General features: G+C 38.9%; 10 protein-coding genes across 14 annotated transcripts; 3 read left to right on the top strand and 7 right to left on the bottom strand.

The window, feature by feature from the left end:
- The first annotated feature begins 12,786 nt into the window (after nt 1–12,786).
- On the top strand, nt 12,787–52,985 carry pde8b (phosphodiesterase 8B). Of its 2 annotated transcripts, none has more exons than XM_030150049.1 (22): nt 12,787–13,083; nt 23,378–23,434; nt 29,439–29,629; nt 31,388–31,447; nt 31,577–31,634; nt 31,937–32,025; nt 32,154–32,232; nt 32,319–32,459; nt 32,540–32,628; nt 32,719–32,773; nt 36,758–36,809; nt 37,029–37,106; nt 37,991–38,067; nt 39,965–40,129; nt 41,214–41,259; nt 42,364–42,493; nt 43,838–44,036; nt 44,148–44,365; nt 45,007–45,145; nt 45,725–45,892; nt 46,130–46,259; nt 49,880–52,985. In XM_030150049.1, the coding sequence occupies exons 1-22, from the start codon at nt 12,802–12,804 to the stop codon at nt 49,987–49,989; spliced, it is 2,613 nt and encodes an 870-aa protein (XP_030005909.1). In that variant the 5' UTR covers nt 12,787–12,801; the 3' UTR covers nt 49,990–52,985. The 2 variants fall into 2 exon arrangements, with proteins under 2 accessions (XP_030005909.1, XP_030005910.1); XM_030150050.1 differs by lacking the exon at nt 12,787–13,083 and adding an exon at nt 22,919–23,287.
- A 1,720-nt stretch (nt 52,986–54,705) lies between these two features.
- Nucleotides 54,706–61,230, bottom strand: wdr41 (WD repeat domain 41). Of its 2 annotated transcripts, none has more exons than XM_030150873.1 (14): nt 60,994–61,230; nt 60,782–60,839; nt 60,503–60,618; nt 59,618–59,666; nt 59,364–59,492; nt 59,154–59,216; nt 58,870–58,981; nt 58,283–58,345; nt 58,071–58,175; nt 57,790–57,974; nt 57,582–57,703; nt 56,780–56,865; nt 55,995–56,128; nt 54,706–55,020 (listed from the first exon to the last, which is right to left on the bottom strand). In XM_030150873.1, the coding sequence occupies exons 2-14, from the start codon at nt 60,827–60,829 to the stop codon at nt 54,880–54,882; spliced, it is 1,353 nt and encodes a 450-aa protein (XP_030006733.1). In that variant the 5' UTR covers nt 60,830–60,839; nt 60,994–61,230; the 3' UTR covers nt 54,706–54,879. The 2 variants fall into 2 exon arrangements, with proteins under 2 accessions (XP_030006733.1, XP_030006732.1); XM_030150872.1 differs by having other exon boundaries at nt 60,782–60,843; nt 60,994–61,226.
- A 9,161-nt stretch (nt 61,231–70,391) lies between these two features.
- otpa (orthopedia homeobox a) lies at nt 70,392–75,296 on the bottom strand. Its single transcript, XM_030150106.1, has 3 exons — nt 75,032–75,296; nt 74,073–74,485; nt 70,392–71,827 (listed from the first exon to the last, which is right to left on the bottom strand). The coding sequence occupies exons 1-3, from the start codon at nt 75,066–75,068 to the stop codon at nt 71,306–71,308; spliced, it is 972 nt and encodes a 323-aa protein (XP_030005966.1). The 5' UTR covers nt 75,069–75,296; the 3' UTR covers nt 70,392–71,305.
- A 4,635-nt stretch (nt 75,297–79,931) lies between these two features.
- tbca (tubulin cofactor a) lies at nt 79,932–89,585 on the bottom strand. The gene is made up of 4 exons (XM_030150107.1): nt 89,434–89,585; nt 84,130–84,235; nt 82,190–82,276; nt 79,932–80,628 (listed from the first exon to the last, which is right to left on the bottom strand). Exons 1-4 carry the CDS (start codon nt 89,484–89,486, stop codon nt 80,548–80,550), a joined length of 327 nt encoding a protein of 108 aa, XP_030005967.1. The 5' UTR covers nt 89,487–89,585; the 3' UTR covers nt 79,932–80,547.
- Nucleotides 89,586–133,568: 43,983 nt separating this feature from the next.
- On the bottom strand, nt 133,569–185,119 carry ap3b1a (adaptor related protein complex 3 subunit beta 1a). 2 transcript variants are annotated; one of them, XM_030149318.1, is made up of 27 exons: nt 184,736–185,119; nt 177,366–177,441; nt 177,149–177,223; nt 174,535–174,630; nt 174,252–174,412; nt 173,359–173,425; nt 167,913–168,095; nt 167,054–167,209; nt 166,068–166,165; nt 165,900–165,954; nt 165,752–165,823; nt 165,443–165,505; nt 165,223–165,355; nt 164,553–164,662; nt 164,242–164,418; nt 163,334–163,520; nt 162,311–162,441; nt 161,403–161,565; nt 161,124–161,295; nt 158,681–158,834; nt 157,217–157,265; nt 155,977–156,080; nt 149,105–149,333; nt 145,955–146,039; nt 145,286–145,383; nt 143,587–143,725; nt 133,569–134,611 (listed from the first exon to the last, which is right to left on the bottom strand). In XM_030149318.1, the coding sequence occupies exons 1-27, from the start codon at nt 184,870–184,872 to the stop codon at nt 134,458–134,460; spliced, it is 3,324 nt and encodes a 1,107-aa protein (XP_030005178.1). In that variant the 5' UTR covers nt 184,873–185,119; the 3' UTR covers nt 133,569–134,457. The 2 variants fall into 2 exon arrangements, with proteins under 2 accessions (XP_030005178.1, XP_030005177.1); XM_030149317.1 differs by lacking the exon at nt 184,736–185,119 and adding an exon at nt 178,161–178,687.
- A 333-nt stretch (nt 185,120–185,452) lies between these two features.
- Nucleotides 185,453–196,421, top strand: LOC115429675 (secretory carrier-associated membrane protein 1). Its single transcript, XM_030149319.1, has 9 exons — nt 185,453–185,842; nt 188,979–189,056; nt 189,533–189,640; nt 190,148–190,259; nt 191,221–191,349; nt 192,821–192,980; nt 193,065–193,166; nt 193,501–193,618; nt 193,703–196,421. The coding sequence occupies exons 1-9, from the start codon at nt 185,786–185,788 to the stop codon at nt 193,850–193,852; spliced, it is 1,014 nt and encodes a 337-aa protein (XP_030005179.1). The 5' UTR covers nt 185,453–185,785; the 3' UTR covers nt 193,853–196,421.
- Nucleotides 196,422–201,460: 5,039 nt separating this feature from the next.
- lhfpl2a (LHFPL tetraspan subfamily member 2a) lies at nt 201,461–238,196 on the bottom strand. Of its 2 annotated transcripts, XM_030150928.1 has the most exons (4): nt 237,977–238,196; nt 223,195–223,281; nt 208,509–209,310; nt 201,461–202,238 (listed from the first exon to the last, which is right to left on the bottom strand). In XM_030150928.1, the coding sequence occupies exons 3-4, from the start codon at nt 208,927–208,929 to the stop codon at nt 201,982–201,984; spliced, it is 678 nt and encodes a 225-aa protein (XP_030006788.1). In that variant the 5' UTR covers nt 208,930–209,310; nt 223,195–223,281; nt 237,977–238,196; the 3' UTR covers nt 201,461–201,981. The 2 variants fall into 2 exon arrangements, with proteins under 2 accessions (XP_030006788.1, XP_030006789.1); XM_030150929.1 differs by lacking the exons at nt 223,195–223,281; nt 237,977–238,196 and adding an exon at nt 213,622–213,697 and having other exon boundaries at nt 201,982–202,238.
- Nucleotides 238,197–242,741: 4,545 nt separating this feature from the next.
- Nucleotides 242,742–262,569, bottom strand: arsb (arylsulfatase B). The gene is made up of 8 exons (XM_030150968.1): nt 262,103–262,569; nt 261,053–261,239; nt 260,428–260,618; nt 258,686–258,893; nt 252,371–252,614; nt 251,096–251,166; nt 244,873–245,004; nt 242,742–244,748 (listed from the first exon to the last, which is right to left on the bottom strand). The coding sequence occupies exons 1-8, from the start codon at nt 262,346–262,348 to the stop codon at nt 244,480–244,482; spliced, it is 1,548 nt and encodes a 515-aa protein (XP_030006828.1). The 5' UTR covers nt 262,349–262,569; the 3' UTR covers nt 242,742–244,479.
- Nucleotides 262,570–263,294: 725 nt separating this feature from the next.
- dmgdh (dimethylglycine dehydrogenase) lies at nt 263,295–279,463 on the bottom strand. Its single transcript, XM_030151104.1, has 16 exons — nt 279,255–279,463; nt 278,817–278,985; nt 278,140–278,238; nt 277,892–278,056; nt 276,045–276,249; nt 271,102–271,350; nt 270,796–270,994; nt 269,229–269,398; nt 268,978–269,131; nt 267,887–268,052; nt 266,311–266,441; nt 265,333–265,550; nt 264,631–264,788; nt 264,486–264,545; nt 264,205–264,339; nt 263,295–264,118 (listed from the first exon to the last, which is right to left on the bottom strand). Exons 1-16 carry the CDS (start codon nt 279,374–279,376, stop codon nt 263,906–263,908), a joined length of 2,613 nt encoding a protein of 870 aa, XP_030006964.1. The 5' UTR covers nt 279,377–279,463; the 3' UTR covers nt 263,295–263,905.
- Nucleotides 279,464–282,895: 3,432 nt separating this feature from the next.
- Nucleotides 282,896–286,550, top strand: bhmt (betaine-homocysteine methyltransferase). Its single transcript, XM_030150816.1, has 8 exons — nt 282,896–283,011; nt 283,177–283,309; nt 283,407–283,519; nt 283,700–283,891; nt 284,489–284,636; nt 285,307–285,489; nt 285,800–286,028; nt 286,117–286,550. Exons 1-8 carry the CDS (start codon nt 282,988–282,990, stop codon nt 286,292–286,294), a joined length of 1,200 nt encoding a protein of 399 aa, XP_030006676.1. The 5' UTR covers nt 282,896–282,987; the 3' UTR covers nt 286,295–286,550.
- The last annotated feature ends 1,808 nt before the right edge of the window (nt 286,551–288,358 follow it).

Genomic DNA, 288,358 nt, shown 5'->3' with positions numbered 1-288,358 from the left:
AAGCGCTTGTAATGAGGCTTCATTAGGCTCCATTAAATCAGATGCTCCCCATTGTGTCTTTTCTAAAAGTTATGTACATTACCTTGTGGTGGGATAGACAGCATTAACCCTTTCATGCACGAATTATGAGGACCTAAATCAACATTTTTTCCTGAGTGTTTTTATTCCTCTTTAGGCATGAAAAAAAACAATGCAATTGAAAATTTTCTTCTGAAAAATAAAACAAAAAATAAAAATAAAATAATTTTTAAAAAATTAAAAATACATAAAAAAATAATAATGAAAAAAAAAATTTCTCATGAACCTATTTTTCATGAAGTTGCAAAAATGTCCACTCAGCTGGACACCACACGTTTAATTTTTGACACACAGAAACATGTATTTAGTGATAAATTGTGTAAAAAAAACTACAGGGAGGGCTTGTGATTCTGGGGGTTTATGCTCAGGAGAGATCTACATAATGTTACCAATTCATGTCAGAAAAGATATATATATAGTGTCTTAAAACTTTAATAAAGATATGTGTAAAAAAAAAAAAAAAACAACAACGAAAAGAACAACAAAATCCATGAATATACAAGAGAACAGCTGTAGAATAGCTGTCCACTGTAGTGACCAGTGTGCATGAAAGGGTTAATGTCCACGTCAGTAAATGTGACCACTGCTCAGATATACTTTTGCAGTCGTAGGAAGAAGGATTCACATGTATAGAAGCTGCAGCACAATGGGAAAAAATATCTGCATATGGACTGAGTGCCACTTAACTTGAGCTGATAATTAATACCTTAAAGACCTGTACAGCCAAAAGTAACCTAAAGCATCTACTGATCCAAAATGTTTAGCACTTGTGAACCAATAATCTTATCTGTATGTGTGAATTACTCAGATAATACAGTTTTTCAGCTTTTCAGCATCATCAGATATGATCCATGTGGACGTTCAGAGGCTCTGTCTTCTACAACATTGATTCACCAGTAAAATTCATAGAGTTGGATCAATCACAGTGGATGGAGAGACTTGGTTTATGTTCAGTTAAGGATAGATTTGACAGAAAAAGTCACTTTTTCCAAGTTTTCTCTGTTTTCGGTATGGTCACCTTTAAATGTAATCTCAGCATGATGATTAAAGTACATGATCAGTAAAATAAATATAGGAAAATACCTGATTATTACCGAAAAAATGCAAAATAGAGAGGATATTATTACGATAAATGGTGATAAATCAATTAAGAAAGGTTAAAAATAGAGAGAAAAAATAATTTGGAAACAAACACAAAAGTAACACTGGGTCTTTATGGCTTAAAAAAAAGCATCAATCACACCTGTGGCAGGGCATTTGATATGATTTAGATTAGATTTAGTGATTTATTCTGAACATGCAGTGAGATTTAACATATATGTGAACAAGTAAAACAGAAATATTAATACAAAAATCATCAATCTAGACAATCTTAGAAAGAAAAATAGCACAATAGTTTCATTTACATGAAAAGGGGTGGGAAGAACTGCAACTTTGTTATTTGTTCTTTTCTTCCTGATGGAGAATACATTAATTGCTTTTAAAATCAATCCACTTGTTCAAAAATCACAGCAGTTGTTACACAAATTCATTCTGTATCGATTCTTGTACATTTAGTTTTTAACAATACTGTCATTGTAAACAATACAGTATATATCTGTAAATGTGAATAATTCAGGTAATCCAGGTATTACAGTTTTTCAGCATCATCAGACATGATCCACATGGACGTTCAGAGGCTCCGGAGTGGAAATGGAAACAGTGTCATCTTCTGCAACACTGATACATCAGTAAAATGAAAAAGCACAGTGGTTGTAGATGCCTCGTTCTATGTTCACTTAATGATATATTTTTCTGGGGGGAAAAAAAAAAAAAAATCACAATTCTTCAGTTTTCTCTGTTTTGATATAATAACCTTTGAATTTACTCTGAGCTTTTATAAACAGCCACATGATAAGAGCATTAAACATAGGAAAATACCTGATTTTCACTAAAAAATGCAAAATGCAGCGGCAAATATTCTAATAAATTATGATGAATCATTTAGGAAAGGTCTGATATAGGAAAAAAAATCCTTTTGAAGTCACCACAAAAGCAGTTCAAGGTTTTTAAGGGTTAACAATTCTCTTAGGATTGACATTTTTAGACACATCATTTAAAAAGTGAAGTAATTATTATTGGAGAATCTCACCTACAATTTACTTGTCATAACATCATGTCAGGCTCGTGCTTGCTGCAATTAAACAATCAAGCAGGAGGCATGCAGCTTTGTGGCATTTCACAGGTGATTTCGATTTGACTCGTCCTCCAACAGACAACTGAAGTCTCATTATGGTACCTCAAAAATCATTAAATCACACCTTAGCATGAAACATTAAAACAAAGCGCTGTAAGTGGTTTCTGCATGAGTGCACATCTCTAAAATATTAGATTTTTTTTTTTTTTTTTCAAAAGTTTATTAAAGATTGTAACAAATAAACAAAGACAGCAGATAAGAACACCACGCTGATGCCCGGCAGGGTCGTGAGCTGAACACTGTGACTGAGATGCTGTGAGATTGTATTTTATCATCTCCCACTGACACTGACGAACAGCCCTCACATTCAGTGGAAATTACATGTTTATGAAATCTTAAAGCTTTAGTAAAATTTCCTGGTCTTTTCATGTTTTCAGTAAGAAATTTGAATGTCTTATCACACAGTGAACTGCTGTCTTTATCGATGGCCTGTTGTCAATACATTTTGAGGCTCAGACTAATATAACCGACACAGCAGATACAAAGAAGCCAAGCCGGTTCAGGTTACAGTTTATTGCTCTTGACACGGATATGGAAGCCGTGCAGAGACCTGTGAGAGCAATCTTTGTCGTGATATTCAGTGGTGGCTCTGGATGAGAAAAGACATTTAGTTTCATTTCACGTCATGTCAAAATAAAATAAGCATTATGCCAGATCAGCTTTGAATTAACAGAGAAACATAATCCATCATAGAAGCATATTAATTTACACATGTTTTTCTTAAAAAGAGCATCCACCTCTTTGTTCACTTTCGCTTAATGACATAGCGTCATAATAGAATCTCTCCCAACATCATTGACCTTGAAAAAAGTGCAAGAGAAAAACCTATAGGCTGAAATATTTGATATTTAATACATCAGAGAAAGTAATAACATTAGAAATAATCACATAATTAAAAGAAAGCCCTTTTCCATAGTGTGTCACAATGCGCATGTTATATCAAACAATTCTCATTTTAAGATTCACTTCATTTTTATGTTTAATATTTTATGAAGACAGTGTACAGATGAAATCCTAGTTGTCTTTTGAAAAGTGTAAACATTAAATATTCATAGTTAAATCTAAAGCAGTATAGACAGAAATAATATTAATTGAAATGCCTTTAACAATGGCAAGCAATTCTCTTAGTAAAAACATGAGCAGTACATCCCATATGTCTTGTAAATAATCAAATCGAGCTGATAATTACACTTAAGTCTTCAAATGTGTTCTCATTGCATTGTTGTTATTGCAGGTAGTACGTTGAGAACACATGAAAACATTCACAGATCACACCAGTCCTCATACCTGACAGAGAGTATTAGAGTATTTAGCAGCATTATGAAACTTCAGGACAAAACGCAACAATTCTCCTGATGTCTCGAATGTCTGAGTGTCCTCACAGTGATGACTCCAGACTTTGTGTATGTATTCACTCACACATACTGTATGTGGATAAATGAATGCACCCATAAACAAGTGTGAAAGACTGCTTCATGCACCAAAGTGTAACATAAGCAGTCTTTGCATGAGTGTGTTTGTGTGTGTGTGTGTGTGTGTGTGTGTGTGTGTGTGTGTGTGTGTGTGTGTGTGTGTGTGTGTGTGTGTGTGTGTGTGTGTGTGTAAGGAGGATTCAGTTCAGCCGTGCATAATTCAGATTTAGGGAAACAAAGGCCTGCTTATGTCATAACAGGGTAAGCTACACATTCTTGCAAATTGTGCAGAAGAGACCGAAATCCAGCTTGGTGGTAAATAGGATGAGAGTCCGTTCAGCATCTGTGGCTTTTTATACTTGTTCCAAGACGGCGTCTATAATTCATTAAAACATTATTACATTTCCGGTTTACATTTTTGTTTCCTCTTTAATAGTTCGTTTTACCACCATGCAGTGTTTACAGAAATGTCTCTAATTAAAATAAAATATGTTGTCTTATCCACAGTGATGACGGACTTCCCTTCAATATGACTCACCAGAGGAAACCGCATTACTAATGAATGGTTTTGCATCTCATCACCACAAGATGCTTCTCTTTGTTCTGATTCTTCTCTTGTCATGGAAATAAATCTTATTATTTGTATTCTTATACATTTATACACAGATTCTTATTGTCTTCCTTGTCAAATTCAGCATCTAGTTCCAACATAAAGCAGCAAATTAAGAGGCTAAAGACAGGCAACCCCTTAAAGGCCTGAGGCTCAGGTTTAATGGAGTGGGATAAAGTGGCTGCTGTCCTTCTCACGCCCTCTGCTGGACAACTGAGGACACTGCAAGGGAGCCACACTTGTGCAATATGCAAGCTGGTATATAAATGATGTGGAATAAAAACACAGAAAACCCTTTGATAACTAATATCAGTGAAACTATCAGCACAATAACCGTCCTCAATATGTACTCGGTTTTATTATAAAATGTCACTGCATTATAAAATGTCATGTCATCTTCTCAAATGACCTTAACCCTTTTTACCTCTAATGCAGGGGTCTCAAACTCATTTTCTTTCAGGGGCCACATTCAGCCCAATTTGATCTCCAGTGGGCTGCATCGGTAAAATAATAACATAATAACCTATAAATTATTACAACTCCAAATTTTTGTCTTTGTTTTTGCGTAAAGAGAAAAAAAAAAATTTAATTATGAAAATACTTACTTTTATAAACTATCCAAACAAAAAGATGCAAATAACCTGAAAAAACTGAAATTTCTTAAGTAAAATAAGTGCAATTTTAGTAATATTCTGCCTCAACTTATCATTTCTACATGTGCATTATGGATCGGAACTACAGACACTAAACACTTTGGAACAGGCAGAAAATAGTTAAAATTGTGCTTAATTTTTTGCTTAATTTGCTTTTAATTTTTTTTGCTTTTAATGCTTAATTCAATATTTTTTGCAAAATGTTTTATTTTTTTTGGCTTTATCCAAGATGTTTTTACTTAATTGAATTTTTTTTTTTTCTTAATTCAACATTTTTAATTTTTTCCTCAATTCAAGCAAATTTTTTTTTTCTTTTCTTTTTTTTTTCCCTTAATTCAGTTCAAGACTGTGGAATTTTTGACTTCACAGAAAAATCCCACGGGCCAAATTGGAACCTTTGACAGGCCACATTTGGCCCCCGGGCCGCATGTTTGAGACCCCTGCTGTAATGTGTTTGTGGTGAGCGTTCTGAATGTATAATTCATTCATTCATTCATTCATTATCTGAACCCGCTTTATCCTAATAGGGTCACGGGGGTCACTTGGAGCCTATCCCAGCTACATAGGGGCGAAGGCAGGGTACACCCTGGACATTTCACCAGTTCATCGCAGGGCTGAGATATTGAATGTATAATTTATTTTAAATAAATGGTAGAATTTTTATGAATATTTATTTAGAATGTATAATTTATTTTAAATATTCATGAAAATTCTACCATTTGCTCAATAGGAAAATTTCTAAATGTGCTGATAGAATGGACCTTGTTCTTTCCACAGACATCTGAGCAAGCTTGGTACCCCCCCGCCTGTGGAATGGGAGTAAAACACTGAGTACTGAGTAACAATAGACAGTTTGGGCTTTTTTTTCTTTTTTTTTTTTTTTTTTTCACCGTTTTCCTGTTGTTGTTGTTGTTGTTGTTGTTTTTTGTTTTGTTTTGTTTTGTTTTTTACCGTTGTTTGCAGTGTTGTGGTGATTTTCCTTAATTTTTATCCTGTGTTTTACTGAGTTTTGACCCTGTAACTGTTTTTTGGAGTTCCACCAGGTGCCAAGAAGCAGCTGGACTGATTTAGAAAAGAAGAGACAAAAACAACTGGGCCAAAACTCAAATACTTGTTGTTGTTCAGTGTATTCCAGTTCACAGTTCATGTTCAACATCCAAAATCTCTTATTAATGTACATTCTGAGTGCCTTATTTAGTAAAAACCTGTCAAACTTCAATTCCTCTCTGTGTCTTTATCTGTTATTTCACCCTGTTTTGACCCTAAAACACACAGTAAAACAAAACCACTGAAGAAAAGGAACACAAGTACGTACTCACAGCAGCTTTTATGACACTGAAACAGACAACAATTCGCAGCAGCACCTTTACCTGGAATCATGTCTCAGGGTTTTAAAGGTTAAACAGCTGAAACCTCCAGATCAGGTTTGTCCAGTTACTTCCTCCAACACCATGTTTGTCTGAATACATGTTTTGGTCCCCTCAGAAACAATCACTGTCTTTTCTAAATATTCAATTGGCTCAGATGCCTGTTAACAGTGATAACAAAACACTGAGTAAGTTGTTCTTGAGATGGTTAATAAATGATCTTTGAAATAAATTCTTTAGTGTTCATTTAAGACCTACAATAGAAGAGGAAGAGGTGAATTTGAGGCAACTGGAGTTAAACTGTGAATTTTAGATGATTTGAGGAACAGCTACATTTGGTTATGGTATGAAACACTGTATGGTATCAGTAATGTTATGTAGCATATTACAGTCTGACCATCAGGCTGGTTAATGTGGTGCACGTTTATATCCAAGATGTGTGACTCCATGCAGAACAGTGTGCAGTCTCACTCAGTCTCCACAAGGGGGAGTTAATTGATCCACTTACAAACATGTAAAGACACACGCATCAGTACAATATTTACCTTTTTAATTTGCTGCAAACAGATCATCTAGAATGGAACAGATGTTATTCTTAAATTTCTTTTAATTGTTTTATTGTTTTTACGATGTGCAGCACTTTGGAAATGTTCTTGTTTAAATTAAAAAGTGGATTGGATTGGAATGGATTCTTTAAAAACACTTAAAAACAAAGAATGATGTGTGTATTTTAAATAATTATGGATCAGTTCTGCTGCTTAGTTGACAGTGTTAATAAAATATGACAGTCTTTGGATATGTGTCCCCTTTTCATTTGTGTATGGCTGATTCAGTCCATTTAGCAAACAGGACAGTCCAGATCCTCATTGTAAAAATAGCATCCTCTAACCTGCGTCTTTCTTAACTTAAGAATTATCATTTAACTGTGAAAAATCACTGCAGACATCTCTGTCGTGGTCCAGATTCAACTGCCATACAAGTTGCAGTGAAAAGATGATAGTAAATGATTAGTGAGATTAGAGATATGTCGGCATGTCTTCTCAGCTTCTGTACATTATCATAAAATCTAATAATCCATCCTTTCTGCCCATTATCTGTCCTCTCATCATCAGTCTTATAAATATATACATGTTCTGTGAATTTGTTTCACCACTGTTCCACACACTAATTGAAGCACTCAGTGCCCACATCAGGCAAAAGTGCAGCTTGGTCTGGGTTTGTGCAGACTGAGGGAAGTGCTCTGAGCATTTATAATGACTGGTCAAACAATGGATGGTGAATCATTTGTCTTTGAAATTATATCAGTACAGGTACTTTGTTTCTTCCTGATGTAAAACTCAAAAGGATTTTCTCCTCATGTTTTCATTTACTGATGCTGGAGGTTATTTTTGACAACCACCACCACCACCAAAAAAAAAAAAAAAAAAAAAACAACTGATTTTCTATATGTGTAGATTAATGTGTGCAGCCTCCTCATGTGAATTACTGGAGTACTTTTTGTCTATGTTGATCCATTCCAAGAACATTTAGACATGTTACAGCCACACTGATCAAGTTATTGCAATTTTTTTATGGAAAAAAAAGAATATAGAAGATATTGATACATTTGCTGAAGGAAATGTAATTCCCTGTGCTTGCCTTTTGCCAGATTTGTGGACTTGCAGTTCGGTGCAATGTAAATGCAATAAATAGTACCAAAGAAGGACAGTTTATAAATAAAGTACTGCATACATTTGAATGAAAGTGATGTTGTTTCATATTGCATTTCTATGTACAAGTTATTTAGAACAAAAATGTTTGCTATAACTGTGCAACAGCACAACAGGAAAGTGAAAAAATATGGATCAGCTGAATTACTGACACTGTTTTTCAAAACCTAAATTCACAAATCACATCAGATTAACAGCAGAAACGTACATACAAACATTTGAACTACCAGTGCAGAGGAGTGGGCCATGCATTGTCACAGTATTGTATGTTCTGATCCCAGACATGGCCAGAACACAGTGAACTGAGCATCAGTAGTGAATGTACAATGTGACAAAAGGCTGAGCATCATTGGCTCAGGGATCAATTCTGAAAACAAAGGAAAAACAAAGAGCAATGAATGAGAAGATTCACAGCAAAAACACACAGCCAATGAAAACCTATTTAGAAACATACTATCAAACAAATCACTGCAAATCCATAACAGTGGCTGAAACAGTGGTGTTCAGTGAACATGGAGAGCAACATGAAGAATGAATGAGAACTGAGGGAGCAGTCGAGGGAAAATGGACTTTTACAGCCTCCTGATGGAGGAGACAGGGGTGTCTATGGTAAAGTCCTCAAGGAACCACCTCTCAAACTGCTGTCAATTCATAACCATACATCCTATCACAAAAGTTCTTGCAGGTGAAGTTTCTGGTGAGTTTTCTGAACATGTCAATGTATAATATGTTGGAAGAAAGTCAGAGCTGAATAAATAGTGATTGAAAGTGGAGTTTGTCAAACATGTTAGTGACAGAAATTAATATGGGAGTGAATGGGAAGAAAATGAGTTATCTGTGCAGTTAGAGGCCTATAGATGGAAAACAAAAAGTTTTAAGATAAACATGTGAATTAGTCTTTGAAAGAAAAGAGCTTTCCAACAGTTTGATGTATGAGTTTTGCGATAATAATAATAATAATAATAATAATCATAATAATAAATATGATGGATGATAATAATACCATGCCTTGCACTGCATGCAAACACAAAGGTAAAAACAATATTAATATCAGGCAACATGCTCTTGGGGTATGCTCAGTGGGCATCAGCAATGTTTTGCTGATTTATTTTAATTAGAGGATTTCATAAATAATTTCACATGTTGTAATTAACTTTATTAATATTTCATTTCTCTTGAAAACATTTGACACAAGAGGGTTTTTATTCAACAAGCATGTATTTTTGAAGACATTGATTATTGTCAGCAATTGATACACTACATTTTATGTAGTTAGCATGTAAATGTGTTTCTGTGTCACATTGTTTAATAAGAATCTAATTTAGATAAATGTGATTTAAGAGTTTAAAAAATATAAATTTTTCATAAAAGACTGAAGAAAGGGGCATATTTGGTGATATAACCTCCTAAGACCCAGGAAATGTCAGCAAAGTACAAGCTTTTTTTGTTTGTTATTAAATAAGTGCCTATATTGGAAACATCATGATGCAACGGTTTTTTCAGATGCAGTTTTTAATATTTTTATGGAATGTCCTTTGTGGTGGACAGTTTCCTTTCCTTTTCTTTTCTTTTCTTTTCTTTTTTATAAAGATGTGAAACTCCGGTCCACAAATGTGTACAGAAAACCTCTTAGGAGGATATTATACATAATATTTTAACAATACTTTTGTACATTCAGATTTTAAGGCATGTGCAAAATGGTTATAGGACAAAAATAACCCAGGGATGATCATTAAGTAAACATTAAAACTGACAGAAACATCATTAAATTGTTTCCTACATGTTTAATAATCATCTGCACAGTGACTTATTTACCTGAAACTTTTTACTGAATAAACTCACATGAAGTTTGTTGATTATACTCAGATTTTGCATGCAGGTTGCAGTGAGGACTGGTCATGTGATTTTCAGATTGTGTTGCAGAGTGCAGTGTTTTGTTGTGGGAACTGTACTGTGAGGACACTAGGGCCTCTCGGACACCGTCCCACGGCCGCAGACTGAAGTTTAGTGAAGTTCCGTGAAGTTTTCCTGAAGGCCAACTATCCACCACCGGCTACCTGTGGTTCACCACGTACCTCTGCAGCCGTCAAACAATAACCTCTGTATCAGATCCAGTTTTTTATACTGTAGGTTCTACTGCACAAAGAGCACCAGTGGAGGACTAGTTACACCGTGGACTGAACATCGGGAGTGAAGACATGAGTGGACTGACACCAGAGGACAATACTTCCCCCAATGGACCACAAAAGGTAGGCACACAACCCAAAACGGGAACTTCGCAGTAAATAGTTTCCATTTCTTCAACCTAAACGTATATATAAAAAAGCATATCTTATCCCTCAAAATGTGACAAATAAACAGGTCTGATTAAGTGATGGAGATTTAAAAAAAAAAAAAAAAAAAAAAAAAACTGTAAGAAAACTAAAGCATACCCCCAAAAATTACTTTTAATTAAGTCATTCAACTGCTATATCGATATATAAAACTACTGACCTGTAGTTTGAAAAAAAATCCTGGAGTTTATTGAGAAGCTGAATTATTCCCAGTGGCCTTTATAATAACCTTTTCGTCCCCAAACAATGTTAACAAAAAAGCTATCATAGTTTGTTGTAATCTGCAATTATATCCACTGAAATTTATATAATGAGGATTGCAAAGCAGTGATCAGATCATTTCAACCTTCGGGGATGTTTCAGGTACATGAGACGCACTTTAATGCAGATGTGTGCAGTATATGACCACCAGGGGGCGGTGTGAAGTCTCAACGGGAGGGGGTTGAATCTGTTACAGTTTTATCAAATACCATTCAGTAACTAAATGACAATTTTTATTTATTTTTTTTTCTTATTTAATAATACCCAGCAGTTCCTGTATTTTTCATTGTGTTTGACTTAGTCTTAAATTCTCACAATAAGTCAAAGTGTCATGTTCATGTTTTGTTTTTGTTCTGTTTTTTTCAGCATCATTCAGATACAGTGATGCTTTTATACAATCCTTACCTGGTTACTGGCCAGGGCAATTACACACTAAAGGGTTTTATTCACGTCTTGATTGGAAATTCAGAACATTGTATGACTAAATGCTCAAACCAATCTCTGATTTGTTCCATGTTGAACCAGATACAGTACTGTTTTATGTTGGACACAGTTCTTCATGTCCTCGCTGCCCCTTAATGGTTCACAAATCAGTCATTATTGTTTAGTCAATGTGGTCAGTGTTTGGGTTTTAGTTGGTATTGGTGAGTGAATCACACCCTTGTGTTAACATTAATAAACAACACTGAAGGAATCTCAGGTTTTTGTAGTTTTTAATGCATTACATTTGTCAACAGCTTTACTTTTTACTTTTAAAATATGCTTATATAACTTGACTGGACCCAAAATAACAAATATGGTGATTAAAAATTAGAATAATTTACTGTTCTACTAATTCTATATAATGAGTATTAACACTTTTTGCACATAATCTTTCTGCATGTATTTTGAACTCTTACTATTTATTTACACATTGATACTTTTACTTTTACTTTAAATAAGTACCTGAATACCTAGATCCACACCACTTCATGCTGTTTATTAGAGGATAAATTAAAGCAGTACCCTATCATATAAAAGCTGATGATACAATAGTAGTTGTCTGGTTGTAACGGATCAATATCTCATTCTTCGGCAAAAATCAGGAATACATTTTCAGCAAATCAGCCAAAATATAGCAGCTCTAACAGTGTTAGTTTTGACTGAAAGCAATATGTCAGATGTCATAGTTCAGTCAGAGATACTCTATTTCCCACCCCCACCCAAAAAAAAAACCCCGCAAACATGCAGGATTATTCTGTGAGTATTCTAAATAAAATAGAAGATGAAACAGAATAGTGTGGACACTGCAGTAAGTGGTTTTTCATCAAGCCCCCATTACACTGATAGCATTAGGCTGAGTGTAATTCTGCACAGCGAGGCTTTAAATGACCCCTGGAGTCAGTCCACTGGCCCTGGGGAGATTAGAGGGTCATGATGGAGAGATGGAAGTGATATAATGTGAGGGAGATGAAGATGGAGAGAGAGAGAGAGAGAGAGAGAGAGAGAGAGAGAGAGAGAGAGAAGGAGGAGAGGAGGGAGGGAGACGTGTGGAGAGAGAGATGGACTGCGGCCAATGATCGGCAGCGGAATAACTAAAGTGGAGACTCACAAGTGATTTCACAAGCCAGTTACTCCCAATAAACGCTTAGAGGATGAACGGGGACACAAAGCCGGATATGAAGCAAGAGGTGATGACAGCGGCCAGTTGGTTTAGCCCGAGTATTAATTTTATTCATTAGTTCGGGTCATTGGAGAGATTCGCGAGTGGGTGGTGCAGGCCATCAGCAAGGTTGAGATTAGAGCCTAAAAAACACTGATTGCTCTAAATATGATATCGAAGCCGACGATCCCATCCCACGGCAGCGGCGGAGACTGAGGAGGACCGGACCAGAGCAGACTAGAACGGAACGGACCAGACCGCGGACTCACGTGCATTAACGCTCATCATCACACCTCCTGTTTCCCTCCCTTAATGTGCTCAAACGGAGGTGTGCGGAGGAGAGAGCCATTCGAGCCCGCAGCTGATGCCCGGAGCAGACAGCAGCCTGTGTGGAGGCAGCTGTGGAAGGAAGACACGAAGGTGGAGGAGGTGGTGGTGGTGGTACCCAAGCGTCCGTGTTTATTCTCTGGGATCAGGCTCCGGAGGCGCGTGTCTGAGGTATGGGCTGCGCTCCCAGTATCCACGTCTCTCAGAGCGGGGTGATCTACTGCCGAGACTCAGACGAATCCAACTCCCCCCACCAGACCACCACCATCTCTCAGGGCACCGCAGCCACGCTCCACGGGCTGTTCATCAAGACCGATGCGGCCGAGACCATCCCCTCCGTCATCACCTACCAGAACCGGCACTCGCGCAACAACTCGTACCGGGATCGGAAGGAGAACAGCGGGGGACACATCCGCATCGAGGCCGAGACGCAGACCAGCCACACCAGCGTCAAGGTACGGAGCAGACACGATGTACTGGCACATTCACAGATGGAGCCTATCATCACCGGGTCGTGAATGAAAACACGTGAGGAGGCCTTGGCTGTTGGTTTGCGTCCAGAGGAGGCCCGAGCCTGCTGATGTGTTGTCTCATTACAGTAATGTTATGATTAGAGTTCATTCAGTCTCTTGTCATTGTTGCATCAATCCGTCACTGCAGACATTAGTGCAGCACTCATAATAATTTAACAGTGCCTGTGATCATAGCCCACACATTATCTATATACTTCTACCCAAAGATGCTTGTTAGTCAGTAGTTTATGTAAAATATCAAGGCTTTGACATTAATCTGACTTGTCAGTGGGTCCAAGAGTTCCCTAAGGGCTTGGATTTCTTTCATCTGTCTCATAAACTGGTATCTAAATGTGCACCATTCCCATTACAAATGTCCAGAGGTTTACTCTCAAAGAGCACAACGTTCACAAGGACATAAATGCATCACCGACCCTAACCAGTCTTAAATCTTCTAATACAGAGTGTGCTTCAGAGTGCCAAAAGTTGGGTCATTTCTGCTGTTATCAAACAGTTAAAGATAAGGCAGTTACTCTACATTTATGTGGTGTCCAAAAGGTCACCTAAAAACAACACATGGTTAGATTCAGAATGAATGGGAACAGACTGGTGTAAATCACTACATAAAGTGGACAAAAAAAACATGTATTTTTATTCAGAGCTTTCAACTTCAGTTTGCTTTAGGACTAAAAAGCCCATCACAGTGACCCAGGGGGAAGCTTGATTAAATGTCCTTTTAATTCTAAGTTTGCTTTAAAGCAAATATGTGAAAACAAAGCTGTCATAAAGACATGGCTTCATTGCATCATGGCTTTTACTTCAATGTAAAGTTCTCAGACTTGCTGAGTTGTGTACATGTTGTGTCATCTTATTTGTGTGATTTGTCTTGTTTTTGGATCTCTCTCATGAGGGAGCATGTGAACAGATACTCTTCGTATTTATGATCGAACCCTAGAGGATATAGCTGTGTTTTGTCAGGAAGTAGTGCACCAGATGATCATGTCATCAGACCCCATAATGCATCCATCCATTCAGCCATGAATGATAGTAGTGCTCTAAGTCTGTATTTATAGTTTTACTCACTTATGTACCATTATGAAGTTTTTTTGTGTTAGTTTTTTAGATGATAGGTTTTGGAATCAAGTATCAGCCTTCATGGAGGCCTTGTCAGCCCTGACTTTTATATGGGTCTCTTTTTTTTTTTTAGCAGCCAGTTGGCATGGTCCTAATATTGTGGCAATTGTGCACAAAAAGGTTCAATAAATTGAATAAAAGCTTTTACTTATCCTAACAGGATGCTCCTAACCAGAAGCTAAAAGCACACAACACATTGCAGCCCATTGACTCACACCGTGAAACCTTATACAGCGTGTCATGAGTTTAGTCTGGCGTACACAGTGTATGTATTGCGTGTTGGTTTGTCAGCTGTTCCTTTGCGCTCTCTCTGTTCCACTCTATCTCTGAAGTCTGAAAAAGGATCAATGATACCATTTATTATTAAAACCATCAGTCTTTCCCTGCAGGATCTTGATAATCTGCCGTGGTGTTGAGCATGCTCCTGTTTTTGTACAGAGTTGTGTTTGTGTGTGCATATGTGTGTGCATGTTCATTTGTTTACCCCCCTGGTCAGTTCAGCAGCAGTGTAAACAGTCACATGTGAAGGAGCTGATGCTGGTGTTCCATACAGATAACCCCCCAGGGTCCATCACACAGTTAGCCACTTGTAAGAACATACAGATGAAAGCATGAATTTGCAGTTTCCCCACATTATAGAAAACTTCTTCACATTTCAAAGTTCAGTTTTTTTATCATGTGCTTTTTGTTTGAACATGAGCAGGTTGTTAATATTAAAGGAGCATTATTTCTGTCCTTTAAAATATCAATAAAACCAGTTAGGCTACCCAGGGGTCACCAACCCTGGTCTTTGAGATCTACTATCCTGCATGTTTTAGATGTGTCCCTCTTCCAGCACACCTGACGGTCATTATCAGGCTTCTGCAGCACTTGATGATAAACTTACCATTTGAATCAGGTGTGTTGGAAGAGGGACACATCTAAAACATGCAGGATAGTAGATCTCCAGGACCAGGGTTGGTAACCTATGGGCTACACAGTGTTATTCAGAGTCTGACAGACCAGTTCATGCACAGCAATTTCACATTTACTGTACATATACATAGATAAATCCCCGTATTTTATAATGCATTGATAATCACACTTGAGAAAACAGGTAAGAAGAGGACATGAAGGTGGTTTGTTGCTGTGAAGCCCCTTTTGACCTCTTTTCTTGTTAAAACAAACCTTTGCGTGCATGACTATCTTTACAAAAGTGAGCTGAAACACTCCAGATTTACATACATAGATTATTGCAGACCCTAAAGTTGAAAGTAAGGAGGAGTGTGTGAGACCAGGAATGTCATCTAGACTGTGAAGTGGAAAATAGTTTGAATGCTGGACCAGGACATCTGTTTACATGCAAAGAACTTCCTGTAGGTGTGTGTTTATGTGCATATTATCATCACATTGCAGTGCAGTTTGGGCTTTTTGTGTTGCGTTTTCTTGCTCTGTTTCTGTGAACAGCAAACGTAACATAGATCTGCGATAAGGACAGCTTTGTGAGAGTGGAGTCTGATATATAACAAACATTAAGATTCTGGTCAAAGGTTTTTGGGTTTTTAGGGTAAGATTTGACCTCCATGTCACGCATGGTTGTTAAATCTGAGGTTTGCGGTCAATAAGCCTGATAATGTTATCCTACGTCAAAGTGTCATCGAGTAAGACATCTTAAAGATATGGCAGATAATACTTGTTACAGGGCACAGACTGAGGTTGAGTGTTATAGAAGGCCACCTGCACGACAGATAAGATGTTCTGAGGCCTTGCTGCAAGGACTGTGATTCACGCATATACCAAGGTCTGCTTTTAACGGCAATGAGGAGGATAGCACAATGAAAACCGACAGTTTGGTGTTTATCTGGACGTAGATAAAAATAAATAAATAACATCTCACTGTTGGTTCAGATACAGATGAAAATGACATAATGCCCAGAATCAGATGAGATTTAGGTCTGCTTTGGAGGCCACAATGACGTCGTACAGTATCAATTTTTTATTCTAAACAGTGCTTACTTTCAAAGAAAGAGCCACACACAAGGTCACGTCTAGACAAGAAATACACCCCACTTTGTCACTTACTCACAATGATTAGACACTGGCCTATGGTTAAGTGTAAACAAGGTTTTCTGTTCTCTGGCCATAATGTAAACCAACTTGTCATCTTTTAATCTAACATCATAGTAAACTGTGAAAACAACGTCAAAAGAATACATTAAACACTGTAACTTTGTTAAGTTTATTGCATTCTGGAGAATAAACTGGCCTATAACACATACTAAAACACAAATGGTGTAACGAGCCCCACAATGAAAGCAGTGTTTACCTTATCATCACAGTGTGTATGCAGTATACAGTATGCAATGATTTGATGTACCTGGGCCCCACTGAGTAAGTAAGGTTTTATTTATACAACACCTTTCAAAGCCAGCGATGCAAAGCGCTTCATAAAAACAAAGACAAAAGAATGAGCTGAATTGACGCCAAGAGCAGCAGAACCAGATCACCCCTGAAGTCTGTGAAACAACCACGAGTTCATTAGTTGAAAACAAGAGGCGTGTGTGGAATAACAGCTCAGAAATACATAAAACAGCCACAAATGTCTAGCTATCTGAATAAATTCCCTCTAGTACAGTATTAAAACTGCCACATATTCCCTGAGGGAGGGAGTTTTTAGTCCTCTTTTCTCTGTTATTTGTCATGAATTACAGTATAATCTGCTTGGATTTTCAGTATAAAACTATAGTAGTACATAACTACTGATTTTCTACATTTGTTAAAGTTTAGTCATGTGAAAGTTCAGGTTAAGGGTTTGGACTGCATGGTTAAAATGATAGAAATGTCACTTTCTTATTACCAGCTATAATTATACAACATAACGTTTAATGCAATAATATTTTTGTTTTAAAAGGAAGCAATTTTGAAGCTATTGGCACATTTTTAAAAATATATCAGTATAACATATAACTACACACGTTCTGCAGATTCTTTCATTTGCACAGATCATTTAATGTAGTGTATCATGCAAAGGCTTAGCAAAGCCTATTTTAATGACATCCTTGATTATAAATGAGGGACTTTAAATATGTTTATATTCTATGGACTCATGACAGTAGAAACTACTTATATATACAAACCCAGTCATGCAAACCAAAGACAGAAGTAGAGTGATATCTGTAAACATACCGTGATGCTAATGTTTGGTCGTTCCAGCGCTAGTTTGTAGATGGTGGACTTAAAGTTTAGTTTTAATGGTCAGTGACGGGTTGCACCGTGGGAGGCCTGAAAGATAAAATGTCAGGAGGTGAATGATCACTGGCAAACATGGCTGAATCAGGACTGTGTTAATGTAGACGTTTCATAGTGTGGAAGCCAGAATCACAGGGAAGTGGAACGAAGAAAGAATGAGACAGAGGAGAACGTTTAACAAAAACTCGGCAAAAGCTTCAAAAATGTCTTAAATTATCAGCACAAAACAAAAACTACTGAGGATTTTTACGTAGAAAATAACTTGAAACTGTATTTGATTATTTTCTATCTCGTTCTCATTTTTTTAAGGATTGATTTACATGAGTCCTGAATTTTTAAGCTGATTTTAGATCCAAGAAACAACAGAAAAAACAGATGGTTATATGTGGCTTTAAACAATAACTATAATTACTATTAGAATAGAATAGAATAGAATAGAATAGAATAGAATAGAATAGAATAGAATAGAATAGAATAGATCTTTATTGTCACTGTCACAGGAACAATGAAAATTCATTTAGCAGCTCTGTTTTGTTTAGCAGCAAAAACAATTAGTGCAAAAAAGGACTGTGTAAAATATCACACAAAATATGACACAAAATCCATAAAAATGTAGCTATGTATGAAAATTACAAGATAAAATATTAAATATACTACTAAAGTACTACAAAAACTGCTGTATATATACAACAAATAGGATATATATACAACAAATATATACAACATATACAAAAAATAGGATATAGAGAAGGTAAGATTAAGAAAAACAAGGTGCATGTGTTTTGACTATTGCACTGAGGTAGGATGAGTATAGAAACTACTATTATTCACTACTAGTACTATTATTATGGTCAGAATACACATATGTACAGGGTATATTTACCTGTTTCATAAATCTCGAGGTAGAAAATGCAAAACAATAATAAGATGTGTATGGTAATGTCTGAATGTTTCTTATCACACTCCTAAATTCACCTTTTCATTCTTGTCCCTCACCTGCTTCTTGGTTTTCTGATTCACATCATCTCACTTCCAGAATTTCTCACTCTTACCTATTCATCTCGCCTCTAACACGCTTCATAATCTCTTGTTTGTGCGTTATATCTGAAATTTCTGTCACCCACTTCCCCCTCCTGTGTTTCCATGAGTGTTTTGTCAGGTGATCTAATGGAGCTTTGATGGTGTCCATGGTTCCTTCTCTCAGTATTCCTCACCACCTCCTCCATCATCTTCTAACTCCACTGACTGATCTCCCTCCAAATTATTCTCTAAAGCTGAGCTGTCCCTGTTTCTACCGCCTTCCTTCCTGGTCTGTTTCACATCTGGCTGCGTTGTCCGCAACTAAAACAAAATGACTAACTTTCTCATGAATCCAACCCTCGACTCTGGAGCATCTTTGGGGAGTCTGAGCTTCTCGCTGTCACTGATGCTCTCAACAAAGATTCAGTCGATTTATCTTGTCAGCTTTTTGGAGACTGAACCACCAGATGCTCCTTGTCTTTCTTCCTTAATGCTTGTTCTCAGCGCTCCCATGGGCCGTCTCTTACTTCCTCGACCTCATTTTAAAACATTTCTGCTATTAGACCTCACTGTGATCAACATGAAAGCGATTTCCCCTCGGATTTCCATGAATCTCTTTGTACTCAGACAAACAATTGCAATGTGAGGTCCACATGATTTGACAACACATTCTCCAAGTGTGCTATCGTCAACACAGTATATTAGACACATACTGTTTCCTTTGGCGTTTTCAGCCTTTTTCACCCTGTCCAACCTCTCATGCTCAGAGATAAACTGAGCAAACAGAGGCTTACATGCAGGTTGGATGTTCCTACAAACCATAACTAGCTTCATAACTGTTTGCATAAAGCAGCAAAAACAAACACTCCTCACTATACACTGGTCACAGATATTTGGTTTTGAAGTAGCCAAATTAAGGATTTATTTCCAAACTAAAGGCACAAACAAAGCATGAAACGGTGTGTATGTGATCGGAGCAACAACATTTATAATGATAAGAGAAAGGATATGGTAACAGGAAGCTCTGCAAGGCTGGTTACACACACTCTGTTGGTCATCATTTTAAAAAATTCACACATGTCTACGCTGGACTGCATTTTCCAGATGTGACTAGCATAAACAAGTGAAACACAGTATGTCCAGAAGGCAGAAATGTCAAGAAAAGGTGCATTTTTATATGTTCAACTGGCTCCTGGTGGATATACTGTGACTTCCCAGAAAGGATTTACATTATTACATTTATATTATTTGGATTTTGATAAACATAGCTTTGTGTTTCCTGTTTCTCAAAGTAATCCTAACAATATTAAGACTGTATGTGTGCACTAAACATGCTTTATACACTCAACAAAAATAGAAACGCACCACTTTTGTTTTTGCTCCCATTTTTCATGAGCTGAACTCAAAGATCTAAAACTTTTTCTCTGTACACAAAAGGCCTATTTCCCTCAAATATTGTTCATAAATGTGTCTAAATCTGTGTTAGTGAGCACTTCTGCTTTGTCCTTTGCTGAGATAATCCATCCACCTCACAGGTGTGGCATATCAAGATGCTGATTAGACAGCAGGATTATTGCACAGGTGTGACTTAGGTTGGCCACAATAAAAGGCCACTCTAAAATGTGCAGTTTTACTGTATTGGGTGGTCCAGGGGGGTCAGAAAACCAGTCAGTATTTGGTGTGACCACCATTTTCCTCGCACAGTCTTCTTCATGAATTCTCTGAAACAGCTTTGGAGATGGCTTATGGCAGAGAAATGAACATTCAATTCACAGGCAAAAGCTCTGGTGGAGATTCCTGAAGTCAGTATGCCAATTGCATATTCCCTCAAAACTTGTGACATCTGTGGTATTGTGCTGTGTGATAAAACTGCACATTTTGGAGTGGCCTTTTATTGTGGCCAGCCTAAGGCACACCTGTGCAAAAATCCTGCTGTCTAATCAGCATCTTGATATGCCACACCTGTGAGGTGGATGGATTATCTCAGCAAAGAAGAAGTGTTCACTAACACAAATTTAGACAGATTTGTGAACAATATTTGAGAGAAATAAACCTTGTGCGTACACAGAAAAAGTTTTAGATCTTTGAGTTCAGCTCATGACAAATGGGAGCAAAAACAAAAGTGGTGCGTTTATATTTTTGTTGAGTGTACTTTAACAGTCACTGCTAATTTAAAAAAAAAAGGTTTTATGTTTTAATTATGCTCTCATTATTTTAAAATGGAATTTTGTTGTTCTGTGAAGATGAACACTAACTGTGAATTGATTCATAATCACATCTGAGTAATTTTAGGCTACACATAATTTGTGAGCTGCACAAATGTGTGCAATAATAAATGGGTGCTTCCATGAAACTAGGTTTATTTTGGTATCTGGCACTTTGCCAGCTTTTTAGACCCAATAATAAAAGAGAAATTTAGACATATTTTCCCCCAGGATGTACCTAATGATGACCTCAGATAAATGCAAAAAAAAAATTATACTCTTGCTATGAGCCATCCCAAAATTAATGAATTTTTAAGAAAATATTGGGGCCAAAAATAGGACCAAAATTGGGACAGGAAAAACTACCTAGGTGTCAGTGCATTTGATCCTGAAAACATGGCTGTAAATGTTCTTGTATAGCACTATAATTAAAGACACTGTGTTAAATTTGATGATCCTAGTAGTTTTTCTAATCCAGATATGTGGGTTTTTCATGAATCAGCAGTCTCATTCCAGGTTTTGTGTGTAGCCCATTGTGTCCATTGGTGTTACATGCAGAACCTGCCCAGTTCAACACAAATAAATCGCGAGTGATTTTGCAACAGTGGTCATTTTTGTGAAACACTCTGCATTACATAATTAGTATGATTCCCTAAATGTACCTGTGAGAGAATAAAAAGATATTTGAAAAAATAGTAGTGCATAATTTTCGTGTCTTTTCTACTGTGTTACATGCAGATTTTTGTATTAAAATAATGTAAAAGTGGGTTTTATCAGAAAAATAGGTTCTCTTTTATCTCAGTAAATATTTATTTTTAAAACAGACCCAAAGTGCTTCCAAACTTGCTTCATAACATTAGTCTACATCTGGTTTGAATTTTTAGCCCCTATATCCTGTTTTTAGGGACCAGTTTCAGAGAAGCACCCATATACATTCTGTCAGTGATTGGCCCTATTTATCATATAAGTCTTAAATGTCTACATGTGTGTTACACCTACATGTGATGACACTTAGATTTTGTTTGGTTTACCAGGAGCTCAATGAGACCCGATGTGGGTTTAAGTGTGTCCCAGTTTAAGCCTAATTACCACTGACAAATAACGGTGAAATGACGGATGGTTGAGTCACTCGCTGTGTTTCTACTTTAGTCATATAGTTCTTATATGTGCATGAGATGAATTTCCGCGTGTTTCATGAATGCCATGAGAGTGTCTCTTATGGCATGAACAGAAATCCTACTCCTTGTCTTATTTAATACCACATAGATGTTTCTCATCAGCTGATTAGAGACTTTCATCTTAACCCATAAAGACCCAGCGCTACTATTGTGTCAGTTCCCAAATGATTTTTCGTCTCTTTTTAATGTTAAGGTACTTATCACCATTTATTGTAATATTATTCTGTGTATTTAGCATTTTTTCAATGAAAGTCAGGTATTTTCCCATATTTAATTTACTGATCATGTAGATGTTCATTAAAGCTCAGGTTAAATTTGAGCGTCATAATATCAGAAACATAGAAAAAAGAAGAAAAGGTGACTTTTTCAACAAAATATCTCATTAAATGAGCATAAATTAAATGTTTCCATCCACTGTCATTGATCAGACTTCATGGGTTTTACTGGTGAATCAATGTTGTAGAAGATGACGGGGTTTCCATGGTAACTACAGAACATCTGAATGTCCAAATGGGTCATAGCTGATGACCATGAAAAAATGACAAACTGTATTTTACACCAATTATTTACATGTATTGATAGGATTATTTTAGATCAGTAGATGGTTTTAGCTGCCGGTGAGTGTTTAGGTCTTTCAGGGTTAAACATGTTTATGAACATGTTTGTGGTTTAAAAAAAAAAAAAAAAAATCATGTATTTCAAGCCAGACCTTGTGGTGTAGATGATCTCAGCATTTGCTCAACAATAGCTCAATACCTGCTGCTTAGTCCCTGAACATGACACAGACGTCTAACGTGTCACGCCATTATTCTCATGATGAGATATAATGCTGATTCACTCTAATGTTGAAATGCACACAAAACATGTGAGTGCTCATATGCTTAGAGTTGCACATGTAGCCGAGTTGCTTATTCACACTAGAGTGACGCATGCGGATTAGAAGCCTGTTGAAGCTGCCCAGACGTGCTGCAAAAACACTCATATATACAGTACAGTGTGTGATGCTCCTGCAGGGGGATTATGCAAGTAAACCTGTGAGTTCAATCTGTGGCTGGCTGCTAATACCTTTTAAAGAGGTTTGCAGTGGACAGCTCCATTCTGGGCCGCTAATACTGCATGTAAATATCCATCTCTGCAGCGTAGGAGAGGCATTCACAACACCTTTCTCTTGTCAAAAGGCCAGATATTTGTTGAGCTATTATTTTGTTTTACTCCGTCCGCCTTCATAGAGGAAATACTTTTTTTTTTTTTTTTTTTTAACTTTGCTGACTTTCGTTCAACTGAAAGTAGGAGGTTAGACAGATTACAGGTGCAGAGACAGGCAGGTCATGAAAGGAAAATTAATAATATACCAATATGCTTCTGGACGTCAACGGTAAAATGGTAAGAAGTGCTCACAGCTTGTCTGCTCATTGCATGTGTTTTATCAGTTGTTGCATTTTCTTATCTGTTGCTACTGTTTTTCTTTGACAGGTTTTAGCTACAGAAGAATGTGTGGGACCGATGAGACTGACTCAGGAGCCAATTCAGGTAAACAAACATTCAGCTTTGTAACATGTGGAATCAGGCGGCTTTGTCATTTTTGAGAAACGAGAGATTCCTGAAGTTCGCTTTGATTTCTGGATATTTTAGTTTGTGTCATTTTATATTTTCAAAGTACAATGTGTACATAAATATGGTATATTCAAAGAGATGGAGATAAGCAGCTTATCTTTCTGCTGACAACACACTGAATTTTATTGTTTTCGGTTAGTTTGCGGTGTCAGGTCTTGACCCTCTATATTAATTTTAATTCTAACAACCTGAGTCCCTCTTTCCTAATTTTATATTCTTCATTTTTTTTCTAGTTTTTTCTCATCGACTAACTACTATCTTACTAAAGTGACATTTTGGGAAATTTTCATTTTAATATTAAAATAATTGAATCATATGTGTTAGTTTGCGGTGTCAGGTCTTGACCCTCTATATTAATTTTGATTCTAACGACTTGAGTCTTTCTTTCCTAATTTTATACTCTTCATTTTTTTTAAATAATTTTTTCTCAATGGCTATCTTCTAACTCACTAAAGTGACATTTTGGGAAATTTTCATTTTAACATTAAAATAATTGAATCATATGAGTTTGTTGTCCTTTGACAAATTAGGATTTTATCTGCATTTGATCTTCCGGGAAAACATTCACAGCATCTTGCGCAACATGAAGTGGTGTTATTTTTCAGAACAACTTATCTTCAGCCTCATGTCTTATATTTCAGAAAAACATAACATGAGCTATTATTAACATTCTCCATAGCCTACACTGGTGTGGATTTAATTACACATGGTGGATATCCGTCCTGTGCATCACTAATAATTTGACAAATTCTAGGGTCCAGTCATGAACTACAACACAGTGTATATCTAAAGAAAATCCTGCTAAACTGAATATATTAATCGTAACTTCATGACTGTACAAATACGTGCTGCTCACACTGCCTGCAGACACGCTGTCCCTGCTGGGATTTCATCATTCCCCTCAAGAAGTTAGGAATATTGCAAGGTTATGCAGGGTTGAGTCAGGGATTGTCTGTGCTCATCCTCTGGTTAGGGATTAGGCCGTGCACTAGTCAGATTTTCTTATGTAACAAAGAATGTTCCTGAGGTTACCAGCTGGTTGAGATGCAGGTACTACAAAGCATTCATCTGCTTTGGCAGCTTCGGCCTCTGGAATCAGCTACTTTATTAGGTGCCTGTTTATTTCTTTTGATTTAATTTGCCTCGGTTTGACTTGTTCTGGTTTTGACTGATCTCAGGGGTTTCTGAGTTCAGCTCTGTTCCCACTCCACTGCAGTGATGTGAGAGGCCTGGCATGCCACTCATGTTCATGCTGAACTACAGTATCCTGCTCTATCCCTTCGCCCTCCTCCTCCTTCACGTTCACCAAGCCAAATAACATCACACCAGGAATCTCTGGCAACACGCAGGCAGGTGGAGGGACTGCAGCTTTATTAAAAAGCCTTTTAAAACCTCGCCTCATGCTCCATAAAGCCCATAAACTGCTCTCCTAAGGCAGCACAGTAAAGTCGTACCTCTAGTTTTTCTTCTGGATCCGTGACCTAACTCGCCCCTCTTTTGCTTCTCTCCTTCCCCAGAAATGGAGAGATGAAAAGGGAGAGATAAAAATGCACCGTAGGAGAGGGTTATATATTGTGGCTTTTCCTTGACGTTTACTGTTGCCTCACTGCTCTGGAGAGTTTCAACTTCTCCAGATCGCTCCTCCTTCATCTTATCTCATGACTTATGTGTTTCTCTGGTTACACGGAGAGGTTAAGGTAAAGCAACAGACACTCACTGGATGTCATTATATTGTGCAGACTGGTATCTGGAATTTGTACTTCTTGTGAAAAAATAGAGAAAGAATGAAGGAGAAGCAGGAAAATAAGAGAAAAAGAAACCTACCACAGCTTTACATCATCCAAAATTTTATATACACCAACAATCAATCAGAAAGCACTGCTTAATACAAAACAGAGGACTATATGAGTATTAATGTTTTAGTCTTTGTAAAATGTTGAAAAAGAAACATTACTGACCTCAGAAGCAGTAATTTTAACCCTTTATAGGGCACACATAGAAATATTCTGAAATTCAACATTTCAACGTTAGTGTGTTACTGGAGGACATGACAAGACCTTATTACTTTTGAGGAAGTTTACAAAATTTTTATGACGTAAAAAATCAGGGTCAATGAAGTTACCATATTTGGTTCCTTATCCATAAGTGGCAAAGAAAACAATCCAAGAAGTAAAGATATAAAAGAAAAACACATGTCAGGTGAAAGGAACATGTATTTTAGAACATCACTTTTAGAACATTACAACAGCATAAGTGCTGATACAGACACCTGTCGACCTATAAACAACTGTTATAAGGTTATAAATTGAATTGAATTGAAATGAATATACTTTATTGATCCCCCAAGGGGGAAATTCAAGTGTACAGCAGTGCAAGACAGTATGCGTCAATACAATAGAGAAATGAAGAGATCAAAATATAAACAATATAAACAAGTTGTTAAAGTGGCTAAAGTGACAAGAACTGGCAATAATAATAATAATACTAATAATGATAAATTGACAAAAAATCACTAATATTCACTATTTACAGCTTCAAAATGTCTATGAAGTCTCTCTGAAGTATTGTATAGTGTTATGAAAACCAACATGCTTGACCTCACTGAGGCACGGGATTGGCCCCATATTTAATGTTTGTGGAAATGACCAAAAATAGTCACTTGCCCGATGAAGGGTTAAAGAAAATCTTATTGCAGTGTCATACAACAATAAACAAAGTTGAATCCTGGAAAAAGCCAGCAGAAGAAGTAAATGCTCTTCTTGGGCCTTCGTCACCTTTGCGTCCTCACTTTGATTGGCTCAGACTCTGGTTTGCTCCCACACAGATAAAGTGCTCGACACTTGTTAGCCCGATGACACCTCTCTGTCTCCTATGGTCAGATGGCATCTAGCCTGGGTGTGTAAACATGGCGGATTAACCTCTGATCCCTGAAAATGTGAGTCAGCTCACAGCAACAGTCAACTCTAAGTGTGTGTGCCAAAGGAACATCAACTATACAGTGTTTTCATACACACTTTGAAGCCAGTGAGTGAATGTACGGCTAATTGTGTTAACATGTGAAATATGTGTTTAATTTCAGGGAGCTGTAAATTTGTAATCGCGCTAACAGAAGAAACATTAACAGTGAGTTATACTGCAGACGGTTCGCGCTTCAGACAGATATAATAGTGATATGATGCAGTGCAGCCATGTGTTCAAGTGTGTTTGACTGTGTGTGTACATCAGATGGAGTATTGAGACAAACGGTGCCCCCCCACCATGTTTGGTGACATATTTGGGTGGCAGGTCAAAGATCTGTGCGGTCGGCATGTCCCAGGGTCGACGGGGTACTCTGCGTGTGGAATTTCACATGCTAGCACCATGGTTACACAAGCTAGAACGGGATCAAAGACTGTGGACCTTTCACAGGCACTCACCAATACTACCTCATTTTCTCCCTCTGTCCTCTTCTTTTTCGTCTTTTTTTCTGCCTCTTTTCTTTCTCTGCTGCCCTTTTCCATGCTTTATCACCTGTCTCTCCAGGTGTGAATGACTGTGCAGATACACATCACACTATAACTCTCTTCCTCGACCTAATTTTCAGACTATACTCGCTCTTTCTCCTGCCTCTCTGCTGCACCTCCTTGCTCGCCCTCTGTCACTTTATCCTTTGTTGTCCTTAGAGGGAGTCAGGAGGTGATGCTGCTGTGAGGCAGAGCTGAGTGCTGTTGGTTCTGGCTCAAGCCCAGCTGCCTGTGTGTGGGTGTGCGTACATGATAGCATGTGTGTCTTTATATGTCTCTGACCGACTTGTGGTGTATTTCCTCACCACTGTACCAAAGGTGGCTGGTGTGTTTGCGGTCAAAACACAGTGTGAGATCAAAAACATGTGTCCGAGCTCTGCGGGCTTCGCGTCTGCTGGTGTGAAATGCACATTTTATTTGTGATTATGTGCTGCACAGTTTCTAGTGAGGAAATATAATCGTGGTAATGAAGAAATTGCCATTACGTTTACATGCATTGCCAATTAGACGGGTTGTGTTACATTTTCGATACCACTGCTCAAGGTCATGGAAGTGGCGTCTCGCAGCATGCATTTAGCAAAAGGCAACAAAGTACAGTACAGTTCATCTACCAGCATATCACAGTGAGAACATATAAACATTCAGACAAAAGTACTCAGCAATTGTGCCTTTAAGATGCACTACCATCATTTTTGCTGTGAAAGTTTCTTTCTTTAAAGGGGTCATATTGTGCTAAACCTACTTTTATTAGTCTTTGGTTCATTTATTTGTGTATTTGGACCCTAATAGTTCAAAAGTTTGAATTTGAACCCTCCAGGTGCTGCAAAGCTATCTTTATATTAATTTTGGCAAAAATTGAGTGGATTTCTACAACCCGTTTTAATTCCTGCTTAATTTGTCACATCTATAACTAATTTCGTCATGACATTTGCACATATAAGGTCAAGACTTCTAACGAACATTTCTCCGACTACGACATAATTGTTTATCAGCAGCAGCATTTGTAGTCCATGCTGAAAATATGTCCAAACTTCAAGCTGATTACCTAAAATGTTCAGTTGTTGGTTGAATGGGACAGAGCAGCACAGCCAACAACCTGGAGGGGGCGGGGCCAGTAGTGGCTCATTTGCATTTAAAGGGCCAGCACTTAAAGCGACCTTTCTGGTGTCATTATTTAGAAATAAGGTTGAAGATGGACCTGTGGAGTTGCATTAATGAAGAATTCAGACCCAAGCAGAGTATTTACAGTTTATGTAGACCACAGGGATATGTTTTAAAATGCATAATTCCATAAAAAAAGCAAAATATCACTCCTTTAAATTTTGCATTGAAGTTATTGTAAAATCGGATGCCGGGAGTTTCACTTTAACTGAAAATGTGTATTGGTGTAATCTGTTATTGGTGGGCTTGATTACTAAAATCAGTCAATCCCTAATAACACCACGATATGATGATTTTTAATGTGGAATTGTTCACGTTGTCAGCTTTTAGGCTCTGCAGCTCTTTTATAGCTTTATGGTTTTAGCATCTGATGGTTAACTGTTATTGTTTTGTAGAATTGTTCTGTATGGCCCATCTCTCCCCGCTCTCTCATCAGCTCCTGTAGAACAAAGCACCAAACCTAGTAGCCAGTGAAGCCAGTCTAATGTGCAGCAGCTAAAAAGCCAGATATTTCCCACTGGAATTGGTGGAGATGAACATCAGAGTGAAAACCAGAGTGAATGTTTAAAAGTTCCACATGAACGCTATTGTCGTTCATTTTCTGTATATAAACTTACATAGGCGGTTAACTGTTAGTCACAGGCTATTAAGGGTAAAAGGTTATGTGATTTTTTAAATTGTCTGTCATATATTTGGTGCCAAAGCAACGATGGAAATTCATGCACCTATTTCCATAAACTATGCAGCATTTATAAGGACTTTTCCTCCGCTTCTTCCTCTTTTTCTTGCAGTATTCCATCTACATCAGTATAAGTAATCCAGCTATTTCTATGCCTTTTAGTTTTGTAAATTAATATGCGTATGTTTATGTTTATGCATTTGGCAGACGCTTTTTTCCAAAGCGACTTACAGAGGAAAACCAATCAAATCACACAATCAAATTTTATTTATATAGCGCCAGATCACAACAAAAAGTTATCTCATGACACTTTATATATAGAGTTGGTCAAAACCAGACTCTAAGCCAATTTACAGAAACCCAACAGAATCAGTATAATAACCTATAATAACCTAATATTTTTAGGTGTATTGCGCTACATATTATTGAGACCTATAAGTGATACATCTTTGTTTGAGTACTGTATGTTCCTTAAAGTAGAAGTCATTCTTTTTGGTCTGAATACTATGTACTGTGCATTACTACAGTAATAGTGACACTATCACCTCCATGCACTCACACCTCTCTGTCCTCTCAGGTCCTACTGGTGTTTGCTAAGGAGGACAGCCAAAGTGATGCTTTCTGGTGGGCCTGTGACCGTGCTGGGTTCCGTTGTAACATCGCAAGGACTCCTGAGTCTGCCGTTGAGTGTTTCCTGGACAAACATCATGAGATTATAGTCATTGATGGACGCCACTCTCGCTACTTTGAGCCTGAAGCTGTTTGTCGGTGGGTGTTATCTGCTTTGTTTCTTATTTTCCCCCACAGTGATTTATTTTGTCTCTTGCAAGTAGACTGTTATAGTACGTCTGGTTGTCTTGTGTTCATATCAGGTACATATAATAGATCCGGTGAAAATTAAGATGTAAGAGGATTAACCTAATTTCAGTTGAAGTCTGTGTTGTAAGCTTTAGCCACTAGAAGAGGGCTGTAGTGCTTGTACTTGTGGGTGCCATCTGGTGTTCAGCGGATGCATTACAGGCATCTGCAACCTGAGGCTGCACTCGGATCACTCTGTGCTGTTAGCTGCAGTTCAAAAGGCTGTTTAATTCAGTGTTTCAGCACTAAAGGGAAGATGTGGATACTGGAGTTCAGAATTGATAAGAGGCTTTTAAAACAAAGTGCCACTTGAGCCTGAGCCACAGAGTTTGAGTCTGTTTGTTGACATGAAAGCTGGATAATGGCCCAGGGCAGCCAGCAGGAGTTTTTAAGGCGAAGCTTGAAACATTTTTTTTAATCCATTTCTTTTTCCATAGCAAATGTTGCTGGCCACTTTTTAGAAACCTCTCTGATTGTAGAATGAACCCATTCACTACATGATGTTACTGTTTGTTAGTTATATTCATCATGTGCCAATAATCTGCGCTAGGTTTGTCCATAAACCATTCCAGTTTTAAAGAAGGAATCCCATATGTGAGGCTATAAATATAACTGGCACAAATACATTTATCTTCAAACTGTTCCTCCTAGTTTTTCATGTCTGAAACACAGCAGCACAAAGAGCCATATAGTTGTTAATTTTGACAATATGTTGGAATTACATTTAAATAATAACCTCCAATCTCTGGCTTTTGCAAATTCTCTATATTCGTTTGTTTTTGCCATATGTTAGGACTTTTCTTAGGACCTTTTATGGCATTTGAACAGAGATTCCAGTGGATCAGAGTCTTTAGTATGTCGACTATGCTTGTCTTAATGCTCCTGTGAATAATGTCCAGATATCACAACAAGGATGTCTGAACTGACATGTTATTTATGGTTAAACTTTCTTGTTTTTCACAGTCACGTTATCTAAGCTGGTCAAATAGTGCCTATTCTCTCTTATTTGTAGCCAACATTAGTGAATGCTAGCTCTGCGTTTAATTCAAGTGTGATTTCTGCAGACTCTGGGTCTGTAGTTATTGTTAGATACTGTACTAACCCTTCCAGAGCATGTGGACGCGCTAAAAGCCACCACCATATATTTTGTCGAGTGATTTATTATAAGTGTTTTATTATTTCCCCAGTAAAGTGAGGGAACAGATCCATTTGTCTCTCCTGTCTTGTGATTACCACAATTTGGCAGCTGCTTCTCATCTGTCCTTTTTGCCCCTTTACTCCTATTCCTTTGTCACTATTTTCTTTCACCCCTCTCCCTCCCTTCCCCCCTGAGGATCCCTGCCATCATCTGTTCACACTGTTCCAACTTTCTCCCTCCATCGCTGTCTTGTTCCTCCCCCCGCTGCACCTCTAGGACACTTTCCCGTATATCCTGCCAGCAGTGTGGCTTTGTGGCTGAACCTCTGAAGCAGATGCTGTGCATGGTGTTTTTGTGTAAAGCCTAGAAAAGTTCTGCTCTCTTTTGTGGCAATGACATCACCTCCAGTGTCCCCACATGTTTATCCTATACCTGAGTCCAAGCCACATCTCATGAGCTCAAAGTGTGCATGAAATGAACTTCTGTTGACACTCCTGTTGATTTTAATCCACACTTGTCTTATTTTCCAGGTTACTCCGTGCCACAAAACCCTCTGAAAACACAGTTATTCTTGCTGTTGTGCCACAAAAGTAAGTTTTGTAAATTTTTTATATCCTCTGAATTTTAAGTCTGCACTTTGCAATATGTAGGCACCAAAAAAAGTTTGTGAAAAATGACTGCGGTTGCACATGGTAATGATTTTTTCTGTCATTGTATAGACCGCCAGACCAGGACGAGCCATCTGTTCTTCCTCTTCTCTGTGCCGGGTTTAGCAGAGTACGTCCAACAACTTGCCCTAACGTGTGACTGTGTGTTTATATGAGCAAATGTGTTTTGTGTTATCTTACTTCCCTGATAGATGCCTTTTATTGGACTTTTAAGAGACTTCAAACATTAAAATAACGGCTAGTAGCTGGTTTTGAAAGAGGCACTTATTGTCAACGGTGTTTGATGGTGTGAAAATGATGTAGGAGGTTGCAAAAAAACAAGTTGCCACTGAGTAAATCCTGACTCATTCAGTTTTCCACTGCTCTCTCTCCCTCTCCTTCATACACCACTTAACCTTGTTTGGGCTCCAGAGGTTTGTGGAGAACAGCAGTGTGTCCGCGTGCTATAATGAGCTCATACAGATAGAACATGGAGAGGTTCGATGCCAGTTCAAACTCAGGTACATCAAGAACAAGACCTTTAACGCATGCATGCAGAAACCTTATATATGCACACAATGGATGAACAGGGGAGTTATAGATGCTGAAATGACTAATTATGAATCACTGTGACTTCATTTATTCCTAGGGCTTGTAATTCAGTCTTCACTGCTTTGGATCATTGTCAAGAAGCTGTGGAGATCACTAGTGAGGACCATATAATACAGGTGTGGATAACAGACACTCACCAAAACTAGTATATAAAGGTTTTCAAAAGTGAGGATTTCTTTATTACTTGTGTTGTTTCTCACAGTATGTGAACCCAGCATTTGAGCGAATGATGGGCTACCACAAGGGAGAGTTGATCGGGAAGGAACTGACTGAACTGCCCAAGAGTGACAAGAACAGAGCAGACCTGTTGGACACCATCAACACCTGTATCAAAAAAGGAAAGGTCAGTATCACACATCCAGTTTAGCACTGAAAGGACTACGAAGTGCATTCCTTTGCCTCAACATGTTGTTTTCGGCACAGGAATGGCAGGGTATTTACTATGCCAGGAAGAAGTCAGGTGACAGTATCCAGCAGCAGGTGAAGATAACGCCCGTCATTGGTCAAGGAGGGTAAGCCAACGTGGACTGGCCAAAGCACTCACATTCATGTAAAAGTCTCCAAGAAATCCCTGACAGGACCTTTTCTCTCGATCCTAACAGGAAAATTCGACACTTCGTATCCATTAAGAGACCTCACATTGACAACAACAACCAGGTGAGTCTAGTGGTATGCATCAGGTACTGTGGTTGGGCCCAAACCCTGATCTGGACTACACTTTCCCTTCACTGATCCAGCCCAAGATAAACATTCTCTGAACATTAGCATTTCTTTGAGCTCTTAAATCCCACTTATGCTCAAATCTTCTCTAAAAGCTGATTTAAAGGCTCAAATAATTCCCCAGCTTACTGGATTCAAGTGAAATAAACTTACAAGGGTATTGTAAATGTAAATTATCTCAACAAATGAACTGGACTTATATAAGCCCAGTTTTGATTTTCCTGTTGAATAAATGTCAGCCCATCAGACAGCCTATTGCTGCGGTACAGCTTGGCTCAATCAAACCTAGGAGAGACATGAATGATTATATAGTAGAGATTGAAAACTGCTGGAGTTTATTCTACATAAATATTTCAAATGAACTCTGGGCTAAAGTGTCAGACTTAAATACGATAACAGAGCATGTAGCCTCAGTGGCTTCCAGCTCTGCTCAGCAGTGTGCTCACTTACTCTAAAGCAGGTGTGTCGCTGCTCTCAGCTGGGTTCCAGGCCAATAACGTCATACTACGCTAAGCTACGGCTAAGAAGCAGGATCCCCTGCTAAGGCCTGTGAGGGCTAGCAGCCAGGCGCCAGGGCTATTTATACCTCAGGCAAAGCTGCATAGGGCCTAGCTTTAGCTCGCTGCTCTTTCATCGTGTGTACATAAGGTGAGTCAGCTGTTGGCATCTGCCTTCCAAAGCCAAATGGCATTCATTCCTGCTTGTTGGGATTGGGAATCCTTAGACATGGCAGCAACTGATCCCTTTCCCGAAACCGTGGAAGACATCCCCCACAGCCCGATTTGTGCAGTGTCAAACTGAATGGTGTTATTGCAGTGTCCCTTTTAATTCATTTTCATCGCACACAGCTAAAACTGATGCACAGTCGGAACAAAATTGTGTGAGGACATTCAAAAGTAAATCATACAGTAGATCACACACAGCATCTTCACTGAGATGCCATTGTCCATTTGACAACTCCGGGCCACAAAGACCCTTTTAGGCCAGCTCTTATCTGATCTCCTTATTTAGGACATTTTCCTCTGAGCACTTAAAACCACACATTACTCCTCATCTTCTCCCACCCAGATGTTTGGCTATAGACCATGGTTTCCATTTCATTGTGTTGTTTAGTTAACTGTATTTGTCAAAGCTCTTCAGAATTACAGCAGGTTTAGGGTCACTTTTGTTTGTCTTTTCCTTTCAACTAAGGCCCATCATAATCACAACTATTTCCCAGCTTTAGTCTATTTAATTCAAAATATGTTTTTATAGATGTCTGTTTGTGCTTTGCAGTGCGAGATGTCCATTAAGAAGTAGCCAGCTAAATCTGGCATCCTAGTATGTCATTAGAAGTGTTTACACTGTCTTAATCCTATTTACTGAGTGTGGGACACACAGGAGACCTTAGAGACTGACTGAGAAATGTAAAAAATGAGTAATTGTGTGAGAACATGGTAGTGATTTAAATCTAATTTTCATTGACAAACATTGTATACATTGTCCTTCACCTAAAGTTACATTTTTAAATATTTTTTTTATGAATATGTTTAAACTCAGTGCCTTCCATGTTCACTTTTATTATGTTATCACTGCATAAAAGAACGTGATGTACTGTCTGCAAGATATGAAAGTACACTGAGTCACGAGGGAAAATCTTCTGTAACTGGATTAGAGGTGTTACTTATCTGACTGTGTGTTATGCACAATCTCTAGGTGTATGAGGCTGCACTGTACCTGCCATAAATGATTAAACATGTGCTATGTGGTTACATCATCATTAATTATGATGGGCTTAAATTTTTAATATGGATTTAATATTAAACCTTGTAGTATAAAGCTCTACTAGCTGTTGTTTTCATTTTGACCATGGGTTAAAATCTCTATTTGTAAATGTAATTTGTGTAAAATACAGAAAAATTTGGTTATACAACATTACAGTTCCCTTCAGTTCAGTCAAGGGTTTTAATGTTTCATCTTTTTAGGCTTCAGGCTTGTTGTTTTAGTTCTCTATCAGACAGACAAATCGACTCAGTGTGGCAGACTATTTAGCTGCTTAAAAGCAAGAAAGAAAAGAATGCTAATGTAGCACTGGATCTGCTCACTGTGTAAATTGATTTTTTGTCAGCTTTATAAATTTGTTTATGACTTGTTTAGCTGCCCCAAGTGCTTGTAAAAACCAGCTGATGTTTGATGGAGTTAAATGGAGAGACCTAGACAATATTATTTAATGTAATTTTTATTCAGGAAGAAAAGATGCATTAATTAAAAAAATCAAAAAGCAAAAGAGTTTATTAAAATTTGTATATTTCATCCCTATTTTTTTAGGGCTTGATATGGTAGAATGAAAAACTTGAAGCATTAAAATGTCATATTTTTAATATAACAAGTTTCTGCAAAAAATTTACTATAACAAACATTCTGTACCCTTTGTGATTTTGAAGCTCAGAGTCTGCACCAAGAAAGTCAAGGCAAGTTTATTTATGTATTGCATTTCATACAAAGAGGCAAAAAAGATCAGAGTATTAAAAATATAATTGAAATAGAGCACAAGATACATGAAATCATAATAGAAAAGGAAAAAATTGTTCTATAAAATCTATATTTAAATGTTCAAGCTTACATAACGTGACTTACATAACAATAAGAGTAAATTAAGACCTGCAGTGCAATAAGAATAGAGTGTAAGTTATAGAGCTCATTCATAAGTACAAGAAAAGGGGAATGTTTTCAATCTGGATGTAAAAATACCTACATTTGGGGCAAATCTAAGCTCTACTGGCTAATGATTACAGTAAATACAGCTCCTCTGTGCTTAGTCTGGATTCTGGGCTCAACTAGACCTGAGTCCATAGATCTAAGAATCCTGCTTGGTTTATGTTCCTTAAACATATCAGATTCAGAAAACTTTATTTATCCTATACGGGCAATTCATTTGCAGCTCACACACAGACATCAGTCAACATTCAACATTCACATGAATCAGTATACAAATACAAGATAGGTCATTGGAAGACAACGACAAATAGATGCATCAAATAATCAAAAATAAATAAGCAATAAATACCAATGCAGGCTAAAAGACCCTGTTAGTTCTGCTAACATTAAAAAATCTCATAGAAAAATACTTCTGTCAGAGTTTAAAAGTGTGACAGCTGAAGGAATAAAAGATTTTTAATATCTGTTGAGTTTGCTCTGAGGTGCATGGTAGGCATCAAAATAAACTCCTTGGACAACACATGATGAGGATCCCTGATGATAGTCTCTGCTTTCCTCACTACCTGAAGGTCCCAGAGGGAAGACAAGAGTTCTTTGTCTGACTCTGATCACTCATGTGTTCTCTGCCAAAAGCTTTCAGTTGAAAAATGGTGGATTTGTCGACTAGTAGTAGCACTTTACAATCTATCCTGTAACTAAGTGGAGCCCAGTGCAAAGATTTTAGACCTGGTGTAACGTGTTCTGTTCTCTTAGTCCTGGTTAGAACTCTGGCCATTGTTTTAATGCTATTTATAGGGAGTCCAGTCAAAAGACCAGTACAGTAATGGACTCTTGTGGAGATGAAGGTGTGGATAAACTTCTCCTGGTGTTTTTGGGACACATAACTTGTTACTCTGTTTATATTTTAACACTGGTTTTGGTGACAGCTTTGATATGGCTGGTGAAGATCAGATCAGGGTCTGTTAAAAAACGAAGGTCCTTGGCATCAGCGTATATAGTTAAAGTGAGACAAATAGACATCTCCAAAGTAAAAAAAAAAAACAAAACATCCAGTTACTGGCTCACATTGAGTCTATAATCAATGGAAGTAATCCTACAAGTGTGTTGCTTTCAGTGAAGAGGAAATTACACTGATTTTATTCCCCACAGTAGAGACTCTGAGGCAGCGGTGATGTTTGGCCGTAGTCCAGACCTCAGCTTTAACTCCTGTTCTCTGTCCGTCAGGTTCACAAGTTCAACAAGGAGGAGAAATACAGCGGAGAACATTCCCAGTCAGGTAATCTGAACCACCACTTTGAGTTTGCCTCATATTTTGCGAAATGGTTACGAAATTTCCAGACCATTATGGAATATCATGAATGAGACGCTTGTGATGTGTCATAAGACATCTCTGGCATTAAATGGATTATTCTGACTTGTGCATATCAACTTTAATATAAGTCTGGCCATGCATTATGCAGGTTTAATGTCCTCTATCCCCTCTGCTGCCGTACAGAGTGCCATTCTTTACGTCACCGCGACAGGAGGAAAGATTCAATTGATGCCAGGTCACTCAGCTCCCGCAGCAGTGACGGTAAGACCATTCAGACTGCATTATCTACTGTGTTACATCAGCTGCTGTTCAACTCAATAGCAACACGAGCTAGAAATGATACAAACAGAGGATGAGAGGAGTGAAATAACTGCTCACTGGGAATAAAGTAAGATGACAAATGCAGAAACAAACTGATGATTGGAGGTCACAAATTAGCGAACAAGTCAGACTGTGTTGTGTAGATACTTGAGCGAAACAGATCCTAAAGGGACATGTTGTGGGCTGATTGTGTTGTGTTACTACTCCCCACACTCTCTCAAATTCAGCTTCAACAATTTTCAGATATCTGAACCCAAGCCTACTTATGATCAGTCTTCCTCTACTTGTCTGTCATGACCCTTAAATTAACCTGAGCACATACTTCATGACCTCCTGTTACACATTTTTAATGCCTGTATCCGGAGAGTATTGATAAAATAAAGGTGTTATTTTGTTTTGTTTCCGGAACTTTCCTTCTTCTAAATAGGGTAGGCAAGAATAAGCTGTTGCTTCAGCCTACGCCCTCCACCACCCCCATATCATATCATGTATATTTGCAATCACTATGTACACATGTAAATATCTTTGAATTTTACACTTAAATTTTTATACTTTAAGAACGTGTATTTCTACCTGCCTTTCTTTTGCACTGGTGTGTTGCATATTGCTGCTGTATACAATCAGTAAAGTCTTATCTTATATTATCTTATCTTTCGAACATGTTTAATATAGAAATCCAAATTGTATGTATATATTATGTTCTGTTAAATGGACAAATAAATTACTAACTAACTAAATAACGGTGTATATACAGTGGCATTTCTGGACTGACAGTCAATGATTAATTCTATTGTTCTCATAATGCATATTTTACTATATTACAGCTCCCAGTTTACAGAACAGAAGATATTCCTCTGTCGCCAGGATTCACTCCATGACAATTGAGGCTCCCATCACCAAGGTACACTCTATTTAGGGTACACATTTGTTCCTTCTACAGTAACAGCACCTGTTGGCTCAATACCACACTGTTAATAAGATATTATATATCATATAAGATACAAGATATGAGATGTACGATATAAGATAGGTATAAGATCTGTAATCTAGACATTTGGAAAATATTTTTAAAGAAGTGCTAAAAAAAACACCAAATGGCCAGTTATTTTCCATTAAAGCTGTTTATTCATCTGTTTTGTTTGACTTTGCTAGTAATGGAAGCTTTATGTGTTACAACTCTAAATAGGTAGATGGGTTCTTATTTGAGCCTTTATAAAAATTGATACTTTTTTAGATTAGATATACTCAATGGATCAAATAAAAGGGAAATAAACTGTGGTGCAAGAGCCAATAGAATATAGTACATATTTTACATGGGCAAATAATTTAACAGTTTATGAAAATGAAATAGAGTAAATGAAATTGATGTGATATGTGTAATCTTAATCATTACACTGAATAGGGGCCTGATAAAGATACATATCACTAGGATTTCTAAGGAAATGACAAAGTTAACATTATCTAGAAGAACCTACAGAGAGAGAGAGAGAGAGAGAGAGACTTTATTCATCCCATAGGGAAATTTACAAGTCTAAGTAATTCAAAAATATATATAATCTAGTTAGAATATTGTGAAAAGGGTGTAAGAGTGTATGTTAAGTCTAAGTTAACCAATAAAATGTTGTAAATATTGTTTAAAATACTGAGTGTTTCTGACCACAGTGGAAGAGGATCCCATTATTTAGATACTGAGACAAATATGAATCACACATACAGAACAAATGACTGTCCGTTATGTGTGAACTGTTTGGCTCTCAAAGACGTAGCTGGGGACAGTTCAACCACTCATCAGTCAAACAGGCATCAGTCCTAAAGGTCACTGACATATTGATGCTTTGTATGTGCAGTATTTCTGACATTAAAATAAAGGTATGCTGTACACCCACCTTTAACTTTACTTATACTCACTTTATTGAGTCGTGTGTTCATACTTTACTTTGTTGAATATCACACAAGTTCTTCAAGAGAAAACTCTAAATTACCGAATGTCAATATATGTGACATGCTGCCGGCATTTTATTCATGCTGGTGTCATTTCTGTGTCACCTTGAGCCCGCATCTCATCCATTCTCTCCTCACAAGACTTTCCTGTGAAGCTCCTGTTTCATATGAGGTGGTGAGGGAGTTGTGTCTGCTGAAACACTAGATGGCTTTTACGTCACAGGAAGTGTAATTTATATTAACAGCATAATGAACATCTAACTCTGGACTCATCAGGAGGCAGGATATGAATACAAAGGCCAATAAAACAGTACATTTGTCAGCTAGATACAGGAAAATCTACAGTCAAGTTTCATGAAGGTTGATGCATGTGTCGGTGAGCTGTACCCTGTTCTGGGTGAAGTCAACAACAGTTCCTTTGCATTCCACGAAATTTCAGTTCTTGGGATTGTTTACAGTGTGACTTATTGTGTTGAAGGAGTATTGTGTATATTTGCACTGTACCAGAACAGTGTTTTCTAAACCCACTGTCATCTTTCAGAGTCTTCCATTCACAGGTCAAGCTGTCAACTGGATCACAGTGTGACCATATCAAGTACACACTATGTCACATTGTCTCATTCTCGCTCCAACTGCCGGTCCTGTGATGCTCTTGTGTGTTTAAGAAGTAGCTTTATTTAGCTGTTTTGCCCCAGACGAGTCTCTCAGGCATCACATGCACATCTCCATGACACATGCTTAAAGAAAGGAGCACTCTGTTGTTGCATATTCAGCAGAGGGCTCTTTGTCAGTGCGCTTGTGTGCCGTGTCTGTTTTACTGCAGATTAGGGACTTTTCTCTTTTCTCTTTATCCACAGGTGATAAATATCATCAATGCAGCCCAGGAGAGCAGTCCGGTTACGGTGGCAGAGGCTCTGGACCGTGTGCTGGAGATCCTCAGGACCACTGAGCTCTACTCCCCTCAACTCGCCTCGAAAGAAGATGACCCCCATACCAATGATCTGGTCGGGGGGCTCATGAGTGTAAGAGGCAGACCCGACGCCCATTCATAAGTTAACATACTGTACAAGAAACCCTTTATAAGGAGTTTTAAGAAAGAGTCTTTTTTCATATTGTAACAATGTTCTGACGTCATGTAGGAACAAACATTCCTGTTGAACCAAGAATGCTTTGGCCCCTCATATCGAATGAAAAGTGTATTTTTGGACTGCAGACAGGGCCTTTGTTTATTCTTTTTCTAATTTGTTGAATAAGCCTCAGTATGAGGTGAGTCAAAGTAAGCAGATGTTTATGTCGATTCTGAAGGCACAGTTGAAAATCACTGCTTTTGTAGGAATTTACAGGCTATGCTATTTTGATTAAAAACCAACAATGGGTTAGATCCAACTAATACATGTTTATTTAATGTATCCAGAGTGTGTTGCATCTCATTCCTCTGAACAACAGAGCTCAGACATATGAATCAGACAGCACATTTCACCAAATGACAAAGCTCATTAATCCACTGTCCTACTGCTGGAAAGACTTACAATATGAACACACCACGTGTTAAACCTGCAGCTGTTAATTAATGTAACTTTTTTATTATACACTGTTGCCCATAAAGACACATTCCTCTTTTTATTCCTATTTCTGCACATCAGTAATCACCTTGGATCTGGTGCTTCAGTTACATACTTAGTCCCAGTTACACTTTAGCAAGAATAAATCCCTTTTTCACAATCATTTCATGAGAAGAGTAAAAATATTTTGTTCCAACGTCATGGACAACAGTATATTTTGGGCATATGCTTCATATGATGCTTTAGTGATATTTATGGAGGTTTTTGGCTAGAATTTTTTTGAGAGATTTATGTCAAAAAGCATCAAACAGAGTGGAAATCGAAGTATTCTAAAAGGCAAACTTATTCTTTTATGTGTTCAGTCTTTATTTATTGATATTAACCACCTTCATCATTTCTATTCCCACAAAAGAAGTGTGTTTTGAAGATATGTGTGCTAAATCATGAATTTTGGAGTCTTTTGCTTTAAGAACTGGTACTAAATGTGCTGTTTTTTTAACATTTGCTGAATAAATAAATCATAAATATTTTTTTTTCCCTCCAGGATGGGCTGCGGAGACTCTCTGGGAATGAATATGTCTTCTCAAAAAGTAAGTTTTAAAGAGCCGTGGAATCATGACATCTATCATTTCTCAAAGTAATGTAACATGATACACAATGGAATGATAATAAAATGTAATTACATGTTGAAGGCCTTGCACGCTCCCTTAGTTTTTGTCCCTTTGGATGATTAGACCTCAGCTTGAAAACTGGAAGAGCTATTTCTGGGAAAGAAGTGACGTCGACTCTGTGATTATTTATCCTGTTTTAACATTAACAGGAGAGTGAAGGGGCTGTCAGTCAGGCTCACACAGCTCTGAGAAGAGGACTAATCAGAAGCTGTGTGTGGGTTAACTTTGCAGGGGATTCAAAACAATCAACCTCCTTTGGCTCACTGTACAACTGTCTCAGTGATAAATTAAATTAAACTGAGAAATAAATAGATGTGGTTGATGCAGTTACAGTTAATGCCAAAAGGAAAAAGGACTCACTGATCAAGTTCTATCAAGAAAATTACCTCTCTGCACAGCTTCACATTTAAGACAAATAGCAATTTGTGCAATATAAATGTTAAAGTGTGTTTGATTTGAGAACATACACAGACATTTTACCTCATGGCCTTCTTTATAGACCTTAAAGTGTTTGTCTGCAGTGGCTCTTGTGAATAAATAAAAAACAGAAAGTAGTTATTGTCCTGATGAAAGCCTCACAATAGGCTTTGAGCTTTCTACAGTGTGAAGTCCTGCATCTGAGCCTATTATGTAACTCCATTATAATGATTAAAGTCACTCAAACACTTCACTGAGAGACAATCAGAGTCAGGATCCTATCTACTGAGAATCCGTCTTCTTTGTCATCAAGTTGAACACAGTACCCTCTCCTCTGAGCTGCAGCCCCATCTGCTCTCTTCGTTCTTTAAACAGTCTTATCTTACACCATCTTTCTACAACAGTCTCAAGGGACCAGATTTACAAAGTAAGACACTTATCTAGCATGTTTGCACGTGTATATAAAAAATTGAGAGCCGAGGTCGGTACAATCATCCATCATTTGTTTATCAAATTCAACACAGCTCTCTCTCTCTTAATTTGATCCTTTTATGGTCAGATCACCTTGATCCTCTTTGTTTAAATCCACTTCTGTCTGTTTGTTAGATATGAGCCAGAGCCAGCTGGCCATCCCTGTTACTCTGAATGATGTGCCTCCATCCATTGCTGAGATGCTGAATGATGAAGAGTGCTGGGAGTTCAATATCTTAGAGCTGGAGGCAGCTACACATAAGAGGTATGAAGATAATTACCGCCACTGATGCAATGACATTTCCATATATGTCTGATTATGTGAGAGTAGTGTCATTTAACGCTTCATTGGTAATATTTGAATAATCTTTCAGCATATTGTAATTCAAGTGGGTAGGGAAGAGACTTTTGCTTCTACTCTTAACTCACTTTTTAGTCTTTGAATGGAGACTTTGGTTAAACATGGGGCTGTTTATAGAGGAAGGAGATAAAATGTGGTTTACATTTCTGGTGAAAAGTCACTCTCAGACATAGGGATGGGAATCAAGAACTGGTTCTTTTTGAGAACCGGTTCCCAGTAGCTCAGTTCCTTGGAATCGTTTGCCTGCCTGCTTAACGATTCTACTTATCGATTCCTCCTTCTTTGCAAATGCATGATGACGTCACATGTATGCTGCATTGTTTTGGTTTAGAACGTGGCCAACATGGTGTTGAGGCAGAAATGCTCTAAAACATGGCTATATTTCATACGAAAAGATGACACCAGGGCCACTTGTAACACTTGCAAAGCTTCTGTTTTTTCAAAGGGGGAAATCCCTCTAATATGCGTAAACATTTGTCACCACAGCATGAAATTCTTTTGCAGGAATGTTACGTATTTGATACGTTACTTAGTGACGCTTGTGAATCTAGCGGCAAAGCAAACACCAGGGCATCATCCGGGCCCAGTTATGGGGGTGGGGGGGTGGGGCAACAACAATCGTCCTGCCCCCTCAAATAAAAGTTTCCATAGGTAGGGAAAAGTAAAATGAGGTGTACAACAGCAGGAGACATGGAGGAATTAGTAAAGCTTCTTAAGTTTCACTTTGTACGGTCGTATGGTGTGACACCCCCCCTTTTATTTCCTCACCCAATGAGAATCAATAAGAGAATCGATAAGGAATCAGATTGATAAGCAAAATCAGTAATGGAACTCGCAGTTTATGCTCAGAAGAGGGGAGAGCTTCTTTCACAGTCAGGCATTTTATTTCCTGATTTCTTCCTCATGAAGCTTTCATTAGCACAGCAGCAGTTAGAAAACATATACATCTTCAGAGGTGGTGGATGACATGAACAGTTTTTTTTTCATTCATAGCTCATGAATTATATTTTCCACCAACATAAGTTTAAGTAACTATCGTAAAGTTCAGGAAATAAAGCAGCTCATCCTAAACGCCACAGTCGATATTAAAATAGGTAGCAAACTATATCCCAGACATCAACATTCACTCATAGAATGGAGTGGATACAAGATAAAGCACATGGGATAAAGAGCAGAATATAAACAAAACAGAGATTAACATAAAGTCCTTTTTAGTGTTTAACTAGTTCTTTTGTGTTATCCCTACAGACCACTGACTTACCTTGGCCTGAAGATCTTCACAAGCTTTGGAGTGTGTGAATTCCTCAACTGCTCTGAATCCACCCTGCGCTCTTGGCTACAGCTGATGGAGGCCAGCTACCACTCCTCCAACTCCTACCACAACTCTACACATGCTGCCGATGTGCTACACGCTACTGCCTACTTCCTTCGAAAAGAGAGAGTGAAGGTTAGAATAAGAGGCTTCTTGTTTACGATGCAAGCGTCTCATCAAACTTCAGACAAATTTGTATCATGAAAAGCCAGAGACTTCACCCTGCATGTGTGATGCTCTCTTCAGAGTAGTCTGGACCAGCTGGATGAGGTTGCAGCGCTGATAGCAGCTACGGTGCACGACGTGGATCACCCAGGCAGGACCAACTCGTTTTTGTGTAACGCTGGTAGTGAACTGGCAATTCTCTACAACGACACCGCAGTGCTGGAGAGCCACCACGCAGCGCTCGCCTTCCAGCTCACTGTCCGAGACAGCAAGAGCAACATCTTCAAGAACATCGAAAGGTAGTAACAGTTCTTATTATAACTGCATTTAAATGTACGTGCAGTGAATTTTTATCTGTAGCTATTTTAAAAGATCGCATATAATACTAGCAGTTTCGTCCGGTTACTTACATTATAGCCTGTTGCCAAGTATGTGTGAGTACTAAGTCATGTTGCCTCCTTTACGGACTGTTCTAGCACTGGCAGTGATGCATTGATTTGTCTGATTACATGGGTTGCAATGGACTGGACCCCATGCACCAGACACCAGTCTAAGATGACACATTTTTGACCAGTGCTGGGTCACGTCTTTAGGACAGGGGTGGAGTACAAAGCTTACGGCTGCACAAATAATAAGTGCGAATACATTCTTTCCACTCAGTCTTGCTCACTGACTGCTGCTTGTTTACTTGCACTCACCACGTGGAAACAGCAATGGTATGTCACTTCCGGCCGGCAATGGCTGCTCCCCATAGGTTCTGCCCCTGCCTGTAATTAACATAATAAAAAGGTTCAGTGTGGTGATTTTTTTGTACTGAATTTCTTGCTTATAAGTAATACACAAAGTACAATTAATGTCGTAAGCATGACCAGTAAAGGTACACTTTAAGTTAAATCTGTTAAAATTAGATGGAACTAAATCTTCTTGAATCGTTTTCCAGGAATCAGTTCCGGACACTTCGGCAGGCCATCATCGACATGGTTCTGGCCACAGAGATGACCAGACACTTTGAGCACGTCAGCAAGTTTGTCAACAGCATCAACAAGCCGATGGCCGCTATAGAAGAGACCAGCACAAGTGTAAGTCACTACATTAAAGGGTTAAACTTTTCCCAGAAAGGACAGAGAAGTGTCAATATTGTAGTACATGTGGTATTTTACAATGTATTGTCAGTTAGGACTTTTATATTGCATCTTACCTCAATTACAATGAGTAATTTAAGTACATTATACAGAATAGGGTGATGGGTATTGTTATTTTTCTTAAGAAGCCATTTTGTTTTAATTGCTGTTCTTTTCTATTTCATTGTGGATTTTCTTGTTCGTGTTACAGCATTTTAGCTAGCTTGATTTGATATCCACTCCTCCCAAAAAAACCCAAAAAACAAGGTAGACTTCCAACATGTCACAAAGACTACACGTCATTTATGTCAAAGTGGGCACATGCTAAAGGAAACTAAAACAAACCAGAATAGCTGGAATGAGATTGTCATGAAATATTCACGACTGTATTCAGAGCCAAACCTTGATCGCTTCATAAACTTAGAAACTAGAAGGTACAATATGTCAGTGAAAGTCCATGAAAGCTACAGTTATTTTCAGAGTTCCATAATGAACATCAGATCAGGTTTGATTTGTGAAATCTCTTCCTTCTTGCAGAGTGTGAACAGTGACTGTGAAGGTCAGGCTAACATCAGAAACTCTCCAGAGAATCGACTGTTGATCAAGAGAATGCTGATAAAGTGTGCAGATGTATCAAACCCCTGCAGGCCGCTGGAGCTCTGCATCGAGTGGGCCGGACGGATCTCTGAGGAGTACTTTGCGCAGGTTTGTAGAAGGCATTCTTATGTCAGGACTGGCTGAGCAGTCTAAGGCGCTGCGTTGAGGTCGCAGTCTCCCCTGGAGATGTGGGTCCGAATCCCATTTCTGACAAGAAACCTTTTACTACGCATGTCTATATACTGACAAATAAAGAATCTTAATTACACTGTTTGGTTTGAACAATGTGAAAGAGTGAAGCAGCTTTGTCATTAGATTTTCTCTTTTTCTGTTTTTGCTCTGCAGACGGATGAGGAGAAGAGACAGGGGCTGCCGGTGGTGATGCCAGTGTTTGACAGGAACACCTGCAGTGTCCCTAAATCTCAGATCTCCTTCATAGACTACTTCATCACCGATATGTTTGACGCCTGGGATGGTAAGAGCTCTACCTTCATCTTCTGATGTGTAATTGTTTGCAGTGTGTAATCATCCCTTCTTCACGGTGTGTTTAGTCATTTCTATTTCCAATTCAATTCCAAGAAAGCTAGTATGTTCCCTGAAAAGCCGAGAACATATTTACTGCTGCCTTAGAAAGGTCAGTGTCACAATGTGTGAGTCATGGAAGCAGCAAGCTCACAGGCAGTAATTTATATTATATAATATGTTATCTATGGCAAGCTCCAATCACACTGTCTCACATGCTTAGATCCTCACTGTGGCTTCAGAGAAATCTACCAGCATGGCAGAGCTTTCTCACCTGCGTTTAACCTTCATACGAGCATTTAAACATATTCCACTGTAATTTGCTCAGGGAGGCCACCTAAAACTCCTCGAAAGCTGTAACTCATATAAAGACCTTCAGAGAATGTGTGATTAACTCTAAATCATCCTGTTACACGTATGTACCTGTGGGCATTTCCATTTAACGGGCAGCATTAAAGTGTATTTTATCAGACATGAATACTAACAACTGCAAAGTTTAAGTCCAAAAAGCATAAAATACAGGACAAAAGAAGCATGTTAGTATAAAAGCAAACTCTTCTGTCTATTACGTATATGAAAACTAAGCAATAAAAATCTTAAACACAGTTAGTGCCTGTAGGTGACAACTTCATCGCTTGTCTATCACCACATTTAGTCAGGATGTAAGAATAAACAGAAAGATGTAGGACATGGTGCTCTCCAACTACTTTCATGTCATTCCCTCCTTTTCCTACATTTCTCTTGTAGGATAGGGAATTACAGGAAATGGAATGAGAGGAGGGGTCAAAAGAAGTGGAAAGGGGTAGTTTGGTCCTTAAATGTCCCTCCCCCATTCCCACTGAATTTCCCTTTAGTTTAGTCTCCCCAGGAGGAAACTTGTTTACTGTCAACATGGCTCTGATGTCACGGAAAGATTTCCAAATGCCAGTGGGATGGAGAGAAACTGCGAGGGCGTCAGGGGAGGGGAAGTTGGGAAAAAGTGGAGCAGGATGGGGGTTTACGATCACTCAGTTGAGGGAGGGACTATCAGCAGAGCAGAACTTCACTTGCACATAAACACAAAAACACACATGCAGCCGCTTTTAATTCAGCAGGGTCATGGTCAGGTCACAGCAGGGTCATTTTCAGTTCCAGGCCTGAGTAGAGGTGCAGCGTGGGTCTTCGACAAGCCGGAAACTGATGTGTAAACAACATGGGTTGAATGGGTCAGGCGCTAAGAACACACACACACACTGCAGACCCAAAGCTGTATGTGACCGTAAGGGAAAGAGACCTTTCAACCCCAGCTGCACTTTAATATGGGAGAAACATGACAGAGTATACATAACATCAGCAACTGCACATGAACCAACCACAGACATCTCTTCATACAGTCACAAGTTCCTCTAACAGGAAGTGACAGCAGGTGTGTATAGAAAGATTTACGTCTTTATGTTGATGCCTAGATTTTTCAATTTTGCGTGTGCACCACAATGTGCATATCCAGTTAAAAATCTTAAAAATCAAGTAAAAGTCAAGTGACTCAGACATGGAGTGGAACTCAAATAAGCATTAACACAAGTGCAGGGATGTCCTGACAGCATCATTTTTCAAATTTTCTAAATGAATATTAACTCATACATAAACTGTACTGTATTTAAAAGAGGTTGTGACCCATGTCAAGTACTAGAATACCTAACTCAGTTTCCCTTTATGTGGGATTTTTCATTAGATATAATTCTATTTTGTAAGATATTACATATTTATATCCATAAAAACAGAAACAATTTAAATGGGTCTGAATCACTACAGGAGCACACTATTCCTGCATATTAAGTGCATAGAGGTTTCAACTAATTTTATCCTGTGACCTTGACCTTTGGGTCCCAAAGTTTACAGGTGACAAGGAGGGTCACACTTGACATAACTGCAGGGTTTGATCATTTTAGCTCTATTTGTAAAGGTGTGAACAGCCCACAGCCTGACTCAGCATGGGTAGGAAACTGGCAAACAGAAGCTGTGTTTAGTAAATAAAATAAAAAAATATATATAATAATTAATGCAACTAGTCATATTTAGATTTGTACTGAAATTTGAGTCTCAGCCGCTAGTCCCAATTCAGCAGCACCAGATTAGAGTTCAGAAAGTAGAGTTGTTCAGCAGCTAAAGAGTAGTGACTACAGATGTGTAAATATGATATATTCTGATGTTAAATGTTCAGTGCAGCTTCTAGTGATCCTCCTGTAGAGAGTGCATATGGGTCAAAACACAGTAATGTCCCGTCAGAGAACGAACTTTAACTGATTGCCATTCCAACATTTATTTCAATATAAAGTAACTCCTTGTTTTGTGATAACGTTAGTACAAACACAGAATCCAAATGCAGAACTCAGACAACAAAAATTAGTTCCAAAAGATTTATTGTTCACACACAGGTGAAAAAATATTATGAGTGACAGAATCTTGAGGATAATGTTTGGAGATTTCCCCCTCTGATTCGTCCTCCGGATCGAGGGCAGCAGCCCGTCTCCCCGAGCGGTGTTAGGAGTATTTTCCCCGACTGGGGAAAAGCAAAGGGAGGTCAGGGACAGAAACAGGTCATACACAGGCAGGCTAACGATCGAGCAACAGGACATAAGGACAAGGCAAACTCACGTACCGGTAGTCAGAGCGAGAAGGTCAAAACCAGATCAGATGAGGCAGACAAAACCGACAGGGGTCAGGCAGAAGACGAGAAACCGAGGAATCCAAAACAGGTCAAAAAACAGGCAGGCAAACGAACAAACGAGGTCAAGAACGCTGGTCTGAACTACTGGAGTTACAAACTGGCGACTGACAAAAGGAAGAGACAGGGTTTAAATACACAAAAGGGAGGGAAGACAACTAGACACAGGTGGAACAAATCAGGGCGGAGACAGGTAATCAGGTCAGAGGTGAGGATGATCAGGGAACAGGAAGTAAAGACGACAGACAAGACACATGAAGGAAAACTTAACAAAATAAAACAGGAAGAGACAAACAAAACATAAAAGACAGACAAAACCAGACTATCGTCTGGCTGCAGGTGTGACATGTTTTGGATAATCCCTTACTAAAGCAAAAATTAATTTAAAAGGAAAAATGTTGGTCATTTAGCAACACTAATCTGTCAAATTGTCTCTAAAATGTCCCGTCAGAGAGATTTCAAATACTGTGTTTTGACCCATATCACAAAAATCTACAGTAAGTACACCTGAGATCACCTTCCCCTACAGTAGTCACTAAAAATACAAGAAAGCGAAGGCTCTCATTAGCATCATTGTTTGTTTTGTCTGTTCTGGTATTTTTGGTGAGTGGACATTTTCTGTAACATATGGAGGTGACTTTACTGCACCTAAATACTGTATGCATTATCCATTATGTGCTAATAGTGCATTCTGCAGGGCCAGTCACTTTATATATAGATAAGTCTAACACAACAAACCCTCAAAGGTTCTTATTTTCAGGTGATTTTACACTAATGAAAACATAACTATGAATGTTAGATGAATCAGATTTAAAAATGACAGTGGCATTTATTCCCTTACAATCTAACTCATCGTGTGTGTCCTCCAGCCTTCGCCAGTCTACCTGGTCTCATGGAGCACCTGTCAGAGAATTACAAGTACTGGAAAGGCTTGGACGAGATGAAGTGTAAGAGCCTGCGTCCTCCTCCTCCTTCTTGACCGATTCTTAGTCACCTCTTCTCATCCATCACTCTGAGCGGGAGGGGACGGTGCACACGACCCTGCGGGGGAACAATTAGTCTCTTCAGCTGTGATTTGATGGAGCTCTGCGCCCTCCTAAGCACCCTGGACACATTAAGAGCCTGAGGTAGGGCATCGGGGACTCTGAGAGCAGACTGATGAACGCTGAGACGCTGTTTCCATCTCAAATCACAGCCTCTTTTCTTGCGTGGTCGTATCTGGAGGCGGAGAGTAGGTTGTCATTTGAGGCCCCTGTTAACTCTGTCGCCACTTTACGGCCCTTTTCAAGTATTCTGAACGGCACATCTGTGAAACTGTGTGGACCTCACGGCTCACCTGACAATCTGTACCGTACAGTGTAACACACCAGAAACCTGCACTTTAGCCAATCAAGATGTTTTAACTTTGAGCTCCCACTTGCTTGTTTTGCTTTAAATTTTTTGTCTCTGTTTTTAATTTTACTCATAAAACAACTTGTCATTCACTTATCTGTCTTTTTGAGGTACTAAAAAAGAAAGATGGTGACCAAAGCTAGGAACATTGATTGATAAATAAGCATTTTGTTGACCTTTCTTTTTCCTTTTCCTATTGCCAACTTGTGAAGGGGCTCAGCTATAATTAATATCTGATGAGCGATGATTTTATTTGTGTTTGGGAAGAAACTCCTGGCAATCAGAGATGTACTGGCCTCTACAGATGTCTAACCTGTTCGACAAATACAACATACTAAAGGAGAGAAGGGGCAGTTGGCCTGATTTGGGACCAGTCAGCACTTGATACACAGAAATACAGCTGAAAAAGGGCTGCGCTTGTAAAGACTGCTAGACAGGAACATTATGTAGCTACATAGAGGGTGCTGTCTCACCCCGGCAATTATATTTCAGAACAAATGAACAGATTGCACTGTATCAGAGCTTTTTTTAGTCCTAGGTGATATTTTCACCAAGCGATAATACAAAGACAGAACACAAACTGTAGACTTATGCCGCCAAAAATCAAATATGATGAGATTCTGAACTATATAGCATCCTCCTGGAGCTATGCTGGCTTTTTCAGTCTTAAGTCGTGTTGTTAAAGTAGCATGTAGGTGGGTTTGAATGAGGAATGGACCTCATCGCAGCCCGACAGATGTACGGCTGCAGATCCACTGTCCGTCTGCTGTAAATCAACTCCAACTCACTCATAGTTCATTAAACTGTATTTTTACCTCCATTCCTAAAGCTCTAATTCATTCATCCATCTTGCAGCCAGACTTGTAGACTGATAGGTTTGTAGAATATGCTTGCCCTCTGGTGGCTAAATACGGGTGTTGCAGAAATGAGACAGTTACGAAAAGGATGAGGATGAGTCATATTTTCAGAAAATGAATTACCTCCCTTTGAATGGGATGAGAAAAGACAATGATTTATTAAAGTCAGCTTTTATTTAACTAGTAATTACATACTTTGGTGTTGAAGCAGTGTTATTTCCCTTTTAAAGTCAGCTGTTAAATGCATTCCTATTCTTTCAGAGCACTTTTTAACACACAGGCAGTATTGGAAAGCACTATTAAAGGAGCACACATCAAGACAGTTTGATCCAAAATTAATGGCAATGATTGGTAAGAGGTACAGATATATGTGTACTACTTGGCCATGACTGAAGTAGGAGGATATGTTGCTTTGTGTGTGTACATGTGTGTTAATCCAGGAAACACACATTGCAGTATTTACCAAAGGCACAGAGAGCTCTTTACAGGTGCCTTATTCTTCAGTCGTATTTACAGAAACAAAAGTATTTTCAGTTTATCGTTTAATGAAAAAAACATAATCAACCCACAAGAGAAGCCATAGATTTAAGGAAACCTTTTTAGAGTAAGCTAGTTTGACTTTGGGAATGTTGCTTCATGGTGTGTGCTACAGTTATGATGAGTCAGTGTGTCGATTGTTCTGTCACGATGTGGTCCTGACATTTGATCACTTTTTTTTTTTTTTTAGAAGTCACTGAATCAGGTACAGTAGGAGCTGATCATGTGTCAAGTCATGGTGTCATTTCACTTCCTGTTTTAAAGAGACAGAACTGATCCCACCTATGTTCAGTGTATTTATGATGATGATGATGTAGTCTTTTATTTTTTCTTCAATGATCCAGGTATTAATCAACGCCTTAATCCTGCCATGTTTCACTGTCTAGGTCTGCTATTGTTACGACACACTGTAAACTACCTAATGTACCTGCTGATCTTGTAAATACTCAGCTAATATATTACTTTGCTTTGCGTTACACATAATTTGCTTTTTTGACTGTTATATGTTGCAGCGATGATTTCCAAAAACTCTATAATAAGATTTGCATTTTTTACATTGATTTGAAATGTGGCTCCAACTCTGAATGTTTCATGACAGCTCTTAATGATCATGAGAAGATATTTTTGCTAGTGAACGACAAAGATTTCTATTCACAAAGACGATTTAGATATTTCAAATTTACACGTCAGACAAATATGCCTTTTCCTGTGAGCGGTATGACTGGATTGTGATGACTTCGATTAGAGCAGTGTCGGCTCGCTCTGAGTCCACTGAGGCAGAACCACATTATGTAACTGCTTGTTATATCATGATAAGCCTTCATCACTTACAGTGATTTCCTCTCCTTCATCTCTGACACACACGGCAGCAGACAACGTGCCAATTATGTGGTGTTTTGTATCATTTATAAAAAAAAAAAGAATAATAATTACAATGATGTTATATACAGTGCAAACTATTTTTCAAATGAAAAAGCTATAATTATTGGCCATGAGAAACTGTAACTTGTGTTGGAAAAGATTTTTTTGTCTCATGCATTGTAGTGACAACGCTTTGCATCAGAGCCACTGAAAAATCTTTGACAAATTTAATGTATTTTGCTCTCTCTGGATCATGATGTCTTATTTTGATGTTCTCTGTTAATCACAGAAATGTATTGTGAGAGACAATTAAAGTTTTCTTTAAATACAAACTTGTTACAAGAATGATATTGCACATGTATTACACTACAAAACTCCTGTAAAGGTTCAAAAAGCACAAATGTATGAAATATACACTAGACAGATAGATAGATAGATAGATAGATAGATAGATAGATAGATAGATAGATAGATAGATAGATAGATAGATAGATAGATAGATAGATAGATAGATAGATAGATAGATAGATAGATAGATAGATAGATAGATGTAAATATGTAAGTAAAACTCATCATTTTGCAAGTTTGCTCCTTTGAAAATCACTTAATCATGTAGCATATAATTTTGTTTATTTTTACTGATGTAGTTATTATGATCATAGCAATATATAAAAACATCATGCAGTATCATGAAGTAAAACTCACAAATAGTCAATGATTTGCTTTAAAAAAAAAAAAAAAAAGTTTTTGAAAGTATGAAGTCTTCAAAATAACTTCAACATAAGTCCAAAAATCTTAAGGAGCCACAAATCATCAAAAATTACAGAATAGACCAAGTAAAGTTTACAATTTAACTGAGAAATTATAAACAAGGTCAGTTAATTCATTGTAGCTCTAATGAAATGCTTCTAAAGTTGTTGTTTTATGACTGATGAACAGTTAACTCTAGATCCTTTAAACTGTTTATTGTGAATGTGAAACTGTGTCAGCAGCAGCTGTGAAATAGATGTGGAATAAGCATTGAAATTCCAGTTATTCAGCATAAAAGTACAGATTTGTACAAATAAACACAAAGTATGGCAGATGTTTTCAGGGCAGCACTGAAGTAAAGTCAGATATGTACCACCTGCATAAAGTCTAAAGAATTAATAATACAATATTAAAGCTAATAGTTGTTTTTAATGTCATAAAATAAATGACATTTTCATAATATACTTTCCATTGAGGAGTGGGTTTTTCACAGTGGTTCAACAATGTAGGTAAATTAAATCGATACATTATAAGTTTCAAAGGAATATGAAATTTTTAAGAAATTACGTTTTTAAAAATACATTGAATGAAAAGATAAAATTTCAATATTTTATGTATGATGTGATTGGGTTTGCACGTATGTGGAAATTGAAAACATAAAACTTGAGTATTTCTAAATTACTGCAGTGATTCTATATTGCACTATTTTTTTATTTTGTAAATCAGTCTCTACATTTTATTTTCATCCCACATCAAGGAAAACATTCAATAAAATTAACCAAGAGGATAAATTTAACTAGTAAATGCATATCATTTCTGTTTTATGTGATATATTTTGTCTTTGTATGTTATTATATATATACATATATACATACATATACATATACATATATATATATATATATATATATATATATATATATATATATACACACATGATTGGGGTGATTCTGGTGTGTGAACTACCGCGAATATATTTATAAATATACATTTGGAGAAAAAAAAGCTTTTTTAAATTTTAATCTACTATAGATAGATAGATAGATAGATAGATAGATAGATAGATAGATAGATAGATTCAAGAAGAGGTAAAATGGGAAAAAGATAAAGAAGTTAATGACTGAAGATAGTTGCAAAAATAGCTGCACTTTTGCTGGATGACACTGTACCAGAGTCTGACCCACAATAGTGTCTTGTGTGCGATGACGACCCCTGGTGACTGAAATTACAGTTTAAAGAGAGAAATAAAACATCATAGCATTTTTTTGTTTCAGAGATGAGGTATTTATTTACTTTAAAAAAAAAAAAAACATTAAATACTCTGGGTTAAAAAGGCAACAAGCCAGTCTTCATATCATCATTATCACATGCAAACAACCATCATCACAGTGAATTCAAGTGGTTTGATACAAACATTAAGCAATATCCAGACACGACTATTTTTAAAGGCTGTTGAACTCAGGGGTCAGAGGTCAGAGTCCTCCGTTCTCCTCCAGTTTTTGAAAAAGTGCAAGGCTGCGGAGGTGGGACTGTCTTTCTCCGTTCTTCCACAGGATCAGCAGGTGGTCAGTGGAGCAGGTCACAAGGCCGTTCTCCTTGAAGCTCACAAACATCTGACAGAGGACCACCACCACAAAAAAACAAAAAAGGTATTATTTGGACATCCCTCCAAACTACATCCTCTAATGCTACATTCAGACGGCAGGTCTTAATGCACAATTGAGATTTTTTGTGAAATCCGATTGTTTTGTGTGCTCGTTCATATTACACATTAAATGCGACTACTATCAGTTTTGAGTATGAACTGAATGCAATCCTGAAGTGACCCACATGCACAAGAGGTCCTGATGTAATATGTGACCATGCAGGTACACACTATGTTCACGGAAGCAAATATGGAGGCATCTCGTCTTGCTGTGTTGTTGTCATTTTTCCCGCCACTCCTCTTCCATGGACACAGAATTGTGACATTTGTCTCATTTCAATGATGTAAAGGTCAGATAAACCTGGCTGTTCAGACTGAAATCACATTGCAAAATATCAGATATGTATCAGATTTAGGACCACATATGAAAGTGGCCTGGGTCAGATTTGAAAAAAAACAAAAAAAAAAACAAATGCGTGCTGTTCAGACTGTCTTTAACAGATTGGATACAAGTCACATATGGGCAAAAAAAATCGGATTTGGGTCATATTTGCCTGCAGCCTGGAATGTAGCCTAAGACAGTGGTTTTCAAAGGGGGCACTTGGGGGGCCTCAGAAAATTGGAGGACAGATGAGGAAAAAATGCAAAACAAAACATAAAAAAATTAGGTGCTAATTATCAAGGATAATTATGAATATACAGTGTGGAAACATGTTAGTTAATAATAATCTTGTGCTAAACAAATTTGATAATTATTGTATGGTGAATAAAAGTGGAAAAACACATTCTAAAAGTCCATGTTTCTTGACATATTTTGCAGTATTGTCAGTGGGTTTCCAAAGGGGGGCCCCAGCCAGAAGCTAATGCTGATTGAGGGGCCTTGGCATGGAAAGGTTTGGGAACCCCTGCCCTAAGATACACAACATGACTATTTATCATTACCTGAACTGCACCTGAGTGACCAATCAGATCGCCTGTCAACTCCAGCATCCTGATGTTAGGGACGTCCATAACCTTCTTTGAGGGAGGGCCGGTCTGTTTCCCTGACCGTCCAAATGTCCACATCCCAAAGAACCCTGACGAAATGGTTAAAAATGACAGTTTGATCATCACAGGAGGATTTTGGCTCAGTTTAAAGCCTCTGGACCTACTTCAGACACATGGGAATCTACAGACCACATGAGAAGCTGCTGATAAATATCTGATGCATCCATATAGAAACAGAAAAAAAAAAAAACAGCTGGCCTCTCAGTGATGAGTGGCATATGTGTACTGAGTCTAACTGTACTCTTCAGCCAGGATGTGTTCATAATCACACCACAGCTCCACACTGACTGCAGAGGGCCATCAAAGACAGACGGCATAGCCACACAGACACACACTCAACCACCCCACTTAAGGAGAAATCACAGCCTGTCTCTGAGAACTGGGACACTTCACTTTGCTTTGATTTATACAACACCACATCTGGACTGCATTACTGCAACTCCAAGCCACCCACACATCAAGGCACTCAAGCTGAGAGAAGGCAATTTTATCAGTCTTTGAACTTTGTGGATCATACTTATGTATGTGATCTAACAGTTTCCCTTAGATGGCAAATCCAAGGAGAGAAACTGGGTAACGGCCACATTTTGAATCTGTATATGATAAAACCCTTTCAGCAGTGTGGACTTTGGGATCACACCTGAAACTGTGTGTGTGTGTGTTTATATTCTATGCTTCACCTGCAGAGGCGGGTTCAGCAGGTAGAGGCAGGTCTTGGATCTCCCATATCCTCACACTGCCGTCCTCAGAGCAGGACATCAGCTCACTGAAAGAGACAAATGTTTATCTATCAGGTTCCACATAGACTCCAGTGTAATAAAGGTGCACAAACAAAGGATCAATTTAGATCAGGACACAATTTTCTGCATCTGAAACTCAATACTATGCACTACACACTCATTATCTGCATTATTCAGCATACTTTGTGTGAATAAATAGTATTAAGTGTTTTTTCAGATGAACTGTTCAAGGGGTAAATGCATGTCCCTTCCTGAGCGCTGCTTTGGCAACTAGAGGAATTTAACTGCCAACCTCAACTCTGCCATTATCTACAATATTTGACAGAAAAATTAAACTGTTGTTAGAAAATGTTGACTATAAGTGAAATGGTTGTGTATCTCACAGGCATCTTCATTGCCAGATAATCCTTAAGTTGCTGGTAAAACTAAAAAACTACTGACAACAGAAGAAGAAGAAGGAGAAGACGAAGAAGGAGAAGAAGTAGTTCACATGCTACTGGTTTCATATATAGTAAATGTCACTTAGTAAATATGAGACTATTTTCATGCTTTTCCCTTCCTAAATAGTATACTGATACCGAAGTTCAGAGCCACTTCCTAATTACTGACTTTCAAAGCAATGTTAAAAGATTGGAGGATCCCTTTTGATAATGTTTTAATGAAAATAAAAATCACATTGAAAGCTTAACTTTGCCATATTTTATAAAACTTAAAGCTCAGCTTTGTATAAATGTCTGATCACCTGTCAGACAGCAACATGGTGTGTAAAACATCTGAGTCATGGGCGACTTTTCTGTAGGCCACCACTGTCTTGGTCTCAACACTGTACACATACAGACCACTGCCCACAGCTGCCAGGATGAGCTAGAAAACACAGAACATCACTTCATGTACAATAGTAAAGCATACATAAACAAACAACTAGTGTTTATTCATCCTGTTTCCCTCACCTTTCCATTGGTGGTTAAATGCTGAATAGACATCTCACTGGGTTTAGGGGCTCCCATTCGTATTTCTGCATGAGGGGAGCTCTGTGACTCCTCCCACAGGATGTGTTCATAGGCCAGGATGTTCAAATCCACTGCATCCCACAGAATGAGCTCGCCCACATGCGACCCACTGGCGAACAGATTGTCTAAGTGAGATAAGAAAACAACACACATGGAAATGTAATGAAATCGATGCAGTCACTTTGATTTAGATCTTTCACTGTTTTCAGACAGAGGCTCACCATTGATGTTTATCAGAGCCCGAATCTGGTCCCGGTGGTCGGACAGACAGCGGATCTCAGCCACAGAAACAGAGGAGTCAGCAGAAAGTATCAGCCTGTAGATCACTGTAACAAAAAAGCAAAGAAATGGTTTATCTTTTTTTTCCTCTGTTTAGAGGATTTGACTACATTTGTATGGAGTCTGTCTGACAACATCAAAATATTTATATTACCGATCTCTTTATCCATGGCAGCTGCGACACAGTTCTTGGGCAGCTCAATCAAAGCGGTAATTCCTACAAAATGTCAAAACACAAAGACAGTATTCATCACTTTATATAGAAATAGGCTTGCCAAGTGAATGTAGTTAGCAAAGTAATCCACAGACTTAAGGAGTAATTAATTACTTGTAACAACATTATATAAAGGGAATATAATTACAATCAATCTTTTGTTTTTAACATGGCATTCATTCTGTTAAATCTTCTTGTTGTACAGTAGTTACTTCTTTAGGTATTTATAAAGAAATTACCAGTCTCCAAAGCTGTTGAGACAAATTTAGTGGCAAGTCAAGCTTTAATTAAAGCTAAAAACTTTTCAGTTTACATTGCATGGGTTAAATGTATAATTTTAGAATTTTTTGCACCAGTCTAAACCATTTGTTCAGTAAAGAAATGTGTTATGTAATATATATTTTATGTGGTGATTAACATAATAAGATCTTTTCCAACATCTTATTAAAACAGAATATTTAAACAGTAATCTTAGCACTGACAATGAGCATATGTTGTTGTGGGATAGTTTTCCACTCCGTCTTTACCTGTGTCGCTGTGGTTCTGTCGGTGACACTGCAGCTGAAATTCTTTGTTCCATACACACAGCTCCTCTCCACCAGAGAGCCACAAACACAACCGCTCAAGCACCAGCAAACACTAAAAGAGACACAGATGGTAATATTGTGTGTGTTATGTGAATATTATCATAGAACAACTCAGAAAAAAAATACAAAAATAAGGCCTGAGTTGCTTTAACATTACTATACTGTACTTTACCAGCCTGTCTTGGTATTTCTGTGTAGATGAGTCATAATCAAACATAAATTACCTTTACAGATGACTGAAGATCAGAGATGGTCTGAACCCTGTTCCCTGTATCAGGATCCCACAACTGGCACATAAGATTAAGGTAAAAATCACAACAAATCATATAGACCCCGTTGAGACCCCTCCAAATGTGTGGAAATGTGTGTCCAAATGACAGGATCATAAACTGATGTGTATTTAAATGTGAAATGTGTTTTTGTTAAAAGGATACACTGAGACTTCGGTCTGAAGATGCGGTGATGAGTGATGTATGCGTCGTCAGTCCATTACTGCACTTGAAGGTGGTTATGGCAGTGATTTGCTGTGAATGCCCCCTCAGCTCCAGCAGTTTCTCTCCAGTCTAACAGATGAACAAAAAATGTATCATCTAGAGTCATTATTTTATGTACAATGCAACCTTTTATTCAAGGGAAATTGTAATTTTTCACAGATATTTTGCTGGTGGAAAACATATTTAGTATCTACCTCAACATTCCACACCAAAACAAGGCCATCATCCCCTGCAGAGGCACATCTGAAAGACATAACATGTAAGATATGAGTGGTTTCTCATAAGTCGACTTGGTCATGACACAGATACCACAGTGAAGGTGTGACAGTCCTCATATTAAAGTGTACTCAGACACACCAAGACAATCTCTATGTGTGCAAAGAGTCATTTCCCATAGGTCCCTCTACAGCAGAGAAATCTTACAAAACATATGTCCTGAGGCTTAGCACCTTAACTTGCCCTCTGACCCTCTACCATCCACTCTACCCATTCCCAAAATCAACAGACAGGATGAGAGGATAAAAAAGAGAGATAAAATGAGACGAGGGGAACTGTCCAGGATACATTTTCGGACTTCAAAAGCAATCTGGAGAGAATTTTATGGCCTTTGCCCCCGGCTGCGGACCTGTGTGCGGAGGGGACAAGACCCAGAGGAGGGGGTTATTATTGGAGGAGACCAGGCGTGAAGCTAGCCCCACCTCCTCACACACACACATACACACACACACACACACACACTTAGTTCAGTTATAACTCCCAATCTGGGCACTTATGCAGACCCACTCTACCATGCTAGCGCGCAGCGTTCTTCCACGAAGTAGAGCAGAGAGGATCAGGTGCAAAACCTTTATATATATGTGTGTGTGTGTGGGCAGCATTAAAAGGCTTTGGCTATACTGTACAGTGCACATACAGACACATACTGGTGATGATTGGGCTCTTGTCATGCTCTGCAAGTTTGCTGTAGGTGAGGATCTCCTGTCAATCACAGAGGGATAGAGGCCAGCCAAGGGTAGAGGAGAGAGGTTAAAAAGAAAAAGAGAAAAAAAGGGGAGGGGGGAGACTGGCGTTCTGCTTACCTGAAGTCATCAATCTGCACCAGAAATCGAACAATGTCAAAATGTCCTTTCAGCACCTGCAGCTCAGTGAACCAGTTTTTGGGCTGTTCCTCTCCAATGCACAACACAGGGGTTTTCTGCAGACATAAGTGGGAAAGTAGTGAGACAAACAGAATGCAGTTTTCTCTCCTCAGACCGGAGAAGTCAAAGAAGAGGAAAAAGGAAACAGTACAGCTATGGTAATCAACTATTAGCTTTAGCATTAAGCTAGCTGCGTTACAGAGTTACATTACATCTCACCTCCACGGAGCTCTGAGCCTCCCGACCACCGAGAATCCACCGAAGCATGTTTTAATACCTGTCTGAGGAAACCAAACCGACAGATGAAACTCTACAACTATATATATATATATATATATAAACCAAAATAACATGGTCACGAAAACGCAAACAGGAAGCAAAACAAACAAGCTAGTTAGCCTCGATTAAAACATAAGACGTGATAATCTTACCGGTCATTGGCGTAAACAGCAACAGCTTTATTTTGAAGAAATGTCGTCCTTTTTTTTTTTTAAATCACGCTTTTGTTTCCGTTATAGCATATAACCTATAACTGTTACCCGAGTGTATGCAAAAACCACAACACTGTAATATGTATGCTATGTTGTGAAATGGGTGATATTTCCTTCAATCACAACCACAACAAACCATTCATGTGACTCGAACTACGGAAGCTTTTGTAGGGCAATATTCATACACGCGCTAAAGTTAAACACTGCTGCACCTGGTGTTTTTTCGTAGCGGTCGTGTCTAATGCCAAAACAATATAATAAGCATGTATTTTAGTGCATGTATGTTGCCATATTTCTGGTTTGTTTCATGCCATAGGTTCAGCGGCAGCGCTCTCCCTGCTGCGCTTTATGTCTCTTTTCTGGGTGTTATTTTATATTTTACAGCTAGATGGCAGTGTGTAACAATCCCATGAGATCAGAGGACCCAAGCCCAATGTGCCAGGGAAAATCAAGTTTTCCTACTTCCTTATAATAATTGACATTATATGCAGAATAACTCAAGAGAAAATTAAACACTTTGTATGATGCTGTTGTATGAATGCTACACTTCCACATTACAAGTTTTCCTTACTTTCTTGTTGCTCCTTATTACATGACTTTTCTACTATTGTACTGCTGCTTTACATTCATAATGTCATACTTCACTTTACATTCTCTCCCCTTGTATGTCTTCCTTGTTAAAACACTGATACACACACATCTAAGCCACACATCACCCTGACTGTGTCTACTCCTACTCCCCCGATTGAGACGACACGCAGTGTAGGGCCTGTGACCTTCATGGTGGCTCAGATCTGCGGCTGGCACTGATTTCTGATTTAGTGTCGATCCGCCGCGCTTGTCAGGGGCTGCGAGGTGCTTTCCATGCGGTAATAGAAAAGCTCAAGGGCAGCTAGAGAGAGGAGGAGGGTTAGGGAGAGGGATTGGTTCAGGTGGAGTGAATGGGTTTTAGATGCGTGGATGGGTGAGTCTCTGATGTTTCTAAAAATCTAAATGAATAGGTCAGATATGTGGATCATGAGCTGTTTTAGCCAGTGAATAATTAGTTATTAGATAGAGGTTTGGGGTGTAAGGAAAGCAAAAAGGAAGTTGCAATAAGGTTAAGATGCCAAGTAAAGAGTGTAAATTGATGGTAGAAACTCTAAAGACAGTTTATAAAAAGCTGGTAGAACAAAAGGTCGGGTGGGATAGAGATTCAGAGGTACAATGAGAAGAAATGAGAAAAAACTAAGTGGCTCCTGAGTGCAGCGGCCTTGGTCTGGAGGAGACGAGGTGTCAGATATGACCAATGGCAGGAATCAGCTAAGAGGTGAAGTCATGATGCGATGGTCACCAAAACACTCACAGCACTAAAGACCAACAGAGATTGAAGGAAAAAAAGTCTGCCTGCTCCCTCTTCCTCTCCTGGTTCCTGATCTCATCCCCCATCTTCACCCTGTAAGGAAAACAAATGGTTATGATGATGGAAAAGGAATTAAGCTGTAATTTAACAATGGGCCAACAACAGTATTCAATAACTGGCTCCCACCCTCACTGTTCACTGAAGTCTTGTAGAAGAGAGAGACTCATTCCTGACCAACACACTTCACTGTCCCTCTTCATCAGGTTTCCACTGTATTCTGCTTTACCTACTGTGGCCTCTGCCTCCATTTGATATCTGCACTCAGGCCACACACTGAGCAGCAGCTTTACACCACCAGCAGTACACAACATTAGGTCAGGAGGCCTGTATGTGCAAATACCTGAATTTATATATTTTTATATATATATATATATAATTTGTGTTAAAAGGTCTTTTTTTAACCATTAATTCAATACTGGACTTCAAATAAAGTTTTGGGTTTTTTTTTTGTTTGTTTTTTTAAAGTCATCAAGTTTTCAATTTGTCCCTGGAGCCAGTTTCATGAAGGTGTTTTAAACTGGTCTTTAGTGTCAGTTTTACTCTTAGATTAGTCTGATGCAATAATAAACCTGGGCTAAACAGTGAGCAGCCCATACACCAGACTACCAGATGACTGCTGTTAACATGGTAACAGTTAGTTGAACAACTACTACTGCACTAGTTTTTGTGAAACTTGGAAATGCAGTAGGGCTATGGACAACCCTTTAAATAATGGAACCTGGAATTCAGGTGGAGAGGTGGAGGTGGATTCTGGAATTGTTCTTCACTTTCTGAGCCCCCCAGGCTAACTTAATACAGCTACGTAAATAATTATTGATCGCCATTTGATGAAGTAGAACCATGTCCTTTGTTTCCATGGTAACAGTTACACTAACCAAAAGGCAAAAGAAGGAAAACATAGCTCATTGCTTTTTTTGGTATGTTAATATTGACAAATGAAAAAAATGAAAAGAGAAAATTTGTTTAAAAAAGCATACATATAAAGTGATGAAAAACTTATTTTAGGAATAAATTTTTATCACAGGTAACTGTTCTTAGCTTGACCTTAGAGTTATCAGAGATTCCAAGCCCTGAGGGCCATTATTTTCTTCCATATAATGTTTTAATGCTGCATCTGAATGCCCTTGTGCGGGTAAAATATGTTGTAACTGTTAAAATTCTTCCTGAAATTAAAGGTTTACTCCTAGAGTAATTTTAGCCGAGTCACATATCAGCTCATAGTACAGGTTGTTACTACCGTTCAAATACAAAATAGCATTTATACCTGTTTGGTCACATATATAGATGGGATGACCAATTCAGCTGTGATGATGTGTATAAATGGGGATGATGGTAGACATGACATTACACTCTTCATCAGACATTAAGTGTCTATACAGTGTCTTGGGGGGGTTATCTCATACCCATGCCATGAAAATATTCTTTCTTTCAGCATATGAAAAAATCTATCTGGCAGAAGCACCCACAATTGCATCCTGACTTGGATGTCCTTTGAACAATGAAAAAAAGAGTCCTACATAAAGTAATTTCATTTTTCCCATATCTTGCAAAAAGTCTGTCTATTACTTTTGGATTTTAGGGCAGAAGCAGATGAGTGTGGGTCCCTACTGAGATTTTATATATGCTAGGGATGCATTTTACATCTTTTTTTATGACAAATTTGCAAATGTTGTAGAATTTTATATTGCAACAATCCAGCACAAAATACTGACATGTTCTTTTGAAGTCCCAGATTACATCCTATTTTTCCTCATAGATGTTTACACCAAGTTGACTTTGTCTCTTCTGTGTAGCATCACATCTGTGCATTTTTGAGGCTTCAACAACAAATTGAAAAATTTTTTAAGGCTTAGTTTACTCAAACATCATTTAGATTTATAGGTATAGTTATTCACCGGGGCGGACTGGCCATCGGAAGTACAGGGAGTTTTCCTGGTGGGCCGCTGGGTCAGTGAGCAGTGCGGCCGGAGAGAGGAAGAAAAACCCTGTCTTTGCCGATGCCCAGACCAGCGACCTTTAATGTGCTTTGGAGTGTTTTATAGGCTAGTGTAGCCCAGGTGATAACTCCTGTCTGCCTGTCATTTTTCCCTCTGCTTACATGTACCTGCGGTCAAAATCTCGCGGTATCTACACCTGGACCTGTCCGGCCAATCGGTACTCAGCCTTTAGTGACATCACATGGTCACATGACACGGCACACCCAATCGCGTTTCCCACATTATCACCCATGGTTCAGTCTGTCAGATGTAGTGGCGCATGACAAGTCGGATTATCAGTAACTTTTTTGCTCTTCTACACCTTTCTGTGAGTTGATACTCACTGTATACTTTGTTATGCTTAGGAGCCGTCTACCGCGACCCGAGCCGTGTCAAAGACCACCTGTGTGAACTGTGTTGTCACTGGAGTTGGTGAGTCAAAAGGTTGTTAGCGCTAGTGTAGCCGCGGCCCTTTGGTTTTTATGGCGGGGGTTAGTCGATTATTTTGACAACATTGATGCTGATTCTACAAAAATGTGACTTCTAAATGAAATATTTTCCAAAGCTTAATGTCCATACTCGTTAGCTTTGTTCTGGAATTTCTCCCTTGTGGGACTAATGAAGGAATATCTTTTATCTTACCTTATCTTATGTTAGCTTTGAATCATGGCCCTGACATATTTTTATTTTGTCTATAGTATTCAGTAGTAATGATACAGTTAATTGAATTTGAGAAGTAATATTGCACATTATTTATAACAAACGTGATACAATGATTTCATGTTAATTTGGGGGCATCTGTGGCTCTGGAGATAGAGCAGGTCATTGGTGGTTCGAATCCCGCTCTGTCCTAGTCATGTGCCGTTGTGTCCTTGGCCAAGACACGTCACCCACCTTTCCTCTAGTGCTGCTGCTCACACTGGTGTATGAATGCATGTGAATGTTTGGTGGTGGTCGGAGGGGCTGTTGGCACGTATTGGCAGCCACGCTTCTGTCAGCCTACCCCGGGGCAGCTGTGGCTACAAACATAGTTTACCACCACCAGAGTGTGAATGTGAGAGCGAATGAATACTGGATCCATTTTATGTTTAGAGTTAAGCACTAGATAAATCTAATCCATTATTATTATTATTATTATTATTATATGGTATATTGATCACTTTTGTATATTGATGTATTATTGATTGAATGAATGTATTATTGATTGAATCTTGGCTAAGTATTTAATGCACCGAGTATTATTTATGTAATTATGTGCACACTAGATTTAGATTATTGACTTATTTAGTATTTTGGTCCTGTCCTCTACACAGGCCAGGTTTTCTGATATTTATATCTAAAGACTCCTGTACTTACCAAGGGTGAAGAGCTACTCTACTGCCTCCTGCTGCTGGGCCGATAGGAGGGTTTCTTGCAGCTCACAAACCCTCTTTAGTCTACCCCACACATACTCGTTTTCCACCATACAAACTCTGTTGCACTTTACGGACACATGGACTCACTTCCATAAAATAACCAGCATGGATCACGAACTATTGGTAGACAGACCTTACATTTAGCGGATTCTCTTGATCTTCTGTTTTGTCAAAGCAGTTATTGAATACAAATTGGAATATTGAGAATCCAGACATTCAGATAGTCATTGATATTTTTGTGCAGAAAGTAGTTCCAATGCTTCCAGGGTACAAATACACTTTTTAATTTAGCATACAACCCATATCATATGTTAAATTAAAACAAAAAAAATAAAACAGTTGGGTCTGGTTAGAATATATATGGCACAAAATCCAGAGAATGGAACTCTACAGCTGAACAGGGAGGACACTGACTATTCCAGCTTCTGTCACTTTGATTTGTCACATGAGTATGACTGTAATTGCTATGTTTCAGTCATCACAGGTTAATTATAAGCCTTGACATACTACATACATACTGACACATATATACACCCAGACAGATCAGTTCAGGATTGAAGGATTGTTTTACTATAGATCCAAAAGTTGGGAGACATCACAGCACACTGATGTAAAGCTGCCCATTCTCTTTTCCTCTGTCACTGTCTGTCTCCAACCCCTCCTCCCACCACCTCTCCCTCCCTCATTTGGTGACCCACTAATGTTCTGTTCATTTTCTCTTATGAATAGATAATGGGCAAAAATCAAATCTCTTCATTTGCATGTAATACAATTAAGACCTTTTCAAACAATGACAAATGGAGGGAGCAGCAAGATGTCAGTCAGACAGAGGCAAAGACAGCGTCGGTGAACCTCTCTGTTTTAACGAAAATTAATAAAACCTTCAAATGGAATTTTCTTGGTGCCATCTGGAATAACAATCGCCGAGACTCTCCGAGACTCTGCCTGTCAAAAAAAATTAAAGTTCTCATGAATTTGGAATCATGATGTGGATGTGAAACCACCAACATACCACTGCTGACCTCACAAATCCAAAGAGTTAGATTTTTTTTTTTATCCTAATAAAGGGATGTGACCCAAATTGACTTCAGAGATCAATTTCAGCTTGATTTATTTAAGGGTAGAGACTGACAGACACTTTTATAAAATATGTCTTACCAAGGTTGAGGCATAGAGGTGGTATAATTTTAATTTTATTCCAACACAGAGCTGTGGTTCAGATTAGGTTACCACCATAACTGATGACTGTTATTTGTTATTAAATTGCAATTTTGTTTGTTATAATATTGAAGTTAATATACCTTTGCAACAATCTATTTGATACCTAATTAAAAAATATTGCATATTTATGAATATATATTTGCACATTATAGTCGTGCTATCTCTTTGTCTTATATACAAAGCATGTGCACAGGAACACAACAGCCACATATATGCACACATGCATGCACACCCAAACATGCATTTAATCACACACAAATTCTCCTTACACACAAACACACACACATGCACAGACTCACACACAGGAAAATTAATGAGCTCTCATTCATAATCCGGGATAGAGAGAGCCATATTCACCCTTGGATGGTTTATTGACTGATTTCATTTATTTGTGTGGAATAAATAGGAGGTAAACATTGGCTCGCTCTCACATTTTCTGCGACACACTCGCTGCGCAGCATTCTGGGAGAAATGATCCCACCAACAGCGGGGTCACTGATTGGCTACCTCGTCAGCGTGTGACAAATTACCCAATGAGAAACAGGTTACCCATTTCCACAAACTAATTAACCTGGGTGATAGTGAAACAAATTATTACATTTATGTAATATTATTTCACATCTGTCGCTAGACTGCAAAAATCTTTATCCCCGTACTTCCCCGCCCCCTGATGTTACCTGCTTTGTGATTGTAAACACAGACATGACTGTAAATCGACATATATTGTATACACCTTTTCATATTGCGTCTTTTTAGGTTAATCAGGTCCATTTAGAGATTATATCAGAAACAAAATGTCAAACCCATTCAAGTCCATTCATCTTAACTGAGAGTTTTAGAAAATTTTATCCCTGAAGTTGAAGGAGTAAAATTGAATTAGACGTCATCGCAGCCATGAGCTCATTAGTGACGTAGATATATTTTTTTGTTTTTCATGTTAAGAATTTTGCAGATTTAAGACTATTAACATGGCCCAGAGTAAAAAAAAAAAACACCTGAGAAGATAGCGTGCTATTTTACACAGCGTAAATATACACGCTGAAAGCTGTTAAAGGGCACAGATAACACGCCAATTAAAAATGGCATGTTATCTGTACGCAATTCATGATACCACGTTGCAATATGGGTGGATGTATATGTTAAACATTAACAGTAACAAGTCACTGTAATGAGTAATACTGAGCTGCAATGATTGTTTCATGTTACAAAAACATCCATCTGATATTTATATCAAGTGATAATGTACAGCTGTAAGAATCACACATTGTTAGGCCCATCAGTCTTCATGGGTTTAATGTCATTTTACACACACTACTGTACATACGTGCTCTTAGTGTGTTGGTTGGATCATTGTGTGAGACTTTACTTATGTTAGGACCATGATAGTGTCACTGAGGAGCACATGGCTGGTGCATAACTCCTACTCCCTCATTTCAGTGTTTCATATTGCTGTTACAAATACACTGCTTTATTTCTGTCTGTTAGCTTATCAGTCCGCTCTTGACTTTTTTTTTTTTTTACTGATACAGCACTTTGAAGCACAGAAGAAGATGATCTTTTCTTGAACTTCTGTTGGATTCTATGATGCAGGAGAGCCCCCAGTGGATACTGGAAACCCACCACTCAGCCTACACATTTAGCACCAACAAAGACAAGGCCAGAGGTCCTGAAATCTATTACATATCAGCTTCTCTCTATTAACGGTAAGGATCATACATATAATATTTTCTGCAGACATCAGAACAGTTTGAGTTGAATTCAATTATTTCAGATGAATGATTTATGCATTTGTGTTTTTGAGCCTCGTGTCCCCCCTGTGGATTTGCAAAGCGTACAGATACTCCTAATAACAAAGTGCATATTCTAGGAAATTACTAAGAAATACTGTAAACTAAAGAAACATTTGGTAGATGCATTTGACTCATGACTGTTTTCACAAACTACATATGTTCAGATCTGTGTGATCAAACTGACAGTGCAGACAGTTCAATTTAATTATCTAAAATATGTTTGTCATTTTTCAACACATACAGAAGGTTAGCGGCTCCTAAACAATTTACCACAACTTCAAATATTATTGTATAACAAGTATTCATTTAATTGTCTTTTTTTTTCTTCCTTTTTCAGTATGTTAGTGTCTCTTTACATACATGTGTGAGAGTAGATATTCTATAATGGGATTATGATTTGCTGTGATTTGATTCTACACCGTAATTTGCAAACATACAAACCATAACCAGTGTGTAGTGACAGTGTTGCTGCTGTTCAGCTGTAAATAATGTGTAGATGCTGTTGTGTGTCTCTGAGAGCTACAGATTTGTCTCTGTATCCAAGGCACCACAGCAGGAGGAACTGGATTATTTAGAGAAGATGCAATTGAGTCACTGAATAATTACACATTAGCTGTACTTATTTGGAGGTAACACATGGAAAGAAACTTCCACCCCTCTGCACCTCATGACTAACAGACGAAAATACAAGAAACACAAATTACCGGAAACATGAAAATAAAGCAAAATGATTATAAAAATAATTCAGTGAGCTTTAACAATGACACGGAAACTGGATTTAGAACAAAAATTAAACACTTTGTGGCTGACAGGATCTGCACAATCTAAAATGTGCAAAAGTGTGTATTTAGAGCAGTGTTGTGTGATTATATATGTAAATATTGTGAGAGTCGCATAAAGTACTATATAGCTCCTTATTAAATGTGTCAAAAAAGAAGGACTGAGCGACAATGTGTGAACATTCATGTGGAGTGCACCATGGAGTAGAGCAGGTCTGTGATTTTGTTTCTTTTTATTTTTTGAGGTTTTTTGTTTTGTTTTGGGTTTTTTTGTTTGTTTTTTTTTTTTGCTTTGGCAAAGCCCAAAGCTATATCATGTCTTCAACCATTCACTCTTCTAATTTCCTGAGTTTTTGTCAGAAAACACTGAAGAAATGATTTTGTTGCTCAAGATTTTTTTAATTTTATCTATTGTCACTGCATTTGTAAAACACTGCAAGACAATTACTTCTGTTTTATAAACAAGCTTCAAATTTTAAGTATTTTTAAATAATCTTTTAATGAAAATCACCGTGTCTTAATATTAAATAATGCAAAGTCTTCATCTGACCTATGCTGAATTTTTTTTTTTTTTTTTTTTTTAAATCATTACAGGTCAAATTTTACAGGTACATTTTTAAGCCTGGTGCCTTGTATAATTTAATGTTGACTTTTGGATACATTTCACAAATATTCATTTATCAAACCTTTGTGCTGTTGATTCTGTTGTTGTTTTTTTTTTTTTAAAAAATGAAGGTTGATTCATGATGTGACATAATTGAAAATGATTTTTATTTGATCATTTACATTTAATTGATATAAACATGTCCATGAAAACAAAATGATTAAAACATTTAAGAAAGTCATATCTGATCATAAGCACAGACATAATTTGGAACATAAGTTATCACAAACTGACCAAATGGGAACAAGAGTGCTTCCGCTACACAAAACATCCTATATAACAGATTATAGTTAAAGTCAGTTTTCCATGTCGTAATTTATAGTATCCCCTATTTTTTTATTTTTCATTTATTTATTTTTTTTGCCTTGGACAGCACATGCAGTCAAGTCATTTTCTGTGTTGTCCTGATTCCTGTCCAATTCCTCTGTTTCCTTTTCAGTCTGTCCTTTCTCTTCTTTTAAGAGCAGGTGCCTCCTCTCTGCACCTCCACATGTGCATGTGCATGCCTGTGGCCCCTTAGAGATGCATGCTGTGCAGCAGGTAGAAAAGAGATGTTACCTATAATTTTGCATTTTTAAAGTATCCACAGAATTGTTCTTCAAAAAACCATCGGTCACCAAGCAAATGTCACGGAAAGCCCTGTAACAATAACGACGAGGGCTGGATGTGCCAAATAAATAAAATACTGAACAAACGAATAAGTTAATTTAAATAGACAAATAAATAATTTTCATAGGCTACATGCGAAACAATAAATTATAGCATAAAACAGAACCAGCCCTATTCATCATAGAGGCCCACGCCTGATAAATAGCTTCAGTTGTCCTTCTTGTTTGTGATTGGTTGTGTTGGGGAGAAAACGCCAGGTGCACACTTCTGCGCCTTGAGAGTTGACGTATCCGGGTAAATATTCTTCCTGGCGCACGGTTTAGACGGACAGGGTGCATTAAAACTGAATGCAGAATCTCTGTGAGTGAAAGAAAAGCTCTGAGTGTCACCTTGTCACTAGGTGAAGCTCATGGATACTGTGTGCTCCAGCGCTTTACGGCGCAGAGAGGCGATGCTTGTCCCTCTCCAGACGTCACTGTCCGGGGAACTACACAGCTGAGGCGAGCCGGTCACATTGGTCGGGCCCGAAAGGGATGCGGGTACCATCCCGGGGAAAGTGGGCTGGTAGAGGTGTGACTGGAGCCCGGAGCCGTTCGACGACATGTTGGATAGACCCATAGAGTTGGGGGGCGGCCCGGCTCCCAGGCTGCACTGAGACAGAGACTGCGCCATGGCCTGTTGGCGGCCCAGAGCCGGCGGTAGCTGCAGCTGCGACACACCGGGCATCCCGGCCGTGGCCCAGCGGGTGTCGTTGGCGTGGAAGGAGCACAGGCTGTCCCCCATGGCCGCAGCCGCTGCCGCTGCGGACGGGAACTGCGGCAACCCGTGGTGGGTCGGCAAGAGAGTCCCCGGAGCCCGGAACACATTGGTGGTCTTCTTGCGCTTCTTCCACTTGGCGCGTCGGTTCTGAAACCAAACCTGTGGACAGACACGTGACGTGTTAGAAAGAGGTCGTGTTCAGGTTGCTGGTGCGTGGACAGAGCAGTTATTAGAGCTGTAAAGCGCAAGAGGAGGTTATGACATCGGTTATCATGATGATAATAAGAACAATCAGCTATAAATCACCGATTCATAGGAGGACCCGATCATATCACATCATATTAGATATCTGCATAAATAATACAGCACAAACTTACATGTCACTTTAGATTTATTAATATATGATAAACGCAGCTATTTTTAAAATAAAGAGACCTCAGACATTACATATATTAGTAATTTCCTATTATTATTATTATTATTATTATTATTATTATTATTATTATTATTTATTGTTATTGGAAACTTTAATTATTTTTCAGCATTATACTATATTTTTGAACGTGGTAATAATAAAACTATTGATGACTTTTTTTTTCTTTTTTTTTTCGTTGGAAAGAGCCGGAGAAAACGCACCCAGATAATAAAGATAATGTTACTGCTTTGACAAATAGGCTCGCAGGCAAACAGACTTTATTCCGGAGTCCTTGAGGATTGTGGGTTTGGTTGTAAGCAGCAGCCGTCTATGATTAATGTGAAGATTTGCTTGAGAAAGTGGGGCGCAGTAATAAGAACGGGACAATCTCACTCTCTTCCTCCGTGTAGCCAGCCGTGAAATCCGGCCTGAAATGCATTACACTTCCAAGGAAAGAAAACGCAATTCCTCATTCCGTTTAAAAAGACAGAGTGCACCCTCAGCGGGTCCGGCATTAAGACGCAGACGGCGCTGACAGGCCCATCGGTAAAAGCTGCTATAAAAGATCCGGACCTGCTCCTTCCCTCAACCCTATCATAATAGCCGCTGAGCATCATTTCACTAATTCTTATTTTATGTAAATACTCTATAGAAACTGGATTGACCCGTGGAATAATAATGATTATAAGGGTATTATTTCACATGTGAGTGAGCCAAGTGCTTTTTGCCATTGCCAGTTAATAAGGCAGTTGATTCTCAATGTGGTTGATGTCTTCTAGGAGTGACATCCTCTGTATTTTCGCTGACATCCTCAACTGAATGGAAGAGGAAAACAGTGAGGAAGGTAGCCCTGTTATATAGGGGCTGCAAAGAAAAACATGGAGACACACTGACCGTCAAAAAGGCTGATAATTCATCAGCGGAGCCAGGTCTATCACAGACCATCATTATGTGCTTCCCCTGGAGGGGCATTATTAAAATGTGTGCCAATTCTGGACCAGGCAGCATTGGTGTAAGATCTGCTCAGCAAATACCACAACTGTGTTATTATCAGTATTTTATCTACAGCTATTAATAAAGAGTAATAATAAAAATAACTAAAAAAAAATATCAAAATTAGAAAATATGTTTAAACTGTTATGGATGAGTTTTAGTGGATTTGGTTTTACGCACGGTTTACGCCTGTTAAAATTTAGTCATTTTACTAAAACCTTGTTAAATATCTCTCAACTGACAACATGTTTTTATGATACATGTGCACTATTATTCCAATATATTACAGTTTTTTCCACATAACTCAACTCGGACATATAATATATTTTTAATGGTTGGATTTTTCTATTTAAATGACCAGTGTCGGTGTAACAACAGCTGATCGAGCTTTGGTTGAACACAAATGTGTGTGTGTGTTATAATAACTTTACAGTTTACCTCTGCTGAGCGAATTAAAAATACAACATCAATAGTCTCTACATCTATTTGTCTGCTATTAAAAAAGCCAAATGGGAAAAAAAATCGTATTATTTTTAAGATTTTAAGGGTGATTTCTATTTTAGGATAAGAAAAGTTTTTAAGTATGCAAAATAATTGACAAACTGATCAGTTAAAATAATAGATGCAAAGATACTGGAATATTTCGCTTCATTTCACTAACAGTAATTTTTAATTTATTATCAGTGTATTTGTGCATTTTCTACACTGTCTTTAATTATAGTTTTATTTCCAAAGGGATTTTAGCTATTTATCTATTTACTATAAATGTAGTAATATAATAATATGATTTTATATTTTGTTATATTCATAGCCAAAAATTATTCTCGTGAATAAAAAGTGTTTTTTCTGTTTTTTTTTTCCCTGCAAACACGCACGAATATGACACACCGAATAAAGCATGACGGTGATATTTTCCTGCAGAGTGTAAGGAGTTGAATGTCTGCTCTTGGTTTTTGACACAGATATCATCATCCATGTGAGTCCCAGACGTCCTACCTGCACTCTGGACTCTGTCAGTCCGATCCTCAGAGCCAGCTCCTCCCGCATGAAGATGTCTGGGTAGTGCGTTTTGGCGAAGCTCCTCTCCAGTTCGTTGAGCTGCGCCGGCGTGAAGCGGGTCCGGTGCCTCTTCTGTTTCTGGGTCTGCTGCCCCCCAGACTGGTTGGGGTTGCTGTTGTTGTTCTGCTGCTGTTGCTGCTGCTGCTTGTCCTGCTCTTTGCTGTTGACCTGCACCGGGTTGGATCCTCCGCCGCTGCTGATATCATCACCCGGGAGCATCGTGGCTCCTTCCACACCGTCCGGACCCGGGCCGAGCTCCCCGGAGTGTCCCGGGTCAGGTCCCCCTCCACCTAGCCGACACTTTAAAGCCTCCCTGTGGCCCAGGAGCTCCGCCGCAGCATCCTTCATCCCTGCACAGAAAAGCACGCCTGATGAGAGCTGGACTGTAAATACTGTCTGCTCGGGGAGGAAAAAGGAAGCAGGTTAGACACATGGTGCAAGATTTAGGCTGCACCCAAGCAATATACTTTACAAGCAAAAGAAGGAAACTGTTAGTGATCGAAGCATTATGTTACTGCAGCAGAAAGGATGAGAGAAAAGCATTTAATCCAGTGCATTTAGTCCATGCATTAAACGATCCAAATACAAATATTTAAGAAAGCACAAACAGCATCTCTTTGACAGAGAAAACTACAGCATGCACATTACAATCTGCTCCTTAAATACTCTTAATTCAATTCGATCACTCTGATATCTTAGAAAATTGTTAAATCAAATTATGCAGTAATATAATAATAATAATTACTTTTCCAATGAATTAAGCGAGTTTAGTTCACTTCAGTCAAATTAAGATAATATAAGAAGCAAATTGACAATTTTCTGAACTTGAATTAAGATTAGAAGTGCCTCCAGCTTACAGTAGAGTTGAAGACCGGAGTTTGGTGATGATAACTCACCGAGGCGAGCATCCAGGAGGTCGGCGTGAGATAGCATTGCGCACCGCTCCAGGGCGAAATGCTATTCCAAAAAAATCTCTATGACTTTAACCTATTTAAGAAATATATATAGCCTAAATGAAAGCAAATTCGGTTTGTGGTTAAAAGGGAGGTTCGTTGCATTATAATGTAGTTTAGAGAAATGGGGAGGCGCTTAACAACGGAATGAACCCATGAGCTTCTCCAAACGAGGACCAATCAGAGTTGAAGCCTGAGGTATGTCAGCTTTAGCCCGAGACCTCAGTCACCCCCCCACCACCACCACCCCCCCCTCCCCTCCACTTCACCCCTCCATCCTATCCTCCCACATCCACAAGTTCATTCCTCCTCATTCCTGTAATTGGCTTTGATTTCTCTTCCAAATTACACCCAATAAAATAACCTGATTTAATATCTGTGTGAAAGCTTCGACCCGTTCAAGAAATGTTGGATCACCACAATATTTGTTTAATTGCGCATGCTGTTCTGCACTCGTTTTTATAGTGAGGTCCATCAGCCTTGAACAAGGACTGGGGTTATTCCTATGAACACTCACTCACAAGCAGCAAAACACTGAATACAGCAGAATATGAGGCTGCATTCATTATTGTTGGCTTTTGTTGTTTTTATTGAACTTTGAGTCTCGTGGACCCCTTTAGGACTATAAATGTGTCTTTATATACCAAGAGAACCTCCTCTAATATCCTTGATTTCCCAGTCACCCAAACAACAAACTTTATATAATTCTAACCAGGCTAATGTTCAAGGCCATTAGGCTTTTATGTAATTAGTGGCAGATCTATACGCCTTTATTGCAAATATCAGAGTAAAATCAGTATAAATTAGTGGTAATTTACGAGTATTTAGGCCCAACTGTCAAGAAGGGAGGGGCCTGTTGTAAATGATGTGTGAGCAAATTAAATGCATAATTCGGCGGAAAGTGGAGGGAGAGTTTAACATGAACTGCTTTGATAAAGGGACACCGTTAATATTCCTGAAAGGCTGTTGATAATGTGACACATGATCAGAAAACAAACACGAGGCCAGTTTCTTCATCTGTCCAAGATTTATTTTGGGTCAGACAAGAAGGAAAAAAAAGTTGTTCAAAATCAACTGCAAAGGAGGCTCAATAAATAAACCACCATTACGCTCAATTATCACCACAGCTTTTATTTATTTATTTATTTATTTATTTATTTATTTATTTATTTGGCTACACACTCCAGTCTGCTAAATATATAAAGACGAAAAGGAGGAGGAAAAAAAATCAGACATGCTTTAGACAGATGTCGGGACGTTTAGAGAAAGCAGGTTTATTTATTATGTGCTGAAAAGTGGCACAAAGGAGGCGTCCGAGCGTGAAACCCGGGCTCGTTTGGGTTCTTTTCTTCATCCATCCAAGGCTTCAATTGCCTCCGCTCATCTTTTATTTGTCTGCAATCTGGTGGTATGACAGACCGGGAGGGATGGATGGAGCACCAGTCTCTGTGTTGCGGAGTGTCTTTTTTTTCTCCCCCGGACGCACCGGGATCTGGTGGAGGTTTGACTGTGCGCTAAAGCTTCGCCTTCAAAAGAATGAGGAGAAAAGGATACGCACTTGGAGATCATTTCTTTTCCTCTCTGTGTCGAGGCTTTGCGGGTCTTTTTTTTTTTTTTTTTTTTTTACAAAGCCGGACTCGAGGTTTAAGTGGTTGGAGACTGGGATGGAGATTTATTAATCCAAACCTGTGTTTTTATGAGGATAAAGTAGGTGGTAATCTGAGGGTTTGTTTATACTGGCAACACAATGTATAAACACCGACTTTGTGCGTTTGTACTATAGTCTATTACAATCGGAAATACTTAGGATGTTAATAATAAAAAAACTATGTGTAGCCTATATATTGCCATAGTATTTTCGCATCGTCAGCTTTTTGTGCTTTTCCTGTCGCGCTGAAAGCATAAGGATAATTTAAAATCATCACATTGTTTGGGTCCCCATTGCGGGATGATGGATTGCGCGCTTCATTTTACGACTTTTCAATAGCTCACTGCTTTTATAGCTGTACAAACAAAAGTGAATGACTCCCCTCGTAGCAGCAGGTCATATTTAACCCAAACAACGAGAGAGGAGATCATGAGATGTCAGGACGCATGAGCTGTGGCGCAAAGGCCTTAAAATATCAACCACTAATATTAACTACTGGAACATTTTTGGACATTTAAAGGCAGAGGGGGATCAATAGCTGTGTGTGTATTATATATATATATATATATATATATATATATATATATATATATATATATATATATATATATATGTATATGTATAAGGATGCATTTTTTAAATAATAAATTGTATAAGCCTATTTGTGATTGCTTTCAGTGAGAAAGTCAACTATATATATATATATATATATATATATATATATATATATATAATTTTTCGATATTATTATTACTCTTTTTTTTTTTGGTAACGAATGTTGTGACAATATTTCCACTTTTAGTCTCATAACATTAGTGCGCATGAGTGTACTGTACAGGCCTAATGAATGTGGTTTTGGTTTTGCTGAGTTGCTGAGGATATGTAGCCTGTGTAATTAGGGTAAATAAGGACGGAAGTACAGTTGTGTCTCCTCCCGAGAAGATCCCACTAACACGCTCACATCAATCTTACCCACGATATAAATAAAAATAAACAAACAAATTCGCAGCCTGCAAGTTAATGCGGTGCATCTGAGTGGAAAGTAGACATTTTCACGCGTTGTGGAGATGAGGAGTCACTTTTAATAAAACTGCTGAAAAAAACCCACACACACACACACACACAAATGTAACAGTGTATGTTGAAGCTTCATTGAAGGTCCAGAAGAGAGTTCAGATTAAAGTGAGAGCACATCCATGTGTGTTATTATTGATGGTGCACGTGCCGGTGCCTTCGGGGCTCGAGCCTGTGACCTCGTGCTTACAGTAGGCAGGTGGCACATGATACCTTTAGTAGTACTGAGCTCTGATGTACAGCCGAACATGGTGGGTTTTGGGTTTTTTTTTATTATTTTCCTTCGTCGCCTTCCTCTCTCTGTGATCTGCCTTTTCGGTTTGTATTCACTCAATTAGAGATTTCTGAAGAGAAAAACAATCGATCTTCCATCTACACAAGCCCCCGGTTTAACAAATGAGATTCTTGTTTCATGCAGCTCATTTGGTGACAGTCTGGGGGATTAGAAGGAATACATTTATGTGTTGAAGACGAGAGGAGCTGCCGCTGATTCCGCAGTCACAGTCCATTCTGGATCCAGCGGCGCAAGTTGGACTGGAGGGCAAAGTTTTGCGGCAGAAGATCATGCGCTATTGGCAACCTGACTGAACTGAGTGGAAGAGTGACCTCTGCGGTTTGGCACATGTTTAATGTGTTTGTGGCTCTACAACCACACTAATTTAACAGTTTGTGACATTTTCCGTTTTCTTAAATAATTGCAGTTATTATAAACACATGTCATAAATGGGCCAGATTCATTAAAGTGTGGAGTATTCGATCAGATTTTTGCTCTTAGATTAATGCAGGTTAAAGGCTGGTTTGGTTAAAAAAAAAAAAAAAAAAAAGCAACCTTACCTCACTCCCATATTACAGGCCAACTAGTCTGTATCATTTCAGAAAATATCTTCCTCGAAGTTTAAATGTGCGAAATCTTACACACTTTAATAGATGAATTGGGAAAACAAATGACAAAGGTGCTGGTTATTTGTTTTCAATGTATAAAGTAAAATCTTATTACACAAATATATTGGTTTGTGTACATTAATACAATAGATATACAAATCTACCCCTTGAAAGAACCTGTAAAGTGAATATATTTTAATGAGACAAAAACTCCTTTTCATTAAAACTCATCTCATTAATTTTCAGAATTTCACATTTTCACAAAGCTGTATCTTGGAAACTGCAATCAACCTGCATTTTTTTTTTACTTCAATTTTTGCTATTAGTGACTCAAACTTAGCAACAATTTCACTACTTTTATTCTGGAGCCATGTTACTTCAACCATGACGCTTTAAATGCCATTATTTTTTTTACCAATATCTTTCCAGATTGCTTTTTTTTAAAAAATATGTTGTACCTTATTTTTGTGGGTAAAACTCAGTTCTTTTTTTTTTCTACTGTAGTAACCTGAATTGATTGAAAATGTGACAGAATCCATTTTTGACATTTAACGAGAATTAAACTGAAAATGGCCAAGAACTGAACAGACATCTTAGTATTAGATCATGGTTTAGCCTTGAAAACAAGCCCTGATTAATTCTCAGCAAATAAGGAATCTCTGCAGAAAAGCATAGGTGTATCAAGTACCGTGCAGAGCTCAGTGTGTTCGCAGTGCTTGTAGTGGCTCCATGCGTGGGTAGTGTTGTGTCAGTGCGCAGCCTGCGTGGCTCCTCTGGACACATAAACCACAGGTGTAGCGCCCCGCCGATGCATCTCATGCCTCAATTAGCGCCGCTGCCCTCTGTATGGACTCGATTAGGCCGTGATTTATCCGAAAGAAATATAATTATACCTCCAAATAAAATAATCAGCATTGAAGAGCGATTTCCTTAACGAGATGGAGCGGGGTAGATGTCACGGAGTAGCAGCGCCTCATTAGGGCGGTAATGAGACTTTGGGGTGATCCCGATAATTATCGAAATGTGTAAAATAAGGATCAAGTCAAATGTAACCTTAATTTGTCTGGCAATTGAGTTCATTTATTAGTATGACTATTTAGGAAGGACTCCCTCAGCCTTAATACAAGGTGTCGTTATTTTAGCCCATTTGGATAATAGATGGAAGCGCTGCAGGGACGTCAGACAGCTCTATTTTGTCATTCATGGCCATAACCAACATTTGTCATTTGACTGATAGGGTTGCCCAAAGTGCTCTTGTCTTTATTGTAGGTATCAAGACACAATCCATTTCACTGCTGTTGGGACAGGAAAACCAGCAGGTGAATACACTGCAGTTAAATCCATCAGATGGGACACGTGTTCTAATGTTAGAGCCAATAACAGTCTTACAGGAGTGTACAACTCAGGTAAAGGGAATGATGCACTTGGATTAGGACAATATCATCTGCAGATTTTCCTTCAACGCCCAAAAGCAAATCAATCCAACAGTGGCCCGATGGCACAATTAAAACTGATGCTTATTAAGACAACAGAAAAAGAAAACACCAGTGTGAATTTAATCAAGTCCAGAGTATAACAAATGAAAATGTAAGAAAAACCCTCTACTCGTCATGCTGTAATCAACAGAATGTTTTATCCTAGTCTTGTGGGATTGTGCGCACACACACACACACACAGAAGACAAGCGTGCTACAATGTGGTGGCGCATTAAGTGTAAACAGTAGAAAGAATTACATCAAGAACAGAGACTTAGAATGATTCAGTTTGCCTCCGTGGGTTCCAAAACGAGAGCTGACGAAAGGAATGGACATTTAAGCAGTGGATCTCACAGTGAGGACAGAAAACAGATCAGAAATCATCCGTCAAGCTTCACTGAATCCAATATGTTTCTAGCCTCTTTGTACTCCTCTGTTTCTGCCAATTCCTCTTCTGTTTCCTGAAAAAGACAAACACACGCAGTTTGATTTTGTTTCTAGCTTGAGTCATATGAAGTCACTTAGCAGCAAAGAGTTAAAATGCAGGAGAACATGAATGTGTGACGTCCATGTCCTTTGCTAATCGTGTGTGCTTGAGTTCTTGTGGTGGTCACCGCAGTGACAGCGCTGCTAATGAACTGCGATGAGTGTGGCTGTCTAAAGAAAGACAGAAGCAGGGTGAGTTATAGGGAAGGGGACATGGAGCTAATTCCAGGATACCTCCCTCTGCCGACCATTCAGCTCTCATGTGACTCACACCAGCAGCTGCCTCTCTGCTGCTCGCCTTTAATTGAGATGACCCTGAGACATGCATGCTTATGTTTGCTTCTCACTTTAGCTGCTTATGTCCTGAAGGGACAAAAACACTCCAGGGCTGAACACAGGGGGTTAAAATAAATAAATAAAATCATGTGACAGATCACAACGTTCAATTCATAGAAAGCACAAAACAGCATATATAGTGTATGTATGTGTCTGTACATGTGTTTGAAGGGGGGTTATATATTTTTGTATGCAAGTATATTATGTTTGGCTGTATATAAATTTAACGAAGGTCCTGTACTTTAAGTGGGTGGGAGGCCAATTGGATAGGAACTGGATACAACAGTTTCATATTCAAGTTTTATGTTTCTTGTTGTACATTTGAAAATTGGAAATAAAAAAAGACCTTGATCAAAAAAAAAACCCAAAACAACATACATAATTTTTGCTAAGACTGCCCCAGTTACTTGAATTAACCGAAAATTGTTTAGATACCGTTGTCCTGCCTAGGAATTAATCATCTCACAGTAGACAGTGTTTATAATCCATCCACCACTAAAACTGATCATGAATAGTTTTTGCAGAAATGTAAAAGTATGACTGCACAGATGTATCCATATCAGCCTTGTTTACCGACATCAACAATCAGCAAATGACAACATTTAAGCAGTTTAACAGGCGTATGTTTGTTATGTCTAATTAAAGGTTATTTCATAAGTTTGATTAAAGTAGTGCTCATTCAAAGATGGTGTTATCGAGACTTTAAAGGACTTTATATTTAACAGTGGTATTATCACAGAACTTCATAACAGTGCATTTCTACAGATAAAAGCTGAAATAAACGCCTGTAGACCATCTGTCAAAAGCCCAAATGATAGAGCGAGTTAAATGCCATGTGAAGGCTCAGATCTGCGCAAGAGTAAGAACAACATACACACAGTTTGAAATGGTATGATGCAGCCTGTTTTCATACAGAGATTTCCCCCAATTTTATGTGTTCACAGTGTCTAATATTTGAATAATACACATTCTTTTGACAGATGCTGTAATGATATGGCTCATAATTCTAGTGGGAATGGTCACTTTTGGATTCCATTTGGAGAATATGACAGCTCGGTCACCTATAACAACACTGTTACATAGTGTTAAAACGTAAATGTTTGTGATTTTGCTAATATCCAACAAACTTTAGGAGGGCTAACAAATCAGTTAGCACCAAAAAAGAATGATTTGATTCTGTGACAACTACACGTTACTTACTAATAACTGAAGCAGATCTGCATGTGCAGTGGCCAGCCGGCGGCGGCAGTCTGGGATCATCATTTTGGACTCCTGCAACACTTCCAGCTGCAACCACACAGAGAACAAATCAGCCCCATCAACATGTTTTTAAAAACTGGATGCCCCCTGCCAGTGCTCCACAACATTTTCCATTACCTATTGATTGCCAAAAATCAACACAAGTTTGAACATTTATTTTACAAGTTTGGCAAATTAAGTTAAACAGCTGGATGCAGGCACATTCACTCAGTGCATTTCGATGTCGTCTTGTTCCTTAGTGTCCCACATACACTCTGCTGTGGTTAACATCTCCCAACAAGCCGAGGTATGAAAAATGTTATTGAGTTATCGATCGGGCAGGGAGCTGGGCAGCAGGGGACCACCTCGATCTGACTGCACACCTGGATGAATGAAGAAACCCTGAGCCGAGGGCACAGTGATCAGGCGTAAAGAGGTATTACTACGCCTGGAACTGGAACTGAAACTGTGTTACAGCCTGGGTAACTTTCACAGCCACGGCTAATGTGGAATTCCCCCAGCTGGCACCCTAAAGAGCAGAGAGGAGTTGGCTAACACTGTCAGACACACTCACTCATGACAGATGCTTCCTCACCTAGCCCTCTGTCGAGCTGGAAAGTCTAAACATGGACGCGGTCACACACATGTACATTACACGGCCGTACACACTGACAGGCACAGAGATGAACTCATACTCATAGAGGCAGGCGGACTAACTGACATGCTGAAAGGCAGCAAACAACTAGTCATGCTGGTTGCCATCGAGATGTGACAAGGTGAGGCAGACTAAGCAGAGGAGTGCTGAAACAAAGAAAAGTCACAGTGCCCTCCCTTTGCGGTGGAATGATCCCATCAACACTGGATAAGGATGACACTTACAGCGTATTGATTCCATTAAAATAAAAACCTCTAATCCATCCTGCCTCAGACCTCTCATCTCCAACCATAATCCATCTGGCCTAGCGATCTCCCCATTTAACACCAGCCAAGCCTCCTGCTCAGCCGGAGCTGCTGCTCTATGAATGAACAAACACAACAAAAACACACACTGAATTTTAATGTTACCAGAAAACATAATCACCTCTTGTGCCTAATTTTGAAGCCCCTCCCTGTCTGATACAGCCAACATTAAAATGGAGGCCGATTCATTAGTTTGGCCAATTAATCAGCGGCAATAGAATGTTTTGCAAAATATCTGATAGCAGCCAATTCTTAACATTAACTTCCTCGACTGGAATTATTGATTTTGGGGGGAAAATAATGGCTCAAAAAGTAAAAGGTGCACCTCCAATTTCCTAGATGTTGAGTTCCAAATTTACTGATATATTACTTTGACTTTGACATTCAACATTCGACTTCAACTTCTCACAATAGAAGAGTATTGGACAATTAATCTTGCTAGTGGCTTTTTCATGCTCACACCGGCCTGTAAAAATCCACAATCTGTCAACATCTGTCAAATATCGACTATGCTGTAAGTTATTATTTCCAATACGTTGTTGTTTTCATTGCACATAGATGTAAAGACATGATAGAGGTTATGGGCAGAGTGAGGCATCAGAGTGGAGGATATGGACCAGTGATCTATTCATACCAGCATGTGTCAGTAAATAACAAACTCCTCTGAAGTAATATATGATTATATGTGCATCTAGCATATTATAAAACTGCTCTCAAAACATAATTCTTCATTATCACTGTTGAATGATCTCATTATATGAATGAAGGTTTACTCAAACTATCAACCAAGACAGAATTTTCTTCATTACTCTAATAAAGCAAAGCAGTCATCAGTTATAAGACTCAGAGTGACAACAGTCCATATGGATATAAATGGTGCTTACAGTATAACACAAATGTCTTCAAAACTAAACGTAAAACTGTAATTACCAGTAACCTACCTGTTTCTTGATAACGTATTCATCTCCTGCCTCTGCTTTCATTCGCTCAATCTTCTGCTCCTGCTGCTTTGCCTCGTTTACGTATGCGATCTCCTCTTTTGCCAGCCTGTGGACAGTAAGAACAGGGACAGAGGAAGTAGTCAGTTGTTAGTTGAAAGCACTGACACTGTGTTGTTCCATCAAACATGAAACATAAATGCACAGCCTCCTGGACAGATAATATAGGCTGAACCATGAAAAGGCGGTCTCTGATGGTCACCTTTTTCAGACAAGGCCATCTATCTTCATTCTATCCAACGTTCCTCTGACTGAGGGGACACAGTGAGATCATCTCCCACAGGATGGTAAGATACACACCTCAATAACAACCAGCCAACACATCATTCCTTCTCACTGCTGAAGGGCAACACACAGTACTGGTGTAGAAAGAAGAAAACTACACTCAAGCATGCTTTGATATGAAACCGTATGATCTTACATTCATTTATTATAAAATGTTTAAAAATAAGTCTGAATACCCAACAGTGATGGATTCCAGCATCAGAACAATAATAATGTGGCACGAAAGGGTAGTTTATTTTTAAACTAACTTTGAGTAATGTGAAAATACTGAAATACAGCAGCTGTTTGATGCTTGATGTGCCACTCTGCACAATGATTTAGAAATACAAGTCTGTGCAAAAACCTGTTCCATCAACACAAACTGGGTCATTCTTTAACTGTAGTTAAGGATGGCTGCTTTGCAAACAAATGCAGAACAACTATTTAGCCTGGCAGAATACGACAGAAATCTACTTTTATACTATTTATGTGTAACCACTACCAGACAATATGACTCAACATATGTAAAGATGCATCAATGAAGTGACTGTTATTTTGTGGATACACTGTGCTGATAACAAGTGTATAGTATAGGGGAAATATATGTATTGTCAGCATGAAAAATGGACTAGAGTCACATAACAATGGATTATGCTTATGTCAAAATTGTTTTTAAAAGAGGTTTAGTTGCTTGAAAAGACACAGAGAAAAGATGTTTACAAAAATGTCAGAGGAAATCTAAATTATTTACTTAAGAGTTCTGGAAACTGAGCAGACAAATGGAAACAGCACAGTATTTCCACATACAGCCAAATACTGTATGTAAAACTGGCAAACACTAACTATAAAATATCAAGATTTTTAATACTGATGAAAAGTCGTCAAAATTACAAAAAGATTTAGATACAAAATAATCAGTTTCACTAAGTTCATATGTTCATTTACTAAGGAAAATGACCAGATTAATTTGGATCCTTCAAAAAACAAAAAAAGAGGAAAATCGAGCAACTTCCACATCTCATGTAACATGTTTTACAAAACAGTAGTATATGCTCAGTGTCACACACTGAACACACATTGGACCTTTAAATGACATTGTCTTGAAATGATGCCATTGCACAGGATAACATTATAAATACAATCTGCTTAACTGTGCAACTCTAATAAAAATATAGACATAGATAAGCATCATGCTACTCATCATATTAAAAACAAACTGCAACACGCCTTCCAACCCACATCTTACCACGCATACGTATCCGACTCCTTTATCCACTCTCACTAGCTTTAAATCACAACACACATACACACCCACACACTACCAGTCCTTTTTAGAGATTAATTGATCATCAATTTAGTCCCTAATTTGGACCAAGTCAGGTGGTAAATGGGCCTCTTTTCCTTGATTGTTAGTGAAAATGGGCTTGAGTACATTGATAAATTTTGATTATTTATCAATTACGGGCCAAATGGAACTAAATCTATTAAACAGATTCTGACCCTGATTGGCATAATGGAGTTTGAAAATATCGCTACTGATAATGATACCCAACTAATAGTCTTTTTCCGGCTGTGCCCGCTTGTCGGAATGACAACACAAATTTCATTTTTCATAAAATCAGCTGCGTGTGCATAAGTGAGTGATCCTTCATTAATCAGTCACATTACTGTAGACCCTTCCCTTCATGTTGCACCGCTCCTTGCTTAGCCATGGAAGCCAACAGCACTCTGTCATATTTTACATCAATTACCACTCGTTCTAATTCAGTTCCATCAAGAAGCTATTTAAACAGGGACCATATGCAAAAGCAGCTCCTGCTTTTCACTCTTGTGCTTGATGCAGAATGAGTGATGTCACCTGTTTAGAGTAAAAAAAAAAAACAAAAACAAAACAGTGGCAAAGAGGGAGAAAGATGGAGAAAGGAAGGCTGGAATAATTTGAATAAAACTGAAGGACAGTCTAATAACAAAATGTCCATTCCTCCCCTTCCAGTCCTGATGTTAATTTCTTATTTCTCTCAGACTTGGAGCGCTGTGTGAATAAGGGGTGGGGTCGCGGCTGGTTTTAAATAGACCTGCCACCTCAGGCTTAATGGAAAAGGCAGCTCTCTGGAAAATAGAAAAAAAGGGAATTAGAACCAGCCGACACACACATTCGGCCGCCTCCTCTAGCACTGTATTTTTGAGCCACGATGTAGTCTGTGCTGGGACCGGAATGACAAAGGCAAATTACTGTTGTCATTTTATTAAGGGCATCCGCCTCGCTAGGGCAGAAAGGCACTGACTGGAATGTGCGAAAGCCACTGGAAATAGACCCGGCTAAAAGAGCAGGCAGGTTTCCTCTAAACCCCAATATAGTGAGGGAGGAGGGAGTGAGCAAGGCGAGAAGGAGACAAGGAGGGGGACGCAGGAGTATGAAGAGGCGGCAAGCAATGACAGTCTGTACATTTAACTTCAACTGCATGATTAAGGGTCCAAGTTGTGGTAATATTTTTGACCTGGAGGGGCTATGATGTAATATCTCACGTCTTATGTCCAAATACCAACTTTGCAAATATCAAGTCCAGTGGTAAGGTTAAATCCTGGATGATAAAGTACACTACTGCACTTAAACGCTGCTGTTTTTCCTACACTCGACACACTGTGACATTATCCTCTATGGGAAATCCAGCCACCATCATTACCACCTCAGGGAGCCTGTTAGTAATCTGACCCTCATCAAAACACAATCGATACTGCATTACACTAACACCATTGACAGAGGGAATTAAGGGAGTGCCTGATCGACGAGAGATACACTCAGACTGTCACACTGAGTACTATGCTGAGCCCATTATCTCACCACAGCTCATAATACCTACTGTATTTTCTATTTTGGTATCACAAATGTGGCCACTGTACAAATTTAGAGGGAACTTCTATTTATTCTATTTATAAATCAAAAGGTCTATATTTGGTCTAATACTGGTCTCTCAGATTTGTCAAAATGTAATGTGTGAGCTGTGTTTCCCATATGCTGGATTTTCTTGGATATTGATTTGGGTTATCTATTTATTAGTCTTGCAGCATAAAAGACCATCTTCCCTCTTTGGCAATGACAAACATTTCTAGATAATCCATAGTCTTGGCAATGTTTTCACATTATAGACTATGTTTATGGAGCACAAAAATCATATGTTTATTCTTCTTAATACAGGAAATGTCTCTTTTAGCTGTACGGTTTGTTACAGGCTATATGAACGTTCTGAAAATTGTAAACTGTGGGTACAGATGTTTCATTTCTATATGTAACAGCCAGTAAAATCAACGTGCCTGGCTGATTTTACTAGACAGTCACTGGTAATAACTAAATAAAGTATGTTACTTTCCGTCTTGGTTTGGACTTCTTGACATGAGCAGGTAATGTCAATGACATAGTCTGTTATGAGTAAAAAACACGATAACAATTAGAGAATAATTATTTGTCAGTTTTATCAATTTTCAGTTTAGTAGTGATTGTATTTATTTTAACCATCAGTATGATGGTTCAGTGTTGATGTTAATTTTTGAACAAACTTTTTCATTTCATTGTTATTAAGTTTAATCATTTATTCTCCTGATCGCCACTCATATACAAGTACAAAGTGTCATCTACAAAAAAACATGCAGCATGATTATTGATTATATATCTAATCACTGTCCAGTACTCCAAAAGTAAACTCAACATCTTATAATTTGTGATTTAATCTTGTGATAATTCATTATTCCCTGCTACATGGTATCCTGTAATGCACATTGGCCTACATGTTATATATATATATATTGCACTAAGACAGGGGTGAGGTTCAAAGAACAGACAAGTGTTAGATAACACCAGGGTGTGATCTATGACCAGTCCAAACTACAGATGAGCAACTGTTCAACAGAATGACCCATATTTACATTTGGTGGTGTCTCGTCTTTGCAGCTTTCCAATAGGTCATAATTTACTGACAGTTGAACCCTGGAGTGTTACATAACTGTACCATGTATAAAAGCAGAGTTTCTGTGATGCACCTTTGAGACAGCTGAAAATTTTCTGTTTGTCTCCATATTTTATACAATATGCTTTAAAAATCATCACTGGAACTGAGGACTACTGCAGGAGGACACAGAGATGAGCATACTACCAGCATTTGAGCAGTTAACACACTGTTCAGTAAATCTAGGTATTGTCAGATTATCAGGTTCCATTTATGCATGTATGAAGCTTCTTTGACTGTTTTTTTTTTTTGTTTGTTTTTTTTTAATTAAAACCTTAAGCCAAAAACAATGTGACTTTAAAGTGATGCTGGGTATTCTTCTGTGTTTCTTGACAAGCTCAAAAGCAAAACAAAGCTGCTACTATTATGGAAATGTTGAGACGCTAACAATGCAAACTGTATCTGTACAGTTATGTAGCTCCTTTTTAAATATATGTAGTGTCTACACCTGAAGCTACAACACAATACAAATAATCTATCGCCTCAACTATATTATGTGGTTTTAATAGCATTAGTAACAGTTCAACAGCAGTGAGATGAGCATATTGTTCAACAGTGACTTGATGTTTGACACTGTTTGTTCTAGCCAGTGAATTAGCTGTGGAGCTAACAGGCTAACATGAGACATCATGGTTAGTTACCACAAAAACGTCAGCTACCAAACAGCAACTCTGCTACTTATATTTTCTGTTAGTTTACATTATCACATCAGAGGCGCTTCGTACTACTTCGTAGATATTAAAAATGCAACGTAAAGCTACACCGCTGAGCTGTTTTCGGCAGTTACTAGGCCTGACTGAAGCACTGGACTAAAGTAAAACCTCCGCGTGAAACACTCTCTGATACCGCGTTAGCGCGATGCTGATCAGCCGGGTCTGAGCGGCTAAGCTAGTTAGCTTGTCACCTTAGCTTCATGTTCGTCAGCGATATTATCTTATTTAACGGGCTAATTATTGCTCAGATGAATGAAACACAGTCTTACCTCTTTACAATACCCGTTTTAATTTTGATTTGCCGTATTCTTGGATCTGCCATGGCTGTGGATGATAGATATTAGTAGTAACGTCCAGTGGTTCTGTGTGCGCGGTGTGCTAGTGGAAGGCAGTGATGGCGAGTCGATCACAGAGAAATCGATGCGTGAGAGTGGATTATTGTCCGGTGTTTGGGTGAGAGACTGACAGGCAAGTCCAGCAGAAAAATCACCACTGTGTCCTGGTACTTCTAGGATTTATTTAACCCGTGTGCTCTCTACTCACATTTATATTGGATGGATGCAAGTTTATTATGTCTAAAACAGAAAAATACTGACATAGGCCTATTTAAAACAACATTACTCAGCCTCATTCACATAAGAAATAAAAGAAGAAATAAATATAAAAGAAGCATTAACATGAAAAAGCCCTGATGACTTCTCCACATTCCACAAATCACTCTTATATTTTAATATTACACTTAATTTGAAAATGATGATTCACATGCCTTTACAGGTCACTGGGGAATGGAAATGATAGGTCAGTTGTTGCTTAATCTGAAGTAAAAGTGCAGATAGTCATCACCTATAGGCTACATGAAAACTTCATCAATGTGGAACTCTTAAATAAAGCAGAAACAGATTTGACACTAAAGGACAGAACTGGATCCTTTCTCTCTTTCTAAGGCATAACATATTAACATACCTCACTGAGTATTTAAAGGTGTCCATGATCATACCTCCAGTTGTTTTGTTTTGTTTTAATTTTTATTTAAATGGAAAACATAATGATATACACAGCAAACACAATAAAAATAAAAAGAATGAAAGAGAATCTTAGACAGCTTTTTGTCAGCCAGCAGCCAGTTGGATGTCGCTAGACCTACATGCTGTCTTTAAAGTTAATATAGATCTATCTTCTGCCATGCATTTATCTATTTTTTCTTTAAATAGACTTTTCACATTTGGTTTTAATAAATGTCAAACTACCAGTATATACAAAGAAATATTTGATACTCTGTGTATGTTCAAGTTTTATGAACCTCACAATGCGTTCAACCCATTTCTTTATTTACACAGTATATCAATTGACATGGCTTCTAAAGCTGTGTAAGTAAGACAACAGCACATTCAATATCATTTGAATCTTTGTGCATCTGATATTGATTTGTGTTATCTATGAAAAAGAATCAATTTCATACTATTCTTCAAGGCTGCTTGTATCAAGATATATATTTCATCACTATCTGCTTTTGCGCCTGACAGTACCATTAAAAGTTAATGTTACTCAAATACACTTCTGCAAATTATGGCATCAAATTTAGTGTAAAAGACTGAGATCTGCACTTCTCTTTCTCTGCAAAAATATAATACTAATTCTAAACAGTTTGCTACGTAAAAGGTATTAATTGCTCGCCACATCTGATCATAACAATTTAACTGCAGCAGCTGTCAAGTCAAGGTTGAATGAAAGGAAATTTACACCTCTGCTCATTCAATTAAAGTTTTTCTTGAAGCAAGCAAAGTAGAACCTGTTCTGTGTTAAATAAAGGATTACAAATCAACATATTACATGTCAAACAAATATTTCATTTTTTCACATAATTTCCAATATTATTAAGCTACTGCTAACATGACTGTCTTTATATTTTTCATCACTTTCTGAAAAGTGTCACTTATTTATAAGGTGGAAATAGGCTATGACATCTAACATGCAAACTGATTTCACTTCATATTTATTTAAAATGATGATGCATTTGTGGTTTTCACACAGGTCTGTGTTTGAAACGTATTTTTTGTGAGAGCTGAAATGATTTAGAGATGAGCTTATATTCTATTGAAAAAAAAAACCCAGCTGATTCATACAGCATCACAAAGGATCTGAAATGTAAATAAAGCATATTGATGAATCTCAGAAAAGCATATCTTTCCACCTTACGAGGAGATGTTGTTCTGCTGTACATAAAATGAATCGGCCTTCTTGACTCCTTTTAATGAACGGACATGAAAACGGCGTTATGCGTCAAAATACGCCTGTATGTGTGAAGATTTACAAATTTAATATTTCACTATAGATTCTGGGGCTCGGAAAGAACTTAGATTTATAGATCCGCACATGCCTTCCGATGCCAAATAATTATAATAAGTTGTGATTAATTTACATTACCAAGACTAAACAGGTTAATGTAAGAGGGCAGAGATTTGTTAATTTTCTCTGTCACCAGAACTATCTAATGATGTTAGATTTGAGATTTGCCATGCATTAATTCACGTAATAACTTCCACATATTACTCCATCGCCAAAGATATTATCTGGTCTAATATATATTTCTCTCCCGCACCATTCGTGGGTAATGAATGGCGCAGGTTCCTGTGTATATGGATGTGTGTGCGCACTGGCTGCATGCCTACAGCCGGGCCTGCGCAGGAGCTGCAGCAGAGAAATTCTATATCAGGCAAAGCTCATGTGATTGCATCTGAGTGCTGGGAAAACCCTGAGCTCTCTCCCTGCAGCTTCATGGCCGTTGATTATTGGTATTTTCCGAGTTTTCCAAACTAATAAGTGGCACTATCAAGCATTTGGAAGCGCTGTGAGACTACAGACGGGCTGCTAGACTTAATTGATATTGAGCGAGGCAGTGGTAGGCGCGGACGGGGCCGCTGCTGGGTAATTTGCAGTTTAATCAGCGTTTGTAATGAGAGCCGCTGATTAGCGCGGGGTGGAAATAAAAGAGAGTTACAAGGAACGTCTGTCAGAGTCCGGTGATAATTCACGACTAATTGTAATGATTAGAGCAAACTGGATGACTTTGGAGTTTTCTAATGCGTTGCCTCGCCTGTGTGCGTCTCCGTGCGTTTGTGCGCGCGCATGGACTGTGTGGGTGTGACATAATGAGAGAGCAATATGTGCGTGCGTGTACGCGCTTGTGTGTGTCTGAGATGTAGTTGTAGTCCTTAAAAATTGGATATCAATTCACTTTTGCAATTTTCTCCCTCAGAAAAAGTCAAAGCTTCTGTGCGTACGTGTGTGTGCGTGCGTGCGTGTGCGTACATCCAATGGGCCCGTTTTGCGCACGGAAGAACAAGGCAGAATCGCACAGAGTTGATTATCAAACAAAACAGCTAATTTATAACTGTTTCGGGGGGGTTGGAGTCGTTGATGGACTCTGCGACAGTGAGGGCGAGATGTATTCCTCGAGACGTGCCTCGGCCACTGCTGGAATAGCAAATGTGAAATTAGTGGGAAATGTGTGTATGAACGCCTTCGGTCAATTAGCGAGAGCGGAGAGGAAGAGGAGGGAGGAGGAGGAGGCGAGGAAATCAGCTGGTACTCTCACGGTGCAGATCTGCGTGGGGAGAACGCGCGCGCGCACACACACACACACACACACACACACACACACTCATAGACGTGTCCCTATTTTAGAGGCTTTATGTGATTTCCACTGAATTGTAATAAAGTTGGGGAAATAATATCTCTGACTTGGATGGAGATAAAGACAAGTGTTGGGTAATTGGCTATTTTGGGGCTCTATTTGCAAACCTGCTTCAGTGTTTTCTTTTATCATAATGGCTTATTTCATAAAAACACGCATTCTGTGCTGGACTCAGTAGTCAAGTGATATGTACAGTTTTATATAGAGCACCGGGCATTTGGAAGCACTGTGAGGGTACAGACTGGATGTTAGACTTAACTGGTATAGCTTCAGTTCATTCAGAGCGCTTACTAATGTAGTATTTAAAAAAAAAATAATAATAATAATACTGCCAATATTTTTCAGTCTGAAAAAAGGGGAAAAAACATTGCTGGGGATATTTAATTTGTTTAATTTTTACCACACATGATGAATTTAGCTTGTATTATGGAAACATAAAATTTCAAACTGCATTTTTAACCAAACATATAAACTGAAAAGACAAAACCAATAAATGTAAGATAGATAGATAGATAGATAGATAGATAGATAGATAGATAGATAGATAGATAGATAGATAGATAGATAGATAAGTTTATTACAGACTCATGGTCCAATGGTAAAATGAAACAATAAGAGAAGGATTGCTCTGGAAACTAGCCAATTGACTTGTGACTTACATCTTAAGACAATAACACACTTACAGGTCTTTTCATACTACACCGTTGCCCATAAAGTTGGAATAAAATATTTTTGCATCTTCTTATGAAATGATTGTGAGAACGTGATTTATTCTTAATAGACAAAGTGTAACTGGTACTCAGTATGTAATCTTTGTACCTGGTCAAAGGTGATTACTGACGTATATAATTAGCAATAAAAACAGGAATGTGTCTGAAAACAAAATTATTCAAATTTTATTGTGAACAGTGCATACAAGGATATTTACAAAAGTCTTTTTATTACTTTTTTTCCCCATACTGTTAACATTTACATGACAACTGGACTTGTTCGTATAAAAGAAAAGTCTTCCTTAATATTTAGAGAAATAAATCTGTTTTTCACTGCCATGCCAGGAGGTTCCTTGGTGCCCCCTCTGGTGGGAGACCCCATTTGCCCCACCACCCTCTAACAAAACCCTATTAAAATGCATATAGGCTTGTTTAGGCACCGCAGCAGCACCAGGAGCAGCATGGATGACCTGTTTGGTATCAGGTGTGATGTGCCACTGAAGTGACCTTCTCCATCTGATTTCTCTGGTCTGCTACACGGAGTAGACAGAGGCTGGACAGGAGCAGCAGGACGCCCCATCCCATCGATTCTCCAGCAAGAGGTTATCTATACGTGGTATTTTAATGTCACAGCGTCAGGCCAAATTGATAGTGATAAATATTTGCCGGAAGATTAGGTGAGGGGAGTGTGTCGAGGGGTGCTCTATCTCAGACCTGTAACCCCGGCAGAGCTGTTCCTCTCTGTGTCGGATTAGCCCCATCCATCCAGTGTCAATGGCTGTCTTGTTGAGAAAATCAGTGAGTAAACACGGCTGACAGAGAGAAGGAGAGAGAGAAGCAGAGTGGAGTGTGTATGTGTGTGTTGGGAAGCTGATTACTCATAGGCCTACAAATAGACTCCAAACTCCGCCTGGTCCCTCCCGAAATGTCTTTTCCCTCTGTTCCTCTCCCATATTTACCCCCCTTTCTGTCTCCAAGCCCCCCCTTCCCCCCTCCCCCCTCCTGCTGTTCTCACTTTGTCCCCCATCAATCACTGCGGCATTGTGTCCTGGATGTTATATAGAGTGACTTAATATCCCCTCCTTCATCTCTATTCGCTCCCAAAATCATTCTCCATGAGGGTCCGAAGCTTCAGCCATGTGTGTTTATGTGATTTTTTGTCAAGAGGATGTTTGTATGTTTGCAGTCCGAGCCCATAAACAACCACAGAAATCATATAGGTTCACTACTTTGTATATAGCTAATGTAGGTGGTCATGCTGCTGACATGTATGCACATATAAAGGGTTAAATATTCCAGGATTCCACTTCTTTTAAAGGTCATAAATGACATCTGAGGCAGAGCTGTGTAAACATGTCAACTTGAGCATCTTGAATATGTCAAAGACACATAATATATGTACCATTTTTAGGCCAAATGTAAAAAGAAGGCAAAAAGACTAAAGTTAGCCTGGAAAATCAACTCTTTTTGGTCACTAATTAGAATAAACAAATAAAAAAAAAACTTCAATTTTCTCAGTGATTGTTAAGTAATTAACTTAAGTGGATGTAATCTAAAAATATTCTAACTAGGCAATCAAGGAGGAAACCCTTATAGGTAACACACAGACCGAGCACAAGTTATTTTTCTGCAGCAGTTTACAATTCCTGCAAATTCCCCTCATGGTTAAATCCACTGGAGTCGTCTTTGAGCCTTTTTGCCCTCTGTGTAAAATGAAGACATCACATCTCCCAACGCCGTCCCTCGTATTTTATGAAGGGTCCCTGACAAATAGGGCCTCCCCGCTACGCTTGGGTGGCTAGCTTCATTCCGCACTTGGCTTGTTTACATAGCACCAGGACCATTTCCACGGATTAAACAAATCACTGCCCGAGGGGGACATCCATAATCTGCTAACGGGTCACCAGCAAGACAGTTATTAATGCCTGTGTCTAGTAATAGGGGTAGAATAGATGTCCGTGTCCAAAGATGACCTTCCCTGGATGCAGTACCAACCACTCCCTTCCATTTATTATGGGAGAGAGAAGAAAAAAGAAAGAAAAGAAAGGCTTTGTCACACATATCTTTTATTTTATTATTAATAAATGGCTCCTTCTAACAGAAAAATGGGGTGTTTCTCAAATCAGTTTCAGCTTCTGTGGGGAATATAGACTTGGTGATGAGAGTCCATCACCTTTTATCAGCTTCTATCACTCTCACACAGACTTTGTGACACCTACAGTAATAGCAGGAGACATTTTTCCTACGAATAGAAAGGCCAGCGAAGACGATCAGTAAAATATTGTGTGGATCTCGGACCAATTTACTTCATCATTCCACATTACAGCCTTATGAATTGTTCAAATTTGATAACAAGCACTCAATTCACTTTATTATGTAAGTTAAATTAGACTTTTCACAAAAAATAGTTGCAGTGGCTTTCAGTGGCTCCTTGAATAAAATGTAATTTGTGTGAGAATTTGTTGTATCTGTCACAAATATTCACAATTAGCGGCGGTAATTATTTGATAGTTTCTGCAATTACTGACTAAACGGTTAAATTTGGGACTGTGTGGAACCCTAATTGGCCTAAATGTGATATTTTGCATATTTGCATAATGAGGAAAATGGTAGAAAATTGTGTTCATTCATTTGTGAAAAATCCTATGAATTTTATGAATTTGAAAGGTCTGTTCCTGCAGTCTGTGACTTTCCTGGCTGCTCCCTGAGGAGATCAGCGGAAAGTGGGGCACAGGCACCGAGCCAAATGGAGGAAATATGGAAGGAAGAAGGGAGAAGGAGGAGGAAGGTGTGGAGCTTTTACACAACTTTATGTGGCAATCAGGGGCCGGTGAGACATATACAGCAACAAAAAAATTGTTTGATTTACTGGAAAAAAAGACTCATTTGAGTTAGTTTATGCACCTGCATCCATTTTTGTCTTTTTCATTTTTTCTGATGACAGAGGAAATTCAGTCTAATAAAAATATTTGCTTTTACCAAAACCAAAATGACTGATTTAATATGTGCCAGTAGACGGTATACAGAAGGTAAAATATCAGACAAACTTATAATTTGCAGAAATAAATAGGACATTTCATCATATTGTCTCTGCGACACTTGTCATATTTTACAGATTAGACAAAATAAGGAATGGAGGAAATTCTGTCAAGAGTCAGGTGAGTTTGTAACCAATCTGAACCTGCAGAATTTATGCCTCCATGCTCTGCAAGATATGTCAGAGGCCAGGTGCTATTGGTAGTCACTATATCTTTTTTATTCCAAACACCTACACAAAAAGCAGATGGAAGCTCAAGTTTATTAATGTGAATGTTAAGGTGTTGATCAGAAAGTTTAACAACTTCAAGGCTCAGGAAACTGTAGCTATTTAGGTTTTAAAGGGAGAATATATTTTAAAACCCTGTCTTCACCTTGTTCACAGAAGAACATGTGGGAAGATAACACCTAACAACCAAATCAGGTTTTGTTTTTCCAATAGAGTCTTGTTAGTAATATACACAGTCTTAATTTATTCTTTGTGAGTATGTTCCATATTAACACTTTAAATGTGGTTAAAAACTTGCTTTAAATACTCGACAGCTCAGATACATATGATGTAAATAGAACATTCACTGTGCTCGTGCAAAAACGTTCAAGTCTGGTCGGACATTAACACTTCTATAACACAGAGGAAGAATCAGTTGCATGAAACTACTTTTATCTCATTTTATAAAACAAAACTATTCAATGTGAAATCCATCAGCATCTTAAAGTAGTCCATCACGCACTGGCTCAAAACACCTGTTTGGTCATCATCTGTTACGGTGCAGATTCAGATCTGTTCGTCATTTGTTCAGTGTGTGACATGAAATAATCTGGATCATTCAAGGTTTAAGGTTTCAGAAATATATGAAATATAATGCATCACTGTTCCCCAGTGTCTGTTTTCTCTATTCATATAAAAAAATGAATAAATAAATAAAACTCAGATTGCATTACTTTCACCCTAATGAGAATCTGGTTGTTTATGTTTTCTGTTTTGAGGATCATCCACATTAATTAGAATTTGGCAGATCCAATTAAAATTGTAGGCCCATAATGATGTGATGGGGTTACCACCAGGGGAGCAGTCACAAAACAAACAGCACTAGTTTAATGTAAAGGTTGAGGGGCTGGATCACAAAGCCTAGAGGAGTTGTGAGTGCATGTGAACACACGTGCACACGGGACTATTTTCTCTTACAGTCGCTCTTCTCTGCCATTCCCCAGAACCTCATAAAGCTCATAGACAATAATGATCCTGCCATAGACTGTAATGATCCCACCATTTCATGGGGTATTACACTATAATGATGATAGTCCTCGACATTTGCATCCCATCCAGCCTTTAGCTGCTGAGCTGCACCTCCATCTTACCTGGCATGGGTAATTTATAGAGCAAAGGCATGAATATGCCATGCTGGAATAACACAACCCACACTAAGAGTCAAACACGGAGATTTATTACAGCAGTGTAAACCCAAAAGGCAAACAGAATCGGGCTGCATGTGTGTTCAAAGCTGAGCTGCAGGATGAAGACATCCATGAAAATCCACCAATGACAGCACATAAAGGATGATGGGAGTGTGAGACCTGGGTGGGGAGGGGGGATGAGGTGGGTGGGGATGTGGGTGTGGTTGATACTTGGAGCATTATAAAAATGTTTGCCTGCAAAAAAAAAAAAAAAAGTCGAGAAGGGAGAAAAAAAAAACAGCTGCCCTGCCATAAATATGTTCTTTGCCCAAGAAATTTTTCACCACTATTCTTTACAAACAGAGAGACACATGCAACACAAAGATGACGCACACTCAAACACACACAATCACTGGAAGGAGGGGAAAAAAACAACAACCCTGTGCGTATTTTACTCTGAGAGTTAATGGGAATAAAATACCTTGGTGGATGAGTGCAGATGTGTTTGATACAAATAGTCATTTTCCTATTTGCTGCCTCATTGAGCATGATGAATGATGGGAGTCAGGGAGGCGGCGTGATGAATGGCAGCACCTTGGCTCCATTGCATGCCCTATTGATTCTCCTTCTTTATTACTCCTACAACCCAGCTGGCTGCTCCTGCCCTCCCTACACTCTCTCCTCTCCACTGAATGGGGGGGAAGTAGGAAGAGAGTGGAGGGCTGGGTCTTCTTCCTACTGTAAAAGGCCTCTTACAGAAAAACTGTGGTGTGTGTGTGTGTGTGTGTGTGTGTGTGTGTGTGTGTGTGTGTGTGTGTGTGTGTGTGTGTGTAAACATGGAAGTGAACAAGCATAATGTGTATGTGTGCTCATGGGCTTCTGGGAGTTCATGGGCAGGGAAAAATGAGTTTTCTGATTAGTGGATTAGAGGCCAACAGTCTCTAACAGGGACTTGTTTGGGAGCTGCTTCATTATGAGGAGCTCTCAGATGACGACGAGGGCAACACAAGAAAGAAATCTACTTTAAACCTCAGGAATCCTGGGACTGAGCATTAAGGAGAAAAGTCCACTTCATGTACAGCAAACATGGAAGCATAGGCCAATGTTGTTCATAAATAAATGTGTTTTTACATTGTGTTTATTTAAAGTGAAACAAATGAATGTGTTTTATTGAGTTTATATACAAATTATAGTAATTTTACATTTAGTTTAATTACAATCTGAAAATAACAACAAAAAAAACAAGAATAATTCATGTGGTTTTATTATAAGTATCAAAGTTTTTTTAACATAAAACTCACATTTATTCATTATAATTAGGACTGAGCCTTAAGTGTTTAGAAATGTAGGGTTTTTGGGTTTTTTTTTGGAGGAAAGGCTATTTAGAGTTGGTTTAACAAAATCTTCTAAAATCCTCAGCTTTAGAAGATGAATGTTCTCTGTACAAGTTTCCTCTCTGTTTGACTGGTTGCATCATATCCACATAAATAAGATATGAAGAGGACTACTTAATATTTATTATTTATGAAATAAAATAAAAAATCATGGAAGTGAACATTTTCAGGTGGGTTACATGATGCAAATGCAGAATATCATTCACTGTTTATGTAGCAAATTTTTCTAGAAAGTATTAAAACCCATCATCATCATTAGTCATCATGATTAGTTAAAGTTCTTTTACCATAAATTGACATTACCAATGTATGTCCAGCTGCAGTTAAAAATGCACTATTAAAATGCCCTTTACAAACACATGATTTACACATGCTTCTACAACAAATATGATGACATCGTTTCCACGTGAAACCAGTGCATGTGGTGTAGGTTTGACCACCATGACAGATGATAAACTGTTTTCATGGGATTTGTTACAACCAACAAATGGACCAGTTCAAGCATTTGGAGAAAATGGAAATGTTAGAGAAAAACTGAACAAGCTGATGGATTAGTGAGTTTAGGATCCAGGCCTAAGTGATAAAACATTAATGACATTTATTTATCATTCATTTATCAAACATATCAAGATAATTATTATTGTGATTTACATCTTTGTCTTTTGGGTTTAATTTATTTACATCATCATTTACAACACAAAATGTTTCAGCCTTTTGCTGTTTTACTCAATGTTAAGTATATTATGTATGTTTTGATTTTTTTTTTTTTAAATCTTCCTAATTGTTTCCAAATGTTCTTCCTCTAGAGCTGAGGTCTGCTAAGTTTGTGTTTCTGTTCTGACAATAAAGAAGAGTTTAAACCTATAAATAACTTTTTTTTCCTTTAACTTTGTTTCCATGTTGTTGAACAAGAACTTAATCATTTTCTTTATACAGGTTTAATTCATGTCAAATTTGATGGTAAAAAAAATAAGCACTAAGTCATGAAATCAGAGACTACCAGAATGTTTTTGTTTTTGTCATATTACACATTTTATATATCTGATGTGGTTTTCTTGTTGTTATGTAGTGCATATTTTTATATCTTTCACATAATTTTTAACCTTTGTCTTTTTGTTGTTTTAATCTCAAGTCTTTTCTAATAAATAATTTCAAATATTAATAACACTTTGGATTCTTTAACTTTTTCTCAGGGCCATAAATCAGTGTTCATCCTAAAAAAAAGTGATTTGATATTTATTGTGATAATTATCAACATTCTCAACCTTACTACTGTTATGTTTAAGCATTTTTCTTAAAGGTACACATTTGTATATGTATGGGTGCACTATTGGATGTGGATGATGCATGCATTTGTGGTTACGTTGATGTTTTTTTTTTTACAAAAAGTTCTTAACCATATGTGCACGTAGTGCTATTTGCAAGAAAGAGGTGCGGTAAAAATGAATAAATAAAATAAAAAATAAAGTCTTTTGAGTCTGTCATTGGGAGAACAAAAATCATATTTTGTTAGACTGTAACCCCAGTCCCACGGGTTCTGTCAAAACAAAGGCCTGCTCATCCATCTGAGTCCAGATCTGAGGGACCAGGTCTGGGCCTGGACAAAGTGGTCTCTGCTGTCACATGAGCGTGTCTGCCTGTCATTCCCCTCCGGCTGACCGTGACGTCACCGACTGACAGAATGACACTGAGGGGGCGGATTAGATAAAGGTTATGTCACCAAAGACACGGATGGAACTTGGGCGCCAGTTATTCTAGTTCTCTTCCATTTCCACGCTTTTTAGTGTCCTGATGAAGTCGACCATGGACAGTGGGTGACAGTGGCATGTCGAAACACCAGCCAGCGAGTACATTTCTGAACACTGCATTCAGCTAGGGTCAGTAAATCCAAATCCACTTCCTGATTTGAAAAACAATACTCATTGAAAATAATGGGAAATCCCAGCAACTGATGAATTAAATTTCAATTCATTTCCTAAACGGGGCTGGGTAGAGATAGAAATGATCCCGAGAAATAATATGCATACGTGTATTACCCTCAGAGACACACAGGAACCAACACACAAAAACACACAGCCACATACACACACCTGTGCACAGTCACTAGCATATACACACAACCATCTTCCTCTCAGCATGGCCTGTGTGAAGCTTCCCAGACTAAATTACAAATGTTTCAGTGGATTGGAGTTGCAGGACATAATGAAGCAGTGCGGCACGCTGAGAGGTAATTACCCAGCAGCACTCCTGCCGTTCTGCAGCCCTGCGAGGTGAGAGAGAAGATGAATAGCCAAAGTACAAAACCACTGACCCCTCAAAAGTTTCATTTACCATCTCCCTCTCCTATCTCCCTCCCCCTGGTTTTGGGGAGCTTGGAAAAGGTAATCATCTAGGGACAGTTTTGGTAGGTTGATGAATGGTGTGTGTGGCTTTGGTGCTCGTACACACACCTATTTATCTGCTCTGGCCTAAACCCAGCCGAGCAAGGCTAGAGATGTGGAGCATGCTGAGCCTTATTGAGTCACCAGGGCTAGTTGAGTGGAGAGACAGGCCAGAGGAGGAGGAGGGGTGAGTGGTGGGGGGTGTTTAGGAGGGATGGAACGATGGAAAGAGGACAGACCGCCTGGCTGGGAGACGTGGAGCCGATCAATTTTCCCCTCCAGCCTATCAGTCATGTCCTCTCACTCTGTCCGTTTCTGCTGATGACACACTTTCTCTGCCCATCGGCCCATTTCCAGGCCAAGTGTGAAAAAGAAAGTCTGGGTGTGTATTTGTCTTGAATGTGCATGTTTGTGTGTGTCAGTCAGAGGCTAAAAGGGAGAGAGGGGGAGGGAGCGAGCACACACCTGGGGGTTGTCCAAGGGGAGTGGTGAGTGAGACGGTGGGGGCCGGCTTCTGTCAAAGTTTCCTCTCCCAGGAGTGCAGACGAGGACTGAGGAGCAGGGAAGGGGAAAGCAGACCGCAGGCCCCTCAGGTGAGTCCGACTCAGCCTCCTCTCCCAGGCGTGCCAGTGAAGGTGGCAGGATCCAAGCCTTGTCAATGCATAATGCATTAGAGGCCTCCTTCTACTGACAGCCCCCTCTGCCGCCTTCCACTCCAACAGCCTGCCCGCTAATCAAAAACGACACATCCGAATGTCCAGACATACACACAGGCGCACGCTCGCAAGCCCAAACAGACACACACACAGGCAGAAATTTACTAATCAAAAAGTGTATTTCCTAGAGGCTGACTCCCAAGAGAAATCCAGCTGGAAGAAATTGGAATAATTTATTAGCTTACAAGTTTTCGTTGACAGTTAGCCCGAGGCTATTTATCTCAGTAATAGAGAACGTCTCCAATGTGGCAAAATTGACCAAATCAAACAGCTTTGATCAGAAAATGAATCTGGCAAGGCTGTCTGTCTCTGGCTGTCCCATGAGGCGGGTGGGAAACAAACAAAACTGAGAGACAGAGAATGAGACTGAGAGAGAAAGAGAGAGATTATTTAACAAGTGACCATGGAGGGAAAAGAGAAAGTGAAGGATAAGCTCACATTGCAAGTGAAATCTCCGACTATAAATTATTATTAATCTCACAAACGGGCCGGTGATATTTAGAATGGAGGATATTGCTAGATAAATAATGTGACAACGACAGAACATCAAAGCAATTTGGAGAGCTTACAGTCTCTCTTCATTGAGTTTGAGATGGCAAAAATTGTCCTGCTTTTTCATATTACAGCAAAAGAATAGCTAATTCAGTTTGTCAGCTACACAAAACAGGAAAATGGGAACACAAAGACAACTGTCTGACTGGAAAAGTCAGGCAAACACTGTACTTGTCTGCTGCACAGTAGAATATACGCATATGATGTGAAAACTCCTGAAGGGATCTGGATACACTCCCTAAACTAAACTCCACTGCTGCGTTTCATGCACAGTGTATCTCTGTCACTCTGTCTCTGTCTCAGTGACAAAGACACTGAGGCGAGCTGTAAAACATGCTTTTGACATGATCCCCAGGCATGCCTCTCACAGTGAAGGACACATTCATTTGTTGGGGAGACTGACAGACAGTTCAAAGGGTCGTCAGGCTGACACCGAAAGGGGACAGTAAACACACCACAACCATCTCAATTAGCAGCAGGGCTTTTGATTCACAGCCGTCACACAGACATCCTGGAGATAAGTCTCATTATGTTAAATGCATGTCAATCACTCCGCCTCAGGGCAACAAAGAGGAGGAGGCAGCGGAGGAGGAAGAGAGTGTGGTAGAAAACTACAGCCATATGTGAGTTTCAAAAACAGCTTGATTGCTTGAAAAGATTGTATTAGTATCAGTCAAGCACATCAGAAAGCTCAACTCCAGCTGAATGGAGAAGTTTACAGAGAAACAACAAAAAGTAGAGAGCTGTGCGGTGCAGAAACAATGATTGGATCACAGTTGGAAATTTCTCCATAGACTGGCATTAGCATTGACCCCCATCCTCCCTCCCCTCCACCTGTTCTGCTCCGCACCTCCTCCCTCTCCTCGTCCTCTCCAATCTATCCGCTTAATGAATTTTTACCTGGCACAGACTGTTTTAAACTCCATTTGGACTTGTGCCTACAATTACCTCCTCAGAGTCTCCAAAGTAACTGCGCACAGCCTAATTAGTATGCATTATCAATTAACAAACTTAATAGCTGGCAGATTGATTGGATCCTCTGTAGAAGGGGCAGAGCTGAAGCGAAACACAAAATGAAAAATCATCTCCCTGTACACTTCTCATTTCTCTTGCACACAGATTCATGTATATGTGAGCAGTTACATAATAACGCCGTAGAATGTTGACTTTTAACATGTTTAGATGTTGCTGTTTCTCAAATAATCCATAAAATATGGAAAATAATACTATTTACACTGTAACAAAGATCTATTCTACTATACATCCACAGTATAGTATACTGTAAAACTAGTAATAATACACCAAATAAGTTCATTATGGTTCCAGTCAGGGCTCTATTTTTATATTTAATTATTAAATCTGTACCATAAATGTGTAGGCAATACTGAGCGTTATTTAAGCCCCTGTTTACATACACACATACACTGTTTGCACTGCAGTGTTACTCAGATGCTATTTATTACTGTTTACTGCTGTGAAATGTACCTTATGCATCGTTTCACAGCATCGTGCATTGAGAGTAAAGTCTTATATTCTGATCTCTTATAATAAAGCTATTCAATTAGATTATTCTTATGTGTCCTGCTTTGTTAATGTAATCTATAAATATCTTTAGTGTTTTATGTGAATATATCAAATATGCAGCTTATGTTTGGTTGTCATGGTGTGATAGAGTACAATATTACAAAATATTGTGAAGTAGAAGTGTAATCCAGTGTATGAAACTTTTCTTTTTCATAACTTTGGCCTAGATGGTTTACCAGTGTACTAAAACTGGAGAAAGACTTTTATCATATTATAATCCAATACATCCATGGATAATAGAGGTCTTCAAAGTGCTAACACATTGTGACATTGTGAGTAAATCTTATAATAAAGGAGGAGCATTACTAAATCCAAAGTAATTACATTTTGACTAACACAGGGTAAAGCACTTGAGTAAATGTACTTAGAGTCACTTGTAAGTAACATTTCTATGAAATTAACATGTACCTGAACTAATTATATTTGTCAGTTTGGTCACATACTGTGTTTTATTTTAAAGATACAGTCTGCTTGGTAAACATGAGTAGAGACCATAGAGAGGGCCTTCAGTAATTCAGTATTAGGAACTTTATGAAGAAGAAAGGCTGATGATGGAGGCCATGGTGGGGAAAATGAAAAACAGTGCCTTGCTTCCCGTCAGGTGTAAATAGCAGCCATGGGAAGCATGTTAGGCAAAAGAAACCAATTTGTCAGGGAGATGAAAATGATAGTTAAAGCAAGCATTCATTTTTGCGAACATCGACGTCGCCATTAAATTGTGCTGTCTGACATAAAAGTCGCTGAATGGAGAGGAGCGTGTGCATTTTTCACTCTTCTCTTAATTAATGCCACCTGTTTCTGCAGCTTTTTTAGGAGGAGAAAACAGATCGTGGGTCGTGTTTTCTTCTCTGTGTTGCATCGTATTTTTTCTAGAGGTACCTCAGTGTCTTGCGGTGACACTAACCTGTTTGTCTCTGTTACAGTCCCTAACATTGGGCCACTTAGAGAGTACTTATCAACAGTTAAGCACGGCGAGAATATTCAACCACGGGGGCGAAAATAATACACCTTAATATCACTCTTTATCCACGGCACTAATAGCTGAATAACATTCATAAACGTGTTACCAAAACGTGTTTGACAGAGTCGTTTTAGATGCAAATTGGCCGATACGTCCTCAGCGTTAAGTGCGCTGTCCATGGTGCTGAAATGAATGCCGCATCGATTCTCCGCACGCATATTCTAATGAAACCAAACATTTTCACCTGATTCAAACAGTTTGATTAAAGAAACTCGTTTATTTACATAAATATCAATAAAAGCACATTATGACAATTACCCGCCCTATTGGCCACAAACTTTATATGCTTGAAAATGTACTTTATTTTCATTAGGAGGCATGAAATGCAGTCATTAACGCATTAATTAAGGCCACTATAAACAATTATCTGGGTTAGTTTTTCCGTTATCCTGTAATGGGTCATTGTTTTGATAGAATCAACACTGCAGTGAGACTAATGTTTACACAATCCCACTTAGGACAGTACAAAGGCCGTGAATTCCTACAGCGAGAAAATCAACAAATAGAATAATGTTTGATCCTTTATGGAGTGGGGGGTGTCTTTGGTACAGATGGTTTTTCTGTGCACCATGCAGCCGCAGGGTCCAGACTGGGGATGAGAAAAAAACAATCCATTACCTGCTGCAAACACCAGTTGTCCAAATAGTTCATAGCGCGGTAATACAGCGGCAGAAATGTGCTGTAAATGCAGGGAAGCAGCGAAATTGAGGAGTCACATACAATGAGCGTCACCTCAGGGGGGGACAGTGGCCTCGGGGTGGGGGTTGACGCGGGGCAGATTCAGCAGCAAATCCTAAAACACTGCAGCAACTTTAAAGAAATAAGGAAAAGTTGTTTCTTTGTAAATGTTGGACTATGTTGGAATGTTAACTTTTGGCGATACAGAGACAGTTCACAACCAGCGTGCATTAAAAGAAGGAAACCTGCCATGTAGAGGTGACAGTGGACACCACAAGCAGCACCTGGTATGACAGTTGTTTGGGTTTTTTTTAGGAATTATATTATTATCATTATAGCACAATGAAAACCAAAATGCCCATTTTATTGTGACAACCAGTGCAACGGGGCTGTGGAAGAATCCATTATTGATGTAACATCTCTACTGAAATTACTGCGTAAAGGCTAAAGAAAGGGATGTAAATTGCAGACCAATCTAGGAAGACCCCCACAGGTCCCTGTCCAGTTTAGCTCTTAAATTGTGTCTAATCGACTGAGAGCACGTTTAAAAAGGCGAGAATGAGCGACTTATCACTGGTGCTGATTCGATTTGTGAGGCCAAATGAACATTTGAGGGTTTTTAACAGCCGAGAAGGCTGTTATAACGCAAACAGCTGCAGTTAGGCTTTTATTCTGTTCTGGTGGACCAAAATTAAATTGGAAATTATAAAATAAAAGGCAGCATTTTGCGAGGAGAAACTGTGGGGAACATCAAGGAATTTGTCAGGAGAGGGGTATGTGAGCAGGCAGTGGCATTATGCTTCAGTGTTGTGTGTGAGCATGTGGCTGTAAGAGCCTCCTTCATCGTCTTTTTTTCCCCCACTGATGTATATTTCGTTGTCCGCGGGCTTAATTTTGATTTATAGTCCGTCCATAAATTAGAAAAATATGTTTTAGAATTCCATCCCGCGGAAAAAGCAGCCCGTGATGTCAGGGGATTGGGTGATATTTAAGATGTCAGAAATACATATTGGATTAGTGCGCTTTGTTCCCCCGCAACAGCAGGTGTTTAATCATAGCTGATGGCTGGAGCGAAATGCGTTAGGACAGGCCAGGCCCAAAAAACTGGAGCTGCGTTCCCATTGCGATAAATCATACGGCCCAATGTTGTTACATTCACACTCACATACGCCCCCACCTCACCACAGCACCCCTCCGCCTACTCCTCTTCCTCTTCTTCCTCTTCCTCCCGCGCCCTAACACGCGCCTGCACGCACGCTCCCGTTCCAAAAGCGCGAGTACTTTTACTATCTCGCATCCTGTCTCACGTGCAGACCATGCGCTTCCCCCAAACCTTTGCACCCGCAGGTTAAACCAGTTGATCAGCAGTGTAATTGAAGCAATAGTGCATTACCTGAGGCTGGTGCGATGACAGTAAAACAATTACACATATTAATTTAATTCTTTAGTCTAATCAGAATTTGAAAAACAACGCTCTGTTATAGCCGTGCCTTTATCATGGCAGTGAACGCAACATTAGAGGTCTACTGTCATTCCCTCGGATTAGTACCGCTGATTGAGGACAAACCCAAGTCATTTTAAGCCGGTACGTGTCTAAATGCCGGAAATTAGCGCTATTCATCATTTAAGGAGAAAACATGACTGTGCGTCGTTTTGGGAATGTTAGTGCTTGTTTGATGAACGCATACTGGAGGTCATCTGAGCACGTTTTTATGACTCTCATCATGATCAGCAGCTTTACAGTGATTACTGGGCCCGTCCTGGTCCGACTGAGGCACTTTTTTTCCCACCAGGATCAGCTGAAATGGATGAGAGGTTGGGAGCCCAGAAGGCAACACGGGGAGGGAGAGGGAGACGTTTAGGAGAGCAAACATTTTCAAGGTCACCCGGTGAACTGGAACCAGGGAGGGGGAGATGCATGGAGAAAATAGTGCGTTTTGACACCAGCGCGCCGTTTGATTAAAAGGCAAAGTAATGGGTTTAAACACACGCACCGAGAATGCCGCCAGACTCTGTTGGCTTTTTTCCCCGCAAATTACTTAACGGCGCAGTGATGGAAATAGGGTTGTAATGTTTGGTAATGGAAAAGAAAGCCTATATATTCTTTTTTCTGGTCTTCTTGTTTTCTGACATACACAAAATAAATTGCCCAAACTAATAACCACGGTGCATGAGATTTTTTTTCTTCTTCTTCCTACCCTTAAAAAATCTTCAGTGTGAGAATTGGAGCGCGTTTCTTTCTTTCGTTTCTTTCTTTCGTTTCTTTGTTTTTGTTTTTTTACATTCCTTACCATGAACGATAATGGTTAAAATGATGAAACATCAATCATGTAATCTAACATTAACTCTTGTGACTAGTGAGACAAATAGCTGGTGTGGACTTGAGAGGAAAAAATGTTAAAAGTAGCAAAAAGAAAAAGAACAGGAGGGAAAAAATGTCAAGCTTGCAGTTCGATGCAGACTTGGGTTTTACAGGGAGCCTTAAATGCCTCATAGTGGGACCGGGGCACCTGCAGAATGAAGGAACCTACAGAGCAGAACAAAGAGGATTGCAAAACACACTGGAAGATGATTTAATGCTGGGTGCGTGGGGAAAACAACCTCAAGCATATTAGCTTCCAGAGAAAAGTGCTAATCATGCATGCTCGCCAGTGGGGATACAAATCAAACTTTGTATGGCTCGCCAAACGCAGGCTTTATTGAACATGGAAATTCAATAATCAAAGTACCTGAAAAGGGAGCAGAAATGCGCACAAAAGCCTGAGAGGCCGCTGGATCCGTCTGTCTGTCTGTGGGTCTGCCTGTGGGTCTGTCTGTCTGTCTGTCCGTGACGGCTGCTGTGTTTATCCTGGAACCACCTCTTCAATGAGTCTCTTAATTCCTCTCTAATTCCGTGTGTCAGGGCCGTGTATCCCCGCTGTCCCGCCCAATGGCCCTTTGTCGCCCCGTTTTCAACTCTCCCCAGCATTACTCAGCTCAATGACACACGGCAAATTGCATTTAATAAATTAGCTTAATGGATTCGACGATCGGTTAGCGGGCACAGTGTTTCCTCTGGTTAAGCAAAACATTTATATCCCACAATCCCTCTCTCTCTCTCTCTCTCTCTCAAACACACGCACACACTCTTCCTCCCTCTCCCTTACATCTCACACATGTCTGCAGGGATGCGCACGTGTGCGTAATGGGACCCAAAGTGCGGGCGTGGAGCCATGCGCCATTATTTTGTTTTGCAGAGTTTAGAAACATCCTGCTTCATTCAGAACTTCATATATTTACAAAGCCTTGCTTGAGCTCACATAGCTTGAGCTCATTTCCGGTCATGTATGACAAAACAGGAGACCATAATCTACTAGATCAGTGGTTTCCAACTTTTTTTGGCTCATGATCCTATTTTAACATCACAAATTTCTGGCGAACCCAGACATTCAAAACAGAGACTTTTTTTTTGCTAAAATTAATTTGTTTTTGATCATGTAACAGTTTGCTATACTATGTTGCAAATAAACGTTAATTTTAGTCTAGATGACATTTAGTCTATATAATGTATATTATTATGGACAGAGGCAGAAAAGCCAGGTGTAGATTACTGCACAAAGGGAGAGTTTTATTTTCCTTGCTCAGGATATGTACAGTCAGTCCAGCTGTGATTTACAAGGCTGACAATTAATACTGAACTAGAAGCACTCGGAGAGCGCAGACCTCCGCCAAGGCTGATCAGTGCCCCCCCCCCCCCCCCCCGATCACCACCAAAATTTAATCATTTCTTCCTTATCCCATTTCCAACAAACCCTGAAAATTTCATCAAAATCTGTCCATAACTTTTTGAGTTCTGTTGCACACTAATGGACAGACAAACAAACAAACCCTGGCAAAAACATAACCTCCTTGGCGGAGGTAACAAACAAGAACTCAAACTTTGAACTATAAAAGAGCTGCAGCATCTGAAACCGACCACAATGAACATTTGACAGATAAACAGAACCACAGTGCTTCAGTTTCAGCTACACAGTTTGTCATGTCTTTTATGTGTTGTGATTGTCTCTCTCAACTCACCATATATTGTTTATTAGTAAGTTCATTTTTATTTTTATTTATTGGAAATTTCAGGCGACTCCATTTGAATCTCAGGCGACCCCACATGGGGTCCCGACCCCAAGGTTGAGAAACACTGTACTAGGTGCTATGCTTTAACCTCTGCAACTTTTACACTGCCATGTAAAGAACATTCCAGATATTTAAGCCCATAAATCACCTGCCATCCTCATCATCATCATCAACATCATCATCATGGTGTCTTGAAGGGGGTTATGGGTACTTGAGGCAGCCACGCTTGTGCACACGCTTAGGCTAAATGTCATGACATCCCCCTCACCCTCCACTCAGCCACAGCAATCCTTTATGGCCTCTGCATGTTTGGTTGCGCAAAACAATCTCATCGGACATTATTGATGTTACAGATGTTATAGTAATCAAATTATCGGCCTGTGAAGGGCCCCTCTGTCACCGCGCTGTGTGATGAATTATAGTAAAGGTCACAGCCTGCCGGTGCTTTATGGGAGGTTTGTACGGTACCGCTCAGGTGAGCGCCTCCAGGGCCGGCCGGGGGGTTCATCACATAGACCCACACACATTATCCGTTCAGGTTAAGGGGTTCAGGCACATCAGAGGGGGCGTGGGGGGGGAGAGGGTCACCTTTACTCACAACAGAGCTTCACCTTTACATCAACATGTAAGACAGACAGACAGACAGACAGACAGACAGACAGACAGACAGACAGACAGACAGACAGACAGACAGACAGACAGACAGACAGACAGACAGACAGACAGACAGACAGACAGACAGACAGACAGACAGACAGATAGATAGATAGATAGATAGATAGATAGATAGATAGATAGATAGATAGATAGATAGATAGATAGATAGATAGATAGATAGATAGATAGATAGATGCTCAGTCCTCATGAAACTATGTATATGAACCAAATGTAGTGAGAACTTTCATCATATATATAAATCCTCTTAGGGTTTTTTGTGTTCTGGAAGACTATCATCCAAAGTTACAGTTGTGAAAGACATCTGTGTACAGAATCTCTACATTTTAAAGCTGTAGCACCACATCTTTGGAAATGACCTGCTTCTACACTTACGGTCCATGGACTCTGTAGAGAGTTTTAAAAAACACTTCAAAACACTCCTGTTCAAGCAGGCTTTTTAATTTCCCAACTGACTCAGGGCTTCTACAAACTGATTGCACTTCATGTATTTATCATATTCAAACTGTATTTTAATTGTATTTTATTGTGTTTTACTGGTATTTTAATTGTATTTTATCTGTACTGTTTATTTGTATTTTGCACTGTAAAGCACTTTGTGACTCTGTCTGTGAAAAGTGCTCTATAAATAAAATTTACTTACTTACTTACATATTGTGATATATGATCATAGTCTTCAGTGACCTTGAACTTCAATGTTCCAAGGATAGCCTTTTTGTGTCAGTAGATCATGACCTTAGATCTGAGCAGACGTGGGTAATCCCAGCTCCACAGAGTAAAAGTCCTGCCAGTGGTTCTACCTGTTTACTTCACACAGGTGATTCCACTAAGTATCCCGTCAACTACCTGGATGAGGAGTTGTGCTCATCAAAATGGTCTGGATCAGTGTGTGGTCAGAAAAAATACATGTCAGGACTTCTACTCTATAGAGCTGGGATTACCCATCTCTGCATATAAGTGGTACATCACATGAGTTCTGACTTGCATAGTATTATCTTTTAACGTCCTCTCTACTGACAAATGGAAATTCTTGTAATTTGCAGACTTTTTCCTGATCTTGACCTTTGACCTGCAAGGGCTATCTGAAGACACTGTCATCATGAAGTCACACACAAAAGTTATGTGAATTTGTACAGACACAACCACTTAGGTGAAGGTAAAGATGAAAAAACTGTTTTATAATTCCTATATACTGAATACATTATACAGTGAAATGCTCCTAAATTTAACTGAATGAATAGAACTTAACACAACAACCTCATAGGGTCACAACAAAGAGTTGTGGGGTGTCATGCCTGGTGGGTATAGGAAACATCACATCCATTTAGATTCACATCAATAACCTGCATGTTATTGGCTTCCTGTCCCATCATCTCTGTCACTTCACCTTTGAACAAATCCAAAATACCCACTAGTGGGATGTTTCCAAGGGTGTAAAAAACACTGGAGTTGATATTTGTAACACATGACCTCCTTTTACTGATGTAGTAATCTTTCAAGTTTCATCTGTGACATAAGGTTAAGTGTTTCTGAAGAGAAAGAGTCAAATAACCTGTGCTAAAAATAATGGTGTATAACATACTCCTCTGTAAATATCTGCTTGTATTCATCTGTTGATCTTAGATGCAGGCGAATGTTTAATTGTTGAAGTCACACACTGTTAAAGCTGCAGAATATGGTTTTAAAAAAAAACAAAAAAAACTTCAAACTCTTATAATGACAAGCATGCATAAGTCCAACCAAGCAACTGTAAGTGTCTGATGTTTTTTTATTTTTGCAATATAGTGTTTTGTGGATCCATCATGCATACGGTTTATATTCTGTATAAAGTTGCAAGTGTGTCCTAAAGTACTAGAAAAACCTAAACAACAGTGATGATAAATAGTAATGGATAATAAGTTGCAGACTTTGGTTGACACTAACCTTCAGTTTCTTATGAGGCAAATAAATCAACACATTTGAGAATAAGAGTGTGTTGATATTTGTCTTTTCAGTCGAACTTCATACCTGAAATTTTTTAAAGCAATTTATTGTCAGACTAAAAGGTGTAAAGGTTCACTGCTGTAGCCCCTGCACATCCACTTTATCACCAGTGACCCCTCTACGCATGATCATAGACACCCCCCCAACGACGTTCAATACGTCATAAGCATATTACTTATGCCAATATAAACTTAGGTTGCATATCATTAGAAGGCTTAGATCCTCATTACTTTTCCTATTTGGGTATTTCTATGGAAATTATGATAACTAAAGAACAATTAATCGTCAAGATATCTCTTCTCCGCCTTCTGACTAAGATCAAGTGTCATATCTGTTCTGGAATTTCCCCTTGTGGGACTAATAAAGGCATATCTTATCTTATCTTATCTTATCTTATGTACCAAGGATGATTCATCTTCCTTTAGTCCAGGGGTATCATAGTTAAGTTAAGTTAAGTTAAGTTAAGTTAAGTTAAGTTAAGTTAAGTTAAGTTAAGTTAAGTTAAGTTAAGTTAAGTTAAGTTAAGACAAGACAAGACTTTATTGATCCCTCCATGGGGAAAGACAGGCAGAAACATTTGAGAGTGAAACATGAAATATAAAAGAGAATCTGCTTTTACTTGCTCTGTACATACACATATTATTTATATATTTGCAATGTAGTTGCACATAATGTTGGTGTTGATGTGATATGAAGGATTACTGTGAACTGTGGGAAGGAGTGACCTGTGGTATTGCTCCTTCTTGCACTGGGGGTGCATTTGCATTGCACTGATGCTGTATTATAATTTAGTGATTCACTTGTATATATTGAAGTAGTATTGTCACTGTATCAGCATCTGCACGGTGTGAAGTCAATGACTCAAATCAAATTAAAGTTTTTTTTAATTCAGTGCCATTTCAACAATATTTATTTGAAGTTGAAGTGATTGTGGAGGGTTAATTGTCTTAAAAATGAACATAAACTCTAATAAATCTGTGATGAGCTTCATGTCCTTCCACAGCTCCTAAATGCAGTGCTATAATGTGCATGTTTTTGGTAAACTGGTGCTGCTCTTAGACGGCAGCAGGGTTTGGAGGAAAGCTTTGCTGTCAGTCCAGGCCACATTAATCCAGACGCAATTAGGTGTCAGAGCTGCTGTTCTCAGTTTGATGATAGCCTTGGGCTGCGCACGGCGCAGAGAGCCCTAATCAGGAGAGTAAACTCCTCTATATTTCAATTTGGGAGGGCGCTCTTCCGCTCCGGGGGGCTGTGGCACCGGTGATAAATAAAACGCCCATTTACTCCCGCTCGCCTACCGCACACATCCAAACCGCACTCGCCACCAGGCCCGTAATCATTGGCCGCATTTAGACGGTGAACATAAATCACACAATTGGAAACGCCATGATTAGGGATGCCAAACTCAAACAAATGCAGCGTGTAACCTTGTCAGCCTGCAAGCTGATATGAAATCATCTCCAATGAGAAATGAAACAAAATGGAACAATTGACTCTTATCCAAATACTGTTAAAGACATCCACATCCAGGACTGTGCGCACCTCAAACCCCGCATCCCGGTGGTCATGTTAACCTAACAGGATTACAGCCTCCTCCAGTGTAATCCCTCTGTATTATGACACATCTGTTATTAACAAATGGGACAAAGGTGGCTGTGGGAGTGGAGCGGGCCTTCAACTCCTTTCAAATGTTAACCAGCATGTTCCTGAAGCCGGTTAAAGTGTTAATTGGCTGATTGAGTCCATTTATCTAATCCCTCCGTTTCCCCGCAGCCCTCAAACCCTCCACCCGCAGTGGATTTGGGTGAAGTGCTGCACACGATCTCTATTCAAATATTTCCATATGACAACTGCTCACAGACCACTCCAATTAAAGGCCAGTCACTTTCTATTTAAGCTGCCTCAAAAGATCTCCTCCGTGTGCGTGGACCAAACAAAAGGATCTTTCCACAGCATTTAACTCCCCAAAGTGACTGTGGCCGACCCGGGTCCGCCCCCTCACAGGCCATCTCAGGGGATTAGATGCTGGATTTGGGAGGAGAATTGGGGTTGCAACATTGCATTTGCTCCTATTTCTTTTCTCTTTCCGCTAAAGGGTGGCTGTCTGTGTCTGTGCGTGCTCAGCAGCGTGGAAATGAGATGCGCATTTAAATCCGAGAGCAGGGTCCACCGCCTGTGGCCATGTGCTGCCAGGAAATCTACTCGCCAGGACGCCCACCGCCCGGTCCACGGGCCCGCCCGGGGTTAATTGAGGGGCCTTCAGGGCTGTGGGAGAGGCAGGGCCGGGTTTGATGCTCTCTGCATCTGGGATCTGTGCTAAATCCACCCAGTGTCCCCTGTGCGTTAGGGAGGATTATAAAACACCAAATTAGCATTCAGATGAGAGCCCAGTGCGTTATGGCAGGACGCACTTCAAGAGTATACAACTGTTATTTATCAGCCACAAGAAAGAATCCACGGTGTCAAAGCACACCAGATTGGAGTTATTTTTACTTGAAAAAACATGTCAGATCAGCAAGTTGAATCATTTTGTGAAATATGAAGATAGAAAACCTAGTCACAGTGCACCTATAATTTAACCCTTATAACATGAACATCATTTTACTGTCCTGTTTAGAATATAGTGTATTTGGAGTATTTGGTCTCAAACCACATCAGTTTGTTCTCTGTATTTATTTATCTATTTTTATTTATCTGAAGATCTATGTCAAATCAAGATAAAAAAAAATGATGTGGACCCTTATAGACTAACATATAAAGCTGTTTGATTTATTAGTCTTAACAGAAGGATATTATTTCCAAATATACATATTTAGGTTCAAGGAAAACCAGATCAGTTTGGTTGTTTTTTTCTGAAAATTTGTCAAATCATTGTCAAAGTGGTGCCAGGCACAACAAACCCATCCCCTTTTGGCATCGATCAACTCTTTCATCCATATTCAATATTTGTTAAATATAAAAATTATATATGTGCCAAGTTTGAAATAAACTGAAACAAAATTTATGTTTTTAAATTTTGCTCATTATAAGTAAATGGGAGAACAAAAAGATTTAAAAATTTAACAAAAAAATTTCAAAAATAAGCTATCATTTAGATATTTTGCAGAGTGACATCTAAAATTAATCTCTATATCTCTGCAATGTTTTAAGTACATTGAGTTAAAATTGATGTTTTTATAGCGATTTGAAATTTTGCCCATTATAAGTAAATGGGAAAAAAAAAAGATTTTAAAAATTCATAAAAATTTAACTTCGACCTACTTTTCCCAAAATGCAATGACATCTATTCTGGGTCACTGGCAATCTATAAACCAAATCTGGTATGAATTCAACCAATAGTTTTCCTACTAAAGTGTTAACATCCAGCTAACAAACAAGCAAACCAAACCAAAAACAATACCCCTTACCTTCCCTTTGGGGGTGGGGGATAATAATTACATGGAGCCAAGTTTAACAATTTTGTTAAATAACTATACATATAATAAACCTATTCACGTGGCAACTCTGTGAATTCAAGCCTTAAAAACCATAAGAGACTACTACATGAACACCATAAAACATGTCTATTATCGGTCATAACCAAGAATACAGGTTTCTACCAAAGTGCACGGAAGAACCACATTAGTTGATTCCCGATTTAAGTTTTTCATGTTAAATCAAGATTTAAGAAAAAAAAAAAAAAAGCTTTTTTAATGATCAAATTCTGCATAGTAAACCTTCTCAGGCCTTGCAGACTACAGTATGAACACCACAACTCATGTCAAATCAGGGTAAAGAATTACGTATGACTAAGTTAAGCAGTGTTGTTATATAACTACATACCCAGTAAACCTCTCCACAGTGCATCCATGTGAATTTAAACCTTAACACATAATTGTCCACATTAGAAACACAATAAAACTGTCACATTTACCAGTCTTTATGAACATTGGTTCTTACTTTAGTGAGCTGGAATCCTGCACCTACATTCTCTGTTTAATTATATTTTGAAAATTCACCTCAAATCAGAATGTAACTAAGTTAAACATGTTTGTTAGATTATGCACATAATAAACCTTGTTAACCTCACAAACGTTATAACTCCCCACAAACGTAATAAACCGCAAATGTAATCGAAATTTGTAGTTTTAATGTAATAATCCCACAAATGTAATAACTTTCCCACAAACGTAATAATAGTTGCTTACCACAAACATGATAATTATTACTTTTGTGAGGATTTATTACATTTGTGAGGGGGTGAAAATCTTCAGTCTCCAAAATTGTAATAACTTCCCACAAATGTAATAAATTAGTGCATCACAGACATTCAAGTAATCCATGCATGAATATTAATTCATCTTTCTTTTTCTTCCCATTTATTCTTGTCCTTTGGATACTTGTCTTTTTAGAATGATCAAATGTTGCAGTTACACCACATGGTAATTACAGATTAATAGGTGTTTAATTACAAATACAAGTGGAGGAACAAAACAGAACGGGTAAAAATGTTGGAAAGGTTTTATTATAAAAGCTTCAGTATGAACTGGATATTATTTATTTTCATTAAGCATAATAGAAGCGTATGCTTGAACCATGTAAATAAAATGTCTGGATATGATTATGATAACTGTGGAGAGGGTAGGAGCACACTGTGGGAACATGAGGTATTACGTTTGAGGTAGGCAGCTGTTGTTACATTCCTGGGAAAGTTATAACATTTGTGGGATTATTACATTAAAAGCTGCAAATTTTTATTATGTTTATGGTTTATTATGTTCGTGGGGTTAACAAACCTATTGACAGTGCACCTATTGCAATGCATACCTTAAAACATTAGTGACTGACTTATTTATATCTTTTGTAAATTACTAAATTATTCCTTCAGTCTATAAACTGCCTATAAATGTTTTTTTTAAAGTCACATTTATTCACCCACATATATTAATTTAACAAATGGTGAAAAGCTGCAGCTCTTTACACTAGAGGAGCTTGAACTAAGATTTTTGTTCTAAAAAAGTGATTGTGTTGTGCTGTTGATTGACTGATTAATTCAACCAGAAGCTAAAAGTTTAAGAACAAACAACAGCTCACATACTTTTGCCAAGTTTTACTTTAGACACCGACTTGTATGTGAGAGGTTGATTGAAGTGTGTTGAAAAGTTGCGACATGCAAATTATCACCTGCCTGAAATCTATAAATAAATGGAGCGTCACAGGTTGACGGAGCTAGACGTTGTTGTTTTTGTTTAGATTAACTGTTCATGTGTCAACACGTCTGCTTCAGGTAATTTCCTTAAGCCTCAGACCAGAATGATAACATGCCAGTGAAGAAAGATAATTGTATTTTTTCCTCAGTAGAACTCTGATTTAGATAAATGTTAAGCTTGAAAACATAATATCATCTTCTGGAGTATTGTGAATTTAAAAAAAAAAAAAAGTCACTTTAGTTATCACATCTATAACATGTCATATGCATAAAAGATGCTGCAAAAAACCTTAACAAAATATATGTTACTGTAGGCAGAGTCAAAAAAATAAAAAAACAACTTGAAATGGTCATTAAAATTAGAAACGGACATAAAAAGCCTTAAATGACCGAAAATGTTGAATAACCTCTGAACCACTAATCCCATCAATACATGTAATAATTCAGGAAAAATTCAGTTTCTCAGTTTTTTGTTCACCAGGTATGACACATTTAGACGTTTAGAGGCTCTGTAATGAAGGTGGAAACACCGTCATCTTCTGCAACATTGATTCACCAATAAAACATGTAGTTTTGACAAATGACAGTGATAAAAGGTGCTTGTTTTTACACTCAGTTAATTGTATTGTTTGCTGAAAAAGTCACTTTTTTTCTATTTTCTCTGTTTTGATATAATGACCTTTGGATTTACTCTGAGCTTTTATGAGCATCTACATAATTAGTGAATTACATATAGGAAAAAATTGACTTTCACTGAAAGAAAATGCAAAATGCAGAGGATGATGTTATAATGAATGAGGATTAATTGCTTAGGAAAGGTTAAATGTAGAAAAAAAAAATAATTTGGAAGTCACGACAACATTTCTAGGTCTTTAAGGGTTAAATTCTTACAAACTTTGCTAAAATGTATCTAATTCCAGTATAAAGTTTTATTCTGGCAAAATGCAGCCTCTCAGTATGAGTTGGTTTAATTCCAGATTTGCTTAATATACTCTAGATAAGATTAAATGCGCTTTTAAGGTGAAACTTCTTGTGTCTCTTATTATTAATGTCCTCATTCCGTTATTATTAACCTTACCCAGAATATATGAATGTAATGCATTTTAAAGGGAAACACAATGTTCTACGTAACAAGAAGCAAATGAGCAAATACAACTGTGGCAAGTATGCAAATCATGAAAAAGGCTGATTCAATTTTCTAAATGCCAGTAAATTCCTTGAATGAACAATGCATTAATTCACAACAGAAATGCACAAACACTCAGACACACAGGCACTTCTCCGCTGATTTTCCAGACTCCACTCTAGCTTTTATAATCATTGAAGGGACAGAGGCTGATGCAAAGTGTGTGCAGACGGGGAGGCCTGGCACTCTGCTCGCTGTGCTTTATTGTGTGATTTGCTGTCACATACAGGTCTTCATTAGGAGCGCCTGGAGACTAGGTGAGGGGCTTTTGTGTGCATGAATCACTGTGGTTTATGTGTGTTTTGCACCACTAATATGCCACTATGTCAGATGGAGTCTGCTTTAGTGCAAGCCTTTATGGGGGCAAATTGGTGCGGAATAGGACAGTGGAGCACTTTAACAGCACTCACCTTCTCCTCACCCCTTTTAACTTATTAACTTATATTAACTCATTTTAACCTGTCAACAGCGCTATGCCTGGATCACAAATAAATCACAGTAGTGGGTATATGAGAGTGTGTAGCTGGCTGCAAAATGTGTTTACCTCTGTGCAAATCCGCACAGACCCATCTTTTTGCCTCCTCGTCACTATTAATGAAGCTCCATTCTGACTGTGTGATCACTTTTTAATGCACTTGAGTGGTTTGAAAGTGCAATCAAATGCTAATTAAAGGCTGGTGGGTTTTTCTTACTGCCGGAGCCATAAATGCTCTTTCTCTGTGTTCTCTTTTGTACGAGCTTTCACTATAGAGCCCACGGGAGGAACATAAGCATGAGTCAATTGTTAAATGCACCTGCAAGGCAGCCCCCAGTCAACCATGTTTTTTTATGTTATTTTTTGTTCTAAAGGACACAAAAATGGAAGATAAACAATGTAATGAAAGTGCAGCCTTTCAGAGAATTTGCAATGATGAGTTTTTCCTTGCTCTGTGAGTGACAGTGGATGCTAGACCAGTGCATTAACCTGCAGTGGACTGTCAATAATTAACCCATAAAGACCCAAACGTCCACTGGCAGCCAAAATCATTTACTGATTTAAACTGTTTAATACCCATTGATCCACTTGTCTTATCAATACATGTAAATAGTTGGCGTAAAATACTGTTTGTCGTCTTTTCATGGTTATCAGATATGACCCCTTTGGACGTTCAGAGGCTCTGTAGTGAACATGGAAACACTGTCATCTTCTACAACATTGATTTACCAGTGAAACGCATGGAGGTGGATCAATAACAGTGGATGGAGATGATTGGTTTATGTTCAGTTCATGATAGAGTTTACTGAAAAAGTCACTTCTTCTGTTTCTGATACAATAACCCTCATCTTTAACCCTTTCATGCATAGTGGTTACTCCAGTGGACAGTTATTCTGTTTATGTTTATGTTTATGCATTTGGCAGACACTTTTTTCCAAAGCAGCTTACAGGGGAAAACCAATCAAATCACTCAATCAATCAATCGAATTTTATTTATATAGCACCACATCACAACAGAGAAGTTATCTCATGACACTTTATATATAGAGTTGGTCAAAACCAGACTCTAAGCCAATTTACAGAAACCCAACAGAATCCTCCAGGAGCAAACACTTGTGACTGGTGTTATTCTACAGCTGTTCTCTTGTATATTTATGGATTTTGTTGTTTTAGTTTCATATCAGCCAACACATTGGACGCTTACGCATCATCCCATGCACTGACACTGAAAACATTACTGTAACTTTACTGTTTTTGATAAACCCGATCTAACATGTTCAAGTGTAAATCAATTCCTTGTTATTAGACTGTAATTAACAACAAAAGGGTTTTTTTTTTTTTGGCATATTATGTCCATGAAGTGAGTAATGACTAGTATTAGAGTATACTACAAACAAAAAGTTAAGGATATTTCTTTTTTTTTTTTTGTCTTTTTTTATTTTGTCCTTTTTGCTATTTGTAAATAAAACTATGTCTGGTCATTAAAAAAAATGTGTTTCAATTCAATTCACACACAAAAAAGTAAAAAGCGTTATGCAAGAATCCTAACTGAAAAAAATAGTCCAAAAATTAAAAATATCCATAACTTTTTGTTTGTAGTGCATGTTAAAATGTGAGAAAACATCAAATTAGCAGCATTTAATGTTTTTATTTCATAGTTTTCACACAGTATATCAGTAAAGACATGTTTCTTTGTTTCAAAAATTAAACAGATGGTGTCCAGCTTGGTAGACATTTTTACAACTCCATGAAAAATAGCTTCAGAAAAAAAATAAAATAATAATCGCATTGTTTTTTTTAATGCCAAAACGGAATAAAGAAAAAAATCCTAATTAATATTCTCATAATGAAAGGGTTATGCATGAAAGGGTTAATCTAATTTTTTATGAACATCTACATAATCAGTGAATTAACTCATAAAGACCTAAATAGCCACTGACGACCAAAACATCTACTGATCTAACATGTTTAATAACTTGTGAACCACTAATCCTATCCATACATGTAAATAATTGGTGTAAAATGCAGTTTGTTGTCGACTAAAAAAGTCACTGATAGAAAAACTCTGAACTTTGATCTGAGCTTTAATAAATGATCTACATGTTCAGTGAATAAAATATAGAAAAATACATGATTTTAACCTAAGAATACAACTTACAGAAAATAATATTAGACAAAATGTTGATAAAATCACTTAAGAAAGGTTAAAAAAAGAGGAAAATTCATTTGGGAACTGACACAAAAGTAGCACCGGGTCTTCATGGGTTAAACAATATGACTTGCTTTCAACCCCTAGTCAAAGATGAGTTTAATATATAGTGCTGCAAAACAAAAATATTAATCTATCCTGATCATTGCATCTGGTATTTTGTACACGAGCCTGTGTCAGGGTCCAAAATGTGAGGCATATTTCATTCCAAGTCCAGCATTAGACAGAGCCCCCTTCACTCCTCGTCTCCTCTGGACTGTAGATTGATAAATGTGGGACACCAAAAAGGAAAAGTGAAAAATCAAATCAGCAAAGCTCAGTGTATCTGTCCCCCTAATGAGCCACTGATTGAACATTTCAGTGGGGAAACATGTAGTCATTAGTCTCCATGCTCCAAAGAAGCATTAAAAAGAAACTTCAATGGAGGAAAAAAAAATGTAATTACAATACAGGGGAAACAGAAATAGCTGTGAAGCATCAATTTAAGCATAATCACCACAATTACTGTTCCAGTAGGTCTGCAGGAGTTACACAGTGATTGTTTTGGGGGGAGATATTGTATTTGTGTGAATATGACACCTTTTCCTCAGATTTCATCCATTCTTCTAATCATGACCAGGTTTTCAAGTCTTTCGTTTCAGAGTGTGTTTACAACGTAATTTTGTGTTTCCAGTGGATTAACTGTGTTAGCGACTTGTGAAATGATCAGCTCCACATCCTGCAATCTATTTAGCCTCCAACAATTAGTCCTAGAACGACACCGCTGTCTCAGAACAAACATAAATCATAAATTCCTGCTTCCTGTCTTATTACGGCAACAAGAACCACTTCACAACAGTTATAACAATACGTTTCCCCTCATCTCTCATGATTCTAAGGATAAAGAAAAGTCCAGAGGTCGCAAAAGCACCTTAATACAACATATGGCACAAATAGAAGTCGACCGATGGTGGACTTTAGTTTGGAAAAGGAAAAAGACAATAATCATTTAAAGCAGTGTTTTTCAACCCTGGGGTTGCCTGAAATTTCTAGTAATTGATAAAAAAATAAAAATAAAAAAAACAACAACTTACTAATAAAAAATATATGATGAGTTGAGAGAGACAATCACAATACATAAAAGACATGACAAACTGTGAAGCTGAAACTGAAGCACTGTGGTACTGTTTATCTTTCAAATGTTCATTGTGGTCAGTTTCAGATGCTGCAGCTCTTTCATAATTCATAGTTTAAGTTATTGTTTCTTCAGTATTAATTGTCAGCCTTGTAAATCCAAGATGGACTGACTGTACATATCCTGACCAAGGAAAAAAAATTCTCCCTTTGTGCAGTAATCTACACCTGGCTTTTCTGCCTCCGTCCGTAATAATATACATTATATAGACTAAATGTCATCTATAATTAACATTTATTTGCAACATAGTATAGCAAACTATTACATGATCAAAAACAAATTAATTTTAGCAAAAAAAAGTCTGTTTTGAATGTCTGGGCTCACCAGAAATTTATGTTAAAATGGGGTCACAAGCCAAAAAAGTATGGAAATCACTGATTTAAAGTCTACCTCCCCACCCCAAATATTTTGACTGAAAACACATTATGCACACCTAAAAAGTAACTATGAATAACCTTTAACTATTGGACTATTTAACTATGCACTGCCGCACGTACACATGTAGGATAGCCTTCTGAGACCCAGCAATGTATTTTTGACATCTGTAGTGGACAAGAGTTTCACAACTCAAACAAACAAACAAAAAAAGTGTCCACTGCAAAGGTCATTTCATTAAATAAAATTTTCAGGCAAACTGTGGCATCATACAGTTTCCAATCAAGGCAATTATGTAAAAAACCCCAAACTTTTACTTACTGGGTCTCAGGAGGATATATATGGTATCATCTATTTATCACTAATTATATTCACACCATTTTAGATTTATTTGTATATTTAACCATAGAACTTTTCTTTTTTACTTAGTGTCGTTTTACTTTTTTCTACCAAATCATTTTCACTGCCTTTAAAGACTGAATGATAAACCGTATGTAGATGTTGAGTCCTTGTATAACAAAAGAATCTAAGTTTACAGTAAAAAACACTCATTACAACTATTTTTATAGCACTAGTTTGGGACCCAACTTCAAAAAGCTCCAGTTTTATGATTTATACACAACGTTATCATAAACATCAATCCCAAGTAGTAAGATTTGTTCTTGTTCTCAAGTATTAAAAATAACTCAAGGAAAAATGAGTACAAAACATATTAAAAAAAAAAAATCACAGAAAAAATTAAAGGAGTGATATTTTGCTTTTTTAAATGGAATTATGCATTTTAAAACATTTCTCTGTGGTCTACATAAACTGTAAATGCTATGCATGGGTCTGAATTCTTTATTAATAGCTTGCATTTCTGACAGAAACAGACTGAACAAACTGATTAAGAAAGCGAGCTCCATCATCAGGACGGGACTGGACACAGTTCAGCAGGTGGCTGGGGTGAGAATGCTCAGGAAACTGGACTCTATTTTGAAGAACGCATCTCACCCACTTCATCATCTTGAGGTGTTCAGAGAGAGCACCTTCAGCCACAGACTGATCCCTCCTTGGTCCAGGACTGAACGCAGTAGGAGGTCCTTCCTGCCGGCTGCCATTAGACTTTACAATATCGCTGTGCGATAAATTATTGTATGCTGTGCATACTATAGATGTTTTGTTGTATTGTATTATTTACTTTTACTTTATTGTACATATTATATATATATATATATATATATATATATTTATATATCTTTTATTCTGTTTTTAAACACTTCTTTGTGCCATTGTTGGTTGTATGTGGGTGTCTTTTGTGATGGGTCAGTGTGTTTTTTTTTTTTGCTTGTGCTGTTTGTACTGCTGCTGTTGTAACAATTTCCTGCAAAGGATCAATAAGGTATCTATCTATCTATCTATCTATCTATCTATCTATCTATCTATCTATCTATCTATCTATCTATCTATCTATCTATCTATCTATCTATCTATCTATCTATCTATCTATCTATCTATCTATCTATCTATCTATCTATCTATCTATCTATCTAATTCACCTCCACAGGTCCATCGTCAACCCTATTTCTGAGTAATGACACCAGAAAGGTCATTTTGAGCGCTGGCCCTTTAAATGCACACGAGCGACTTCATGCCCCACCCCCTGCAGGTTGTTGGCTGTGCTGCTCTGTCCCATTCAACCAACAACTGAACATTTTAGGTAATCGGCTCGAAGTCTGGACATATTTTCAGTATGGACTACAACTGCTGCTGCTGACAAACAATTATATCGCACTTGGAGAAATGTTCATTGGAAGTCTTGACCTTATACTGTATGTGCAAATGTCATGACGTAACTAGTTATAAAACGTAACTAATTAAGAAAGGACTGAAACAGGTTGTAGAAATCCACTAGATTTTTAGCCAAAATGAATATAAAGATAGCTTTGCAGCACCTGGAGGGTTCAAATTCAAACTTTTAAACTATTAGGGTCCAAATACACAAATAAATGAACCAAACACTAATAAAAGTGGTTTAGCAAAATATGACCCCTTTAACATCACATTTTGAGATTTAACTGAATATTTGGTGTTCAAAGCCAAGTAGCTCCTCAAGACTCCACCCTCAATTTTCTGACATTTCATTGGCTGATTTACTTCCCTATGAAGAAAATAAGATCAATTAACACTCTAAGACATACAGAGTGAATATAAAACAGAGAGAAAACATTAAATGTTAAGAAAGATGAGTGAATAAATCTATGAATAAGAGACACGTATGAATAACAGTAGAGATGGTTCTGGAAGGTATTTTAAGAGACTCAAAAATAAAGACTGATTGTACACTTTTCCACCATCTAACAAACCAAACTGCATCCAAAGACATTACGAGAGTAAGTCAAGGTATAACTGTGCAGCAGTTTGTGAAGTTGAGTAGGAACATAAATGTATTACAATGAGACAGTATAAAGGTTCTGTGTGTAATGTTCAGTGACATCTAGTGGTAGAAGTCTGTCAAAGCCCGTTTTTGTTTTGACCATTCTGGGTGTTTTTGTTGCCCCGCCCCCCGAAGAGGAGGTATGGGGTATTATTTTTGGTTTGGTTTGTTTGTTTGTTAACAGTCTAGCAGCAGAAATATTGGTTGAATTCATACCAGATTTGGTTTATAGTTTGCCAGTGACCCAGAATAGATCTGATTACATTTTGGGTACAGTAAGTCAAAGTTTCCATGTTTTATGAATTTTAAAAATAATTTTCTTTTCCTATTTACTTAAAATGGGGGAAATTTCAAATGTCTATAGCAGCAAAACTATTCTTTGATTTCATACCAAGCTGGCTTTATTGATTGCCAGTGACCCAGAATAGATGTGTTTACATTTTGGGAACAGTAGGTCAAAGTTACAATCTTTTATGAATTTTTCAAATCTTTTTTCTTCTCCCATTTACTTACAATGGGCGAAATTTCAAACATCTATAAAAACATCAATTTTGTTTCAATTTACTTCAAACTTGGCACATATATAGAGGAAATAGATATGCTGACATCAGCTGGATCGATGCCAAAATAAGCTACAATACGTGTGAGGGGCGGAGTTTGTTGTGCCTGGCACCACTGGTTTGTTTCTTTGTTTGTTAACACTTTAGCAACAAAACTATTGGTTCAATTCTTACCAAATTGGGTTTATAGATTGCCAGTAACCCAGAGAAGATGTCATTACATTTTGGGAAAGGTAGGTCAAAGTTCAAATTCTTTAAAAAAAACTTGCCTTTTACATATAATGGGCAAAATATGTGCGAGGGGCGGGGTTTGTTGTGCCTGGCACCACTTGTTCATATCAACTCTGACCCACATTTAACCGTAGTAGGCTTATGGTAGTATATGTCAATGCTGGATTCCACTCATAAAATGAAAAAAAGAAGATGAAATCCGTTCAGAAACTGTACAAATATGGCAACACAATATGGCAGACTCCCTGAACAGTACCCACTGCCTCTGTCAAAATAAACCACTCCTCCTAAAATAAAGAAATCAACTGCTAGTGGAATATAAAGGCTGATATAAGAATTCTAACAGAATAAAGCCACTACACGATTATTTGACAGATACCACCTCCTGAAAAAACAAATTACACTGTTGTAAATCTACTATTTTTGACTTTATTAGAAACTAAAGTGTTGAAACAAACACCTGCATCACAATAATACATACTGAAATGAATCTAGATGGGATTTTTATTCATTTCCCTCAAAGTCAGCAATTCCAGTTGACAAGTCTTATAATCTTATATTATCAGCCACTATAAGTTGTGGGTAAAATGTCTTGTTGGTGCTGATTAATCAGTCAAATCAATTATTAATCGGTCTAATGAAGACAATTCTTATTTTCAGGTGAATACATCCTAATGGAAACATAACCATAAGGGTTATATTCCATTTCTGCAAATAAATAAATCCTTCTAAATATTACAGGCAGGGTCTTTAAACAGAAAAAGATGCACGTAGTTGTTCATCTTAGGTTTGTTGTTGATTATTTTCATCTGATGACAGAAAGGAGGAGCAGGGTGAATAATGACCCATCTATCAAGAGCAAAGTGGTCTTTTATTTGTTCATACACCGTAAGAACCTCGCTGTGGTTAAACACAAAAAGCAGCCAAGATATAACCAAGCGTGTGACATCAAATGTAAATGAATATTAATATTTGACAGAGCCTTAACTCCTCACTAATAAACGGTGAACTGACTGTATGTGGCTGCACGTCTGTGGCTTCCAGTCGGATAAAAGCAGCGCTGATCAGAGACACAGCGGCTAATGAGAAGTTGCTCTGTGTGGTAAGGTCAGACAGGCGTTTCCTCAGCTGGGATCCTCTGACCCCTCCTCCCCACGTTACCTTCATTCGCTCTCGACTCTCTTCAAACACAGACCGTGATAAGACCAACTGAACAGGCCCATCATGTCACTGCGCTGCAGCCCAGAGAGAGGGAATGAAATCAAGCTGTCACTGCACAGCAACGTGGAGGGAGAGGTGAAGGGGAAGAGAGGCGCACCCACCCCCCCCGCCCCCAGCTCTCTCATTCCCTCCCCAGAGCCCATTATAGCAGGTGCCAACACTGGGAGATGGATCACACACACATACTTACACAGCCCCCCTTGTGTTCCTATATGTATGGGGACCCGACGAGGGGAGAAAAACTTCCCTAACCTTCACAGACATTCTTACTTTATACTTTGTCAAAGTTAAGATTTACACATTCAGCCAAATTGTAACAAACCCAGAGAAAAGCTGCCAAGAAAAAAAATACCATCATTATTTCATATCAACATGTAAAATGAAGGACTTGGAACACCAGACACTGGAGATCTCAATGAAGTTTTAAGGTTTCGCCAATATAATCAGTTTGCTTAAGGCTGGGATAGGAGTTAGGTTTGGTTTAAATATTAATAAATATATTGTGAGTCATTTTTTAACCCATAAAGACCCAAACATCCACCACCGACCAAAACCATCTACTAATCTAAACTGTATAATAACTGTTGATCCAATAATCCTATCAATACATGTAAATAATCGGTGTAAAATACAGTTTGTCTATTCATGGTCATCAGACATAACCCATTTGGACATTCAGAGGCTCCGTAGTTACCATGGAAACACCGTCATCTTCTACAACATTGACTCACCAGTAAAACCCATGGAGTTGGATCAATGACAGTGGATGGAGATGCTTGTTTTATGTTTGGTTAATGATAGATTTTACTGAAAAAGTCACCTTTTACATATAAATATAGGAAAATACCAAATTTTTACTAGAAAAATGCCAAATATGGAGGATTATTTTATAACAAATGGTGATAAATTACTTAAGAAATGTTAAATATAGAGAAAAAAAAAATCAGAAAAGTAGCACTGGGTCTTTATGGGTGAATCACATGTTTGAGGACTTATTTCTGGATACCACCCAGTTAATCAAGTATTTAATGTATATGTGAACGTATTACAGACAGCTGAAAAGTGCAATGAGAGGTTAAAAATACTACTGTTACTGTGGTTCAGTTTTAGGTCCTGTGTACCCACACTGGAGGATGCGGGTACTCATGTGGGTAAGTGGGAACAGGAATGATAATATTATACATTATAAATGTGTTGCTTATGCCTGCCATACCCAGGATGTTCACTGAAAAAAATATTGTCATGAAACATAATTTTTGTTCAGAAATGCTACTGTTATAATGGTATCTACAGGTTTGAGGAAGTCAAACTTACTTTTCAAGATATTTGGATTACATTCATTAAAATAACAGTATGAGAGGCCTCATTATCGTCTATGGTCTTAACTTTGTTTCACTCCAACTAAAGTAGCATTTCCATTTCTCCATGACTAATGTTTCTCCTGCTCATGTTCAAGCTGCTGAAGCTCATACCTGAAATCCTCCACCCATAAATAACTGTTGGTGGATCCACTCATTCCCATCTCTGCATATGATAAAATGATCAACTCTAATCACAGACCAAAAACACATTCTTTACAAAGGTTTCCAAAGCAAATATAGCAAAATCTTTTCAATGTCAAATTTAAAAATTAACCCATAAAGACCCAAACAGCCACTGGTGACCAAAAGCATCTACTGACCTAAACTGTTTAACACTTGTTTATCCATTAATTCTATCAATACATGTAAATAATTGGTGTAAAATACAGTTTGTCATCAGATATGACCCATCTGTAGTGAACATGGAAACACCGTCATCTTCTACAACATTGATTCACCAGTAAAACCCATGGAGTTGGATCAATGACAGTGGATGAACACACTGGGTTTATGTTCAGTTAATGATATCTTTGCTGAAAAATTAACTTTTCTTCAGTTTTCTCTGTTTCTGATATATTAACCTTGACTTATTATTCTGAGCTTTTATGAACATCTACATGTTCAGTAAATTAAATATAGGAAAATACCTGATGTACACTGAAAAAAGGGGCAAAATGCAGAGAATAATATTATAATAAATGGTGATAAATCACTTAAGAAAAGGCAGATATAGAAATAAAACTATTTTGGAACTGCCAGATAAGTAGCACTGGGTCTTTATGGGTTAATCATCAGTTTTAAGGATAATTAAGGCCTTAATTTAAGACAATCAAATGTCAGATTTTTTAAGCATCTGCACCCTGTATTATATGCATTAGGGGTTTGTAGAGACATACCGTCCCCCTGCAACATCCACAGTAGGTACCTAAGAGAAAATAATTAAACCAATAATATTTTTAATCAGGCTTTGCACTTTATAACTGTGTAATATGTTTACAGAGCAGATGTGGTTCAATAGGTAAAGAATCTTTCAAAACCCAGAGGGTTGGTGGTACGATTCCCGGTCTTCAACAAGACACTGAAAGCTGAGTTTCTCCCAGTGAATGTGTGTGTACATTTTTGACTGTGACACAATGTGAAGTGCTTTTGAGTACCTTTAATGTAAAAGGCTCCATATAACTGCAAATCCATTTACCATACAGCAGCCTTTTTTAGTGACCATTTAATAGACATCTTTTAACTAATTTTCATCATTTTATAAAATCCTAGACCCAATCCTGGTCTCCTAAAATATTCCTCTTAAATCTGTGGTTCCCGACCTTTTTTGGCTCGTGACCCCATCTTAACATCACCAATTTCTGGCAACCTCAGACATTCTAAACAGAGACATTTTTTTGGTAAAATTAATTTGTTTTTGATCATGTAATAGTTTCCTATACTATGCTGCAAATAAATGTTAATTTTAGATGACATTTAGGCTATATAATGTATATAATGCACCTTTTTGGTGTCTGCTTCTCGGTTTCTCTTGCAGATGTCTTAGTGGGGCCAGGTAGGCGAAGAAATCTTTCCATTTTCTGTTCGGTCCGGTTTTCTGACTGCGACGTTGTCCAGGCAGGTTGAAGCGTAGTAACGCAAATGGTCACATGATCAGGTGACTCAAGATATGTCCTCTCAAATATTATATCCTGTAATTTATTTGAACTTGATTTTTATTAGGAAAAGTGTGTGGTGTTTTAAGTATAAGGAAATATATACTGAATCATTAAAAATATTTTTTATTAGCGATTTTTTTTTTTTTTTAATCAATTACTAGAAATTTCAGGTGACCCCATTTGAATTCCAGGTGACCCCAAAGTTGAAAAACACTGTCTTAAATTATTCCAAATAATTTCTGTTCTATACAAAGAATTTAAAAGCAAAACACTTGTTTGAGGTTCCACAGATTACAGTCCGAGTTCATCACAGCTGCTACATCTAATATTTTTACATTACAGATGAATCAGATGATCACGTGTAAAATAATGCCAGATAGAGCTGAAGAAATTATCACCAGACTCTATTGTATCCGCTGAATCTTTTGCATCTTTGTGTTGCTGTTATCATTCCATATCCACCTCTCTGCTCATTTCGAGGCGTAGTAGGTAACAGTTTTCAGAAAAAAGTGGCTTTAAAACACAGCATATAATACGTGTAGAACACTGACAACAGCAGCAGGTAGATGGTGAATACAGAGCTGGATTTCAGGGTTTAAGTAATAGATATTTTGCTCAGGGCCTGGTTGAGACCCAAACAGAGAAAAAAGGAGAAATATTAGAGTTTAATCCTTGGTGGAGAAGGTGGCAGTCATGTTTCCAGGGTGATTTTGTTTGCAGCAACAAAGAGGAAAATAGCAGCCGGGTGATTCACAGCGATGACTGACATCTGCATTGATCCAAACTACAGCTGCTACATGTAAAGTGTAACATTAATAATATACACCTATTTGTCATTATATTTCTAAATTCACCACTATCAGTTGATGCTTATGTTTTTCTGGGGGGATATGTCCTTTTCTTATTGTAGCACTCTGAGATTCACTGAATGAAAAGTGTTATAAATAAAATGTATCACTATTACTATTATTATTATTATTATTATTATTATTATTATTATTATTATCATTATCATCTGCAACTAGAAATGCAAATATTGAATTAACAAGAGAAAGACAAATTATTGTTTTCGTAAGAGATCATTAAGTGTATAGTAATCAACTCTTTATCCACCAAACAAAAAAAAAAAAACAAAACAAAAAAAACCACGTTTCATTATTTATTCAAACCCGTCCACCACTTGCTGCTCTTTTCTTCTGTTTAGCTCATAATTAATTAAAACCATAAGAATGTGGGACACTGTACATTGTTTTCATATTCAGCGTGGGTGGAATGTGAGTGGTAGAAGACGCCGCATCTCCCCTCTGGCCTAAGTAAAGAAGCTGCTGTGAATAGTTAATTGTTCTCATCACTATCATTTACTTTTATTTTCAGAGTGGAGTTTTAACACTTTTTACAGTTGTGGGTTGAAACACTTGTGTTTGGGCGTTTTACCTTTAATTTAGTGACGCTTTCTTATTGGATAGAGACTGTCTGCCTGGTACAGTCAGCACATAATTTCCCCCCGTAATGGAAAAAAAAATGAATAAGCTTTAATTTATTGTGCTGGTGAACAATCTGTATGTGTGATGATGAAAAATTGCGAGAGTGTGCGTGTGTGTGTGTGTAAGCTTCAAAGTCCTACCGGCTGTGTGTTTGCCCGTTTGGTAAATAACTTGCAAAATGTGCAAACGCGTCATGAAATCCTCTGCGTGGCTGTGGATTTGTATGATGTTGGGAAAAGCGAGTTGTGTGTATGTGTCTGTATCTGGCAGGCCTGACACAGCCCGTGTGTGTGTGTAATGGGAACAGCTGGCTGAGGGAATGAGTACAGAGGGAGAGGTGATGGATGCGAGTGGAGCTCCTGTGACAGATGAGCTAACAGGTGTTCACCACAGCCCTCAGAGAGATGCTATTTATGAGCCGGAAAAGACAGCCAGACGCAAAGCACACTACGCCACCGGCCTACTCAATGCTAAAACACATCACGTACATCTGCACAACTTTACTCAACAATGAGCTACACAGCAGAACTGTCTTCACGAGGCGGCGGGTGCACTTTAGTTCCTCTAAAAGCATCTTTACTCAACGGGAGAGCTGAAGCCGTCTCATTACTCTTCCCGCACACGGTCCATATAGAGAATAAAACAAATTACGACTTTTAAAAACAATCCTGCTGCCAGTATTAGATGTTTATGTTTTATTGCGTGTGGTGAGGTTTTAAAAAGCAGTAAAAGGCGGATCTAGTATGTGAGAGGAGAGAGACGGACATGTGACATATTCATCAAACTCATTTCGTGTTGAGAACATGCGTTTGTGCTTCAAGCTGTCAATTACCAAAGCTCAGCGTCGATGATTGTTTGAGCTGTGTTTGTCTAAATGACAATAAATCACTTCACTGAAACAGAGGAAAACTTAGATAGTACGAAACAAGACAAAAAAAAAAGGTTTGTTTTAATAACTTCACTTTTTATTCTTCAGCAAAAGTAAAGAGAAGAGACTTTTGATTGGAGTCTATTGTATAGGTTTGGTCTAATCAACATTATTTTCATGTAGGAGGCACTTTGATAAACATGGGTTTGGGGGCCGTGGTAAGAAAAGGGAAATCCAGCGACGCGTAAAGCTACTTCCACGACACAGTCTACTGTTGTGTTTACAAAACCTCCCAAAGCTCCCCCGACTCGCTGGGTCTAAATGGTGTGGGGAAATCTTTTGTGATGCTTTTTTTTTTGGCAGTCCATCAATGCAAATGCAGGGTCGTACAGCTAGTGAAACAGAGGACTGGAAATGATTTAGGTTCTTCAAAGGAGGAGTTGGATTTTAACACAAAACAGGGGTAAAATAACCTGCAGTATTGTGCTTAAGGCAGCTGCGCACTCATTCTCCCAAAATATATGTAGTTATTTGTGCATAACTGCAGCTGTGTACAACAAACAGTAGCATTTTTGTGCTACATGTTCAAGAGAAAGAAATGAGATTAACTCCTAAAGGTCCATAATTTACTTTTCACATTCTGAACTGAACTACTGTGTGTTTTAAAGGGGGGGCATCACTTTACTGAAACCTGTCACTAAGCTATTCCTGTGGTTCAGGACAATACTATGCAAAGCCATAGACCATAAAAATAAAAACACTGCATGAGTACTCTCTTCTGTGGTTTCCAGTTCACTCTCTGTGGAGCTCCCCCAGCCTTCATGTGGATCAAGGTCTAGATCAGGGTTCATATAAAAGTGCTTGTGTTGCCTGAATTGTCCTAAACCACAGGAATAAAGAATTATTTCATTAAGTGGTGCCTGCCTTTACCTTTACAAAAAAAAGGAGGCTCAGAGGAGGAGATCTATGCCATGGCCAGGGCTTGTTTGAGGTCGCGGAGCAACATGGACGCCATGATGCTCTTCTCTGTGTTGATGGTGAGCAGGGCGGTGGAGGACTCCCTCAGCTCCAGAGACACCAGGACCAGGGCCCCACTGCTGACTGTCCTCCCAGCAAACCTGCAGGAGAGACACAGCACTGGGGTCAAGACCACAACGAAGGACCACCAAAAGACCAAAAAGTTTTCAATGAGAACCACATATGGATTCTTAGTGCACAAATATGGACAGGGTGTCTGAAAACAAATGTGAGCGACATAAAAAAAAAAAAAAAAAAAAAAAAAAACCAAGATCAACTAACCTTAAAAATCGCATTCTTAGATGTCACTGGAGACTCTGATACAGCAGAGTAGCAAACAATAAAAGTGAATATTATGCGAAGATCGATGGAAAAAGTGGACAATATAGAGGACGACAACTGACACTATGTTCGAAATGTTTGTTGTAAAATCTCAAAAATGAAACAATAAAATATAAGTTAAAAAAAAAGTGAATATTAGGCAAATTCCTGAAATTTCACCAAAACTAAAAACATGAGAAAGTTGCACATGTTAATTCATAGTAAAGAAATAATTCACATTAATGTAAATGAACAAACAATCATTGTTTTTAGCACGCTGGTGCCTGCAGGTTGTCTAAAAACAATTTATATTGATCTTAGGAGAACAGACTAAATTGTGCCTGGTATAAAACCTATTATCTGCACCATGTTTGCATTGTTTCTCGTGCTTTTATGATACTTTATAATTTATTTATAAGAAATGAAACTGTCTAATCTAGTTAGTTTAGTGAAAAAATTAATATTTTTATTTTCTCATTATTGTACTTTTTCTATTATAATTTAACAAATTTACTGTGAAAAAGAAAGCAAGTTGATTTTAAATGACAACAATAATGAACAGTTAATGTGTTACACAGTAAAAGCACTTCAGGAAGTCTACACACTTAACTTGCATTGCTTCCTTAATCCCATAAATCACACATTAGAATCTTCTCGAACAACAAACACTGCAATTACCCTAAATTAGTGAGTAATACAACAAAAATGATGTGACAGAAAATATAGACAGCACAGCAACAGATAGTCCATTATCCCAGCTGACTAAAGAGCTATTAGATGGAGACACGCCCTTCCTGCCAGTCAAACAGAAATCAGTCTGTTTTTATGGACTGTGGGTGTCTATGAGTGTGTGGGAGCCTATGGGGGACACCCCATCCCACCCGCTCCCTCTGGGACATTGGGAGACTTCTCAGTCCACTGTTTCCTTGGATACGGTCCCTGTAGACTACGGGCAAATCTGGGCGCACATGGTCCCCATTGAGAGCGCTAACAAGAGGCAGACAGGGGCTATGACCCACTGTGACCCTCTTTAAGGGCAGCAGAGCAGAGCTGGGCCCCCACTCTGGCCCTCTGCATCTCTGAGCCTCACGTGGCTAACTCCCAGCCATCTGCCTCCATTTAGCACTACATCCCCGCAACAAAGACCCCCTGTGGCAGCCTGCTTAGGCCTGACAAACAGCCTACAAAGAACTCCACTTAAGCCTGACTAAAGCCTGTGAAGAACCCCCCGCAGGACACCCCGTGGACAAGCGCCGTCACAGAGCCCTGCCAGGTCGGGCCATGCCGCGAGAGTGACGAGCACATCTACCAATTAGCACACACACGTTTAAAGATGTGGAAGGGGGGCCCTAAGAGGACATGCATGATGCACAATGAAGCAGTGCTGGCTCACAAACGCAGTGCGTCTGGGTGTGTCTCTGGGGAGCTGCTAAATTACCATCAACAGAGGAGAGGGAGTTTATCAGGGAGCTCTCAGGGAGGAGAGAGAGAGTCCTCTTTAGGCTTAATTAAAATATTAGCCACTTCAGCAGGAAACACAAGCCATTCAAGAAGAGGATTAATTTCTCTCAGAAACACCAAACTCTTTGCTCTCCTCTCCTCTAAATAATTCAAGGGCTGCATATTAATCTAGATCATTTATTGTGAAAATTCAAGATGTTTTCTTTCATCACGTTTAAAAGCATAATCTAAATACTATTTTTACTACTTTCGCAATTCTTGTGTAACATTGAAACATATACATATGTAAGCACACCTGCTGACCCATAAATCCAGGTCTTCAGTCTTTCTTTTACCCCTTGTGTCAGCAGCCTGAGGTGTCTGTGTGTTCCCTGTGGCTTTGCTAATGGATTTAGGATATAAATCTATCATTTACTCAACCAGTTAACACTACCCTGAGGCTGCTTTCATTTTGTCTCAGGAGACGCTGCTGTGGGCCTTTGTTCACGTGTGGTAATAAGTGCAAGTCAAAGAAATAGGACTGTGTTTTGATTGTGTTTGATTTCCGAGCGTGCTTGCTTTGAATATTCTCACTTTGCTCTTGGTGTTTGTGTGCATGTTCAGGTACACAGACCGAATCTACATTGCCTCTAGAACATCTAACATAACAGCAGTGCATTTTTAAGGACTAGAAGGGAAAGATTAAGGACAAGCAGGCCTTAAACGGGTCATTGGTATTCTCCTGCACTCTTCACATACTGGGCTAAACACTGGATTAATTGCAGTGTATGGAAAGAAAAGCAAAGCATAACCCCTGGACTTAGAGCAGGCGGATTGGCATCGATCGGCAGGGCTGCAGCTAAGCATCACTCTCCAATTATCTGTGATTCTCCTCAGTGCAGAGAGCCTGTGTGTGCCATCTGCCTCCCCTCCACCCTGCCACTGCAAACACAAAGTGGGCTTCACCTTTACATTCACCCTCACGCAGCCAAGGATTCAGCTCAACAACCAAGAACGCAGGACTTAGCCTACAGCGGGGCCACACAACCCCCCTGCATCGTACATAAATATTTGGTCAGGTTTTAGTTTGATATGGGCTGTTCGGGACAAGAAATTGACCAAACCCTATCGTGTCTTCACCCAAATCAGATCAGTTTTAAACTCAAAAAGCTGAGGCCAAATGTGCTTGTGGCTGCAGCTGGATGCTATTGTTCCATTCCTGGGTTTTGGCCAGGTGGACAAGTAGAGGATTGTCCTTCAACTGAGTGGTCAGTGAGGCCAGACCAGAGCCAGACGCAGGCGAACAGACTCAGACCAGGCAGATGGCCAGAGCTATTAGCCCCAATTAGAACCAGGAACCCTCCACGCATCTCCAGAGCTCGGCCATACGGACACACTGCAGCACTGCGTTCGAAGGGCAGCAGAGGGTGGACGGACATGAAAGGTAGGACAAACAGACAACATGGGCCGAGGAAGAAGAAACAGTCAAGATGAAAAGAAGAGACAACTAGGCTTCAAAGAAAATGTGCAAACAGAATAAAGTAAATGAGAATGCGTGACAGAGCCTTGTTGTATGTTAATAACTCCGATTAAAACAGTCAGGTGGTACAACTGAACAAACACCTGAAGAAACAGTTCTACTAAAACAGTCTATATCCCAAAAAAATAGACATTTAATTAGTCAGGTTATAAATGATAGTCTATTAACCATCAATGAGCAGGAATTCAGCATCACTGAAAAGAGGGACACAGTGTTTAGACAAACATAATTTAATTACACGCAAGTGTAAAGTAAAGAGAAAGCATAGCTTATAAATCAAGCGGTTTAGTTTTTTAGAAAATTAGGCTCTAACCAGAAGGATTGGCAATACATGCAAAATTCGATCAAATTTGCTTTCAAACGGACTGAAAAATAGAGCACATTTATTCTATTCCGCCTGTTTAGACATAAACAAGAACAGCGTTTTCTACATTTGCTTTCCTGCTTGATTTATTGCCATCCTCCTTTCCAGCAATCAATTTCTGTGTTTCAGTGGCATCCCCCTCCACTCGGCCTCAACGGCCTGTTTGGGAAAAGCAGTGCTGCACCCTGCTGATAAACAGGGGGAATGCAGGGACTCAGAGGGAGAGGCAGGCTGCTGCTTTGTTTAACAGAGCCTGCAGGAAGTCCAGTGGTGGCTCCTGAAGTCAGCTTAAAGCACATGTAATACGTGTCATGAACTGCATTATGGATGAGCTTCATACTGAAATCTCATTCATTATTTCTCCATTAACCTGAACTCTGTCTGCTCTGAGGGCAGATTCTTTACCAGGATTAGAGAGGCCTTTCTGGGAATATCACAGGAGAAAAACACGAGTCCTGGATGGAGGTCACCCCACCCATCACATTTAATGTTGAGTGACCTATACAATAAGCTCTCAGTAGGTGTATCCGATTGGATCGATCTCTCAGCTTTGTGTTATTCAAAGTATTCCCAACATTACCTTACAAAAAACATGTCTGGGATAATTACGACACGTGTGCTTTGTATTAACTAAAATTATAAGTGAGTAACAGCTGACTGGTCTGTAGAAATTCTAAAAGAAATAGAAACAGAAAGCAGTTACTGCCAAAGTAGCAGCACAAACAAGGAAAGTAGAAGTGGTGCTCCAGTGGTAAAAAATACACATATTAATAAAACAAATAGCTAGTGTATATAAATATAAAAGAAAAGACAAATAGCAGACTGGATCTCAATTACCTTTAATTATCTAAATTAAGCAGCACTTTGTGATAGAAGTTAGAAGAACCATCCAAACTAAATAATTCTTCCAAATATTTATTTTGAGTACAGCCAAATTAGAAACATAAACAGATGCCCTCAGGTTAATACCAGAATAAATTCAGGAATTCTTTTTGCAAATGACACAAAAATACGGTTTAAACTTATGATTACTAACAATAATTAATCTGCTATTAATAATGACGGATAATCAATTACATTTAAGTTTCACAACTCCATCTCATGTTCATTTAAAGCATGGTTTATACAGACGCCAATCCAAAAGGCAAAGAGCTTATGTTTTTTCTTAGATATGACAAAATATTGCCTCATATCCTAGAATTTTTTCAGAAAATTGACAACGTATTAATTATCGGACAAGCTGGTGAATAATTTGTATTCTATTAGCTAATTCAGTGATCAATAAATGGTTACAGCTGTTTGCAAAGCCTTCCACTGAGGCCTTTTTGTGGCCATTCCTTCAGTGACAGGGCTGTCAAACTCGCTGCTTCTAAGTTTGAAGAGATGAGGATATTTCCAGTGAGGAAGTCCTATATTCTGGTCACATAAATGGAGGTTAAGGACAAAGTGGGACGTCATTGGTAAACAAGTGGACAACATGGAAGGGAGTGTCTTCATTATAAGAGCACAGGGCAGCATTGGAGGCCTGACTTTGTCTTTAGCCGTCACAGAAGCAGCAGAGAGATTGATAGCGCGGAGTCATTTGAACTATTGGTTATTCTGAATGAGGTATGGGTTTATTGGATGCAGGCCTCTCCCACTGGCTAACATTGATTTCCACTCACTCTTTCGGCTCTCTGTGCCCTTGTGCTAGTGGCTTCTCATTTTTTTTTTTTTTTCTCTCTCTCAGACTTCCTCGCCGTCATTTATTTATCCAACCTCCTGTATTCTTCTTTTATTCACTTTACAAAAATCCTATTTTGGCGTAGATCTGCCAACAAATTACAAAAAAAGATGAGGCACGGAAAGACGTCTACACAGTAAAAGCCGATAAAAGACGGAGCGAGACGCAAGCAGGAAGAGGACAGAGCATGGCGCAAGGGGGATGGAGTGAAAGACAAAGAGGAAGTGAAAGAGAGACAGCGGTGTGGAAGGAGAGACAGATGGGGGAGCAGAAATGAAGTGAAAGAGAGACTGAGCAGGAAACAGAGGGAGAGAGGGAGGTGTAATTATCTATCAGGTGTTCGGGTGTGCGTGACAGAAGAGGAAGCTCATTAGCACACTCTGTGTACACCAATTACACAGCCAGGCTTCTCAGGGCATTCCCCTGGCATGTCTGTGTGAGGCTGCCGGGGACATGGATGCACTGTTCACTATCTGATACGCATGCACACACTATACACCTAAACTCTACCTAAAACATAATTAAAATAAGCATGTAAATCTGCCTCATCGTTCTCTGTCAAAAAAAAAAAAAAAAAAAAAACATCCTCCACTTGGAAATTTCAATGTGATTTGCGAAGTCACATGTATGCTGCTTTTAAGTTTACTTTATGATACGAAAAATCTATCTGTGATAATATGTTCCTGCCTGAACACATACAAATTACTGTGCAAAAGTCCTGGGGTTCACATTGGTTTGTTGGTTTAGTAAAGTTCTAATGACCACACATATGCATTTGTCAATCTCTGTACTAATAGAATATGGATATACAGTTGTGGAAAAAATTATTAGATCACGTTTGTTTACTTCAGTTTCTTGTTAATTTGAATGCCTGGTGCAACTAAAAGTACATATGTTTGGACAAATATAACGATAACAACAAAAATAGCTCATGAAAGTTTAATTTAAGAGCTGATATCTAGCCATTTTCTATGGTTTTCTTGATAATCAAAATCACTTCAGTTCTTACATCAATATCTATGGCATTGTACTGCCAAAAACAGTGCTTTTATGCATTCCATGTTTTCTTTTCTGTCTGTTTTAGTCACATGATAGACACGGGAGTTAGTATTTGATTGCATAACCACTGTTTTTGATGACTTTTGATGGACTAATAATTTTTTTTGTCACTGTATGTGAAGTTTCAGGTAGAAAACTTCCTCTATAAACCGAAGTGGGAGTCTTTAGTGTGACCTCCCTTTGCACTTAACATGTCTTTAAGCCTTTTGTTCAGACAATATTCTATTTATTGCATTAATTTTTTGATGTTTTATATTTAGAGCCTATTTAATTAATTTTTGCTGAGTCTTTCAAGGCTGTGCACAATATTTCCTGTATTTCTTTATTGCATCTTAAAAAAAGAGAATAAGAAATAAATATATATGGTCGTTTCAACCACGCAAAAACAACAAAGCTAATGGTGACCTAAGTCTTAATGTACAGTACTGTATGTTTGAAGTGTATTTACTCACAGGATGTGCACTCTGTTCACCTAACACTTACGTTTCTAAAAACAATAGATAGCTTTACTTTAGTTTAACAGAATATCTTCAGATGATTAGCCTATATGAAATGATAATGTCTCTCCTTTGGAACATTGCTACAGAGGCCTTAAACCTAAAGCTAACATCACATGTATGTTGAACTGCACGATTACATTGCAATCACAGTCACAATGCCTGCCTTTGCAATTATATGATCGCAAGAAGCTGAAATATAAAACTCCAATGTGTGTCAAATCCAATGCAAAATCAAAGTAGCGCCAATTTTTATGTTTCTAAGTCTCTGCATATTCTAAATGGTCTGTAATCTGTGCAAATTCCTTGACAACAAAGCAAACAAAGTTAAATCGTAATTGCAAATTGCTTACAATAATCACACACTTTCATTTCATGCCAACCTAATCACAGACAAGCATGAATTAATTTTATAAAGTTGAAAAGGAGTTATTCTTATAATGATGAAATAATCAATCTTTAGTTTCTTGATGATTATTTTCTTTCTATTTTAAACATGTTTAATTCTTAGACCTCAAGTCTGATTGAATATTGAAAACGGCATTGATATAATCTAATCCTGGTAGACAAAAAGTGCGGAACGTCTACATGCCATATGAATGAAGAGTCTAAATATATTCTATATGATGTACAGTAATAACTATTGCGATTAAGAGCAAAGACACTCGTTTAAAGAAATGTCAACACTCCACTTGCTACTGTTTTGTGGGTAGGTAAACGAAAACAAAATAACGTGCTTTGCAGTTTTAATACCCCTCAGCCAAATACAGTGTAAGATTCTTTTGAAAGTTACTGCCCTATAATTTAGATTAGATTGTCTTTGTGTAAAACTTATTAAATACATATTCATTTCTGAAAGTACTCAGATATTATAACTGCACAAGGCTGTTTCAAGTAAACATATCACCCCAACAAAGGGGTCACGACTCCATTTGACCTTGGAAAAGTAGGTCAGGGTGATCTATTTTCAGTAGGCTTCTGCTCCGTGCAAAGATGCATCCACAGTATAAATTTAGTACAGATATCTCTTGAATGGACGAATGGACAGACAGACAAACAGACGACAAAACGATTACAATACCCATTCGGCCAGACGTTGGCCGGGTGGTAAAAACTAACAAATTAAGCATGAAGATGATTTTAACATATGTAGGTCAGACTATGCAACAAGCCCTACACAACAGAAACATTAAAATGATACTAGACTATCCTTTGACGAAGGCTGTTACTGCAACGACAAGCCCCTTTATTGTAAACACTTAAAGCTGACTGAAGGCATCTCATTTCTTTAATACATTCTCATTTCCACTCTCCTCGCTTCTTTCCCTTACATTTCTCGTGGGTGGGTTAAAAAATGCAAGTCAAAGAACCAGGAGGCATTTATAAGCATGATGAGAAGCAGGCTAATTTCCCACCTTATTGTCTCATTAAATACAACCACAATGAAAAGTTTTACTATGTGAAGCAGATTTAGCCTTAAGTCAAAGATCTTTGTGTGTAGAATTACAATACAAATACCATTAGTCACAGAAGAAGGTACATTTAATTGTCTCCCTGAGGAAAGAAAGCTTTATTTGTCTTCTGATTTAGGTAATATAAAAATGATCTACATCTCCGAATAACTATTATATGACGATTCAACGGCTACACTCGAGTAAAGAGTCCATCAGTCTGAAGAGGAGCTGATTAGAAAATAACTGAGTTGTTCCTTTTCTCATCAAAAAGGCGAGAAAATGCAGCTTACAGCAGAGTGTATGTTGGGACAGAAGACAAACAAACAAATACTTGACCGCTTCCAAAGTATTTTTGGTTTCTTCCATGTTGACTGGAAAGTTTTATCTGTATCATTCATAACACAGTGTTTCAGATCAAGAAGCAAAGACACAGTAAATGGTTAAAAATCACAAGATGTGGAGAACTGAAACAAATTAAAAATCAGTCATTTCAACAAACAAAAATAATCACTCATTCCCTCATTTGTGTGCATCTTCACATGTCTGTTAGAAGTGTATAGGATGAAGACTTTAACATTTCACACTATTCAGAATAGGACAAAAATGGTACAGACCAATTAAGTACAGTTTAGTTTATAGTCATGATGCGATCGATCGCATTCAAGTGCAACATTTTACCTGTGGATATTGTTTTGACTGGATGAAACCACTCCCACGTTGGCCACAGACAGAAGCTGCTTGTTGATGGCCAGGCTGGAGGTGTTTGCTGTTGCCATGGTGATGGTTGCAGAGGTCTCATTCATGCCCAGGAGCTTACCTGCACAGTATTTGTGATGTTAAAGACAGAAACTGCACAGGAGGTGAAATTATGTTACTTAATTCAGCTAATTTGCCAAGTTAACACCTTAAATAGACCTACCATATTCTATAAATGTTTACTTACCATATAATCCTATGGCCAGTGAGTCATTGCTCATTACCTTGCAGGGAATTATAGTTAAATAGTTCAAATACACTTTACATTGTACTGACATGCAATCCACATCAACTAATATGAGACTGTGATAAAACAGCAGAGCAAAATAGACATTAATGATTCGTAAGAGGAAGGAGCTGAACAATAAATGGTGCCTCCTTCAATAATGCAAATAGAATTGGAAAAAAAAAGACTGAAGGCAATGGGCCAGTTCATGTTCACTTAGTAATGACCGAGGATTTGAAAGAAAGAATGGAGATAAATATGCACACGAGTTAGACAGAAATAAAAGAGGTCTTAAAGGCAAATAAAATGAAAGCCTGTTAGCTGCAAGAATTAATTAACTTCACTCAATTGGTATAAAGCAGCAATTTGCCAGAGAGAAAAGAGTCCAGCAAAGCAAGTTGTTCGACTCTGTTCAATCCTGAGTGTGAGGTGTATTCAGCAGAGCTCAAAAAACAGTGAATGACAATCAATTAAGGCAGCGGCAGCATTCAGTGGGCACTTAAGACCCCGCTGATGGCTTGGATATGAGGACGCTCTTAGCTCTCTATAGCTGCTGCAGTCTGTAGCTTTACAGGTGTGTGTGTGTGTGTGTAGGAAAATGCCATTAAGTGTTTCATAAGAGCTTTTAAATGCTGCAGTGACAAAGCCGAGGAGAGGTTTATTACATGCAGGTGGCAGGGATTGTGTTTTATTTGCAAATATAGACAAAATATCATTAAAATACAGCATATATTTCATTGCTAACTCCATTGTCACTCTACATTTACCTAGCTATGATGTGAATGTTTAAGCTTTAATACAATTTTATTATCTTTAATTACAACACTAAAGTATTTATTTAAAAGATTGCCTCCAAACAAATAACTAATCTCTTGCAAAATGTATTTACAGACAACAAAAGCAAAGTAGTTCTTCCACCATCACTGATTTGATTCTATAAAATAAACAGGCTTCATTTAGTCAGTAGTAAACCTTTAACAAATAATGCAGCTGCTCCTTATTTGCTGCATTTATGTTACAGAAACATTTTAGAAGAAACAGCTGTTCATTTGTGCTAAAAAGTTAAGAATTATTTGGTGCTTGCAGTCACAGTGAAATAGAAGTTGTAGTTGTCTTAATTTAAAGGCATATGACATTTTTATTAGTAGATGAGACACATGAAAGTGGGCGTGACTAAGGTAGTATAGCCTGATGTACATTGCTATGTAGAGATACTTGGACTATTCACCTGTACCTCTCTTACATCTGACATTAGAACACGGAGGTGGTAAGAATTACACTTATGTTTACATGAGATGTTCACATTCTTTGGAAAGTGAAGTTGTCACTTCCCTGTAAGATTCAAGATGTAAACGTGCCAGATGTAAACGGATGCCGATTGTCCAGTTGGCTTACCTTGGTCCTTGCAGAACTCCTCCTCTGTCATGCTACTGGGCATTAATAGCTCTCCTACAGCAGGCTGGATGGACACACTGAACTGGTCAGTCTTGGTGCTGAGGATGGAAAACGATAATGTAAGGATTTCAAGGCCAAATCTGTCCTGCCTTTTCCTTTTCCCTAGTGTAAAAGAATAGAAGACGACGTTCACTGGTGATTTTCTGTATTATAAGTTTCTCCAGTGATTGTCATGCAAACCATGCTTGATACATGGCGTTTTGAAATGGACCAATTCCTCCTTCCAAAACAGATTTTCTGATAAAGTTATTGATTGTCTGAGCAGTGCTGCCAATGGCATTCAGCAAGTTGATTTGTGCAGGGGCTGATTACTGGAGGAATAATTGTTATCCCAGTGAAGTGGGATCAATTGTGGCTGATGTCTCATCTGGGACTACGAGCACAGGAAGAATAGGATGAAAAGAATTTAAAAAAACAAAAAAACAAACAATAGGTGAAAGAGAAACAGGTAGAAGGAGAAGACGTAAGTGAACTGAACAAAAAAAATCATGATGAAAATAGAGACTAAATAAGAAAATCCCAGTAGAAAAACGCAGTGGAGGAAGATGTATAACCAGAGGGGGAAAAGAAGAGGCTGACTAGATATGAGTGGATGTCAGGTTGTCTTACCACAACTGGAAGTTGGCTGCTTGCGTCGAGTCGCTGAAGTCAATACCCATGGAAACCGTCACCGAGGCCTCTGGCTCCAGTCGCTCTGAGAATGGAAAAGAGAGGAGGAAAGACAAGAAGAGAAGAGGAAGAGTGAGTGACAAGGGCACAGTGTGGAGTGTGAGGAGGGATGGAGCGAAGGGAGAAGAGGAGGAGGAGGAGGAGAAGGGGGGGGGGGGGGGCAGCAGAGTGGAACAGACAGGCATCCACACCACTTGTGTTTTCTACTTCACAAAGCAAGGCCACCGTGTGTGAGAAATCTATCCTTCAATCTCATTCCCTACACCTCTAGCCACAGGGAAAAAAAACACATGAAGGACTAGCATATTTCCAAAACAACAGGCTTGTCAAAGAGAGCATCCAGCATCAAGAGAGATGGGTTACAGGCGGCCAAGATATGAGCTACAAAGAGAGTTAACTAAAGTCAGGAAGAGCGAGTGAGTGTGGACAGCTGAGGGTGGAGGAGGGGGAGGTTAAGGATGAGAAGAACGCAGACAGACAGAAGCATCCTCCTCGCTCCCCAAGCCAGCCTGTGCTTCTCTCTCCACGGAGCAGGGCTGTTTTACTGTATAACTCTTTCCACAGACAGAGGAGAGTGGAGCTGAGGCTCCTGAGGAAAGCCTCTGAAAACAGAGCCATCATGGACTTGCAACCCAGCCTTCATAGCGTCTGGGAGAGGCGCTTTTTCTGGTTTTAATCTACTTTTATTTTTTAACAGGGTTTTTTTTCTTCTTGCTGTTGTGTCTCAATACAGGCTGTAAAACTGTACAGATCATGGTGTGAATAGAATAATGAGAAGCTGATTAGTCCTATTCACACTGAAATTTTTTCATGTCATGTCTTAAAATGCTCCTTTCAGAAAAAAATCAAAAAACAAATTCAGAATAAACATGTGAAATATTCCATTTACACGCCACCTGTCAGATTCAGAATATTTTGAAAAGTGGGGAAGTGTGCGTGTAGATGTACAGATTGTGTATATGGTACATGTGTGCACCTGAAATGTGATGAACGGACAGTCATTTAATTGACAGACTTAATCTTCTTTAAATATAGCACCTGAAATTCAACACTGAGCCTTTAAGGTTTGATTGGATTAACCAATAGCTTCAACATGATACCAGTCTAAGTAACCGAATTTCTATCCTCTCTCAGGACAGAAACCTCGTCAGTGCAGGAGTAACATCAAAATCAAATGGACTGGTTTTTCTACTAAATAACATTGAATTACTTCATGTTATTCTGATGTAAGATGTGTGCTTTAATTCCCTGCTGGTTACTATTTATGAAGTGGCCACTGTATGAGAAAGACATACAATTTGTGGTGAAAATGTGTGTCATAAGCATGGTTGGATCTTACTGTGTGGTTGTCTACATTCTGATGTTTATAACTCCTATGACCAGACTACGTCCTTTCATTAGTGAAGATGTCCAAAACAACCAAAATAAGAACTACCTTTGAAGTAAATAACAATATTTTATTCATTTAAATAAAACCCAAAAAGTTGTCTGTAGTTTTTTTTTTTTTTTTTTACATTGCTATTTTGGTGAATTGGTGAATCCACTATGTGAAGCAGTAATGTAATATTTCCAAGTAGTTACCACCATAAAAGGACAATTGATTTAGGAACAATGTCAGTGTATCTAAGCAATGATTAAACTATTAATCATTTTAAACTGTCAAATACTTGCTTTAACAATTGTTTACTAAAAGATAAGCGGCAACAAACAATATTTTATTTTGCACTAAACCCACTCCAAACCCACCATTTAATGTTTTATCAATTATCTAACGTACACAAACAGCACTACATAAAGCTCTGTCTGTATTCATCCTCTGAAACTTCTCCAAACCAGCTGTAGCCACCTGCTCACAGCAGCCAGGCTCAATCGATCCAAATTACCCACTGTTTGGCTGCTTGAGTTCCTTCAATGCCCAATCAATCCCCTGCAATTGACAGTTTTAATGTGCTCCACCACACACCACTTGTGTGTGCATGAAAAAGAAAATCTTGAGGGACTACTATTCTCAGCCTTGTATGGAGTGAGGCAAACATACAACAGAATGACAAGAAAAATGGAGATAGTGTGTGTGTGTTTGTTCCGATCAATACTAATGAACAGGGATTAGCTGAAGTCATATCGGCAGTATTCAGGGTTGGGGAATGGGCTATTTGCTGAAATAATAGCAAACAGGCTTATAGGTTTTTGATGACATAGTGATCATATAATGTCTGTTTGGCAAAACAATCGCACAGATACACCTTTCAAAGTCTGGAATGACCAGAGGCAACATCAAATATTGCAAAAATTAGAAGGAATAAAACCATTCTACTACTGACAATATAGACTGCACAAATGTGCAAGTACAAACTCAATACTGGAGATGCTTACTAAATCCTTTGAGCATTTTTGTAACTTTTAATTTCTAATCTGTCTTTATTTACATTCAATGTACATTGCAACTTAATGAGTAAGGTAAAATTATGTATCAGGTAATCATGTTTCCAGACATTTTATCACATCACAAAATGCATTGATACGATATTAAGTAACACTTTACACGAAGGTAACAGATGAATCATTCTAATCATTCATAATCATATTCTACAACTATCAGGTTAACAGTTTTCAGTCAGTGACCTCCTAATTACTGTTTTTTATTGAGTGAAGGAGATGTTATGAATTATCATCTTAATATGATAGTGACTGCTGCTGATAACTGAGCAACCAGCACTAAGATCATAGTCCATGCACAACAACTAAGTTGCTATCAACAAGCAGTAAATGGGAGTTTTACTGAAGGAAAACTTACTTAATGACTGAGTAGATGAATTCATAATAAGACATTATAATGACTAATAAAGACTCAATGTGCTACGATTGTACATATATGGATACTAATAAACAACTATTTGATGGTGTAACTAACATAAAATGGTCCCAGAACCCTGATGTGGAACAGCTTAGTAGAAAGACACATGATAAGAACATTGAATATTAACAGCATGGAGGGAGTTTTCTATGATGATAGCATAGTTTTACTTAATAGTGTGTTGTGATGAATAAAGTGTGTGTTTCTTTTTTGTTTGTTTTTTTGATTAAACTCACCAATGGTGTTAAAGCAGTGGATATTTAGGCTGGCAGGGCTTCGGTCCCCTATATGGATCTCTTCCAGGCTGTGGTCCGAGCAGTTGGTCAGTATGACTTGCACTGCCACCATATTGGGCTGGTACAAACAGGGCTGCCTGGGGAAATGGTATTTAGCTGCCAGACCTTTCCCTGACATATGGTGAAGCAGCTCATAGGTTTTCACAGGGCTGAACGATGGAGTGGTGACCTGAAAGGACATTTTAGACAGATACCAGGAACGATTAAATCAAGTTTTGTTCGGTTCTGGTGTGCAAAATTTTTACTGTCCCTGCCATATTTAAAAATCCAAACAAATAAACTGAATGATGGAGCATGGGTGATTCATGAACTCCTAAACGCTGCATGATTCAACATCCTAAAAGCAGAAGTAGAATGAGGCACACAGTACACAGAACATTGGTCAGACACTGAAAGCAGCTAGAGACGTCTTGTACATTACAGCACAAATGCATCCACACAAGAGCACAGATTAATACAAGAGTCACTTCTACTCATGCAATTCACCGTATCCAATCAGCGTCCAGAATGCACTGCTTCTGAGTGTGACTGAGGTTTGGCTGATAACTCCCCCTACCCCCACTCCTCCCTTCATTAACTCTCTGGGGTAAAGAGGAGCCATTTAAGAAATGTCCTCAATCAGCCTGGTGAGATGGAAATGGGCTGGATGCTTGGTCAAACCAGGCTGAATAAAAACAACTAATGAATAGAAACACAAGTGCCTGCATGGGCTAGGCCTACAATTCAGAGGCATTTTAAAAGGCCTTTTTTCAGAGGCAGGAAATTGCATTACCTTGGAGGGAGAGATGGAAGAAAAGGAGGTAAAAGTAGTGTGGAATTACTTGATGGTGGCAAGTGTCAGCTACTGTCAGAAAGATAAGGTGGTGGACCCACACAACGCCAAACCATATGCTAGACATTCGGTCAGATATGGGAATATTCACCTCTGTTGCAGCTTTGTCAACAAAACAAAGTGATTACAAACATAAAACTCTGAAAACTTGGCTGTTTTTTCAGTCATCAATGAAAGTGAAAGAGTCCCTTTCTTGAGTGACAGCAGACATTATGAGATGAATACAGTCTTTTCACACCCTTTAAAACACTTAGCACATGTAGGCCTATATATACAGAAATAATACTAAAACAGGGACAGATGGGACAGAGCTTCTTGGTGCAAATGAGCTCAGCGAGTGAACGGTTTTCTATTTAACACCTCAAAGTAACAGAATACTCTCTACAGAGTCATAAAAGTGACAACAATTACATAGAAAAGCATCTACCAGTAATGTAAAAACTGTTATTGTACGTAACAGAAAGAAATAATTAAAGAGAGTGAGCGAAGTAATTATGCTAATTGAATATGACAAAGATTACGATAAGACATACTGTGGCAACACACAGCCACGACTGTACAGCACACAGTGTGACTGTTAGTGTACTTATTTTTCTTGCTGCTGGTCGAGGAGATGGACTGTTCTGACTTGGGTGAGGAGTCTGACTTATCATGCAGTGTGTGGGTATGAAGAATCGGTTTGACACACAACAGGAGCTGTGGAGAGGAGTTTCAATGTGTTCACTTTAGAGGCTGAGGTTGTTGAGCAGAAATCACTTACTATCAGTCTATTATAGCAGCAAGACATGAAAAAGCTACAGGTTTCATGTTTCAGCTGTTTCAAGGGACAAAGGTTTGGAGCCACATAAGTAATGAATTACTCAAGTCAAGTTATTATTTGGTCACATTAATTTGCAAATTCTTGGTGACTAAAGAGTTTGTTTAGAAAAATTTACTTATTTTTTAGTAAATGGCTGTTGTTTAAAATTACAATTTGTAAAATTTTCCCCATTATAATACTTAAAAACACTAGGGCTGTGTTAAAATATTTTGTAGACTTGTGTAATTACAGTATATGTGCACTATATGTTTCCAACACTGTTCAAATTCAGAGGAACACAATTCATTCAATGTAATAGACACTGAAGATATTTATTTTCTTCAAACATCCCATATCTGTCATATCCCTTCTATTAATGTTAAAGCTAAAATGCGATCGAATGTGAATACATCTTTAACACATGATTTCTGTCTTCATATCAGTCATAACAGGTAGGTTTTCATTGGCAATGGTGTTAAAAAAACACCTCCCAAGACCCCATAACATTTCACATATTAATACTATTTGGACTGAGGAACCCCTGGCAGCAGAAATTATACACTGTGTCTAAAAGACAACATAAAGACAAAAGCACCACCAATATGGCATGATTTATGAAAAATGTATGGAGTTACTAAAAAAATGTTAGTGTTTCTTTCAGCAGTATAGACATTTTCAAGGAACAGCCAGGCCTGGTCACATGACTAAAGAATAAACCCCCCGGTCAACAACACTATCCTCTCTTCCCCTTGACGGCCTAGCGGTGTCTCCTGTGCCCAGGCTGCTGGAGCGTCTGTAAAAGAGGTCAAACAAACATTTGTTTCTACGATGTAACGCTGCGGTGCCCTCACAACTGCCCGTCACGCCACCGCCAGCCCGCAAATTTATTGGGCCACTTTTGGATGTGTCAGAGCAGTCGATGTCGATAAAGCTGGCCGTAATGTTTGCCACCCCATCACAACAGAGATTTACCTCCCTGACAGACACATCCTACTTCAAGGTCCTGTCTGTCGCTTCGCTCTGAGCAGGCAGGAGGGAGGAACAGACACAGGACAGGTCTTCAAACTACTTATTATCACCAATTTGACACAGTGGACAGTTAAAGCCTGACACGAGTGCCCACACAACCCCTTCACCCTTTCATTCATTGTTGTGCTGTTACACAGCATAAGCCTATAACACCTCAAGTGTAAATAAGAGAAGAAGAGGGATGTAACCTTGACTTCTCTGGCAGTCTGCTTTTTTTCCCCTTTGGCTCCCATTCTCCATCCTGGACAGGAACGAGGGAGGTGACAATAAGGGAGGAAGTTGATTGAGAGGCTCTATTATGCATCAACTTAAAGGAAGCTCCTGTGATGGATGACACAGACACCAGTCACCTTCAGAGCCCGGACGCTACGCTCCCAGCATCCTCTCTGGCAAATGACCTGAAAATCCCGCTGACATATTCAAAAGGGCTAACCGGAGCCGGGCAGCCTTGTGCCGTGTGCATAAAAAGGCCAATTTAAAAGAAAGTGGTGTGGCGAGCTCAGAGATGTGTGGGCATATATTGAAAATCCATTTCTGTTTTTCAGACACTGTCTGTCTCCAACATCAGCGACAGAATTTCATTATTCTATACAACAGTTGTGAAGATTAAAGTAAGGGACATGTGTTTGACTTTAAGGCCTAATTGTTCCCTTCAGTCAGGAGATGACAATTAATTGAGGGGCGTCAGAAAGACCTTGACAGCAAATTGAATTAAGTAAATGTTACTACACCATCTAAAACTACTTTAATGTAACAAGAAGTCTCTCCAGCGCATATAGACAGAGGTTAGTTCATTTATGCCAATTTGTCAGTAAATTAGCTATTCTAAAATGATTAATTTTGAATTTTTTTCATTAAAGAACATTAGCAATAATAGAAGACTAATATTCAACAACAGTAGTGTCCTTCATATAGCTTTGTAACTATTATTAATAACTACCGACACTTGGTGCTGAGTCTAAAATAGCCTTAGAAATTCAACAGCATCAAATGCAGACAAAATAATAAAAATACAAATTTAAGGACTGCTCAAATTCTTTGAACAAGCCTTGAGAATGCCTAAATATCATGTCACATCAGCAGTGAAGTTCACTGTCCTATATACTGCACAAAAGTTTTTTTATTTTTATTTGTTTATTTTGCACATACATAACATTAATCAAAGACAAAATAAAACAGTAAAGGTGCAGGGAGAGGCAGAAAGCCTAAAATGGCTTGTAATATCAAACTAAGCAGGTGTTTTATAATCCAGTGCTCATTGCTCCAAGCTCAGGTTTGTAAAAAGAACTGGCAGCATATTTATATTTACAAAAATCAAAATTCAGGGTTAAAGATCAAATTCATTTACTGTACTTACATTAATTACACTGCAAAGTGCTTGCTGAGACAAGTTCAAGTCTCAGTTCAGCAACAGACAAAGAAAACATCATAAAGTCACAGTTGCTGTAGTGACTAAGTGCTGAATTTTCCAAACACAAATAATATTTACAGGTGAAAAGGTGGACAGACTGGGTAAAGGTTTGGTTAAATGACTACACAGAAATATATACACAGACAGAATTTGAGCAACAGCAGCATTAAAACACAAAAATTTGCCAACTACCTCACATCTGCGTAGGCTGATGCACTGACTGGCTATTTCCGTGAGGACATTTATTCCTATTTAAGAGGCAATCTCCACAGTTTGAGTGGCAGCGGGAGGTTTGGAGGGCAGAGGCTGCTATATTCGTGGCGCTCGGGGTCCTCCTGCTGATTCATAATTAGACGTGAACCCAGAGCGCCCACTACGGTGAGGTCAGGAGGGTGAGGAGGGAGATGAGGGGAGAGGAGGGGGTACGATGGCGCCCGCCTGATGGACACCAAATGAACAAATTATGATGGCCCCCTCTGGGTGTGATGGGGTCAAACGCCCTGCGCCCGGCCGCTGACAGTTCAATTTCCCCCCAACGCAGCCCCATTCGCTGACTGCTAATTATGAATGAAAAGTTATCAGCCGGAGCCACCCCGCCGCACACACGGACAGCGGTCGGAAGAGGTTTAGGGTAGGAGGGAGTGGTGTGGGGGATTTAAGAGGCATTTGTGAGAGATTCTAATGTCAAAATGTTATTAGAGAGAGCGGTAGCATGCAGAAACTGGGGAGAAGGGGAGGAGACAGAAGAGGAGGTGGGTCAAAGACAGTGACCAGGGTTAATCTAAATGCCTTTGATAACCATGCAGTAATTCTCTAAAAGGGCCCGAGCGCTCAGCTGAGACAGACTCGCTGCCTCTGCGGGCAGATTGCTGAGAAATAGAAATGACACTGGGGCCAGTGTGTGTGTGTGTGTGTGTGTGTATGTGTGTGTGTGTGTGTGTGCGAGAGAGCTCATATGTAAGCGTGTGCGTGCATCTCCAAAGCTAAGGGGAGGGGCATGTGTGAATAAAGGTGAGGTTATTTACCCTTGTCTATGAATCCCGATGCCCATCATGTATTTATGCATAGAATTGACTCTAAATCAGATGTTGATGTGCAAAAAGTTCCCTGTTCTAATCTGCATTTCTATTCTCTATTACTCCCTGGCCTTCACCTGAGGAGGAGAGACAGACTAACAAGACTCGTGCAGCATAAACGCTGGTCTGAGAGCAGCCGTCAATCATACTGACTGACAGGCAGGCAGGTCTGACGGGCAGACTTAGAATATAGAGTAACTCGCCATGTAGGAACCAGAGCTGGGACAATGTAGAGGAGGATTAAACAGCTGCTCAGATGTACAACTAAACAATTATAAATATACAAAGTTAATACTGAGTTGAGAAATGCACCACTTCTGAAGAACCAACATTCAATGTCTGTAAATGACTAAAATAAACAGTGCTGTTTCTAATCTTTTTTTCTCTCTTTTACATATTTTACAGTAAACATTACATACCTTTATTCACAGTGCATACAACACATTTGTCCTTTTTGACAAATAAATAGATGTACTTTTGAGCTGAAGATATACTTACTGTTGTAGGTGTACATATAGCAAGCACTCTATGTTTTAGATTGGTAAGACCTCTTAAATAAAGTTGCAATTTGGAGTTAATTTAAAAGAAACAGTGAATTAACTAATCTTACAACGAGTCATGGCTGTGCATATCTCTGTGAGGCACAAACGTTAACACGCTAACATGTCCGGGGGATCATTAATTACCGTCCACCCTGTGGGGATCATTTCACCAGAGATTTAAATCATTCAATAATCAGGATAAATGTCATAACTTTGTGCCAATCAATCAAATAGATGTCAAGATGTGTTAGACAGGTAAAAACTTTATCCTTCTGGACAAAGTCACACTAATTCACATTTAGGGGAATATAAATCATCTATAGTAGTTATTTAAACATTCTGAGAATCTATTTGTTTAATAAAACATTTCTAAATCTAAAATTTACTTTGCTTTTCTTTGTCTACTTACATAAGATAAATGAATCCATAATGAAAAAAATAACTGTCCAAGCCTGTAAAATGACTGAAAATAGGTTTACATTACAAATATTTTGATCTTAACATATCTACGATGACTGCCATTTACCGTCGGCATATCTCTGACACACAAAATAGACACAGCAACAGCACAAAGAATGGTCTGGACATTTTCCTCCCAGGGGGAAGACAAGATACAAAATACACAGAGCCGCTCGCAAACTGAGGAGAGAAAGGAGCCGTCACACTAAGAAAGGTCAACCATCAGATATACACAACACGGAGACACAAGGGACACAACATCTGACAGAGAGAGATGGAAGGTGACAGAGAGGAGGAGAGAGATGAGAGAGAGAGAGAAACAGAGTGGGTGGACTTATAGATGAGACAGAAATAGAGTTCAAGGGTGTGGAAGAGCAAAAGACAGCGAGGGTGAGAAAGACAGACTATAAGAGATTCAGGAAACAGGGACAGCAGTTGTAGCGTCCTGACTGGCTATAAATATAAGAAGGCAGAAAAGGTCAATAGTTGGTGTCTGGAGCAGAAATGTTCCACAAGGGAGAGAGGCTCATTTCACCACCTCATATGCGGCTCTGCTGTTCTGTCAGTGTCAGACACAAAGGAACAATTGACTCTCAGCTGAAGTTGATGGAGGAAATGTCGCCCTGTGTGTTTCTAACGCAGACGCACACATGAGCATACTAACCGGCATGGTGGTGGAGATATTGGACAGAGACAGGCCTTCGAGGTCGGAGAACAGGCTCGGAGAGAGGACCGAAGACTTTGGTGCATTTGTGGGTGGAGGAGAAACTGAGCAACACAAGCAAAAAGGAAAGGATCACTGTTACACATTAAAGCCCCAGCACAATGTGTATAACTGTAATTGAAACATCTTAAATTATTCCTACTTTCTGTTTGACAACTCCAGTTAATCCTCGTGTTGTCTACTGTTCATCCAATCTGTGTACAATGGTCAAATCTTATCCCCCAATGATCGTAACAGTTATCAGCTACCAAAAGCATCTACTGATGCCATCCGTTTAATAAGTTTTGTACCACTAATCCTATCAATACCTTTAAATAATTTGGGTAAAATGGAGTTTATCAGCTTTCCTTATGTAGTTTGGCTTGTAGGCTGTAGATTCTTGTTGTTACATTCAGTTAATGATATATTTTGCAGCAAAAGTCACCTTTTTCTTCATTTTATAATAATAACATTTGAATTTACCCTGCACATCATGTGATCAGTAAATTAATTACAAGAAAATACCTGATTTTCACTGAAAGTTCAAAAATTCAGGGGATCAGATTAGAATAGATGATGATGAATTACTTGGGAAAGGTTAAAAGTAGAAAATTTATTTGGAAGTCACCACAAAAATAGTTCTACGTCTTTAAGGGTGAAAAGAGGGGGATCGAGTTTGTTGCTCTTGTGCACATTGTCTTTTTGGATTCAACCACTGGGGGGGCAGGGGGATAAATAGAGGAATGATCAAATTCCAAGTAGAGCTGCTTTAAAGTTACACTTAAAATGAATATGACTGAGATTATAATTAGTCAAGCTTCAAATAGACGTTTATATTTATTTGTTTAGTTATGCTAAAGTAGGAATTCAGGATAAAATTAAGAACAATTTTTAAAAATTTGAGTGACCCTGCAACTGGTTCAACCTGCACAGATCCATTCACTTCATTAGAAAGCTTTTGCATTCATGCCTGTTTCAAAAGAAAGATCTTGTGTTACCAGGCTTAGTGTTGGAAATATTGTGTGTCATGAGCAAATCCAGACTACTGATTTTTCTTTATTTGAAATTGTCCAAACTGTAATAGACTAATCAAAGAGTGAGTTTAAGTCTTGTTCAATACTATAGACTGGTCTGAAACATGTAAATCACTGTTATAACATTTGGTTGATTAAGATGATTAAATGAGTTAGAGAAGACTCACAGTCATCTAGATCCAGTAAAGACACTTCCTTTTTGGATTTCACTTCCACCTGTAGAAAAAAATAAAGCAACATGAGAGAAGACAAAGGGGAAAATGAATATACTAACAAAGCGCTGGAAGTGTAAAAGTGCAATTCAGTGGGTGAAGTGCTTCAATTTCACCGACAGTGTCTTTCAAGACATGACACAGTCACACATGAAAACAGGTACTCTGCATATATTTGTAACATGTCTGGATTTTTCAATGACCAGTCATGCACAGTGTCGCGTCACAACTGATACAAGTCACCACGTATGATTGAGGCAGGCTTGTCAGGTGTTGACTTGTGGGAATTACAACACATGCCTCTGGCTGGCACCACAACAGGCAATAATAAAAATGCATTTAAACAGACGAGGTCTTTTATCACCCTTTCTCCACACCCTCCTAACCAACCAACGCTCCATTCACGTCCCATAAAGAACCATAAAATTCCACTCTGCATACTCTAGTCTGAGCAGACAGGAAGGAAAAAAACACAGGAGCAGGGAGTGAGTGAGAGTGAAAACAAACGAAATAAAGTTAGAGGCCGTATCTTATCAGATCTTCTCTGATTGATGCTTGGTAGGCTTGGTGGTGGTAATAGAGATGGAACCCTTGTTAGTAAATGGAGGTCTGAAAGAGCAAGTGAGAGAGGTATGGAGAGAGAGAGAGAGACAAGATGCATAATTCATAGGCCATGGCCAAATGACAAACTGTATGAAATGAGAATTTCATAGTGCAGAAAAGAGGAGGGAGGGCAAAAAATAGTGTGATGAGCATAACAGGTAAGAAAGGGCTGGCAAAGGCTGTGGAGGGGGCGAATGAGACGCATGGAGAAAGTAAAGCTAATGTCAGGAAAGCAAAAAGATTTCCCACAGGACAAAGAGTGATTTCTGAGCTCTCACTACATGTACCTGGAGAATAATTCCCTCAGTGAGCATGGTGTCAATATGGTTGAATGGAAGAAAGCTCAAGCATCAGTTTCAGTATCATTTTGTTTGCCATAATATCATATTCTATTCTGGTTACACTGACTTCTATTGCCTTTTGTAGGTTTTGTATGAATACATGCATTTTTTTTTTCGTAACTTTGTGTGTTATTTAACTTTGGGCTTTAATAAACATCCAAATGTGTGTCTATCAGGATGCACTATTACGTTGAATATAGAGAATTATGCAGCAGCGTATCAGTAGTATAAACATGCATACATACTATTACATAGTATGATCAACTATTTTGAGTTTCCTGATCATCAAAAAACCTTAAAAATATCCCATGCTATAAGAAAAATATAGTATATAATTTGGTTCTGCTCATCAGTACTAGCACAGACGAAATGATCCCAGACTTTTAATGACTTTTTTTATTCGTTGAATAGCAAAATAAACATCTCCAAAACCAAATTACCCACTTTTCTGAATTAAACTGAACAATGACATCACCTTGGGTTTGGACTTGGCATCAGTTTTCTTCTTCTGCGCTGAGTGTGAGTCTGAATCTGAGCTGTCCTCTGAGTCTGTCTCAGACGCTGAAGAGCTTTTAGCTGAGGAGCTGCTTGCCTGGAGTACAAGGCCATTTCCATTTTCATCAGAGTCACTGAAACACACAGAACACAGAACTGCCTAAGAGACGGCCTAAGCACAGTAACATCAATCTTATATTCATGCTTTTGTAGAGTTTCTGTACAGACTTACTCTGAAGAAATGTTGGTAGTATGATAAAACAAAGCAAACTTGGGAGATTTAGAGGATCTTTTTTCTTTCCCAACTGAAAGCTGAGGCTTGGCTCGGTCAAAATAACACAGATCAATCTGTTTTTGTCTGTGGAGTTAATTTAGTGTTGCATTCACTCAAAAAGATTTTTTCCATCTTTCTCCTCTCTCTTTCACTTGCTCTGTCCCTCTTCAATTTGTCCGTATAATGAGTGTTTACTCCTCCTGCCTGCGATTTTCAGCCGTTAAATTAATGAGGGGAATTGTGACGGTAACTGGCTTTTTAACTTGGGCGATGATGAAAAGCCAGTATTAATTTGGCCTACAGATTTCATTTGCTGCGAACAGGAAAAAGTGATATAAATCACTGTGGGCCTGATTAGGCCCTGCCTGAAATGACTGGGCCATAATGAGGGCATTATGCTGTGTTTGTTGTGGAAGCACTGGGGTGAGCTGCTCTAATTACTGTGTGTATGTGTGTGTGTGCGTGTTTGTGTGTGTTTGAGCACTGGGGTGAGTTGCTCTAATTATATTCTCTAATGGAGAGAACAGGGTCAGCCGGCGGCCTGTCACACAGCAAAATCAGGTACATTCTGTGTGAGTTTGTGTGTCGGTGAGCAAATGAAGTCGAGTGCATAAGAAACTAAATTTGCCAGTGTGTAAGAGAGTGCGTGAGCATATTCAGCAGTAATGACTCAAATCTCATTCATTGGTAACACCAGGCTGCTAAATGACCAATCAAAAGTCATTATCCATTAGCCATGTAAATGTGGGTTACGCTACTGGAGGAAAATTCTCCCTGATTAGCTTGTTAATGGAACTCACACTAACGATATTCTAACAGCTTTGCCAGCCTGATGCGTCCGTCTGTGTGTGAAAGAGAGACGAGAGGGTGTATGTACAGTACAAAATATGTGTACAGCTAATAGACTATATTGTTATCGTCTCTAATACACTTCATATGCAGTTTTTTTTCCCCTCTCTGAAAACAAAGATTCATAATAAATCTGGATGACAGAGAGCATTTGGCCCAGGTTAGTGTTGACAGAACAACTGTTGTGGGTATTAGCTTTTCATCTCCCAATGGACACATGGCTCCCACTGTTTAAATTACTTGGCATTGTTGGTCTGTCTGTCACTTTAGTCCAGACTGAAATATCTCAAAGGATAATAGATGGATTGCCATGATACTGACTGAGGTGATTCTGATTTCCCAGAGGGTCAAAGTTTTTTTTAGCAGATCTAACTGAAGAATTGGCACAAAACTACGAAGAGAAATCTTTATGTTGGTGATTAAAACATGAGAGGAAAAAAAAGAGCGAAGTAGGGATTACAAAAAAGGTCCCTGACTGGAATTGAAACAGCTTGTGGTCAGCGTCTAAACTCCTGGAATTGGAGTGAAATGTCTTGACAACTACAAGATGGATTATCCTGGACTGTGGTGGATATTAGACATCAGCTGCAATGACTGAACAATACATATTATATATTTTTTCTGACAACTAAGAACAAAAAAATATTGGTTAAATTTTCTTAAATGTGAGGATTTAATTATTTTGCTTTTATTTGAGTGGTATCCATTTTGTTTGAAACTGCAAGTTAAATGAAATAGTCTCTTTAATTATTGTAATTTATTTATGTATTGTTATTCTTTGATGTTTTATAGAAAATTATTTATCAGTTACTCATAAAGATAATCAGGAGGCTAACTGCTAATGAAAATAATTACCTACTTAGTCCTGGACACTGTCCTGCTGAAGAAGAATTAGTAACTTTTCTGATCTCTTCCATGTTCTGTCAATTTCAAGTCTATGTGATTCTTCTTTACTTCAAATGTGCTTTTCTCAAATTTTAGATTGTTTAGGCGTTAGAGGAGTGAACACTGGCGAAGAGGAAATAAGTGAACAGAAGGAGCATGTTGTGTCAGGAGGTGGGTTGTCATATAAATTATAAGATCGCTAAAGTTCTGAACAGATGGGGGTTCAGCTTATTGATGCGACAAAACTCTGATCACATCGACTTTGACTCCAGTGCTTCTCTCGAACACACCTGTTTAATTAGCTAAGCGGGGAAGTGGAAAAAAAGACAGAAACAACATCTGGACTCTGAATTCACAGAAAAGAAAAGCAATGTCCTCATACTCGGAGGCAGTTGCAAGAGTGACTTTGCTGTACCTGTCGACAGCGGCGGGCTTCGCCTTCTTCTGCGGTGTCTTCTTGGACTTCTTTTGTTTTTTGGCAGATTCTGATTCACTAGAGCTTTTTTCAGACTCGCTCGAACTCCTTCCAGAACTGAAGCTCTTATCGGACTCTTCACTGCTCTCCTCATCACTTTCACTGCCTGACTCTGTGCAGACAAACACAGGAGCAAGTTAATAAATAAATACAAGGACAACAATGACGTGCTGTCAGTGTCATGTAATTCACAAGGTAACATAAAGTCATAAAACAAACCTTCACTACTACTGCTGCTGCTGCTGCTGCTGCTGCTGCTGCTGTCATCACTGCCGCTGCTTTCAGATTCTTCCTCATCTTTTTCCTCCTCTTCATCAGAGTAAAACTTGTCATCAGATTTGGGTTGCTTTGCTTTTCCAACTAATGGAGCCCACTCTTTCACCTGAACAGATGTGATGGAAGTGGAGCAAATTAAATTAAAGCATTAAAATGCAAACAGGGAGGCTTTAATAGTAACTTAGATGCTGTGGGAAGTGTTTTTCTAATCAATTAACTATTTTTATGTTAAGTTTGATTGCGTTTTATATGAGACACGCTAATCATACCTAATACACAACCACACTGTTGTGTTACTGGAGGTTCAAAGCACAAAGCATGGCTTTCACTTTAAATCAGTAATGTGAGTTTAAGATAAGTGTCACTGAAAAATGTGTTGATACATCTGACATCTGCTTATGTCTCTATTAAGCAACCACAATTAATCTGTTAAAGCTGCATTCTCTGTAAAACTAGAGAGAAAGTTTGTTAGCAAAGCTGTTTGATTTCTCCATTATGTTTGTTTTTTCTGTTTTATTACAACCCCCATTAGTAGTCTCTTAAGTAACAACAACAAATTTTGAGTTGGTGCTGAGAAAAAAAATGAAGAGCCAAGCTTTTCTCTCTATGGTTACTGAATGCTAATTTCTGCAACCCAATTCAATACAGAAAACAATACAAGGCATTTCTCTGTTTAACTTTACACTTTAAACCATATTAGTGCCTAGTTCAGCAGATATGCAAACATGAATCTATTTGTCACTTTAAAAAATGGAGATTACAGTTAAATACTTCTAAAAAAATTAAATAAGTAAGTTTAAAAGAGACATGAAACACTGAAAAGCAATTTATAAGGAAGGTAGATTTCTTACTGGCTCAATGACCTCCACGTTCCTCACAGACTGGTCAGGGGCAACAGCTGGCCAGTCTGAGAGCTCCTGGTATCCAGTAGCTTTAATATTGAGGCTGTGAGAGAGAGTGCCGAGCTGGAATCGGTCTCGATCTGCAGGATGAGAACAGAGAAATGAATCAAATGCAAGAAAAAAAGACACAAAAAAGCACCGAATTGAGAAGATGAGAGACAAGAGGAGGAGGGTAAGCAGTTATATCAAGGGGAATGGAAAATAAAAGACAAAAAAACTAAAGGAAGTGGTGGAAATATAAGAGAGTTAAGGATAGAGAGGGGTTCAAGGTGACTTTAGTGTACTAATGAGAGAGCAAGTGGCTAAATGTCCTTGTAAAATAGAGTCTCTCTTATCACACACATGCATTTAATATCAATTCTCCGTCTTTATGCACATATGCAGCCCACTCTTCTCTCTCCTTTGCAGACGACACACAAAGGTAATCAGTGTCTGTCTCTTGAGAGATGTGCTCTAAAAACTGTTCTTTGCTAACAAAAGAGAGAAAAATACTTTAGTTGTGAATATTAAGAATGACAGGGGTGGTTAACGCTTTCCATAAACATCCAATAGGTGCAAACTGCCTCTGAATTTTAATGCTGTGAAAGGCAGTTTCTGTCCCTTTTGTCAGAGAGCGAGAGAGAGAAGAGACAGCTAAATGAGAGATTTTTTTTCCCCCCTTTCAGTGTCTGAAAAAGGTTAGCATTACCTCCATAATTTACCCATCTCATTAGTCCTAGGTAAAGGGGTCTGACCTAACTGCCCTTCAGAGAGACAGTCACAGCAGAATAATAAAACCAATTTTGCATACCACAGGAAAATATACAGTCTAGATGGGAAATAAAAGTCCAATTAAGCCACAAATAGCTTATTCCCCGATAGAAACATGAGAGGGTTTGTACTATTGTCTAATCTTAAATACATAGTGTTATTTAAAGAGTTTAATATATTTGTAAATGAGAACGATATAAGTGTTAAACATGTTTTAAGTACCTTTAAAGGCAGATTCAAGGACTGGGGCTGGTTTGGGAGCCAGTAGGATTCGTCGGGCGTACTTGTTCAGAGCCCCACTTTTCTCATTGGGAACTATAAGCTGTCTTATGAAGCGCGTTCGGTCTCTGATGTCGTAGTTCTGGTCGTATTTGCCGAGGTTCAGGATGTACTGGGTCAGCAGCTTGGTCTGAAAACAGAGAGGGTATCTGTGAATTAGGAGGTTTTGACAATGGAACAAAAGACACAGGATCACGACAAGTATTGGTGAAAACAAGGAGGCAAAAATACAGGTTTAATGGAATGAACGAAAGAAAAAGCTGGTCCCATATGTTCTTTCCGCTGCCTTGGTTCTTAATTCAGCCTAGTTTGATTACTTTCATACAAAACAGGGCAATAAAAAAAACCTGATTACATGAGTTTAAGAAAATAAACAAATAAATAACAGTGTAAAGGTAGCTACTGAATCCCTATCCTTCCCTAGCTCATCTTTGTCCGCTCTGTCTCTATCCTCGGTGACACATTACGATGAGCGAGAGGTGTAATGATTGTGCTCATTTGAGGAGGCAGCGTCTGGGCTCATAAACCTAGCTCAGAGGCCAGAATCACCCCATCTAACCAAATGGGCCTGCAGACACCAAGCTGCAGTAAGAAATGCACCATTACGTTAAAGCTGTCTGAGTCACAGCTCTGTGTTTAGACCTAGTATCTACCTTTGCGGAGCATAAGCGTTCAATTACCACGACAATAAATTGCAATGAGCAAAAGAAAACCTCAAAAGACTGAGGATGTCTTAATTTATACGTTTTCTAACATTTACATTATACATATTATTTATTAATCTGCACCACAATCATGTTCAGTTTCACACATAAACACCCTGTACGACTGGATTTATAGGTTTCTCGTACCTGCTTGGAGTTGGTCAGGTAGAGTTTGGCTGCCAGGTTGACTGTCTGCAACTTGACAATGTCCTCTTCTGTTGTGAATGTCTTTGCCATTTTGCGGAGCACATCAGGCGCAATCTTTGGCACCCTCTCACAGTACTCTCCCATCAACCACAGGATACTGGCACGGGCCATGGGAACCTGGATATGGGTTACCAGATCAAAGAGGCAGCTAAAGTGACCTGAAGTACAACATGTTTCAAATCTGTATTAACTTCCTTGGTGGTTGAATAAAAGCTGTGTATAAATGTAAGAATAGAACAGTATGAACGTACAGTGATGTTGTCAAAGAGCTTGGCCATGTGTTTGATGATCTCACTGTGCTGCGTTGGCTGGGTCTGAAGCAACTTCTTTATCACCACCACACTCTCAGCTACCACAGTTTCTGCGAGGACAAGGCAGCAAGTTCTCACAGGGCTGCAACTTATTACACAGCAGGGATCACACGACAAAAATCAAACTCTTACCAAGTGTATTTTTCTCATTTCTAGTCAAAATATCTCGTCACACTTAAAATACGACATACTCACCTAAAGAGTAACCTTTCAGTGAGATATAAGAACTTATTTTCAGACAACAGATCTTGAAAATCTAATTTCAAGAACTCTTACCAAGATAATTTTCACTTGTTCCATTGGCAGATTTTTTTGCTTAATTCAGGATTTTTTTTTGCTTAATTCAAGCAAAAAAATCTGCCAATGGAACAAGTGAAAATTATCTAGGTAAGATTTCTTGAAATAAGATCTTCAAGATCTATTGTCTAAAGATAAGTTCTTATATCTCACTTACAAGTTACTCTTTAGGTGATTATGTCTTATTTTAAGTGTGATGAGATATTTTGACGAGAAATGAGAAAAAGTCACTTGGTAAGATTTAGATTTTTGCAGTGTAAGCATGAAAGAAGATGACAGTAGCTACAGTATCTACACTCTTGAAGCTTTTTACCATCTCTGTTGGAAAGCAGAAGCACCAGACCGTTCAGACAGGTGTCCGTCACCTCAGAGATGTTGGTGGCACACCTGCCAATGGCCTGAATGGTGGCTGCTGCAAATGCCTTGTCCTGGCTCTTCACATACGTCTAAAACAGAAGAGATAATGTATAAATAGAAGCAAGAGTCAGAGTAGGAAGTTCAGTTAAAAGGCAATCAGAAAAAAAGACACAGACCTGAAATTCCCTCAGAATAGTAGAGATGTTGGCTTCATTGGCCAGGTTGGTTAGAATCTCAAGCTGAAAATAAAAAAGGAGATGTTTTAATGTCTATAAATGTAGATTACGGTATGTGTTAGAGGATAAGGACAAAATGGATATGCTGTGTTTTTGTTGGGAGTATGATATGCATCAGGGTTGGGACTCTGTTAGAGTGGGGTTGCATAACTATGTTGTATTTTATGTACATTCAATTGTACAATTTTGATTGATACGATATAAAAATTCAAAAAACAACTTTGGAGAAAAAAATGGATATGCTGTTACCTTTAGTGTTTTAATGTGTGTTGCATCTGTGGATCTTACGTAGAAACTTTTCATGAAGGGCTCAAACATCCCCTGTTAAGAGATAAGTCATGTTTTTAACCTGCATTAATACAAGTGTAATGGAGCTCATTCCACTGTCTGCAATTACCTTCCTCTGAATTGACATGGTGGCAATGTTCTGAAGCACAATGTACTGCACCTCTCTGTGCAAAGGAAAAAGGAAATTACACATTAGGATACTGATTGAAACTGACGGATGAAACTCAAAACAACAAAGAGGCAGAGATGCGCTGAGAGCAAAACATTACAGCGTTACCTGTGACTTCTAAGGAGCCGAACCAGTGACTTGGTGACGATGCTGACCTCATGCTTAGGGGCCAAATGCCAGTAGAGCTGAGCAACAGACATCACCACCTACAAATACAGTCACACATCAGGATTATTAAGTCAAATTTTAAGTGAAATACGAATCTCATTTTTGATCATTCTCAAAACAAATGAGCTGCTTACTTTTGACTCTTGTGTTTGTTTTAATATTCACTTCACGGAGTCTGTATCCCAGTTCTACCTGTGAAACCTTATGGGTTACTATTCCCAGACTTTAGCTTTTTAATACTTGGCACATTTTGCATACGTTTTACTATCATTTCACCACCAACAGTGTATTGCCACCTGTCTACTAATGCTAAAATAAAACCAATTTCCTTCCCATGCTCTACAAAGGCACTCTTTATAAAAGGTAATTTTTCAGCTGAGCTTTAAATAGCACCAAGACGTGTGTCCATCGTTGCAGGCAGAATGAAAGGGTTCAGGCAGCAATGAAGATGGAGGATGTCACTGTGTTGTGGCAAGTAAAGACACAGCATGTCACATTTTAATCAACACTTTCATTTGGGAGCATTTTTCCTCCCGCTGCTTCACAGCGACAGAGACCTTGAGACTCCTGGGTGATGGAGATCTGAACTCCCTGTGTTTTTTTTTTTTTTTTTTTTTTGGGGGGGGGGGGGTTCATCTTCTTTTTTTCAGGCATGTGGCTGCACTACAGCAGGTATGCTTGTGTATCTTTCACTATAGTATATGTGTTGTATTAATGTAGAAATTGTGTGTGTCTTGGAACTCATTAATCCTGGAGAATGACTTTAAAAGGCAGTAGCAGTATATGAAGAGCTGAGGTCATAGACGTCTCAAGGGCTACCAGAAATATTAACTTGCACTTCACTTCACAATAATAACAATTAATTAGGTAATTGCTCTCTGGTGGTGTCTTCATCTCAAGAGAGCTGCTTCTTTTAGCCCACTCACAGCAGTGTTCCTGCTCTGCAGTAGAGGTTTGGTGTTCCGGAGCAGCAGTCTGTGGTCTGGATCCATGATGTAAGGCTTACTCTCAGTTTGGCCTTTTTTCTCCTCAGAGTCAGAGTCGTAGAAGGCTTTCTCATTGTTCTCATCAAAAACAGCATCCTGTAGTGACAATAAAATGCAAAATACACCACTGTTGGATAGAACACTTTCAAGAGGTGTATGTTTTAAGATACAATTTACTATTCACCTATTCCTACTTAAGCATAGTTCACATAAAACTGATTCTTACTTAAGATCTTTTCATGTAAGTGCTTTCAATGTGGGCAATGTTTTTGTTTTAATAAGCATTTTACTTTAATCTTCTATTACATAACTTCATTTGGTTTCACACATTGGTGTTTTAATATAGATATTAAGGCCGTGAAAGGCTGATTGTGTGAAAGCTGACAGAATTACAAAGTATACGCAATTATAGAATAAAAGAGTGAAGTACAGTCTTAAATCATAAAATCCAAGCCCCTTCCTTTGATTTTTGGTTATTAATTTAATGAGTATTAAAGTATTTGATATACCAAACCACACAATAGAGGGGTTTTATAGGTTTATCAGTGTTCTCATATGTGCAGTTAAACATGTTTTAAGTAACAGTATAACACAGAATTAAAGCTGATGAAAATATCTCAATTGTAATTACAAATATCTGTAAAATGACTTTAGTTGTTTTCCTATTTCTAGTATACCTACACATGTTGTTTGCATAATCAGGAAGAGCAAACAACAATCTGCAAAATGCCTATGAAAGGAAAAGAAATGTGCACTGAACATGTATCACTTGAGGTTCCAAAGAAGACAAGTGTCTCACCTCCTTCCAAGGACTGGTGAACTGTGTCCTGGCGTAACGTGTCAACATTGAGATGATGACCACCTGCCCCCACTCCTCCACATCCACCAGCAGGTTACACAGCTTTCTGTAGTTTTTATGTATGAGGTCGATGCGATCTGGACACACCTCCTCAAAGGCCATCACCACACTGCCAGCCACCAGCTACAGAACAAAGTAGTTGAACAGAGAGAAAGACGTATATTGACAAAAGTTGTAAGGATGTGTAGGAGTTTCTTCAAACACACTGAACAAATACTTGGTCTCTTACACAAGACATAATATAGTCTCATGAGAAATAAAACACTTAACTGATATGACCCCTGGTCTAAAACAGTTGGACGAAAAAAACCTGCCAATTTACGGCTTTGATTACAATACACACTGTTCAGCCTCTATGTAGTTAGTTGATAATTAAATGGAAAATGTTTTTATTTTAGGTTTTTGCTAATTTATTTGACGCAACCATGTGAAAGAAATCCATCAATGAGTGTGTTTCTCAATTCTTTGCCCATCAATTATATTGTTTCTCAGGTACAAAACTCATTTTATGTTCAATTGAAAGGGAAAGGAGGACAAGGAGGAAGGAGCGCCTGAGAGAGCCAATAATCAACTCTGTTTTATTGGTTGGAGGAAAAAACCCATTTGGCTGTAGCATGCAGTCCCCCCACCACCGCCGCTGCCGCCATCACCCAAATGCCTGCTGGCTCACTGACTGACTGAGAGGCAGCGTGAGTGACATAGCAGTGTATTAATATGCAAACAGCATTATCATGGGCAGGCGAGGGTGAAGAAGAAGAGAAAGGGAGCCGAATCTGGTCTTCCCAATTAAAGCTTTCTGGCCCCTGGTGGCCCTGTGGGAACCCTGTGCATTTACTCATCAGCATTGTCATGAGCCTGCATTGATTGTGTGTGCATGGGTCTGTGTGTATATGAAATGTGCATGTGCGCTGGCTGGTGTCTGTGGATTTTCTGGACCTTGAATCCAGCCTTTGTGTCATTCAAAAAAGAATAAATCACTACAGGATCAAATAACTAAATTATATACTATCACACTGATGCATGAAAATATATTCACTGAGTGTGTAACAGAGAAAACCACTGTACATCTGAACACTAATGACACACTGCAGAAGAAGGTAGACAGTTTCTTTACTAATGCAAGAAATTAAATTTGAGACATGGTACTTTAATGTAAAGTCCATTATTAGCTTTCAAATTGAATGATCTGAAGCACAAACCCTGAGGACCAAAGATGTGTAAATGTCTGACTTGTACATCCGTTACAATTCTGTAACAACACCACGTGTTTTGATGTGTTCAAGCATAATAATTAATAACTACATTTGTAAGTTAATAACCTATTTTTAAATCAGTTCTCAGAAGGAAATAATATTTCAAGAGAAAGAGTGAAATCTATCTTTAAAAACAATTACACTGTATATGTGATCTTCTGATGCAGAAGTGACACAGGTTTTGTCTTCTAAAATTATCTACTGGTTTTTTTGTTATATCTTGTAGTAAACTGCATCTTCGCAGATTTTGCAGTGTGTAACATGATCTTAGACTTGTATGTTAAACAAAAGTATTAATTGTCAAAATAATAAGAATTGTGGGTTATGAAAATGTTCATTAGTAGTAGCCTTAAATTAATGTTAATATCTTTGTAGTTAAAACTGTTTAAGGCAATCACTTAGTTTATATACTTGGATCAGGGAGAGGTGTGCATGTGTCATCCCTGACTGCCTTTTCCCCCAGGCTTCTGCTGTCTCTGAGACTATTACAGGCACCACTGTGTCTGAGTACGAGGATGCTGTGAGGTTTTGTGCATTCTCTCCCAACTTCCCCCATTAGACACAGCTCCAAGGTAAACTACATGCACCATCAACAAAACTGACACCCCAATCTATGGAGTTCATACACCTCCTCCCCCTCCTCGACCATATTATCTACCCTGCGTGACAAGCCGGTAATGGAAAAATCACACTAAGCAAATGGTTCTTCTAATAACAATAAATTTCCTATAAAATTATGAAGGGCCCAAAACGTTTCCTTGCATCTATTTTGCTATGAATTCTAATTAGGGTGCCAGAGAGGCAGAGAGTGCTGGGTCATCACGCCAGAGACAACGTGCGCCTTTTTGATTGATGGCCTGGTGTGGGGTCGGCCTATCCTCCCTTCAGTCGCTCCTCTCCTCTTCTCTCCCTTTCTCTTAAATTAATGGGCATCTCACCTAGCCCGTAATCATAGTACCCTCCGCCCCCTGCCCCTCCTTTCTGTTCTCATTTCAATTTTGCAGAAGGTGCAGGAGGGGGACGCTGGGTGGGATCGATCATTTATCTTGTAATGGCTGGATAATAGATCCATCACAGTAAAACAGCTGCACAAACTCCTATGTTGTCTCTGTCATCAGGCCTTCCCATTTTCTCCTTAAACCATCCTGCCTATAAGCAGGGCCCCATGTGTCACAAGCGTTTAACCAAACAGCACATCTGTAAAGGTAAACGTCAGGAGGCCTGGACAATGCCACAGACTGGAACAATAACCAAATGTTTCCTTTTTAGACAGGCAGCAAAGTGACATCAGCGAATTAGCATCCAGCTAACTGAGTCACTGATTTGCAGTTAATGGTGAATCTGCTTTATGTACATTAAATGTCACTGCTTTAAGCCTGAAAAGAAAAAGTGGCAAAAGATCTTATTTACTGCTGGTGTTTTGAGACTTTACAAACTAAAGTGTAATTAACATGGACATATTCCTGTTGGTACAAATCAAGATGTCGTCACAAATTAAGCCACAAGTAAGACTCCCGTTATACCAGCCTTATGACAATTACTCTATCTAAAGTCAAACAGGCTGGTAGGCTAAAATTAAACTAATTAAACTAAAGCTAAGCTGCTCATACACATGACTGCCAAATGTGTACCAAACCAAAGGAAAATGCTTTTGGGTCCGACCAAGCGGTAACACGTGGACACATTTCCTGTTCAACAGTCTCTGTCATGTAAGCAGAGTAACTTATATGGATGTATTAGACATATTTGAGTAGGTATTTGAGCACTTTAACATTATGTAAACAAAATTTGGAGAGTTAACATTTTTTAGGTGAAAAATGTCAAATTACTGTTCGGTAACACGTGGAAAGGACATCAATTTTTGAAGCTTTACGCAAACATTCAAAACATGCAGTTCTCGACAAATTGATATCAAGTAGGACAATACCTTTTAGATATTATGTTTAACTATGCTGAAAACAAATTTTGGAGTAAAATATTGAAAAGTCTCTGTTTTATTGACATCAGAATGTTGTAACACGAGGGCAGGCTGCCATAGTAATACGTGGACGACTCTTTATCCAAAATGTTGACTATTTTTAAAACAAGCCAGATATAATCACAATGCTTTATTTAATGTTTTTAATACTAAAAACCGTATTATTTACAACTTGTGGTGGTCCATACTGATATAGGTAAATTACAAATAAAGAGTAATTTCTCTGTAACAGTTCACAGATAGTCTTTTTAAATGTGACCAGTGTAAGAATTCACAAACCTCATCATTCAGAATTTTCATTTCTTAAAGTAATACACAGTCTTTTGCATGTCTTTTTGTTAATTTAACGCAGCCTAGCAGAAGGTTTGCAACTTGTCCTGTGCTCTGTAAGTGGTATTTTAAAAAGATAACAGTTCCATAAAATAGAGATCTTTAGCTAAAAAATGAGCCCGTTTAATAAATGATGTGTGCAATTTTACTTTTTCATCTTGATGTTCACTTTCGCTTGATCGGACCCTTTCATAGACTTCTGATAGTTTGGAGATTCTTTATTGTCAACAAAGTATTACATCGAAATCCTTGATCCTCTTTGTTTCGGAGTTCAGCTGTTGTTCCACATGTATTAAAATACAACAGTGAGCTACACGGATACACCAAGTGGCATCTTTCTGGATTACTATAAATATGGCTACTAGTATTTATTAGTCAATTCCATTTATAGTGTTTATCTGTCATAATTTCATCCCCAACAACTTCTCAACTAATGGATGAAAGTTGAAAACACAGGGAAACAGAGAAACAATGTCTTTTTCAGTCTTTTTGTTTGGGTATCAACTAATGCTGCACAATTTGGTGTTGCGGGTTTTCAGTTTAGTTATCAAGGAAAATGCACAGATCATTGATCATTAGAAATGTATATATTTTCAACTAAAACGTACAAACTTGAAATTATACAAAAAAAATACAAAAGGCTTTCATTAAAAAAAAAAAAAAAAAACAGAGCAAGTTTCATTTTGCTTGTTTTGTACCCAGTGTGACTGAATCCACACTATCCCCCGATTGACTGGACATCTACATTTCAGGCTTTTCCAATTATATATTTGAACTGGCTGACACTGGGATTATGATTAATTGAGTTTCTCTAATACAGACTGGCATATCCTAGCCCATTTGCTTTGTTACCACCTTCATGTCTATGTGGTTCCCATAAGCGTAGGGTGTACATTTAAGATGCTTATATGTTCTCCCCCATAACAGGCCAGTAGCGCTCATAGCGAGTAATGTTCACTTTGTTGTGGCACATCTGACACAAAAGGGCTGAACTCAGAGATATCCAGTATCTGCCAGTACAGGTAAGATAGCTAGAAGACCATTGTTACGGCACATACTCTTGTCCTAGTATCACAAAAACGCATTGTTTGCCAGCTTTTAAGTATCCACTATGTTGAGGTTTTTCACTATTCATCAGCAGCTGATGGTGCTTGTGTGTCTGTGTGATGATAGTGCCCTCTCTCTCTGTCCCCAACATCACAATGTGGGCTCCAACAGGGAGAAGTCATCTGTCTTCGTTAGCGTCTGGGGCTAAATATGCTATGCATCTGGTACTGGGCTTTCCATCCCCCTTGGCCTAAGCTGCTTTGTTTTGTTTGTATAATGATAGGTGTATGCTATGAATACATAATTATAACAAACTGTGCATGACCTGCGCATGGAGACACAACATACTCTGCATTCTGTAGCCAACATCTACATATTTGAAATTGGCATTTAAACACCTTAGTATTCAGTGTGACCTCTTCAAATTAATGTGCTGCCTACTGACTTCTAATGGGCTGCCTGCATTGTGTCTGTGACTGGCCTAAACATAGAATTTTAGTATCCACTCCATTTACCATCCATTTTGGGGAAAAAAAGAGAAGTTGGCCTTTGAGAAAATTAAGCTGACACTAGCATCAGTGCGAAAATTCCTTCCAAATGGACACTTAACAAGGAGCATCTGAAGATGTGTGGCTTTAAGTGGGTGTTAACAAACCATGGCATTGCTGAATGAGCTGTGGGATACAGAGCTAAAAGAAGAATTGTTTGACTGGGGCGCCCTCCAGTGGTTGGTTTTCATTAACATGGGGAAAAAAAGGTGCTACACGGTGTCACTTACTGTGCTTTTGTCTTTCAATAGTTTTTCAATCACTTCAATCAGCTGCTCCTTTTGGTCTGCATCGAGGCTGAAGACAAACACATTTACAGACATGTGAAGACGAAGAAGGTCATCTGAGGAACAAGGATTATTCACACTGGACACATAATTTTCCAACCTAAATAATGTGTTCAGAATTAGGGATAAGTACTTGAAACCTGGATTTTTGTCACACGTGAGTCACATGCATGTCTTTTTGCATCCTGTTTCTAGACCATGTTCAGATTCTCAAATAAGAAAACAGTTGCACACAACCCTGTGTTGCCTACTTTCCCCACACAGAAAATTGATTGCAATCAATAACGTAAGTCAAAGAATCGGGCCACTAACTGGAATCAATAAGGGCACTGATATTAATAAAATAAAATTCCTAACCCAGCTCAAAATGCAGAAAAGCTTTTATGTGTCTACAGTGGCTTGTCTTTAGGGCTGTATTATACACGGTCTCCATTAAACCATAGTGATGTGTTGTGGCATACTGTGAGGAATGTAACTGTCTTGATAAAGATTTGCACTCACTGGGTGATTAATAGTGTTACATCGTATTCAGTCTAATAAAGACCTTTCACTTGGGTCTAACCCCTATATTAAATATGCATCTCACATGGTCAAATTTACATCTTTCACTCTCTGACACAGCCTAAAAGGACGTAGCTGATAAGAGCACAATAACTGCTGGGCAAAACGCCTTATATCAACAGTACTAAACAGTCAGCAGCTCAGTCACTGCCCAGAAAAAGCTCATTAGAGAGCCAGTCAAAAAAAAGTGCAGCTAAAACTACAGATATTACATGCTGCTAAATGTAAAAGTACATTGTTTATTTGCCAAAAACTGCTGTACAGCACAACGGTACCTGTAAAGCTTCTGAATAGCATGTGCAGATGTCTTCCTGACATATGGGGACAGGTCAGCAGCAGCCTCCTTGATGGCTAACATCATAATTGGAACAATTATAGGAACACGGATGCTGGACAAAACTCTTAGAGCACTAGCACGGATAAACTGGTTTGGATCCTGCCATAAAGAGACGAAAAGTTCAACAGTCAGTGTGCAGGAGAATGTTTCATATATTATTATAATATTACAGCTTTATCAGGTTAGTCATTACAAAGAAAGAAAGAGCCAAGAGATGATACCTTGAGGGCTCGTTGGAAGGTGCTGATGGAGAGCAAAGCCAGATCCTGCTGCTCTTCTGCATATCTCACCAGATACACATATACAAGCTTTTTCAGCTGCAAAAAAGAGTTCAATCAGTAAACAACATGCAAAAGGGGAATACATGCCACACATGGGGAAAACTATCTAGGAAACCAACTGTGTTCTAAAAGTTAGTCAGGTTTATTTAGAAACAAAAAGAACAATAATGCAGCACTCAACAGGAAGAGGCTTCTTTCAAATAGGGTACTCTGAAAGAAATCTAGTTTATTATTTCAAGGGGTGGAAAAAAGTAGTAATGAAAGCTTTCCTGTCTGGATGTATCAGTAGCTGCACACTCCAGCCAGTGTTGTTTCAGGCAGAACAAGGTTACGTATTTTCGTTCAGTAACTGTCAGGGAATTATTTGCCGCCGTCCTGTGATTCAGTGTCTCCCTCTTTTCTTGCACGAAGGTCTGAGATAATATTTGTACTGCTTTCTGACAAGTTAAACTGGTGGTCAAAGGTTGCTCCTCTGCAGATTCGCTTTAGCTATTCAGGGAAGGTCTACAAATTTATAAATAATGGAAGTGGAATGAAGATGGTTAAGAAAAAAATTATATTTAGAAACTATTATTTCATTCTAACAGTGATTTAAGATGAGGGTCAGACATAAGGTGCCTTTTAATTCAAGTACAATTGCCCAGAACTTGTCCAGTAATCAGTATCATGCTTTCTAATGCAGCGAGTATTGACGTTCAGCAGCAAACCACAGTTCTCCATCATCATTCTGGTCATTACTGTTGGAATTAATGGCATTAGTCGCTATAAAAGGAGACACAACCAATCTGCCCTCAAGCATCTAGATGCAGGGGCCACAAAGCTCTCATTAAGATGCACTTCAAAGTAAATATGGGTCCTAAATATAAAACTACTCAAATGCATGCATCACAAGTGTTCCCACAATGAAGTGCAGAGCTAATTACAGGAAATACAGTGCACTGATAAAAATCACGTAACACTGTCAATAACCTGCGTGCTCTTGCGCTTTTTTCCAATTAGTGTCGATCAATGTCAGCTAACAGAGGCTTGCACCTTTGAGGGACAGTGACAAGGAAACAGGAGGACATGCCATTTGTAGTGAAGTATACTATAGGAGAATGAAGAGGAAAAGAAACCGAGCAAAAAAACATAGACCCAGAACTCACACTACCTTAGCAGCTGGTGTGTATGAGGTGGGAGAGACAAGACGTGACTGTGGGCTCTCCTCTGCCAATTATGTCCACCCACCTGCTCCCCCTTCCCTGCCATGAGCTGCTTCGGCTGCATGCCTTGCACACAGCGCTTGGCTTCAGGCCCCCCGCTCACATGCTGCCCCTCACGCTACCCGATTATTCTGCTGCTGCTAATCAATATTCACAGGCTCTGGGTATGGAAACCCCCTTTTGAGCTGTTGTTGCAATCGTCTGCAAAGACTGGCTCACACATTACATGTTTTAGAGGTATAAGAAAAACTGAGTGAAGATAGAGAACAGCAGCATCATCATAGGATACAGAAGTTCAGGTTATTAAGCAAACACAGTTCTACAATGTCTATGTGGCTTAGAAGGTACAGTAGCTCTTTATATGTAGGAAAATCACCAAATGATGTCATCAAGGGTATTTACAGCTGACACCAAATAGGTTGTTAGGCTTGTAACCATTCAAAGGGCTGTCTGTCAAAACATTCAGTGGCCTTCTTAGCCTCTGATATTAACACACACCTTTGGTGATTAAATCATCCACATTATGTCAGTTCACACTTGTCAGATTAGAATATATCTCCACATCTGCCTCAAGTGACTACTTGTGATCAAGTCACACTCCCTATTTCTATATGCTAATATGCACACATCATTTCTGTTTCCAAAGACCAAATGTGGCCAAATTTCAAGAAGACAACATAGCCTGGGTCTATGCCTTGGTGTTCCAGGTAAACAAATCTTCAAATATTTGACACAGTTGTAATATATTGTATTTCTATGGGTTTTGCTGTGATCAAAAGCCATGGTATGTGGAGACTCCCACAGCTCACACAGGAAATATCAGCTGAGTAGGTGGGCCTTCAGTGTGAGCCACGACACATTTTTGCTCACGCTCTTAAAGGAATGTCATCATATGCAGCCCAGAGCACTACCAAATGTGGTCTGAGTGATCAGATTTCAATATGTCCTTGATGTGTTCACACCTGGCATTAGAGTTATCCATTGTGATTGAACAAATGCAAATGCCGGATATGAACATGGTTTAAATTATGAGCGATGTAGCACATCTTGTCTCAAAACTCTATTTAAAAGAATTCCATCTAGCCCATGCTGATTCAGTTTGGACCATTTTCTCATGGTCTTGTGATTTTACTAAAGTGTGATACTTGCTCAAGTAGTAATTCATATACAACATTTCTCAAAATGTTTTCTCTGATGAAAAATAAGAGAGTATGAAGACGAGACAAAAGAAAACACAATGAGCTGACTAATGTTCCATTTCCTCATTAATGTCATGCAAAACACTCACATACTGTGTCACATTTGTATTAACAATGAATTACTGATCACAATGATTTTTTTCTGTCTCTTACCTCAATGTTCTTACTAGCAACATTTTTCACAACAGCAGGGAATAACTCGGATGCATTTTTTCCTTTGGCAATCAGCTGCAAAAAATAAATAAATAAATGATAAAAAGACAAAATTATTCATACTACTCAGACTACAGAAAATGAAACATTTCTTTATCAAACTGTATTACAGGATTTGAATACTAGTACAGTATGTGAATCCCCACCATGCACTCACCCCAACAACCCTTTTCATGGCCTCCAATTTGTGTGACTCCTTGTTGCTCTCGAGCATCTCCTTGAGGTCTTCATTCCTGAGGCCAGAAAACACTATTAGTCTCAACTTTGCAGAAGACAAACACTGCTGACTCACTTGCAGACATTAGAGCTTGACCAAAGGTACTGTGAAAGCTACATGCCTTCAACATCTGTGGCAGTCTCACAGATTACAGGGTCACATATTAGCCTATTGGAGCTAAACAGGAGTCACTGACACACAATGTTCTCTTTACAAACTCGACCATCACACTCTAATTTCTGCAAAACTGCATTTCACTCACATGACACAACAACGCTGACTATTTGCTAAATGCTAATGTCAACACACAATGTCATTGTAAAGCAGGATGTTTGTTGCACACAGAGGGCTAAACAGAGAGGTCATGTCAAGATGGAAAAGCATGAGAGAGAACGTACAACCAGTGTAGCCAATGCCGGTTCAGTGTTCAGTGAAGAGAATTATTATATTAACTGTTAACTAAAAATTCTAAGTAATGCAATTTAGGTAGTTGGTTACATTTATTTTCAAACACATATTAAGATTTCATTTAAAAATTCGGAATATGCACGTGATCTTGAAAAAAATCATGGTATAGAGACTGATTTAAATTATCAATGATCTTCTCAATAGTCAAGGGTTACATGGTTTTCCTTTATACAAAAATGAAAAGCAGTCTGACCTGAGGCACATAAACATCAATGAAAACTTAAGTTACAGACTATTTCGGCACTAGTGCAGTTGGGTGACCAGTACCCGGCTTTCTCTGCATCCTTGGGGTTACTGTTGGTGTTCGTAAGGGCCTGCTCCTCCTGACTGAGCTCAGTTTTCAGAGTGAGTTGTAAGTTTTCAGCAGATGCCAGCACTGTCCTCACAGCTCCCACAGAGAATCCAACTTCCATACCGGCTTTGATCCACAGACACTTGAGCTCCACAGATTGTCCACTCAGGGTATGTGTGTGTGTTCTGTCTAAAGAAAAGCCTACAGTTCACGCTGATGGGGGTTCCAGTGACTCCACAGAAAATAGAGCAGTGTAATTACTTTCCTTGAGGCTGTTTATGCTGTTCTCTTGGCTTTGTTTGCAGTTGTCTTCTCGTCTTGTTCGTGTTCATAACTGTCACAGCTGTAAACGGACAAAACAGTGCAGGCTCCACTGACTTGTTGCCTGTCATTCACTATTCCCTTCCTCTTCTCTCAGGCAAAAAAGTCACAAGATGCCCTGTCAGCTCCTTAATGACCAGTCATAGTCATGCTGGAGGGTAGTGCCTGTTCATTCTGGTCCAGCCTCTCTTCTGCTCCCGTAGCCCACATTCCCATGACCGTACCACCTCATGAGCTCACGTTCCACTCCTGTTAACTTGTTCTCATTCTGGTCTTACACTTATAGTACAGAGTTTCCCCTGGGAAGCCAACTATCTCACCTGCCCTCTGGCTGCATGTGTGGCTCTGGCTCTGTGTGACTTCCCTCTAGGGGAAAAAGGAGGGCCTTATCTACACTGGTGGGTAAACACTGAGCTACTTTTCATCACCTCCACCACACAATAATTCCACTTTAGCTCAACACCACTGAGAGTACACAGGCTGCCACTTATATCTGACAAGGCCAACTGGACAAGCCCATATGAAAGATAAAAGCACCCTAGTGAATGGCAGGAAGCACCTTTTAACTTGTTTATATTATATGATAATTTGGTTGAGGCAAAATGCGTCTCCTACATTTGTCTTTGATTGGTATGCCTGGCTAACAACTCCAATCCCTTCCATATGCCTAAACACACATCCTCTCACTATTAGCAGCTGGTCTGTTGTCACTGTAATGTATCAATACACGAAACACTACAAAATTTCACACAAGTACACATTAGACATCTTAACTTATCATGCAAAACTGTGACGACTACTGTTTCTTTTTTTAAATTAGAGACTATTTTGGTGAAACAGAATGCTAGAAACGAGTGCTACTACCCCCCCCCCCCCAGGCACACCTAATTGTGGCCAGCCTAAGGCACACCATTGCAATACTCATGCTGTCTAATCCGCATCTTGATAAGCCACACCTGTGAGATGGATGATTATCTCAGCAAAGGAGAAGTGCTCACTAACACAGATTTAGACACATTTGTGAAGAATATTTGAGATAAATAGGCCTTTTGTGTACATAGAAAAAGTCTTAGATCTTTGAGTTCAGTGCATGACAAATGGGAGCAAAAACAAAAGTGTTGCATTTATATTTTTGTTCAGTCAGCGTATTTAGAGGTTTCATCATAAAAATTAATAACAGAAATGGGGGATCTACAATGCATGAAATTCACACTGTCCCCTATTGCTCTGGGTTGAGAGATGCTAAGGTACAGAAAATGTGTAGCACACCATTAAAGGTTCACTGCATAAAATTTAGTGGCGTCTAGAGATGAAGTTGCAGATTGCAATCAGCTGAATACCCCTAACCTCATTGTACCCTATGGTGACCACTGAAAACAGGAAAAGACCTCCTTAGAGTCAGTTTTTTTCAGCAACTTGCTCCACACTGAAACGTTGTAGGGGACAGTAATGCACCTTCCTGCCACCTGCCATAAATGAAAAAAAGGACAGGAAAAGGAGAAACATGTTTACACAACATGGAATACACCATGATGCATGTCTCTGCCTCTGTTGTTATAAATCACTCATTGTAAACCAAAGAAGAGAAAACATTACAGGTGATCATAGACTAATGAAAATCTATTTCTGATTATTATATTCCATTTTTGCAATTAGATGCCTCTAAATCTTACACACTGGTCCAATATGTCCTATATATAGTATTCCAACTGCTTTCAGTCTCTTGTATCTTCACCTACAAGACAAAAATTTGGCCCATCTGGCTGATTATATTTTTTCCATTCAGTGCTGAGATTGATTAAAATATTATTTACTTATGGCAGTTCCCTAATGAATATTTAGAACAAATCGACCACACGTGTATCCATCTCATTTAATGTCATGTTGTTGTGAGTGAACACAAGATACATCTGATTATACGGACATGATCTGCCATTATTTCAACTCTCTGTTTCAATGCAATTGTTAGAATTTAATTAGACAATTCCGGACTGCATGAGATCATATCACGGTACCACACTTACACTAAAAAAATGATTTTTTTTTTATCTTCCATTTATGTTCAGTTCCTAATCTGAATTTGTTTTTTCTCACGTCACACAAATTAAGTGCTAATGACAACCTTTCAGGACTCTTCATTTCCAGGGGGATTGATGGACAGATGGATGATGAGAGATTAGTGCCTCCATGTGGTTGTCAAATATATCAGGTATTAGTTAGTTTAAATTTAGGATAAAATAATTGAATTTATAAGAAAATGGCATTACAATTATAGAGATGACAGAGAGCATTACAGCTGGATTTTATACAGACAACGAATGCATTCTTTTATCCATTTTTGGTATTTCTTCTTGAGACATGGATGCATTTTGGCACCGGCACAAATTTGTTATTCATTGCCAAGGATGAACAAAATCTCATTGTGGGAGGGAAGTGAACAACCTCAATTGGGATATCTATATGCGCAATTACATAATAGCAATAGGCTGTAATTTAAAGGTCCAAATGTACAAGTATTTAGGTTGATATATTTGCAAAAACAGAAAAAAACAAGTGGTTCCAGGCACAATAAACCCTGCCCTTCACATGTATTGTAGCTTATTTTGGCATTGATCCAGCTGATGTCATCATGTCTGTGCGTGTGCTGATGTCAGCATATCAACTGCCTTTATATTTGTGCCAAGTTTGAAGTAAATTTAAACAAAATTTATGTTTTTATAGACATTTGAAATTCCATCCATTATAAGTAAACAGGAAAAAAAAAGATGTATAAATTTTTTTTTTTTTAAATGAACTTTGATCTACATTTCGCAAAATGTAATCAGATCTATTCTGGGTCACTGGCAATCTATAAACCCAATTTTGTATCAATTCAACCAATAGTTTTGCTGCTAGAGTGTTAACAAACAACTGAACCAAAAACAATACCCCTTGACTCCCCTTTGGGGGGCGGGGTAATAAACATGTTTTCTATTGTATGGTAATATATTGTCTTCTCTGCTCTGTGTTTGCTGTAACAAACAACTATAGGTTAAATAAAATATTTCTGATTATTTTGGATTTAGTGACACTGACGAGACTGAGGTGCTGTGCAGAACATGCAAAATGAAAGTGAGTATATTTTTTTTACACTAGTTTAAGCTGTATGCTTGTATGTTATTAATAAACCAGGTTAACATAATGTATATTATCAAATGATGGTTTAAACCAAAATGTTTTTGCTAAGCCTCTTTAGCAACACAGTAACTTATGGAAATAATTTGCTGGAAATTAACACAAAGTGGGATTTGAACATTTACATTCTTCATTCATTCATCTTCTGTTTGGTAGTATAGAAAAGACTTCTCTGACTTGGTTAGCTTTCCAGATTTTCTTTTACAGGTGTGACAGTTGTGTCGAATCAAGTTGATCTTGCAAAGGCCTGTGTCAGACAGTGAATGATTCATGCAGAGCTCACACAGTATTTCAAAAAACCTGTCTAAAATAACAACAGGCCAACCAGCTCTGGTTCGATCAGGCATGTTGTGAACACTGACAGAATATTTATGTTCTTGATAAAATATTAGGACCAACATTCCTTCATCATTGAAGGTACGAGATCATATGATATGCCATAATGACATGCTTCAGAAAATATGATAAAGCATGCAGAAATGGGACTTAACTTGAGTTTAAACATTCTATAATCACATGTACTGGAACCTCACAGGATCTAACACACAGTTGACACCACTTCCTGGCAAGAAGTAAGGAATGCAACACATTTTTGTGTGGTGTGTGAAACAGCGGATCTTTCCCATTTACTTCAATTACATACTCTTGTCTTTATAATTAAGTCTTGGAGCTTTATCATGACTTTTCTACATACCAGATGTGCCCTGGATGGGATATAAAACATATTAATGAATATAAAGCTCAAGTTTACAACCCCATCTTTAACGAAATAAGTACAAATAACAAACAAATACAACCAAACCACTCCCTCACAGTGAAATCTCTCATTAGTCACAGATAGTAAACAGGGTCTGAGTGAACTCCATATCTAACTTGGATTTGGCATAGATCTTTTAGTGAGCGGAGAGATTCATTTCACTCTGCAGAACATTACAGGAATCTGGCTGCATTCTTAACACATGACAAAACAAACTTCCAATGGCAAAATGAAAGTTGTTTTAATTTATAATAAAAAATGGTTTTATTTATTCCACAAAAACTGAACAAAGTTTGGGCTAATTATTATTGATGGATGAGGAGAGAAATGTGCCAGAAAGATAATTACACTGCCACAGGACAATTATTAAATGCACAGGCTAAAACATTGCGAATCGTGTCAAATGGACATATGCAAACAGAAGCATCATTCATGGCCTTGTATTTGGCCAAGAGGTAACCAAACATATGATCTACTCTTGCCAAACTGGGAAGACTGTCATGTGAGACAGCTTAAGAGGTTCACATGGCATCTTAAACAATATTAAACGTTTTAGAAGAAAGTTAACCATATGGGAAAGAGCCATCTACTTTTCATGGAATAAGAAAATGAGCTGCTGCAATGTAATCTATCCAGACCATACACCAGAGTAAAGAAAAGTAGGTAAAAGATGAAAAACACTTCTTGCAGTAACTAGCACACACAATGTAAACGAGTAACTCTTCCCTCCACAGTTACTACATTACACCTGTAGAGCTGGTGATGTTGTATTTCAGACAATGAGCATAAAAACACATTTTACAGGCATATATAAAATGCAAAGGCTGGTTATACTGGTGGCTGGCTGCCCTCTAGTGTCAGGCTGCTGAGATTAAACTAAAAATAATGTCACAGCTCCCATGTTCAGTTCAGTTATTTGCTTTTTAAGATATGTGTTAATAGGTCAGTATCAGGTATGACAAGTACAGAGCCTTTTCATCTCTCCCAGGCCAGCCATGTTACACGATTTACTACAGTAAAGTGAATTGATAGGATAATCTGACTGTAATTTACAGCATAAATATACTGTGGTAATTCAGTGGAAGCAGTAAACCTATTCTAAGTAAATGACTCCATTCTACATAGTGGAAGCACTTTGCAGCTGCCTATCAGTTGTGTATGGAAATATGAAACGTGTAATAGTTTATCCTGGCTTTATTACACAGGTGTCAAACATCCGGCCCGGGGGCCAAATCTGGCCCGCCAAAGGGTCCAATCCGGCCCGCGGGATGAATTTGTGAAATGCAAAAATTACACTGAAGATATTAACAATCAATCCACCTACAGACACATACAGACCAATTAGATTTCAAGTGGGTCAGACCAGTAAAATATTATCATAATAACCTATAAAAAATGACAACCCAAAATTTTCTCTTTGTTTTTTGGTGTAAAAAAGTAAAATTACATGAAAAGGTTTACATTACCAAACTATACTTTTATAAAAATGTGAATAACCTGAACAAATATGAACAAATGGAAATGTCTTAAGAAAAGTAAATGCAATTTTACCAATATTCTGCCTGTTACTAAATGTTTTGAGCAACTGTAATGCAAATTGTAATGCGCATGTGTAAATGATAAACTGAGAAACCGAGGCATAATATTGTTAATATTGCACTTGTTTTGCTTACGATAATTCAAGTTGTTCATGTTATTCAGATTTTTAAGGAAACTTTGTAGATGTAAACCTGATCATAATTTTAATAATTTTACTATAATTTTATTTTTTTCACTGTTATTATTTTAGTGGTCCGGCCCACTTGAGTTCAATTTGGGCTACATGTGACCCCCTAACTAAAATGAGTTTGACACCCCTGCTTTATTACATAAGCAAGAATATACATTTAAATAGCTTTTGCTCTTGGTACTATATGAACTGGTTAAATCTGTGATGCTGATGATCTGAAAACCTGATATTCACTAATTAAATTAATCCCTATCTTGATAAAAACCACTTCTTATTATGTACATTCTATTCAATACCTTAAAAGCAGCTGTGGTTGTTTCTCGATGGGAAACACTAGCACACAGTACATGTTTAAAAGTCGTCTAAAGATAGGGTTTTATCGTAGTTAAGATAGAAAATGGCTAGCTGTCAGTCGCCATCACTGCCTAGCTTGTTGATGCTGCAGGCGGGACTTGGTGGTCTGTTTAAAGTTAGCTACACTGAGACTTAGCCGCACTAAGTTTACTGTAGCTGTCTGTCGTGTTTATAAGAAACAGAGTTGATACCAAAAGTAACATTTAGGGGCTTACTTTTTGAAGTCAGCACTGAAAAGTCCGAAGGCAGCTCCGGTACTGGAGGAGGTCGGGGCACTCTCCGTCCCCGCTTCCACCGCAGTCTCCGCTCCTCCTTGGTCGTTGTACAGTGCTCCCGTCGACATGATTCGCATTAAAACAGCTCCCTGGCAGAAAGAATTTTCTATCTAACCTCTGAGCTAAAAAAAAAAATCCAAAATTTCTGGGAAAAAGTCAGCGTTGCGTTGTATGTAATGTTCCTGCAGACCCAAACTTCTCCGAGATTTCAACCAACTTTTTACACGCAGTAGCGGAAGTGTGAGTTGGACAAGTTGGTATCACATGACAGGGCTTCGGCATCAGAGGGGACATAGAGCCACAAGACCTAGAAGAGACAGCTAGGCGTTTTTAATGCTGTTTAACAATGTGCCGGGTACTTCGCGTTTACAATGATTAGATCTATGTTAGAGCCACCTAGGGCCTGCTTGTTGCCAAGGTAGCAGTGGTACAACGGTTATCAAAGACGAGGAAACTGAGATTAAAAAAAAAGTACATTCAACAAATATCTTACTGCGCAGTTTTATATTAAAGCAATAGTAGTAACTACAACAAAACCTCATCTCTTCTCTATGTTATAAAAGTTAAAAATGAGGGCAAAAACATTGAAAATAACAAATCGGTGTGGCTGCCAATATTTAATTCTAACAATATGCTATCTAACAGTGAGTTTGCTATACCCCATAATAGCTTGTTTTGTAAGTCTGCGCGCAAGCTTATGATAAAGTTAATGTTCAGATACAGCTGTTTTCCGCAGGTTAGGACGTGACGTTTCTTTACTTCCGTGTGGCGGATCGTTGTGTGACATTTGATCCTCCGCTGGTATCCAGTCAGTCCTGATAGTGTCTCCGGTCACAGTCCAGTCAACTCTTTACTCCACCTCCGACTGTGTCGTTTCTAACGGCTGTCACATACCGAGCCTTTTGTCGAGTAGCTAGTTTTAACTTTGGTGACAGCTTTTAGTTTACACACGGCTTTCATTTTAACGTTTAAAGCTACCTGCTCGGTACAATGTCAGATTTCGACAGTAACCCGTTCGCGGACCCAGACGTCAGCAACCCATTCCAGGTAAGGTTAGCTCACTGTTAGCCGCATTAGCGTTAGCATCTGTGTTATATCATATTAAGAACAGGTTGATGTTGACCATAGAAGTCACTTTATGGCTGTTGTATCAAGCAGCTTTAAGAATGTACGTCACTTTAATACCTATAATAACAGCTGACAACACGTTCGGCCACCTGTTATTAGTAAAGTATTGCTGTTATTGTGGCTTATTGTTGCCTTTTTGGAGTGACACAGCTTGTAAAGGAGAGGGGCAGTGTTGTTGTTGCTAGCTTGATTAGCCTTCCTGGTGATAAAGCTAGTGTTATCTCTAGCTGTGACTTCATCAGGTTGATTACATGGTGTTCCTTTAAAATCTTATCGTTTCAAACATGGAATTACCTCAGTTTTAATTACCCACCTGCCTCACACCTTTCCCTGTACACACATTACCTTATGTGCACATTTATCACTGAATAGAGTCAAAGTGTCATAGGTATATTTTAGCTCAATGCCCAAGTGGACTTTTGCACATCAAATGAGTTTTTCAGTGAAAAAGTTGAATTAGATTGTTTTCCTCTAACTTTATCAAAGTTTAGTTTATGATAAACAGCACTTAGATTGAGCTTCAATATTTGTGGTAAGGTTTCAGCATGGAAACTTTTAAAGTAAATCTTTAAAACAGCCTGTCTTTCTGTGACTTTTATTAGTAGTAAGAAGATGAAGGAACATTATTTTTTCCTGTGTGTAATGTCTCTTCCCAGTCATGGTTTCATTATATTGTTTGCTTTACATAGACGTCATTTCTACAGAGACTAGTTACAGTGTCTCATCATGGTGAAAGCATGCATTTGGTCATGTGCTTTTCTCTCCCTTAGTGGATTCCTCCCTTTTCAATACTGCTGTGTGTAGTTCGTCTTGGTTGTTCTTCCCAGTTCAACTGGACTGGTTTAGCTCTATTGAAAATGTTTTCGTCTCTCATCCAAGAGACTTCTTCAGTTCTAATAACTGGTGGGGGAAACTGGACTTATAAACCCTCACCAGTTATTAGAACTGAAGAAGTCTCTTGGATGAGAGACGAAATGTTTTCAAAAGAGCTTAACGAGTCCAGTTGAACTGAGAAGAACTACCAAGAAGAATGATGACTTGGGCAAATGAGAACCTACACAGACTGTGTGTGTTTCAGTTCCTCTTCACTACATCTCATATGTACCAAAAATGAGTTTTAGAGAACCTACTATTTAGCATTTTTGTAACTGATTGTATTGTAATTTTAGATTAAAACTTTATTGATTTTTGTTTTTCCACTGAGAAAAGTCATCATTATGTAAAGATGGCAAACAAACAAAGCAAACCACATATTATCTTGTGCATATGGGCATGGCTGCAGTAAATATTTTCTTTGATTCAGAAGCTTTTATTCTTTACAGAAATGTACCTTAATGTCATTCTGCCATCTTTCTCTATCACTGTGTGATGTTGAAAGATGCTGATGGCACAGTTCGGCCATGCAGCCACATGATAAGTGAATTATTCATGGGACCCCATTAACATACTGACATGACTAGTGAGTCCCTGCTGTCCTGCCATTTTCCGTCATTTGTTGGCTCACACTTTTGCCTGAGGAGAGATGGAGCTTTGTATCCATCTCTGAGCTATTTTCAATAGTTCATGAAATCATATGGTGCTGTCATGGTGACATGTGGTGTAAGAATCCCTGCTGGCTTCTTTCCTGCTAAATTTCATCTCTCCCAGTTATACATCAGATTGTTCATTGTGTTTTGTCCTAGTTTTCTGGATGTAGGCTAATTGCAGAAATTAAGGATATAATAAGACATAGAAATGAAATTGTATCGTCTCAGTACCTTTATGTTACACATTGCATGTCCATCAAATACAGCACAGAAAGAAATGTGTAGGCGCTTGGATAAACTGTCTTCAGCCAGTCAGATTTAAGCACCTGCTCATGTAGAACTATGCATGTATTAGTTTCAGCCAATAGAGCTCCCTGGCACGTACACATTTTCTACTTTGACAGAATATCCATAACCTTTAAATTAGTTTGCACAATTAGCTTTCACACAGCCCTGCAACAGGTGGACCTAGTCATTTGATTTTTTACCTTCATAGATCTTCACAGCTTTACAGTGAGTGAATATGCATCAGTTTGTTTGGCTGCTCAATAGGGCAATATTAAACTTTAAACACAACATTCCTTGAAATATTCATGGCCCTGGTCTGGTGACAAGTTGCAGGCTGTGTGTGTGGCAGTGAAAGAGATGCTTGTAGAAATTTAAGAGTCAGCGAGACAACAGGAGGACTGCACTGAGACTGGATAAGGATAGAACGTCAGGAAAACCCAGATTGGATGGTAATCATTGGTGGCAGTTTGAATGAAAGTAGTGCATGACTGACCACAGCTGATGGTAAGCTTATTATTTTTGCATGCAGTTAGAGGCAAAAGACATGAAACTGTGTACATTTAAAGTTTGATCTGTTGTACTAATTGCCAGTGGACACAAAACAACTACAGAGTTGCACATAGGCTAAATGTAATAGCTTACCCTTAAAATATGGTGCACACAGGGTTTTTTGTTTCTGAATGTTTGAGATGTGACTTTTTTGTTTACATAGTACATTGTAAAACTGTTCTTCACTAGTCTGTTTGTTGAAGTTTGTTTAAATGTGCTGGTCTCGTAGGTCAGGAATGTGGTTAGAAGGATCGTAGAGTGTTTTAGCACAGCATAGGAGAAAAACTCAGTCTCCATTATAATTCATTTAATTTCTTCTGCGAGAACAGTCAGGGGCATGTGCCCCCCTTTGTGAAATGTATGTACTCTGATGGGCTATTTATAACTGTCTTCCCGTGAAGATTATTGGAATCATCCCGTCTTTGCACATATTGAATTATAGGCCTGTTGAATAAAGAGGGCTGTTGGCCTTGCTCTGGCAGAATAATGGAGGGTTTTTACACTCACATATGCCATTTTTCTCTTACTGTAGAGATTTCCACTGCTGTCTTTGGCAAAAATACAAGGACAGACTGTGATATTGTAATGCAAAAAATATCCACACAGTGCCTACAGATATTAAGCTCTTGTTCTGGAGTTTATAGTTTGCAAGTGTATGTTTTATATGAGATGTGTTTTGTGTGATTTTTCAGGATCCATCAGTAACTCAAGTGAGACAAGCTGCTCCTCCTGGGCTAGAGGAGTACAATCCCTTCACAGATGGCAAACCAGTGAGTACATCTACATTTAATATAGAGTTAGTGGGCTCAAATACACTGATCAGGTAAAAATAATATGATAATCAGGATAATTCAGATAAAACTTGATACTCTAGACGTATACACACTGAGCTCCTTGAAGCAGTACTTTATTTTTGGAAACAGGCAATATGCTGTCCTTTATATCTCACAAACTGTATTCAGTGCTTACTTATCTTGTAACTATTTGATTGCTCTCTGCATATATATGGTACAGCACTGAAGCAAACTGCTCATTTTGTTTTTGCATGGTTGTTAGTGTTGAAGAGGTTACTACTGTAAGAGGTATTCATCATTACTTCCTCTTTTTTTGACCCCGTTATGCACAGAGTGTTAGAGTTATATGGATTTTTGCAGTGTCACACAAGTGTAGAGTCTCATGGTGTGAGTTGAGAAATGCTTAAATGTCAGCTGGTTTAAGAATAAATGTCTAAATGTCTCCTCCAAAGACATCTGCAGGTATGGCCGCCAAGCCTGCAGCCCCCACCTTCAGCACACAGCCTGCCATCATGAAACCAACAGAGGAGCCTCCAGCCTATTCACAGCCTCAGGCACAGGTATTTCTGACCACTACACATAGCACGCACATATACATATAAATACTAAGATTTTGACACCTCATTTGGTTTATTTCAGCATTTTCAGCAGAGAGTGTGACTGTACTGACACCAGAAAATGCATAAACATTGAGTCTTGGTTTCATGCTGAGACTGGGGACAGAAACGCAGCCCCCCAGGAGGTTGACTGAGGTTTCTAGCAGAGGAATACGCCGACTTGGAGAGAAATAAATGCAGCCACAAAAAATAACTTGTGACTGTGCATCTCATTTATAGTCAGGCTCCTGGGAACATGTTTCTGTGATGTCCCTCCTCCTGCTGGTGTTGCCCCTGTAGCGAATCTGGATTTCTTCCAAATGTACAAAGAAAGAATTTCTGAATACACCACAGTGCCACAGTGACAAAAGCACCTTTGAGCTGCCAAAATACTCAGTCTGTTTGACAGAAAACACACGCTCCTCTGCTTCTACCATCGTGCTGATATCTGTGTTTTCTGTGCGTGACTAGGAGCCGTCACGAGCAGCAACAGAGCTGTTGAAGAGGCAGGAGGAGCTGGAGAGGAAGGCTGCAGAGCTGGACCGCCGGGAGAGAGAAATGCAGTCACTCAGTGCCTCAGGAGGTCAGAACTAGAACTTAAAAGATCAGTGCTGGCAAAAGTTTTGGTTACACTGGTTCTACATCCACAGACAAAACTGTGCGTATTTCAGCTTGAGGTGCAGATCTTCAATTGTAGCAGGCACCCAATATAACATTACATCATAGATCTGTGCCAACCATATATTCATCATAAGGTGCTATGTTTTTCTCTGACTACTTGAATTACACAAATAACTAGCCAGAACAAGTAGAGAATGCATTCACATTAAATGGCCAACAGCTGGTTTTTATAAAGTATAGGTCAAGGTCAAGTTTATATAGCACATTTACAACAACGCAAAGTGCTGTACAAGGATATAAGTGTAAATAAAACTAATAAAAATTTATAGATATAGAAGATAAGATATACTAAAACTGATAAAGCAGATATACAATAATAGGATAAATAGTATCTAAAAATACAACCAGAAGATAAAACAAATAAAAGTCACACACTTGTATTAAAAGCCAGTGCAAATAGGTGTGTCTTAAATAGAGATTTAAAGTGCTCAAGGGACTGTGCACGTGTGACATGATGGGGCAGAGCGTTGCAGAGCCTTGGACCTGCTACTGAAAAGGCTCTGTCGCCTTTTGTCTTCAGACGGGTATTTGGTATGTTTAAAATCAGGCAATTTGTGGATTGTGTTTCTCTAGCCGGAATGCGCACAGTTAAAAGCTCTGAAAAGTAAGGGGCTGCCAAACCATTCAGGCACTAAAAGACATACAATAAATTCTTAAACTGGATCCTGTAGGTGACAGGAAGCCAGTACAGGGGTGATGTGGTCCCGTCTTCTGGTTCCAGACAGAAGACAGGTATAGGTCATTAGTGATGCAGAATACCTCTTTTTGTTGTCAAGGAAAATATTAAGCTGTATTTCTTAAAACTATATATATATAACTATATATATAAACTCCCAACCTTTATTTGTATTGTCCTCTTTCAGGCAGGAAGAACAACTGGCCCCCAGTCCCGGAAAAGTTCCCTGTGGGCCCCTGTTTCTACCATGACATTACAGTGGACATTCCTGTAGAGTTTCAGAAGACAGTCAAGATTATGTACTACCTCTGGATGTGTAAGTGTGTTTCTTTTATTCCTTGTTTTGTGATATTGATCAGCGATATTGAGGAATGTTGAGGTGTTAATCCAACACAGGGAAGTAAAGTACAGATGAGATGTAATCTCTGCACAGTCATCAATCATCTGGAGAAAGGTTGACCCAGATAAGCTTCTTACAGTCGACATCGAAAACTCAGTTGAGCCTTCTGACAGCTTTAAGATCTCAAGTCATCTACCTTAAATTCCATTCATACATCTAAATACCCTAGGTAAATGGCCAGTAAACACAGTTCAACTTACAGTGACCACATGTCAGATACTGTTTCCTTAACTTGATGAGGAATTATGTAGATTCTTTCCCAGAAGCAGCTGTTTTTGTCTTATTACACATAAATCAGGTTGAGACAAAACCACCATTTGTACAATTTTAGTTTATTTTCATAACTAGTCTAACTCTGTGTCCTCTGATGTTTTGGAAAAATATGCTAAACTGTGCATTCTTAAGGCACTATTCATGTTTCTGCTGTCTTTGACTTTCTTCCCCTGGGTTAAATGAAATAATTGGACTGGCTCCGGCTGGTATTTTGCAGTCACTGCTGAAGTGCAGATCTGCAGATGAAGCTGTTTTTTAGTTTTCAAAGTCTTGAGACAGTTAGTATTATTGTTTTCAGTACTCTGAACAGGAGATGCTCACTAGAAATAGAATCTCTGCCTTTTAAAGCCACAAAACAACTTCAGAAATGTTATTAACTCACATAGAATAAAGTTGTATTTCTTTGACATATGACCCTTTAGCCCACCCTCCCCTGAAGAGCAGGTCCTTCGCAGTTTGTTATTACTAGTGACCGTTTGCATCTATGATACAAAGAATGAATGGCTTCCAAAGGGAACCACATGATAAGACTGGGCACATGGTGCAGTCATGTGGTTAGACGAAGCGACTTAGTCAGATGATCGCTTAAAGGTTCTAGTTGATGAAGCCTTCAGAGGCAACATGTTTCCCTCCTTCACATCTGCTACTTTATTGTCAGATTAATGCCTAATAAAAGCAGAGATTTGACTGTTTTTGTCTTAAAGAACCCAGCAATGAATGCTATACAAGCTGTAGGTAGTAGCTCTGCTTTGCCAAACAGCAGAATGATGTAATATTTCACACTGTGGTATTAGACAACAGAGCAGGCCCTCTGTACACGCAGTCGCTATTAGGACCCCGAGAACAAACTGTAATGATGAATTATTAAATTAGTGTGTGTTCCTGTTCTCAGTCCTGCACAGTCTTACATGTTGAAATATTAAACGTCAGTGTTTCGTCCTTTTCCATCCTGAACTCAGTCTGACTTGGCAGGACACTGGACACTACCGTCCTTCAGCCTGTCTTTAATTCTCTGACATATTCAGTGGCATGCCAAGGCTGTCGCACTGTCCCACTTTCACTAAAGCTCACAACTGTTTTCCTCTTTCTGCTTCTGTCCCATTCGCTCTTTTAGTTCATACCGGGACGCTGCTTGCAAACATGTTCGGCTGCCTGGCCTGGTTCTGTGTGGACGCGTCACGTGGGGTGGACTTTGGCCTGTCCATCCTCTGGTTTATGCTCTTCACACCCTGCTCTTTTGTATGTTGGTACAGACCACTTTATGGAGCGTTCAGGTATAGAACACAACACACATGTTTAATGCTTTGGCTGTTTATGCTCTTTGTGTTATTCATAATGTCCTCTTCTTCTTTCTGCAGGAGTGACAGCTCATTCAGGTTTTTCATTTTCTTCTTTGTGTACATCTGTCAGTTTGGCATTTATGTTATCCAGTGCATTGGCATCACTGGCTGGGGCACCAGGTGAGACAACAGGACAAAACCATACATTTACTGCACATGGAACTTACAAACCACTGAGATAGGACAGTATATGTTTTGACTAGTTTTATGAAAAGAAAATAAACTGAAGTCAAATGATAATTAAGCATTTAGCATTTCTTGAATCCGTAAAAAGGTGGAATAAATAATAAGAAAGAGTTTTATTTGCCTGAAAGAATAATAGTTGATAACATAGATAAAGATATGTGGTATGTATTGCATGCGGCTTTGAACTGAAGTTATTGTTGCACTCTTGTGAAGGACTTTGGATCCTGTTCTGTCTTTTTTTTCATTGGTTTCCATCTTCTTCCCTCAGCGGCTGGATCTCAGCTTTGACAGCATTAAATACCAACATCCCAGTTGGCATTATCATGATCCTCATTGCTGCCCTCTTTACCTCACTGGCCGTCATGTCACTTATCATGTTTAAAAAGGTAAAATTGCAATAAACCAGCAAATAACTTGTATGGCTCACATGTCACAAGTCGTTCTGCGCTAAACTTGTCTTTTTCCAATAGGTCCATGCAATGTACCGCACCACCGGGGCCAGCTTCGAGAAGGCGCAGCAGGAGTTCGCCACAGGCGTCATGTCCAACAAGACAGTTCAGACGGCAGCAGCTAATGCTGCCTCCAGGGCTGCACAAGATGCCTTCAAGGAGCAGGTCTGATTGGCAGAAAAAACCCTGCTCATCCTTTTGTCCAGACCTCAACCCCATCCTTACCCCTCATCCGTGACTTCCAGCCTCCACTGAGCTAAGTGCCCTGTTTGAACCCATAGAGTGTCCCCACAGCCTCCCGACTGCTGGGTTGATGTGTGGGCACTGCAGTTAACACATAGTTTTTGCCCACCCAGTCACCCAGTGAGATATTATGTGCTGGAAACACTCAAACAGGGCCGTGGCTCCTTCTTGCCCACACACTTCTGTCCTACTCTGCCCCGGCAACGTTGTTCACTCTCATCTCTGACTCTGGGACCCCACTCTGGCGCTGCACTCCTACAACTCAACCAGCGTGCTCTGCTTTATTTTCTGTGTGAGTGTGGCCAACTACATGAATGTTTGTCTCTCTTTAAACATTAGTGCCTCCTTAAGGCCTGTGTGTTCTCTGTAGACAGTTTTATGTAGCTGAACAAACTTCACAGTGTTCCGTGCATCCCATAGGCATTGGCCTCCCGTATGACTGAGCATTACTCCATCATTTATTGAGTTTAATCACTACTTTCTAATTTATTACTCGACAAATGAACATCATCTATTCTCTGGTTGGTAGATTCCATATGTACTCCTCAAGCATTTGCTGTTGTCCTGGAAAACATGTATATCTTAATGCTGCTGCCCCCTGGTGGAGTGATATTGTGTTGCTGAAGATGAATGCTGTGCATTCCAGATCACTGCCTTGCCTTCTGCTTCTTTTCCTTTCCACAGAATAGGATTAGTGAAATTGTGTGGTTATTTTTCCTTAAAGTGATAGTTTAGCCAATATTCTGTTCATTCTGTTTTCAAATACAGAGCCCAGTAAGTTTTCACCATCCACAGAGTTTGGTCAGACGTGTTTATACACAACACAGTGTCCAGATTAATGAAATGTGGGGATGTACATAATGCTGCAAAAGAGGTATGGAAAGTTGATTTTCCTCACTATTAACAATTTTAACTTAGAAAAGACTTTTTAGCCTTCTATTCTATTCAGCATACAGGGACTATGTGTTTGATACCCAAACTTTGCTTGTCCTTCGGATAGATTGTCACTTTAACACGTCCTTTCTAAATATATGTTTCTTTAATTCTTTTGCCTCTAATAATCCACATATCTGTTGTGAAATCATGCCAAGTTGCACTTTAATCGGTCCTTATATTCTTTTTTTTTAGCACTGCACTGGATGTTTATAATTCCCTCATACTGTCCTGCTCTTTAGACTCATAGAACAAGTCATACATTTTCATATATATAAATGCACCAGCTGAGTTCAGTATATATTTTTACATGACACCTATCTCTTTGTGTCATTCGCTTAAGAAACAGATGAAATGAATGACACTGTCGACATGAGATCCACTATTCTGTATATACAGCTGCATGTTTATACAGTCGATGATTTTGAAGAGCAAAGTCTTAATTTGTCTCCAGCTTTTCTTCTTTGTGTCCTGGAGATTTACCTCAGCTTTACTCAGGATGTACTCTTGCATGATGAGATAAAAATATTACTCTACAAGATTATACAGTACAAAAACAACTGGCCTGTTTTTAAAATATATGCTGTAAGTCAATCTATTGCAATAAAAGTGACTCATAAAACCACAAAATAGGCCAGTAATGCTCATTTTAATGTTCTGAATGCTGATAATTGCTTGCATATTATTCAACATTGGGACTGACTATGACTGAACTCCAGCAACACCACAATCAGATGCACTATTAAAATTATGCTTGGTGTTTTCAAATCTCCATACTGTGGTGATCAGTACTTTAAAGCTCATTGTCCTTCCGAGATGTCCTTGAATGTGTCTTTTCTATAAATAGTACGATACTTGTGTGCCTCAGTGGGAGCTGCAAAGCATTTTAAGCCGACTGAATGTGTCTGATTACACTGTTATGGTTTTCATGATTAAACCAGTTAAGCCTTTATATGTATAGGTTACGTAGGAGTGTAAAAAGCTTGAACTGGTCCTTTAAGTCTTATCTATGTGCAGGGCAGAGTCTGGGATCCTTCTGATTTACTGCTGATTTTCTTTTTAATGGAATCTGTTGTGGCCTCCTGAAGATGCCTTTATTGTTGGCTACTTTTTCCCTGTTTTACTTCCCGCTGGCTTCATTTGAGTCAAAAGTGTGTGGATACGCAACGCGAGACTTTCTTCTCACTGAAAAAGAATCAGACCGGGCGGATCTTAGAAGACAATTTGCTGTTTTGACTTCTGTAATAAATGATAAATGTGAAAAAGGCACTGCGATGTGAACTGTGTGATGTACTTTAGATGGACTGTGCTTTAACCTTTGCTTTCTAATCAACATGGTAGAAACACTGAGAATGAAACAGACTCTTTCATAGGCATCTCATGAAATGATTCAAACAATAGTAAGGGATGTTTGTATATTTTGTACAATTTCCAGATGGTCAGCTATTGCTCTAAGTTTCAGTGTAATTTTTAGATGCACTCTGGTTTCACCTTCAGTCGCATGTTGGCTAGTTTGAGTTTTGTATATTTATTGTATCAATTAAATAAAAGTTCTTCTTCTGTATGTGTTTTGATTGGTTTTTTTTTTTCTGGAAATTTGTGCATTTATGTGGCGCTAACCTGCTGTTCACCCAGGAAAATGTGTGGTGGTGTATGTAGAGGTGCATTAGCAGGTGAACACCAGTGGGGGTCAGCAGTTCTCAAACATGAGGAGGGTCTTATTTTCAGGGTCTCTGGGGCAACATTCACTGCAGGCGGAGTTGTCATAAATCTACACTTTTCTCTCAGTTTTGTGTTTTTTGTGACAGCTTGAACTGCATAAATCGTATGGAATCTAATCTGGTCAGATGTGATCCACCCACTTCCATATGTGGTTCTGAATTAGAAACAGCTCTGACCTCACATCAGAATTCATGTCTTACATCACTATGTACTAGATTCATCACAACTTGTGCTATGAAGTCATTGAAATGAGCTCAACTTTCATCATATATAGCAATAAACGGAGTAGTAAAATGAATCCACCATACAGTATATAACAAGAAGTCACTGACAAGGGGCACTCACTATGCAATAATCACTGACATTTGTACTAAAAAGTGAACTTTAACTTGTAGTGAAGTGTTTTTACAAGATGTATTAGTACTTTCGCTGAGGTAAACGGTCTAAACACTAATAACTCCACTGCTTTTGTGCATGTGGTTCAGTTCAGGATGGTGACCAGTTCATGCTGCAATCTGATATTGGCCACATTTTTAGAAAATAATGAAAACAGAAAAACAAAAAGATCAAATCTGATCAGCAAATCTGAATTGAGCTCTAATGCTGGCAGTGTGAATATAACATTTCTCAGTTGCTTAGCTTTATCTTTGACTGTGAAGACGTATGTGTAAAATATATCCCTTGATATTTTTTAAGAGTGATCACTAAGAGCAGAGATGTCAAACATGGAGCAGGATGAATTTGCAAAGTGCAAAAATTACACAGAAGACATGAGCAATCAAGGGAGTCAAACCTGTTTTAGTTCAGAGGCCACATACAGAGCAATGTGATATCAAGTAAAATAATACCATAATAACCTATAATGACTCCAGAAATTCCTCTTGGTTTAATGTGAAAAAATAATATTACATTATACCTATAAATAAAGACAAATCCAATTTTTTTTTTATTTGTCTTAGTACAAAAAAACATTAAATGATGAAAATATTTACATTAGTGAACCATCCTTTAACAATAAATGTGAATAACCTGAACAAATATGAGCAACCTGAAATATCTAAAGAAAAGTAAGCACAATTTCAACAATACTCTGTCTGTTACTAACTATTTTGTGCCTTTGTAGATGTATAAATGATAAGTTGAGGCAAAATATTCTTACAATTGCACTTATTTTTTAAAGAAAATTCATTCATTCTTTTTTTTAAAAAAACTATTCTCATCTTTTTTGTTTGGATAGTTTGTAAATATAAATATTGTCATAATTTAATGCTATTTTTTTTGCACTAAAACAAAGAGAAAAGTTTGGAGTTGTCATTATTTATAAGCTATTATGCTATTATTTTACTCATCTGGCCCAAAATTGATCAAACTGGCCTGAACTTAAATGTGTTTGACACCCCTGACTAAGAGGTTTGGATCTTTTTTTTTTTTATTTGTTCATAATTTTGATGAGACAAAGTAAAAGCAAGTAAAAGTGACACTAAAGCTACGTTCTAAGTCAGTGGTTTTGGGTAACAAGTAGATTTAAACCTATTTTTTAACTCCGTAAATGTAAAAGTCGCTGTATTCCTTTCACTAGACCAATAATTGACTTGTTAAATAAGCAGTATAAAATATACACACTATTAAAGACCAAGTGCTGAGTCCTTGGTCTCTGCTCAAATAAACCCGTGTGAAATCAAGTAAAGCAACACTCACACAAAAGAGGAAACTGGTAGCAGACTGAATTCAGTGCCAACAGGGGAAGGGGCACAAAGGAGGACTAACAGCCTCTCTCAGGCTCAAGGGCTCCTCTCCACTAATGCCTCCTCATACATTCTGGAGGTGTGTGTGAAAACAGCTCCAGCCTTCACCCTGCCTGTTCACTCTGTGCACAGGCAGCTGCAGGTCCTCCCCTCAGCTGCTCCTCTTACAGCTGCCTCCGTTCATTCTGCTCAGATGCTTCAAGTACCGATGTAGGTGAAAACTCGCAGCACTGGGCAACAGAGGAAACAGTGCTGGGTAGAGGCGGGGGGATGTGAGTGTGGGCGTTAACTGACCCAATAAACTGTGGTGGGAAAGAGGCTTCACTACTGACTTTACAGCAGCAGGAGATGAAGATATGAAGAAATGCAGTTTGTTAGCAGGTAGAAATGGTCAATAGGTAATGTACAAGAGATGTGAACTGATCATTTCCATGGCAATTTACAACTTTGAAATACTTGAAGAGAAGTTTATGTTAAAAAAAAAAATTATTGTATTTTGTTACTTTTCTGTGATTAATGATGTTAATGGGTGCATATGGAGCAGCTGTGGCCAAGAGGGTTGGAGAGTTGGCTTGTGACTGAGGGGTCGCTGGTTCAATTCCACAGATTGGCAGAAAAAGTCGTTGGCTGATGTGCCCTTGAGCAAGGCACGTAACCACCCATTTGCTCCCTGGGCACCTGCTGCTCCTGGTTTGTGGTGTGTTTCTGCATGATCTAGAGATGGGTTAAAAGGTTGAATTTCAGTGTGTGGCAAAATGTACTGACAATTAAGGATCTTCATAATAATATGTAATTGATTTCTTGCTTTTCTTATTATTTTTTTTTTTTTACCTCAAAGTTTGAGACAAATAAACTAAACTAAGTTAAACTGAGTGGGCTTATATATTATTGCAACATTTTTCATTCCCTAATTGCAGCTTATTTTCATTTTCATCTCAAACATTCCAAATACATGAAGTTACATTGACTTCTGCAGCAGAAACAGCTTCACAGATACAGAGGATGACAAAGTCTGTCAGGTTTTTGCGTGTCATAGAATAATGCAGGGACTGATATTCAACCATCATGATTTTAACATTACAGCCAGGGGTTTCTTTGCCTATCGGACTTGAAGGCAACATCAGAAGAACCAGAATCTGAAAACCTGAGATTTGTAGGCATTGTTTTACTTTGTGGAACTATACTTGTACAAGTGTGGGTCAACTACTGTTCAAAAATTGGAAATATTGTTTTCATTAGACCAATTTGTGTCTCTTTTCTTTGAGCTATTCTCTAAAAGCTTTAAAAACGTCATCTAAAATTCAGCAAAAATGCATTATTTTTAGTCAAATAACAACAAAAAAGACAATTAAAGTGCCCTTTAACTCCACTAACTGAGGGAAAACCTTGAGGTCAACCCCCTACTTGCACTTTTGTTTTGTGAATTTCACTACAGACAAAATAGTTCTGTGAGTTTCCAAAACTTTTGATGTTTTACTTAATTTCATGGCTTTTCCAGGTTTGTCATGACTCTAGGAGCCCAGTAATACAGCCACTAGACAAAATGTATGTGAAAGTTGTTACGTCTACACAGGCCTAAAAAACACAATACTCAAAGGCACCGAGGGAAGGAATGTCAGCTTTGGTTTTGCATCCGGTATCTATCAACCAGACACCTGCTGTCCAGAGCTACAACATTCATACTAATGACTAACTATGAGCACCTGACATCAAATATAGTCAAGTTTAAAAAATCCTGGGAAGGAATGCTTCTCAGACTCACAAAAGAGTTTATTGAAGGTGCTCTTTGGAAAAAGGGATTCATAAAGTCGAGACAAACAGGAAGAAAACTCCAAGGCACCCTCTTTAACCATTAAAATGCAATTTAATGCTTTAAGAGAGTGCCTTGGAGTTTTGCTTTGGAGATGATTGAGCTGAATATTGATAAGTTCTGCTCTACAGTTGTATTTAGAGGTCAAATAGTGCCATATTGAACATTCATCTTGTACAAGATTAAAGACTGGAGCCTATTTTTTGGATTATAAATCTGCTGAGTTATTGCCTGTCACTATGTAAAATACATTCTTTCTTTGTCAGGTGTAAAAGGAAGCAAAGTCAGTTTGTATTTCCTTATTCGTGTCCTCTCTGACTGCTTCTAAGAAAGGAAAATAGGGCAAAACTAAAAACTTCTGGCACTGAAACAGGCCAGAATTTCTGCTTCACTCTTCAGATTGCATGATTTGTCATGTGCCTAATCTGGAAGTCATCAAGCGCTGTGTTTAGTTTGAGTGCTCTGGTGTAGAGAGGGAGCCACAGGGTTGTGCCAGAGGCTTCTCTGTAGTCCACATGGAGGGAGGAACATCTGGGAAGGGACTCGCCGTTACACGATAGCACACACTCACTCACAGGTAGTTCACTAAGTTACAGCAACTGGTTTGACAGCTGCGGAAAAGAAGCACAAACAAATGTTGAAGATAGGAAATGTATAATGGTTGATTTTTAAAAATGAGCCACAGGCAGAAGCACACACATGGAGAGTTGAGTTCTGCATCAGTGGAAAAACTGATCACCCACTGGCTGGAAAACGTATCCACCCCCACCTCAAGACCCAAACTGAGGTCTCAGCACCAAGCTGGCTTCTCCACTTGCTTCATCTCCCCCTCCTTTTTCGCTGCATACAAACTGAAACCAAAACCGTATTTTTCCCTTCTCTTTATTTTTCGTTTGGCAGAAACAAACTGGAATAGACAGGACACTATCTATGACAAGACAGACCCCAGTTCTCTGGCTGGAGGACTCTCCCTGAAACCAGACATTACTAATAATAACAGCAATACTTCATACACGTGTCCTCGCCGTTCAGTCCATGTATTTGTGCACAGATACAAGGAATTCTGCTAAATGAGGACCAGACAGAGACCCTTCACAGGTCGTCTTTTAGCTTAGGCTAGGATTAAGCTCACTTCATATTAAGATTTTTAAAAAATAGAGAACAAACAAAATGCACCACACAGCTCGATTCGCTTGTTCTTGTGCAGTCCGTGTGAAGAATCATTTCCGTCGATACATTTCAAGGGTCTGCAAACACATTAGTCATTAAAAGACAGTACATTCTGTAAGCATTAAAGGACATCCACTCTGAACTAAGCCGTTTATTCTGTGAGTAGTTTATTCTGACTGAGTAGTGGTTCCCTTGTTGAGTTATTACTCACACGTGGCAAAAGGAGGAAAGATCCAGGTTTGCTGGTTGGGATCTGGTGAAAAACAAAAACACCAGTGTTTTAAGGCAAGAGTGACTTCATCAGCCCAGCCTGGATCACGCTGACCATCATTCTGCAACTATAACTATGTACAATATAATATATAATCACACTTATTTACAGAACATGTGGTGACAGACAAAGCCTCTCTGGGCATCCACATGGTTAACATGAATACAATAACACAGACACAGCACCTCTAGTGGCAGAAAGACAAGGACGCACTGAAAAAAACAATTGGCACTTGGAGATTTCTCCCACATAAACACAAAACAGGAACAAAAAGAGTCAGTCTTAGTGGTAAACAACACAGGTGCCTCATGGGACAAGGCAGAAGGGCAGGTGTCAATCTATCCCTTCCTCTCTTGCTATCTTCTTCATCTTTTCTTTTCCAGACAGGACGACACAAGGTGAGCCCTCAGAGGAGGCAGATCAGGCTCTTGCCCTCCTCGATCTCCTCCTGAACCTTGTCGCTGGAGGTGGCGATTTCGGCCTGAGCGGAGAAGACGGCGCAGATGAAAGTGAGCACTGTGCCCCCCATGGCAGTGTAGAAAGCCCAGCCCATGGAGCAGAGGCCGGCCCGATACGGAGCCGCGTCAGGACCGCAGTACAGCTGAACCTTGTCTGAACCCCAGCCAGCAGGGTACAGCATGAGCCCAAGGATCAGAAACAGACCTGGAAACAGGGAAACAAGGAAAACCATTGTTAAGAGGTGTGATAATATCTTTTTATAAATACAGTTTTCACAGAGAAGAGTCGAGAGGCTCCAGGGCTCATAACATACTAGTGGTTTTAAGATTCGCTGTAGAGTTTTGTAAACAAACATTCAGTGATTCTAAAAATACAGAGTGTATCCCTAAACCCGAAAAAGCATTTTAAAAATGTGTGGTATTTACTGACATCTAGTGGTAAAATGGCACATCACAACCAACAGAATATCCTTCATCCTCCTCTACGGTGGCTGCAAAAACATGAAAATCTCCACACTAATATTGTATAATATAGTATTTGATTTGTCAGAGAAGGTAAAGATAAATCCCTTTGGAACCCCAGTGCTATAAAACAAGAACGAAGATGAAGATTCAGAACTATTTTGGGAACATGGCAGCTCAACATGGCGAACTTCGTGAAAAGTTCTCCTGTGGATATAAACCACTCAGTCTGAGTTAACAAAAACACAACTCTCATTTTGCCTCCTGGATGGGGACAGTGCGTGAAAATACATTGACCTATAGACAGTCAAGAGGAAAGATGTCGGTGCCAATTTATAGCTGAAGCTTATTTCCACCTGTAGTCCTTGGACAGGTTGATGTTATTCAAAATAAAAAGATGAAAATATGGTAGCATGTAATCATGAGAGCTGTTATTATCATTATTATTATTATTATTATTATTATTGTTATTATTATTATTCCGTTGTCAATGAAAATCTATCTGAAGCATCGAAGGCATCGTGTATGTAACATATTAAGGTTTCCAATTTGTTGTGTCATTTTATTGAAAAGGGTCAACTAATGTTAGACTAACTGCTGAGTGTTAGCGACGATAAAACAAAACAGCCTCTTAAACTGAATACAATTACCTGAATGTGAGTATTATAAGCATCTGATATCAATAAACATGAACAAACCTGATATCATCCTTTTTTAGATATTTTAATGTGGAAATATTACATATTACAGATGCAAGCACACCACACTTGAATTCTCCAGTTTGTTATCGATGACTGCTGCTTGATTTCAGCAAATATTCCCATTATTTGCTACAAAACATTTCCTGTCAAAATGCCATCCTTCCATGATTCAACACATCCCATCAGGACTGAAAAATGTTACACTAGGCAGAAATTATTTCCTGATGACTGTCTGAAGATGATCACAAAAAGATATTCACTATGGCAACTGCCGATGCCGGAAAGAGGCACGTAAACCTGAAACTTGTCAGGTCAGAAAGTGTGGACAACAACAGGAAAAGGTAGCTGAAGACCTTCCAAATGACCCAGTCATGCTCTGCTTCTCCGACATCCTGCTTCTCGGTGGAAGGACAGGGTCACTTCCTGAGATACTGTGACCTACTTCCACTACTTTGTTGAGTGGGCTTCAACATCTTTAACTATTCTTGACACACATGCACTTTGAACAAGGGTGATTCTGTCAAACATATACAGTTCATCCTCTAAAACAAAAGCTTCATGTAATTTAATCTCATTAGGTCTCCCATGGAAGTGAACCGATGACAGGCCTGCCACCAATCAAATCTTATAAGGAAACATTTGCAATAACAACATTACAGATAATGAGTGTACCATTATAATAAAGGGGAGTTCCAGCCTTAATGTCTTCGTCCAACAAGCTTCCCTTTAACAGGCAGGTCCTGCACCTTCATAAAAACAAGTGCCCCTCTCCTTTCATTTTCTCCTAATCTCTCTCTCTTTCTCTTTCTACTTCCTGTCTTTCTCCTCCCATTCTCTCGCTCTTAAAGCACCCGATATTGTATTAAACAAGGAAATGAAAACTAGGTCATAAATTCTTTCCACATGTTGCTGCACTGCCCTGACGTCCAGACCGGCTCCACTGATGGATTGAAGGTATGGTTTTAATTCTCAGCCCCTTCTAAGACCCCCCCTCCACACACGTACACACACATGAAGCTGGACCTTCTAACCTAATATCCCACTGCACTCCACCCTTCCAGCCTCACTATTCCCTCTGCTCTGGCTCTTGTCTATGTTAACCTCCAAACTGTCAATTCTCCACCATCAATCCACCTCTGATAGGTGCCTCCCCTCCTCCCACTGTAACCTCTGATCCCACTGCCTCCACCCTGTAACACAGCACAGCAGGGCTCCGATCTGCTCCAAGAAATCTGGCCTCGCTTCTTCTTCTTTCCAGGAAGAAAAAATTAAAAAGGCAGATTGGGTCAACCTCTGGGAACCACACAAAGACAAAAGAGGGCAAAAGAAAATACTGGCAGGACAAGGGCAATTAAATCAGACATGTGCACATGAATAAGAATTTTCTCTATTAACTCACACTGCATTGAGTTAGGAACAGATGGGAGGGCAAACATCCAGTATCTTAGCTTATATTCAGTAGTAACTCAGATCAAATATTAGCATTACTATTTTCTGTGTGTACTACAGGTTGACTGATAGTGGATTTATATATAACAAACCCAACAAACAAAAAACCCTGCCCCTCACATGTATTGTAGCTTATTTTGGCATCGACCCAGCTGATGTGATTGTGTCAATGCATGTGCTGATGTCAGCATATCAGTTGCCTCTACACATGTGCCAAATTTGAAGTAAATTGAAACAAAATTGATGTTTTTATAGACATGTGAAATTTCACCCATTATAAGTACATGGGAGAAAAAAAGATTGCAAAATTCATTTAAAAAAATATTTGACCTTTGACCTACTTTTCCCAAAATGTAATGACATCTATTCTGGGTCACTGTCAATCTATAAACCCAATTTGGTAAGAATTCATCAATAGTTTTGCTGCTAAAGTGTTAACAAACAAACAAAGAAACAAACAGAACCAAAAACAATACCCCTTGCCTCCCCTTTGGGGGACGGGGTAATGAAAAAAAGTCTTGAGCAGGGAAAAGCTGATTCATTGGCTGATCATATTCCCACTGATCCTCCAAAATAATACTGACACTGAAAACATAATATGCATGAACTGTCTTTCACTTTATCAGAAACCGGATAACTGTTTCTGGGTAATAAATCTATAGTAGTAATAATTTTTATTGTGTTCCATCAAAGTCTGTATTTCCAATTTAGAGGCCTAACATTAGTCATCTGCACCACATTCTGCTGATACTATCATCAGTGATTAACAAGACCAACTAACTAATCGGTATATCTCCAATGTGTATCTAATATAATGTTAACTGAGACTGCTGTATGTCAGGTTAAAAATAACCATTATCATAGATCAGGAAGCCTCTGAAGTTAGAGCTGGTTTCAGTCCCCTTTTTGTCCAGTTGTTTCAGACTTCAGCCTACCCATCCCCAATTACTATGCTTTTTAACTGAGCCTCCCTTCACTCATGTCTGTTCCACACCGTCCATTTGTGAATCTCAGACTTTGTGTGAAGTTTTATGACCTCTGCGACAGATATATAGTACAGCATCACTCAAGCAGAGCCTCTGCAAAACACAAACGTGCATAATTCTGTATAAAAGGCTTAATCTGAAATAAAGGAGATCTCCAGTATTTCTGTAATTACATACTTTTGTAAATGTTGCACCTTTGTAAACTTGATAATATGTGCTTGTCATAGTAGGATTAAGGTGTGCAGACATGAAGTGTGGAAAACAAGGGATTATGTTGTTTGAGCTGTTATGGCTGTGAAAACAGCTGTGTAATGTTTTGTGTGGATTAAAGGGAGCTTTGGGCAAAATTATCCTGTTGATGTCATATCGATGGCATCAAGGTTATCTCACATGGGCTATAAAACCTCAAACGTACAACAAAAAAGCCTGTTTAACAGAGTGGAACCAGGAATTGAAGGATGTTAGTGTTTATCACAAAAGGAGGAGGATGCATTATGGGATCATGTGATTTTGGAGATAAACCTGAAAAGTCACTGCTTCTCTTCCTGATTTACACCACTGAAAACAAATGTAACATTAAATTTCTATATATTTCCCTTTTTAATCAGTGTATTTCTTCTCAGCACTTTATTGTTGATCTTATTCTGTTTTAGAAACAGCCAATAAAATCCTCCAACATCAATACTGATAACCAGGAAAAGCTATTCAGTTTACGAGAATCACATTTTTTTTTTTATCAGTAAGACTCAACACTTTTCTATTTATGTCAGATTCATCATCTAGCATTAATACTCCTGAAGTTCCTGGCAATGCAGCGTTTCCTTTTCTCCAATTACAACACAGCGTTTAGTCATGGTCAGCCTGTGTTACTGGCCCGTGACTCATGACTGAAAGGAAAGTTTATGATAGGTGTTGTGTGCTTTTATTACCTAAGACACAAGAACTGAGGATGTTTTTACTGCTGACTTTGTTTACCGTCTTGTCTCTTAATTCTTTTCTGCCGAGTTCGTCATGAGTGATGATGACTGGAAAAGGTATTTCAATAAAAGTAAAAGAATTCAGCTACAAGTAGTCTAACCAGTGCACAAGGCGACTTTAAGGGCCTTCTAAAAGTGCGCCTGCAGGACAGAGTTTACCCAAGTGACCCTCAACAGCAGACGGTCTGTTTTACCCATTCACTTACGTAAAGCGGAGTGAATGCATTCACCTTCGACTGAAATCTTTTAACCACCTGAGCTAAGACTCATGTCAAATGTCATTTTAATGGCATCTAAGACACTGCAGCCTCAGAAAGTGTGTCAAGAGGGACAAGAGGCTATAAAGTAAAAGTACAAGTGACATCACTATATGTGAAGATTAGGTTAATGGGGTTTGGGGCCACTCCAGTGCAATGACGTGACCATCTCTGGCAACAGCATCGCAATCTTCTCATCTGAGGTCAATCACTTCCCCAAACATCTGCCGTCTGGCTCCAGTTTTCTCATTACCAGAGGGTGGGCGCACTTTGTGGAAATAATGTTGATATCACCAGTGATAGTGATGGAAGGACAGACACATAAACAGACTGATTGATGGACGTCTGGAATAATCTGAAGCCCGATGAAACATCCGCAGTGACACTGTCAGAAGTCGGACAGGCAGCACGTTTGCTCTTATCTCTTCCTGCAGTCAAGATGAGCAAAGGGTTAGCGGCCGTTAGTTTCAGGAGGCCTGAAGGAAACGCACCCGCCTCCTTGTCTGTTTGAAGCTCCTCTCGCCCCCTTTCCTCTTCCTCTTCCACATCCTCAACCTCTCCACAATGAGCAGTCTCAGCAGTGTATTTCCCCACTTTCATTACCTTCGCCCAGACTCCCAGCACTTTAAATCAAAGGTAAACATGAGCCTTTCAGTGGTGTCTGGGTCAGATGTGTTGGAGGTACACACACAAGCTGGGAACGAACTGCATTTCTTTATGTGCTTGTTGGGAACTGTAAATGCCTCCTAAAAAACTTGTTACTTAAAAATGCACCACATGTTGACTTGAAAGATGCCACTGAAAAGTTTATGGCAAATTGGCAACCTGGTCACACTCCACAATACCTTCCTACAGAGTAACATTCAAGGGGCATTTTGTTTTTCTAACATTTTGACCTACTAACTGATTATAGAACATGATGTTGAAAACAATTTATAGGCAATAATAAAAATGTTCCGTCCTCATCTGCCCTTTCTCGTACTTGGTATAAATATTGAGTGTTACAGCGCTGGTTATAGTTTAACTTGTCCTTCACCAGACGCCCACCTCTGCTGTTTGAGCCTCCACCAAATAAACAGCCATGGAGGAGGACAGCCATAACCACCAGAGAGTTGTGAGCGACAGTCTGTGAAAAAAAGAGGAGGTTCAACTAGTCTGAGCTCATGACCTCCTCCCTTCCATAACTCACCACAGCTAGTCAGAGTGGCCTGAGATTTGGCGTCAGACACAGAACCATAGACACAGAATGCACACACACCCCCACCCCCAAGATACGCATGCGTGGTGAACTAGAATTTCGGCCAATCAGCTGTCAGGAAGGTTGTGACTGGATGAAGGTAAATATTTGGATGGCAGTTGCTCAGAACTGAGAATGGAAACAAGCTCCCCTGTCTTTGAAAAACCTCTGGCTCCTTAGGGAAAAGTTCACTGAAGGCTCCACAGAGTCAGACACATAATTCAGGCAGTGGGAGTTGTGGTACTCTTAATGAATGTGTTTAACTGAAAGCCTAACTTTTCATTTACCTTGATGAACGGTGGATACCACAGGAATGAAATGAAACAATAAGGCTTAGATGAACAAAGTTAGTTTTACGATTTGTCTGTGTGAAACAAGTAACACATTGGTTATGTGCACAGCTCACCTGCTATCCCTTGCAGCAGTCCACAGACGTTAAAGATGCTCTTCTTCATGATGCTTTGGAAGCACATTGTGAAGACGGAAATGAATGCCACAGCACACAGCAGAAGGATCCCTGCAGCCAGGAAGATAGATGTAGCCTGCCAGAACCCGCTGGCAATCTCCCCGAAGTGGACCGCGTACGGGCCACACAGAATTCCACGGTGCAGGTGGGGCAGTTTTATACAGCGGCCGTAGATACCTAAGGTGGGCCTGTAGGCCTCTCCTGCTGTGGTGGCCCCATGGGGGCTAAAGACAGCATCTGGAGTGCGGGGGAATCCAACCAGCCAGTCAGTGCTCATGAAGGCAATGAGCTCTCCAAACGCAGCAACAATACTCAACAGAGTCCACAGCATGGAGCGGCAGGTGACAATGACATGGCACATACTGACGGCAGCTGGATGTGCTTCTGGTCAAGTTTTCTAAAGTTGTTGCAGTGTGGAAGGTTGGGTAAAAGGCCCTCAAAAAGTGGCGAGAAAGAAGGTTGCGGTCGTTCTCCGTTGAAGCTTTCAGAGTGATTCACAACAGCTGGAAAGAAAGGCTAGATGACACCACTGTACACAGAAGGTCAATAATTCAGTCAGCTTCCCTCTGCTTCTCTTTCACTTCTTATCTTCTTGTGGTGTTGTGCGGCACAGCTGTCCTTCCTCCTCCTCTAACTTACCCTCCTTCTCTCTTTAGACTCTTACTCTGTCTGGTTTTTGGTGTCTACATCGTATTGAAGTTGTGTTCCCCAAGCCAGCCCGCTGGCGTCACATCAGACACACCTAAGAGATAAAAGAAAAGCAGAGGGACAGAACAACAGGGTGAGTCCCTTAATTGTAACTATAAAATGTAATTGCATGTATAAAAGAAGTTCTAGGATGATCAGTAATTTCAGTTTTGTTTAAGGAAGTGCAGTGCTCTGTTGCATCTCCTGTTTCTAATCTGTTATACTTGGAAAAGCAGAAGTTTGGAGGATCAGGAGAGTGTGGAGGAGTCGCAGAGAGAGGAGGAAGGGTGTATTTCTTCAGGAGAGGGTCTAATGAGTTGTGAAGGGATATGTTTGTTTTAAGTTAGCCTCTTCTGTTTGGAGAGCATTTAAAGATTTGGACACTTGTGCACTACTCCCTGTGAATCTCCATGGCTGAGACTATAAAAACTGATGATAATATATAACATAAAATACAACTGTAGCCTATTACTTATCTGCCTCCATATATGTGCTGTTGAGGTGAAGGTGGAGATGGAGATGGGAGGGTTAAAATAGACTTGGAAAAAGCAGAATGAGAAGCGGATGTAGACAGAGAGAAAAACAAGCCTGAGGCCTCTCATCAAGCAGCCCACACAGCTGACCTGGGGTCAGGCTAACGGTTGATAACACCAACGGCCGTCCTGCTGTTATAGGACCGTTGATAACCCTGATGACATCCACCCTGCAGAGTCAGTAACACTACGACAATGAAACAGCAGATAGTGTGAATCTATGAAAATAAATAAACACGTCTTGCTGAATCTGACAGAGCACAAAACTGGATTCCAATTATCTTGTGATACTGGGGGACAAAAAATCTGAATCCAGTAACAAACCAGTCCATAAAAGCTGAGACAGATGGGTACAAGTACATGAACCGTACATATGATAGTTCTGAAAACAGTGCCACTCAGCTGTGTTTCTTGATGATTTCTAATCAGTTTGGGCTATGTGGGCTATATCCAACACAAATATCAGATACGCTACTAGCAAAAAGTAACCACTAAACCTGTACTGATGAGCTAACCTCTATTAGCAAACTGTATTCCCTGATGTTTTACCATGACTTTCTTATTCATCAATTGTGTTGGCTAACAATTGACAAGAAATTAAAAACAGAGTTTACTGAAAACAGGCTCCATAAGCAACACCTTTCACTGATAGCTAGGCTAATATGCTAGTTAGCATTAGCTTCAACAGCTAACACTATCAGCCTGATTTTATATTTGGGATGATAGTTTTATAACCTAGTTAATGGTTGAGTGTAAATCAAGTCCAGTATAAGAAAACTTTCACCATTGCATTTTCATGAGCCGCTAAGTTTCATATACGCCTACTTTTAAGTCTGAAAAGCAAGAAAAAATGGACAGACTAGTGCATTTTCTAACCAGTTACCTGTTAAAATACCTTAAAGCTCAATTATTTTCTAGCTAGTTTTAAACATTTTAGTATATTCTCTTTTAAAATACCACCAACATCCTTTTATTTTTTTTCTATCGCAGCCTAGATGAGCTTCAACAATATCTTACAATGCTCTGAACTGCAATGGCCTATTTTGTTCAAACACAAATATTGAAAATACTGTAATTTTCTCGTTTCGATTGAGATGTTTTGTAAGAAGTAACCACATTACACTTTTCCCTAATGACAGGATTTTAAGATCCCATAAGTAAAATATATAGATTATCGAAGATTATCACCTTTGGTCCTCTTATCACTTATTGTATCTTAGGGTGATTTCAGTTCAGGCATTGATTGTAAGTAAAAAGGTTTGCGGTCTAATCTGTTATAGACATTAACAGGTTTACAATTAACAACGAAGCTTGCAAGACAGATTATGCCTTTGTGTTCATGTTATAAACACATCTCAAAGCCAGAGTTGACAGTTGTTTCTTTTTGTTGAGTCCTTCTTGTGCCCCGGTTTCCCTTCTGCCTCCTGGGAGTCTGTTAGTCATTCTCCAACCAGTGTTTGGCAGGGCAGCAGAGGGAGCTTGGGGCCAGCGTTGACACGTGTGCCGCCCGCCCTGCGAGGTTTCCATCACTCACTCGGCCCCCATGGTGCTCTTACAGCAAAGGGCAAGACGCACAGTTGTCCCCTTGTGGTCACATCCCAGTAAGAGGGACTCAGTGTGTGTGTGCACAAGTATTACACAAACTTTGATCTTTGTCATCCTGTTGAGATATCAACAATTTTTTTTCCCTCCCTTCTTTTCTTTTCCAACAGAAAAAAATGACCCAGATCTGTACAGTTTTGCAGGGTGATGTGTGTTTTTGTGTATGTGTGTGTAAGAGTTTTTGTACTGTATGTTTGGACTGTGTAAAACAGATGAGATCATAAGAGCAGGCACAGACAGCCGCCCCTGTGGATTTGGACCAAAATTAATTTTATGAATCACAAACGCTCTCATTGCCTCACCATGAGCAGATGCAGGAACAGATGCCGACTTTCGGAAAAAAACCTCTCCCCCCTCTCACAAAGACCGTTGATGGAAATCCCAACGGCCTTTTGATGAGTCTGATGTTTGACGGTTTAACGTTTTTCTTTTTTTGGGGGGGGAGGTATGAGATGCAGCTCTGTGTTTTAGGGTCAAACATTTGTTGGCCAGTTGCAAAGACTAATTCCTCACTGACAGGAATATTGTTAGAAAACACTTTGGACCTGAAACAATTTGAACCATCTGGGGAGATTACTATGGAGGTAAATGAAGTGCTTTGAAGACTTGGACGTTTAACCTTCGACCTGGCAGGGGCAGCTTGAGTCGAGTATCTTTGAATCATGTGCATGCTTGTTACACAGTACCTACCAGATCCTAATTTGTCTAATGTCGGCCTGAATGTGTCTCTGACAAGTCTGGACGAGTATGATTCTATTAATGAATGTGGAATTTGTCACGACATATGCCCAGACGTCTGCTCGCTGTTCCCAGACACAGATTTGAGCCGTTAACGTGAACAGAAGTTTCCCAAGATAGAGTGGAGCACGGTAGTCTGTATATGTGAGGCTTGAGGTGGATTTATGATGTCTTTTATGCTCTATGAGTAACCCAGAGGGAGACTGAGGATTATTTCAGGCTCAGTTTACATACACAGAAGAGTTTATAGCCCTCAGACTGCATCTACTCCCCCACTGACCCCCCAACACTAACCCCCATGTGCGCACACACTTACAAGACTCCCCGCAACCTGGCACATGCTCCCCAAAACTGTGAACTAGAGGCTTCATGACCTCCGGTATCTGTGCAGACTAACTTGTTTAATTGAAAGTCAAACTGAAACACGGGGCTAACAAATGATTGGTGGTCTGTTCAAGGTCAGAGACGCAACACAGCATTTGTTTACACGTATGCAAACGTGCACACTAAAATCCACAATTCCTGTTCAAAGCGTCCACTCAGCCTTTCCCTTATCACATCAACAAAACAGCAGGAAACGCCTTTCCACACCGCCACTGACAGGAAACAATCTGCATATCTATGGACATGCCATGACTAGAGTAAAGCGTTGCCATGGAGAGCGTTTGTTTAGAGTTGAATGAGGGGTTAAAGGGGAAGTTAGTCTAAGCAGAAGGTATGTGTGGAGAAAGTGCTAAAACCAGGTCAGGTGAACGTCTACAACCTGCTTATAGGATGAACTATGACAGCTGGGTGGAATTGCTCTGTTAAATATTATCCAACGAGGAACATGTTGGGATTGTGGCGTTTCCAGCCAACACCTCTATTGCCTTATGTGACCCAAGAGAAAAGCAATCTGAAACAAAGACTGCACTTATAATCAGTGAGGATCTGTTTGAATGAAAAGTCCCTGCAGCTACTAGAGTGGAATGGAGATGATTGGTCACAGTAAAGCACACATACTGGTCCGGTCATACACTTTTGTCTTATATCAACTTTACTTAAGACAGACTGCAAAAAAGCTGAGAACAATTCTAGATATTAAAAGCATTAGATCAACAGTGACTTAATTAATTAGAAATCAAAACACAACAAAGAATTAACAGTTAGCCTATTATTATTATACTCTGCCTCTTTTGTAGTCTCTGTGTATGCTTCAGAGGACATGATCATTCTTAGCCTTGTCATTATTTAAGGAAAACTGCAGACTGTGTTAGCATTTTATGACAAAAGACTCCATAGTCAGCTTTTCCATAGCGAACGAGCCAGTCTTTCCTAACACTTCAGCACATCTGCTCAGCATCCTGCAGCTCTGTGACACCGCTGCAAGGTTGTAACTGAGACCAAAAACATCATCTTCACAGCCGATTAAACCTCCTCCGCTACAAGTGACGTGTCTGTTGATTAAACTAGAAGATCAATCTAAAAGAATTAAAATGAGCCAACAGTCCAACCTGTCTCCATTGGTCTGTGGATAGTCCAGCTCTCCTGGAGATGAGGCTCCTGTGCCCTGACTCTCCTCCACTGCTCACACACTTAATGCCTCTTTCTGACTCGGACTCCTGGACCCTCCCCACCATCCCTCCTCCTGAGCTGCAATGTCTAATCTGATTGGCTAGGATGATTTTGGGGGCCACGCTTCTTGAAAGGGTCCACATGGTGGCCATATTTCAGTGCTGAATCTGGGTTAAAATAACAAAAGTTGGAGCTGCACAGGGTCTCTCTCTCTCTCACTGTCTTTTTCTCTCTTTGTCTATTTCTCTGAATCTCAGTTTCTCTCACCTTCTCACTTTGTTTTCATTGCTCTCTCCAACCTTTCAATCACCCAATATGTTATTATCAGCCAAAACAAGGACTGCATCTTTACTTATTGCAATAAAACACACACGGCTGCTCATCTTCATCTGTCTGCTGCCACTACATGAACCACAACACTCGCAGATCCTGTTAAATCCCCATTTCATCAAACATCTGACTGTCATATTAGATCGCTGCCTGGATGCGTGGTTCACTGACTGACAAAGCAGATGGTTCACCGTCTCACCTACAGATTACCTTTCTGGCTGATGGGAGCAGAGAATCCTGAGATTGCTTACAGCAGCAGCGCTTCACCCCAGCCAACGCTGCAGTCAGCTACAGCGCTCGTCTGACTTTTGTGTTCACTCACACAGGGGAGACAAATGAGTTCCATATGAAGACGGAAAAAAAGGGGCAGACTCAAACAGGAAGAAAAGCAGAAAGGCCGGGCACTTGAACGCAGCGTGGAAAGCTTGAGGAAGAGGCCTTTCTTATCAGTTCTGATGGAAGTTAAGACAAAACTGTTCAAAAATAGTCCCATACAATGCAGCTGCCTGTATTCCAAACCTAATAAAACGTCTCCTTTCACCCCATTTTCAACAAATCCTGGTGACTCATCCTCTCACTGTTTGTGAAGTGGTTAATGGGCCCTTTAAAGCCAGGCAAAGACTCCCATTTAATGTCTAGAATATCACACAAATACCATTTCTCAGCAAAAACTTCAGGCAACTCCCCTTTTTGTTGCACTGTTCACAGTGCAACAAACAAGACTCCATATATGGTTGATGTGTAATGTTTACCAAAATCTTAACCCATAAAGACCCAAAAATCCGCCGGTGATCAAAATCATTTATCAATCATCAATCATCATCATTGATCTAAACGGTTTAATATCTGTTGCTCCACTAATCCTATCGATCCATGTAAGTAATTGGTATAAAATGCAGTTTGTCATCTTTTTCATGGTCATCAGATATGGACCCATTCAGATGTTCAGAGGCTCCGTAGTGAACGAGGAAACACCATCATCTTCTACAACATTGATTAACCAGTAAACCCATGGAGTTGGATCAATGACAGAGAATGGAGGTTTATGTTCAGTTATTGGTATATTTGCTGAAAAAAATCATTTTTTCTTAAATTTTCTGTTTCTGACATAATAACCCTCAACTTTAATCTGAGCTTTTGTGAACATCTACATGATTAGTGAATTAAATACAGGAAAACACTTGATTTTAACTGAAAAAACACAAAATACAGAGGACAATGTCATAATAAATGGTGATAAATGACTTAAATAAAGAGAAAAATGCATTTGGAAACTGCCATAAATGTAGCACTGGGTCTTTCTGAGTTAAATAAATTCATAATATCATAATAAATAGTGATAAATGACTTAAGGAAGGTTAAATAGGGAGAAAAATGCATTTGGGAACTGCCATAAATGTAGCACTGGGTCTTTCTGGGTCAAATAAATTCATAATATCATAATAAATAGTGATAAATGACTTAAGAATGGTTAAATAGAGAGAAAATGCATTTGGGGACTGGCATAAATGTAGCACTGGGTCTTTCTGGGTTAAATAAATTCATTCAACTTATTTTCATAATCTATTTCACTTTAGTATATTTCCACGGTTGGATTACCTAGTTTACATTACTCTCAGAGGGGAAAATTCTTACAATCACTGGTTCACTGTGTCTTTAAACAGCAATTGAAGTCTCAGGAAATTGATGTCATGACTTTCAAATTGGCTTCTAGTCATTATTGGGAATCAGGTGGAGCGTATTTTATGGCCTCCCTTCAGACCCAGTATCCTTTTGCTTGTCATCGTAAGCCAAGTTCTTGAGGGAAAAAACACAGCTTTCCACAAGCCTTGTTGAAATGTATGAGGATAGCATGTTCATCTGGACAAAAAATAAACATAAATACAAACATCAGGACCATGCATCTGTCATGAAACCATCATGAAACACAATTCTCTCCATCAACAGCAAAAAGTGAAAGACTGTTCATGAAAGGAAGAAAAATCTACATCAACGTGGAACAAAATGAGCACTGAGATGCAGATCTTTTGGAGGAATTGTCATAGGTCAGATAAGACAGTGATCAGTGTTCTTTATGTATAAGGAAGGAGGGTGTACTAGCACAAGGGTAGAGCATCATGTTGCGGTTATTCTACTGATAAAAGGTAAGAGCATATAAACTTGAAATCTTCCGAGAATGTAATAAAATAAGTAAAAGCTGCAGTTGAAAATATTCTCTATGACTTCTGTAACTGGAAAATGCAAATCAACTTTTGTTCTGCTGGTAGTGGCCTCTTCAACAAAATAATAATAATAAGAAAATATGCTGTTACAAATGCTATGTGGTGGCATGGGATCATGGGAGTTGTTTTCACCACCATCACCAATGAAAGACATTCTGAATGTGACTCAGGAAGAAATCATGTTCAAATAGATGGTGTATTAAAATTAGATGTCAAAAGTTACTCACATTGTTATTTCATTCTAATGTAAAAGCAAGAAACAGTGTTAGAAATGTCATATTCTTCTGAGAGCCAGGAAAATAACAGTTTTGGCTTTTTTATATTAATAATTGCCTTGATTAGAAACAGCGCGATGCAACAGTTTCATTGCAACAGTACATTTTTAATATTTTTTTATGGAATGTCCTTTGAAGTGGACAGCGTTTTTGTTTTTTAAGTTAAAAATATGAAACTCTTATCCTCTTTTAGAATATGCAAATGAAGTCATACTTTGTTTTCATGTATATGTATAGGTTTTTGCTTTTTGTTTGTTTTGTTTTCTTATAATCTGCTTCATTTAAAAGGACTAAGTAAGATTATTTTGTTTTGCTGCATATTTGAAATAAACTAAACTAAATTAAACCCTACAGAGGACAAAAATGCATTGCTAAGAGTCAGGAGCATATGACACTGAAAAAAACTTTAACTTCTGAAAGATTTCATATAATACAATGAATATCCTGGGCTTTGTTATGTTAGAGTTTTTGAATGCGAAAGTGTCACATATTACACTTTTCACAACACCAAAGTGATGTAGTAGGGTTACTTGAACAAATCGAGGGAATCTGAACTCTGAGAAACTGAGTGTATGCATTTGGCTAAAGTGTATGCAAACTTTGAGCTTTATCTTGTTTATCTCTTGGAGGTGCCGACGCAAATCAGACACAAACACATACAATCTTACAGATTAATGGAAGGCCAGCAGGGCCGCTGAAGCCGGAGCGAAGATGCTCTGGGAGATTTCTCTTGGCAGCCTTGGGAGCTCCGACATAGCACAGGCCCCTCAGATCAAAGACAAGAGGATCAGACGAGACCGAGGAGAAAAGATCCTCAACAGTCCTAATCGCAACAACACACATCTGCACATATGTATGCAGACACATGCCAGCCAAAGGAATCATTCACACACATTCGACAAAGACCCTGATAGGGAATCTGGCTGAAGACTGCTGGTCATTCATCTTTCCTGTTACACAGCTTCAGTGGTGTCATGTAGATCTGAAGAAGGAGGGACGAAGCAGGGCTGGAAGTAAAGCAGGTTGAAAATGATAATGGGAAGATAAAGGTTTTGGTAAGAGGCATAGTTAATAATTTAGCTACAATGCAGAAGAAAAACAGAAAAAGTAGTTTGGAGTAAAAACTAAAATCTGTAGTTTTCTTTTGAAGTCTGTTCTATAAAAGCATGACAAAATTGACACCGCATGAAAACATTTGTCTTTAGTTTTAAGTTGTTTAAGTCCTTTATTCTCCTAGAGACTTTGTTTGAGAGATCTGTCTTAACTGGTTTGACACGAGTTGAGTTTTAATGGAAAAAGTGACAGTGATATTTCCATCAGCTAGGACTGGTCATCAAATCAGACCACAAATCAAACTGTGCTGTCCCTGAACAGTACTGAAAAAGTAGATACAACTTTTTAAAACTCGTGCAAGATAATAATTTATTATTTTTTCCCCCTAATTTTTAACATAAAACTTCAGTGCACAACAGTTTTTGGCATCACTGAACAAAATGCTGCAACTATCTTTCAGCATACTGTAAATTAACGTCCATGTCCCATCACTAAAACTTGAAAAATTCTCTTTATACTGGTAAAATTATAGAGTGTAATGTGCCAAATTTACAAGCAAGTAAAGCACCATTGGAACAGAGTGAGCACAGTATGGAGCGTGAAGTTTATACACTTATCTTGATAATGTAAAACAAATTGCAGGAGTGAGATAACCATAACACGTACCACTTTTGTGTTGATACATATGTGACCTGGATATTGTGCCAAAGTAGTATAAAGCAGCTAGGACTAAGTCAGGAAGGAACTGATTTCATACTACAGAAACCAAATGCTTTATTTTGGCTTGTGTCAACACATGAATCCCGGACATGCCTTGGATATCTCAATGAGGTTTTTATCTTCACGTGTTTTCAAGCTGTGCCTGCACACGTTACGTCAGTCCACAGACCAGCAGCCACCCTGAAGAGGCTAAGCAGGGTTCACTCTTTAAAAGCCCCCGTGGAAAGAGATGCCGGCAAACAGCAGACATATGGAAAAAGATGGAGGCAAGGGATGGACAGATGGAATGTTTGGCTCCGATTGTAGATTATGGGGTTTCCAGTTGCGGAAAGTAATGAGACAGCTCAGTGTATAGTGAAATCCAGGTTGCAAAATAAATATGTAGACAAGTAGAGAATACCTGAATGCAACATCTGTATGTAGACCGTATATCCTTCACTTTCAATCTTTCAGAGATGTCTCAAAAGATCCCGGGATGTCTTTGCTGTTATACGTTTACTTCTCTGTGCAATCAGAGAAGCTCAGTTTGAATCCCGCAGAGGGAGCAGCTACGACCATCTGGCCACTTCAAGGCCACGAATGCATAAGGCCCATCAACAGGCACATGGAGACAGATGTTTAACATGCACAGGGGAAAGGCCTGCTTCTACTGAGCATATATATTTTCTAACCCACAGTTCATTCTGGGCGGGGCTGGTAAATTTTGATCCCTGCGCTGAAATAACACCTGAATTTCACTTAAGACACTAGAAGAAATGTCTTGAATATGTTAGTTTCAACAACAAAAACATAAACAACTCCTTTCAGCTTTCAGGACCTTTCTGATCTTTTACCTCTTTGCTGACGGACTAAACATCATCCATACATTTATTTAACATGACATTTGAGGTCAAAAGACAAATAAATTTCTCCTGCATGGTCACAGTCCATCATTTTATCCATTGTTCTCTTGTCAGTTGTGGTTGTAGTTCATGATATCATAGTGTGGGAGTAATATCTCTGCGGCATATTCGCTAATTTATGAACTTACTGGGGAGTACCGCTGGAGCATAAACACACGGATGTTTGAAGGTGAGGAAATCCCAACACTGAGCTCCAGGGGAAGCAGGACGGGAGCGTGGGAAACAAAGATGGAGAGGAAAGGAATAATAGGGTAGAAACCCGTCTGTTTTACAGGCACAGAGGCTCACAGTCAACAGGGAGCACACCTGCAAGAGCAGTGGAGTTGTTGAGGACTCATAACACCTTCCATAGCAGAGAGGAGAGTGGTGCGTGGGGAAAAATCAACTCCAACTATTCTAGGAGACATTTTTAGCACTTAAGTAGGATACACCAGAACATTGTACACATGAACACATCTGGACCTAGGAACAAAAACATGCACACCTCTATTTGATCTTGGTTTGAGTGGTCAACGGTTTCCCTTTGGAAACATCTGTTTATACACTCTGAGTAACTGGGTGTCAGTCTGGTTTGGGTGGTGAGGTCGAGCAGCACTCATTTTGGTAGGAGGGGCCGGATAATTCCTCAGCTGTGCATCTGGAGAGGGAGGTGGAGGTCAACAGTCCCTCATCTTCTCATATTGACCATAACACCCCTTGCAGCAGTGGGCCCATGCCATGAAGGTTAAGAAGGTGATGGAAAACAAAGGCCATCTGACATATCACAGTGTGGGTTCAAAGTGGGTGGCCGACAGGGCTGCCATGGACCAGGTTGGTTTCACTGGATAACCATCTTGTGAAAAGATTGTTTTGTGCTGTTTGTCACCAAAGAAGTTTTTTTCTTATCTGTACCTGCTTGAGTCCATCTGTGCAGCATCTCTGAACTCGTAGATACAATATCAGCCCATGCTGTTTGAGTTGGGGATTAAAGAGGCCGAGGAACAGCTACAAAACACAGATAAGTTTCACCCCAGTGCCACAGGGTTCTTACAGGGCGATAACAGCACGGCAACAATCACTCCTGCTGATTATGTGCTGAAACCACAACTACAAATACAGACTTGCATGACCTCTACCAGCAGGCCTGACTCTCAGTGTTAAACTCATGTAGAAAATGCATAAAGAAAAACAACTTCCTTTTACAATTATATACTTTCATACTCTCATTCACCATCAGGGAGGTTATGTGACCACAAATATTGACAGTAACAGAAGGCAACAAATTCCAACAGAGGGAATTTTCTACCACTTTGGACCGAAACCATTTATCAAAAAGCACCAGTTTCATCTCTTTCTTCTCAACCCAATATTTTCTACTGCCAAACAACTTATAGTGGTAAAATGTGAATCCTGTTTTTTTTGTTTAAGGCAACATCAGTGCATGGCAGTAGAGCTGTGCCTCCACCATGTTGGACTGGTGTCTGTTGACAAGAATGGATCTATCTTAATATGATACCAGCAACAAGGAGGGAACATAATTTATTGTTAGTTCATGGTTTGATAATAATGCCAAACAAGAGGAAGAGTAGACTGATGGATTTGGCAAAGGTCGGCCCTCTCTAAAGACCCTCAGTTTATGGTGCCTCTTGAAACACACTTGAACTGATGGCTTCCTGCTTAAATCTTTCATGAATTCAGATACAGACACAGATCAACTTGAAGCTCTTGTTGCAAATTATCAGGATAAACCACCTGCAAATGTTTTAGACATGGAAAAAACTGTACGTGCGAAAAACTGAAAATATTCAACATTGTGACATCCTTTTGACATTAAGGACCACATTCTTCACACCTACTTGCTCCGACTGCTAAGGCCTCAGCGCTGATGGACTGGCAGTTTGAAGAGTCCCAGCACTTCTCCTGTGTTTCCGACTGTTAGAGCTGCAGAGTTTGGGGGCCCTGAGGCCTAACACTGTCTCCATTATGCTTAACCATTTCCAGCCCCACCTTAGCCCTGCCAATAGCCCCGGGGGTCCATAAATGCAGGGGGTTGTAGGAGAGAAAGTCCTTCCACTTCAAATCCCAATGCTTCTGTTTTCCAGGCCAGACTCAGGAAACCAGTAGGTCTCACTCGGCTGAGCTGGGTGGATGGTATTTGGCCTTCTCCTCCGGAGGGTTAAAAGCATTGTTCTCCCTGTGTTTTGTGCTTGGGATGAGTGCAGTTTAATCCTAACTTCCCCGTGGCTCTAACCTGCTGCTCCCAACCGAGTTTCCCACTATAGCACAAAACAATACAAACTCCCCTGCAAGTTGAGACCTCGCTGGCTGCTTTATCCACTCACCCCTGGGGGAAGAGCCATGTAGCTGTGTGGGCACTCCAAGCTTAACCTGATACTGCGCTCAAAGTCAAAAGTAAGCACCGCTGAGGAATGATGGGTGGGGGGGTAGCACACTGGCATTGGACTCCCTCTCGCTCAAGTTTCAGACAAAAGAAGTATCAAGCAAATCATCCCCGTATCGCCTTTTGGCAAAACAGGACAACGGCATATATAGGAGGCAACGAGACGAGAAATGGAGACAAATGATGAGCTACAAGGACACACGGGACAGAAAAGAAATGGTGGGAAACTGAGAAATGATGAAGCGTGCTGTTTGGTTTCAGGGGAGTAAAGTGAGATGTGGAAGTGCTTTCACTTGCAGACAAAGGGATGAGTGTTAAGGAGTCATGCCTTTCTTATAAAATCTGTCCATGTCACATTAGACCAAAATACAGCAGATATAGACACCACTACAGTATCCTGCAGACACAATGGCTGAAATCCGCTGGAATTCAAGCTACCGTGGCCAAGATATGTAAAAACAGACGTGTCTTATATTTCAAGACTAAATGAGCAAAGACATTCTGGTTAAAAGATGAGAACACATGAAGGGAAACAAAACCAATATATATATTTTTTTTTACCTCATGGAGGTTCAGACAAAAACAAGCATGAGATAACAGGAAGAGGGGCCACTGACAAGAAGTCGATCTATTTCAGGAGCAATGTGACAAACTATTATTCTGTTTATTATCACAGTGGGGGGTTTTCCACTTTGAAATGACCTTCACAGGTGGTCCCAGCTCAATATCACCAGCTCCATTGTTTTCCTTCATATTGAAAAAACATGCCGCCCCCATACACCCCTCACTTCCTACATCGTCCAGATAAATATACAAGATTCAACATAGCAGAATATAGGTGACTGAAAGATGATGCTAACGATACTGTTCAGTGACCTCTCTGAAAACAGATTCATGCTGTTCATGATGGTGGACATCAACACATCCACATGATGATGAGGAAAACTGAAAACATACATTTCAGAGACAAGTGCTATTTTTGAAGTATTTTCCGGAAATGATTGAAAACTCTACTGTTTTGTATTATGCTGAGAAATGATAAAGTTTGTGAATAACAAAAGAAAAAATAAAGATTGGGACAAAAATATCTGTATAAATTGTGTCAATAATGAGGATAACCTTTCTGAAAGTGTAAAGGTATCTCTATACTTTGTGCTGGTAAAACATTTTGTTACTTTGCTTTTATGTATTTTTGTTTTTGTCGCCTTTTTCTACAACTGCATATCTTTTCAACACATTCAAAAGTGTAAAGATAGATATCATGACTGCACATAACTACTCAGGCCTCTACAGATTTTAGAAATATGTAAATGTCAGAAGACTGAAGGGAGCCTTCATTTCTCATTTCGGATAGAGCATGTAACCATGCACTAAGGAACTGTTGATTGCTGGTTTTAAGGACTGATTTTACATAACACCTGGCCGGAACAATGGGAGCCATGGGAACAGCTGGTATATCCACTAATAACAAACAGGTGCCAGGAACCTCAACGCAAGAAAAGCAGGAAGCCATATTTGTATTTGTTTTGTTAGTCTGCCCAACTCTAAAGAGTCATAGGTGTATGGAGAAACTCAGTCCCTGCATGTCAGAGTGTAGAGCTGTTGTATATACAGACATGATAACACCAACCTCTTGTGTGGACTCTTGCAGCGGAAGCACAGATGGTTTCGTCAGATTTACTTGCTGCTGAAAATCTTCTCTCTTGCTCTTTACAACCTGTGGAGAGAGCGGGAACAATGTCACCGATGAGAAGACGATGAGTCCAAATGACAAAACCAGACCGTCTCCAGAGAACAACAGTTTAGTCACTGTTGGCTTTTCCCCTTTGGTATTTTCCATCTCAACCTATGACTGAGGAGCAGCTGCACCTGGAGAAATAAGCCTTAAACTGTTTCACATGGTCATAAAAAAGTGAAAATTACTGCTGCATCCCTCATTTGACAGTGACCCCTCTGGTAGTATTACATAATGTTTAGCATAACATAACACATTGTGTGTGCATGACATAATTCAAAGCAGATCAGTACGTGGTAGGTGAAAATAAAAAATACTCAATTATGGATTGACGTCCAATCAGCGTCATAGCTGTTGTGTTGATGATGAAACTCTATAATAGAACCTAATGATAAATGGTTCAAAGTCTATGACTGATGGGGTTTTAAAAGGATCAAATCACAGGAATGAAATATAATAGTCAAGATTGTTTTTTTAAATTTATGATCACATAAAAATGAATATATGCACTGTGGGAGTAGGTTGCTGCCATGTTTCTACAATAGTACAAAATATATTTCCTATTTTCCTTTTCTATGTTTTATATGGAGCTGGAATCCAGAGTTAATGTGCATCACCATCACCTACCATGTTTGACTGTCAACTAGAGTTAATATTGCATGATCTAAAAGAGCCCAAAAGTGACAACAAACTGATGCATTTAGCAAATTGTAGTTGGTTACATTCTGCAAATTCACTGCTAGATGTCACTAAATATTACAATTTGAACCTCAGTAAACTGAAAACTCATGACACTGTTGTTGTGCTTCGAGAAACCTAATCTTAGAATAAATACAGTTGTCAATTTTGTCACTATAGTCCAATTTAACTTGTGATGCAATCAAATTACTGCCTAGATGATGGTTGGAACAGTAGCGTTTTTAAAACAAATGGTATTTGTTGTGTGCACACTCTAAGGTTAAAGCTGCACTTAATATTTTCATATAAACAGTAGATAAGGAACAATATCAACACCAACTGTTTGATGAGTAAACAAGGTGCGCAAGTTGTTCGTATTTTCCACAATATGTCAGCATTTATAGCTTGTTGCATTGCCTCTAGCAGGCCTAGATTCAATGTATTTTAATCTTAAATATTGGAACAAAAAAACTTTCTGAGAATAAAGAGACAACCCACTTCTGCTCTAGCAGTGCCTCTACTAAACAGTATCACTAATAAAACCAGTGCAGTACTGTATAAATACAGTCTGTGTGACAAAAAAAAAAAAAAAAAAATCATCCTCTTAGACCTAATCAACTGAAAATCAATATTACAAGTCACATTTATCAAATAGGTATGGTCCTTGTGTCAGCAGCACATTCAGGATACGCTGCCCGCTTCAACGAAACACAAGGCTGTAGATAATTAACTAATGGTTGACTGACTTCCCTTTCAGTCAGCACTTCTGAGACCTTTTAATGGATAATGTCAGTTAACGGTCACTTCCACAGTCTGGGTCTACAGTCACAACATTAGCAGAACTTTCCACTGACACTGCTTAAAACCACCTCTCTGAGAACATGTGGACCAGTTAAATAGATGACGGTTGATAATGAAGAGCACCGTTTCACCAACAGTATCCGTAGCCCCAATGAGTCTGAGTGTATTTTGGCCATCTCTGAATACTTTTGATTTTACCTTTATATTTTTCATAGAAAAACTGTTTACCATGCCATGTTTGTTAACATTTTTTTCAGCACAACCTGACCTGTGTGATTTTAGAGTTTGTTTGTTTTTTTTCCATTTGGCATGCTGTATTAACATACTGACCATAAAATACTAGAACATGAAATCTGAGCAGGAAACGCTTAGATTCTTTACTGTTTTTCACCAAAAACATGTTGAATGAGCCATTTTTATAACTTAGTATGAACATATAAAGTGAAAACTGAAGCAAATAACAAAATTATATACAACTATTTACATGAAAATGCAGGCAATACCACAGGCTTTTTTTTTTTTTAGGAAAACTATATACAACAATTTACAAAACAATCTGGTGTCACAAGATACATATCAGACACATCAGACTGGTTAATGGAATGCACTTTCTATCAAATTCTGTAACATGTTTCTTTTTTTTTTTTCTTCATGGAAGCACTTCCCTTAGAAGCCTGTTTTTATGTCTCTTCCTTGACAGCCAGGTTGTCATTGGACATAAAAACTGGTTCTCAATTGACCTACCTGGTTAAATAAAGGTTAAATAAATAAATAAATAAATCCTGCACTGAATGTGATGACAATATTGCTGAAATTTATGTGTTTCTTGTGTATCATAAATCTGGTTTTACTTTGCCTTTCAACACAATTGACTTCACAGTATTACTTTGACATTTGCACTTTCCACATAAGTTGAAAAGAAGACTCAGCGAGGCTCTGTTTTGTTACTACATCATCTTAAATCAGTCATGTGGTTCTGACACAAGGGCACATCCAGGGACTCCTAAGGGTTAAAGTAAGATCCCTCAAAATGGTCAATACAGTGGCTTCAGGAGCCACTATCTGCTTTTTCAACTGCAGGGTACCAACACCGCTGACAAATAACCTGAATAAATGCTGTACTGACAAAATACTGACAGCAAAAGGTGCAAACAAAACCTCTATGCTTTATTTTTATATTCAAGTGACAGACTGCTGCAATCAGGTTTGGCACTGATTATCTGGAACGTAAAAACAAGCAACATTTTGCAACCAAAACTCTGCAATAACCCCAAGATAACAGATGACTCCCACAGAGCTTCAGCAGGATAACATTGACTGTAACTGTACTAATAAATACCATACCAATCACACAGCGGGTCTCTAAATCAATGCTGTCTCACTGAATTTAATTTTCATCCATAACACACACTATATTTCCACTCGACTGTGTTGTGCTGAACAGTTACAGCTGACCTATAGCAAACTGTTTCCACACAACTTCTCCTCTTTCTCAGGCTGAGATCTGGAGATAGAGGAGGTTAGATAGAATCGACTATTGCAATTTGACAGATAACTGCCATGAAATTTATAATAACAGAGTCAACGGCAAGAACAACATAACTGTAACTTGTGAATGAAGAGTGATGCAGTTATGGAGCATGATATTGTGTGAGTTAAGGCAGTGTTACATGCTGCTGTTTGGTGCAGAGTTGTTGGAACCCCTCCACAGCTGGGGGTAGGCTATTATGTGGGGACCAGGGGACGTCTGTAGGTATGTTCACTGCAGCCAGACCCACCACAAAAGGGTCTTTCTTATAGTATTGTAGGGCCTTGGGAACAGGGGAGATGGATGTAAAGGAAGTATGTGGGTTGTCAACATTTGAGTGTTGCTTTTGCTGCACATTCAGGAGCCACAACTGGCAAGGTGTGAATACAGTTTAGCCAAACTCAAGGTAATCGTATAGGATCCAGTTGCAATATGTTTTTCATTAAAGCGGCAGTCAAGAAAGGAAAGATGAAGACTTATTAAGCACATCTTCAATTGCTGCCTGCCTCTGTTTTCTATTCATTCTTTCAATCATCCCCACTTCTCCGCCCTCTGTCTCTCTGGGTAGTAATAAGAGGCATGTGAGGCTGAGCAAAGAGCACTCTCATTAAAATAACCAGCGGAGGAGCCCCATCCCTCAGGCTAACATACACAACACAGGTGTTAGAAGGCAGCCAAAGCCCGGCTCCCCTCACCCAACTAACACGATTCAGTAAAATACTGCACCGCTTCTGCACTGTGCACAGCAAACTATTGAAAACAGTCACTAAACAAAGTATTTACAGCAGGAAAGTACTGAGGAAAAACTATTTACTAAAGGGCAAGAAGAAAAAACATGTTCCTCAGACTACTGTGAGTCAAGTGAAAAACTCCTCCAAAAATATATAAAAAACAATATAAGTTGTTCTAAATTAAATAAGCGGACTTATCATGAGAAATAAATGTCACACCAGAAAAGAAGAAAGAAAACCAAAATAAAAAAAACCCTTGTTAGCTTAGCCCTCCCAAGCTAACAGCTGCTCTTTAGCTAATGCTACTCTGAATGTTAGCTGGTAGAAAGTCAAACATGTCCAAGGTAACCCTGAACAAAACCACTAAGAAATAAAGGAGGACATAAATAACGCTAATGCAAGATAAAACAAGCACTGAACAAAACAATTTGCCAAATGTAACAAGACATTTGGGGTTAGTCTGACAAGTAACTAGCATAAAGTACAGGAAGAAAAACAACTATAGGAATCACCACTGACAGTCACAGTTCATTTAAAATAATGTATGGAATAATAATACCTGAGTAGGAACTCAGATACAGAGCTTTGCTAGCTTTCCTAGATACTCTTTAACACTCTGTTTTACATGACACATAACACAATAAAGGCACTAAATATCTTCACACGACTAACTCTAACTCGTACATTTCCATTTTTTTTTTTTTTTTAAGGTGTGGACCTTACCTGTCTGGTCTACAGAGGAGCTGAACAGTGAAAACTGTGTTTGCTATTGTTCACCATGCAGGAACATCTGTTTCTGGAGTTTACAGAAACACAATATAAGCCGTCACTGTAAACTGGGTTATATAAGGCCCTCAATCTCAAGATTCGAAGTGAATGGGTATTACAGCTGCTGTCTATTCATACAATACCAAACAGACTTGAGTAATAGTGACCTCATCATTGATCATTGTACATAGCTCTGTGTGTCTGTGTGTGTTTCCTCAGTGTCACTGGAACATTTTTACAGGACCCACAGAAGTGTTGCTGCATCAGCACCGCAGAAACCGCTCAGTGGCAGCACAGTGGATTCAGTATCGTACATGTGGGACTAAAAGACTAATATTTTTCAGTTCTGTTAAACCAAATGCCAACTGATCCTGAAACTGTCGTTCAGAATGTGAAGAACGTATGAGACAATGGAGAAACACAAAAATGGTATAAAGGCAATTATTGTTGTGGAGAATAATAAGTGTTGCCTGTTCCTGCTCAGCTGGGCAGCTGTATTACATTTACCACACATTATTTTAGGAGCCAGTGCTGAGACAGAAGGGCTTTGAAAGCTTTGCCAGGAGCTCTTCAAAGAGGAGAGGAAAAACTGTTGGGTTTCTGGTGCCTGTTCAGCTTCCGCTTTGGGTTCGGGTGCGAGCTGATTGTTGGTGGCGACTTAAAGACAAAAAGGAGGCTGTTTTAAAGCCATGATGAGTCTCATAAAAATAGTTTATGATTTGCTAATGTGCATGGTCAACATCAGACTGTCAATTTGAAACAACAAACACAGAGACTGTATTTGGGTTGTTTCTGAAAGGCATCACTTATCCTTCGCTATGACTCTATAATGTGATTATCTGTTCATGGAAATCGATCATATGCAATATTTCCCCCTTTTTCAATGACATCACAGTGCTAACGTCCAGATCTATCTCCTCACTTAGCCCTTAATTCCCATTGACACAAACATACACCCCTTTCCACTTCCACAAAAACACTTAACACTGCAGCACAAGCTGGCCATTACATTAAAAAAAAAAAAAAAATCACCCCATCTGTAAAGTAAAAGCACAAGGTGTGTTTTACTCCCGCAGGCGTATGCTGATTACACACTCTGCACTAATGCAATGATTATCCACACTCTATCCAATTTCCTTTTGTGTGTGCCTGCATGTATACGTGTGTGTATGTGTGTGTGCTCGGCCTGTAAACCACAGACCGCACACAGCACACAGAGATGACATCACCTTACAGTGATTAGTCTGTTAGCTCAAACTGAAACGCAACAGTTGGCTGCAGAGCATCATTCAACAAGACTGTTTTATAACTTTTATTAAAGTGTCTAAAAGGGAGAACACCAGACACAGAATAATAGAGGAAGTAGACAGCAGCAAAGAATAACTTTTTACTGGTTTTTAGTTTATATGTCGCTTGTTTTCTTTATTTAAGATGTGATGAAGTCATCTCTGCGGTCCCTCTGTATGGTGTAGGCAGGTGGATTAAGTGCTTACTAAAACGGATAGCAGGGTAATTTCTCCAAATTGGACTCAAGCCAAACCTCTCTCAGACACGATGACAGACATAATGGACGCAGGAGTTTCACGTGACCACACACACACACACACACACACACACACACACACACACACACACACACACACACACACACACTAGCCGCCCCAGGAGTTCACTTTTGCAGCAGCCTCTATCATGTTTGCCAAATTGCGTTAGCCTGTTTAATAGACAGAGGCATCATCTTCCCTGTCTCGCCTCGGAACCTGTGAACCTGTGGTGATAAAGATTCCCACTGAGTCACAGCCCATTGATCACAAGGAATCTAATGGTTCTGCAGTAACAAGGCCATAACGCTTCCTTTAATGGGCCCAACTATCCTAAAAGAAGAGGATAAGATAGTGTGTATATCATCTGGTGACTGCAAGCCTGCAACTTAATGGCCTGAATTAGGCCATGTGCTAACATACTCAACAAATGTCGAAAAGGAAAAACAAGCTGTCGGGATGTTAAACCTTTGCAGCCTGGTGTTTTTTAATAAAAGAGTGACAGTGAAAACACAAAACAGTCAAAATCAGTGAGGTAAAACTAATGCATCCTGATTTTTTTGTCCCAAATATTTCTGTTGGTCAAGGAAGAAGAAACACGGCAGCCTACATTTCCACAAATGCAATGCCTGCAGTTTGAGTCAGTACAACATTGCACTGGTCAGAATTCCTGAAAAATAACGTTTCATTTTCTTCCACTAGTTTTCATTTATAGTGCAGTAAATGCCTGTATTGTGCGATCTGCAAAAATAAAACAATCACATGATGCACATAAGTCATAATTAAAGCTCCACTTCCTGCAACTACACTTCAACATGACACCATTTCAGTATTTCCACTGTTGAAATACTTCTGCTCTCTCAAGGCTTGGTTAATAATCGGTGAAAATGGACAGTCACCCACGGGCCCCCGACCATCAGGGGCTCCGAAGCCTCAGTTTTACTGCGTACAATTCCTTTGACATGTTGTCTAAAATCATCCAGACGTGTGAATGTGGATTATGAGACTAAATGAGCCATAAGTAAATTTTCTGTCTAATCAACTTAACTAAATAAATGACCCAGAAAAGATGGGGCACAAAATAATGAAGTTTGGCGTGTCATATGCTTTGTGCACTTTAGTTGATGGTCACTTAAAGGGAACAGGATACATACACAACACACAGAATATCAGGGGATCAATACAAACCTACTTGGACGGTAAAAACAGGAAATGGGATGAATTTAGAAGTCACAGGAGTGTGGACATGATGTCATGTAGAGTGTAAATCATCCATTCCTCCAAATAAATGGACGGATGGAGAATAGAAGCAGCTTGGCAAAGGCAGAACAAGAAGAAGTTAAAGGATCGAGGCAACAAAGGCAGCTCCAGACGCCGGCCCCTGAGAGATGGATCACAGATGTCTGACCCAGAGGTCGCTTCAGTTAATTGTAAAACAAAAGCCTTACCTTCTCCTTCTCTCTGTCTCTTGTTTGACTCTCTGCTCTGTCCCTTTTAATCTTTTTCTCTTTAAAACTTATTTCCCTCTATGCCTACTCCCTCTCTCCCTCCACTATTATTACCCTCTGTGACTTTCTTTTCTCGTGCCTGTGTTTACTCCCCTTTTCGGTGTAATCCCCGCTGTCCTCATATGGCAAATACCACTTAGCTGCCGCGGGCCGCCCCGAATGTCAACAGCAAACAAAGAAATGCCTCCATTCTCTGCATTCTTTTTTTTTTTTTTTTTCACCCAAAAGCTGACTTAAAGCAATTATGTTATTTAGAGGGTGTATTTGGAGATAAATGATGAGTCAAAGAAAAGAGAAAAAGAAAGATAATCAAATGACGACAGAAAGAGGGAAAAATTAAACAGTAGCGCTCTTTGTAGCTTAAAAAACATAACCACTTTGACTGCAGCAAAAGCTTCAAAACCACACTGAACTACAGTTGCAGGGGATGCTTTTCTTACACAAATAAATGAAGTTCAGTCAGAGGAAAAGTTACAGAAGGGAGAGTTGACTCTGAGGTGAACCTGAAACTGCTTCAGTGTTTATTTAACCGGAGCCATGTCGGAGCTGATCATACCTGAGATTGAATCAAACAGGATGCATCTGTTGACAAGCCTGTGGCTCTGGGGAAACTAGCCTGGCAAATTCCGCTTAAAATTCAATTAAGTCTGTTTGTATCAGCCGGGTATAATGGCCGGAGCTTTGGGGTATATCGTTTGATCTTATTTACAGTCGGAGCACTGAATAAAGTCTGATTGTGCTCTTTTTTTCTTTGATTTTAACAGAAAGATATGGCGTCAGGTTCACTTCCTTAGTGTGTGTCTGTGTGGTCCCACAGGTGCTGTAACAGTATCCCAGGCCAGGCTAAAGGAGAAGTCACCTTCACCTGGACAGTATGCACCCTACAAATCACCTCACAGCTGCACAGACCATTAGGCAGACCTCTGTTTGGTGGCCACTCACTTTAGACGTGCGCTCAGAAGTTCCTAAAACTCTACCCAAGAAACAAGAGAGCAGCTACAGTTGATGTAACTACAGTAAGACGAAACAGGATTAGGTCAAACCAGTGACCTGCCCTATATTTAGCATGACTCATCTCCATTAAGACTGGGAAGGCATGATGCAGAGGGGACGGAGCCAACACTATGGCCGTCGGTGCTGCTGCTGGGCTTTGGCTACCAGGCTGCAGTGGTGATAATGACCAGTGATGGCATGCCAGCCCAAACACAAATAGGGTTTCCATGGTGCGGATGTAACCAAGCCCTAAACAGACTGAATCAGATCTCTGGTTGTGAGCGGAACAATTTTTACATCTTCACTGTATCTAATAGTAAAAGCAAGTAGAAGTGATTCAGCTTAAAGAATATGACAAGAGCCTCTTTGAGTGAGAACAAGCATATCGAAAATGAAATGTGGAGGGTTTTTGTCACAACAGAAGTGATTAATTTAACATACGACACAATATTAGGAAGAAGAAACACATTAATTAATGGATCCAACTCTGAAGTGTTTCAGCTCTGGCAAATTATTCTAATATGTTGCAGTGATTTTGGGTGAAATCTATACACTTGACAAGTTTTGGGACTTTGGAAGACTAAAGTATTTGGACAAAAGAGTGGAGCTCGTGAAGCATGAGGGATTATGGGTAAGGTAATGCTAATTGTTTACTTACTGACATGTTACAATGGTAGACTTAAACTTAACAATTAATATTTGCATTATAAAATGACTTGTCAGTCTTCTAAGTATAATTTATTAACCGACTACAGTTGAATTTCAGGATTAAAACCTATTTTAATCAATCAGCAGAAGTTGTGGCAGTTCAGCTCAGCAGGTTAGGTAGCTGTCAGTCACATCTCAAAGCTTGACACAGCAGCCATCAAAGTCTAAGATATACCTATTGTAAAAGTCTATAAAATATTCACCCCAAAAATATTTTTTAATGGAGGAATAATTCAAAGATCGACCAAAAGTAGATTTATAAAAAGGGTCCACGTAAAATGAATTAAACCAGAATAGAAAAAAATTGAATAAGTATGGAGAGAGAAATTCTTTGGAAGTCATACTCTTTAAGATTCTCCTTCTGCCCCTTATGAAAGCCAAACATTTAATCGTGATACAAAAGGCAGAAATAGGTCTAAAGACTATTTTTATCCTCATTCATTCATTTACTTAATATATTTGATGCTTCAGGGCTTTAGTTTCTCATATTTATGAATGTCTTGCTTGTCTTTGTTTTATATCACTACTAACGCAGTAGTACAGTAATGGTAATAACAGAGCAGTTCATTAAACTGAGCTCTTTATCTTAATCGAAGCTCTTGCTTGAATAGGTCTTTGTATTTACAGCCTTCTGTATTTTAAATAAACAGAGAACTAATCAGAACATGAAAGCCAATTGTGAACTCCAACCGTGACAGAAATATAATTGTGCAATCTGTTATCTCTTTCATTCTGCTCTGAGGTTTTTCCATGACACAAGCCACACAAAACATATGATTGAGCCTTATCTCAGATACACACAGGCTGCCTATTGTGGGCAGTCATAACCTCCGATCATTAGAATACAGCTGTAAGGCAGAAACGAGACTCCTTCCATTTCCAACTTAATCAATACACAGTCATGTCTGCCACAACATTAACTGATAAAGAAAAAGTAGGGACGGTGCAACGCCGCCTCACAGACAAACTGCACATAATCAGCAGAGTTTAATAGTTGCTCGGGGACTTGATAAAACACCGGAGGCCACGCAGCTGCAGAGCCCTCCGCCTGTCTGCCGTGCATTCCCCTGAGACTGACCCCCCGCTCGTCACAAAGGAACAAAACCCACTGCTGAATTTTTCTCCTCATTTCACCCGACAGGAGGGTCCTGCCCCCCTGCTTCATTCTCTCTCCACAAGTCATTCACTTCTTTCGATGTCTCTTTCTCTTAAGGGGAGGGTGACGTTCCACACAAGCCCACAGCTAGCCCTCTATTGACAAAGAGGACAAGTAGGGTGAGGGCTTTGTTATTTTGAAGACCCCACCCTGCTAGTTTCCCAGTAAACAGCAGGCAGGAGAGTTACTGGAAGCAGATGTACCCCCAGGAGAGGCTCATCTCCTGGAGCCACAGGGGACAGGGAGAATCGGACTAAAAAGGGTGACCAGGGGAGAGAAGAATAGCAGGAGAGAAGAGGGTGATTAGCTCCAGTGCTGCCTAATCTAATCAGTTTGCATGACTGCCCCACTGTGTAGCACAGAGGTGGGGGTATACTGTATGCAGACAGCAAAGATAAGTATCATTCAGACAGTTCAAATGCTTTTTCAGTGAGAAGGTCATGGCGTAAAGGCCGCTGGACATTGTTGCCTTTCACATGGATGTTTTCCGACAGGTCATCAAACAACTGTAACTCACTGCAGGTGCCCTGAAAAGTCAGGGAGGTTGATCCTGAACAGAAATACACCAAGGTGATCAAGACATAAAATTTGAGCTATCATTAAAGGGGTCATATTTTGCTAAGCCCACTTTTATTAGTCTTTGGTACATTTATTTGTGTATTTGGACCCTAATAGTTCAAAAAGTTTGAATTTGAACCCTCCAGGTGCTGGAAAGCTATCTTTATATTCATTTTGGCAAAAATCTAATGGATTTCTACAACTCGTTTTAGTTCCTGCTTAATTTGTTACATCTATAGTTAGTTATGTCGTGACATTTGCACATATAAGGTCAAGACTTCCGATGAACATTTCTCCGAGTACGACATAATTGCTTGTCAGCAGCAGCAGTTTTAGTCCATATTGAAAATATGTCCAAACTTTGAGCCGATTACCTAAAATGTTCAGTTGTTGGTTGAACAGGATGGAGCTGCACAGCCAACAACCTGCAGGGGGTGGGGCATAAAGTGGCTCATGTGCATTTAAAGGGCCAGCGCTCAAAATGACCTTTCTGGTGTCATTGCTCAGAAAGTTTAATTAATGAAGAATTCAGACCCAAGCATAGCATTTACAGTTTTTGCAGACCACAGGGAAATGTTTTAAAATGCGTAAAAAACTAAATATTACTCCTTTAAAAGACAGAGCCATAGTAGGTGTTAAGTTAAAAGTTACTTTCCATCAGACCAATCACATGCATTGTTGTCCTATTAAATGAAGCTATTGTTGCTTGATTTGCTAATGGTGATGCCAAGGCACATGACCTGCATTACCTGTAAATAAAAAAAAAAAACCTGTGAGCGAAGGTAAGGCTGTTTTTTCTGATGTTGTAAAACCAAGTACAGCAACTGAATTAAACTGAATAAATCACACATCAGCTTTATCTTGAAAAATGAAAGCTCTAAGCTTGACATGAATGTAAAACATGCCGGACCCAATTCTTCATGCTGTGCAGACAATGAGACAGACTTTTCCAGAACCGGTCAAATTGCTCATCTCTGAACTGACTATAAAATACGAAACAAACTCGGACACACGGCTGCTTTTAATTCACTCAGAACATGACTTCAAGAAGCCTGGAATGGAAAAGCTTATAACGTAATGTGACCCAGTTTAGATTGGTCTGAATTTTAAGACTGTCCTCTTAAAGATTACGTCAATTTTATAGCCAAATAAACAATCTTTAGAGAAACAAGTCATGTATAAAAAAAAAAAAAAACAGCTTTGTAATATGTTGGTTTCATTAGAATACTTCCTGGATGCTTCTGTTGAAAGTTTTATGGACCACATTTACTGAGACACAAAGGGATATTGTGGGGTGAAATAATGACCCCAAAACAGCACTGATTGTCAAAAACAGATGTTGCTGGAGAAGTGAATGTTTTAACTCCATGTACAAGTGCAACAGATGCAAATAAAACAGGCTTGTTATCAGGGCAATCCACACTGGAAGATATCCAGAGCGGGGCCTCTCCGTAGAAAACTGTATTCCAGATGTTAGTCTCTGCTAGACGGAGTCATCGGGTTTAACCTCTGACACAGGAGCAGCCGTTCAATTAGTGGATTTCACACTCTGGTCATGGTGACACTATGGTCTTGTCTTTGGTTTCAAGCAAATACTGACAGTGCTCAGGTCTGATTTCCGTCAACAGACCATCCAATAATATTAACACACATACAGATGCATAGGACCTCATTAAGGATCCAGAGGCGTGGAGGGGATGTAGATCAAATACTCCACTCAAAATAGTCCTCATTTAATGAGAAATAAACTGACCGATCCCATAAACTATGACCAGGATCTTGGACTAATGACAAAAGCGCTGCCATCAAAGCTCAGGAAAGCACGAAAGGCAGATGATGTGGTCTGTATAAATGGGTAGGCAGTTAAACTTGTGTTGTATTTTTTTTTTTTTTTTTTTTCAAGTATGCATCATCTGCACCAGGCAAAAAGTAGGCGGGTGATGTTCTCTACATGGTACTCATGTATTGAGGCAAATCGAAGAAAAAAAAGACATGAAAGGACTTTCCTCAAGAAACTGCACTACCAGGCTGCCAGGGGAGAGAAATGCATGTATTTTTGCTGTTTTTGTGGCCAAAACAGAGGAAGGGAGCATTCTGCGGGGTCGTAATGACTGACGGCCAAGCTTTTTTAATGGGCCAAACACGGAGCCCTGAGGGACCACGTGCACTGGCAAACAAGTTCAAACCACTGGCAACCAAGCTTCAGCAGACTCCGACCAATCTGCATGTTTAGCAGTCACTCATTTAGTGATGACCTAAGCATCATTAAACATCTGAAGCTTGGTTGTGGCCATTTAAAAAAAGTGAAATTACAAAGAAATGGCTAAAGCTAATTACAGAATATAGTCATGACCGAGACCACACAGTGGTTGCACTGCTGTAACTTCACAGTTGGTGACAAAGTGACAACAATAAATGGAAGTACAGCTATTTAGCATATTTGTAATGAGAAATGTAAAAATCAAGAAAGCAAGAGTTGCTGTGATCATGTCCGTTGTAAGTAGCTGCGAAATCAAACTCCATGTGGAGACATATGGCTCTAATATTTCCTACCACAATAAACCAGTGTCAGAGGCTTGAAACAACAGTAACACGTCTCATATGATCACAGTATCTGTTCAAACTGCTTTAAAGAGCATCACATGGGAAAAAAGTCACTTCTGTTGGAAAAGTAGGGCTTTCCAGGTATAAAATATGAGACTGTTTGTGTCTCCGGTTACACGGTGAACTTCAAATATAGAGGTCTGTGCCCTCAGGAGCCCTTCCTCTATCACCAACAAACACTGGTTTACAGGTGGGACCTGTTCTCAGGTTTACTGTTGAAACACAACACGAAACAACAGGACAAGAATCTGTGTCGCACTTTGTCAACACTATACTGACCAACTACTTGTTCTATGGAGTTACAATAGTTTGGCAACATTAGACCTATGATATATGCACTGACACTAAAGACAGAGCGGTCAGGATCAGGTGTTTGGGTTAAGTGATGTGTTTGATAATGCTGATACTGCATTTATTAATTATGAATCTATCTATGCTTTAATATTTTTAATATTAAAGCTATATTTTTTTTTACTGCTTATATCTTTGACTTTTGATTGTATCTTTTAACCTTTATACTTGCACTCTGAGAGACCTCTGTATAATAATTCCTATGTATCTGAATGTGTACACATAACAAATCTATCTATCTATCTATCTATCTATCTATCTATCTATCTATCTATCTATCTATCTATCTATCTATCTATCTATCTATCATACAGATTTCGTCCTTGATGTGCTAAATTGAATGAATGACAATAAACAATCCTTGAACCTTGAATATTTTTTATGTATAAACTATTTGAATTTAAGAAGGAAAAGTGTCTTATAGGTGAAAAGACATAAAAAAGCATAAAAATAGACACAGTGGATGACAAAAAGTCTAAGCTGAGGCTGTCATCCATAAAATCAGGGTCAGTTAAGCATCAGTCTACTCAGCTTTCCTACCATGAGTTTCCCCTCAGAGCTCTATGAAGGAAAAAAAAATGACAACTACTGCTTAAATGTGGAAAAAAAAAAAAAACTTCATAAGCCACTTTCTCTGCTCAGATTAGTCCCAAGTAGTGCTTTAGCAGTTGTGATCTTCCTGTGCTGTTGTGGTCAGAACAGTCTTTCTGGAGGTGATCCTTCTCTTGGCTGGAAATCGAGGACTTACTTACGTGTAAACTTTGTGCCTGTGCGAATCTGAAGCGACGCCTGTGAAAATCCTGCAGGTTTTTCAGGGTGTTTTTCCGTCTTGTCTTCTCTGAGGAGGTTCGGGGAGGTTCAGATGTCGGGAGTCGCGTCCTGGCTCGGTTTTTTCCTCAGTGTCTGTTCATCTTCCACGTTTTCTCCGGGACCACAGAAGAATGAATGGCTCTCTCCCTCTGTGTGCCACACAATCTGTGTGCAGGATGGGATGGGAGTGACGGAGCCTGTAGTTCCCTCCCCCCAAAAAGAGCACTGCCTCTGCTGCAGCTCATACTGACTACTGGAGAAATTATTTATGTTCATTATCCACAATGAAAATGACTTAAGGCTGTGAAACGTGTTCTATGCTTAAGATAAAATAAAATAAAATAAAATAAAATAAAATAAAAAATAAATAAAATAAAATAAAATAAAATAAAATAAAATAAAATAAAATGAAATGAAATGAAAAACAAAAAAAATACAATTCAATACAACAACAAAAATAAAAACAAAATGAAATAAAGTAAAACAAAATAAAATTAAGTAAAAAAATAAATACAATAGAATACAATACAATAAAATAAAATACAATACAATAAAAAATAAAATACAATAAAACAAAATAAAATAAAGTAAAATAAAACAAAATAAAATAAAATAAAATAAGAATAAATAAAATAAAATACAATAAAAAATAAAATAAAATGAAAAATAAAAAAAAATACAATTCAATAAAATAAAACAAAATAAAATAAAGTAAAACAAAATAAAATAAAAAATAAATACAATAAAATAAAATACAATAAAAAAATAAAATAAAACAAAATGAAATAAAGTAAAACAAAATAAAATAAAGTAAAAAAAAAACAAAACAATGCAATACAATACAATAAAAATAAAATAAAATAAAAGCTGCATCATGCATCATCATGAGAGACACTTAAACTTTATGGCTCTAACACTTTCTGGAAAAAAAAGATAAGATCAGATCAGATAAGATATGATATACTTTATTGATCCTCCAAGGGGGAAATTCAAATGTACAGCAGCACAAAACAATATGCATCAAATACAACAGAAAAATAAAAAAGATTTTAAAAATATATATAAAAATGTGTTCAAGTGAGTAAAAATGACCCAAAAAAAAGTAATCATATGAATAAATAAATTGATATGATCGCATGATTCATTTCTATTTTCTTGTTTTCACAGAAACTTTTGAGAGCAAAATTAATTACTATATTCTTTCATTTTTGTTTGTTATTTACATATTTGAAGTTATGTATTTCTTTGTACAATGAAAAAGAAAGCTCAAAATACACTAAACTGTACAAAACAAGAGATTTATAAAGGTATATAACATCAATAAGCATAAACAACATGAGAATAACCAACGAAGATATAAATGAAAAAAGGTGAATTTCAACATTTGCATGTATTCTTTAGATATGCAACACAGGTCAATCACTGCATTGCCGTAAAAATACAGTATATGTAAAATTACAGTATTTTAATGCAAATGTTCAGGTTCCACCTTACAGAATTGCAGTAGTAAGACAGCAAAGGTGGTAAATTACTGTGATTTACCAAATTTTTGTTGTTTTTTTTTTTCTTACCACCATTCTGTTGTCAGTTTATATTACTATGAATCTACTGCAATTATGATCCTCCAATTTGCAATGTCTTCTTAAAATCATATTTTTCCAATAAGCTGTAATATTAACCAGTATGTTGTTGCCAGCTCATAAAGTCTAATCAAGTCTAAGTGTTGACAACTGATAAGCTATGAATGGAACTTGAAGCTGAACTCTTTACATTAAAATTATGACCTACTTGTTGGACCACAACTGAAACCTTATAATAATACATATGTTAATATGGGCCTATTAGGTAAAGCATTACTGCATGTGAAGCAGCTGAAAGAGATAATATTTTTACCATCTACTCATGTTGCCCCCCCCCCCCCCCCACACACACACACACACACACACACAACCACTATAGACAAGCCATCCATACAGTGTTACATGGACATTATAGTCTGCGTGTCACATTCTCTCTAAATCTGCGTCTTAACCTTTTAGTGGGAGTCTAACAGCTGATCCCACAGCTATAGTGACCAAATGTAGATTGCTCACATTCTAAAGGCTCAATCTATTCACGTCTATATGCTGCACAGCAGAAAGCCATACTTAGCATTATTTCCAGACATATGTCTTATATGCATGCAGCATGTCCCCCTCCTGTCTCCAGTCATTTATTGTTGCCAATTTCAATGGGTTCTCTTCATACAAGACAGTGTGAGGATATGTGGAGGGACAGGAACAGCGCGAGACAACGACTTTTGTGTATTCATGTATGCTTTACATGACAGACGACAGTGTGAATGGACTATTTTGAGACTGTTGTGACTAGGAAGGGGGACAACTGGTGCCAGGATTTTGGTGCCCTCCTTTATGTGCCTTTTTGTCAGTCAAATGAGCCTTGAATGGAGTGAAAACATAAGGGAAGTCTCATGACTTAGTTAGGGGGTTTCTGGCTAAACAACTCTGCAGTTATCATCAATAATAATGGCCCTTGTGTTATCCACCCAGTCCTTGGGATCATTGTTAGTCTGACTGACCTTCAGCTCCACACTGGAATGAAAAGCACTGCAGTCTGATTGGAAATACAATTACCTACAATACAATTCCTCCAATTAACTCAGTCTGAGATACAGGTCACTACACTGTCACACATTTCATATCACGCATGCAAAATCCAGCATGGAAGCTTCAGAATAAAATAAGTAAAATGAAATAAACTACTCTTAAGTAAAAAATAATTGACAGAATTACAATGAACATTTCCACCAAACCTATTTTTTCTTTAAATACTTTTTAAGTACAACTGGATATGGCAAAAAAAAAAAAAAAAAAAGTTTTTAATTAACATAACAATGAAGTGTCCAATCTCATCTCCATGACATAGAGAACTTGTCAAGTGTCCAAGCTTAATCACCATCTGAGAATGACAATCTCTCCATGCGCTCTGGTGGCCTGTCTGTTCTGAGGGACTATTTTTCTCCCTCTTTTGTTAGGTGTGATGAGCTGTTGGATTTCCCCCCTTCAAGGCTCAAAGTTTAACACATTCCTCGCTGCACCGGTCAGTATGATTTTAATCTGTTTTCACAGACAGGCAGCAGAGAGACAGACGCAATTCTGTTTGGAATTCCAGTCCCACTCGGACTTCACTGCAAGCAGCAGAGTGTGGAGACCTTCAATCTCTCCTTGTGGACATACCAAAGTGGAACCAAGGGTGGAGGGCTTTGTGTCCCACATGTGCTCACCATCCAAACATCTCAGCCATATCTTAGCACTGTCATATCTTCAGGGGCATCACACTTGAGAGGCAGTCTGATGGCACACATAGTTTTGTCACAGCTGAAAAAACACCAGGGTCGGGCTATGTCAGATCCAGCCAATCACGATGTTGATCTGGCAAAGGCAAATCAGACTGGAGTGTGTTTGTCACTCTGTGAAGCAGACTTCACAGGGCCGAGTCAAAGTGCAGGATTAAGTGTGAAAGACACACCAAAACCACTTTGAAAACTATGAGGAGGAGACGAGTTGTGACACCGCCGAGGTTGGCTGCTCATAATGACAAGGGGGGAAGATGGAATAACTTGTCAAGAGGAATTCACCACAGAGAGGGTATGAGAAGTGCAAAAGTGGTCTGCTGTTGAGCTGAGACACTCACAGGCCTCGGTTTTAGATAAATGGCAAGTACTGGCAACATCTAATTAAATTAACTATCCCATCATCCTGAAATGCAGAGTTTTGATTGTAGAGTAAACTAACAGAACAAGCAAGTGACAAATTTATAGCCTCAGCAATGTAAGAAACACTTTCTCAGAAATATAAAATAATCATGTGGTATTCTCGTAGCCGTCCATTACCAAAATCCCTGTTTAAATTCCATTTGACAGCAGCTTTGCAAGACTTTTTTCCTTTTTGTAAAAAAAAGAAAGCGTACACTTTAGCACAGCGAGTACCGTGACTTTCTTTCTCGACAATGGAGAGCAGAAAAATGCCCAAAATGTTTTTTGGGACATGCAGTTTAAAATTTTAACATGCTAGTGGCAGTACACAGTTACCTCAGGCAGCCCATATGGGTCGACTGTCTCCAGATAAATAATTCATTGAAATTTGGATAAAAATTCCCCATAAGCTCCTCAATAATTAAACATGAACGTTCATTCTCTGTCTTAAAAATAAAAAACCAAACCAAATCATGTTAGTTGGCTAGTTTTTCCAGGTCTTTCAACTACATGTTACTCATTGTTGTGGTTTGTTGAGTAGAAACATGTCAGTTTTTTGTTGATTGTTTAATATGGGCACTGACACGATGTGTTAAAGATTCAGTCTGTAAAAAATCGAGAGATGCAGATTTCTACAAACTCTACATCCTTCCCAGCTTCATTCCCCCTCTCATAGACACTAACAGAGCATAGGTCTTGTTAAAGCATGAGATTGGTTTGTCTATTCTGAGATTTTTAGTTAAAGGGATATTCATTTTGATCCACGCTCAGTAATGCAGTAAGAATCAACCTTCACACTTTGTGAATGCCACCTGCCACAAAATACAAAAAAAGAAGTCCAGTCTAAGCCACTGTAGAAACATGGTGGTGCAACATCGCAGATTATGTCAACAGTGACCAGCTCCAACTTCTATATATAAACATATTTTCAGGTGAATACACACTAAAAAGAATATTAACATAAAGATTTTATTCCAATTCTGCAGATACATGCATCTCTAAATTCCTGCATCTTACACAGTGAATTCTTAAAGTGCTACTGGGAGATAGACAAAAAACACTGGAAGTTCAGAAATACACCGGAAAGGCACTGAGACATGACCAAGAAATGTTGGTAGCACATATTTCACAGTTAAAACAGACCTTTTTGTAACATTTGAGTTGATATGGGATCTTCGGAGGTATTTGAAGCCTTACACTGTCAAAAATAAGTTTTATTAGTTAATGCGTATGATCTGTTTCTAGGTTTATTAACTGATCAGTTTTGCATACACAGTCTCTGCCATTTCTGCGATCGGATTGCAATCAGATCATTAAATTTGAGGTGGTTGGTCTGATTTGTGCCAAAAACACTCACAAGAAGTGATTAAAGTGCTGGTGTCAAATAGCCCTGCAGCTCTACTGTTTCGCCTGGTAACAAGCATTTGTTTATTTATCTTGTTCAACTGCCAATCAATTCACATTGGCAGGTTAAGGGTCACAGCCCACATTGGCCGGTGCCGCCCACCCTCAGCAGGGAGTCTTTCCTGTGGTCCTCTGCATGCTGCTGGCAGTAGAAGGTCAACCCCCGGGGATCAAAGGTCAAAGTGGATGTATGTATTAAGAAAATTAGTTTCTCCCACTGAGACTCCAAATATGCAAATGGCCCTATGGAGTTTCATGTTTTTCAGTACAAGCAGAGTGTTTATGTTACGTATAACAGGGATACGGTGGTGACTGAATGTAAGAGGTGCTCATAAAATCTATCACCATAGAGAAATAACTGCAAATTACCTCCACAAGAACAGTACATTCATAGTTTCATGAATGACTGGCATGTGGAGGTTATTGTTGAAGCCATAACATTAGGGATACCTGAAGTAGACAAGAAATTCCTCACATTTTCTACATCTGAGCAGAAATACAGTGCAAAACTATTTGGCACCGACTCATCAACTTTAAGACAACTGTTGAGGAAAGAGGAACTAAAAAGTGCTTGTAGTTTGCAGAATACTTTACAACCTACATGAAAATTGGCCTCATTTTATTAAAATTTTGTTTTTTCTGACAAAAAAAACAAAGTAATATAATGTATATGCAATGTATAAATCAAGATTTGACCAGAGGTGACTTTCAAATACTTGCATATAATCTAAAATCAACATAATCCGTGTTATTTCAGTGTAATCTGTGAAAGACACCATTGTTTGGTTCGTACAATCATTTTCTAAAGTAAATACAGCCTGCTGTTCCTCTACGGCCCTGTGTTCGACACATACAAGTGGTCTGCGGTCTTCTCACCAGTAGATAAATGAAGTGAACATACCTGAAACAGCAGGGAGATGGTCTTTACAAATCAGCAACATCTGTAGCCAACAGATTTTTACGTAATCGCTTTAACTAAACCTCTTAAAAGCATGTCAGAGATGCGAGACTGATCAATATAGCTAATAGTGCAACATCTGTCAGTGAATTTCTAACCCTCCTCCGTTGGTTTATAGAAAAAAAAAAAACAAAAAACAAAAAACAAATTCGGTTGAGTTTTAAAACAGAACACATATTTTCTATAACAGCAACATAATGGAATATATTTCTCTTAAAAAAAAAAAAAACAGATAACCTGCTGTTGAAAAATATACAAATCTCTTGAAATTCATGATAAAAATTGCAAACAAAGTGCTAAACCTTCATTGAGCTGATCATTATTGTAATCTAAGCCCAAGGTCCCCAGGCTCCTTTGGGACCTGGGTCACATTTGGGGTCATCGTTTGGGAAGTTTATGGGTAAGGCACTCTTCTGGTGGTGGTTGAGTCTGTCAAGGAGATATTCCACTACTGCAGGGAACTGAGCCGACACCTCATTCCTCTCTTCTGGATCGTTTTCTATGTCAAACAGCATCACGGATTTCAGTGGATCCACGTCGGAGGTTCTGGTTTCAGAGCTGCTGTTGTGGCCGGGCCGGGGGAACCAAATGTCACAACCTGCAGGAAACGAGATGAAGGACATTAGCAGAGATAAAAAGAGAATGTGACTATGTGCTCATGTGCGATTTTCTGCTTTCTACCTAGACTAAACATGCTATTATAGGTGACAGAAGATACTGACCCGGGTAGCCGGTTAGGAGCTTCCACTTTGAGAATCGAATGGCTGCATGAATGGACACATTGAAGCCAGACTTAGTCCAGGAGTCTCCGCTGTCCACCTGAGCCAAAGTTAACTTCTTCTCACTGCCAGGACCTGCCGAGAGCAGATGACAGAGCTGATCATGGAGGTCATCCATTGGAAAAAACAAAGCAAAAACTGCTGATTAAGACGATATTGGAGCAGCAATGGACACAAAACGTCCTCTGTGGATGTAAATCATACAAGTAGGTGGACTGGGGGTTAGATTACTACACATACGTAGGAATCATCGTATCCAACGAAGGTGTGAAAATAAATACAGCAGTAAGAAAGGCTGCTGTCTGTACTGTAAAATCAACAGTGTAACTGCAGGAATTGAATGGCTCAAAAATGACTAAAAACAAACTAATTAAAAACAATCGGGCCATTAAAAGTAAAATGTTTCAAGTGGATGAATTTCCTCAAACTCATGGAACTTTGGGAGTGGAGGAATTTGACAAATATGGTGGTAATGTGGTCAACTCAGCACCCAGTCTCCCATTACTGCCAAGCACAATGAATAATTTGCCATTGCTGCAGTCGGGCAGATCTGAATACAGGTCACACACACCAATTGGCATGATTTTATCAGTTTCATAAGGCAAAAGAAAATAATTCATTTTGGCGGTGTTCAGAAATCATTGTAGCCTCATGCCACGAGCTATTTCTGCTCCTACTGAAAATGTCTCCCAGAAGTGAAGTGAACACACATGTCTACATTTTAAAAAAGAAGATCTGGCCTTGAGAGTATTTTCAGGTTCATGCTGTGGTTGACCCCAACAATATGGTCTTGATTAGACAGATTTGCAAGTAATTTCTCTCTCCTAACACTGTCAAAAAAGTATTTCCTCACATTCTTTGCATATAGACAACTCCCCCTCCGTGTCTTTGCAGGCTCTGCCCATGTTCCCATCGGAGCCCGTTTTATAGGGCTGATTCCACCACAGCGACATGACTGGAGAATTAAAACATTTCCGATCTCAGCGTTTTTGCAACCACATGATAAAAGCTTCAACATTGACTTCGTCACCGATCATTGCTCAAACGACATGTGGGTTTTAATTGCTCTCAATGCAGAGCAATCCTTGAACCAAACTCATCACAGCTTCATTTAAAGCAAGACTTGCAAAGCGAAGATCTGGGTTGCTATCAGGTGTGAGCGATGTTATGTAAGCAAGTGGGATGATAAATGGTTTGGACTCAGGAAACATCAGGCCTAAATTCATTTTGAGGTTCTTCTGGTCTTTTCTTTTTGAAGAAAAAGGGGCCTCATCCCCATGGAGGACACACAACGTGCACGTCTATTTCTAACATTCATTCTTTGTATAAGCACAAGACGGGAGCACCTCAAAGCGGGCCTTGCTCATCTGGATCCACAGCAGGATATTTCACAAAAGTGCTCAATAGGAGGAGGAAGGAGAGGGGGGCAGGGACAGAGGGAAGAGACACTGGAAGAGCCCAGAAATTGCTCGAAGGAGAGCAGAGGAGGAGTATGGAGGGGAAATTTGGGGGTGATTTAAGGCTTGGGACCAGTCCAGGGTTTCCCTCTGCAAGCAAGAAGTTCAGAGACCCCTCTGTGACCCATTTAGATTGGATCCCTCTTCTCACACAGAGTGAGAGCAAAGAAAAGGGACTCAGAAAAGGGACTTGAAAGGACAAAGTATGCAAAAGGGCCAAGGTCTTATTCATGAGCTAAATAGATGGTAAAGGTCCAAAGAAGAAAATGGAACCAAAAGATTCGGGAAGAAACGTGGAGAGCAGGGTCTGAAAGAGAAGCTGGGTTAATAAGGAAAAAGGGGAAGGGAGGAGAAAGAAAAGAGGAACCTCACTCGGTCTGGAATGCAGCAGAGGCTGCATGTCACTGTGGTGGCTGACAATAAAGATTCAGACATAAAACATGATTGTGAAAGCTTGTGAAGCAGCAGTGTTATTCTTCACTGGGCCCTCTTATCATTCAAATGATTTAGATGGTAATGACCAACAGGAAAGTTAGAGAATAATTTCAGCACCACTGGTTTGAGCTGCATAAACAGGCCGGTCTCAAAAGTACTTTAAATCACTGGTGGGCCTTAACACTGGCTTATTTATTAAAATATTTGAGTCCTTTTAGGTCAGATGGCTCACTCATTAGCTTAAAGTGGTAAAATGCTGCTTGACATTTTCATTATTTGATTTCTTTATAATTAGGTTAACTTCAAGGGTTCAAAATGTCACGATCTGCATGTGCTTCTGTCTCATGGGATGGTTGTGTTGGAGTCTGTGCTGTGCCGAGGGGTGGGTGTTTGCCAGTGTTAGCTGACTACACTTCTAAACTAACAGTAGCTAGTGATCGACACTGTTGCTGCGTTAGAAGAGCAAAACAGAGGCACTGAAATAAAGAGTATGCATAAAAAAACAATTCCTCTAAATCACAGGTGTCAAACATGCAGCCCGGGGGCCAAATCCGGCCCGCCAAAGGGTTTAGTCCGGCCCTTTGGATGAGTGTGTGAAATGTAAAAATTACACTAAGATATGAACAAACATTTTAGTTCAGGTTCCACATTCAGACCGATATGATCTAAAGTGGGTCAGATCAGTAAAATACGATGGTAATAACCTATAAATACTCACAACTCACAATTTTTCTCTTTGTAAATGTTCACGTTCATTTTCATGTATTTACACTAAAACAAAGTATAATTTTACAAAACTGTGAATAAGCTGAACAAATATGAACCACCTGAAATTTCTTAAGAGAAGTAAGTGCAATTTTATCAATATTATGTCTGTAAATGATAAACTGAAGCATAATATTGTTAAAATTACACTTATTTTTTCAGTTTGTTCATGTTATTCACATGGTTTCGAAGGATAGTTGAGATTAGTTGACAGTTGACATTATTTATATATTATTATGGTATTATTTTACTGGTCCAGCCCACTTCCGATTAAATTTCACTAAATGTGGCCCCTGAACTATAATGAGTTTGACACCCCTGCTCTAAATGGATAATCACAGGCTGTTTTCATGGATGGAAATGCAGTTGGTCGAGATAACCACATTAACATGCATCAGTCTTTCATAATGAACCTTGAAAGGAGTGATATTTTGCTTTTTACCTCCGCCAAGTATAACGGTGGAGGTTATGTTTTCATCGGGGTTAGTCTGTCTGTCTGTTTGACTTTTAGCAAGATAACTCAAAAAGTTAAGAACAGATTCTGATGAAATTTCCAGGAAATGTTAATACTGGCACAAGAAACAAATGATTAAATTTTGGTGGTGATGGGGGGGGGGGGGGGGGTTTGTTTGTTTGTCTGTTAGCAAGATAACTAAAAAAAGTTAAGGATGGATTTGGATGAAATTTCCAGGAAATGTTAATACTGACACAAGGAACAAATTATTACATTTTGGTGGTGATCAGGGGGGAACTGATCTGCCCTGGTGGAGGTCTGCACTCTCTGAATACTTTTCTAGTTTTTAAATGGAATTATGCATTGTTAAAACTTTTAGCTGTGGTCTACATAAGCTGTAAATGCTGTGCTTGGGTCTGAATTCTTCATTAATTAAACTCCACGGGTCCATCTTCAACCCTATTTCTGAGGAAAGGTGGTTTTGAGCACTGGCCTTTTAAATGCACATGAGCCACTTCAAGCCCCGCCCCCTCCAGGTTGTTGGCTGTGTTGATCTGTTCCGTTTAACCAACAAATGAACATTTTATGTAATCGGCTCAAAGTTTGGACATATTTTCAGTATGGACTACAATCGCTGCTGCTGACAAGTAATTATGTCGTACTCGGAGAAATGTTCGTTGGAAGTCTTGACCTTATATGTGCACGTTGTGACGTAACTAGTTATAGACGCAACAAATTAAGCAGGAATTAAAACGGTTTGTCGAAATCCATTCCGTTTTTGCCAAAATGAATATAAAGATAGTTTTGCAGCACCTGGAGGGTTCAAATTCAAACTTTATGGACTATTAGGGTCCAAATACACAAATAAATGTACCAAAGACTAATAAAAGTGGGGTTAGCAAAATATGACCCCTTTAATGCTGCATTAAACAACGTACAGTACATGAATAACAACTGGTGTAGAAGGTCTGGTGTTAAATTTACTGCTAAGATGCTTCTGGGTGGAAAAACTTCTGTCGGATCACTGTTTTGGTTCAAATCTTTTAACTTGATTGTTTTGGTTCTCACTACGTATCAACTACTCGATCAACTGTGTTTACAGTAACAACAGAGTGGCTGTTTTCTGTGAGTATGTTTTGTTAAACTCGCAGTTACCGCCCACCCAATGCCAAATACCAGATAAGCAAAGATAGTAACTAGCAGTCACAGTTCCTGCTGACATCTAACATTCCTCACAAATCTTACTTAAATAAAAACATGTAAATAATATGAGTAAAATCTACGTATGTATATCAAAAGTAGTCACTGTGCAGCAAAATGGTTCCTTTCAGTGTTTTACGATTATATATTGCGTTTCTGTATTTATTTTATTGCTGTAAATGCATAATATTGAGCTCATTTGAACTCTTTTATACATACTTTGTGTAGGTTAATCTACAGCAATGCATCATATTCTATAAGATTATATATCATGTGAGAACTATGTAGAAAATCCTATAAAAGAGCACTTCATCCTTCAGTTTATAACCAGTAACATCAAAAATCATCCAATGAGATGCATAATTTTCAAAGGACAGGATGGGGATAAAAATAAATTAAAAAGATCTGTAATCTGACAAAAAAAAAAAGCCGTCAGACAAATGAGTAAAATATATAACATTTACCTCTGATGTAGGGGAGTGGAAGGATAAAATGAAAATACTCAAGTAAAGTACTTGACTAAAAGTACTTAGTTACATATTGCTACTAATTTTTGTAATTTAAAGTAATTTTAAATTTTATGTATACCTTTACTATAGATCAAAAAGGTACACATCTGGTCTTATGAGGGTCCATTACGCACCCATTATGGTACATCTGTGAAACATTTTAGAACAAAAATGTACTCCTGCTCTACCTCAACTGGGTAACCAAGGTGCAGCATCCTTCACAAAGTCAGAAATAGTGGCCTCAGATCAGAGCCCCAAGACCTCCTCAGAGATGGAAGTGGTTTGGTCTACCCGATATTAAGTGGTTTAGACAAGAATGAGACCACTCTGCTGCATCTCACAGCCCCCAAAATAAAGGAGTCCTGCAGTCACAAGACCCATTTCCTGGAAACCTCCACGAAAGCACACACCCAGTGTTCAAATGTCAACCATCTCAGATTTCAACACTGGTGACTGATTGTAGTTTCAACAATGACTGATTATAATTTCAACCTTATCAGCATTCCTCATAAACAAAATAACATTTGTTGGAAGTACAGTGATGACAAAGGCTCATACGAGTTTAGGAGAAACAATAAATGCAGATTATGTTCGTGTACTTTGTATCTGATTCTACGTATCCTTAACCGTTTATCACTGAAAATCACTATGATTGTCTTAATGTAGAAATTACATTTATCCACAAAAATAAATATGTTCCAAAACATGCGCACTCGTTTTATAACCTTTTGACTGAAACCTGAACTGAGGACGTCCACTGATAAAAAGCTGGAAAATGAACTCTCACCTCCTGCCAGATTTCCCATAAACACCCATAATAAATTTTATGTCAGTGTCCAATAAGCTAATGAGACTGGTAAAATGTTACATAACATGTCTCTGTCTTAGGTCTTAGACTGTTCTGGAGGCAACTGGATTCACAATGTTTGCCGTTTGTGAACAATGAACTCTTGATTCGTGTGGCGGTGAGAATTACAACATTATGACTGCACAGGATTAGGATCCGTTAAAGATAATGAAGACAATGAATGGAGTTTAAAATAATGGCAAGAAAACTAATCTTGCTTTATGGGAAATTCAGCAAATTTAAGATGTGAAATATTCTCAAGTTATTGGTAGGATTTGAGGCAGTGAATATGTTTTGCAGTGAAGTAGTGAAGCAGATTTTGTGTTTTCATGCAACAAATGTCCCAAACTCAGGTTTCCAAATGGAGCATTTGTATATATTCAAACAGAAAAGAGCATTTTGACTTCACCTATGTCCAAATCCACAAACCAATCAGTTTTTCACTGTGTTCTGTTGAGTATGGATCCAAACCCACAATCAGAGAATAGTGTGAACTTACATGGAGCTATGTCATTGTACAGAGGGTCAATGTTGTGCAGGAGCTCCAGTCGGGGAGAGGCATGCCCTTTACTGTAAGATAAAAGCATAACCAGTGTTACACATTCACATAAGAACAGACAACCAACACACACACCATGATGTGCCTCATGCACTGTAAACTCCTCTGGGATCTGTAAATCTAAACCAGCTGGCTGTTGTTCACCAGGCAGTCATATGCTCAGACCACACTCCACCACAGAGAAAACGCACCGCTGTCCCTGACCACAGTGTCTGATAACACAACTAAAATAACTCTCACTCTCTTCTGCCTGCCTACTGTTCTGGGCCTTCATTTGGTTTTTATTTCACCAGCCAAACTGTCGGGCTGCTGTTTTCTGTAACAGGCCAGCCAATTAAAACAAAATGAAACAGTAAAGCAGAGAAAACAAACAGCAGTTTGTGCCCTGTGTTGTGTAGCTCACACAGCAACGCCTGCAACCAGCGGTCAGCTGACGTGCGTCAGCCAATAGAGTCAAGTGGAAGCCATGAGTAGTAGTTTGCGGTTCAGGCTAAGCCTTGATTTTCTGTTGGGGCTCTGCTGCAGCCCTCAATTTCACCTCCTTCACTATGTCCACATTTAGTTTACAAATATAATGTGTCAGTCAAACGGGACTCAGTGACAGCTTGTGATGACCTGTATGTAAGCAAACATGGAAAGTCTATCTGTGGTCTGCCAACAGTTTTCATATGACTGATTAAATCACTAATAACTCAATTGCAAAGTTCTCCAAAACATAACTCAAAAATTCAACTAGACATGATTCAATTTATACATAATGTATAAAAGAATTACAAGCAATAACATCACAGGTATGTTACCGCATAAAAGGATCTGAACCAAAACTAATTAGCTTATCCAATAGCGGGTTCTCAGGGCAGAGATGAGGATGGAGAGAGGATAAAAGGGAAAAAAGAAAAGGATGGAAGGACTACAGATTTGTGTGAGAATGACTGATGGAATTTCCTTCTCTTTGAGCTCCCATTGCCACAGTAACAAAGGGCTTATTGAAGGAGCAGGGGCTCCTACAAGAAAAAGACGCTGGGTCAGGGAGACAGGCAGAGGCAGTTGGAGCGAAAGCGCATGGGGGAAGGATTGGAAAGAGGCACACAGAGAGGGCAGCCTGTCAAACTCCAGAGCTGCTATCGCTCATGCTCTAAGCGCAGATCACAGGCTAACCTACAACCTAACAAACACCTCTGTCCTCCACCTCCTTTCAGTCCCTCCTCCACTCACCTGATTGCGTTCCACACGTTAAATCCATCCAGTGGTTTTGTGGAGTTTGTGCTTCCACCTGCGAGTCCAACCAGTGTGGGCAGCCAATCAGAAATGTGGATGAGCTCACGGCTGACTGTCCCTGGGCGCTTTAACAGCGGACTGGTGACAAATCCAACTCCCCGGACCCCTCCTTCCCACAGCGACCACTTCCGCCCTCGCAAAGGCCAGTTGCTGCCACCGGACAGGGTCTGACCACCGTTATCTGTCAATCATCCACAGGGATACATGGACAGAGTGGACAAAGATAACACAAACAGTAAATCTAAGTTTTTCATGTTACTTTAGGTGACAAAATATGAATAACTATCACCCAGCTACACATTTATATTCAAATTATCTGACATGACCAAACAATGGTGCTAATTTGGCTTTTAAAATGTTTTAGGGCCACACAATTAATTAAATCACAGTTATCTCAAAATCACCCTGTGCGACTGTATAATCCCAAAAGGCTACAGATCCAGATTTAACATTAATGGCTGAATATCAGCTCAATTCTGTGAGCTTATCTGTAAAAAAAAAGACAACATTCATTGATGGTAGTGGCCAATGTTTATTTATTGTGTTATATTGAAGTTGTTTCACTGTATGTATGATTGAACTACTCATTTAAAAGAAGAGAAAGAGGAAAAAGTCTTTAAAATTGTTATACATACCCTTGTTTCCTTGGCAAAAAAAGAGAAAATAAACACCACATTGGCTATAGGTCAACTGGTTATGCTGTTCTACTAGATGCACACATCACACCATCCTGTATAAACAAAACTTTAACTGAATGAAAAAGTATTCAGTATTAATGGTCATTTCAACCAACTGACTGCATTTAAAAGACAAAACACATTTGTCTTTGACTACTTCTGTTGTATTAATTTATAGACTGCAGAAACTACACTAAAATTATATAAGAAAACTATAGACCTGCCACATGCCGGGGGCAATTTTTCTACAGCTAACTTCCAGGAAACTACCTAAACCACACCACCTGGATATGAAAACCACAGCACCCCTTGGGAACTTTTTGGGCCTAACGTACGTAGATGGTGGAAACGACTTGAGAACGACTAATGTTTGAGCCTGACATCATAGTTTATAAAGTGTTCTTCCATACAGTTAAATAAAAACAACAAGGAGGATTATTCTGCACTGCATCATTGAACTAAATACTGAAACATAAGTGATTCAAAACGTTAAAACAATACAACAGTGTCATCCGTTTCCCTCCCACGCTACAGAAATATTCCAACTTAACAGCCATCACACAAAAGAACACACTGGCCCTGAGACACGGCTGTCATCATCCCGTTGAGCCAGTCCAGTATAAACACATTTGACCAATCACGTCCACTCAGGGCTCCCTTTCAGCTTGCGTAGTGTCATGCAAGTCCAGGAAGTAGACTGTGCCGAGACCTGAACTGTTCTGGAAAAGACCATGCTGCTCCTTAATGCTTTTTCAAGCTGCTCTGGCACTAATGGGCCAAGCTCCCTCTCTCTTTCCCAGCTCCCCTCCTGTTTCCCTGAAGCTCACTCACTCCTTCATTTACTTACAGTAAAGCCCCAGTGAGCCAGTCCTAAGCAGAAAATTTCATCATAAAGGAATCTCAGGATCCTGTGAGTTCAGGGCTCATTTACTTCCTGTTTAGACTGACAAATATGGGTCAATGATTACAATCCAACCATGGTAACCTGGAATTATGAACCTGATATATGACTCATAAAGACAATAACAGACTATCTGCAGATAACAATTTACAGTAAGACAGTAGCTGATACACAAATCAATCAAGTTCATATCCTTATAGCGGAGGTGGGAAGTATCAAAGTACAGGTACTTCATTCGTCATCACAAATATCTGTATTTCTTCTCCTTACAAGGTTGTTAATTTTTTATGCATTCCAGGGAAAATATCCTCTATTTTATTTTGCAACGTTCTGGACTTTCCACATTAGGCTTGGGATGGAACAATAACACATAAACAAGAATCAATAACAACTTGAATTTGCGAGGTTGTCAGATTCTGCTGCTATGTTTGAGTCCTGTGGTCTTGATGCAGAAGATCACTCTCCCAACAGAAGCGGGTGGTACTTTCACTTAAGGAAAACTCAACAAATTACAGGAAGTCCATATATGACTTCCTATCAGTGCTCAATAGTAACTATATTGATATTTCTAACCATTTCCATTATTCCATTGTAAGTCATCAAACTTTGGCCCATTATAAGAAAAGGCAAATTTGTAATATTTCAAAAAAATTGGTCAAAAATTCACAAATCAGTGATCTGTGAACAAACTCTGTAGACATTATCCCAAGGATGCTACATATAAAATTTGAAATGAATCCGACCAGCAGTTTCATTTGAGAAGATGTTTGAAGAAACTGCAAACGAAGATGATGATGAAGACGATGACAAAGACAACAACGGACACAGCACCTTCACTATAGCTCATGGCCTATCGGTCGGTGAGCTAAAAAACACAAGCCTATCACCATTAGTATATACCAGGAGACAAGATAATAAACGACATAACCGGAGAAAAACACATGGTTCTAGCTGCTCAACAGTCCTGAATCTTCATTGTTGTGTTTTCATTTGGCTGAAGGTCTGGACGTCAGGCAGGTCAGTTCAGCAGCTGGACTCTCTACTATGAAGCCATTCCATCGTAAAAGATGCAGTAAGTGATTTAACATCGTCTTCCTGAAATATGCAAAGGCCTCCACTGAAAAAGACATCATCCGGGTGGAGGCACATGTTGCTCTAAAACCTCAACATACCTTTCAGCATTGACGGTGCCCTCCCAGATGTGTGAGCTGCCTATTCCATAAGCCCTAATGTAGCCCCATACCATCACAGATGCAGGCTTTTGAAACGACAACTGATTCTAAGTCTGATAGTACCGCTTTAGTCTGGAGATATAAAATATTCAAAGACTTTGTGATTTCACGTTGAAGAACATTACTCTAATATTGCTCCAGGGTCAAAACACGGTATTTGAAATCTTTCTGATGGGACAATTTGACAGATTAGTGTTGCTAAATGACCCACATTTTTACTTTTAACTTCATTTTTGCTTTAGTTGGACCATAAGGGATTATCCAAAACAAGGAGCTACTTTATATTGAAATAAATATTGGAATGGCAGTCAATTAAAGTTCACTCTCTGACGGGACATTACTGTGTTTTGACCCTCCACAATTTGTAGATGCAGTTTTTAGTAGATTGGTGAATTTCAGTCTATCTTTACTACTGAGAAACTCTTCATAGAAGGCTCAGGCACAACTTTACCTACTTCCAAGGTGCACAGAGAAGTTGAAAAACTATCTGTAGGTCAAGAACTCAAGCAGGACTTGTCATGTAGAAGAAGCCAAAAAGTGTTGGTCAGTATCTACAGTGAAATAAAGTTCTACATGATAACTGCCTCTCTAAGGCTACGTTCAGACAGCAGGTCTTAATGGACAATTCGGATTTTTTGGTGAAAAATTATTTTTTTTGTGTGCTCGTTCACATTACACATTAAATGTGACTTCTCTCAGTTTTGAGTATGAACTGAATGCGACCCTGAAGTGACCCGCATGCACAAAAGAGGTCCTGATGTAATACGTGACCACTCAGACACGCACTGTGTTTACAGAAGTAACACTCCTGGGACGCAGAATTGTGATGTTTGTCACATTTCAATGACGTAAATGTCAGATAAATGCGACCTGGCCATTCAGACTGAAGTCGCATTGCAAAATATCAGATACGTACCGGATTTAGGGCCACATATGAAAGTGGTCTAGGTTGGATTTGAAAAAAATCAGATTTGTGCTGTTCAAACTCTCTTTAACAGATCAGATACAGGTCACGTATGGACAAAAAAATCGGATTTGGGCTACAATTGCCTGCAGTCTGAATGTAGCCTCAGATGTCCCATCATGTTACTGATCTATTGCCAGTTAACCTAATGTAAAATGTTCCTCCAGCTCATACTGCTTACTTACTTACCATCCGGTTCAAAAATAGCCTGTTTTTCTGAAAGCGGCACATTTTCTCAGTAAAAACATTTGACGTGTTTTCTGTTTTCTATGTTCTATTGTGAATAAAAAATATGGTTTCATGACATTTATAAGTCATTGCATTCTGTTTCAATTTCCGTTTAACAAAATGTCCCCAGTTTTTTGGAATTGTGGTTGTATGTTAATTTAATGTTGTTGACTGGAAATGGGAACATTAAATCAAAGTAAAGAAAATGAGTGCAACGTGAGTTCTTATTCAACATGATGAAAACAACATTGTACGACATAATTAGACAAAAATAATGAATGTAAAAAATGGAACAAAAGGAGAGAGAGTGCAGAGGAAGAGGCTTAATGTTAAAAATATTTTGCAGACACTGAAAATGAATTTTGTCATAGGAGTTAAATTAATGTTCACTATTTTCTGTATGTTATTAATTTGATTCTAGGTTTCTATACTTTATATTGCTTTTTTTTTTTTACTTTGAAGTATTTTCAGAGGCTCTACTTTTTCATTTTTACTTGAATCATTGCTTGTACTGTTCTCTAATCCTTTTCCAAACATGTATCTGTTCTTCTTCTTGAGTAAAGCGTGTGTACTTTTGTCACCTCAGCCTTACAGGTATTACGTAATCACATTAATTTACACAGAAGCAGGAAGTATTGGGATCCCGTCAGCAGAGATGGAGTCTGCCCGGCATATGGCTAAATCTCCAAAGTCAGATCCAGCCAAATGTGTGGAAGAACAATGAAAAAGACCACCTACCGCAGCCCACCACAGGCATAAAAAACCTCACACTTTACTTTCACAGCATTGTTCCTGTCTCCTAATTACCCTTTAAAACCCCAACCCTCTAAAAATAACCCTCAGCTTTCAAAGGGCCTACCTACTTCAGATGCAAATCATTACAAGTTCCACATATGGAAAGAAAACCATGGGTCGACACATGTTTAGATGATGCTGCGCAGCCAGTATTCGCAGCATGGTTTAAGTGGTTTTAGCCTCATTGGGGCCATATGATACTCTTCATCAGCTTGTCTGTATGATGAATATTTTCCTTTTAAAACAAAAAGAAAATTAAGCAATAACAGGACATAATGAGACATCAGGGGCCCGTCTGAGGAGCCCAGCCAGATTAGGTTTCTTAATTCCATTTTTGTCAACCTCCACAAACTGTATGTTGCTATGATCCAGAATCAAAGACAAGGAACTACAGCCCTCTAGTGGACCCGCAGAGTCCTGCAACAGTATTTCAGTGTAAAACTCTGAATCTATAAAAGTAACTGAGGCACTAAAAGCACCAAACATACATGGATGTCATATTAAACAAGCTGGGAATAGTAAACATATAATGCATCGTCTGACCCTTTGGTAGATGGATTCAGTGTTTGTATAATGTTAGTGGTGTCACCTGAACTCTTCTCCACTCTGGAAAACTGGCTTTGAAGCTCTCAGACAATGTGGTTTTCTGTCTGCAGACACAAAATGTAATTGCTCTTTACTTAACGCCCACTGATTCGGTTTCCATTCTGGCACACTATAAAAGAACCCACTGGGGGAATAAAAAAAAAAAAAAGAAGATGATGTGGAAAATATACGAGCATTCCTAGGCATTTTACCTGATTAAATGACACGTATAAAACTTTCTCCTGGACTCTTCATCATCTCATGGACTCTACAACTAGATAAGCATGCCCCTAAATAAAAATTATTGACCCTAATAAACTAAAGCCATTGAGTTAGATTACTTTTAGTATTAATGTATCAGTAATGTTTCTACATCACTGTTACTGTCACACTGAACATCATGCCTTTATGTTTATGTGTGACACAAACCTGCTCACAATCATATAATAAAACCTTCCTAAATGAGTGAATCACACAGCTGTTATGTAATCCACCAGTCTGAGCTCCAGCCTGAACCTGACACCTGAGACAACATCTACTGTAAAATCAAGCAAAGGATATGAACCATCGTAGAAAATCCAGGCCTTGATAAGCCTGGTGTTTATTTGCAGGAGATTGTCAGGACTGAGAAAGTTTTCACGGGAAACATAGATATTTGTTTGCACAATTACTTTCCTTCAAGAGCTTTCAGTTTGTTTGTTAATTAAACAAATATTGTTATTATCACCGTAAAGATGAGCCAATCTCAGACGTAGAGCTGAAACCATGAGTTGATTAATTAAGACAAAACGGTGACGACTGGATGCTTTTCTTTATATCTGTGTACAACTCATTGGACTATACTCTGTTCAAATCTGTCAATAAACGTACCTGTTGAGAAAATCAGCACCGTGTTGTCCCAGAGTCCACTCTGCTGCAGAGCCAGTGTGATATTGCCCACTGCCTCGTCCATAGCAGACACCATGCCGGCATAAAGTTGACGATGGTGGTCTTTGATGAAACTGTAGGGGGTCAAGTATCGATCTGGGACCTGCAGGGGGCTGTGGACGGCTTGCAGTGCCATATAGAGAAACAGGGGCTGAAGGATAAAAATAAATAACACACACAGGGTTATGAGTAAATGCTTTAAGTGAAAAAATTCTGAACAGTCAACAGTGAAGGACAGTCACATGATTTACACATGTAGTTCAGACTGATATTGTCTAAGATAGGCCCACTGATGGGCACTGACCATCTTAGAGTCAGGCCATGTTTTCCAAGACATGAGGACTAGTGGTCAAGCAGACTTTGTTCAGACTTTGCATTCAGATCAAAATGTGGTTCAACAAAACTCAAAATAAAGACAGTAGAATATCAAGGGGAGCCTCATATACTTTATGAAGTTTCCTTTGGCAAAGCAAATTTGTTATGCACAAACAGGCACCCAGACTACCATTCTGCTGTTATGATGCTGGACAAAATAAGTTAAAAAAAAAAAAAAAGAGTTTGTTCAGATTAAACCCTCATTTGTCAAGCAGAGCCCAAAGCCACTTGTGGCAGCAGCAATTTCAAGCCCTTCTTTTAAAATGTACCTTGGCTCCATGTCCCTGTGTGTTACAACTTAGGCCAATTATTTTTGTGAAACCTTGTTAGATAGTAGCACCCCCTAGGTTTGCTGTGTGCTTTTCAACCAAAGTAAATGGACCCAAAGATTAAATGTATGGTAACATTTAAGATTCATTATTTATTCATTCATTATTTATACTAAAACAGCAGACTGTTACTGTACATAAAGATTGTAGTGAGAGAGAACAAAACATTCAGCCACCTTGTGTGAGTTTTACTTGATAATGGCATAGATTGTTTAACTGTAGGTAAATGCAAGGCAGTTGTTGTATAAAACAATCGAATACACTGATTACTCAAACAGTAACTATGTTTTATATATCCCACACTGGGCACAGGAAAAATACCAAAAAAAGTAAAATTCTTGAGATGAACACCAGATGTCCTCCTTGTTCATGGCATGTAATGTCTTTCACTCTTTCACTCAGACCAGGTTTACTTAACTATACTTTTCTCACAGTATGTACATGTGTGGTAGGAGCGTGAATCTTCACGGGCCTCACTATTCCATTATGATTCACCTGTCAGTGATTCCAGGTGCATCTTAATGGTCCAATCTTCAATTTTCTACAATGCCACACATATGCTTTTGTAGCAGGTAGTGCTAAGAGTCTTCACACAGGTAAATCTTAACTCCATCTTATTAAGAATGGGTTAAAAAAAAATAAATTAGGCTACAACAGTCTGTAATATGAACAGCTGCTATCCCCCATAGCAGCATCTGTGTGAGCCCCTTCAGTCTGTAACCATGACAAAACCCAAACCCATCTGTAGACAGTGCATTATCAGTACAGGTGGAATCACTGAAAATACAACACAGTGGCTCTATGAAAGACTCAATCACTTCCTGCAATGAACATTACAAACAACATTCTGTTACCCAGTGTGAGCATTGGTATAGTATCATTTTATGTACACTGCAGACTGGATTATTTATTTACTACATCAATGATGCATCTTAAAACTGACACATTTCCACACCTCCAATGTGAGAGCATGTATCTCACCTTAGTAGGTGTGTGTTTGCTGATGATGCTGGTGGCCCTTTGGCTGAACAGCTCAGTGGAATAATCCCCTTTGTATGTGGTGGCGACCTCTTCTCCATCTCTCAGATCCAGCGCACAGCGAGTCAGGTTCAGAGCAGAGATGGGAACGCAGCGGACATGAGTGAAATAATCCTCACTGCCTGTCAGGTAACCTGAGGCACAGAGAGGCAGAATGCACAAGGAAAAGACCTAAATTAGAAAGAATGTCGATATAAATGATCAAAGACTTTCATTCATTCAACATTTATTTAATCTTGGAATATACTGAGGTAGAGGCCTGAACGGCAGTATAGCAAGGAAATTATACAAACAGTGCTGAATGAACAATAAACTCAGTAAGCAATAAAACCTAGAGAAAAGCTGAAAAATAACAATAAATGTTCGTAAATGGTGGTGATAAAAACACAATGAGTAACTGAATTACCTAAACCGAACAGCCAAAATTGCCCAATTTACAAGTGTGTCTATGATTGCGTGACAAGGACTTACAAAACAGTCATGGACTAGAACTGTGATTTTAACAGTATCCTTAACATTACTCAGCAAAAGATTCTTTAACAAGGCCTGTCTGTGTACATGTTCATACCAAAGTATGTGTCAAAGCCCCTGCGTGTGGGCAGACAGTCTTTCTTGTACATGCCCAGGTGCCACTTTCCAACCATGTGTGTAGCGTAGCCGGCCTCCTTCATCAGCTGGGGCAGCATTTTCTGATCCAGAGGCACACAGTATGGCTGACAGGGCCAGATGATCTGGTGCTGCATACCTGTGTGGATCTGAGGGGAAAAGACAAGATGAGCATGTAGTATTAGGAAATCAGTATGCACTGTGTTGAAAAAGCTAGTTGTAAAAAAAAAAAAAAAAAAAAAAAAAGCAAATAGAGAACCAACTAAAACACATCCTCTGTTGTGACAGTGACGCAACTAAAGCTTCAAAATAACAGCCTTAAACCTAAGAATGTAGTGCTATTAATTTCACAGATAGTGCAATGGGAGTCACAATTTAAGTGAGATTGATCATTTTTGCATATCATTTTCAATTAAACAAAATCTGAAATGATGACATGTTTTTTTGCTGGAGTTTGTGCAAAAATAAATGTGTTCCCTTAGATGTGGACAATGTGATTCATAGGATGTAGGAGGGACTGTCTGCAGCTCTACAGTGCTTCATTTATAACTGTAGCATTATATTTTACATCAAAAACATTCAGCTCATTTGATTTGGACATTGCATATGATCATACTGCAATTTCGTTAATATTTATATGATTATATATGACCAGTTGTTCAGTCCAACACCTAAACCTCCAGTTTACATCTGTTTCCTTTGCGTGGCAGTTAAAGTGTAATTAAACTGAACTAATGCAATGGGCTTTATGCACAGCCCCACTACTTCCTGAACTTCAGGTGGCTCCCTTATTTCCTGTCTTTCATTATTGGACACACTGATTAATCCAGGTGTGCCTAATTAATCAGTAGTCACAACAAGCAGTAGCACGCACACCTGGATTAATCAGTGTGTCCAATAATGAAAGACAGGAAATAAGGGAGCCACCTGAAGTTCAGGAAGTAGTGGGGCTGTGCATAAAGCCCAGGACTACACTGAGTTAGAGGCCGCAGGGTCAGTGTGTGGCTCTCACCTGGTATCTCCCAGTCATCAGCTGGTTTCTGGACGGTGTACACAGAGGCTGGACATAGTAATTGTCCAGGCGGACTCCGCTGGCAGACAGTTTGTCCAGGTTTGGTGTCCTGATCTCTGAGCCGTGGAAGCCCACATCGTACCAACCAAAGTCGTCAGCCAAAATGAACACTATATGAGGCTGCTGAGACCCTAAAACCGCACAAAAACTACAGAGGAAAACAGCTGAGAGAAACGGCAAAGCCATCACTGCTGTGTGAGCTCAAAGTTCTGCGACTCATGAGGCACAAAACAAGGAAGTTAGAGCTCCAGACGGTGGGGGCGGAATAATTATGTAACACTGCAGTCAACCGCATTATCCACGAACAACTACATGGCTTAAAATTAGTATTGAAGAAGGTATGATAAAATTATTCCCTAGTTTTAAGTTAGCGTCCAACAGCACTTCCGGGAAGTCTACCGATTGAAAACGCTGCCTCGGCGGCAGCAGCCAATCAGCTGACTGGAAAAACTATGGCCACGTGATTTATACGGAAGCTCCGAGAAGACATTCATTATGACGTAAACAACTGGTATTTAACCCTGTTAATACCACCAGTAAACAAATAAAAAAAAGTAATAAAAAAAATACCACCAGTAATTTCTATGTTATTTGACTTTAATATTTAGTGTACAAACAACATGAAATAAGATTAATATTTTGACTTTTAACTTCCTGAGACCCAGGAAATGTCAGTCAAATATTAGTTTTGGCCTTTTTTTAAATTAACTAATTGCGTACATGATGCAAATTTTTTCAGATGCATTTTTTTATGTAATGTCCTTCGTGGTGGACAATTTCTTTTTTTTTTTTTCTGTATAATACTGTGAAACTTTTGGCCACAAACATGGACAGAAAACCTATAGCTGGGTCTTGGGAGGTTAAATGTATTTTTAAGTTTTCCATATGCACCATGAAGAATAAAGTATATTGGCTCCGACCTCCTCATCATGTCCACATCCACTGTGGATTAATGCAACAGTTTCAGTGTTTGGTCACTGGAATGCTGTTTTAAAATGTAATTTAAAATGTCATTTTAATGTATGTTTTAAAAATTTTAAATATCCATTTCGCAAACAGAAAACTGCACAAAAACTACAAATAGTAGGAAAAAAAATGGCCAAAAACAACAAACACAAGGCAGTGAGTAGATTTAATTATCGAGGTATTAATGTACATCATATTAATTTCTTACAGTATTAGTAAAAAACAGATTTCTATAAAAAAATATACAGGTTTTCAAAGGATTTGACTTTTGGCTATTGTTCTTTTTGGCTATTGTTTATATGTTTTACATGTGTCACAGCCCCAAAATTAAAAACATTCAAAACTAAACATGAAAAGCACCTTTATTTCACCCTTCCTGTCTGGAAATAATAATTACTTTAAACATTCCTCACAAAAGGGTCAGATACTGAAATGTAAACCATTGACATCCATTCACAGTCATGGAATTACAAAAAGTCAATTACTTTTATAACACTGTAAGACATTGTGGTCAAAATGAACAAAAACAAAACTTTATATGCAGTAAGCCTCTCATTTCAACTTCCTCTTTGTCAAGGAGGAAGAGGAAATTTTGTGACAGACCTGGAATAGTCTGAGACAGATTGACACATACAGTTCAGAACATGGACATCATAAGACTTCATTTTTCACATAATTTTTCTCCTTCATTAAAGCCTCAGACCTCATCGCAAGTCACAAAATTCCTTCAATTATTCTTTTGTTAAAGTTCTTCACTGGCCGATGACAGGTCTGTCCTTATGCCTTGCTCTTTGCTTTCTTCTGGAGGCGGGTCCTTGTGGGCTCAGTGAGGACTAAGGGCTCCTGGATGACCATGGCGGGGTATTTTCTGCCCAGCAGCTCTACCTCCACCTTCTGGCCCACAGAGCTCAGCTCCACAGGCAGGTAGGCGAATGCCAGGCTCTGCTGGGCAGTGTAGCTGTAGGCTCCGGAAGTTGTGTTGCCGACCACCTGAGGAGATACAGAGATTCAAAAATTACATCGACCATAAAACAGATACCACTCTGGCACTTTGGTGTGTATTCAATGCTGCTTACCTTCCCGTTGCACCAGATAGTTTCATTTCCTTCAGGATCTATATCGTCTGTATCCACTGTGATGTAGGAAAGCTTCCTCTTCAGACCCTTGGCTTTGATCTCCTGAAGAGCTGCTTTTCCAATGAAGTCTCCAGGCTGGAAAACACAGATGCAATGTTTGTTCTGGTTAATAATTTATACTAAATGAGTGAAGAGATATATTATCAACAAACAATGAACTTACAGTTTAAATGCGCAACATAATGTATTTACTGAAAGTAAAGATAAGGATAGCCTGTTACCTTGTTCAGTTTGATGAAATAATCCAATCCAGCCTCCAGAGGATTGGTATCACAGTTCATCTGTGAAGAGGAAAAAGGTAAATTTAAAAAAAAGCTTCATTCTTTAGGTCTTTCTAATGTTTGTTGCTTCACTGTGTGATTTTACCTCAGCTCCCCAGCCTCTAAAGCCCTTTTCCAGCCTGAGGGAGGCCATGGCATAGGTCCCAAAATTGTCAATGCCTTCATCCTTTCCTGCTTCCATGATGGCCTGGTACACGGGGGCCATGTTCTTCTGGTCAATGTAAAGCTCCCAACCAAGCTCACCTTAACACACACAAACGAAAAAACAGGTATAGTTTCACCATGGAGTATGCGTCGCAACCCCATTTTGCAGTTCTCATTCTCTAAACATACACTTATTATATTGAGTGGTTGGCTTAGTCAACGAAAAAGAACTTCATGGGTTTTTATTTTTTTAAAAAAAGGCTAGGATTTATTTATTAATCTGAAATTCGTTTCTAATTTCAAGGGTCAAAAATGTATGCACCATAATGCACTGTAATGCAAATTGAACCTGAATCCATCTTTGATTATTTTGGCAGATCACATTTAATCCATATGGTCAAAACATATGGTCAAACACTTAATAGATATATTTTTTTATTATTATTTCTGTTATAGAAAAATAAAATACTAAAGGTTCCAACCAACAGATTATGACACTTTGAGGGAATTCTTGCAAATAGTGAACCTATTTAATGGTATTTTACGTTACTTTATTTAACTTGTACCATGATAACAAAAAGATTTTTAGATAAATGAATGTGTAAAAAGCAAACAGAATGTGGTATTAAAGTGTGTTTGGTACCTGTGTAGGAGATCCTGATGGCCCGGACAGGGAGTCCAGCCAACTGGATTGACTTGCAGTGAAGAAATTTGAATCCAGCATCACTCATATCCTCATTTGTCAGTTTCTGAAGAACTTCACGGGAGTTCGGTCCAGCGATACCCAGCACTCCTATGTCATCTGTTACATTGCTGATGTCGACATCATATCCACCATTTACAGCTTCTGTCTCGATCCACCTGAGTTAATTTCAAACCAAACATTTCAGAATGAAAACATTTCTACCCAAACATTAAAGTGATTAGCGTAAGTAACAAATATAGTGTATGCCATTCTTTATTCTATTAATAATTTCACATTTTCCCTACACAGACAAATTACAGCCACGTTTCATTAGAAAAAGTGACCTCTCTGAACTCTGCAGTTTGCTCTCTTTGCCACTAGAGTTCGCTTTGTTGCATAGCTTTGTGGTAAAGAGCTGGATTCTGAGGGTATAGAAAGGAATGTTAAAATGTTCTGTATCCCGATTGGAGCAACTGGAGGGGCGTTGTGTTAACAGCTGTTAAATGTTTTAGATTACTGCTGTATATGAAACACATTATGACGCAGTTTTACTCAGCACAGCTTGAGACTCAATCCTGGCAAGTGTGTAATGAAATGACTTTCCACTAGTACTTGTGTATATATCAATTGCCCTCATTGATTCTGATTCTAATAAGGCTAAAACTGACTTTTCTTATCAATGTAATGTTTAAACAGTGACATAATGCCTCTGAAGCTGTAGTATTTAATCTATAGCTACCACTACTCAATGCAGCTATACTATAGCACATGATTCACTGACTGAAAGTTCATATAGAGGCCATATTTTGTTACAAGCAAAAACACAAAAGACCCATTAATATTCATAGTAACTTTATGTTATACTTGCTTTTCAGTCTAATTCATTGTGAATTAGGAATGACATAGTGGATGTGTCATCAGCTGGATGTATTTTACCTGAGGTCATGAAGCTCTGACCCTGAGCCTGTGATGAGCAGGAACTCTCCTGGTGTCAGCTGTGTGATTGTGACCTCTGCAAAGACTCTCCCAGTGGGTGTCAACATGTGGCTGATATTAGTGTGGCCCACCTGAAAGCACACAGGTCAAAGGACACCAAGTCAGGGAGAAAATTACATACGCATTTAATTGGGGTTGACCAATGTATTTTGCGGGTCTTTTTTTCTTGTTTATTTTTTGATTTGTAATCAAGGTGGCATATTTATGTAGACATGAAAAATTTAAGTCATACAACATGTTGAAGAAAAGCTTTTTAGCATTAGCACATTATCTTGTGCAGACTGGTATTGACAATATTTCTCAACTTAGATGAAAATTGTAAATAATTGAGCTATTTTATCATTAGTGAAGTAGCTCACTCATTAACAAGTTTTTTAAGGTAAAGTAAAAAATTGACTCAGTTCAGAAGCATCAGACCGGTGCAAAAAGCAGTGTTTGTCAGCATGCAGCAGGGTGGTAGCCTAACTGCAGACAGAGATACAGCTGTATCACAGTCAGCGTAACATATTTTTACATTTATTTATTTTATCAGATATGAGCTAAAATTATTTGAACACGTAAGTATTAAGAAAACAACATACAGCCACTTTAGCAACTGTGTGATAAAAAGCTAATGCTAATATCAGCATGAGAAAGTACACATAGTAACAATGCTAACATGCAAGCTAAAGCAGCTAGCATGGTGTTTGGTTCCCTTTGGATAAATTTAAAAGGTAAAGGCTATAATGTCACATTTTATCTTGTATTGTGTTTACAGTAAACCTATCAGAAGCTGTAAAAGGATTTTTCAGTCCAGATAAAAGTGGTGTCTCACGAACTGACTACATTTTAGTTCATTTTTAGCTAAGCTATATATGCATCTATATTGAATTTAGCCATTATTTTTGTCAACTTGTCTCATAGACTGCATGTTAAAAGAGTTATGGTGACATCACCAAGTGGTTTTCGAACTGTGACTCCAAAGCCTGAATTTTGCATTTTGTGGACAGGAAGTTACCATATTTGGACAAAAGGGTGGGGCTGGGTGATGGATGAGCTAATGTTAAATGCATACCGACATAGAAAAGCAGTAAACTGAATGAAATATTAGTGTAGCAAAGTTGGTCATATTAGTAGAACCAATTAACAACAACTCAACAATAGTTGAGTTGCTTGTCAGGACAAATATGTTTTAACAGATGCTCAGAAAGTGTAATTCAGCGGACAAGGGAGCTGTCAATCATATCTGTCGATCAAAGCCCAACACAGATGAAATAAAAGCTTTCCGAAGTGCTAAAATTCTAATAGTGGATTAATTTAAAGATGGTCCTTCAAAACAGTTATTATAGAGCCCAAGAAAAACTAAATTGACTATAAGAATATAATAAAATGACAGACTTCGTATTTTTAGAGACACAATATACTTCCACACAGGGTTCACTTTGGAGCTGCTGTCCTTTCCCTGGGACTTTACTCAAGCTCCACAGCAACAGAAAGCTAACATTTCACATGATAATGTATCATTCAAGTGCTCTACCTTGGGCATGGTGTTAGCAAACAGGCGGTCCAGCAGCTTGTGTGAGTCCTTCCCCTTTACTGTGAACTTGCCGAAAGGCGTCAGATCGATCACCCCCACCTTTTCCATCACCAGTTTGCACTCTCTGCCAACTGGTCCGAACCAATTTGTGCGTCGGAAACTGGGCCTGAGCACAGCATGAGAACAATGACAGGTTTATATTTGTGTGTCATTATTTTAATGAGCAGCAATGTTTAACACAGTGTTTCTTTTATTGGCTTTATTACATAATGTTAAACTGGTGTGCTACTGCCAATGTGCTGAATGCATGGTTTCTGGCTATAACATTTGTGCAGAGAGCTGGTTATGTCACAGCTGTAAATCAAGGAAGCAACAACTGCAGAAGTTGTGCCTGTTGCCGTTATTGACAGTTGTCTGTATGTGCTACTGAACATCAGCAGCTGTCCGTTTTTAATCTCAACTTTACTGCCCCTCAGGGCTGTGAGGAGTTTCGCATGTATGTGCAATCCCCCGGGACACTGCCCACATACATTTACTCTGACAATCATGTATGTGCGGTTCACCAGTGTTCATAAGTGTTTTTTCCACTACATAATAATCATTTCTATCTATGTGTATATGTGTATGGTGCACTCAGAAAGAAATACAGCTGTGCTGCGCAGTTGTTTTGTTTGTCCACTGCCACTCTACCTCAGCATACCTCCATGATCTTTTTCTGTCAGTGATGACAGGGTATTGTATAATAGGGAAAGAGATGTGGTATGGCTCAACTACAAGAATGCTAATGTCAGCTTGATTAGAAGACTCCAACAGCAGTTAGAAATAAATTAAATGTTCTAACAAAACAAAACAATAAGAGTAAGGGGATGTTTTGTACAAATGTTTACTTCTCACAACAACAGCCAATAAATTATCTGCATTGTTGTTATTGTGTTGATCATGAGTCTAAAATTACTAACTATTGTTATAGTTGAAGCAAAATTCTTGCATCATATGTGAAAACACAAACTTATGTTGATGCAACTTCTAGTGACCACCAAATAAACCACCTGATTTACTAGTGAAGTAAATCCTCTGTCTGAACACCTTACTTGTATCCAATATCATCTCCAGGTTTGTAGAACCAGTGAGGCTGCTCCCAGCCGGCATGAAAGCCCATGGATCCTTTGCCCTTCAGCAGCTCATAAACCCCGCTCATCCGGCTGGTTGGTCGGCCTTCAAAACGCTCCTCCTTGGGGTAACCCACTGTGGACATTGATGTAATCATGTAGAATATCAGTATCATCACAAACAGCTGAAAGCTTTGTGCACTCAGTGTCTGGTAATCTTCTATTGTTCTTACCTACGTTGTTGAAGCCATATGATTCTCTAGCTTTGGCACACATGAAAGGCACATCTGTCCATTTGCCGTAGCGGTTGGGGTCACACTCGATCAGGTCGTAGGGAGGCTCACCATTCATAATCCAGTGACTCAGGAACTTACCGATACCACCTGCATGAATGACTCCATACCTGTAACACATCAAATCCAAAACTATAATGCAGTCAGTGTGAAATACCACCTACTGAGTGATTAAAATATTTCCTCTAATAAAAAAATATGGAAATCAGTTACAATACATTTCAGCCAGGGGCATCATAAACATTAACAAATGAACATCAACAATGCATAAATACTGAACAAGGAAAAAATAAAGATGGATAAAATTCTGGTGTCTGTCCTATGGTATAAATGCTAGTTATGCATAATGTATATTTCTACTGTGTTAAATAAACAAATTCATCAATTAAATCACATAATTTTCAACACTTTGTTGAAGGGATGCACAGATGTGTCAGCTGAAAATCTGCATTGGTTGAATTGATTGAATCTGAATATTCAATATTGTGAACAGAAGTGGCTGATACTCAGCTTTTTTTCATACATTTGTACAATTGCTCATTCAGTGACTTCAGTTGGATGTATTTTTACCCCACCCCCTGAAGGGGATGCATGGAGTGTTGTTTTTGTTTGTTTGGTTGTTTACACTCTAGCAGCAAAACTATTGGTTGAATTCATACCAAATTGAATTTATGGATTGCCAGTGACCCAGAATAGATGTGGTTACATTTTGGGAAAAGTTGGCCAAAATTAAATTTTTTTTATGAATAAAAAAAAAAAAATGTTGTTCTCCCATTTACTTATAATTACTTAAAATGGGCAAGATTTCAAATGTCTATAAAAACATCAATTTTGTTTCAATTTACTTCAAACTTGGCACATATATAGAGGCAACTGATACGCTGACATCACCACACTCATAGACATGATGACATCAGCTGGATCAATGCCAAAATAAGCTACAATATGTGCGAGGGGCACCACTTGTTATACATATAATGAAGATTTCTTTGTTTCACTAGAAAAATAGAGGTGGTAAAAAAACAACAAAAACATTATCAATAACATTGGTATCAGTCAAATCGTCATTTTAAACTGTACTGGTCTGGAGTTTTACAATCAGAGCATCCCTGCCTTGTTGCTCTGAATTGTCTGATTTCAGTAACTATGAATGTATGTATGTTAATGTAACAGCCAGAGTTAAGACTTTCATAATCAAAGCTCTGTTAGAAATTAATGCTTTTTATTCACTGAGATGATGGAGGGTTTCTGATTTAAGACATTTACTGGACATACTGAGTTTGTTGTAGTGACTTGGGCTGACAGGAGTGGATCAAAATTTGGTTTCCTATTTCTACATGTCTAACTCTTCTCATCAAACAAAGAGAATTAGAAGAAATGATCTCCTCTAATACAAGTCTGCTTCAAAGACAGGCCTGGTACCTTCCACAGCTGAAGTAAAGAAGGTCCTCTTCTACTATTTGAGGAAATAAATAAGTAAGCAACCCATATATTTTCACATACGAACCCAAATCCAATGGCAGTCCAGTAGTTGCGAACTCCATGGTGTGGTCCGACCATGGGCAGCAGGTCAGGGGTGTATGTGATCGGTCCAGACACAATGTTGATAATGTCAGCATTCTTCAACACAGGGACCATCTCCATAGCCATCTCTACGTGCTCCATTATCCTATCAAGGTCTGACTCAAACAGTTCTTTACCGAAACCTGCAACGAACACACAGATCCAAAAAGACAAGACAGAGGAAAAGTCATGACTGATATGTTGAAAATTGTGCAGATAAATTTTTGCGCTTCTATGTCTGCAGACTAACCTGGAGGCACTCCATCTGTGACCCAGGAGTCCTGCAGCACCATCTTCTCCATCTTCTCATAGGGACCAAATAACAGGCCATCTCTCTCCTGGCGTAGGTAGTAGGAGCCCTCCAGGTCTCTGATAACAGCCAGCTCCTTCTTCAGAGCCTTCACCTCTGGCACCGTGGCGGTCACTACATACTGGTGATGCACTGGGATGGTGGGGTGTTTGAACCCAATCATCTCACCTACTTCTCTAGCCCAGAAACCTGAGAAAATGACAGGTTGGTTGCTCATATGATATGTTTGCATTTAAGATGAACAGCATATAGAGTACATCATGTTCAGGACATGTTGAAGCTGTGAGAAGACTGCCAGGGTTATAATTTTATTAGTGAAAAGCTCCTGCGTTTCATTGGGCCATGGATATAAAGTTTATGTCTCCTGGTAGGTTTGATGAATAAATGTGTGTATGTTAGTGAGAAGCCACACCTCCCAAAACGCCACTGATGTAAGGAAAAGTGAATCATTTGTTCCTTGTCCCCAGAACAGATTTTCCAGTAAGTGTTATGCAAATACCTTTATAATCTGTTGAATATTGTGCAGCACAGCACAACATACAGGGTGGGGAAGCAAAATTTACAATGAACATTTAGTTGTTTTTTCTCAGCAGGCACTATGTCAATTGTTTTGAAACCAAATATATATTGATGTCATAATCATACCTAACACTATTATCCATACCTTTTCAGAAACTTTTGCCCATATGAGTAATCAGGAAAGCAAACGTCAAAGAATGTGTGATTTGCTGAATGCACTTGTCACACCAAAGGAGAGTTCAAAAATAGTTGGAGTGTCCATAAAGACTGTTTATAATGTAAAGAAGAGAACGACTATGAGCAAAACTATTACGAGAAAGTCTGGAAGATACTATTAAAGAAGAATGGGAGAAGTTGTCACCCGAATATTTGAGGAACACTTGCGCAAGTTTCAGGAAGTGTGTGAAGGCAGTTATTGAGAAAGAAGGAGGACACATAGAATAAAAACATTTTCTATTATGTCAATTTTCTTGTGGCAAATAAATTCTCATGACTTTCAATAAACTAATTGGTCATACACTGTCTTTCAATCCCTGCCTCAAAATATTATAAATTTTGCTTCCCCACCCTGTACAGGTCATTCATTACAGTAAAACTTCACTTGATTTCATTCACATTCCTATGCAGTGTAAAGAATTGACAAATATTGAACAAGATTTATGAACTAGTTCAGTTAAGGACAATTTTATGTCTTTTTCTCTTTCATACATTTGGGGAAAACTTCTGCGCTTTTAGCAGAGGATAAAAAAAAAAAAAAAAATCAGCCCCTGAGATTTGTCTTTACATTTAGAAGCAAAACCATTTAGAAAACCAGCAAAAAATATCGTAACCTCAACATACACACAGTATGTTAAGAGAATACTGCACTATTGAGTTAGTCTCAACCATAGGAAATGAGAACTATTTCTAAAATAGAATGATTTGCAGTGGACTAAGTGTATGTCTAAGAGTTATAAATATATGCATATGAAATGTACAGTGTGTACAACTGGCACTTAAAACAGCTGCAGCACGTTCTGCTCCATTCCTGTGAGCCACACCGAAGGAAAAACTGACAAGTCCTCTCCACAGATATCAGACATCTGACAGTCATCTAGAGTGTATTACATAACAGAATATCACGCAGGGATTTTCAGGTCAGAGGAGTTCCTCTCTTTGGTGCAGAGCATTATCTCTGTGAAGATCTAAAAGCCCTCAGGATTGAAATATAGCTATGACAAAGTATTCTTGTTCAAATGTGTTTCCCTAAAAGCTTTTGATTACACCTAGAAATCCATCATAAGCTCAGATACTTTGTACCCTAACAGCTTAAGATGAAACATACAGTATGAGATATGATATGATATGATATGATATGATATGATATATATGTATCGTCTCATTGCTTATTGCACTTTTCTATAAACCTACCTATGGTCTGCTTCTTCAAAACTACATTGAACAGAAAAGTACAAGTAGTTACAGTTTATGTTCCCAGGTTTTCTACTATAATGAACTAAAGGTTTGCGCTGAACTGGGAAAACCACACTCTAAATATGCTGCTCCTCCTTCTGGGAACAATCTGTAAAATGACCTGAAATCTAAAGAGCTGGTCTCATTGGACACTTTCACAGTGAAACTTCTGGCTGTACATACTTTGACTGATTTCCAGTTGTATTCTGATAACTTTCTGATGTAACGTTTGTTCATGTCGTGCTATTGAATGATTTTGTAGTTTATTTATTGGCATGTGTGACATTTAAGTAAGTATGTATGTTCTTCTGTCATGTTTTCTAAACCCTGTCAACAGTACCATGCTGAACGCTCTAGTGAGAGAGATTTTTAACCTCAACAAGCAGTTAGTTAGTTTTAGTTTTGAGTCTGTAAAACGGGCTTTTTAAACATATTTGAGTACAGACTTTATGGCAGCTCAGTGACCTGCTGAGTGAAACTACAACCAGCTGGAGCACTGAAACCTGTCGATGTGTGCTGCTATCTTCAGCCACACTACTTAGGTCAATCTCTCAAACATCTCAAAAACTCCTTTATACAATCAACTGAACATTTAATAGAGTCCATTTTGCTATGCACATTTAAAATTATCTTAAGTTATGTAATTGCATGTAAGTACATTAACATATCTATTCTGTATGTGCTCCATATGTGAACTTTATCCTGTGGTGGGGGATGGGAAGCCATGCATATACTCAACATTCAGATAAGGTCCCAGGCAGTTTAGGCAATAGCTGGGCAGCAGAGGAGTTTGTTTACCAGACGCTTGTACACAGGGCCGATTCACTGGGTTACCCTGAAATAGTACACTAATGAATGGAGTGCACAACCTCACATAAATAAAACCTTTGAAATAAACTCTGCTATTTCCACAGTGACAGGCACTAGAAGTTCTTCTGTGTGTGAATTTATAGATGGACTAATCAGGCTTAGTTTAAAAGTTAACTATCACTGCTGGCTCAGTGGTCAAAACATTTGTGACCTAAATGTGTGAAATGGATCCTGTGGGGAACATTCCAGGGAACATGATCTTTTTCCTTGAATTTGGGATATCACTGGTCAGAGGAGTTAACTTCATTGGGAATAGGAGCTTGTACCACAGCTGCGACAGAAAAGAATTCAGGAAAATAAGATGTGGAGGTGGATAGAAGTGGTGATGGTGTCAACAAAAGGAGAGAAAGGAGATGAAAGTAGGTGGAGAAAGTATAATTGATGATGGCTGGTGGTTTGCAAGCTGGACAAAATAGTTGTTTGTGGGTTTTAAACACACAATGCATTAAAAAAAGACTGAGGCTGATCCTTCCTTGCTCTGTAGAAATTTCATGGATGAAATCTGAAACATATGCTTTCCCATGTTGGTTATGTGACATCTGTTGCACATGTTTTTCAAATCAGAAAAGAACCAAGCAGCACACATACAAAACTGACAAGCAGCCACACATAAGCTTTGTACACGCTCGTAGCATTATTTGCAAAAGTCGAGATTTACCCACATGTGTGGAACATTTTTTTGGGACAGGAATGCCTGCGAAAATGGGTCAAGCTAATCTGCAAACTCATGACCATCAGTTTAATGTTAAGGTCTGTCAATTCAAAAGAAGCATCTGCAGCAAAAAAAAAAAAAAAAAAGTAAGGTCTGGCAGAAGGCGTGCATTTGCTGCTGCTTTAAGATTGGATGAGATCTAAACTGCTGGCCTGTTTGGATTGGCTGCTGGACACAGTGAGGGCAAAAGGCCAGCAGGACCCACAACATAACTGGTTTCATCTGGAGTACAAAATGTGCACATTCAGGATTCAGGAGAGAAAAACACGGAGCCACATAAGGTGAATGAAACAGTAAAAACCTTGCTCTGAAAAGTCTCTGTGGTGCCGTTTACATTTTAACACCTATAGATGCACTATAACATCTGCTTGGAGGAACTCTCAAAGAAGTATTTTATCATACATATGTGTCCCGATACTGATTCCCCAAGTTTAAAATCTGTTTTCTGGACGACTGCCACTACAAAAAAGCAATGTGTAACTGAAGCACTAAAAAATGTTACATTATCCGCTATAAAATAAGAGGGACGAAAAGGAAGAAACTAAGCAAATTCCAGAACCTGAACCTTTTCTTGACAAGCAAGAACAGCAGGCGGAATGGAGATGTTGCCAACAAAAACCCCCCTGAACTGGTACGGCCCAGTTTAGGGCAAAATCTCTTTTCGGTGAACTCTGCAAGCAGTGGTCTGTGTGATCAAAGGTCTCCTACTGTAGTGTCAACAGATAAACCCATTTTATACATAAGTGACAACAGAATGGGCCTTCACTGTGGTGCCATTTGTGAAATCTTTTTTTGCATCAAAACCATGTCTAAATCACAAGACATAGTTGTGATTAAATTAGTCAAAATTAAGCGAAGAACAATTATGTATTTCTGGGAATACTTAGATGTACGTCAGCCTATGGGACCTTGGAGTGGATTTCCAAAAGACACTGTAACTGAAGCAAACTTTGATGCAAAAACTGAACTTTTAAATCTTGTCATAAGCTAAAACAGGAGCTGAAGTTAATACACATAAACTATTACTATTGTAATGTGATGTAAACATGCTTAGAGTGTGTGTGACGGACTGCAGTGGGATGACTACGAATGAATGGTTGGATGTGAATGATTTTTTTTATATAGATGGATAGAAATACACCTTATACTGCTCTTTGTATGTTTTAGTTTTTATTAATGTCTGCTTTTTTAAAGAAAACATCAACCTGCCCAGGGACTACAGGTGGAAATTAGCACTAGTGCTACAACCTGGCACACTACATCTCTCCTGTTTAAGGTGAATGTATATTGTGCAATAAAAATACAAATAAATTAACATTGAATGACAAACCTGCTGAATTAACAATGCGATTTGCACGGATGGTTCCGTGAGGCGTCTCAACGTCCCATTTGCCATCAGAGGTTGGTTTTAGGCCGCTCACTGGGGCTGGGTTGTAGATTTGGGCACCATACATACGAGCCCCAGCAGCCAGAGCCATCGTCAGAGAGTAAGGGTCAATGTGACCGTCTCCTGGGGTGTACAGGCCTGCCAACACCTACAAACAGAGCAAATACAACTGCATGATTTACACCGCTTGTATTTGTCATTTCCGATTATTAGAGCAAAACAACTTTTTTTTTTTGCATTATCATGAAATTTGTTTCCATTCACCGGTATAAAGACGAATAAAAAATGTCATATCAAAAACTTCATATTCCCATTCCTATTTCCACATAATTTTCCATATCAGTACTTTCTGTGTGTAGTTCAGGAACATGCTTTGTATCTGGGTGCTTCTAGGAATCTGGTCCCTAAAAACAGGACATGGGGGCTAAAAATTCAAACCAGATGTAGACTAATGTTATGAAGCAAGTTTGGAAGCACTTTGGGTCTACTTTAAAAATAAATATTTACTGAGATAAAAGAGAAACTTTTTTTCAGACAAAACACTTTTTTTTTTTTTTTTCAATATTAGCTGTTATACAAAAATCCAAATGTAACACGGTAAAAAGAACATGAAAATTACGTGCTACTATGTTTTCGAATATCTTTTTATTCTCTCACAGGTGCATTTTGGGAATCGAAATAATTATGGAAGGGACAGTGTTTCACAAAAATGACCACTGTTGCAAAATCACTCTCGATTTATGTGTTTAAATGGGCAGGTTCCGCATGTAATATGAGTGGACACGATGGGTTACACGTGAAACCTCTAATGAGACTGCCAATTCATGAAAAAGCCACATGTCTGGATTAGAAAATCTACTAGGATCGACAAATTTAACAGTATCTTTATTTATAGCGTTATATGACATCATTTTAAGCCATGTGTTCCACATCAAATGAACTGACACCTAGGTAGTTTTTCTTGTCCCAATTTTGGTCCTATTTTTGGCCCCAACATTTTATTAAAAATTAATTAATTTTGGGACGGCTCAGAGCAAGAGTATAATTTTTTTTGCATTTATCTGAGGTTATCATTAGGTACATCCTGGGTGAAATATCTCAAAATTTCTCTTTTATTATTGGGTCTAAAAAGCTGGCAAAGTGCCAGGTACCAAAATGAACCCAGTTTCATAGAAGCACCCATTTGTCAGTTATTAATGTCAAATGTGTCCTGTGCAAATTTCTTTATGAAACACAAACAATAATGCAATTTTTATTATGTGTTTCAGTGTTAACTGCCAAGTAATGGCTCCTATTCTTCATTATGTGCACTGTATGTGCATAAATAAACTCAATAGGATCAACTACACCATAAAATGAACAGAAAAGGATAATTATATTCTTATTTGCAATGACAACTCATTGGCCACTGAAATATCATTGTCATGACAACCCAAAGAGTTGCTAAACGAGTAAATGTGTCAATATTCATTATATCACATGATTTAACTTGGAATCACCATATAATGAAAAACATGTCTCATGATCATTACTATTTTTCATATCATGAGAATCAGTGTGCTCTGAAAAATGGCAAATTAAGTAGGGTTTTTCTTATATGTAAATCTGAAATTTTGCAAATTAAAATAAGAAAAGAGTAATGCTGTGGTCCTGTGGGATGGATTTAAACACAATATTTACTTGTGCCACTATCAGGGATGATTACTTTCAACAGTCCATGTTCTTTTTCGTATTAACAATGAAACAAAATGTGCAGGAATCTGTGTTACATTGTGTTACTTTGTTCAGACCTTGTCCATATTGAGAAGTGGGAAAAGTTCATGTACTTTCTCTGGTCCAATAAAGTACTGTTCTGTCACATTCCAGTGAGTCCGGGTCATCTGGTACTTCATCTCATCCACCCGAGCTGCCGTTGAAGCGATACGGACACTGCCTGGGTTGTGAAAACCCACAGCCTGCACAAAAGAGCAGTACTTTTGAAACATAATGCACACAATGATGCATATCAGAGATTCTTAAACTGAGACAGAAACGTCACCTGTCCAGTCTCAGCCTCCAGGGTTTCATACAGTTTGATGCTGTCATAGTGGACCTGCTTGAGGTTAATGCCCGGATGGTAATATGTTGTCAAACCAGCCTGGAATTAAAAAGAAAAAAACACATAAAAATAATAAAATTAACACAAGTCATCATCTGGATTAGGTTGAGTAGAAGGTCTAAATTACTCTAATGTTCACCTACTAACCCCTTGATTCCACCCAGTGCATCCTGGGATAGGTTCCAGCCATGTGGATGAACTACAGCAAGTAAGAGTAACCCTACAACTGACGCGTCAAAGGCGTATTTATAGGATTTGCAGTATAGTGCATGACAGTGAACGAGCTACAGTGTAAAATGATAAGTGGGCCAAGACCTTAGATGCCTTGAAAACTTAGTGACAGCTGCCCTTGATGGGACTCTGCAAAGAGAAATTACTGGAAACACTTTGACATAATGAGACCTTCCAGGAAAACGATAACCACAGTCAGAAACAGTAGAGCTAAACTAACTAAACTAGTGGTATGTGTATAATAATCAGTAGCATGTGTTGCTATAAAGACAATCCCAGCTTTACCAGTGTTGATTTCTACATTATATTACAGTAAGTGTGAACTGTTGTGAAGGTTTAAATCTTTGGGATCAGTTCTTAGCAGATGACAGGTGTAGTGGACATACAGCATGCCAGGTGGACCCAGCGGTCAGCTCAGACTTTTCCAGCAGCACCACATCCTTCATTCCAGCTTTGGCCAGGTGGTAGGCCAGACTGACCCCCACACATCCACCACCTATGATCACAGTGTCTGCAGTGTCCTTCCATCGCTTTCCCAAAACTGTGGATGTGTCACTGGAAGAGACAAAAAAACAGACATGTGGTCAACTCAGTGATTCTGCATGATGATCCAAATGACACTGTGCATTTCCACTAGACATTTGCCAAAACCTCTGTTGTCCTGAAGTGCAACAGTTCCTGCAAACTGGAAGTCACTAAGTTCTGTTACATGACTCAGATCTATGCGCAGCTTTTACGCACAGGAGCGCATTACGCAGTAAATGTGTGCAATACAAGTCTATATAAGTTGTGTATCGTCTTCACAGGAAACTAGACCACCTCACCTTTCTTCTGCTTGTTTTCTTGGAGTACAGCTAATGGATCTCAGAGGAAGACGAGCAATTCCACGGCACGCAGATAAGTCTCTCCGCAGACGAATGTTGATCAGACTCAATAGTCGAGACATAATAGATGTAATGTCGTTAAAAATAATATATACTTAAGTTAAAGCATAACCAGCCCCTCTGACTCCAGCCTGGTACAGTTGTGTATAGTTACAAATATCCCACTTCTGGAGTGACGGGACGTGGACACGCCCACAGGTCGAAAACTGAGTCAGTTTGAGCAGGACGAAACTGAACCCAACTCAACCCTCACATGAATTAACGCTTTATGCGCCGACACACCGAATGTAGGTCACAGCCAGCCCCCAAAAAGAGTGAATGGCTGGTACTGTTTCTGAGGCATGTGTGTATGAGGCACAAATACACCAATATTTAGATTAATGTTAACATTAATGTGTGTCTGAAAGAGACTGAAAGGTACAGGTTCTGTTATAATTCATCTAAACTATGTAGTAAATACATCAAATGAGCTGTTCTATACTCACACAGACATGGACACATTATCTCTATGAGGTCCTTGAGCCTTTTATTGCAACACTGTGCTTTCAGACTACCTGGAACAGCTGCAGCAGGTTTGAAGTAGACAGTTATCTCTGACAGCTGTCAACTTATATAAACATGGGAATGCAAGAAACATTTAAATATATTAGTATATGCATGTGTGTGAAGAAATGCACATTCATCAAAAGGCTGATTGTATTATTCAGGTGAGTAGATAACTCCACTTTAGTCTTTAGAAAATGACAAGTACAGTGATTTCATTATGGAAGATAATGTGGTTGTCTGTGGAGGAGAGAGAAAGGAAGAAAGGAGGAAAAACTCTGATCAAACAGGATCAAATCTTTCACATTTTATGAGGGTTTGGGCGAATTCATTGTATGCTTTATTTTTCAGGTCCATTTCTAAACACCTGCTGTCATTTTTGTATGTGAAAAGGGATCTTTTAGTGAACTCACAAAGGCTCATGTTTGTTCACACTGTCAGCCAGTGTTCAGCTCTGATTTTTCACTTGGATCTAATTATATATTCCTAGGACTGCGCTCTTTTGCACTCAGATCTCTGATGTTGTTCCTGGTATCTGCTGGAGCCATCCTCTCAGCTTGGGGGTCACTGCCCCTAGTACCCCCATCACTACTAGTACCACTGTTATCTTCACACCCCACATTTTCTCTATCTCCTCTTTCAGTCCTTGGTATTTCTCCATCTTCTCATGTTCTTTCTTTCTGATGTTGCTATCACTTGGGATTGCTCCATCTATCACTACCACTGTCTTCTGATGTTTATCCACCACCGCTATGTCAGGCTGATTGGTTGGATATCACCATCTTGTCGGTCTGGATCTGGAAGTCCCACAGGATCTTGGTCTGTTTGTTCTCTGTCACCTTCGGGGGTGTCTCCCATCTGGACCCTGGGACCTCCAGTCCATACTCAGTACAGATGTTCCTGTACACTATGCCCACTACCTGGTTATGCTGTTCTATGTATGCCTCGCCTGCCAGTATCTTACACCCTGCTGTGATGTGTTGGACTGTCTCAGGGGCTTCTCTACACAGCCTACACCTGGGGTCTTATCTGGTGTGGTAGACCCTGGCTTCTATTGCTCTGGTGTTCAGGGCCTGTTCTTGTGCAGCCATGAGTAGTGCCCCTGTGCTGTCTTTCAGTCCAGCCTTTTCCACCCACTGGTACGTTTTCTTGATATCAGCCACTTCCCCAATTTGTCGTGGTCCATGCCATGCAAGGGCTTGTCCTTCCATGATCGCCCCCCTGGCTCCACCTCCATACTGGGCTTTTGTTGCCTGAGGCATTCACTCAGTTGTTGGTCATTGGGGGCCATCTTCTTGATATATTCCTGGAGGCTTGTTGTTTCCTCCTAAACAGCAGCTCTGACACTTACTAGTTCTCTGCCCCCCCTCCTTTCACTTTGTGTACAACCTCAGGATGCTGGACTTAGGGTGAAACACTCCCTCTATGCATGGTAATATACATATTTTATTTTGTTTCATTTTTTTGGCTGTTGACAATATTTTTTTAAAAATGTGTCTAATATCAGATTTCATTGTGAACAGGCCACAGTCCTGAACTGAGCTACAAGTGCAAAGGTACGGGAGTCAGAAGTGTTGAGCTTGCATTAATACACACAGTGAAAATACACCACTTCAGGTAAAAGATGATCATATCCATTTTTTTTCATTACTTTTGTTTATGGAATGTGCTTTGCAGTGGAGAGTGTTTTTACTTTTTGTTTTTAAGTAAAGCTGTGAAACTTTCTTCTTTTTTTTTTTTTTTTTTTATATTTCTACTGCATATTTTAGTTGCAAATTCTTCGGACTTAAAAGAAAAATCCCAGTTTGAATCCATTTGTTTTCATTGTGACTAAACTGTGAACCTGCTTTGGCTAACAGGCCTAAAAATTTTATCGTGTTTTTGTTGTTTGGTTTTGTTTTTTTTTTTACATTTTCACTTAATGATGAACTTTTATTCTCATCAACACTGAATATGGTCACTGTGTGTGCACATATACTTTGTCAATCCTTGCTGTTCCCCAAGTGTGTCTTTGGTGTTGCTCTGCATTTGAGGCCACTCTTTTCTTACCTCCCTTTATACTCGAACATACCAGCGGTTGCCTGGTTGTGATAATCTCGTCTGGATAGCTGGAGGTCATTGCTATGGTGATCTGAACTGTGAGGGGTGTGTTTGTGCCGAGTCCCACTGCTTCGAAGACAGGGGATGAATCATATATCTCTCTGTATTCTACAGATATATTGCTATGGTATGATCTTTTGAAGTACAGATGATGAGGCGTCACAGCAGTTGAAGAGTTCAGTGATGAGACTGAACAGTCAAATGGTTTCTTCTGTGATTGTTTTTGTTTAGATCTGAGTTAATCAACAGCAGTGACTTGATAACTGAGGCTTCAGCTTGGTTAATGTTTTCACCTCTGCACTTTTTATTGGCTTATTTTTGCACATTTTGTAAAAAAAACAAAACAAAAAACTGGTCTTTTTGATTCTGCAATATATATGGAATTTCAATGTTCTGTATTTTTCTCTGTATGCAGCTTCATAACATGTTACCCTGAATGCATCACAGGCATAGTTCATCAGAAACACCAGTCTTATTCCTATTGAATGTATATTGCTTTTGCTTCAGAACAAATTATTGAATGCCTTTTTTAAAAAAAAAACAACAACACAGAAATCAAAGGAAGTTGTAATTTTGTTTGTTACACAATAGGTTTACTTTGATAAATTCACAGTGAACAGAATCTCTTTTAGATTTGTCAAAAAACAGGGGAACTCAATGGACAGACTGGGTTCAAACTAATGCAGCTGTTAGTGGAAAACACAGTTCAAGTCAAACAAACCTTCATATTGTCCTTGCTCAAATTATCTGCACTTATCACCTAAACTACTTCACAACTACTTCAACTCTTTCTTTTTTTCTTTTTTTTTTTGCTGGCTACTGCAGACAATGGGGTCTTGTTTCAATGTGTAAAGTGGTAGCAGAGGGGAGTGAGATGAGCTATGCAAGAAGCAGGCGGTTCTTGTAGTGACATCAGGAACACCGCACCCCTCTCAGATTATAAATGCAGCATGGATACGTGCACAAAGCCCTTTCCAAACTAAGAAGCACTCTGTAGCTGAGAAGAGGGCCGGTCACTGCTGCAGAAACCATGGCACCAGCTGGAACAAAGAGGGTAAGCGCACACCACAAATAAACATATCTTGAGTTTGATAAAGAAAACATGCCTAACTTGTTGCATGCTTAACGTGCTGCATCCATTTGCACCCCATCTGAGTGGTTTTTGCACTGCGCCTTTCACCCACTGCCTTGTTGCGTGTTGTTTGTGCATTTTACGCAGGGTATTTTGGAGCGTCTGGATGCAGGGGAGGTGGTCATTGGGGACGGGGGCTTTGTCTTCGCCCTTGAGAAAAGAGGCTACGTCAAAGCAGGGCCATGGACACCTGAGGCCGCTGCAGAGAACCCCGAAGCCGGTACCGTTCCACAAACCTGTCCCCCATGTCTTATATAACCTGTAAATCTGGGTTTGTCCAAATCTAAGCTTCGGTCGTCTTGTTGCTCTTGTTCCAGTTCGGCAGCTCCACAGGGAGTTCCTGAGGGCAGGCTCCAATGTCATGCAGACATTTACTTTCTACGCAAGCGATGATAAACTGGAGAACAGGGGCCACACTCAGCGCTTCACTGTGAGTATGGGTTTTGAATGTGGGTGAGCGCAGCTGCTCACACATCTCATTTGTGACATGAAGAGAATCTGGCAGCACCTCCACACAGCTGGCATAACACCAAGGAACTGACTTCACCTCACATGAAGAGTTCAAGCATCACTTTCATGCATTCTCTTTTTGTTCCTTCTTGAACTGCAGGGTCAGCAGATAAATGAAGCAGCCTGTGACCTGGCCAGGGAGGTGGCCAATGAAGGTGATGCTCTGGTGGCAGGGGGAGTCTCCCAGACCCCCTCTTACCTCAGCTGCAAGAGTGAGGATGAAGTCAAGGCCATCTTTAAGAAACAGATTGACGTCTTTGTCAAGAAAGATGTTGACTTCTTGATTGCAGAGGTGGGCTATATAGAAAACATATGCTTTATTGGCATAAATGAAAAGTGATTAGAGTTGCAAGGGAAAAATGTGTTATATGTTGTGTTTATAATTTCATTTAGAAATCAACATTCAGAACTTAAATTTCATTAAAACTCCACATCCTTAACTTTCTGACTCTGCAGATCTATTTATTGGTAACTAAAGTCTGTATGACCTGAGTCTCAAACACTTCCCTCTGTTTGAGTGTCTTGGTGCTATGGCCTCACTTTCAATAACTCAGTCTAGAACTATCCACCTGAGACCCAGCAATGCATTTTTGTCCTCTGTAGGAGACAAAGGTTTGACAGTGTTACTTAAAAAATGCTGTTCATTGCAAAAGACATTTATTAAAAAATAAAATAAATAAATCTGAAAAAACAGTTGCATGATACAGTTTCCATTCAAGGCAATTGTTTAATGTAAAAAACTACAATTTTCACTCTCCTGGGTCTCAGGTGGATATCGCTGCCAGTAAAGTGCATATTTGTAGCTACAAAGACAACATTTTATTGTTGGATATATGTGGTTTGATTTGGAGACGGTGACTTCTTGTCTGTGGTTTCTGTGTGCTTGCAGTACTTTGAACACGTGGAAGAGGCCGAATGGGCAGTCCAGGTTTTGAAGACGACTGGCAAACCTGTAGCTGCATCTCTGTGCATCGGACCAGAGGGAGACCTGAACGGAGTCAGCCCCGGAGACTGTGCAGTCAGACTGGTTAAAGCTGGTATGACAGTCAATCCCTGAATCCTATACCGTGTGTGGGAACGTCATGAGTTCCTTTCACTAAATGATTGCACAAACTCTGAGAAGTGATACTAAAATTAGACTTGGTACATCACTCAATTTTAAACAACTATGAGTCCACAATAAGCTCCCAATCCCAGGGTACACTTCCCTTTATGTAATTCACATTTTTATTTGCTCCAGGCAGACTTTTTTTTTTTTTTTTTTTTTTTTTTGGAGGGGGGGTGGGGGAGTTGAAGCTCAACTTTGGATGACTCCTGACAATGGGATGTAAAATCACTTTGAGATTTGGTATGTGTATGAGCTGGAAAATGTCTGCCTGGCACCATCCAGTGGTAGGATGGAAAAGAACACATGCACAGACAGCCTAGTGGAATGTAGTCATGGTTCCTTATCAACCACGTCACATGCTGCAAATCTACATGAAAATATTTTATTGAGGAACAATGCGCTATCTTTAATGGATGTTTATTAATCTGCCTCAAGTGATTTTTTTTTTTTTTTTCTTTTCTTTTTTAATATGTGAATGGACTTTGACTTTTGCTCCTACAAAGTACCTCATTACAAAAACGTGCAACACAGTGGCTGTAAAATTCCATTGTATCTAATAGGCTGAGACCCCCTGATGAGGTTTGTCTTTCTCTTTGTAGGAGCCCAGATTGTTGGCATTAACTGCCATTTTGACCCCGAGACTTGTGTGAAGACTGTGAAGATGATGAAGATGGGAGTGGAGAAGGCTGGGCTGAAGGCTCACTACATGTGCCAGCCTCTGGCTTATCACACTCCTGACTGTAACCGCCAAGGTTTCATTGATCTTCCAGAGTTCCCTTTCGGTATGTATTCTCTCAGATGCTTAGTTTAGTCTAAATCAGGGGTCACCAACCCTGGTCCTCGAGTGCTATTATCCTGCATGTTTTAGATGTTTCCCTCTTCCAGCACACCTGACGGTCGTTATCAGGCTTCTGCAGAGCTTGATGATAGACTTATCATTTGACTCAGGTGTGTTGGAAGAGGGATACATCTAAAACATGCAGGATAGTAGCCCTCGAGGACCAGGGTTGGTGACCCCTGGTCTAAATATTGACATGAAAATGAAGGAAAAGAGGGTACGCTTAATGCTTTTTTTTTTTTTTTGGTTGACAGGTCTGGAGCCAAGAATTCTGACCCGATGGGACATGCAGAAATACGCCCGTGATGCCTACAATGTTGGAATTCGTTTCATTGGCGGCTGCTGTGGATTTGAGCCCTATCACATCCGTGCCCTGGCTGAGGAGCTGGCCACTGAGAGGGGTTTCCTGCCCCCTGGCTCAGAAAAACATGGCCTTTGGGGCAGCGGTCTGGAGATGCACACAAAGCCCTGGGTCAGAGCTAGGTAAGAGGTCCCCCCCATGTTTTATTTATTTATTTATTTTTTTAGTATCTCAAGATTCCTAACTGTTTCTCAACATCACTCAATTTAGGGCCCGTCGTGACTACTGGGAGACACTGAAGCCTGCGTCTGGCCGCCCCTTTTGCCCCTCCATGGCCGCACCTGATGGTTGGGGTATCACCAAAGGCCACGCTGACCTGATGCAGCAGAGGGAGGCTACTAGCCAGGAACAGCTGAAGGCTCTCTTCGACAAGGCCACTAAGCACTAAGCCAAAGGGGTGGCGTGTGAGGAGGCATACTCACACATTCCCTGAAGTTTACATACCAAAAAAGATTAAAATGCTGTAATTTTGTCTTTTAGGACCATTTTATGCCTAGCCACATCAATGCCTCTATGAAGTATCAAGTATTTGAACCTTAAGTTACTGTGACTGAAGCAAAACACGTAGGATACACTCCAAGTGCCAAATGTTGTCTTACAAAAGGTGATGTGAAGTAATAAATGTCTGATTTAACCAAAACCAACAAGTGTCTTGTGTCCTTAATAAACTGCAAGTTAATATTTGGTCATACATGAGCTACATGATGCTGAGCAGATAGAAAATGAATGAAGTGATGCATAGTTAAAATCTGATTAACGTGTATATTAAGCACAAAGTATTACTGGGAAAAGGGATGTTCTCTGGAGTTTGTCATTTCATGTGATCCTGTGCAGTTTCTGTACAGTTAATGACTATTTATACAGCACCTTTCAATGTCAATAAGCTGCCTCACAACAGTTTATGAAAACCACACAGAATGCAGTAACAAGAGACAGCAGGTGATAAAATGAAGACATTCATCACATAGTCAAGGCTTAATTAAAATGTTTTTTGAGAAAACTGAAGTGATTCTGGGAGGCTGTTGCACAGTGAAAGGATCCTGACAGAAATTTCAAATGGATTTTCATCTGATCTGGCCCCAGGACTTCAGCAGCTTTTATTCAAGATTTGATATGCATGATGTCCGTGATGGAATTTCAGGCTAATGTTACAATTTACTGAACTCAATTCATTCTGTTACATCCTTTTCTTTGGGTAATGTTGATAATAGCAGAAGCTGTGTGCTGTCACATTGTACTAATCAAATAGATATTATTTTAACTTTAGCATCTCACAGTTCCTATTGTGAAATTTAGCTGTCCAAAGATTATCAGCCTGTAAACTTGACTTCTTTACTAATGAACTGATCAAAAAAAGTCATTGTAGACAAAACAGTATCTTCTTGACCTGTTACAGTTTGTACAGTTTGTATACAGATCTAGCAGGGGAGTTCAGGATGCAACTGTAACTGCTGAACTACATCTACAAACATCTAAAGGGCAGTTAAATCCATGCCAGGCTTCTGTTCCTGGACTTTTCCTCAGCCTTTAACACTATTGAGCCTCATCTCTTGGTGCGGAAGCTGGTTTATCAGTTTGGAGTAGATGCTAACATTTGGATGGATACTGAAGCCCCCCACCCCACCCCAATAGATCCTAGAGAGTGAGAGTGAACGTATGCTATTTGGTGTATCGTTAACATTCACAAGGCTGTGTCCACTCTTATGTATCATGGACACCAATGACTGATACAGTAACTTCAGAAACCGTCACAGATGACATATTTATAGAGAGTTTGTAGGAAAACGTGAAACATTTCGTTACCTCGTCACTGACTACATCTTGAACTAGTGTCAGGAATGCTAGTTTTTAATGTAAATGGATATGAGCATTAATTTTATACGTCAGGATTCTGATCTTGCAATTACTATAATTACTGGCAAGAACATTGAATTTATGGAGTCATGTGCTTTAAATGTTTCACTGCAATGTTGTGTAAAGCAAGTCACCAGTGTCATTTTTGTGTGAGGAAACTAACTGTTTGAGGTTGGCAAATCACTGATGACTCTGTTCTACAGATCTTTTATTGAGTCAGTTTTAATGTTTTCTTTTATCTGCAGGTTTCCATCAATCAGCCTAAAACTACCTACCTAAAATGCTCTGACAAAAAGACAGTCAGGGTTTGCAGCAAGATCATGGGTACTCAACAGAAAAGTCTGACCTGTACAACAAACAAATGCTAGAGAAAGTGCAGTCCATAATGTCTGACAGTACACACTTTTGCACTCAGAATTCCAGATTTTAGCCTCAGGTTCCTGCTACAAATATCCACTAACCAAAGCTAACAGATATAAATACATTTCCAAACCTACAGCAACTACACTACTTAACACTAACAGTAACAGCTGCTCATCCACTCAGTTAAATATACCAGTTAACCATTGTTTTAACTTTCAAATTTTATTGTTATTAT

This window comes from Sphaeramia orbicularis, chromosome 12 (assembly GCF_902148855.1).
Source record: "Sphaeramia orbicularis chromosome 12, fSphaOr1.1, whole genome shotgun sequence".
NCBI classification, from domain to species: domain Eukaryota; kingdom Metazoa; phylum Chordata; class Actinopteri; order Kurtiformes; family Apogonidae; genus Sphaeramia; species Sphaeramia orbicularis.
Note: the sequence above shows the minus strand (reverse complement) of the source record. Positions and strands in the feature narration are given on the sequence as shown.

Bases quoted from the DNA above. Each gene is read 5' to 3' on its own strand.
- tbca (XM_030150107.1), bottom strand. From the start codon at position 89,486: ATGGCAGATCCAAGAATACGGCAAATCAAAATTAAAACGGGTATTGTA. The intron at 84,236-89,433 runs GTAAGACTGTGT...TACTGTCCACAG, and splicing joins AAAACGGGTATTGTAAAGAG to GCTGGCAAAAGAGGAGATCG. The intron at 80,629-82,189 runs GTAAGTAACGTG...TGTCTTTTTCAG, and splicing joins CAGATCTGCTTCAGTTATTA to GAAACAGAAGAGGAATTGGC.
- ap3b1a (XM_030149317.1), bottom strand. From the start codon at position 178,306: ATGGAAGTTGGATTCTCTGTGGGAGCTGTGAGGACAGTGCTGGCATCT. The intron at 177,224-177,365 runs GTGAGTGCATGG...TATTTTTTGCAG, and splicing joins CCATGAAAAGGGTTGTTGGG to CTGATTGCCAAAGGAAAAAA. The intron at 161,566-162,310 runs GTAAGAAATCTA...ACATCTGTTCAG, and splicing joins ACGTGGAGGTCATTGAGCCA to GTGAAAGAGTGGGCTCCATT.
- wdr41 (XM_030150873.1), bottom strand. From the start codon at position 60,829: ATGCTTCGGTGGATTCTCGGTGGTCGGGAGGCTCAGAGCTCCGTGGAG. The intron at 59,667-60,502 runs GTAAGCAGAACG...TATGTCTTTCAG, and splicing joins GTGCAGATTGATGACTTCAG to ATGTGCCTCTGCAGGGGATG. The intron at 59,493-59,617 runs GTAGATACTAAA...TTCATCTGTTAG, and splicing joins TTTTGGTGTGGAATGTTGAG to ACTGGAGAGAAACTGCTGGA.
- pde8b (XM_030150049.1), top strand. From the start codon at position 12,802: ATGGGCTGCGCTCCCAGTATCCACGTCTCTCAGAGCGGGGTGATCTAC. The intron at 29,630-31,387 runs GTGGGTGTTATC...CTTATTTTCCAG, and splicing joins GAGCCTGAAGCTGTTTGTCG to GTTACTCCGTGCCACAAAAC. The intron at 31,448-31,576 runs GTAAGTTTTGTA...GTCATTGTATAG, and splicing joins CTTGCTGTTGTGCCACAAAA to ACCGCCAGACCAGGACGAGC.
- LOC115429675 (XM_030149319.1), top strand. From the start codon at position 185,786: ATGTCAGATTTCGACAGTAACCCGTTCGCGGACCCAGACGTCAGCAAC. The intron at 189,057-189,532 runs GTGAGTACATCT...TCTCCTCCAAAG, and splicing joins CCTTCACAGATGGCAAACCA to ACATCTGCAGGTATGGCCGC. The intron at 192,981-193,064 runs GTATAGAACACA...TTCTTTCTGCAG, and splicing joins CCACTTTATGGAGCGTTCAG to GAGTGACAGCTCATTCAGGT.
- otpa (XM_030150106.1), bottom strand. From the start codon at position 75,068: ATGCTATCTCACGCCGACCTCCTGGATGCTCGCCTCG. The intron at 74,486-75,031 runs GTGAGTTATCAT...TTTTCTGTGCAG, and splicing joins CCTCCTGGATGCTCGCCTCG to GGATGAAGGATGCTGCGGCG. The intron at 71,828-74,072 runs GTAGGACGTCTG...GTCTGTCCACAG, and splicing joins TGACAGAGTCCAGAGTGCAG to GTTTGGTTTCAGAACCGACG.
- dmgdh (XM_030151104.1), bottom strand. From the start codon at position 279,376: ATGTCTCGACTATTGAGTCTGATCAACATTCGTCTGCGGAGAGACTTA. The intron at 278,057-278,139 runs GTGACGTTTCTG...TCTTTTGTGCAG, and splicing joins TGGAGGCTGAGACTGGACAG to GCTGTGGGTTTTCACAACCC. The intron at 265,551-266,310 runs GTAAAATACATC...AAATTAACTCAG, and splicing joins TCAGAGCTTCATGACCTCAG to GTGGATCGAGACAGAAGCTG.
- bhmt (XM_030150816.1), top strand. From the start codon at position 282,988: ATGGCACCAGCTGGAACAAAGAGG. The intron at 283,012-283,176 runs GTAAGCGCACAC...CATTTTACGCAG, and splicing joins CACCAGCTGGAACAAAGAGG to GGTATTTTGGAGCGTCTGGA. The intron at 283,310-283,406 runs GTACCGTTCCAC...CTCTTGTTCCAG, and splicing joins TGCAGAGAACCCCGAAGCCG to TTCGGCAGCTCCACAGGGAG.
- lhfpl2a (XM_030150928.1), bottom strand. From the start codon at position 208,929: ATGTGCCATGTCATTGTCACCTGCCGCTCCATGCTGTGGACTCTGTTG. The intron at 202,239-208,508 runs GTGAGCTGTGCA...CCCTGTTTCCAG, and splicing joins ACTGCTGCAAGGGATAGCAG to GTCTGTTTCTGATCCTTGGG.
- arsb (XM_030150968.1), bottom strand. From the start codon at position 262,348: ATGGCTTTGCCGTTTCTCTCAGCTGTTTTCCTCTGTAGTTTTTGTGCG. The intron at 261,240-262,102 runs GTGAGAGCCACA...TTTTCCCCTCAG, and splicing joins TGATGACTGGGAGATACCAG to ATCCACACAGGTATGCAGCA. The intron at 251,167-252,370 runs GTGAGTGGAGGA...TTTATCTTACAG, and splicing joins AACGTGTGGAACGCAATCAG to TAAAGGGCATGCCTCTCCCC.